This window comes from Tricharina praecox, assembly GCF_024521635.1.
Source record: "Tricharina praecox strain CBS 144465 chromosome Unknown BZA05scaffold_3, whole genome shotgun sequence".
NCBI classification, from domain to species: domain Eukaryota; kingdom Fungi; phylum Ascomycota; class Pezizomycetes; order Pezizales; family Pyronemataceae; genus Tricharina; species Tricharina praecox.
The window spans coordinates 1428766-1666069 of NW_026250405.1; the positions used below are offsets into that span (position 1 = coordinate 1428766).

The window sequence follows — 237304 nt, forward strand, 5'->3', positions numbered from 1 at the left end:
CGAACTGGCCTACCTACCTATATACTCTTGTCACGTCCGCGGAGAATGGATATGTACATTGTACATAAATACCGGTACGATCGTACGTGCTCAGCCCGATTGACGGGCGGGTGGGCGTCGGATGTGTGGTTGGGTGGGTGTGTGTGGGGGGGGGGGGGTTGTAATTTCCCGGACTCGGTGGGGTGGGATGTTGTGGGGTTCGTTTGAGGAATACATAACTGTGGGGGTAGGTATGGGGATAGGTGGGAGGTAGGTAGGTGGTTGCTACAGTAGTAGTTGCGGCGCGGGCACTCGACGGTATGGTACGGTATACAGGCGGGCGGGCGGGCGAATGGGTAGGCGGGCGAGTGGGCTCAAGCCTCAGAGTGTGTGTCAAAAGGAAACTGAACTGGCCTCGGAGTCGGCATCCCTTTCGGATTTCGGATTTCGGAGGTACCGGCAGAGTAACATATGGGCTGTTGTTTCCTTCGAAGTATCTACTTATGCATAGCGAAAGACTTACGTATATAGAGCATCTACCTGTATACCGGTACGGGGTTGTGCACCGTGGTTTACTATGGTAGTTACAGGCAACTCCCTGCGCTGGACAGAAGTAATCCGCGCAAGGACTGTGGCCACTGCTGGCCAATATACGTACCTAACGTATAATGGCCATGGATTATCGGCGATCGCGCCATTGCTGCCTGCACTGTGCAGTCCGTCTGCGACTCTGCGAGTCTGCGAAAGCTCGGAGTCGAGGGTATAGGAGGTGTGTACTAGAATAGATTTTCGAGGACTAGATACATAGTACATACTTCGACTCCTAAGTGTGGGGTGAGGTGTGGGGGGAAGGGGTGGGGGGTGGTGGGGGACACGTGATGTGATGCCTTCGAGTGCGAGTGTGTGAGGATCGGCTGGCTGGCTGGCTGGCTGTTGGATATAGATATCGATATACAGTGGAGTACTAGGACAAAAAGGATTGGACAGAGCCTGTCTTACACCAAAAACGGCCATTTTCAACCACCTATACAACAACCCGATCGTATCGAAAAATTTAGTATATTGGTGCTTCCATAGTGCTTCTATCATATCATAGTTAAAGGTATAAAAGTGGCCTGCGATGGGCCGATGGCGACATCTACTACCTGGTATGCCTATATGCGCACCCCTCCCCATTCCACCCCACCCCCATGGGCACCAGATCATCCGCGGATCGTCTCCGGATCATCCGTGGATTGTCCGCGGAATGAAACTGCATAACTACGGTTTTATGTACATACATGCCGTTGAGTCCATCCTGAGTTCGAGCTGGAGCTGGCGGGAATACCACTGCTCCGTACGTTCCGGCGATTCTCACCGAGAGCTCCGAGAGCTAACGCACGTATGTACCGTAGGCATTGCAGCTGTGTACGTTGTTGTAGCCTGTGGATGGATCATAAGAGAAGCTCGTGGGATAGATACCATACACCACGTCCTACGGTATCAAGCATACATAGAGTCACGGTTAGTGTGTGCTACGAAATCCGGCGGCTCTCGTTGGCGTAGGCTGCGGGCGGATAGATACGGCCCACCACACGGTTTGTAGCTGAGACTCCGAGAATGGGCTCTGGGGGAAGTCCGTGCCGGTTTTCCTGGGGACTAGGGACTGGAGACTGGCGTAGGGCTACGGGCGTACGGGAAGATGTCACGGCGAGGCGAGGCGGGTGTGAGGTGAGGCGGGTGTGAGACGGGTGTGAGACGGGTGTGGGGACGGTGTGGGGACGGTGTGGGGACGGTGTGGGGATGGTGTGGGAACGGTGGGGACGGTGGGACGGTCCGGTCCTATCGTGGCTGTCCGGTCCTGTCGTGGCTGTCGTGGCCAGGCCACGGGTACCTATTGCTGTCCTATAGATAGTTAAGAGAGCTTACAGCTTCTAAGGACACACATGTACTAGTACTACTCGCTATACTTGACTTCACATCAGCTATTGAGCTGCTATAGGTAGACATGTACCACGTCCTATCTGGTCCGGTCATGTGAGTTCCTGCTCGAACCCGCGCATAATAAGACACTGGGCACTGGGCACTGGGCAGGCACACGTACGGTGCCAAGTGGGGGTTTCGGAGCGCCAGGTTTGAAGTGTCTTCTCGAGTATTCGAATCCCACTCATCCGCATATATAGATTGGGGGGCTGAGACTTGGGAGGGCTCCCGGGGGGTCCGGGTTCGGCGTTGGACTCGGCGGAGCGGGATTAGCACTACGGTGGTTGTATACAGACCGTGATCGGCTCGGCGTGCCGTGCAGATTCAACCTCCAGGTGTAGGTATCAGGAATTTACCTGTGAATACTCGAGTATTGTACCTACTTAGTTACATAGTTACATATACCCTCGCCGAACTTCTAAGGCCCACTCCCCACGCCACCACCCGGATACCTGCCAGCTTTCAAGTGGAACCTGTATCCTGTGTCTTTGCGAGTTGCGAGTGTCGAGTGAGTGCGTGGTGGTCACGAGCAGACCCGCGCGGACCCGTGCGGATAGGTACCTGTTCCGTACCATATTTTCGGGACAGAGACCAGACCAGACCACGCTTGAGCCCGAGCCCGCGACGTGTGCACTGTGAAATGTTGCAACTTGTCTCGCAACTCGGGAAGTTGGGATTTATCATCCCCACTGGAGCGGTCACGAGACGCCGACTGACTGGTACTGGCGGATGGGTACGTACATACATGAAGTAACAGGTAGGTACAAGGTAGGTACAAGGTAGGTAGGTACTTGCCTACGCGCCCAAGAGTAACTATCTGGGAATTCCGGACCATATTTTCGGGACGGACTGTCTGCTAGCGACTCCAATTGAGAGGTTGCCATTAGAGCTTGAGCGGTGGGGAGGGGGCTCGGAGGCGAGCGGACGATCATTGATCATGCCATACGGTACCGTATACGAGACTCCACTTTTTACCAGAGGGGATTGTGGATTGTAATTTGTGGGCACATCCTACATCCTACATACATCTTACAAACATCCGTCAATGGGCTGATGGACATTAGATCATGGCTAAAACGATAGCTCTATTGGTTACTCTACCTACTCTACTTTATGATACCTACACGCTACCTACAGGCCACCTACCTACTCTACCTATCCCCGGTACCGTATGTATATTACAATAGTACGTATGATAGTATAGGTAGTAGAGTGGCTTCCAGGCTTCCAGGCTTCCACTGTCCAGGCTTACACTCGATCTAGGCTTCCAGCGCCAACTTCAGTCTCCAATCCTGGATACACATATTTCCGTGCATACCTACAGTAGTCCGAACTCCGCGTGGCTAGACGCTGATAGTAACTAATCACCGTCCGGACTCCGGACTCCGCAGCAAAAGGCGAGCTTCGTGCCTCCGAGTATACATAGCCAGTATATATCTAGTATCTACATAGCCAGTCTATGGGTACTTAGGTAGGCAAAAAGGCGGCTGTAAGCCCGTAACAGAGTCTCTGGAGTCTGGAGCATCTGCCAGCCACGACTCACCACCATGGCACCGTCCATGAATTGAGTCAGGCAGGTTCTTCCCCATAGTGCACACATGCCTCGAGCCCCGTGCGAGTGTGTGTGTGGGGAGGGACTCCACTCAGTCGTCTAGTGTCCAGTGACAAGGCGATAACTGCAATTCTATATGATCATTGCCCATTGCCGCCTAATAACTTGAGGGGAGCCTACTAACCAAGTAGTTATTACAGAACAGCCTTTCAGGCTTCGCTATCCATTAGCTCAGCGATCCGTCCAGCCCTCACGATCATCGACGATCCCTCCCACGACTTGCCAGTCGCGTCGTTCCCTTTCCTTCCCCCTCGTTCCCTTCCCTTCCTCCTTGTTCCCCTCCTTCTCCTCCTCCTCTCCGCTATTGCTATTGCTATTACTTCCCCCTCGCCTCCCCCCGCACCGCCATGCATACCATAGGTACGATACTTGCTCCGCCCCGTTTGCAACCCACAAAACCCACAAAACCCACAAAACCCACAAACCCACGCGGATAGCCACCGGTACATACTTCTAGCCACCTCAGTGCTCACACAGTCGTGGTCGTGGTCGTGCACATGCCTCGTCACGCCCAGTAACGCCCAGTTAAGCCCACAAGCCCCAGGCCATATCATATCACGGGCCGGCGAGCCGGAGAGGAAGCCATACTGAGGGGACTCAGGGAGATTTATGATATAAGCCCCCCCCCCCCAATAGTTCCAAACCATAGAACAGCAATAACATGTCGCCCGCCGCTATATACATATAGGTAGATAGGTATACGCGTCTACCCATTTTTCCCTTTCCCACAGTCCTGGATAGGATACCATCAGGGGGGAGGTCGGGGGAGGGAGGAGAAGGCGTGAAACTCTCACACGGGTGCGAGCATGCGGTGCTCCAATGATTATGACATGGTTGGAAATTCCAGTCCGCGGGTGGTTACATTGATAGCACGAGTGATCACTCGAGCCCCACCCACCAGTGCTCCACGGTCCACACCTAGTATCCGGTGGATTGGAAGGGGTTGCGTTACAGTAGGTTACAGTAAGTACTTATGTATGTATGCTCTCTGGCTAGCTACACACATGACATGACAAGACATAGCAATACTACGGTACCTATTGCCCAATGCCCAAAGCCCCATGCCCAGCGCAGACGGATTTAAAACATATCCTCGAGACTCTTATCAGCGTCGAGCTTGATAAGCTCCATCATTCCGTCGGGCATGATGGGCGTTCCCTTATCGTCCTTGACGTAGCGGAACGGCATTTCGGTGCTCTCGTTCTTGTTGATCTGGAGGGTGGGGTAGTCGGCGTAGGGGATCTCGTCGAGTTTTTCTTTAAGCACGGGTTAGTTTTGTGATGAGATGTGACGAGAGGGAGGAAAGGGGGGATACTCTTCTCTTCGATCACTATCCGCGTAACCCGCACTGCCGTGTCCGTCGTCATCTGCAGCTTTTGGAGGTTGCGCCCGGTGTAGCCGTATTTGCGGAGCTCGGCGGTACGGTCTTTGCTGGGTCGTAAGCAAGTGGAGCATTGCGGGCGGGTAGCAGCTACATACCCCTCGGCGGATCATCGCCTATATTTGCGCCACGGTATTAGCACGCCTCACGCCTCCCCGCATCCCATCCCATCCCGCCCCCTCCCCTCCCCTCCCCTCCCGCACCTCCGCGCGCAGCGCCCGCAGTGTCAGAGCACATACCCAGAATCCCGCCAAACACGAACCAATCAAAGACGTCACCATCCTCAGGGGCGAGAGTTTTTTCCGCCTGGGGGTCCAAGAGACAGACGCGGTGTTTCGGCACACCAGAGAGGGTCTCGACGTCCTTCGTGGTAGCCACGAAGGACTCCCCCAGCTTCTCGGTAAGCGTGGCTGGAAGGTCTGCGGCCAGCGACGCCTGCAAAGACGTCAGGTAGAATACACTCCCCCGCCCCGCCGCGGCGGTCTCAGATGCGATCGCGATGTACTCCAGTGTAGACCAGGCGCCCATTTCCGGCTCCATATCTGCCGGCCGGCCATGGGGATTAGAAAGGTGCGCGAGGGAAGAGAGGAGGAGGGGAGGACACACGTTCTACGACATAGTTCTTTCCTGTAGCTGCCGACATGGTTTTTTTTTTTGCAACAGTTCGTTCGTTCGCTCGTCCGGGTTTTGTGCGCGCGGGAGAGAAGGAAGCAGAAGCGGAAGCAAACGTTAGGTTAATCGATCGTTTTAGCCTTTCCGCGTAAGTTAAGATCGGGCAGTTTGCGATTGACAGGCACAGCAGGCAGCGGGCAGCGGGCGGGCAGACCTACTGGTAGTGGTGGAGGACAGCGGTCGGCAGGTTCGATTCGCGGGCTGCGGGCTGCGGGGTGTGCGTGTGGGTGTGGTGGAAGAAAAACGAGCGAACCCCACCATGCATGGGAATCGGCCGGCATCTTTTCTTTTCCTTCCCTGCCTGCCTGCCGGCATCTTTTCCTGCACTGCCTGGCCTGCATCTCGGTTCCTACATAGATCCTAGTATCTAGCCGACCCCGGATCCCGATCCTGTTCCCGAAGCGAGGCCGGTAGTTGTTTCAATCTTTGTTCGTAACCTGAGCAATGCCGACATGACATGCGTATGCGTGCGGCAGATCCAGCGCTCGATCAACCGCCAGAAAGCAAGCCACACTCGGAAGCTCGGGGACATGCGTCTCGTCTCATTAATGTTGGGTGAATGCGACCAGCGATGTTTCCCGGGGCAGAAAGGCAGAAGGGCAGAAACGTGATGTGACCGGTCGCAGCCGCCCTCGTTTCACGGCCTCCACTCACTTCACTGCAAAAATCAACCACCGGGCTCGCAAACCAATGGCCCGATAGAGTAACTAGGGGTAGGGCACTCGAGTTGCCTGCCTGGCATCCGGTCAGTCGGCCAGTCGGTAGATAAAGCTGCCGGTGCCTGGTCATCAATACCGGTACATACATGCATACATACAAGTCCCGGACGGACTGACTGACTGCAGACTCCAATCTCCAATCTCCAATCAATACACTGTACGTAAAACCAGCATCTGCCTGCCGCTGTTGCCGTGGCGATGGATGGAGCTTCGTGGCCGTATTCATAGAGGATACAATGAATGGCACGATGGCACGATGCGGCTCGTGAAAAACGAATGGACAAGGCGATTCGCCGATTCATGCCGACAGAATACGACGAGTCGATGACGAACAAATGATCCCAAATATAGTTCCGGCAGCAGGAACAATCATTGCCAATGTCCCGTCCCTTCCCCTCCTCGAGTCCTCCTCCTCTAAATTCTTGGACAGACATCCATGCCCAAAGCTTGAAAAAGCACCAAAGAAACCAAGGCAAACGTAATCTACAAATAGACATGAAAATACGTACATAACATAAACTACCGATGCTAATACAGACCAAGCCCAAGACCAAGACCAACGAGCAAACAAACCATCCACGGGACCCAACTAATATCGCTGCCTCTCCTCCGCCTGCCGATTCATCTCGGCCATGAAGCGCATCATAAACGCCTTCTCGACGATTGGGCTGGGGTACTTCTGTCCGCGACTCAGTCGTGGCCGATCTTCGAGGATGCTGTAATCAGGCCGGGATCGCGGCGTCTGTGACGACGCGATGGCGGGGCGTGTGTGTGCTGCCGGCGGGGTTTGTGGTGGTGGTAGCCGCGATGGCAGCGAATGGTCCTCGACGAGAGATAGTTTCCGCGGTCGGGTGCTGAAATACTCCGGTGCGGAGGAGGTGGTGGTGGGAGTGGCCGACTCGGGCGTCGTCGGAGTCGACGATGGTATTGGCTTCTCCGAAGTTGGTGTGGGTGTGGTGGTGGTTGTAGTAGTGGACTCTTTTCCTTTCCGTAGATTCACGATGCGGTGCTTCTTTTTTCTGCGGCCGGGGGTGCCGAGTGACATTGTGCTGCTACTCTGGTGCAGGCCGGGTCGGAGTGGCGAGTCCGCCATGGGTGTGCCAGCGGATGTTTGTGCTACCTGGTCCAGACTGCTCGGCGGTGTGGCGCGGTATATTACGCCGTTGATCGAGGGCGTGAACAGCGACAGCGTGGCTTGCGAATTCCGCAACGTGTGCAGACACAACATGTTCTTTTCCGAAACCGACGGGGCATCCGCACTTTCTCCGGCAAAGAGAAGATCGAGATCCTCCTCGACATCCTCCTCCCCATCCTCCACCGCCGGGAGCACTGTATTCTCATCTTTCACCGGAGCTCTTCCGTCTGGCTCCAGCAGTCGGAGGGACAGCTTGTACACTGCAAGCGGAAGCTCCTCCTGAAACACGCCACGGACCTGCCGCTCGATCTCTCGCTGCAGGTAGTCCTTTATGAACGGGATCGAGTCGAACGACGACTGCACCTTCATGGATTCGAGCGGATCGTTGCGAAACACCAGGGTTATTCCCTTCTCCTTGGAGAACACCAGGATCACGAATCCCGACAACTTGAATTCCGAGAGCGTGAGGCGGACCGGGATCGACAGCGGCGTGGCGGCCACCGCCAACGGATGCGGCGACGTGAAGTCGGGCGAGGTGGTCAGATACGTGCACAGCGGATTGATCTGCAGTGTCCGACGACGACGCGAAACAAGTCAGTCTCTTGTCTCTAAATATGCATATTTCTACAACTACCGGTATAGTACCGTACCTGAACTCTCGCCTTAACAGTGACCTGCGCATCGCCGGCGTACGTCATTCGAAACACGCCGCGAAACCTGTCCTCAGCGAGGTCTCCAATCTCGAGGACCTCGAGCTCCGGCGCGCTATGGCCAAGGTGCAGGTTCTCGACCGCGACATCTGAGTCCACGATCACAGACGACTTCGCAGACTTATTGAGCGCGAGCGTCAGGAGCTCTTTGGCATGCGAATAGAACTCCGGCGAGCTCGCCGACGCGATCAGAGGCGTCCAGTTGAAATTAAAGGCCATGGTGGCAGCAGCAGCAGCAGTAGGTAACTATCGCGGAGGCTTAAAGTAAAGGTAAGAGGTAGGTGTATAGGTGATTGGGAGTTGTAGTTAGGCGGGCTAGGCTCGCATCAGCCAGGCGTGGTGCTGTCGAACATGAACGAGAGGTCGTCCAGAGGCCGTTCTGTTGTATGTATTGTAGGTATTGTAAGGTGTCCTCCGAATTGTTTCGTTTTCGATATCGCTTCCTTCCTCTCTGCCCGACGGACGCCGATATTGCGCTTCTGCGATTGAGTAGGATTATTGGAGGAATGATACTGGCCACCGCAGGTTTTCAGTCAGAAGAGCTGCATGAACAGGGTTGGCTGGTTGCATGTGCCACGTGCCAACACGGAGCAGGTGCAGCCGGAGCCGTTGGGGACAGAGCCACAGTGTGGCACGGCCATTGTAGCAGTGGAAGAAGGTCACATGGCAGGTTTGGCACCTTGGCGGGCACTAGGTTCGGAGCTTCAAAAGAGAGAGTCGTTGCGTAGAGTAGTCACCGTGCTCTACAGGCATCGGTGATTGATAAGATAATGTACATCTCCAAAAAGCTCGAGTGCTACATCATGAGCCAAACAACATCAACTTCCCCAGCCTCAACATACAATGGCCACCAACGAACGTCATAGAAAAATAATGACACCCCTTTTGTACAGATAACAACCATACCGCTAAATCCTTGGACGAGCCATCACGGCCCACATGAAAAAAAACAAGACACTCAGCCCGGAGAGCACGATGAGGCCAGAACAAAGAAGCAAGCTTTCCAAATCGTCCATCCCAAAAGCATACCGCTTCTACGCGAGCCTCGAAGATGCGGCTCTCTGTTCGCTGAAGTACTTCTCGCGAAAATACTCTGCTTGCGCTACCTCATACTCCGCTTCTAGTTCTTCGTTCACTTCGAGCTCGATGACTTCACCGGGTTTCGCACCTTCCACCCCGAGGCAATCTAGGTAATAAAGTCTGGTCTCACGTTTAGGGGGGGCTTGCCTGGTCGCCTAGGTTGCGTCGTGACGGGTCGGAGGCTGAGTCCGAGAGGTATACGCTGATGGCCATCGAGGGGGTCCAAATTTCTCCTCATGCAGCCGCTTCGCACTATCCTGAATGGAAACTATGTGGCGGCGAAATTCGGAAGCCGAGTTATCGCTGGTTTTGACATACGCAAACAGGGCCAGATAGAGGGTGCTTTCCGCGATAAAACCTTTGTGGATGGCCGTAACGATCGTGTCTTCGTTGGTCTCTCCAGCCATGCGCAGAAGTGCGGTCTTATTGGTGGCATACTCGACAGGAGAACGTCCCTGGTCCCATGTGAAATGCTCTTTCCAAGCTTCCAGCTTCAGAATCTCCGGGGGTGGAAAGAAATCTTCACGCAATTTTCGGATCCAGAAGTCAGTGGAATCTCTGCGCTGCAGTTTCTCGAGGTCCGTCATGCCCATTACCCATCGACGTGCCACGGTGCTCTGGCAACACCTAGGAAGCACTGCCAGTGTACTTGCTTCGCCATAGTTTGAGACTGCGTCGCGGATACCGTCGATAAAATCCCGCGCCACCATTAGATCCGGCATCTCTGTAGGCTTGAAAATGCACACATCTTCAGGATCCAACGAAGTCCCGTGCAATACCTGAGTCGGATGCTGTTGCTGGGCCGGAAGGCTCGGACGCTCGTATCGTCCATTGAGCATGTCGACGAGAGATTCCATGCAGCGATCCTGGGCTGCTCGATCTGCCGCCATCTGCTGAGCGAGGTTGAGGAGAGCATCTATGGCCGTCGTGACGGAGGGTTGCTGCTGCTGTAGTGGCTAGGATAGGCGTAGGACTCGGAGTTCCTGGACGAGCTTATTTAGATAAGGGGATCTAGCCATAGCGAATGCGTCAGCTTCCATGGTGCTCTTATCGTTCGAATCGAAGTCGGTGGAGTAGGTTGCGGGTAATGGACGTTGCGGTGTTTCTGCAGATTCCGTCTCCGCCGCAATTGACGTAGAAGCTGAAAACAGCTGTCGATTGTACTGCCCAGTCAGGGAGTCCGCTCCGACAGTCGAAGAATGAGGAAAGGTCCTATACATACCTGTGAGGCTGCGGGGTGTGTGCTAGTGATGAGGATGTAACAGCTTCGCTACCTACTCTGATGAACAGCCGGTGCTTGCTGAGGAGTAGAGAAGAAGGTGCGAGTCTGCCTCTGAATAGCTGATTCGTTAACCGTCTGGTGAACAGCTGTAGCGGGGTACGAAGAAGTCGGAGGGACTGTGATAGGCGTGGGACGGGATTGAAGGTGGTTCTAACTTCTGCTTTCCGAGTGGGAGGGAGGAGAATGCACGAGCTGCTGTGGACCTGTAGGCTGTGGTAAGAACAAACAAGAGGAGCAATAGGTTTGTTTATTGGGCTGATTATCAACCGGAACTGGGTTCTGTCTCGCCGTGTCGAGCTTAGGGTAGGCACTCTACTCTATTCTAGGTGTGTATATACATCAGAAGAGGGTGAAAGAAGAGACAATCAAACCCACAAGAACCGTCCAACCGTCCAACCGTCCAACCGTCCCAGCTATTCCAGACCCAACCTATCATCTCACCACCGCAGGAGTAAATACAGTGCAAACAACACAGATCCCATTGGTATGTAGGAGGGAGCTGGGTGCTGCAGATCGATCACAACAATCTACACGCATGATGCGTCAAAAGCCACATGCTTTCTGAGTCGGAAGCCAGGCGAGTTGCGCGATGAACGGGGAAAGTATCACACTAGAAATGCGGTGGAAGAGGAGGTCGAGTCTGAGTAGAAAAGTAGTGCTTTTTTTTTACTGCCGATTATCCAAGTACATGCTGTAATCACTCCACATATGTTCTGCAATCTCTTCTCTCAAATCCTCCTTCTCCTCTTCGGTTATCTTCTTTTTATCATCCTCCCATGATCTAGATAGCTCGCATGCAATCAATGAATGAACAAAACAAAAGAACAAGATTAATTTCTCCTTCTTCTCATTTCTCCTCCTCTTCCTCCTCCTCCTTCTTCTCCCCCTCCTCACTTCTCCTCCCCCTCCTCTTCCTTCTTCTCCCCCTCCTCACTTCTCCTCCCCCTCCTCCTCTTCCTTCTTCTCCCCCTCCTCACTTCTCCTCCCCCTCCTCCTCTTCCTTCTTCTCCCCCTCCTCATTTTCCTTCTTCTCTTCGGTTCTCTTCTCTTTTTCATCCTCCCCTTCCCCACAGGGCTCATCATCTGTAGATAGTATGTGCCGGCGTATCTTGATGCCGTGCATATTTTTTGTTTGCGCAAGACTCGTGTATGGAGTTGTAGCAGATATCGAGTCGTCGGTTGGTGGAATGGGGAAGAGACGAAAGGTGGAACGGATCGCCAGATTTTCCGGACGAACCGCCACAACCAGCCATGTCGGCGGTTGCTGTTGTTCCTTCCGCCAGTACGGCACCTGCATCTGCGGTGGGAAGCGCAGCCTCGAACAAGACATGGTGGCTCCCTACAAACAACTGAAAGTAGCCTTGGCGAGAGTCACCAGTCCGTTCAAGACACGGCCAATGGTGCAACCAAAGCCCATGATGCAGGTGCCAAAGCCGCTTGGAGATTCATCGATCTGGGCGTAGCCCTTTTCCGCCCTGCGAGCCGCCTCCTGTGAACTCCGTCAGCATGATCATCAACCAATGTTGCGCGGGGGGGTAGCAGTGGACATACCCCAGTGGCCGATGCCCATGCTGGGAAGGTTTTCAAAGTCCCGGGGATCCATCCTAGGTAGGTCAGCATAGCTTTCTGGTGCGGCTGGGTTCACAAGGTTAATGGGTCAGAGAGCTTACAGCAGACCACCCGTGGAGGGCACCTTCGAAGAGCTGTCGGACTCGTCTAAGTTGAGCGTTGGCATTGTCTTCTTGGATGGTAGATGCCGAAGACAGGAAGGATGGCGGGCTCCTCTAAATTGAGCGTTGGCATTGTTGTTGTTGGGCGCGGGTACTGCCTCAAGGGGCATGTTGTGTGGGTGATATATGCCACGGAGGGATGGGAAAAAGGAAGGTGTAGGATGGATGAAGGAAGGGAGGTGGAGAGGAAGGGAGGGAGGTGGGAAGGTAGAGAAGTGGAGAGGGAAGGATGTGAGGGAGTGAGGGAGTAAGGGGATTTTGCGTGAGATGGAAGTAAGGTAGAGAAGTTGAGAGATAGAGAAGGAAGGATGGAAGGAAGGAAGGGAAGGGAAGGAAGTGAAGAAAGGGATTGAGGGAGAGAGCGAGCAAGGTGTGTGTTGTGCGTGGGGGTTGAAGCCGAAGCAAGTCACACGCAGCGGGGGCTACGATGTAAGGCGATTCCCTTTCACGTTCTGCCATTTCCAGTTGTGGACGCATGGAGCAATGCCGAACAATCAAAACAAACCAAAACAAACAGCCAGCCCTCTGAGAGAAGCTCGGACGGACCACACTGCCGTGATGCACATGATGTCAGAATCCTAGCAGTTAAGATCCGCATACCATTGATATCGGCCGCTCAGGACACATTTGTACAGAGTGAGGAGATAGGCAGATTTATGGTAGGAGATGTGCATTTCCCCGGCAGATCCACGAGATGGGTATGGTATGCGAGTTTTTCAACCAGTAGGAGAGAGAGATCTTCCTTTTTATTTCGCATGCAGCCGATCTAGACTATGGCGAACCAACGCACTCCTTTTCCTGCCCGCCCTGGCCAGTCGAGGTGAAAGCCCCGGTACCGACCAGTTCGATGCGGCACCCCACTTCCCCTACCCATCTTTCAACCAGTAGGTAGACGGTGTTCGTTCGACCCGGAATATCATATGAAGGACAGCGAGAGAAATTCTGTGATGTGGATTCCACGCAACTAGCATCAACTAATTTCCCCGGCAGCTCTACGAGATAGATATTTTATGCAAGTTTTTCAACAGTAGGCAGACGGTTTTTTTGTTTAATTGGTAATTGCATGCGACTTATCTAGATCATGGTAATATCACCAGGTAGACGGTGGTTGACACGGAGTAGTTATCATGCGAAGATTATCGAGAGATATTCTATGAAGTAGATTCCACTCCCGCCAGATATTTCCCAACCGCAGGCCTTTCCCCTCCTCCTCCCCCTCCCCCTCCCCCCACACAAAACCCACACACACATAACCCCCCATCACCGCTCAGCATCCGGAACCCACCTCCTAGTATTCCCCCAATACCACCCTAGGACGGCGGTATCAAAAAGTACCTTCCCCACGAGCACCGCGGGCGCAAGCCGTCCCTTCAACACGCCCCTAACCCCACGCTTCCACCCATTCACGGCCAAAAAAAGTGTTCCCCACGCCGCGCCCGTGCCCGCCGCATCAACGGTATAGCCCTGCTGGCACATTCCTGCGCTGAGCAGGAACGCCGCCGAGAATAGCCCCAGGTGTACCGGGCGCGGGTAGTATGCGGCGTGCTGGGGGCGGCGGGAGGGGGGGAGGAGGGTGAGTGCTGGAGGGCGGGGGGGTTAGTAAGGTGCGAGGGGGGAGGAAGGAGGGGACAAACACAGTGCGCTCGTCGACAGCGCGGTCAACGGCGACTCGGCGAATACTCGCCCCGTCGTGTCGAGCCAGTGCGTTATGCGCTTGCGAGTGCTGGTGGGTGAGGCCATTGTGTGCGGGGTGTGCGTGGTTTGCGGGGCTCGTGGGGTTCGTGTGTGGTTCGTGGGTGGTTCGTGGGTGGTTCGTGGGCGGCGATGCGGGGAGGCACGAGGCGGCGTGGTGGTGGTGGGTTGACGTGAATTGACCGTGAGTGGTGGGGTGCGGGATGACGTCATTTCGTTTTTGTCTCCGAGTGGCAGGGATGTGATGTGGCTCGGTACCCCGTAACTACCCCAGGAAGGGTGATGGATAATGACCGGGCGGATACATGGGCGGAGCGCGACGACGTGACGTGACGTTGCGATCTTGATCTCGCATGAATTTCCCCCCGACTTTCGACTTTCGGAACGGATCGTGGATGGCTCCGAAGTTCGAACTCAGCCGGCCAGCCAGACGAACAGACAGACAGACAGCCATGAGCTCCGGAATAAAGTAGGGTGCATGGCTCAGCACTCAGCACCCATCAGCACTCGCCAATGGCCGTGGGTTTCAAATCCAGCTCCAGCTCGCCGAGTCATACCGGTATTCCCCATACATACGGTATGTAACCTGCCCTCCTACTAGGTATATGGAGATCAGCCTGCTCGGGCTCGGAACCCTACCTCTTCCCCACAGGGCCACGGGGCCACAGGGCCACGGGGCCACAGGGCCACGGGGCCACAGGGCCACGGGGCCACAGGGCCATAGGGCCACAGGGCCACAGACAGCCACTAACCAAGCCCCCACATACCTATGGTTGGGGACGCCTATACCCGATGGAAAAACACCCCCAACTTTGACACCTATCTCCTCCACCAAAAAGTTTTTTTTGAACAAAAACTCTCTATTAATCGATAGAGAATCGCATGGCCGTAATTTAAAAAACGTCCGATTAATTTTCAGATGCGTGGTTGTGGAGAAGAAGAATTTAGAAAATAAATCATTTTGTATGGAGGCCAACTCAATGTCCCTCCCCTGTTGTCACCCAATTTACCCATGTTTGCACTGAATTTGCCCATTCTAGGTCCATGGACAGTCAATCGGGTAAGCCAAGAACCATTTTGGACTGATATTTGGTCTATATAGACCTAAAATGGAATTAAAAATGCCTATTTTGCTAAAAAACATTTCTTAAAAATCGTTATTTATTACCAAATATCAGCCTATAATGAAATTAAAATGCCTATTTTTGCTAAAAAAAAAATCCCAAAAATCGGTATTTATTACCCGTTTTGTAATTAATTCAATTTTTCCACGAATGTCCCACCCCATCAGCTCTAGGAGTCCCCAACCATATATACCCTGAGCTCTACACATGTACCGCAGGCAGGTATCTCCACATCTCCATATCTCCGCGGTCTCGTGCTTCCGACATAACATCAATTTGGAGCTCCCCTTGATTTCCAGCTGCCCCCCCACCCGCCCCCGCACCCCTTCAATCAAAGCAAATCACCCGGCACGCCAAAAAAGCGGTCCGAACGTCGCTGAAAACACATCCCCGCCGCCTCCGAGAGCCTTGGCCTTCACATTAAATCCCCCATCGCCCCCAATCCCCCAAGCTTCAAGCTCCAAGCTCCAAATACTGATTAGTATAACAATCCACGTGAGATGCGATGAGTGAAGGATACATTGCAGAGTGCACTGGAATATGCATATTCACCCCCCTTCAACCCCCACCCTCGCTCCCACCAACTGCCCACGCCCAGACCCAGACCCTCGCCCTCGACCTCGATGACTTTGCAGCCCAGAGCCGTCCATACATGAGTCAAAAGATGTAAACTTCCAACTTCCATAGAGCATAGAGCATAGAGCATAGAGCATAGAGCATAGAGCATAGAGCATAGAGCATAGAGCATAGAGCATAGAGCATAGAGCATAGAGCATAGAGCATAGAGCATAGAGCAAAGTAAAGTAAAGTATGCTCCAGCTCCAGAGGTAGTTAAAGGTGAATGAAAAGTGTGAAGGAAAAGTGTGAAAAGGCCACAGAAAGGATGACGATGCCCCCTTCCCACCTAACACAAGCCCAACACAATCCAAGCCCAGCAAGCAAGCAAGCACAGTTCCATACGCCTTGTCGCGCCTTTGATATGATGATATGAATGGAGGAAACGAAACAAAGAAAAAAAGAAAAAACATTTTGGAAAAGCCCCCAAGCCCCTCCCCGGCCCGATGCAAAGGAAACATTTAGGAAGAAAAAGAGAAAAAAAACACAAGACAAGACAAGACAAGACAAGAAAGATGGGATCCGGACGAACCTGAAGACCTCACACCTCCCTCCCTCCTCCAGAGATATATACATTGAAGGAAAAAGAAGAAAAAGAAACCCAATCCCATCTAGCAAGAACCCTCCGATTACAAAAAAAGCATGATGCAAGTGTGGTTCCCAAAATGAAAGAAAGTCGCACTTTTTTTTCCTCTCACGAAACTTTTCCGAGTATCGTTGAAGCTTCGTTTAGTAAAAGTGAAAGAGAAAAAAAAAAAAGTCTAGAAAAGAAGAACCAAAACCAAGCAAGAAACCAGGTTTTGGATTTGGAATTTGGAATTTTTGACGGTGAAGTCGTGCCTTTGCAGTGAGACAAGTAATGCAGAAAGGTCTTCTGTCGATATCGTCCACATTGAACCTTGGAAAAAAGGTTCGAGCAAAACCAATTGCTCATCGCGGTGATGGCTATTGGGCTTTTATGGCGGCCGGGCACATGATCGAGAGGGGGGTTTCGGATCCTTCCTCTTCGATTTCGTCCGGAAACGTTGTTGGTATCCAGTCGTGCTCCCAGGCCATGTCCAGACAAGCCTCGAGTCGGTATGCCTCGATCTTCTTAAGATCGTGGGGTCGACTCTTGGAACCGGCGAATTTTCGATACTCTTCCAGGGCGAGAGCGGGGGACCACGCCTGAAACCTGCGGAGACATCCAATGACCGTTCCGGTACGATGCTGCAGAGTTGATTTCATGTTAGCTTCTATCCGAGAGGGATGCGTATATTCCAACCGCATCGAGAACTTACTTTTCCCTTGTTGCAGTGAACCAGTATGGGATGATTCCTGCGGTTAAGAATGATCTGAAGAGCAGAGGTGATCTTCTCGTCGGGAACGGGCGTGATGCAATTCTCCTTGTTGCCGGGCATATCGATCTGATGGTGGGTGATGCCATTCTCCTTCAAGAATTCGACATTCGCTTCGGGATATTCATCGCCAACTAACGTCCTATACAGGCAATCCCGTCAGAGGAAAGCTCAGGACATCGCGTCGCCTCCAAAAAAGAAGAGCTTACAGGATAGTCTTCAGCCCCAACTTCTTCAGATACGGCAGGTTTTCGGGCTTTGGGAAGCTGCTCCGATAGACCATTCCGGTCACTAGGGCGAAATTGTCGGGAGGCATGTAGGAGCCCAAGCTGGAGACGCTCGACGAACTGACGGTGCGGAGCATCTTGAGGGGCGGGCGTAGCGCTGTTACAGCTGCGAGGGAACCAATTGTCAGTTTCACCATCTCACGAAGCGGCCAGAGAGGGGAGAGAGAATGTATTACCTGTCACTTTCTCGAGAGAGCCAGCCTCATCTTCCTTCGGAGCAGAGCGTTTCGGGTGCGAGCCATCCATGGCAGCGGATTCCGAGCAGTTGAAGCTTGAAAACTGGTGCTGGTGGGGCGCAGTGAAGGGTCGTGGGACGGCCGGGGCAGCGATGGGGCGGTTCAACTGATCGTCATGGTGCTGGTGTTTGAATTCAGACGTGGATGTATTCGGACTGTAGGACTGCGTTCTCTGGATTCGGTCGAAGAGCCGCTGTGGCATCGGAGTTACCGCGGCGTGTAGTGGAAGGATGTATAGCTTAGGGTGAAAGACGTTTTTTCTGCTGGCTGGCTGTCGGATTGACAGCTGCTATGCGACTTCCCGGGGGAAGTGTGTTTCCTTGCTGGGGGTCGGATTCTTTCTCTCTCTCTTGCTTTCTTTATTTTTCCTTTTCCGGTTTCCGTTTCTTTCTTTTTTTCTTTTTGAATTCTTGGTGTTGGGACGGAACAAAGGTGGGTGAACCGGAGGAGGGGGGTAACCAAGTGAGTAGTACTTAGGTCGGTAGGATGTATCTATCGATAACAGCAAAAGCGGGTGACGGGGGAGGTGAAGGCACGAAGAGTGAATCGGGACAGGGCGCGAAGTACGCGGGTGCCTCTAGACACTGACGGAGGCAGTGTGCCAGGAGTGGTGGAGACAGTCGCGTGCGAGAGCAGGAGTAGTGGGTAGTATTGGATGTGTTGCGGGATGGGGGGGGGGGGGGGGAGAGAGTGGAATTATATGGGAGGAGAGGGTTATTAAGTATGAGTTCCCAAAGCGGCTAAGCAGCGAGTGGCATGCAGGGCAGGCTTAACTTTGCAGTGCGGGTGGGTGTGCGGGTGGGTTTCTGTTTCGAAAGTTGTCTCTGGAAGTTTGAGGCGAGACGGACAGAGAGAAGAGAGAGGGCGAGACACAGGCAAAGGCAAAGGAGTGGACGGGCTGCGAGTGGTGAGAGAGAGAGAGAGCAGCGGGACCAGTGGGGAGCGTACTTGGTTAGCGGGAAAGTATAGAGTAGAACAGAAGAGGTGGAGTAACTATCGTTGGCTTGGACTGAGAATGTCAGGCACGCCGCACAACACACCACAGAGGCGGATCATTCTCTTCGGGAGAAGCAGGAATGGAAATCGCCTCCAACGTGACCGCCAGTGGCATGTCCATTGTCCAACGGTACGAGGCGCGGTCTGGTCCGCATGCACGGAGGACATACATACTCCATGCATAATTCTAACTTACTTGCTTGGGTACTCACACGACGAAGGGGAGCCCACACTACATGCCGGGTACTTCACTTCCTAGTCACCCACCGGTATCCGCCCACAATCAAGGACGACGGGGACGACGGGGACGACGGGGACGACGGGGGGGGATGGGGCGACGGGAGGACGGTGGCGTATGTGCTCAGCGCGCTCAGAGGCAGACGACGCAGACCAACCAACGTCAGGTTTCCGGACGTAGTAGAGGTCAGTAACTATCGGTGGAGGTATCGGCGAAGGTATCATATATAGTCACCAGTATACTTCTAATGCTGTCATACGGTGGTATCGGTCGAGGCAGAGAGAAGTTTTCGTGTGATCGACATGCGCCGAGGACCCCGCCAAGTTCTGGCCATGGTCGCGCCCGCCCGTTGTGACGTTGCAGATCAGCCGTCGGTGCTTTTAGAGAGGGGGGGAGGGGGCCTTGCTTTGCTTTGCGAAGGGAGAGACAACTCTATTTCGCTGGGCCAATCATGACGCGCACCGCTGGCCGTAGATGCTTTTACATAGACTATCCATACACATTTACGTTCGCAGTCTCTCTCTGCGGGTCCGTCATGGTCAGAGTCTGAATGGTGCATCCAAGCACTTACTCCAGTTCACGACTCTTCTCTCGACACCATCCACTTTTTGTGTTTCTGTGTTTTCTAGAGGACGAGCCCCGATCACGTGGACGCGGACAAGGGGGGGGCTGGCCGGTTTGACCACTGACGAGATGGCAGGCTTTGGGCTCACTGCGCAGTGCGGTGTCGCGTGTGGCCGGCGGCCGACCGCTCTGGGAAGATACATGCTTTTTTCGGTTAGACACATCTTCTCTGGAAAACGGAATGCTGGCAAAACGAGAAATAAGGGGAAAATGCAAATTGAATTACAATTGATGTAAAAACAAAGGAGAAAATGCAAATTGAATTACAATTGATGTAAAAAAAAAGGAGTCTCGGAGTCGGGCGCGCCTTCTTTCTCTTCTCCTCCTCTTCTATGTATTCCCTTCCCTTCGATGGATGGCAGTCGTCATACGACACTGCTGCGTGCGTAACTAACTCCGATAGGCGGGCGGAAATCCGTATCTCCGAGCATGAGCATGAGGGGGGGGACTGGACTGGGTTGGATTGGCCCGCCCGTGGTCCGCGCGCGCGAGCCCAGAGGTGGTGGTGACGTGACGAGGACAGCATGTCAGGGCGGTCGAGGTCGCTGTTGCGGCCGTGGCCGTGGGGCGCGCGGGCACCAGTCAGTGGTCACCGTACATATACTCTGTAGCCGACAGAGAGAGAGAGGGAAGCAATCTATTGTCGCATACGGGCAGTCGGTCGATTGGATGCTTCGCATATTCATCCTCTGGGAGAGTTTCCCGGCGCAGTGATCAACGCCCTCCTCCCCCCATCCATCCATCCATCCATCAATCAATCCCGCATCAATCCATCCATCAATCTGTAGAGAATCTATCGAGATCGGGAATCCTCAGGATTCACGAGCAAAGAGGCGAATATCTACTATATCTACTCTACTACAGTCTGCCGGTGCTAGTTGGTATACGGTAGATCCGCCATTTCCCCTCTTCCGTCCCACCTCCATCTCCGCCGCTACGTACTGCTCTACTTTACCGTAGTCCTCTACCGTAGTAGTTACCGTAGGTAGTATGTGCTCGTTGTCATCGTTGTCGTCGGCGTTGTTGTCGTCGCTGTCGTTGTCATCGTCGTCGTCGTACATAGTCGTCGGTGTAGTGTACGGTATGTATGATACCTAAAGCACCCATGAGCTCGGCGATCGATCCCTTCCCTTCTCACTCCTCACTCCTCGCTCCACACATTGCGTGACCGTCCTCCCGACCATCCGCCCGTCCGTCCGCCCGCTGCGCAGCCCGCAGCCCGCAGGTCGAAGGCCGCAGTGCAGCCCGCAATGAAGGTTGAACTTTGCGGTTTCGGACTCTTGCATTTGCATGCATGCGGCGCCGGAGTGTGCGAACGGGAAGGACACAAGGCCCGACTCAACTTGCGTGCATGCATGCTCGAGCCGGAGTGTGCGAACGGGAGGACTCAAGACACAAGGCCCGCATGCTCGAGCCGCTCGCTTCGATAACTTTTTTTCATCCTCAAACCCCAGCTGGCTGTTGGCAAGCAAGCATGGTGGCGAATCCCAATTTCCACGACGTGTTATGGATTTGAAGTCGAAGGGGGCGTCCGGGGTTGTGGACGGGCTTCCTGGGGTAAGTACTAGGTAGGGTGGATGCTGGTGACTGGATGGGTGTGCGCGGGACTGGAACCGTGGCGGGACTGCGGCTGGAGCTGTGGCTGCAGCTGGGACGGCGAGTTATCTAATCATATCTGCAGCATCATAGGCGCGTATGTAAGCAATCGCCACAGCTGTGAGAACCGAAGCAACACTGCGCGCACATGCTTGCAAACGAGTTACGAAATGGGACAGCTTGGGCTTAGCGCGGCGGCGAGCTGGAGTCGGGGGCGAGTGAGACTGTGAGAGGTACCGCATGTGTGTATGTTGGCCTGCTCGCGATCAATCGCGGGGTTTGTAGATACCAGGAAACTGACATTCAATGAAGATTCCCACCTACTACCTACCAGTCTGTTTACCGGCAGCGTTCAAATTCCCACTCTAATCTCGCAAATGATACTGCTACTGCCTATCGGTATACGGGAGGATCGGTCTCTGGATTCTGGATTGGTGTCGCGGAAATATAACATCGGCGGATACCGAAACCGCCGGCTCCGCGTGGCAGTTCCTCTGGAATACATACCGGTACTCTCCGATTGCTGAGCACCGACACCATTGCGCTCTTCGGAACGCAGCAGGTTCGGATGTGAGTACCTAAGGCGGTACATACAGTACCCGGTGTCTCGACTCTCGCTTGTGTCGTGTTCCAACTTCGAACTTCGGCTTCCTGGTCTCCATCCTGTATGTGCCGGAAAGCTGCGCTTTACCAGCACATACACACTCGGTCCAACACACCAGTCGTGAGCACTGAGACTTCCACGGAAACAAACGCTCTCCAATGTCCATCACACGAACTGCTACGATGAAAAGGACAAACCCTCGCTCGGTCGTGCCACGTGTGGTGGAAACGGCTGTCTACAGATTCTCCAGCAAGCAAAACTTAGCAAAATGTTTTCTTCGAGAGTCTACATGAAGGCTGAAGCATACCTACGGTTCTACGAGTCTACGAGTTTATGTACGACGATGGTGCTTGGTTGGATGATGTCAGACTCGTGTTACCGAACGGGGTCGGAATTGAGGCGTGACGATTGGCTGGCTGGTAATCTCATTCTTGTGGGGGGTTGCTGGCGAGTTGCACTCCAATGGGCAATGAGAGCTGTGGATTGAGTGTGGATGCCTCTGTACTGTGCTGACATTAATATGGACTCCTGATCTGCAGTGTTTACGTTATGTACCAGATGACTCGTTTTAGGGGCGACGGTATCGGGTGGAAATGCCCAAACCATGTGAGAATACCAAGACTTCATCCTGCATTCCCACAAAGAAAACCGCATTGATACCACGGAATTGAGTCCAATGGATATGGACTTCAGTAGACACCGTAAGTATGTAAACCTTCATCGAAATCACCGGTTCTTCACTGGGTGTTTTTAGTTTTTCTTCACGCAATCGAGTGATATCTTGTGGGCTCGGTACGCTCCCTTACCCCTCATCTGAGCCGAAGCCCCGGAGATCCCGAGCCCCCCTCCACCCCCTCCCACCCGCTTATAGAGTAGTCTCCCGAAGCCGCCCCAGCATGGCATTGGTGCCCGCTCTGGAAAACTCACCTCATCTCTCCGGCTCAAAGTAATGGTCCCGATCATATTCTATTCTAGAACTCAAGGAACATGTCTCTGCTGCCACGCCCGGCGCCCCTTCCTTCCCCCCTCCCGTCATAATCGTTCGTCATTGTCCGCGTCCCGCCCAATAACAGCTTCCCGGAACCCGGTTTCAGCATGCTCGTTCATTCATTCATTGATTCGGGCGGCTAAAAGCACAACAACAGTAGGAGCAGGAGTAGGAGTAGGAGCAGGAGCAGGAGCAGGAGCACGCAACCAAAAAAAATGAAAAAATAAATACAATGCTCTTGCTTATTGGTGCTGTGTACAATGTATATCGAAGGGTAGAGTCGGTGGTTGGTTGACTTGGTGGTGCAGTGAGCGCGTGGGTCTTTCTTTCTTCCTACCACCACCACCCTCTCTACTTCCCCGCCAACCAGCTACTGATTGGTCTGTGAACAACGCACCTAACCATCACCACCCAGCACCACCACCTCCATCACCCGCAACCACCACTTCGCACCCTCCCCATCTTCAACATCACCATCCCACCATCGTCGCCCCGCCCCCCTCGGAAACTAAATCCCCCCCATCTCCATCATCACAATTCCTCATCCCCGACAGCTATCGCCCGTCATGCTCCCCCAGCAGCGCAACAAGGTCGATATCAACGTGAGTTATCGCACCCTACCCCCGCCCACAACCCACCACCACTACCATTACCACAACCCACCGCCACCACAACCACCGCCACCACCACAATGAACCCCTCAACTAACGTATACCGCAATCCAGTCGCTGTCCGCCGAGGAGCAGCGCCTCTTCCGTCTGTACGGCAAACTCCCGTCCAAGCGCGATATCCTCCAGAACAAGCTCAAGGTAGGTAACGCTCAATCCCGTTCGCTCGTGCACCTCCGCATACTAGCCCACCCCGTCCCTCTCACAGGAACGTAAATACTTCGATTCGGGCGACTACGCACTCTCGAAAGCCGGCAAGGCCAGCGACGTCGGCGTAACCAACATCGGCAGCCAGCACCCGCTGCCCGAGAACATCCCGCACATCCACAGCACGCCGACGCCCGGCAGCAAGGCGGGCGAGGTCGGCTCGCCCATCAAGGAGCACACGCACCTGCACTCGTCGCCGATGGCGAGCGAGGAGCCCGTTACCGCCGAGGAGCTGGAGCGTGAGCAGCAGCAGGAGGAGGAGCTGGCCGCCGAGAAGAAGGTCGAGGTCGATGAGAAGGAGAAGGCTAAGACTGAGGCGTGAGCTTATCGGGGCTGGATGGGATGGGATGGGGCGGGATGGGATCGGTTGGGATCGCTGGGATGAAATGACATGGCATGGTGTGGCGCGCGGAAAGGAGGTTTCTTTTTACTCTTCTTCGTTGACCAGACCGATCAGATGAGATGGGCCGTATTTTCACGCACATGCTCTAAACGAAACGCATCCACATCTACATCTACATCCACATCCCCCATCTCCCCCTTCCCCCATTCCCCCCCTCCTTCCCCTTCACCTCCTCCTCATTTTCCCCCGCATACACACGCATGCACACACGCAGATATACAACATACTCGGTCATTACAGTAGTTTACGCGAGCAAGGCAAGCAAGCGCGTTTTCGTCGTTGTTTCTGGCGTTGAGGGGTTTAGTTTTTAGTTTTCAGTTTCGATTCGATGTGGGGAGGAGGGAGCTGCTGGCGACAATGTGCCGACTCTGTTACCTATGTTTCTTCTTCTTCTTCTTCTTCTTCTTCTTCTTGTTCTTGTTGTCCTTGTTCTTCTGATTATTCTTGTTCTTCTTCTTGTTTTCTATTCATTTGTTTCGAATTTCCAACACAAGCACAAGGAGGATCTGCTGCTGCTGCTGCTGCTGGGTGGATGACTTGACTTGATTTTATGTTCTCTTTTTTTTGTCGTGTCGTGTGTCTATGTGTCTTTTCTCGTCTCGTCGTGGAATTATTGTTATCTACTGTTAGGTACTACTTCTTAGGTACTCACTCTCCCATTGCTTCCTTGCTGTATTGCTGTAGGTATATGTATCTGCCAGGTTCATCTACCTATTCTGGTCTCGTCGTCCCTTCCAGGTTCGTCCGCTCAGGTGCGAGTTCGAGTTTATTCGAGTTCAAGTTCGAGTTCGCAAGTAATTGGAACGTGTGACGAAGAAGGGCGTGCCTCAATTCGACCCTAACTTTAGAACTGTAGAACTGGGGAGGTGATAGCCACTGAGAGGTGGGCAGTGGGCAAGTGAGTGCTGCACAGCACCAGTGCACCAGCAACAGCTTCGGCGGTGGGCTTTTGGGCTTTTGGGTTTTTGAGATTGTGGGATGCGGTCGATCGGGCAGATCAGCTTTACTCTACGTACAGCTGCATCACTGCATCGTGGGTTACGGTAGTACCACCGTTGCGGAGAAGGAGAAGGAATATCACTCCAGTCTTTGGGTAGGTATATAGACGTGACGTGACGAAGATACCGTATGTACCAGCTGTACTCTCTTCTTCTCTACATAGATGATAGGGGAGGGGAGCGGAGGGTAAATCTACCAGTCATTTTTGTTTGAACATTGAACATTGAATGAACATTCTCAAGACGTCGTAGGTATATAATATGCACCCAGCTCCGATCGAGCTCTACTCATATCCCGCTCCAGCTCGTGCGTCCCTCTCTGTCACTCCCCGTCACGTTGCGCAGCAATGGAAATGATGATGGTCTGGTCCCCAGTGTTCCGATGACTTCTTTCATTTATTTTTTCGCGAAGTTGATTTTTTGGATTACCATTTGCGAAACCATCACCGAGAGAAAAAAAAAGCCAGTCCCGTCGTCCCACGCCCGATCTCCACAGCCACAGCCACCGCACGCTTAAGCATCAGCAGGAGCGGGGCGACCACGACCGAAGCCACCACGGCTGTTGAACCAAAATCAGTATTCCATTGTTTTCAAAAGATGGGTTGGACAGGGAGAGGAAACTCACAACTCGGGCTTGAACTCTCCGGGAGCTCCACCCTCCTTTCCGGCGCCACCGGGACCATCACGTCGCCTGTAACCGCCCTCGCGGTCGCCACGGTCACCACCCTCGCGGCGGGGACGACGGTCGCCTCCGGTCATGCCGGAGGGAGGGATGTTGTTGCGGGCGGCCTTGACGTGCGTGGCGGGCACGATCTCGGCGGGCAAGTGCAGCCACTCGCGGAGGTAGCTGAGACCGGCCTCCGTCAAAGTGTAGTAGTAGTACTGCCACGAGAACTGCGTCTTGACGAAGCCGCGCGAGGTGAGCGACTGGCAGGCCTTGATCACCTATTTGTTGTCGCTGGTGTTAGCGGACGTGTCCTATTCCATCCATCTGTCGAAAGAGAGAGCTGCTGGGTGGGACGGACGAAGAGGTTCTTGGTGTCGATCTCGCCGTGCTTGGGCAGGTTGAAGTCCTTCTTGGCGACGAGGACTCCCTCGCGGAAGAGGTACTCATGGATGAGCTTGCGGTCGGCCTTAGGAATGAGCCTGTACGGAGCAATGCACATCAGCCCATGCCCTCTAACTGTCCTCCATTCCTCCCTCCCTCGCTATCACAACACAATGGCAGGACAGCTATCCCCAATCCCCAGATCTAGATAGCCCCCTCCTCTTCCCCCCCAACCCAATTCCCGCCTCCGCCACCCTCCAACTCGCGCACCCCCCTCCTCCTCCCCTCCCTCCTCCCTAGAGCTTCGGGAGAAAACAAAAAAAACACGTACATGATTGCGACTCGTGTAGCGTCAACTGGCGGTCGGTCGATCTGTCGGGCGGTCGGTCGTCGGTCGGTCGGTCGTGGGGTCGTGCGTGGGGTTTGTCGTTTTGGGCTGCTCTCGCGATATTACGATTTAGCTCCCAAGCGTTTCGTTGATGTTCTGGCGGCACCCTGGCCCACCACCCGGTTTGTGGGTTTGTGGGCCGCCGGCCTTGACTGGGATTTTTCCGCTAAAAGGGGGGTTGAGCCCTTACGCTAGGGTGAGAGGTGTGGCGCTACTAGCATGGTAAATGCTGCTTTCAGCCGCATCGAGAGTCACTCACGAGGGAGGAAAGAAAGAAAGTTCTCAACATGTAGAGTTTGTACATGCAACGTTCGCCATAATAGTCTATGCTAGAAAGGCTATATGCAAAGCAATTGATACTTTCGCTCCCTCCCTCTCTCTCTACCCACTACATACTGCGACTTTCACGCATGGGATTGTCAACATGTCGACACTGGCTACCAAAGAAATTCGTGCAAGTATGTAATATCAAACTAACAACCTCTCGAACCGTCGAACGCCAAAGGAAAGCAAAGGAAAGCAATCAATCAAGCAAGCAAGCACAAGCAAGTAAGCAAGCAACAGAGTCCAGTCCGATCCCGCCGCACCCCCATCCCCCATCCATTTCCTTCCATCCATGCGTAAGTAAGTCCTGTCCTGTCATCTACAAACCAACAAACAAAACGTAAAGAACAAGTGTAAAGGAAAAAAAGATACGAGAAACGAAACTGCCAATGCCAATCTCTTCGAATCTATGGTCCGGTCCCTCTATGAATTCGAAGTGTTATTGTTCCCAAATTGATTTGAACGAATCCATGCCATGCCATGCTATCCACCGACCTCTCCACTATATAGCAGTACGGGCTATGGCTCTACAGTTTGGCCTTGACGACCTCGCCGTTGTTGTTGTCCTTCTCCTTCTTTTGGTCCTTGGGAGGCGGGGACTGCTTGGAGATTGCCGTGGCCTCTTCGTTGACCTCGACGTTGCCGCTCTTGTCGCCCTCGCCGAAGAAGATGACTTCGACGGTTAGGTCGTCCCTGTAACATCTGGTTAGAACCCGGTATTATTTGAAGATGGTAAAAAGAAAAAGACACATACCTGTAACGCCTGGAGTACGGGCTCGGAAGCGTCAGGAGCGCACACAGCATCTCCGAATTTTTCCCGCCGAGGGCGTTCCTGACGACGTGCGTAGCCGCGTTCTTATCCTCGCAGACGAACCTCTCGTCCTCCTTCTTGACCCCCCACTGGCGGATCCTCACGGGAGCGCGCTGGCCGGAGGTGTCCTCGGCCTGACTCTCCTCGACCGGGAGGACCTCGGGCTCCTTTTTCCCGCCGAACCACCCACCGAACCAGCCCGCGCTCTTCTTGCCGTTAGCGGGAACGCTATTGCTGCTAGCTCCGGCCGCCTGCGCAGCCGCCTGCGCCGCCGCCGCCGCCTTCTGCTCCTCGATCCACTTGCCGACGAGGCCGACGACCTCCTCGTTCGTGAGCATTTCCCACAATCCGTCGGTAGCCATGACCAGGAAGTCGCCGTTCTGCGGCTCGATCTTGGTGGTAGTGATGACGGGTTCCGCGGTGACGTACGGCGGCGTCTTCAGATGCGGGTGGGGATTGCGGCCAAAGAACTGGCTCTTGAGCTTCGTCTGCGTTTCGTAGGACCACTTGTAGAACGCGTCGCCGAAGGCCCGCGTCGGCTCCAGTCCTCCCAGCACACGGCCGTTGCGGATCACGCCGTCTTCGCCCGGGTGCTCCGCGCGGATCCGCTTCTCCTCCGACTTGGTGGAGCCGGTCTGGTCGTCCGACAGCGGGGTGGCCGTCCACTTCCCGTTCTGGCCCATCCTGCCCAGCACCGCCCTGCTATCGCCCGTGACGGCGACCTTGAGCATCTGCGAGCGAGACTCGTAGAACGCCAGGAGCGCGCAGGAGCCGGAGAGCGCCGGGGCAAGCGTTTCTGCCGCTACAAGCTTCGACGAGCTCTTGAACACCTTCTCCACGCTCTCGTTCACAATCTCGTTGTCCAGCTTCATGAACCCGTTCTTGATCGCCTGATCGATGACATCCTGCGCGGGTGCCTTCTGCGACGGGTCCGCGATAGCCGCCTTATACGTTGCGTGCAGCTCCCTGGCCACAAACGCGATGAGCACCTGCCTCAGCTTCGCGCTGGTGGTCCACCCCGAGTGTCCATCGAAGACACCCCAGAACATCCAATCGGTGCTGCCCGGCACCCCCTCCTCCGTCACCGCGGCCTCGGGGATCTCGATTATCTTCTCAGCGTGGTCATCCTCGATGGGATCGTTACTGGGGATCTGCACGACGTCGTAGCGGAAGACGCCGCGGCCGCGGTTTACCAGGTAGCTCTCCTCATTGCGCCGCAGCTTCTTCGTCGCCTCCTCCGGTGACAGCATTTCTACCACTTTGCGTCCAGACGCGGACTCCTTGCTGATCGGCACAGACGCCGGCTGCGTCCCCGTGTAGATCCCCGCGTTGTCGACCGCCAGAATGCGTTTTCCTTCGGGAGACGCTGCGGGTGCTGCGTTTGAATTGGTGGCGGCGGCAGAGGTGGAGGTGGAGGTGGAACTGGAGGCGAGGGCGACGGGCTCGCGACGTGGAGATGGCTGCGTAAGCGCCGTTAGGGAGTCGCGATAGTACCAGGCCCCCGTCAAGATGAGACCGCTGAGTAGAGCAACCGTGACTTTGCGCCAGTTCATGGACGAGCCGCCACTACCGCCGTCGCTTGGGGTCGGGGTCTGGCCGGACGAGGAGGGTATCGCAGACGAAGATGAAGCAGATGAAGACGATGATCGAGAAGATCGTAGCACGTTCAGAGCATAACGGTTACGGGGAGCTGCGGCGCGGAAGACGGTGGGGTTGCGGAGCAGCAGGCGGACGGCGGCGGAGCGGTAGGTTGGGGGGATAGGCATGGTCGCTGGTGAAGGGACGGGGGACGGGGGACGGGGGACGGGGGGGAGAGGGCCACCCGTTGACTGATGCCTGCTCGTTCGTTCGTCGCTTCTTGCTTGCTTGCCGATTAGTCGGTTTCAATGGTTGCTATGGGCGGGTTAATCGCTGGGTTTGATTATGGTGTTGGGTACGTCGAGCAGTGGGAACGGGCTTGGCAGCAACCGCAACAACACCAGGTCTACGTCTACGTCAATCTTTGCGCACCTGTATTTGCTCTCAAGAGCAGATCAAAAACAAGATGGAGTCGTCTATAGCAAACACCAGTCATCCACTGTCACAGCCATGGTCACTCACTGTTACAGTGTTACCGCCGACCATCCAGAGTCCAGCCACGCCGCCAGAAGTGACCACTGGCCACGAGCAAGGGGGCGCCGGCTGGGGGCGTTTGTTGTTCGGTGATCATAGGTATCGATAGATATCAGCACTACCCACTCTGGGGTATGTAGCCGAGGCAGTCAAACCGCCCATGATCGACCAATCATGTGACGATTCGTATAAGACGAGAAGGAAGTCTCCGAAGACAACGATCTGATCTGAGTAGAACGAAAGACCAGATGTGCACTTTACGTAGAGTAGGTAGGTGCATACATGGCAGGATGCACACACACACGCGAAACTCACTACCTACATCATACATATCAGAGCAGAAGCTGAAGTGACATTCCATGACCGACCGACCCCGACGACCCCGTATCGACGCAGCGATGCAGTGACCGACTTGCAGTTATGCATACCTATGCATACTTGTTACCTGGAACAGTCTCAGAGTCTCAGACAGTTTGGAACCGAGTGTGTTCGAGCATGGGGGAGGGGGGGAATGGGGGGGGGATCGACATCTACACACATTAGGTACATACATTTTCAGCTGATCGAACGGTGGTCCGACTTACCCACGCTATTACCCCGGTAGGTGAACCCCTAGTGGTGTACTGGTACTACAGTCTACAACGTAGGACAGGCAGACAGACTCGTCGCGACTACTAGGTAATAGGTAGCAAGGAGAAGTGTGGTACAGTTTTGTCTATCATCAGGAAGATGTCCGAAGGCGACTGCGGCATCGAGGAGTTGAAGGCTCAGCTCAACGCAGCTTCACTTGTGATCTACATACAAGCCGTTTCACCCACAATTATTCACTATCCCATGTCATTCGACGTCGATTCCGAATCTCTAAATGCTTTGCCCCTTCCCACAGAGGAGCCTTATATCGACACATCGCGATAACGATCCCAAATGACTCCCATATTGATATAACCCCAGCCAACACAACACGCCTCTCTCGCACGCCTCTCACACACGCATACACCTCACACATACATATACACCCCCACTCCAAATCATGCAAAATCCATCTTCATTGACGAGGTACCGTGCCAAGTGCCCGAGCTCGTCCGCCGGTGGCGTTTTTCGTCTTCGTTGTCGTTGTTGTTGTTGTTGTTGCCGTTGCCGTTGCCAAGCTCCCCATCTTCCCCATCTCCATCTTCGTAGTAGGAGTCTTCGTAAAAGTCCTCCACCGAGCCATCACTTGGAACCTGATTCAAAAAAACCAAGGCATCAGTGTATCTATTCAAAAAACATGATCATCAGACTGCATCATCCCCACCAACTACAACATCCCCACCACCCACCTCGAGCAGGGCAACACCGGCCATCTCACCGCCCGGAGAGCACCTCTGAACAGCAACAGCAACAGCAACGTTGTACGCACCTACCTCATCCTCCGGCTCGTCATCATCGTCTAGAACCTCCCTTCCGAGGCCGAGCGACAGCCGCAGTCGCTGGTGTCTCGATTCGTAGTCGGACGGCACGAGCTGCTTCGCCTCCAGCATGGCGTTCTGCCGCGTTGCCAACTCCGTTGGCGTTATCTGTCCTGTGCGTGCCGCCTCGTCCAATATCTCGTCGTTGAGCGTGACAAGCGCGTCCAAAAACTCCGGTGCGTCGGAGACCATGAGGACCGTGGAATGCTCGAGGCTCCGGCAGAGCGAGATGGGCTCGCGTCCCGGCTCGTTGGGCGGGTATGCGGTGACTGCCAGCTAGGATTTAGCAAGTCGTCCCTCGTCGTCGATAGTGTTGCTCCTCGCCGGCGGGAGCACACAAACCTCGCATCTTGACCACGCCCTCCTCATCCTCCTGCAGCCACCAGCGGCGATTATGCAGCGGTATGCCAGAGACCCAAACGGCGAGTCTCTCGGCGGTGAACTCGATCAGGGCGTGTGGATCCTCTACGCCGACCAGGTCGCGATCCTCCAGGTGGTGTTTGAAATAGACCATCCACGGCCCGCCGATCAGGTCTTCGTCGCGCTTCAACCACGGCTCCTGCGCCACCCGCTGCAGCTCGCGGTACGCGCGGAACCACCCGTCGTGGCTCAGCGAGAACGACCACGTCCGCGGCGGGATCGCCGCCACGTCGCTCAGCGCTGCGAACACGGGCACCACGTCGGACAGCAGGCACCGCCGCCAGTGGATGTTCGCCGTGGCCAGGTCGCGAAGCCGCACCGACGTCGACCGAACGCGGACTAGTTCCGACGCGGTGAGACTCGATAGAACGCAGTGGAGCACTGCGTGGAGTTACTCGGTTAGTGAGGCTCTTGTAGAGTACATAGTAGTTATGTACAGGTGTGCGATTTTTTTGCTTTGTAGCCGCGGCAAAGGTAAAGGTAGAGGTAAAGGAGGAGGAGTAGAAGGAGGAGGGATTGGAATTACCGCTGCAAATGCAACGACAACCGCAGACAAGCTACTCAGCAGCCCAACCCAGCTGTTCAGGTCAGGTTGGACCCCAGGGGTGCGGATTGGGATGTATACCTTCCAACGGAAGACTCTCGAGAAGCAATGTAGTCGGCATGGGCGGCGTGTGCGTGGGCGTAGGCGGGCGTGGCAGTGTTTCGGGGGGCTTCGGTTCGGCAACGATGCGACGGTTGTGGTGGGCTATGGCAACGAAGAGTGGCCGTGTCCGGGGTGGGTGTGTATTTCGGGAGTGTAGCTGTTCGCTTTTCGGTCGGGCAGTCGGTCGAGTATCGAAGAGGGCGATGCGTGGAAAGCGAAGGGACCGGGATTGACACTTCGGGGGTTTTATAGGTAAAGTAGACGACGGATACTAGACAGCAATAATAATGTAAGTCATAAGTGCCTGGCGAACGCAGATCCCAGCAGGTGTGTGTGTGTGGATGGATGGATGGGATGCAGAAACGAAGGATCGCGAGAATCAGCAGCAGCAAGCAGCAAGCAGCGGCGGCAGCAGCAGCAGCAGCAGGCGGGGCCGTTCCTCCAATTTAACCAGCGCACTTGAATCCTGTCCGTCCAGGTGCTGGCAACATGACTCGCTCGCTCGCTTGCGCCACGGCAGGATGGATCGAGTACGGTATGTGTTGACGGACGGACGGACTTCTTTGACTGTGAGACCGGTGTGATCGTACTAACATGTATTGTATGTAACTATGGTCGAGGGGGACAGGACAGGATACACTGCAGCCAGCTGCTGTGCGACACGGAGGCAGCGGAGAAGGCGGGGAAGGGCGGCCCAGACCGCCCGCGAGGGCCAATTGCAGCGGGAAGCGAAAACGCCCACTGCAAATGCAACTCAAGCTTCAAAATGGGTACGAGGAGGAGTTAGGCAGTTACGAGGCAGACGATGCGGCCGGGGAATCACGAGGAGCCCGGCAAATAGCCGCGGCGGTGGGGGAAGTTCGGAGATATCTGGAGGAGGAGGTTGGAGGTTGGATGTTGGGGGCTCGGCGGTATGTACGTCTGAGTTTAGAGTATGGTGTGGGGAGTTCTTCTTCTTTTCTTCTTCTTTTTCTTCTCCTTCTTCTCCTTCTCCTTCTTCTTCGTCTTCGGAGAGATACAGCAATGCGTAGGGGTGTGCCCATGGCAAGTAGGCAAGTTTGGTATGTACCTACCTCCTTGGGTAGGTCTTCTAGATGCTTACAGGCACCGACGCTGACTATAAGCTTAAGAATCTAGAGTACCGGAGGTAGGCACTCTATTTCCACCTCATGGGCAGCCAGTCCGCCCGGCCTCTGCAGTCCCGTTCGACTTCAATCGAGCGCACCCGGGACTTTGTTTATCCGTATCTACTATCCTTCCCCCGCCATTTGTCAATAATTGTTACAGTACTCTATTCTATGGTACTCTACCCAGCAGCCTCCGAGATGCTGGCGAGCCGAACGACAGAAATAACGTGTTTGAGAGTTTGAGAGTTTGAGAGTTTCCCGGCCACGTTTTGATTGATTGATTGATTAACCCAGTTAACTGTTGAGTTAGCCGCGTGGCCAGCCTGCCATTCCAGAAGAACGCGTGCATACCCGTCGTGGATAAAGCGTCGGAGCCGCCACTCTTTCGAAACGGGCCTCCTTCACCACCTATTCCGCAAGACCCGCTGGGTATATATATTAAGGAGAGCTGGATTCGTGGGCAACTACGGTACTATCAGTGGGTAGCGCCCATCCCTCCCCGATTCTGATCCCGAGCTGTCAACTGACCGGAGCCTGCAGACTCTCAATATACCTAGTATACCCAGTATACATATCCCTCGAGCTCACACTCCGGGGTTTGCTTCGGTTTTATCGGCCATCACCCATCTCGATTCTCGATTCTCGACACGAAAAAAGTGAAAACGTGAATCGTCATGCATAAGTACATGATCCGATCCGATCCCTGACCCATCGCTGTTTGCAAGCGAACATGACCCCGGGTGACCCACTATCACCGGGGCTGCGGGATCCTTCGTGACGCACTTCCCGCCGGGTGCCCACGCGTCGGACTGGGCCCTGAAAGGTTGAAACCTTACTGCCACTCACGCGGAATCACTCGGATATCGGAGGTGAACTGTGTTGGAGATATACGATGGTAGATGGATAGATTGCTTAGAGCCTGTTCGGTACCGCACCGTATCCGGTAGCTACCACACAAATTTGAGCTTACGTCGGTTCAAAGATGTGCTGAGCGTTCAGCGCAACGTCTTTTAGAAAATACGACCGTTAAAACTCAGCCACATCGTATTTCTTGCGTATTTCTCTGAGCCTCCACCAAAAAATAGACGATGCTGGCATTCGTCACCAAATCCCCTGAACCCGTACAACAACATCCATAATGTCCGCCGGTCCCAGTCTCTTCACCCCAGAAAATATCAATCACGGCTACCTCCAACCGACGCGGTATATGTTAGTGAAAGAGCAGCTTGCGATATTTCTCAAAATCGTCGGCGAGAACGCGTCCAACCGTATGGCGACACGATCAGCCGTACCTTTAACAATGTTCTCGACGCGATGATAGAACTTTACACTGTAATTGAGTAGGCGAACACACCGTGGACTGGGCACTGCTGTGGGCTGTAGAATTTAGTTACTCTATATACAAGCTGCTCACTGCCTGCCATCTTCCCCCATTGTCTATCTCCCATTTCCGACCCCCTATCTCCTCCTATTGCTATCCCTCAATGTCCGTCACCTGTACGGTATCTCTGTCTCTGCCTCAACATTTTCACCCACCAGGACACGATTCAGTAGAGAGGACAGACTTGGGAAGAGGAGAAGGGCCCGAGAAAGTAGTTGAGTAGAGGCGGTGGTGTAGTTCTGTCGTCGCGTCGCTGTGTCTGTTGCGCGCCCTCTTACTAACTGTTTCAAGTTTCACCTGGGCTGGAAGTAGTATAGTACAGTGTGGCGTAGAGAGGTTGTCGAATGTAAGATACGGAGAAAGTGGTGTTGCCGAACAGATATTTGATATGGCTAGGCGCCAAGTCTCTGCGCACTAGTAGACTGTATTCCTGAGCTTACGTCGGTTCATAGATACGGTCCGCACCGAATGGGCTCTTAGAGAAGAGAAAGGTACTGCATACAAGATGGGGATATGGAGAAGTCTGCGGTAGTGCCAAGGCTGATGGGAGCTAGTCTAGGATAGGTAGGCAGACGCGTGATAACGTATGAATGAACGACAAACTGCCTGTGTGTGTGTTTAAGGCAGGACTTTCGCCACGGAACAGACCAGGGCAGTCGGGTCACTTGACGTTGCTGGAAAAAGTGGAGCTGGACAGTGGACTGTAGACTGGCCATTGACACAGTGTGTGTGCATGTGTATTGCCATGATGTCTACTAGTACTAGTAGATGCCAGATACTCTGTTGAAGTTGAACCGCCGGTTGACTGATTGACCGATGAATCCGAGTGATCATGTCTGTATTCCAACTTCCAAACTCGAGTCGCATATCACACTGGTAGTTGATAGTGGCATATGGTGTATTATGTCGTGCAGGCGAACAGTACTCTATTTACAATCACTCCCTTCCATTACTGCCCTCATTTACTCAGCACACACCCTCCCCCCACCCCCTCACCCCCCCTCACCACCTCCATCCCCCATCCCCATCTCCCGCCCATCCCATCCGCGAAGCCAAATCAAGTCGAGTCAGGTTGAGCTGACCGGGGGGACAACAAGACGCCAATCGCCGTCCCATCCCATCCCATCCCATCCCAATGTCAAAAGTAGCACTGCAGCACTGCTATAAAAAACACAATGCAATACCTACCGTAGTCATCAACTCTGGGCGGCAAACGCCGCTTTTGCCAGACACGATGCTTGCGACCTCGAGGGCTTGACGGTTCCTGTGCCGATTCCTGGGTCGAGGTTGAGGTGGCGGGCTACGACGCCGACGCGGAGAGGGTAGTTCGAGATTACGCCGCTGCGGTGGTTGTCAGCTTGTGCTGGGGGGTGGGGACGGGCTGGCTTACTCGACGCCGTCGCGGATGACTTTCTCGATCGTGCTCTCGTCGTCGACGGTCCAGGGCACGACCATCATGCCCAGTGTATGGGCCTTCATTACGACCTCCCCCGTCGTAAACGGCACGTACTCGCGCTGCCTCACCGTCCCGCCGTATTCGCCCGAAGAATTGAGTGATCCATGGTGGGGGCAGACGACCTCAGCGCCCGTGGCATGCGCGGCCGTGACCCAATCGGTCCCCCATATCCCCTCGATCATGTCCACCAGCGTCTCGTCGATCAGCGCGCCGACCCGTGCCTCCGGGAACTTCGCCTTGATCCCCACGATCGACCGCCAGTCGAATGACGCCAGGATCGTGCGCGAGAAGAACCCGTGCGCCTTCAGCACCGGGACGAGGCGCTCGATGTACACTTCTACCGGAGGCGTAAAGGTTGGGAAGCGGATGTCGACTTTCGTCTAAAAGGGTCAGTGGAGGGGAAGAGAGGGGGAGGGGCGCGGCCGTGCCTCAAGGTTGATCATGATGTGCTCGTCTCCGTAGCAGTTGATGAACTCGAGGACTTCTTCTAGAGTCTGCACCTGCGCGCCGGGGTAGACTGGCGAGGTTGGTCAGTCTCCACGTTTACTCAGGCAGTGTGCGTCTTACGCTTCGCCTGTGTATGGCCTTCCGACTGCTGGCTGCCGCAGTCAAGAGTCTTCAGCTCTGCCAACGTCAAATTGGCGATCAACTACACTCGCCGCCGCCGTCAATACTGCGTCGTGATACCACCGCCACCGGTAGATGTACCTTCCCAACGTAGTTTGCTCCCGGAACCGTGTCAAAGCACTTATCCGGCTCGATAGCAAAGTCGTGCCATACCACTGGCTACAGCTCGCAGACACATCAGCACTGCGCGCGGGGCCACGGTACATCGTGATGGAACTTGAAGACGCACAACCAAATCCTTGGTGAAGAGCTAGATCACCAAGTCAGCCACCGCACGGAACGGGCCAGAGGCCTGCAGGATGCTATGTATGTATGTATGTATGTACTTACGGCATCCATCTCGACGACGTCGGCGCCAATATCCAGCGCATATGCGAAAGCGTAGAGCGTGCCTGCGAACCACTAGTTAGCATCCAAGCCGCCGCCGATGAACCCCGGATGGATGGATGGATGGATGGATGGAGGTCACTCACTCTCCGCATGCATTCCGGCTCCCCCGCGATGCGCCTGGACCTGCAACGGCATGTCGTCATGTTGCGACCCCCCAACCCACGTCCTATGTAGGTGTTCCGTCGGTATGGTCGGTGCGATGCAAGGTACGGCACATCCCAGGGCGGCGGCGGTTAGTAATAGACCGGCGTGGACCATAGCTACGGGATAGGTAGGAGGAGCTGGCGACAACGACGACGACGGCGGCGACGACGAAGGTGAGGAGGAGGACGAGAGGGAAGTGAGGAGGTCTGCTCTAGGGAGGGGGTGACCAGCGACGATAAGAGGATTGCAGCAGCAGCAGCAGCAGCAGCAGCAGCAGCAGCAGCAGCAGCAGCAGCAGCAGCAGCGGCCGGAACTTCGGGGGTGGGACAAGTGATATGTACATTTTATTCGATCATATTTATTCACGGACGGGGGGCTATGGGTTCAAATATTTCTCAAGGAGGTAAGGGAGGGAGGACCCGAGATTTCCCTTTCCAGGCGGTTGCAATTGGGCGGCGCCTGTCAAGCCAGCGGGGTCCCAGATGTGATAGGTGGGTACTTGATAGATACCGATAAGGAGTGCAACATGTAGGTAGGCGGGTGAGCCGTGTATCTCTGCTCGAGCACCTTACCGGAGCGGAGCAACCATCCTAAACTGTGCTGATCTGGGAGGCGAGAAGGCACGGACGTCAAGATGAGGAGAAGGCGCCTGCGGGGCAGCACCGAGGATGTCTGCGAAGACACATGAAGAAGAGAGCGGTGGTGATGCTGGTTGTGGTTGTGGTTGTGGTGGTGGTGGTGGTGGTGGTGGTGGTGGTGGTGGTGGTAACTAGCGGTGGTGGTGGGTGGGATGGACAAGGAACCACCGTGGATGGCTGAGTGTTCCGTCGCTGCATGGCCGATAACGAGATGGAGGGCACGCGACACAGTTACCGAATCGGGATCGATCACAATGCCAATTCCCATAACAATCTCGATATTTTTCTGGGCGGTCCACAACGGTGCGGGGCAAATATTCGTGGCAGCATTTGGTGACCGGATATGCAGCCTTTTGTCGGGCATAAAGCCTTTCTCAATTGGCAGTTTTTTTTCATCCCGAATCTCCAGTTCGAGCGAAGATTTGCATTCCTAAAAACTTCAAAAAAAAACTCTGGATAAGTACATTTTCATGTTTACGAGTAACCCACCAACCGAGAATTGAAACTCAAAAGACGTAGGAGAATAGTCTATCGGCGATCAATCAATCTGTGAGACTGTGATTGATATGGAGGAGCAGCCAGCCGTTCCCCTCTTCCTCCGCCAGCAGTTCCTCGAGGATTGCTACGATCGTCCATAGCTGCCGACCATCGTCATTCTGACCGTATCTCTTGTGCTCCCACTGCGCCAATCCCGACCGTCTAGGCCCCAGCCTCCACCGTCCGCGTCCATAGTGCAGTTACTCTAACTACAACCGAAAAGCCATGTGGGTTGGGGGTTCGTGAGTTTATGTCCACCCGCTTGCTGTAGGACTGCCTGTGTAACTGTGAAGGGAAACATTATGTTACCCCCCACTACCACCACAACCACCACAACCACTCCACCACCTTCGTACACTCCTCATTCGCCAACTGGCCTGCATCCTCCTCCAACTGTCTTCTCTTGCCACCTGCTTGCTTTGATAAATTCCCTCAATTGTCTCGGTTTCCAATCCAGTCTTGATTTACTTACCAATTGTTTTGCTTGTTCGATTCCCTCGCTGTCATTCGTCGAGTTACAATGGGCCTCCTATGCTGTGGTAACGACGATGACAAAACGAAACCCCTGATGATCCCGACGCCTCCGCGGATAGCCCCAATGCTGGTTCGTCGGCGCTCCGTTCCCCGTCCGCGAGCTTCGAAACAAAACATCGAAAGGTTCTATCGCGAGGGCCGCGAGCTCCTCCGTGCTGAGCAGGAAGAGCAGGAGATTTCGGGATTGCGGGCTACCTTGCGGCAGGAGTACGGAGAGGATGTGATGGCCTATGATGACGATGCGACGGAGATTCGGGGCCCCGTCGATTTTGGAGACATGAGGGGATATGAGCGGAATGGTGCGAGGACTGTCGCTGCTGATTCCATGTTCAGGACTATGCACAATCGGTACTTCCCCACACCCCCCCTCTACCTATGCTAGAAGCACAGTGAGCTTAGCTGACAACTTGTGCTTGCAGGAGATACTCCTTTGAGACGGCAACGGATAGGATGGGTGTGAAAGCCAAAAAATCAACGGCTGTTCCTACTCCGGACTCTGAAGTGACTGAGGTACACCTCAATTCGTACAGTCAGCACTCGCTGGAAAGAATGGAGGATAATCCTCCCTCCGAAACACCGTGGGCTGCAGACATTGCCGCATACGAAACCTATCTCAGACGGGACAACGCTGAACCAAACAAGGGTTCATATCATTCGCGAACAGTCACTGCTAGGGCTACTGCTGATAGGTCGTTAGATCGCAGAATGGATGCCGTACCGGCAGGGAGTCACCGGGAACGTGATCTGGATGCTGGAGGATTTATCACTGCGGCTACAGCCGTCGTGGTCGAGGGAGAGGAAGGGCATCGGACGTCGAGGGTTACCAGGTCAGCGAAAAAGCATCACAGGGTTGCTCTTTCAGGAGCTCGGATGAAGGAGCCACCGAAGTTGGATGGAGACGCAACACGAGGAGCAAAGACGCGGGGCGGTAGTGGTGCTAGCGGCAATCAGGTAATGGCTATTCCGCCTGAGGAGTTATTCTCACGGATCCCGAACCTGTTGAAGTCTTCCACCAGCACTTTCTTCGGGTCCAATTCCTCGGTGTTTGGGCCCCGGGTATTGAGCTCACCTGCTTCGGACGAAACGCAACTTCGCCATAGATTCAGCCAACGGTCTCTGCATCAGGGCCAGCCTTCGAGGAAGCAGTCGAAGAGTACCTTGTTTATGCAGCAGCGAATCGACAGTGGTTCTTCCGTTTATCCGTCTCCTGACGCTTCCGAGTGCCCATCCTTGGATGAGTCCGTCCCTGACGTTCCCGACACGACATATCGAGGACAACACGCCACCACCATGCCGTCGAGACATGCTCGCAGAGACACAGACACTTGCATCCCACGCACTCGCTCGGTTGCCAGCTATAAAAGCGTTGAGGAACCGGCAAACATCTCGAAATTCAGCTTTCCCTGGAACGGACAAGCAAATCCTACTCTCACTCAGATACACGCTGAGATCGTCCATGAGGAGCTCCAGCCTCCGGTCAAACCAGGCCAGCAAATGGAATCCCCCCCTCCCGGAAAGAAGAAGAACCAGAAGGGGCCCGTCGTGCCGCAGAAACGCTCCAGCTCCGCCCGTGCTTTCACCGGAATTCTGAACTTTGTGAAATCCGGGATTACCAGTGGAGAATATAGCAGTGCCAGTGTGAGCTCTGAGATCCAAAGCCCCGGCAACCCCGATTCCGGACCGGTTTCTCTCACCACAGGTAGTACGAGTTCTACACCTCCAGCTAACTATTCCAGTCGCAACTCGGGCACTCCACAAAGTGGAAGGACGGCCCAGCAACAGATTGACATCTACTCGAGGCACAATTCTTCGAGCATCTTCCGTGACGACGACGATGATCGTCGCGACCTAAGACATCAGACGTCGTCATTGAGGCGTGAAGTCGCCATGGAGACTGCAGAAAGCCTTGGACGGTTCGACCACCTCGGCGACTCCGACCAGCGACAGCCACGTAGCCTAGCCCTACGGAAGTCGTTTACCATCAGCATCGCCAAGCTCCGGGAAAAAGTCAGCATCGGTGGATTCAAGACCATTCCCAAGGCTGGACGGGACAGTGGCGAGTCGACGAATCGGCCGGCCATCAAGCCACGGCAGAGCATTGCAACAATGCATGACGTTGACACCCAGCCAGAAGCTTCCATGGAACACCAGCGGGCCGCTGGCAGGATCTCTCGGAAACAGAAAGTACGCGCGTTGCGCTCACCGGCTGCCTGGGAGGACAGCGAGGGTGCTTCTTGGGGCAGTGGCGCAGAGGTTGCCAAGCTCCGTCGCAGCAATACTACGCAGACCATGCCTTCGAGGAGATCTAGTGCCAGTGCCTCTGCCGCCGCCGCGGTCGGCGATAGGAAGAGACGGAACACTACATATAACGATTGCGTGATCGTTCCGTTTGCGGCTGATGGGGGTGATGACCACCACCACCACGAAGGCGAGTGTATCGCTTATGGAGACGGTAATGCTAATGTTAACGTTAATGTTGGGGCGGGGTTCCAGCAGGAGGAATATGATACTGAGCGCTCGTTTTGGAGGGAAACGAGGAGTATGGCTGAGTTGAGTACTAGACGCGCTAGCATTGGGACTGCCCATTAGGCGTAGGCGTTACTTACATGTGTTACAGGAGTTCATGGGGTGTTATTGTGCGTGCTTTGCTTTGACTCTGCTTTGAAGTTTGACTTTTGGTGATTGATTGGTTATTGACATTGACATTGGTAGAAGGGGGGACTGACGGGTGATAGCTACTCAACTGAGTCCTTATGTACTGGATTGACTTGACTTGTATTCTTGAACTTACCTATTCGTATTGTACTCTACTCTAGGTGCTCTGCTCTTACTGTGCTTGACGATTATAAGATGAGATGGGATGGGATGGGATAAGTATTTGGTATGGACGATAAGATTGTGTGGGAGCTGATGGGATGAAAGAATAGAATAGAATTGAGGAGTGTCTTTTATTTTTTGTTCGGTTTTTATTTCACGATCCTGTATGTACTAGGATTGATTTAGAACTGAGAAGAGAGAGAGAGAGAGGGAACATCGATTTATTGTCGCATACGGGCTGCGCTGGTTGGATGAGGACTGAGAAGTGATTGCTCGGTCCAACAGACTGGCAGAGTGATACCTCGTGGCACTGCACAAGGGCCAAGGCGTGGCTCGTACTCCACTATAGTTACTCTACACGCTGACGAGTCGCCATAAGCACTTGTGTGTAGATACCTCCTACTGTACCTGACAAGTTGCCCCTTCTAGTCGGCGCAGTAGGTGTGTCGATGCCTCAACCTTGCATATCTAAACATAACCTAAATCAAGCAGAATCGAACTTCCAACCTCCAAGTGGTAAGCATCGCAATTGGAACTTCGGAGGATAATGCCATAACGGGGACTGGGACCAGCGGATTGAGTGGGGACCAGCGGATTGAATGGGGACCGGCGGCTTGGATGGAATGGGGACTGGCGGTGTGGCTGGAATGGGGCTGAGCGGTGTGGCTGGTTGCTTTAGTCACGCCCTACTGCCAGTGGATATGTAGATAAGACTTAGCTGCCCTGAGGCAGACGAGGTAGAATCGGGAATTGAGACAGAGGGATTATACTCGCTAGTCCAACAAAGATAGGTACAGCGCTAAAACCCAAATCCTTGTCAGCCACATCTTGTCACCGCGTGATATTTCATGTAGGCATCCGGCGCCGGGGACCCGCCAACGGGTGACCCACTCCCAGCACAAACATCTCTCGTTCTCCACCATCGCCTAGGTGTTGCCATTGCTGGCGCCATGATGTACTGTGTTCTCCCATCTACAGAATTCTCCTGTGGACGACAAAAAATAAGGGCACTATTTACACGTACGCCCATCTGCACTGACACGTTGCGCCCAGCCGCAACCACGCCCAACCGCACCAGCCACACCAGCCATGTTTCAGCCACCAACTGTACCTATCTTCGTTAGAGAAGCGAGTACTTGGGGGCTTGGAAGCAGGCGGCTTCTGAACAACACGTCGCAACATCTACTTGGCCAGGCGCCACCTATCGCGGCAATGGCGAGAGTAATGGAGGATGTTACTCGATGGTAGTGAATCGTGATTAGCAGGCAGAGTACGTATTCCCAAATAGCCACCTCGCTTGGCGGCCTGTCCAGTGTCCGTGAACTGTAGCGGCCGGTCCGCCAGCATGGCCATGCGCTGGGGCGGGGCGCCGGGGGCGGGGTTATGGCGCTTAATCGGGGATAAGACTTAGGCTTTAGAAGTTTAGCTGGAATTGATGCTGGGATATTTATGCAAGGCCCTACAAACTTAGGCACGTCCTTAGTTACTATCAATCAGGCATCAGTCCAAGGCAGCGAACTTTGTATGTATGAGTTATGTAGCCGACGGGTTTGATCTTCCCCAGGGAGGAGCCAGGGGAGGAGAAGAAGCCTTCTAAGACTGAGTGAGATTCTAAGCGATTGGGACTGTGGTTATACATGTAGAGAAGTGTGTAGGACTTCGGGGTGAATGCGAAGAAGTTGAAGCCGAACTCGAATGCATAGCTTTGGTTGCGGAGAGGGTGCTGGCTTGGGGTCCGGCGGCCCACGGCCCAATCATCACCAGCCGCCTCCCACGCAAGACACCTGGGCCAGTAGGGCAATGGGGAGAGCCGCATAGCTAGTCTCGCGGACGGAATATGGATGGTTGTGTAGTTGGTGTTCGCCGTGGTCTACAAAGGCTCATAGATGCGAAATAAAATTGATGACCCCCCCCCCCTACGCAAGACATGACGGGCGCGAAGGCGGGGGCGTGATCTCGAAGCAAGGAGAATCCCACTAGGTCGCACCAAAGGTGGCCGGACACGGCAGTGAGCGACAGTGCTCAGCCCCGCCATTAGTGGGCCTACAGTAGTCGAGTCTGAATCAGCTTTGCCCTTTGTCATACTTGGCTCAAAACTGATCGGGGCCCAGCTGCTTCTTTCTTTAAAGCACTCCACAGAGAGATCCAACTCCTTTTCTCCTCACACACACCCCTCATCACCATCATCATCCGCACTCTCTCCCTCGCAAAAAGAAGCGTCCGTCGAGAATGTCGTACCAACAAGATCGAAACTTTGCCCCGCCCCCGCCACACGGCCAGCAGCCCTACTACGGCCAGCAAGGTGCCCCACCTCCCCAAGGCTACCCCGGGCAGCCTCCTCCTCAAGGCTACTACCCCCCACCGCAGAACTACGGTCCGCCTCCACAGAACTATGGTCCGCCTCCACAGAACTACGGCCCACCTCCACAGCAAGGTTACGCTCCTCCCCCGCAAGGCTACCCCCCACAGGGCTACCCGCCGCCGCCTCCCCAGGGCTACCCACAATACGGCGCACCGCCACCCCACGGCCACGCACCTCCGCAAGTAGGCTACCACGCACCCTCGCCGGGCCACCCACAAGGCTACGGCCCCCCACCGCAAGGTTACCATCAGCCACCACCACCGCAGCAACAACCGCACGGCTATGCCCCGCCCCACGGCCCGCCACCCCACCAACCCCCCGTCCACATCGATGTCACCGCCGACGTCGCCGCGATTCAAAAAGCCTGCAAAGGCTTTGGCACCGACGACGCAGCGCTGATCCGGGTCCTCGCCTCGCGCGACGGCCCCACCATCGACGCCATCCGCCGCGGCTACCACCATAGCGGCGGGCTGATAAAAACGCTCGAGGCGGAAACCTCCGGCGACTTCCGCACGGCGCTGGTGGCGACCGCGCTCGGCCCCATTGAATCCAGCGTATTCATGGCGAACCGGGCGGTGGCCGGCATCGGCACGGACGAGGCGATGCTCACCGAAGCGCTCATGGGGCGCACCAACGCCGAGATGGCCTCGATCAACCAGCTGTACCAGGTGCGCTACGGCCGCAGCCTCGAGACCGCCGTGCGCAGCGACCTCAGCATGAAGACCGAGGAGCTATTCGTCATGGCGCTCAAAGTGCAGAAGCCCGACGAGTGGGTGCAGCCCGACATGCGCGCGGTCGCCAACGACGTGGCCGTCATGTTCGGCGCCACCAAGGCGCGCGTCGGCACGGATGAAACCTCGGTCTCCGGAATCATCATCCGCAGCAATGAGGCTCACCTCCGCGCTGTCTGTAAGGAGTACAACCGCATCCATGGCGACATCACGAAAATGATCCGCTCCGAGTTCTCCGGCCACATGCGCGACGCCTTCCTCTACGTCATCGAGGGCGCCCTCGATAAGGCAAAGCGCGATGCAGACCTCCTCGAGGCCGCGATGAAGGGCTTCGGCACAAAGGATGATCATCTGATCATGCGCGTCGTTAGGATTCATTGGAATAAGAGGCATCTGGAGAACGTGAAGCTTACGTACAGGAACACGTACGGAAAGGATCTGGGCAAAAGGATTCGCGGGGAGACTAGTGGGCATTATAGGGATATGCTGTTGGCGTTGATTCAGTAATTGGTGGATTATGTTGGGTGTAGGGTGAATGGTTGCGTTTTGTTGTTTTACTGGTGTTTTTTGTGTGCTTTTTCCTGCTGCTTCTATGATATATGCTTCGAGTTAATTTCTTACATACCTGGGTCGCTTTAACTATGGCTGGCTGGCTGTTTTGTGCTGGTTTTCTTCTTCCGTTTTACCGTTTCTCGTTTGATATTGCTTACTCTTACTACAATGAGTAGGTGGTATTTATTGGCATACAAAATCGTTCCACAAGGACAGTGAAAACAGTGGGATAAGTGACATTAAACTGGCCAGAAACCGTGAGCGCTCCCAGTGGCGAATGATGTCGAATCCCTCTAGGTTCCAGTGTCCACTCGCTTTAGCCACAGCTCTAAAGCTCTACAGCTCCATAACATTGAGCAGCTATGATACCCGCCAGTTCCGTATAGCAAAGCAATGGGATCCTAACATCCGGAGTCCGGACATAGCCCATAACCCATATATAGCCTATATAGCCCGTCGTATCCCATGAGTGACGAGAACGTAAGGAAGGAAGGAAGGAAGGAAGTCACAAATCATGAAGCCGGCGTATCATGGGGTGTCACTCGACTATCTCTGTTTTCTCTCAACGAATCGAAAAGCCGTATGTCGGAGGATATTGCCATGATCTAGATAGGTCGCATGCAATCAATGAATGAACAAAAAAAAGAAAGCCGTATGTCGGAGGGAACAACTACGGCCACCTAGGTAGGAAAACGGCATCAACCCTGCAGGAGGAGTCGGTATCGCGCCACGGCCCACGGTAAGGTAACAGGTGGGAGATTTCCGCCGCGATGGTCATCACGGCGGGTGAAGCGGAAACTCTGAATCGGTGCTGGACTGAACTCTAATCGTGGGCTGTATTATGTATACCGTAGTAACGCCTAATCCACCTCCCAGCGTAGGCCTGAGGGCTTGCGGACCGTGGTGGGTGAGACCGGAAGACAAGTAAGTAGATGGAATGCGCATCGGAGGAGAGTGGTAACGCTACCAGGTGCGCATGGGAAGGAGCAAGGAGGTCTTCTCCGAGTGCTGGAGATTCACCGCGAGAATGGTGGAGAGGGACGGGCTCCCAAGCCGTCCTGGAGAGTATATGATCGGAAGAACTACCTAGGGCTGGGATGGCTGCCGGCAGTATTCGTCCGCATAGGTAGTGGAAGAAGTTCCAGCCCTACAACGGTTCTCCGAAGTTACGGTCGAATGCCCGTAGGCTGTGGTTCCCGGTCACGGGGTTCGGGCGATGAGCGGTCAATGGAAGCAACGGATGAAGCCTGTGGAGAAAGGGTTAGGTGGAGTGGGGATGCGAGCTACTTAAAAGGGGAATCACAGAAGAAATGGCTCGAGATTGGGGTGAGATGCAGCAACTTGAAGATCCACGTCTGCCGGTTGAGAAAGAAGCAGGAGACCCATCTTGATTCTTATAACAACCAAGGCGAGAAAAGTCGATCACCGCCAGGTTCATCGGCTAGATCCTGGAGGCAAATTATGTCCTGCTTGCGCCCTATCTGAATAGTACATATAAGGAGGAGGTGGAGCGAGGATTGTTGGTACTATCGGGGAGGTTAGGGTGGATGGGGGGCTCGGAGGTCAGACAGACTCTTTCAGGGCTGCGGGAGACTGTGTGCGAAGTACGGTAAGCCATCATACGGATTGAGGCGAGGAAGTGGGTGAGGAAGCGGAAACGACGGGTGCAGGTATCTGGGCCATTCGTAGAAGGACGGTGTAGGTAGGTATGTAGGTGGGCTACTCTGAGCTTCTTCGGGAACGCGGATATCGGCAGGACAGTTCCACGGGAAGGCGCTGTGGCAGGTTCGAGGACGGCGTCCAATTTGCCGGAAGAGAAGTAGAAGCGGGAAAAGGAGGGAGAGCCGTTTCTTTGTGTGGTGCACATAGGTACATGCCATTCAAGAAATCTTCTTTTGCTGGGTGGCCATGGGTGCGTCTGGATGTACCACGGGAGAGTGCGCAGGGCTGGGAAGTCATCCCGAACATATATCCTCCCCAGACGGGCTCCAGCATCATATAGGGACTGGGCGAATACGGGAATTGCCTTGTTGGAAGTAAACGTCAGCTGCAACGTGAGGGCGGAACTGCAAGAATGCCAACACGGGTTCCAGCTGTAAGGCATATGCGCATAATCACATAATGAGGTAGTGGAATCACAGCATGTGTTGCTATGCCGCATTCTCTGGGGGCCACAGGCATACCGTACCTGTGAACGCCCGGATCCTTCCGAGTCACCTTGGCTCCCTTGTGGTGGATGTACCCAGGCTTGGCCCGGTCCCGAGTAATCGGTATCACCGTCTCGGTGATCCCACAAAGCAGCCTGGTGATTATTCATATCTGCGTCGTCATTGTCGTGGCCGTGGTCGTATTCAGACGGTGACGTCCCCGGGTCTCGATCCATGCTGTGCTGCTCCTCCGCCGCCGGGCGCCGGTAGATGATCAAGGATCCTGCCTTGGTGCAATTATTCCGCCATTTCTCGTCCGGTTGGCCGAGAGCCGAGAACATGTCTCGATCCCGGGCTAGCTGCCACCGCGTCGCTCGGAGTATTACGGCATACTCGCTTGAATAAACCACATCGGGGACACCCTCTGTGACCTGGGTTTCGAGATGAGCGTAAACATCCATAATCCACCCAACCAATCGCCATTGAAGGCGGCCCAGGGATCCGTCAACACTGTCCCGACGCACTGGGTAACGGTATCGGGGCGGGAGGTGGTGGTGTATATGCCTGTGGATGATGATCTAGGGCGTTGGACCCTTGATCTGTCGTCTGGGTTGCTGGAGCCGGGGGAGGTTCAGCTCGGTATTATGGGAAAGCTACCGAATGGTTGGCCCAAGTGTGGTGCTGGGTTTTGTGGAAGTGCCTGTGCAAGTCAGCCCTGAAGAGTCGAAGTACATAGAGTAAGTCACTGTGCTGCGTACCCTCCATTTTGATCTCGTATGTTCCACACCGTACATACTTGTTTCAGACATAAGCCGCACTCGTGAAAAAAAGCAACCAGAAGAAAAAGACGTATCGTTGGGGGCCGAGATGACGACGCCTCGCTTCATATCGTATGATATGGGACAGGTGATGGGTGACCGCCGCTGCCATAAGGATGGAACTTCTTGAAGAGATATCTACAGCCCTAACTAGAGTTACACTGTGACTGTCTCGGTAACAAGGAACTGCGGCTTACCTATATCTAAGTACATATACCGTGCTGAATGAATTCGTTGCAAGGACGAAGGGAAACGGCGCGGAGAGGGGGAGGGGGGTGTTGACGGAGCATGAGGTGATGTCTCTGGTGGATATGTAGGAGGAAGTACGTAGACTGATGGAGCATTTGCCATTGCCAGTCTCAACTGTTGGCGCCGCAAGGACTTTGAGCTCGCCTCCCTAGTTCCCAAAACCGCTCATCCATGCGTTCACCGGTCTCAGTGCTGAGTAAGGCGTGCCAGTCGTCCCAGACGTTCCTCGTGTTGTTGTACCGTCCATCCGTCCCTTCGGCGGTATTACCATCGTGCGAGTCTGGCGTTCGGTGTGTGGGATTCGGGCCTTCACCGGGCCTCACCGGGCGAACCTCACGCTGCCGTGCATGCATATCCACGAGTGATACCTTGTGAGTACGGCTCGCATCACGTATCCTACCTGGGTAGATCATTATTGTTTCATGTTTCGTCCGTGCGGGTCGTCCGTATGCATAGCTTAGCCCCGGGAGGGCGGTACAGCACGTCGTGAACCCCCCACCCCATCAGGGATAAGGTAACTTGCATGTCCGTAGGTCCGTATGTACGAGGACTAGACTCTAGTAGGACTCGGAAGACCGTATGTCTGAAGTACGCACCATGTATGCATTAAGCTTACCCTTAACGAACCGTTCCGTAAAGGATGCCCGGGACTTGGCCGCTGTGTCTATATCCGAGCTAACCATGGAGCTTCACACTGTACCTATCTCGGAGCTAACCACGGAGTTTATTGCTCCTCACGTACCCCACTCCACCAGCCCACCAGCCGACTGCTCTCATTCTTGGTAGTAATAGTGATAGACTTCGTAAACAACCCTCCCTCCCAGGTACAAGGTATGTAGGGCGGTGCTTATCGCAGTCTGTTACCGTAATCCTTGGGCTTGGGTGCTACTCACTTCTGTAACATGTACTACTACTACTATATCTGCCCGCCCCATTCTATAGGCTGTTTGTCTGCCTATCTGCCTGTCTGTCCGTCTGACTGGCAGAAACGGATACAATCATACCCGGACTGCTGAATGCTGGAGTCTGGAGTCTGAGTCTGGAACTCCGATGACGACCCACGAGTGTGCTCTCCTGACTTGACTCGACTTGACAAATCAACCGTGCGAGTCCCTCGCCGTCACCGTCGATACCGCGAGCATTCCGGGAGGTGGGAGGGAGACTGCTGCACGGGCGGATACTAGCGAGTGAGCAATATATCCTTTAATCTGGAGGAAAACAAAGTTCGGTCTCCCCCCAAGTTCCAACCATGATCTCCAGTCCAGCAACAGCCAGGTTATTTAAACGCCATATACCTAGGTAAGTACTTGAAGGATTGCATGTGAGAAGCTGAATCCTGATCGCTGGTTCACCGGCAACGATCGTTCCGGGCTGTCCCATCTCAAGTCTCGCACTCACCACATCCCCATCACATCATATCACATCACATCACACCACGGCCGCCTTCTAGTCGGACTCGACTTGACTCCGTTTCATTCGTCACCTGGCACATATGTAGCAGAACATTGTACCAAGTACGTACGTACGTATAGAGGGAGAGGTATTACAGCCTCGATCCGTCGGACCCGGAAGAAAACATAATAGTAAACGGAAGCATCCACCACCAGCAGCAGTACACCGCACCGCCCGAATCCGGCGCAATATAAAATTTCTTCAGGAATGACAAACAACAGATACCGGTCCAGTCCACCCCCACCATCCCACAATCCCACCCCACCATCCCAAAATCCCACCCACGCATCCACGCATCCACCCACCCATTCACGCATCCACCCTCCGCATCCGCATCCGCTTATCGATCCTGCCTCCCCCACCCCACCCTTCCCCCACAACCCCTCCAGAGATAACCGCAAACGTCTATCCTCCACCCCTTCCACCCCACGGCTAGCCCCACCGCCCCAGCATAGCCGCCTCATTGGCCTTCGCCACGTGCTTTACGAACTCTCCATCCGGACACCGCTTCCCACACGCAGTGTTGGCGCAGGTCTGGGTCGTTATCGGGTTCTTGTGGTTGCAGTGGGAGCAGGTCCACTGGTACGCCGGTGGTGAGGAGGTTCCGGCGCCCATTGTTCTTCTTTGTGATTGCGGTGGTTGTGGGTGACGGAGGGAGGGAGAGGTAAGAGGGGCCGGATGTGATGGGAGGATGTGGGCAGTGGGCAGTGGGCAGTGGGCAGTGGGGGAGGACGGGGAGGAGTGGTGGGGGTATATATGGATCGAGGATGGGAGGAGGGCATATATGCATTTGGAAGGAGATGGAGGGCGGGGGGGAGGAAGCATGGACGGATGGATGGAGGGGCACGAGCGAGTGCCTGGGTCGTCACTAGTCAGCTTGTCTGGTCTAGTCTCAGCTTATTCTCTCGGGCCGTACGGGTGAGACGGTGAATAGCGGGGTGAAGTGAGACAGGCCGGAGGTAGAAGGTGATGTTGTCACCTCGCTCTAGATTGAGATATGTACAAACATGATACAGAGATGGGTACAGGGGGAGAAGATACCCAGTGAGGGGAGAAAGGAAAATCATTTACAGGTCCTACAATGCATCATCTCGGTCATTCCGTCATTAGCGTGAGTTCAGTTCACCAAGCCCTAGGCACCAGCTTCTTCATGACATCCAGTCTCCATCCGACAGGTTGTTGACAGTCGTCGTCCCACCTGACGTCTTCCCAGACGTGTTGCAGAACCCCCGTCCGACAACGTGCCCTCCTGACGGCCTTCAACACCTCCCTCATCCTTCCATCGCAGATCCGAGCATGCAGTCCCGCAACGGCAGTCAACATCCCATCCTGTGCCTCCACTAACCGTGCCGACACACACAGCTTCCCCTCTGACGCGATTTCCTCCTCGAGGACCCGATGTCGCTCCTGCAGTGCCGACAGCTGGACGAGTATCCACGCCGTGGCCGCAACATTCTCACCGTTCCACAACCGTTTCCCTCTGCGCAGCAGTTGCTCGCGGGCTTCGCCCAGCAGCTCTACGTAGCTCGTCCCCGACGGAACGACGAAGCGGCGACCTCCGCCAAGGACCAGGAGGGGCACGCAGCGGCAGAGGGGACAAGTCTTGTCGATCGGGATGTGGTGGGGTAGCGTGGAGGCGGAGGGGGCGGAGGGAGCGGACAACCAGCTCAGGATGCAGCTGTAGTGGAAGACGGAGTGTGTACAGGGATAGATGACGGCGGGGGTGTGGAGGGGGTCGTAGCAGATTATGCAGGTGGAGGTAGACATTCCTGGGATGAGGCGGGAGTTCGTGTTGGTATCTGGGGGAAATTCGGTTGGTACCTTTTCTCCGCTGCTGCTGCTGATGATGCCGTTGTTGTGCTTCTAGTCGGTGATGTTGCGGTGCTATGTATCCGCGCCGAGCTCAGCCGCGGCCTACAGCAGCTGTAGGCTCCAGCTAACGATCGATATCAGTAATCGCCGCAGACTCCACAGAGTCACCGTCAGTCAAGCATTCATTCATTCATTCGTTTGTTCCCATCCCTGAGCTCTCGACGTGACTCACTTGGCATGTCAGACAGCCGTCTTTCTTCGGCAGTATTGCGCCGTTGGGTGCACTTCGTTATGTTCTTTGTATTTCGTTACGGCGTTCGTGGTGTTCGTGATGTCGTGAGTCGTGACGTGCACGACGTGACGTTTGGCGCGCAGCTACCTAGACGCGCCGCCGCAGCTCAAGGTCATCTCATCTCGCAGCTGCCTTCCGTATTCAGCCCTACCGGGACTTACCGCGGTTCTGGGGTCTATTCCGATCACAACAGCAAACGGTCGTGCCTCAACAGCCTCAAACTCGGTCGCAAACGTATGTGCCTACGCAGGCACTATGGATATACCCAAGTATCCACCCACCAGACGGCTGCAATTTACCGAACGCCAAGATCAAGCCGCCGCCAACTACGCTTGGTGGGTCTTGATGCCTGGAAACACTATCAATACCTCCTCTGCGGTACTGTGAAGTCATCGAGTAATGTTCCTATACGAGGACGAGACACGCATTCGCGCAAACCGGTGATATCTCCGACAGCTGTCGATTCCCGATCGGGGCCGAGATCGAATGGAGGGGCCAGCCAGCCGGATGTCTGCACGCCTCATTCAACGCCTCAAAGCATAAGTGCATAACCCCAGGCGATGGAGGATGGGGGCGGGCCAGCTACCGACGTGACGAAGCTTAATTCCCAAGCGAACGGCATCGCGAATCGGCTAAGGTGAAACATCAGCTGCTAGATACTCTAACTACATGTCAGCTGGTGAGATCGGGCGTCTCGTCTTGTCTCGCATAGTGCACCCCAACGGCGCAACTTCCGATCAAAGTGCACGCCGTTGAACCCGTCAGCACCGAGATACGGTGGCAAACCTTCGGATCAAAGGACCTCTCGGTGCTCAGCTAGCCAGCCAGCCAAGAGCGCTGGAACCTCGGCATGAAAGAGCAAATATTTCGAGGCGGGCTACCTATCTCTGAGTCAAGCGGGGTCCCTCCGACCCGAAGGCTCGGGACAGACATGTTTTTCCCGCCTCGGGCAACTCCCCACAGAGCAAAGTGGATAACCAGTCCGGGTGTATGTTTGTATGCCCTATCTACACACCATTTAGTACATACTTGGTACCTATTGCTCCAGCTAAACCAAGAGTTGAGTTGAGTTGAGATATGTACGGCGGGGGATTGGGCCCCGATCACAGACAGCCGCTGTACATAAGTCCGGGCCCGAGGGACCGTGCTTCTTCCTGCTTTCTGCGAGATCACCGGTTGATCGCTAACTACCGTACCAGCCTCTAGGAGGGCGAAGATTGATTGTAGACAACTAGGAAACAACTAGGAGCATTGGTTTCTGCATCCTAGAGTGCAGTAATACGGTATTGAGTTCCCATGAACCTCCAAGCCCGAGGACTCGGAAGAACTTGATTCGGCCGGATTTTCCCCGGTCGCCGTGGCACCTATACCTGCTCATCTCGCACGCCCTGCGACAAGCCATGTATCTATCAAGTATGTTCGCCAACCTGCCCGGCTGACCATAGGCGCGCAGAGAGCAGAGATCACTCCTCCCTCCTCCCTCGGCCTGCAGGACCACGAGCGGATCCTGCCTCCAGGTGGATTATCCAGATTCCACCCACGCTTGGAGACCTATGTATGTAGCATAGGTAGATAGAACGAAACTGTGAAGTCCCCGCTTAATCCCCGGGCCCAAGGGTTCGGGGCAAATATGTCTTGTACATATGATACATACCTGCTTCGTTCGGACATTCCTCCGGGCGGGACGCCGCAAGCCCTGTCGACTCTCGAGTCGTTCCAGCTGGACTCTGTGTTGATGCATATCTGCGCGAGACCTATGAAGTCATCATAGCCCTCCTCTGTCGGATCATTGATGTCGTAGACATCCGCATTGTATTATGCATGTGTATCACGTCGAACAAACACCCCGATCATGTCTGGTCTTGCTAATATCGATATTTGCACCCGCCTCCACTTCCCATTACCAAGTATCTAAACTATCCATAAGACATATCTCCAGATTCTCAGATTCATAATCATTCTCAGCTCCACCCCCTCAGTCGCGCGGCCCTTACTTGAGGATTCCGCGGTTCCTTGGCAGTCTCAGTGCTTGACTCTATGATTTGAGCTCATCACGGAATCCTGTCTCCATCTCTCCCATATCCCATCGAAGCCGGCTCCATCGAAGAAGCATCCCTCCCTCCCGCCCTCCTCCATCATTAGGAGCCCAGCAGTCGGGTGTGCTTTCCATAAGCTACAGCTTTCTCTGTAAAGAAAAAAAAAAGGTGACCGGCACGCACCGCGTCCAAGAATAAGCCCCATTGAGTTACCTCCCCCCGCCCCCTCCGTCAGGAAGGGTGGGGAGAAGCAATCGCATAACTATCCCAATCGACGAAGAGTTGTTTCGCTGGTGCTACCGCAGCGGCGTTTCCGCGCGCGTCGTCGTGAAGACGACGCAGGTGTCCGGGGACTTTCTCCCAAAGCCGGGGTGGTGAGACAAGCCCGCTGCCCCGAGGGGAGGGGAGGTCTCCGTGTGTGGCTTCGATTTGCGATTCTTTGAGTGCGGTGCGTGTGGTGAGAGGGAAGAGGGAAGAGGAGGAAAAAAAGTTGCAGTTATGTATTAGAGGGGGGTTAGTGGCTTGGCGGGGGATTTGGCCGACAGCCTGCAGGTGGGTGGGTGGGTTAGTCAGCGGGTGTGGGGCATGGGATCTCACTCGCATTTAGAGAGAGATGGAAAAACTGGGAAATGTCGTGCGGTTCCCAACACTGAGATATGGTCAACCATTCGGTTTCTTCACAAGTATTCACACCCAGCTCCAGATCCAGTATAATACATATCCCACCCAGGAACGAGTACCTATCACAGACAAATCCACCATTACATCGGTACAGCCCTCTGGTAGCTAGCAGCAGCAGTGATGAAGAAGAACATGAAAAGAGAACATTATTTTGAATCCCGTGAAACCGACGATACGATATGCCCCCATACCCACCCGTTTTGTTGTACCTAGCCTAAGTAACAAAGGAAAAGCGAAGGAGAAGGAGAAGAAGATTTCACACCCAAAAAGGTTCTGCAGTTCATGGTAGCGGTGATGATGTGGATGTGGATGTGTGTGTGTTTGGGGCGCCTAGTATCCTTTCCCGATGACAGATGCCGACAAAAAAAAAGAAGAAAAAAAAGAAAAAAGAAAAAGAGAAAACCCGGAGTAAAAATATATAGACCAAGAAAGAAAACAGTAAGGTATTTGGGCAGATGTGCTCCCGGCATTTAGTCCTCGAGCTAACTGGCAGCTCGCTACTTATGTATCAGTGATGATGTCCTTCCATCATCAGCTCGGACGACTAATCCGTTTTCCAGTGACTTGTTAATGTTTCGTTCCCCTCCTCGTCGCCCATCAGGAGCTCAAACGCGTAAAGCAGCACTGTCGTTCCGTCAGTAATCTAGCGTGGTATCATGGTATCACGGGGTTGTGGTGACATACTTGTGGCTCCAATATTTACCCATCTCCAGACGTGACCGCCAACCGGCACCCCGGTAATCCATCTAGCGGCCAGACCATTCCCGCCCACAACCTCAAAGTGTTGAAGCAGCAGGTGCGTGTAAACGGCAACCAGGATGCAAGGGCTATACCATCCAAAGAACCCTGCGATCCTGCTCATGGGCTCCCCTTGTTCTCCGGACTGCCGCACCGCGGGAATGATGCGGGTAGATGCATAAAAGACAAATATGCGATATGCTAGCGAGATGATAACCGACGGCGTGATGGTCGAGTATGCCGATATCATGAAGTTGCCCACTTGCTGCAGGAACGAGGGCAGGAAGGCTGAGAGGTTGTCGACCAGGGACTCGTAGCTAGTCATGATTATAGGCGGGAAAGGCGGAAACTCGGTCTTCTCGATGGCCACTGGTTGGGGCGTCGATGGCTTGTAGTCGGTGAAGCTGGGACAGCTGTCAGTATGCTACAGGGTCACACAACGGGTTCGGGAGAGATTACATCTGGTAGACACAGAGCACGATATACGAAAACTATGGGGTACCATGTCAGTCAGCCTCCGATGACGGTGGGAAGTGTGAAACAAATACCAATAGCGAACTCTCGATAGGGTTTCCCCGTCCCGACCTGATGCCATAGGCGCAGAGGAAAATAGCACAAGTAACCGAAACACCGATCAGCGCGGCATCCAAGTTTCCAATCTCCGGAAATGTGGTGATTCTCCAGAGAAAGTACAGCGCGGAGGATATTATCGAGCCCGACATCACCAATAGAGTAATCTGAGACACAATCAGTACATGATTCCGAGGTCATTTTAACGCAGTTTCGCCCTCACCATCCAAGTATCTGCCTTCTTGCGGTTCACCAACCACCGCGAAATCTGGCCACCGGCTTGTATTACCAACAAGCTGCAGAATCCCTCCGACAGTTGAAACATAGGGGTTGAGAACGTCAGAAACGTATCCCAAGCCCCTATGGTGAGCCTGTCCATAGCTGACCTCTCGGCGGCATGTCCACCATCAACTCCCAAAAGGCGTTCCCTGGCTTCGAACCCCAACCCACCACTACCCCCACCACCACCACCGTCATCGTCCGCCTTATTCAGGGCATACACCAACAGCCCCAGAATCACCACGCATTGCAGCATCTCGACGCACCCCAGCAAGATCCTGGCCCCCCGCCATCGCGTAGTCGATGGGATCCCCCCCCGCGCCGTCGACAGCAGGAAGTAGAAAGCCGCCAGTAATAGCGAATATAGCAGGCCGCAGTCTCTCCCGCCCACGTCGAAGGCCAGGGGGACAAAGAGGATGACAAACCCGAGGAAGCCAACCCCGGTCAATATTCGTGCCGGAGCCCAGGAGAGGCTCATGGGGGCCTGAGTAGGTGGTGTCGGGGGTTCGCGAGGGTGCACGGATGATAGGTGATGGCGTTTTCGTCGGTAGAGAACGTGAGCCGCGGATGGATGCTGCAGTAGCGATAAGTAGAAGGTGAGGTGGCCAGTGCTGTACGGACGGAAGATGGGAGCAGTGTGAGGCGACCTTTGGCGCGATCTTCTTCGTTCGTTCGCCGGGTCGGTCGATGATGATTCGTCACTACTCGGGGGGTCGTGTCGAGGCTTCGGGACGTGTTCTCTTGAGATGACTGCGGGGGAAGGTGGCGGGAGGGGTGCCTTCTTTCTTCGTGGGCTGGCCTTTCTGATTTTTCTTCTCCCTCGCTCGCTCCTGCGCGCAGCCTATCGCACTGGGTGCGGTAGTAAGGTAAGGGTGGAGACGACGGCGATAGCGCGGCAATAAGCGTCGGTAGTGATTTTCGCAGGTTTCGTTCGTTTGGGTGGTCGTAGGCGGGCCGGTGATGGGTGGTTAGCTTGGTGATGGTATGTAGCTACCTATGTAGTGACTTTAGTGGTGGTCTTTTCGTACGCAGTGTAGTGTAAAGTGTAGTTACTCGACGTGCCGGTTGCGTGCTATCGGAGTGTGAATCTGGAACGTGCAGCTGGCGACTAGTTACAGCGATTGCGAGAGTGCTGCAGGCGCGGATCGACTTTCTTCGTTGGAGTATGTAGCAGGAGCCAGACGGCAGGAAGTATGTACTCGAGGTAGAATGTGCTCGTAAGGAGCGGGATACGCAGAGTTGCAGAGTTGCAGAGTATGCAGAGAGTTTGGCGGAGGTAGAAGTGGTGGTGGTGGAGGTGGTGATGAGGGCCTAGGTAGAGGCGCGGTCTGGATACTGGGAGACGACGACGACGATCGGCCTGGGGATCTAGATGCCCGTCGTGAGGTTGGCTAGAGTAGCGAAACGAACGGCAGCATTGACAGCATCGCCGTGAAGAAGACGAGGTGTTTCGCCGACGGGATGAAATGTGTCCTGACGACCAAACGTGATGATGCTTCTTTCCCACTCTACTCCAAATTACCAGCTATTTCCTTTTCCTGCGTTTCTTTTTCTGGCTGCTGTGGCTGCTACTCTGCCGTACCGAAACGCCGGACACGAACCCTGCCGCCCGCCACTACTAGTAGCTACTCCTCATCCACTGCCCACTTACCATCTTCTTGCGTCTTTCTGACGATTTCGTATCCTGTGTGATCCGTCGTCCACTGTGTCAACCGATTGCCTTCCGCAGTCCTCGGTTTTTGGGTGTGGTGTTTCTTGAAGGCGAGAATCCTCCACAACTCGTCGCAGCCTGCACACTGACGCCCATCTCGGTGCGGCGGCCGCCCCCGGACGATGACGGCAGCAATATCTATATGGACAAATACTTCACAGTACTCGTAGCCACAAAACGATTGATGGAGTGGACGAGTACCTGTTATCGTGCGTTGACTCCAGGAAATCATCCTGGCATTCGTGTGGGGAAATGAGCAGAGATGCGTGCAGACACACGACCAAGCAGGAAACAAACTGTGGAGAACACTCCCGAGCAGCACGATAGATAGATATCGCTGCACGTCTACCTTCCTTCCTTCCGTGCCTTCCTTTCTTCGCGATCTCCACCCACATACGGCAAATCCCTCCCAATCCAGCATCGTTTGGTTTGACAGCACACGATCACCCCATTCCCTGAATCCCCTAGTCCTCGATCACACTAAAGTAACCTTGCTTACTGGGCTAAACTCTGCGGCGTCCGGTTCTTCATGTGATCCTCTTACCCGGCAATGGTACCCTGGCGGCGGTTCGACTTTTGCTGCCCCGCTATTTGCATCTACTCGTTCCATGTTCCTCCGTCGTATCCCCTCCACCATCTTCGGCATCATCACCAGAAGCAGACTGTCGAGAACGATCATGTCCGAATCACCAGCAAAGCGTCTCAAGACCAGCCCGCGCAAAATTGGCACCCACAAGTAAGCAATTGCATCAGAGGCGATGGATGATACGCCGCTAATCGGTTGCTCCCCGCAGTGGCCACTTCCACGTACGCCCGCCACCCCCTCCGTGTCCAATTGCGTCCCATTGATGCCTGGTGGCTGATATCGGTGCTGCTACTATAGGCGGACGAGGCCCTAGCCGTGTACATCCTCCGCCTCCTTCCCGAATACCAAGACGCTAGCCTCCTCCGCTCGCGCGATCCTGCGGCCCTCGAAGAGTGCGACATAATCGTTGACGTCTCGGGCGTGTATGATGGTACGAAGCACTTCGACCACCACCAGCGCACCTTCGCCGAGACCTTCTCCGCCGAGTACAAGACGAAGCTGTCCTCTGCCGGTCTGATCTACAAGCACTTCGCACCCGCCCTGATCTCTCTGCGACTGAACCAGCCAGTCTCGCACCCGTCGGTAGAGCTGCTGTACCAAAAGGTGTACAAGGAGTTTATTGAAGCGCTGGACGCAAACGACAACGGCATCAACGCCTACCCGGCGGATGTTGCGCCCGCGTTCAACACTGGCGGGATAACGCTCCCCTCCATGGTCGGTGCGCTGAACCCGAACTGGAACACCCCCGTCGACCAGGCGGGCGAGGACGCGCTGTTCCTGCAGGCGTCCAAGCTGATGGGCGAGACGTTCGCGCGCAAGCTGGACTACTACATCTCTGCGTGGCTGCCGGCCCGCGACTTCGTGGTCGATGCGATCAATAAGCGGTTTGAGCACGACAAGGACGGACGCATCCTCGTGTTTGCCAGCTCGATCCCGTGGAAGGATCATCTCTTCACCCTCGAGAAGGAATTGGGTATCACCGAGGAGGGGAACAAACCGTTGTATGTTCTCTACAGCGAGGGCAGTAAGCCGGGCTGGAGAATCCAGTGTGTGCCCGTTTCCAAGGATAGCTTCGAGAGCCGTAAGCCGCTGCCGGATGTGTGGCGCGGCGTCCGCGATGATGCTCTCAGCGAGGTCTCGGGCATTCCGGGAGGAGTGTTCGTTCACGCCAGTGGCTTCATCGGCGGGAACAAGACTTTCGATGGCGCGTTGGAGATGGCAAAGAAGGCGTTGGTCATGTAATCTTCTGTTCTCTATCATACCTAGCTAAAAGCCTGAGGCTTGCTTCATTTCACGTGCACCTTGCCTACTCTACCCCTGTCCCTGCCACGCAACTTAAACCCCCCCAAGTTCCAACCCCACGTGCAACCCCACCATTCTCTACAACGACCGTGACAAGTTGCCAACACGATGGCCACCACCACCACCGTGCCAAAAAACCTCTACCACAAACGTCACGTCGCCGACGCCGCCGCAAAGCAGTGCGACATCTGCTACCGCCCCAGCACGTGCGTGCTCATCACGCCGGACCAGAATGTACCCCCCACTCCCCATTCCACCCCCGACCGCGACCCTCTCAGCAATCGCACGCACGCGCGCTAAGACTTGGAGGTTCCTATGTAGGACTGGTTCTATATATGTCCAGGCCACCTGAAAGATCGTGGGTTCTGTAGTCCGGCGGGGGAGGAGAGGAAGGTGAAGGCGAAGGTGGAGGCGGAGGGCCAGGGCGGGGAGGGCGACGCGGAGAAGGAGAAGAGGGAGAAGCTGGAGAAGGAGAAGGAGGAGATTAGGTTACAGGTCATTAGGGAGTACGAGGAGAAGTTGGCGAAGAAGGGGAAGGAGAAGGGGAAGGATAAAGACAAGAAGGAGGAGGATAAGAAGGAGGGGGATAAGAAGGAGGATAAGAAAGACGGGAAGGATAAGGATAAGGAGGAGGACGAAAAGAAGGAGGAGGAGGAGCCGCGGATCTTTGTTTTGCACAAGTACTCCCTCCCCTCATGCTGCTGTTGGTGGTGGTAGTTGCTGACGATGGCTGTCGCAGGAAAATATTTGATCGCCGCGTCCTCCTTAAGCGGCAGGCAATCGCTGCGAAGCGGAATCTGGAGAGGATGAAGAATCCCGGATTCTGGCCGAGTGTTCCCAGCGGGCTGCCATAGCCTTTCATACAATTCAATTCCTCATGATATAGATATTCTATTACACAATGCACAATACACAATACACAATACACAATACACGCGCAAAAAACAGTCTATGTTTACAACTTCGCCTTCGGCAGCTTCGCCATCTCCTCAGCGACAATGCGTCTCTGAATCTTCCCGGTGGCCGTCTTGGGCATGTGCTCAGTAAAGAACCACTGAGTGGGGATCTTGAACTTTGAGAGCTTCTCTGAGACGAAGGTCTTCAGTTCCGCGGCGCTGGCGTTCTGTCCCGGCTTAAGAACCACTGCCGCAGCGACCTCCTGGCCATACATCTCACTCTCGATAGCGAAGCTGACAGCCTCGCTGACCTTCGGATGCGCCGAGATGGCGTTGTCCACCTCAATCGGCGAGATCTTCTCTCCGCCGCGGTTGATTAGCTCCTTGATCCTGCCGGTGATGATGACATATCCATCTTCGTCCATCTTTCCCTGGTCGCCGGTGCGGAAGTAGCCGGATTTCGTGAAGGAGGAGGCGTTGGCCGATGGGTTATTGATGTATCCCTTGGTGACGTTCACGCCGCGGATACAGATCTCGCCCTCCTTGCCCTGCGGCAGCTCGTTGCCCGCATCGTCGAGGATGGCAACGTCCACGCCCTGGCCCACTCCGACTGTTCCCGGCTTTCTCTTCGCGGGAGGAAGGGGGTTGGACGTCATTTGGTGGGCTGCCTCGGTCATCGCATAGGCCTCCAGGACGGGTGCCTTCAGTGCTTCCTCGAGGGCGTGGAATGTAGTCGGTGACAGCGGCGATGAGCACGAGCGGATGAATCTGATCTCTGGGATTGGCGTAGGCAGCGGTGACTTCAGGAGAATCTGGTGGATCGTCGGCACCGCCGTGTACCAATTTGCCTTGTGCGTGCGAAAGTCGATCCAGAATGTTGACGCCGAGAACTTTGGTGGGACGATTACTGTGCCACCGGAGGCTAGGGGCGCAAGGAAGCCGGCGAGCAGCCCGTGGACATGGAACAGTGGCATCACCAAGTAGGTCCTGTCGCTAGGCGTGAGCTGGTAGGTGCGCGTGATATTCTCTGCCACGATCAATCAGCCACCGTCTCCACAGCACCGTCAATTGAAAAACAAACCCATAGTCCTGGTCAGATTCTTATGTGTCAACGGCACGGCCTTCGGTCTCCCCGTAGTCCCGCTCGTATGCAACACCAGCGCCACATCCTCCTCCTGCGCGGTCTCCAGCTGCACAGCGCCTCCCAATCCGCCCCAGACCTTGAGATCCATCACCACCTCGCCCTTCGCCCCATCCCACCAAATCTCCGCCACGCCAGCCCCGAACTTCCGCGCCGCGCGCACCGCCGGCGCATCCGCCTCTACGGCGCCACGGGGGACAATAATAAGCTTGCTCTTGATATCGTCGATGAAGAACTCGAACTCGGCCTGCTTGTACGCGGGATTCAGGGGAGCGGCGATGGCGCGCTGCGCCGCGACCGCAAGGAACGACACGATGAATTCCAAGGTGTTGGGCAGCGCGACCGAGACGGCAGAGTGCGCGGAGATGCCGATCGACGCGAGTCGCCGCTGGAAGCTCGAAATGTGCTGCTGCAGTTGAGCATAGCTTATCTCGGTGCCCGCGCCGCCGGTCCCCATGGGGATGATTATTGCCGGCGTCTGCGACGACGGCGAGAAGGACGTGCTTAGTGTCGCCATTGCTGCGTATCGTGTTGTGTGTTGTGTGAGTGGTGGACGGGAGAGTGGAGGTAGTACAGTGGTGGTGGTACTGGTATGATATATCTCGTTTGTGGATTTGGCCCGAGGTCTCGTGCGATGACGTGAATTTGGGTATCCAAGGTGCCAGCGAGCCAGCCGGCGGCGCTACGGAAGGAGCGGGAGGTAACCGAGCGCTAAGTATCCAAAGAAAAGCGGTCTCCATCTATGTACTCCACAAATGGATCTCGACGATTAACTAAGTGGAGGTACTGTATACAGTATCTACAAGGTCTTCTAGATCTCTCGCCAGTCTCAATCTCCAATTCCTTTACCCTCGACTCCTCCTTCTTCCACTCCTCCTCATTTTCCACGACTTCTCGTGCACCCCGAACAATCCAGTCCGCCTCGGTGGTACGGATGTGACACAGTTGGCAGTTGCGCACATACTTCCCATCCGATCTACCCGCCCCAGCGCTGGCCCGAACCCGCTGTGTCATACTTCGCGTAACGTAACGTCAACGGTAACGACTACAACGTACCCAGTACATATCCTCGAATTAAAGCGGAGCCCCCCACGGAACACGGACATCTCCGATGGACGCATGGCCTTGGGGATCCGTCAAGGCACGTTCATTCCCCTAAACCTCCCGTTCCACCTGTCCAAGGCCGCTGACCAGGTCTCCGCAGCCCACAGTCTATTAGCACACTTCAGACACCAGCAAGGCCACCACAGCCCTGCCTCCAAAGACACCTCCACACTCCCGCCGATCCAGATTATACCTTACAATGTCATCGCAACGTAACAAAGCCAGTAAAAAAATGCACTGCCTACGGGCTCTGTGGGTTCCAATGACCAACGTCGCACTCCCACACATCTGGCCCCCCTCAATCCGGCAATAGGTTACTACCCACAGTTCGCACAGAATACATCTGTACCGTCCCAGGGTGCCTTCAGTGGATCACTACCAGAACTGCCGATATCCATGGCAAGTTCCACTGACGTCACTCCTCAATCGGTGTCACGTTCGCATAGTCAACAGAACTCGACCAACATGACACCTGATTCACTGAGAGGGTTTAAATACAACCTCACGCAAAGTCAACTCGCGGCGCCGTCCCGCAATGCAATGCCATCTAGCAATGCAATGCCTTCCTCGCTTGCCATGCCAGCGGGCAACAACTGGCAAGTCGAAGGTGATGAGTACGGAAACCCCGGTGAAGAAGGCCCCGTGCAAGACAACGAAGATGAAGATGAAGATGACGGTTGCGAGTCTCCACTAGAACCTATGGTAAGCCAGAATCGCAAGCGGAGGTACGGAACTCCCCTCGAAACCACCGACACTCTCTCCCACCAGAAGATGATCGACCGTCAGATGATGTCCGCTGCGAGACGTGTCTACGGCCGATACTTCAACATTAGTGACAGTCACGCGACATGCTTGTCCACAGGTTCTACCACGACTACCCGTCCAGCCATCCCATGCGCAAGAAGGTGCGTAAACATGTTCTCCAGTGGAAACGGAACTGGCAATGCAACATTATCCGCGCCATCCGAGATCATGTCCGGAGCGAAGTGCAACGCCAGCCGAGCCTGCTTCAGTGGGATCAGGATACAGCGCTTACCCACTTCCACAGTATATATGATACGGAAACAATGGAATCGTCAATTCTCACCCCAATTAGCCGGGTCGTCGACGTCAAGGCAATCTGTCATGGTCCTGGGAAGCTTGCAGCTTTGTACGTGACTTGGTATATCCATATGTACTGGCTTGTCCTCGCGGAAATAGCCCCGTATCTCACGTTAGATGACCCTGACCAACGTGCATCGATCACGGACCACAAGTTCTCGCAGGTATTCTGCCATTCGTTCCGCACGCTTTCGCTTGAGGAGACCTACAACGAAGTTGGTATTGAGGACATTCCGGTCAAGCCTTCCCGCGGTGATAGTGGTAGTGTGGGGCGTAACAAGAAAGTGAAGAAGAGTCTGCCTGGGCTTAGCCAAATGCATCAGTACTTCAAGTCGTGGGACCCCCTCCAGTCCACTCGGATCGCGAGCATACGTCTCAAGATGGTGGCCCCCCAACCATGGATGCCGAAGACAACAACACGTTTCCCGGCTAAATGCTTATGCGGGCCAGCTCCCTTTCGTGGCTATCTCATGCCTTGTGATCTTGGAAGTAGGAGAAGGGGGAGGGGTAGAGGTGGATGAGGAGGAATATGGGGACGAACGGCACGTTAGGGTTTTATGTTTTGCTTGAGGGAGTTTTGCAATGCGTTTCGGTTTTTTAGTAGTATCTTCAGCTTGATAATGAGATGTGTAGTAATGTGGAAGTTGTACATCTACATCCATGAGTGGCAAGCGTATCGAGATGCGTTCTGGAAAGAGCTAGGGTTCATTATTTGTCACTCGTTGTTGGAAGGCGAGGTGTCTGTCGTGTAGGTACCTGCATAATTGGAGTTGTCGCAGTTAGCGATGATGGTAATATAGTATAGTGTCTTCGGCCCACCAGAACAGGCTGCGTGGTATGTAATAGTCCTGGGAGGAATTCGGGCACCAAAGAGCGTGGTCGGCTCAAATTTCAATTGATGCAGTCCGAACGGACTAGGTACCTACCTATTCCCCTTCCAAGCTCCAAGGACGAGAAAGTGACGAACCACAAGCCGCGTACGGAAATATGGCAAACGTTCTTGAATGTACTCTCGCAAGCGCGCAGATGTATTGTATGGCGAGTGGAATCTAACCCAGCCCAGACCTTGGACCACCTTGCCCGCCATAGCGAGTGGAAACGTCCAGGTAGCATCGAATGGCGCAATAGTTTCTTCCGAGCCATTGAGATGGATGCCAATAACGGGTGATCTGGCCTCCACCAGCGCCGTCGGTTTCCCGTCATAGTTACCAAACGCCTAGGTACTTCATACATATCACTCGTGGATTGGCTCCAGACAAGATGACGCCGTGCCCGCACAGCCGCTCATCAGCCACTGGAAGCGGATCTGTCCTGATGGTAAAGATGTAGCCACGGTTGGCGAAGGCTCCAAGATCGCCTCCAGCACCGTCCTCGCGGCCCGTGCTGAAGCTTCGACCAGACCCAGGGGCCAGCACACCCAACGGTATCACAGCCATACATCGAGGAAACACCGTTTGGTGAAAACCATTGCCCATACGTGGGGCCACTTCTCGTTTCGTCTTCACAGCCAGTAGCAGCGCAAAAAAGCGTGTCACGTGAAGTTACTGAGTGATATCTAGTGCTCCGCCCGTCTTGCCAAAAACAAAAACAAAAACAAAAACCGTCACCACCCCCGGCGGGTGGCTTGGAAACCCCAAGAGCTGAACATAAAGTTCTTTTACCCGGGCTTGAACTGGGAACTTCGACTCAACTCCCCTCGCCGATTGCATGGCCTATCAAACCACTAGACCACACGGGGGTTTTTCCGTGACAGAAGAAGCATTCCGCACTTTGTAAACTGGTAATGATGGATAATAGACGAGGTTTCGCGCTGGTGCTCGGTAGAGCACACGGCTACTCCGTGCCTTCCCGGATAATGCAATAATAGGTGGCTGTATTTTCCACCATCTTGTCTTATATAAATGCCGTTTCTATGACGGTGCTAATTGCGCTAATATTTTTTGGTTCTATCATCCATTGCGTGCGACCTTACTAGACTATGGCGACCACCAACTTCCCGGCCTTTCCTGCCAGTTCCACGGGGTCTAGAGAGAAAGCTCTACCACCACGGTCCATTGCTGCGCCGTTGCCTACCAACCAATTTTACAAAGGAAAACATGATCCCACTCATTGTCCACACCGTCCGCAAACGAAATACCCTGTCGGGCACTCCTGTTCGGCTCCAGAGGCGTCGCTCTCCTCCTCGGCGCCGGTTGGCTACTGGGTGAGAGAGAGAGATCTTCCTGTTTTATTTCGCATGCAACCTATCTAGACAATGGCGAATTGGCTACTGAGTGTGTGAGCGCTAAGTTCTAACTTGCTGCAAAGACCGAGTGACTTGACACATAAGCAATCTTCGCTGCTAACGACGATCACCGGTTCGCTTCAGCTGCCCAAACCACCGATTTCAGCACGTTCTGTAGGCTAGGCACCTTAGGTGTGTACCAAAGCCACTGGAAACCCAAGTATGTGCGACGGACGGCAAGTATGCAACCGCAATATGTATGTTTGAAATCCAAGTCCTTTTTTTTGTTCATTCATTGATTGCGTGCGACCTATCTAGATCATGGCAATATCATCTACACATGCCCCCCCGTGCACCCCCCCCCCCCGTTTCTACGCCACTGTCTAGCCTAACTATCGTCAGGCGGCCCGATGTGGCTTCCCCTGCCCTCCGCCCCGGCCGTTCCCAAAGATATGTCTCCGCCGTTCGCACTCGCCCCCGCACCCACACCCGTACTCGACCCCGCCCCCGCCCCCGCGCCCTCGAGTCGTCCCACCTCCACAGCAACTTTCTAGTCTGCTACTCTGCGCCGCTGAGCTCCTCAGCTTCGGCACCCTCCTCCTCCTCCTCCTCCTCCTCGAGTCGCCTCAGCTCCGCTCTCTCTTCCCGCTCCCTGAGCTCCCACTCGGATGCCTCACTTGCTGTATCTTCCTCATCGGCTTCTGGCATTCGTCTGTCCATATCGGTGGTGGAGAGGAACTCTAGAATGGCCTTGCTGCATCGCTCGTCTGCGAAGAGGTCCCGGAGTTTGAAGCGGTCTTTGCCCCTCCTTGTCTGCTTCCGGTCTTCTGCCCAGAGAGTCTTTTGCTGACTTTTCCATTCAGCGCAATTTTTGAAGAGGTGCTCCCGAGTCTGTGTCTTGTAGCGGCACCAGCCGCAGCGGGCATCCGGGCGGCTCTTGGTCCACTGTAGGTACTGGCCGGTGAGGCAGTGTCCTGCCTTGAGTTGGTAGAATCTCGAGGCGAGGCGCTTGGGGGCCATCTCCGGATTTGGGTCAGGACGCTGGCCGGATTTCCGACTGTTCCGGTACTTCTTATGAGTGATTCGGTTGTCCGCCCATCCCTTGGCTTCTCTCCACTTGGCTTCGGAGATGCCGCGTTTCAGGTAGGCGAGCGATGGCGGTGGCAGAGGCCGGGTGCCATACTGGTGCAGGTAGCGGGTCCCTTCCACCCCACGGGCGGTGGGGTTGTCAGCTGCCAGCTTAGCCCATTCATCCGCCTTCTCGTTCCCAGGAACATCCTTGTGTGCCGGGCACCATCTGATCTCAATGGTGATCGCAGGTTCCCTTTGCCGGAGAGTGGCACTGTGTTTCCGTGCCTGGAGGGCATACTTTTGGCCGGGGCCAGGTTCATCGTGAATCATCCTCCTGATAGTAGCTTGTGCGTCGGTGTAGATAGTAGCTCTTCTAAGACATAGCGTCGGTTGGCGGCTGCTTTGAGTGCTCGAGCGATTGCTGCACATTCCGCGTCATAGGCCTCCTGTTGGAAGCCCATATGGACTTTGTGTCCCTTCCATTCGTCGCCGGAGCGCCAGACGACAGCGAAGCCGGCCGCTTTCGAGTCTGTCCGAGATCCGTCTGTGTACATAGAGAGTCCTGGGGGTTGTGGGCCCAACGTGTGCGCTTTCGCTGCGACTGCCTCGTCCACGGTGACTGTGAAATCAAGTGCTTGGGTTTGAAATCCAAGTCCTGGAAAAAGTTGCTGGCGGTGCTATAACCAACGAGTGAGATGTGATGCTATGATGCTCAATAATGTGTTATCAGTCAGTTTTTCGAGCGAGCCCCGTCTCCAGATTTTCTATCCTGTGTTTGCCCTGACTGAACCCGTGCTATGAACTTGTGAAGAAGCGAGCAACCCCCAATCTCCAGCCTGTACTTCAAGCAACTTACATGCCATGTCGATTTTTGTTTTTTTCCTGACTTTGTGCATGTACCCTTCGCACATACCCACGGTATATACCGCAGCCTGCAGGACAGGGCGGGTAGGGCTGGCAAATCGAAGACTCTTAGGAGTTTCCATCCACGTGCCACAAGGCCCGCCGATCGTGATGTCACGCAGGCTCCGGCGCTCTGCCCGTTGAAGCGGTGACACAAGTCACACGACGCCACGGAGGAGGAATGGCAGGTGCAGGCGTGCAAATGGTTTCTCCGCGGAGCGATCAGGTCTCGAGAGGTCTCAGGAAATGAGGTCCGGAGTCAACACCGACCCTCTACGATATCCGTTTTTTCTTTCTTTCTTTTTTCCTTTTTCTTTCCTTTTCTGCGGTCCGTGGGATGCCGTGGATCTTGCCGCTGGAAGCTACGATACTCTAATACATACATGCCTCGGCCCAGATGGCTTTGTAAGCTGCGTAAGGCTGGCCCTACAACAACCGGTGCCGCACTACCGGGGGGCTGGCGACTGGGAAAAGTGACACTTGTATGGAGGGGGGCCCTTCGCGACGGTTGATTTACGCAGGGCTGACTGACTCGCATGTGCTTTTTGGCGCGCGTACATCGGTGGCGTGAGAGGAAGGCTGGCTGCCTGTTTGACGACAACCGAAACGGTTGTTGGGTCCACACTGCTACATACCATGTTACACCTGCACGCAGCACAGGCATGATCGCAAGACCTTGTTATGACATGTGCAGAAGAACTCATGGTAGAGTCCCTATGTACCCGGATGATTGGATGCCCAATCCGGGCTGGTCGTCGTATGTAGAGTAAATAGTTGCTAGATATGGAGCTAGACAGTCAGACGTCACCGGTTCGTGCTCTGACCACGGAAGGTTTCTTAAACTGGACTACGTGGGGGCCAGCTACGGTCTATGCATGCCTACTCCAGCAAACGCATTTACTTACTTCAGTCGTTTCGTGATTGGCTGATATTCTGCCATCCGTGGACTACCTGCTCTGGATAGAAGTGACCGCACTGCCACTCGAGCGAGCTCTCGCACCCAAAATTAAGCCGCTGTACTTACATATTTCCCAATGCCACCATATCTCCCCACCCTACCGGGCTCCATCTCTCCAGAATCTAGCTCCATCACACCTTCCACAACGCTTCTCTGTCGCCTTATTGCCACGCTACTCCCAGACAAGTCCCGATTTGTCTATCCATCTTCCCCGGCCTGGCCAGAGCTTCTTGGAAAAGGCGCTACCTAAACCACCAGGCACCTAACTGACGAGCTACTCAAGCGCGCAGACCCGATCGAGTACTAGTGCTAGTAGTTTCGTCCTTCTCCCACGACGAACAAACATCCGAGATGCATCCGACAGGACGAGACCCCCATCTCCACACGAACTATAGTAGTTAGAGTTAGGACCTGCCCTACAAGGCAAATCCATCCAGGTCCCAACCATGATCACGGAATCTCGCTCGGTATTCGCTCCGTCCTTTACCTAATGCCCAGCCCGGGTATTTACCGGTAATCAAACCAGGTGCATCCGTCTGTGGCCCATCCTACTCTAGAATCCACGCCTCCGCCGGTCCGCGTCCGTACGTACATAGCCGAAGGAAAAACGGCCGGAAAAACGGATTATCCGCATGCTCGGGGACGAGGAGGAGGAAATGCACCTATGGTAGGTACCTACATATGCGGGTTCGAACATTCCTTCCTTCCTTCCTACAAGAGCCCCTACCTACCTATCATAGCAGAATAGAGTAGGTACCTACCGTAGTCTCGATATCCGCGACGTACTTACTAGTAGTTCCATGTCCGTCCCGAGCAAGCAGAAATCGACATATGTAACCACTACCTAGTTACCTAGTTACCTAGTACTCCACTCTATGCGGGACGAACGTTAAGCCCACCACCTTCGCATCTCCTATCATTTCCCCGGATGCGAAATCACATCCATAACTGCACCAAAAGAATCCTCCGAACACCCCCCGCGATGGAATGGTTAGTTACTTGATAGAGTGGTGCTCTAGCAAACAATTCCCCGGAGCACCGGATGTCGAGTCGGGAGGTCCGTGCGCGTGTATGCAGAGTATTGGCGGTCTCGTGGCCACGCGCCCGCTTCATGTACTACCGGTATAGCCGCCTCACTCCCAGTGGCCACGGCTACTCTACTAAACAGACCACTACCGAGTATCATGTACTCTATGTAGAGTACATCGCCGGCCAGATCTCTCGACATATCAGATCTATGTATCCAATCCATCATGCCACTGCCACTTGCCACTGCCACTCACTGTCACATTCCGGTCGATTTCCGTCGCATCGAAGGTGGACGCGAGTGATGGGTGCGCGCGCGGCCCCAAACAACGTACCTACTCCATGTTACGTATGTTACGTACGTAACGTAAGAACATCCATCCGCCCCCAAACCCTCCCCGAACCCCGAAGGGCGAACCCCTGGCCTTCGCCCTCGCCATCGCCCTACCCGAACGGCCGTCGTCGGGATCGCCGATATTACGTCGCACAAGTTTGGCGAGCTAAGTAGGGTACTCTACACCTTAGCTATGAAACTACAGCTCGCACGCACGTTTCCTCAGCCCAACCCCACCCTACAGGCTACAGGCTACAGGCTACATGCCATCCACCAGAGTCGGCGCCGGATACCTATCGAGGCTATCGATGTGGATTGGACGCTGGATGTAATTCGAGTGTCACGGTGGTTTTCGGACCCCCCCCTTCTTTGTCTCGAGTCTCGGGTTTCGTAATCAGGGGCGGCTGTGTGGATCGATTCCCCAAATCCGAATGATCATCATGTGTAGGTGGAGTAGAGGTAACCTAGGCATAGGTACCTACCTATGCGATCTCGCATCCGCGACGTCGGCGTACTCTACTACGGTAGGTAGTAGATTGGCCAGTCCATCGCCGACTACCAGGTACCTACATATGGTAGAGTATCATATGAAGTAATAGACGGGGACCCACCAGGTACTCTATTCTACTCTACTCTACTCCAGTGTCCACCAGCCAGCCAGCAGCTCAACCTTCCGTGGGCCGTGGGGCGAGCGATGAGTGATGTGCAATGCGTGAGCTGAACCCGAACCATGCCGAATTCCATCCACTTTTTCTTTTTCCTTTCCTTTCCTTTCCTTTCCTTTCCTTTCCTTTCCTTTCCTTTCCTTTCCTTTCCTTTCCTTTCCTTTCCTTTCTTTTCTTTTCCCACCATTTGCCCTACTGTCGTCAGCTGTCCGTCAACCCATCAATCCGTCTGTCCATCCGACCGTCAATCCGTCTGCTCAATCCATCGCAGCACACCTCCGGTGGATACATAACTACAATAGGTAGTAGAGTATTAGAGTGTCCAATTGGATGGTCGGATCAATCGCCAGATGCTACATATGTAGAAAACGCAGGAAACGTAGGAAACGCAAGAAACTCACATGGCGGATGAGGGCGCTGCAGCAGTGCCCGCAATTGTTCGCGAACCCCGCCTTGCGCTGCCGCGCCCCACCCCACTATACGTCCACTCACGCTCATCTATGATGTGTAATAGGGGACATACCACTATGCCTACTGCTCTATAGTCGAGTATAGCACCCTACTTACCTTGTAGTACTAGTATAATAGAATAGCTTCGGTCAGTGTGATCGATCACTCCAGCGTCCAAGAGTCCATAAGGCTGGCCCTCTCCCTCCCTCCCTCTCCCACTCTCACTCTAGCACCGGTAATCTCCGGCGCTCCCACCACCATCCCACCAGCATCTCCGCCACTTTTTTTTCTTTTCTTTTCCTTCCCCCCCCCGGGGGGTTTTTTATACATATTCGGAGGATTCAGGAACCCGAAACAGCGAGTTTGTTCCGAGCTCGATGGAGTATGGTATCTACTGGTATGGCACTGGTATGATACAGAGAAGAGACGAGGGGAGACGAGCTGAGCTGGAATGTATAGGTACTCTACCGTAGTACCTATGGACTTTGTTCGTGCTACAATGCTACATACTTCTACATGTACATATGATATGATATGAGAAGAGAGGAGGAATAGGATGATGATGATGAGGAGGAGGATGAGGATTGAGCTGGGAAATAGGTTCTCAGGCATTGTTCCAGCAGATCGAGGAGAGCAATTACGAAAACCCCCTACCTAAGATATGCGAAAACCGACCCAAAGAAACCCCTTCCAGACACAAGCAAGCAAAACACCCAAAAAAACTCCGGAGAACCCAAAAAATCCCAAAGTACCTAGCATAAGAGTAGACCGCGGTTGCCAAAAAAAAAAGAGAAACCCTCCCACACGCCACACGACGGTGAGACATCATTAGAAAGAAGAGAGAGAAAGAATAATGACAAAAAAAATCCAAAAAGGTCTTTTTTTACGCACCCCCCCTCCCCCTAGTTACCCCCCGCCCCAAGAATCCAAGAATCCAAAAAAAAAAGAAACAAGCAATATTTAAAACGCCCCCAGATAAACCCCCCGACGATAAACACTTGAGGAAAAAAGGGAAAATGAAAATGAATGCCTGCTCTCTCTCCATATATGGTGTGGTTGGTGAAAGAGAAAGGGAAAAAAAAATGATGCAACCCTCACTCGCTTCGCGTCTCGCCTTGCCGTCGTGTGCCAGCCGTTCATGATTCGTTCTTGAAAAATCCCAAGAAACCAAAAACCAAAAAAATCAAAATGACACCCTCTTCCATCACCGTTTTAAAAAGCCAAAGCCCGCCTTCCTCCCCAACCCGACCAAAACACCCGACCGCACCCTACCAGGAATTACCCCACCGATTCTATGCATGCAGCATTCGCAAAAAAGAAACGATGGGCAAAAGAACCATGACCAACGTAGAGGGAAAAAAGAAAAGAAAGAGGAGGGCGGTGGTGGTGGGTGGTCGCCCCCGCAATGCGGTGAGAACGGAGCTGCTGATGATGATTTGCAGGTATGAGAACACCATGCATGAATAGGATGTCAGTCAGCAGCATGCGGCAGGGCTGACCCTCCGGTGAGGTAGCTTGCCGCATCTCGTCATCACATTGATGCCGTTGCGCACCGTGGCAACCCAGGATCAACATCGTGCTGGCAGATAATGAAGAATTAAGAAGAAAAAAAAAGAAGAAAAAAACGCATATGAGGAGACCGAGATAAAGCTGTACAAGGTGGCCGTGACGGAAAACGGGTAGGAGTTGAACTAGTCGGAACCTTCGCCGGAGGGGGTCCCAATGTCGCAGCCGATACTGCTGGTGCTTCCCCGGTTGATGGGCTGCGGAGGTATCTCGTCTCGCATGCATGCGTTCTCAAGAACGTTAGTCCACTTGCCACTCGTGCCACTGTGGCTGTGCTTGAGATGCTGCCTGAAGTGGTCGGCACGATAAAACTTTTTGGATTGGTTGCATTCGCCAAACTTGTGTTCTTGGGTGAGATGTTCGATGCGGAGAGCCCATTGGGCCGGCATCGGGAATTCTTTTCCGCAGTAGCCGCATACGTCTGCAAAATTGGGGCGGTGTGTTGATTGGTGAAAAGCCGCCTCGTAGTTCCCCGCCAATGATGCACACGACCAGGAGTGTTTCCGCAGGTGAAGCGAGTTCTGGTGTCGCTCGGCCTCGTTCTTGTTTTTGAAGCGGTTGTTGCAGTACAGGCAGCTGTATTGCTTTTCCAGCTCGTGCAATCTGTGGTCGCCGCGCGTCTGTCAGTCTAAACGTTCGATGAGAGCGGAAGGGGGTTGGGGTGCGTACTGCAAGTCGCTTCGGTTGTCGAACTTCTTGGGCTTCTTTGGGCAGCATTCGCAGATAAAGATCCCCGTCATCTTGGGCGCCGGATTGTGTTTCATTGCCGCCAGATCCTTGTCTCTACCGAGAGACGAGATTTCCGGGAGTCGTCCCCGCTCTCCACCGGGTCTGCCTAGGCTGGATGGGGGGAACTGTCGATAGAATCCATCTTTCATTCCGTCCGCTTCCATGCTCGGGTTGTACGACGCCACTGGTGACCAGTCCGTTTGTGTGGATAGACTGCTGGTGGCCGGCGAAAACTGACCCATCGACGTGGACCACATCGTAGTGGCCGAGTTTGTCGACACCGACGCGAGGGAACTGGAGGCCGATCTCGGGAGTGCCAGATTGTAATACTTCTGATGTACCCCGGGAGACGCTCTGTGGTGTATGGGGGGTGTTCTCCGGCTGTGGCCGTACATGTCCGGACAGACGCCTTCCAGCATCAGCCCTTGCTTCGTAGGCTCGGAAGTGCCGGGTGGCTTTGAGCGATGATCGCGTTCGCGCGGCGGCGAAGAAGCCCGTCGCTTGAATCCTACACGTTCGTGCTGATGCGGTGGCGTCCTAGCATCGCGCAAGGTTAAGCGGTTCATCTGGGACACATGGGACGACGGAGCGTCCTCCATCTGCATGTCTTCGTCCAGCGAATCATAGCCCGGTCCGAGATTTGACGCGCTGGCGGATCTTCGCACCCGATTGTCCAGACTTGGCGACATACCGCCATCCGCTGTACGTGACGGAAGGCTTGCAGCACATTCCTCGTTTTTCCGAAACTCCGATAACGAAGACGAGAAAATGGGAGGGGTGAATGTCTCCCGTTTCACCCCCAGGTGTATGGAATCGCTTCCCGAAGCCTTGCCCCACGGATCGAGCGGAGAATCGGACGTCCGGGGCGAGACCCCTGCCGAAGCCGGTAGGTGTCGGTTACCCGATGTCCAAGGAGCTGTTAGTCGCGGCAGCGACCCAACTTCTTGGGCGGCGGCAAAAGCCCGAATTTCTTGGGGTGGAGTGAGCTTGTGTTGGGTAAATGAAGACGGTTCCGAGGTGCGCGCGTTAAGCTTTCCCAGAACTGTTTGGTCGTATGCCTGTACTGCCACTCGCATCGTCGCTCGGAGGGACTCGTCACTCAATCTAGAGATCGTCAAACACGTTACGTTAGGACTTGGTATTCAAGGTAGAGTGCAAGCGTGGCATCGCCTGGTGAGCTGGACAACAATTGGGGACTTGGGAGGGCACTACTAACTCCTTAACTCTTCCCTTGTTGTTGTAGAAGTTTTCTCTCCAGTTCCTCTCGTGGGAACCCTCCGACCTCAAGCTGGCACCATCATGGCTTCCGGGCAGGCTTAGCCCATCCTTAAAACTATTGCATATTGGCGACAGTTTCCATTCTTGCGCCTCTCGTGAACCGAACACAGCTCTTCGTCCCAGCTCTTCACCGTCACTATCATCTCCACCAGCCGAACCAATGCTACTCGACTGCCGAAGGTCGCGGTGGCGTGACGGCGGCGGCGGCAGTCCCGGCGCATCTAGAGGTAGTATAGGCGGGACGACGGTCGTGGACGCATAGGATCCGTGGAAGGAACCACATCGGCTGGACGTCGGGGAGGCACCAAGTCTTGGGATCGGAATCTCGCGAGGCATCGACCTTTGGGAGAGTGTAGACGAGTGGTGATGGTGGTCGCTGGGTGAGCGGGCGAAATTCTGGTCGTGGATCTGGATTGACGGCAGGTTGTGGGTAGTTAAGCGGTGGAGATTCATTGTTGTTTAGGGACAGAAGGCCCGAAGCGCGTAATCGTAAATAACCTCGAAGCAATGACGGCGGCGGCGGTAGCACTTGTAAGATAGATCTCGCTGCCGATGAACCCTGTAGGGCTTTGTGTTGCGACGTTCTTTTTTTTCTTTTCTTTTCCAATGGGATCAACGACCTGAGACAAAAAGTGGGTGTTTCGGAAACGAATCGAAGAAGGATCTCCTTCCTTTCCGTCGGAGGTGATAGGGTTGTTGACCACTCCCTTGATTACCAGGCAGCTCCGTTGATGTCGTCGTGTCTGTGGCGGGCGCACGAATCGGTCAGCGCTCACATTCGGACCCCCCCAACCACAGCTGAACAACCCGGCAGCGGTGGCGAACTAGTTGCGGATAGTGAACAAGCGCAGGAGCCCTAATTTTCATAACAACAGTCGACCGCCTTACAGATTGTTCCTCCTCCTGCTCCTGCTCCTACTCATGCTCCTGCTCCTTCTACTCCTCCCTCCTACTCCTCCTGCTCCTCACCGGGGTCGACTAACCGGACGTTTTTGCGGGCGGCGACGGGAGCGCACGGACCAGTTGAGTGGTGGCCGGGCCGAGTGTTGGAAGCTTGCGAGCCGTATCCAAAGAATTGGTCCTACGGTTGTTTCACCCCAGCCTTTGACGCGATCGCGTGTGGGTCTCGCAATTCAATCTCGCACCGGGAGCCCTGACTGGAGGATCGTATTCGTCGGAAGCGTCGCAACATGCAGCGCGGATGGCGAGAGTCGGGGGAGGAAGAGTCGGTGAGTCGGGGATGGCGAGGGAATATGAGAGTCGAAAGAGAGGATAGGGTGGGGGGGTGAGGGGAGGTATCCGTGTGCGGGAGGATAGTTATGAGGTCAATGTTGCGGGCAGACACGCCGGCTGGGCCAAGTGACTGCTGGGCGTATGGGCTAAAGTAGCGGACAAGGACAGTCAACGAACACCGGCGGGAAAGCTGGGAGGGCTGCTGCAGGACGAGGATTTGACCGATGCAGGCTGTAGCATCAAAGTGAGTGCGGGTTGCGTGTTGTGTGTGTATGTAAGTAAGTACCTTGGTGCTTATGTATAGATTTGTACCTATGTCCGGAACAGAGGTGTCGAGGCGCGCGCGGGGCGTGGGGGAAGCAAACCGCGGACCGAGCTGGGACTGGGACTGGGCTGGGACCGGGACCGGGACTGGGACTGACTGGGACTGGAGGGGGAGGCGAGGGGGGTAGGACAAGCCTTATAAGAGCAAGGGCAGGGAGTTAACGGCGGGAATAGTAGCAGGTTGAGGAGTAGCTGGTGGGTGACTGGTGAAGCACTGAAGCACCGGCAAGGCAAGTAAGGTCTCTGGCTCTAGGGTGCTGCAATGGGGAGGATGCGAGGAGCACGTATGTATCTACGGTAAATGCGCGGGTGAGCAAGCACCAGTGGGCGAGTGGTGGAGGTGGAAGCGGAGGAGGTGGGTATGTAGGAGGAGCTGGCAGAGATGGGGGCCGTATGTATGGCGGCGGGCAAGTTAGTAATGCAGGTGCACGCTGATCAGCCTCACGGAAGGCTTGAGCGGTGGAGGTGGAGGCGGAGGTGGAAGCGGAGGAGGAGGTGGCGATATGCGATGGCGATGGTGATATTCAGGAGACCGTTGGCTCTAGAGTAGTTCTGCGTCCAGCGCCCAAGGACTGTGAGAGGAACATCGCTCTCGAGGGAGGGGGGGTGGGGGGGGGGGGTTGTTGTTGGGGGGGGTTGTTGTTGGGGGGGGTGAGGTGTCTGAAGAAGCGGATACTGTACTATCGACGCTTATGTGAATATGGGCAGGTGAGATGTAGGGAAACGCACAATGCGGTAGTCTTCCAGAGTAGCCCGCACCCCATAATCCATCATGTATAGAGTAAATCGTCCGCAGCCTTGCGCACGCCATTTACGGCAGGTGGTGGCAGGCGTTTGACAGTGGAGTTCCGGCAGACCGTCCACGGACGGTGCATGACTGGGTGATGGAAATCGGTGCAGTTGGAGCAGGTAAGTTACTGTACATTGGTGAGTAAGTACTTGGGTATCTACCTACTCCAGAGTCCAGAGTGCAGAGTGCAGAGTGCAGAGTCCAAAGTCCAGTGTCCACAGACACGTCCTCATGGTTGCCAGATCTTATTTTTGGCGGCGGCATAGGGCCAGGTCTGGGGGAGGGAAGAAGGGGCCCGAATAGAGATGGCGTATGGCTGTGTAGATATCATGCTAGTAGTCTACATACTCAGTAGAGTACCCGTCTACTCTAGGTTACATACAGGGAGAAAAGTTGGCCGAATAGAAAGCCGAATGGAAGCGGCTGTCTCTATGCTACTAGTAAAAAGTAGCGGCTGTGCCTGCCTTGGCCGTCCTGACCACCCATCACCCAACCCGTGGTAGTGTAGTTACTCTAGAGTATGATATGTGGTGTGTGTGTGCGTATCGCGAGCACATCTGATTCATCCGTCATATTCTCGGCTTGCCGCGCAGCCATACCCAAGTGAGTATTTACTTACTGACTATAGTACTCTACCTGCTCTAGAGGACGGTGTCGAGGACCGCATCGCATCGATACCTCATTACCTGGAAAAAAGGATAGCATCAGCATCATGTTCGAAGGGCGACTGGAAACCGCAGAAGAGCCAGGGCCGAGTGCAGGAAAAAGCCAACTGACTAGTGGAAATCGTCCGTTTTGGATCCACCACTATGCTAGTAAGTAACACTTACACACAACCGACTGCATGCTCTGTTGAAAATCTCATTTAAAAGAGCAGATGAATATCAGCTAGGTACGGTACTCTCCTCTTCTACCTCGACGCATTCTGATTCGTGACTACCAGTAGAGCAACTATTCCGACTCGACTACGGTCCACAAGTCGTGGCAAACTAGAGTAGGATGCCATTCATCCATCGCAAGCTGCCCCAAACACCCAAGTTACAAGTTACAAGTATCTAGGGTAGTTATCTAGCTATCGGCATTCTCCTCCTGGCCTGCATGCCATGGCCATGCCACGCCGAAAGGGTCTTGGATGGCGGGAATCCCCGTGAGAGATGGATTATGGATATGTAGGGTTGGTTGGTCGGTCTGGTCAAGCCTCGGCGGACATGGCTGAGACATGAAGTTACATACCTGTGTATGTACATACTCATAGAGTGTGTGCATACCAGCCTACATACCTTTCCACATACCTACATACATACGGGCGACGGCGAAATAAAAATCAGGGGAAGCGGTGGGCGGGCTCCCAATTGCTTCATGGACGATGGGAGGGTTGCACGATCTGACAAGCGTCTATGTACGAAGCGGTGCGTCACCCCATCATACATATCATACCTACATATTTCGAAGGACAGCGGTTTGATCAAGCCCGCAGCAGCGCATGGCTGGAGTCAGTCAGTCAGTCAGTGGTAGAGTTCGGCCAAGGACATACCCGATTCCACCGCCTGGGCTGAGTGAAGAGTATGTATCTACATAGTAGTCCGTATGACGAGTTTCGCGAGCGGAGTAGGTGGGTAAAGTAGGTGACTGTTACCTAGGAGAGGGCTTCGCGAAACACTGGAGCATGGTTGGATTTCATGCAGCAGTGTCTACTACTACATAACTAGTACGGTGTTTGTGAGGAATGGAGCGGACGGGGGATGCGGGGCGGCCAAGGCTTCAGCTTCAGCGAGACACCTCCCCCTCCATCCCCGTCCCCTCCCCTTCCTCCGCCCCCCCTTCCTCCAGGGTGAGCTGGAGGGCTTCCGTCGATCAGTATCACGCGCGAACCGAGCTCGCAGCCCTGTCGTGAACCCCTCCTTCGTTCGTGCCTTCTCGAGCTGACCTGGAGGGGAGGGGAGACGTGGAGGGGGGGCGGGGGGAAGGAATCAGGTCAAGTGCTCACTGTCTTCTGCTCACTGCTCACCAATTGAACCACAATCCGGCCAGGTTTTATTTATCCCCACACCTGCGAACTGGGTATGTATAAGGGGAGGGGAGGCGGCGGTAAGCCAAGAGAGCTGATGGCGGTGAATCGGCCTAACAAGTGTCTCTCGCCTGTAAGTACCTGAGATGTTACGTTGGATGCAGCGCAGGCTGCCCACATTCCGTGTTTGCGATGGTGGTGGTGGCCTCCTCACAGGGCGGTAATAATAGCCAACAGATATGCCGCTGATGTCTCGTAAGGCTGAAGGGCTGGTTCCGGACGCAGCTGATATGAGACCGCTGATGCCCGAAACGAAGGACGCGAGTGGGGGTCGGGCGAGGGAGGGAGGGTGAGATCGAGCGAGCGAGGGAAGGAAGGAGTGTTCGTCATCAATCTGGCAGAGGAGTATATATTTTTGCGAATCGTTCTTCAGACTTCCAGAGCAGCATAACTAACGATGACGACGAGGGGCTCGCGCGGTTCGTCCATCGACGCACGGGCAGCCATAGCCATGGCCATCGTCACGGCCATACCGGTTCTCGGTACTTTTCCGTCGGTCCAGAATGCGGGGGCGCAAAATCAGCCAAAGAGAGCAGTCGGGTAGATTAAAGGAAATGCGGGCGAGTGGGTTGGCTGGTTGGTTATTCGCGGAAAGGCCCGTCCAGCCCAGCAGTGTTCGATTGCGAAACGGCAGCCCCATCGAAATCGTCACCGCACCTGTGCATCCTCACCGTCCTCGCCGCCGCCAGAGAGCTAACCACGATGGTCTCTAGACTCTCCGGTAGCTGTGCCCACTGCTCAGTACCCAGTGCCCAGTGCCCAGTGCGAACTGCGAACTGTGAACTGCGAACTACGAACTGCCCACTGCCCATACCTATCGGTACATACCATACACCGATACTTTTAGAACATTATTGCACCGTACGTGGTCGGCTTATTCGACGCCCTGCGAAAGTGCGCTTTTTCACCCCAACTGGAACTCTATGGATACTAAACAGCCTTGTAGGGCAAGTGTCATCCACCATAAAATCCTGCATGGGATAGTGTGCTTGGCGGCATGAGCTGGTGATCCACCAGCGGTAGCCCCTACATGGAAGATACACGACCGACCAACCCAACCCCAGTCATCACACCCCACAGCCCTCCCGCCTGCCGTACCCCTCCGTACCCCTTCTTCGCGCAGAGTACTTAGTTTTGTTCGATTTCTCTTCTTCCCTCTGACGAGCCACACACCCTTCCTCGCGTGCTCGTCTGCCTGCCTGCTGTCTCCATCCGGTTCTTGCCCCCGATCTTTTTTTCTTGAACGCGTCGGTCCTTCTCCCGCGCGGCCCCACTCTACCCGCCAACCCGCCAACCCCCCCCCTGGAGCAGCCGTCTCTCCCAGTGGCCTGATCCCGCGATACCCGATAACCGCTGCGCGCCCGTGTCGCCGCCCCCTCCCGCAGCCACAGCAGAGCCCCTCGTCGCGCGCATCCCAACCGTGAGTACCGGTCCGAACATCAAAATCCCTAATTGCGAAATCCCCCCCTCCCCCCCCCCCCCCCACCCCGCAGCCAAACCCCACCACGCTCACGCGCATACACACACTCACACACTTACACTCACACCCACTCACACTCACACCTCCCAGGCCAACAACAGCATAATGGCCCTCCCTGCGTCCCTCAGGAACCTTATAACCGCAATGGATCAGATCCCCGGAGAAAAAGTTTACATTGGCGGGTATATATCATCCACCCTTTGCACACACAAGCCCCCCGGACCCCCCCATGATGTGTTATGCATCGGGGTGGGGTGTACATGGACGCGTGAAAAGGGTGGCGGTGGTTAATTCATGTGTGGGGAGTGCCATAGGATGTTCGCTCTCCGCGAGAAGACCGACATGAAAGCAAAGGCCATCACCCATGTGCTCAGTGTACTGCGGCTGCCTATGGACAAGTCGCTCTTCCAGGACTTTGAACATCTGGTGGTCGAGGTGGATGACGTGGAGGATGAAAATCTGATCCAGCACTTTGCGTCGACGAATGCGTTCGTGGAAAAGGCCATGGCGAGTGATGGCGCCGTGTTTATTCACTGGTATGTCGGAGAGAGAGTGTGTGTGTGCGCGGTGTGGTGTGCCAGTTGTGCGCGCTGCTGTGCTATGTGTGCGTTGGGTGCGATTGCTAAATGCTGTTTCGCTCAGTGCGATGGGGAAGTCACGATCGGCGACCGTGCTGGCAGCCTACCTGATGAAGTCGCGTCAACTTGACCCGAAGGAGGCCGTCCAGCGCATCAAGCAGATCCGGCCGTTCGTTGAGCCGAACCCCGGCTTCATGGAGCAATTGGAGCTCTACCACCAGGTGAAATACACGACCGACCTGGACGACCATCCCTCGTACAAGCAGTGGCTCTACAAGCGGGAATTGGCCGAGAGCAAGGCGGCAAAGATGGCGCCGTCAAACGTCTACTTCCGCGATGCCGAGAAGAATGTCGCGGTGCTGGCGCAGGTCAAGGAAGGAGAGACACCGGAGCAGGTTGGTCTGACGGAGCTACGGTGCAAGACGTGCAGGTATTGATCGCCTTTCTCTCCCCCCTCCCCGGCTCCCGTGCCCGCATGCATGCTAGCCCTGTCTTTTATCCACGGCCGAGAGCTAAACGTGTGGGGCGGGGGGATAGACGTACGCTCGCAAACTCACGGTTCCTGACACCGCACATCCCGAAGCCAGCGCAGCCGCCCGCACCACAGACAGCGGTCCCGACGCCATGCTCGCACCATTTCCTCGAGCCCTTGAGCTGGATGAGGCCGGAACTCGAACAGCAGAAGCTCGAGGGGAAGCTGGACTGCCCCAAATGTAAGGCCAAGGTTGGATCGTATGCCTGGCAGGGCATGAAGTGTTCGTGCGGGGAGTGGGTGGTACCAGGAATTAGCATTGCGCGCGGGAAAGTGGACGAGATCAGGGTTAAACTTTGACACGAGGCTTCACCTCTGATGATACCTACTAGCCCTGAATGATCGGCCCTGAAGATGAAGGTTCAGGTTCTTGCTCGCGAAAGTTTGTAGACGAGCATACGCTTAAACGATTGTTAAACCGCGCATGCGCATACACATACTCTACTACCTATCCGCATACTCTACTACTCTATACGCACACGCATACGCAATGCATAAGTATGATTTTCACGGCACCGAATCGAGCTGGCGTGCAACCGGTACATACTACTACATACAGCCCCTCCAAACCGCACAAACAGCAGTCGTCAGAGCTGAGGAAACGTGCCCAACGTGAACGTCAGCTCGAAATAAAGTGCACTTCCCCCCTCGTTCCCGATCCGAAGTCCCGAACAGCTCCTTGGGGCACCTATTCCAGGCTGTCTGCAGCCCACGGTTAGAACTTAGAAGCCCGCACGGCCGGCGCACGAATCCCCCGGACCAGGACAGAGGTGTGTACATCAGCAAGCAAGTGTATGTACCAGTGTGTATGTACCATAAGCCCCGAGTCTTGAGTCTTGACTCACGTACTGCACTGTACGTTACTGTACTGTACATACCCCCCAGGGCCCAATTGCGGATCTCGGTAGGCATATGTAGGTAAGCATGTACGGCCTTACCTAGCATAAGGTTCTTACCACCTGACATTGACCCGCCCCGCTTCAACTTTCAACACGTCCATCTATATCTACATATGTATGGTATGTATGGTATCTACCGGTTCTGTCTCAAGTTTCAACGTTGGCCTGTCCGCTGCAGGAATAGAAATAGGTACCGATATTTCCATCTTGCAGACTTGCAGTCGCCTTGGAAACATACCCCAGGTTGGGTCAGCTCGCTGCGTACAAAGTACGTCCTGGAGGTGTGTTTTGTTTTTGTTTTTGTGTTTTGTTTTTGGATTTCCCCGTGGTCGATGCCTGCCAGCTGGGCTGGCTGGCTGCTGGCTGGATGGCCGCGATGTTTTGCTTTGTAACTGGAGTGCATACCTACTTTTTTACCTATCTATCCATCCATCCACCGCTGAACCCACCGCTGAACCCACTGCTGAACCCACTGCTGAACCCACTGCTGAACCCACTGCTGAACCCACTGCTGAACCCACTGCTGAACCCACTGCTGAACCCACTGCTGAACCCACTGCTGAACCCACTGCTGAACCCACTGCTGAACCCACTGCTGAACCCACTGCTGAACCCACTGCTGAACCCACTGCTGAACCCACTGCTGAACCCACTGCTGAACCCACCGCTGAACCCACTACATGCCGTACGTAAACCCCACTCGCATGTGGCGGGGGTACATAGGGTAGAGTACATACGTGAGAGGTACCCGTAAGTATCTGCCGGACGATATTCTTAGGCAGTGTACATACATTGCATTGTACTGTACATTGTACTGTACATCCTTCCTAGGTGCAACTGTGCAACTGTGCAGGTGTGGCGTGGTATTTGGCGTGGTGTTGAATAATACTGTCGGGGGTGCGACGGGTTAAAGGTTTCATGTTGATGCCAGTCAGTCAGCCAGTGATCAGCCAGCCATGGAGCCGGCGGTGCATCGTCTGACGGAGGGAGGGAGGGAGGGCTGGGAGACATTTACAGAGGTAGAGACGTGTATTCCGAGGAGGAGGAGGTGGTGGAGGATGAGCAGGAGGTGGAGGATGAGCAGGAGGAGCAACGTCACTGCAGCTGGCCAGCTGAAAGACACCCAGGATTGGAACATACGTCGGCGGCGTGCTCGATTCTGCAGGAGGAGGGCGCCTGCGTAAGGGCTGCAAAAAGGGCTGCATCGCCGTCCCGGCTAATACTCTAGAGTACTACATATAGAGAGGCATGTAACTTATGTAGGTAGCCTGTTGGAACTTGCACTGGCTCAGGCGGTTGACGTTGCCAAGACGCTGGCCCAGCTGGTGGCATGTTCCGGGTTGCTGCAGGTGTCGACTCCTACATACATGTCTGGGTATAAGAGTGAACCTCTGTATGTACCGGTAGTTAGTGTACTGTGCTGTACTGTGCTGTACCGTATTGTCCTTGTCCTGTACCCAGTCCCAGCCCCAGCTCGCACACAGTACACACATTCCCGGTCCTACTCTACTCAGTACTCTACGCAGCCTTACCATCACAACCACAGCCCTATCCCGAGATGGAACTACATAATACCCATCCACTATATATCCACTCCCACCGCCCCCCTCCCTGGTCGCACTCGGCATCCGATGCACTGCTGTGGATTCCACGCCCCATCCCCCCCGGCCATCCCCCTGGCACCTGCTGGACCGACCGACCGACCGCCGGATATATCCAGAGTACCTAATACCCATGGTGGTAGGTAGTTATGTATCTCATTCCATAGTGCTCTCTGCATGTGGGGAGGGGGGGTTCAAGTTGGATATCATCATATGCACCTACGATTCTCACCGCTGCATAGGTAGCGGCACAAATAGATTAAAGTCCGCAGCATATGTAGGTACTTGGAAGTATCTATGTAGGGTCTTCGCTTTCTCGGCTAACCAACTTTGCTGCTGTTCAGCTCGAGTTTGTACATTCGTGACGGTTGGCACATACATACATACGATACGATACGATGCGTCACCGCTTCCGGTCACTGTCTCTCTCTCTCTCGCTCCCCGGTCTGTGGCCACCGCATGGAATCGAGGCTGTGGGGGCTGCAGAGGCTGCGGGGTTGCTGGTGCGAAGTCCAGTACTCGCATCCGAATCGCCATCTGCGTCCTGCGAGGCCCAATAAAAACCACTGGAGTGGGTGGTTAGCGCGGCAATTGCGCGACTCCGGTGTGCGAAAGCGCGCGGCGACTGCGGCGCCGGCGGCCGTAACGGCAATTAAGGTGTGGTCTGTGCGCGAGATCCGGTGGTCGGCCTACATACAGTATATACATACATTATACGGTCGTCTTCATCGGAGGAGGAGCACGGAGGAGTATGACGGAGGAGCACGAAGGAGCACGTGAATATACATAAATCAATCCGCTGCGCCGACGCCGACAGATCGTCCCCGTCCCCGTCCGCGGAGGTGTCCCCGCAGTGCATGAGTGCATGGGAAGCGATATTCATAATGGGGGTTCCTCTGATCCGTGAGTGGGGCTTCCCGTCGTATACCCACCTACATACGCCTACGCTAACAGCCCTACTTCCACGGACTCTGTCGTGTCGGGATTCGTCCTCGGGATTTCGGGATCTCGGGTTGAAGTGGCTCGGCGACCGTCCGATCCTCTTCGCTCCTCACTCACAGAGGGAAGTTGTGGACTGACAAGTTACAAGTTACCACAGTGCAGGGAGTGAAGATCGCAATACCGGTATTCCCCCCGGGGATCAACATCAATGATCAACAAGTCGCGCCACGAAAGACGATGGATGGATAGGAGACCGCCGGACGGAATAACACCCCCTCTATACATAGCACGGAAAGCGCCATTTCTTTGAAACATAAACGTCGCGCCGCCATCTCATCCCGTGGGTGGAACGCCACGGCGCATAGGTAGCTAAAGGCAGTGCTCCCGAAGGAAGGAAGGAAGCTATGGCAATGGCGGTAACTGTCCCCTATGTACCTAGGGTAACAACGCTGCCCTGATACATATCAGGTGGAACCAAAACCGGCCAACGGCCCCGCCCGCCCGCTTACTGTACATACTCGTACATACATACCCGGGAGTCCGAGAAAGCGCTGCCAAGTCGCCGAAATCAGAACCGCAAGGTGAGAGCTTCCCATCCTTGATAACTAACAGCTATCCCCAGCCCCCCCGTCCAGCCTCGGTCCTATGTCTGCGGCTTTTAGTAAATGTGATGGGTAGCATCATCCCCCGGCCTATAAGACTCATGTTATAGACACACAACTCACATTAGTAGAGTATTCCAGCACCAACCTAGACTCCTGCACCTGTCTTGCGGGGCGAAATGCAACGGCGAGCAGGAGTGAGTGAGTGAGTGAGTGATATCCCGTGCATGTGTCTACCTATATTAGCGCCCCCTATGTATGATATCATGATTGAGCCCTGCAACGGCCACAACTATCTATACATAGATACTCCGATTAGATCTACATACAGACAGACAAGCCGGCTGCCGTAGTTACTCCGCATAGGGATTCCTGAATCCCGATAGCCAACCGAGAATGGAACAATCCCGAAATAAGACCGACGACCCAAGTTGTCGCCGTGGCCCATCGCCGCAACGGTCCGCCTACATACATACATACATACAGGCGTCGATCAAAACGGCTGCGCGGGGCTCGAGAATTTACCTGCAGAAGCAACGAGGTGGACGTCCTGCGCGCTCTGCGCGCCCGTTGCCATCACGGCCGGAAACGGTTCTCATGGTTGGTCACTCGGCCGCAATTCGCGGATCATTAACTGCTCCAGCAGGCCTGCCGGCGCGCGCGCCAATTCATGCGTCGAACTCGACGTATGGGGGCGATATGCGACCCGCCGAAGCAATAGAAGAAGAGGGAGGCAGAAACGGAAACAGTCCATGCGGTTGCGGTTGCTATGCGTATCAGCCCTATGCGGCGGCGGTCGGTCGCTCGTCTAGCTGCTGCAACCTGCTGCAGCCTGCGGCTGTGTACTCTACTTTATGTAAGGTGCGCGGGCAACGACGTTGCGCTGGATATATGTAGGGCTAGCCTTACCCCCCCCCCCCCCCCCCCCCCCGCTACGCAGATGCCGCGGCAAGACAAAACGCCGGAACGCGGAACGCGGAATTGACGGATCCCACTCCGCTCCAGCGGGCGGCAGTCCGACGCACAGGAAAAACAGGGAAAACAAGAAAAAAGCACACACACCGGTAGGTGCTTAGGTGCTCCCCCGCAGATCGGTGCAAACTCCACTCTTCACGAATCCGGCCAGAACCGGCCCAATCCCCGGAGAAAGAAAATAACTGCCGAACCGCCCCCTCCCACATAACTGGCACAACTGGCACCACGATCGGCAACACGACCCGCAACACGATCGGCAGGGGCGGCAGTGGCGGCATCGTGAAACGCAGGATGTGGTGGACGGACGGACGGGCGGACGAGCGGACGGACGCTACGTTCACTACCCGTCCGTCTGCGGCCGGGCGGGGCAGCATCGGCATCTGTTGTGGCGCAAAAACCAAAAAATACCTGTACGGGTGGCATGCGAGTGCCGACTCGGATAGGTAGGGTACTCTATCCGCTCGGTGCTTAGAGCGTCGAGGGCATTCAGGGCTACCCCCATTCTCACGCGAGGACGCAGAGTCGGCACGGAGTAGAAATAAGCCAGTGCGGGCCGGCTCGCCTGTTGTAGCCCCCAGCTCCGGCCCTCCGGGATCGGGTGGTGAGTGATACGGTAGGACTCCATCACTTCGTCCTCATGCGCGAAGTGGGGGGCAAATTTTCCGGCCGTGTGAGTAGATGGGTGTCGGGTTGGACGATAGACAAGGGAACGGTGTGTGTATATTTGCCATGATCCAGATAAGGTCGCACGCAATGAATGATGGAACAAGAAAAATTGCAGCGCAGTTAGCACCTTCATAAAAGCGGCATTTATATAGAAGAAGGTGGTGAAAAATACAGCCACAGCCACCTATTATTGCATTATCCGGGAAGGCAAAGAGTAGCCGTGTGCTCTGTAGAGCACCATTGCGGCGCCTTGTCTGTTACCCGTCAACAGTTTATAAGATGCGGAATGCTTCTTCTGTCACGGAAAAAAAACTCGCGTGGCCGAGTGTTCGCGCACCCGGCGGAGGGAACCTGAACACCAGTTCGGGTCCCAGGTTTCCAAGCCACCCAATAGGGGGGTGAAGGTTTTTGCCAAAAGTTCAAACCCCACCTCATTACGAACTTTTTTTTTGCTGGAGTCTAGCACGCCATATCACTCGCCATACGAGTGATCCCAAATGATGCAGGAATTTTACATCGCAATTACACGGAAGCACATCGCCATCCTCATCCTCCGCTGGGGGGGACCCGAGATCACCATCGAGATCAGATCATACCTGGAACACTGCAAAGACGTTCTCAGAAACGAGAATGCCAACGAATGGGCCAAGTTGGCAACCGACAACCCCGCCGCCGCTCGCGAAGTGGAGGGCCCCCGCTACCTACCTGGACCTGTACGGCGCCAGGCCGCACCATGGTCAGATTCACGAGAGAGCTAGTTACTCGGCCGCCAAACCCCCGTTGAATACCCCTCCCCCACTTTCCCTCCCCCACCTCCGCTCTTCTTGCTCCAACACACGGCAATCTCAATTTCGTCACTCGGTGGATATTTACAACGTGGATAGGATAGGTAGAGTAACTCGTGGATAGTTGGAAGGTGCACCCAGCTAACTAATAGTGTTTCGATTGGCCGCATCAACGGCGATGACCCGAAAAGCGCCTAGATGACCACGGCCCGCTCCTCCATCCTCCCATCGAGCTGTCCGCCACTCGCATCCAACATCAATCCGCGGTGTAGTCTTTATTAGTACATATTACCTACTGTTTCTTTTTCGATATAATACGTCCAGAAGCGCGGAAAAAGAGCCCAAGGCCGCCTAGACCACCGAGCTCGAGTCCTCCAACATCATGGCCACTGAGATGGTCACTGAGACTCGCACATCCTCCACCCCGAGCTCTCACTGGATGGGTTTCGCACGGAAAAACAAACACCACAGGTCCACGGCCATAGCCACAACGCAACCCCGCGCAACCCCGCGCGACAAAGGATTATTCCGCGGTCTGGACACTCATCCACGTGGCACGGTGGCAGACGGAAAATAGGTGCGGTGAGGGACGGCGGGATAGATCGGGACGCCTACTGGGGTTGCGAAAAAAAACACCGGAGCACACTCCACTTGGAGAATACACGTACATACACACGTACATACGCATCCGCGATCTTCCTCTTCCCCCAGAAGGTACGTACGTAGCTACCATATATCTTGATCGTTGCATCGTTCGCCACTAGAGTAGGTATACTCGGAAAGCCTGGTCCCTGGTTTTCTATCTATATAATTGGCTTTCTTGCCACAGCTGGGCCACGTTGTAACTTGTGATGGCTGGATACATACAATCTGTATTCTTCCGAGACTGCTAGATTTAAACCCGAGCGGTAGTACTACTGGAGACCTCCGGCATCAATCGCACCCCAATATTTTGCTACTATAGGTCTCACATGCGTAGGGCTCAGGTGCACAGGCTTGCTGGTGGGCCCCATGGATGCGACAGGTTGAGCTGATTACAAAATATCCGCTTCCGGGCTCACATGGTTAAAGTGTTCGGGACATAGTACCGTAGGTCATCGGGATCTTCTCGTCGCTGAACTATGTACGTCTAAAAGGTTATTTGAACAGACATCCTCCAACTAATAGCACTACAGTAGATTTTTCCCCCTCCCCCCTTGTACTATACAGTATCTGGGTATTTCAGTATTTATATACGGTATATACGCCGCCTCCCCATCCCATCTAAAACTCAGCCCTATACCCGCCCAGCACCCTCTTACTCCTCTGGACGACAAACGTGCCCCGATCCATCGTATTGACGACGACGTATCCGCTCTTGAACCACCCACCGGTGTTTGCCCACGTGCCCATGTATTCAGCTACTCCGACCGCATCATCCTCGGGGAAAACTATGATAGGTATATCCGTCAGTCGCTGCAGAGAGAGTCAGAGACCTAGGGTAATTCCATCTCACCGTCAAAGTATGCTACTTCCTCGATTCCGGCGCCGGTGGGATCTCGGGGGATTGAGGAGATGTCGAGAATTCGCAGACCAGCGGCTTTATGGCACGTTAGAACCCTCACTGGCAACGGTTGGAATGAGGGAGGTGCTTACCGTAGTTGCTCTGGTACGTGAACCCCTTGGCGATATACTGGTTGTGGTCGATACTGGTCACCGTGCTCTTGTAGATGCCGGTCTGGAATGGCCGCTCGAGGGACATGATGTTCCAGATGTAGGTTGTGGCCTTTTGGTCAGCCGCTGCGCCCGCCATCTCGGTCTCGTCTTGTTCGTCGTCCAGCAGGAGGTACTCCTGGTTGGCGGTGTCGAGGACCCAGCCCTGGTGCGTATCTGGTGGATGGGATTAGCTTACGGCAGCACCTGACAACACAAAAAGGTGGCACATACATGATGCTCCGGGATAAGTGGTGTTGCTGATCAAGGTGGATCTCGCCTTGTCTGTGATGTCGTAGATGGCGAGGGAGTTCTAATATGGTCAGAGAGCTGTAGGCGTTTTTACTGGCTATGGAGGTGGATGTGTTACCTCGTTGTATCCGTAGCAGATCTCTCTACCTTCGTATTTCTTGTCCGGGCCATGGTAGATGAGGCATTGCGCACTGTTTCCATATCAATATCAATCCCCAAACGACCATGTGTGGGAATGTAGGTATGCCATACTCATGAACGTATCCATCCTGATCGTTGCAGCCCGATTGCTTCGGATTGTTGATGTCCGACACATCGATGAAGATCAATCCCGAAAGGCACGTAGAGTTCCGCGGCTGCGCACCTATGGGTTTATCAGTTCCGCCCTAGAACGAGGTAATTTCTGGATCGAAAAACTCTCTCTTACCAACTGCAATGATGTGCTGGCTGTCCTCCGCAATAACCACATTATGCGACCTTCCCACGGGCAGACCGGTGAACACCGACACATCGGTCGCAATGCTGAAGGTCCTTGTGGCCCTCGATAGTCGGTCTTTCCTGAGAGCGAGGAGCTTCCTCATGTCGAAGATCTGAATTCCGTGGCCAACGGCTTCCGACCCGATAACTGCATAGTGCTTGTAGCTCTTGATTTCCCTCCAGGTTGACGGGAGACTGCCGGCGGGTAGCCGTCCAATGTAGTCGAGCGTACCCGCCTCCTTGCCATGCTTGTTCCACCAGCCCTTTCCAACGACTTCTGCGAATGCCGCGCCGTCGCTCTGTCCGATCGCTACGAACTCTCGGCCTTCAATGGTTATACCCCAGATGGAGCTGCCTGTATTCGTCGAGTCGCATTAGCATCATCACCACCATCATCCTCATCATCCTCATGAGTGAAAGCAGCCGGATCGCAGACATAAACATACCGACGGTGTTGTTGAAAGTGCTCCCCAAGTCCTGGTGGCTAAGGTACCCTAGTGGCGCAGTCAAGATCCACTCCTGCAAGCATGCGGGCTATCGGCCGACAATATTCGTTCTGCATCTGAGACTTTTATTTACCTGTAACATCCAGGTTCTTGCAGCCATACTCAATGCCAGCAACAGTTGCCTTCCCTCCGGCAGTCGCATTGCCCGACGATATGCACGGCGAGAACTTATTCGAACTCTTCCATTTCCCCTCCGCAAAATAGCCCTGCGCCCTGTAGTCGGCCCAGGTCCTCTGCTTCGCCGCCATGATCGTGTCCATTACTTCGCCGGAGGCCCAGCGGTTGCTCATGTCGAGCTCGTGGGCCATGGCGAGGGCAGGAAGCCCAACGAGGAGGAGAAGTGACGTGAAGTTCATCATGCTCGTAAGAGATGTCGTGGAATCGGTAACCAAGGATCGATTTTGCAGGAATCGAAACTTCCGGCTTCTTATATACTGTCGAGAGAGTGCGGGGAGAGGGGAGAAGATCAATGTTGTTTATTTATCGTCCAGCTGGATGGGTCTCAGCCCCCCGCTCCCAAGGATATGTTCGTTCGTGAATCGAAACCTGGGCAATCATACCTCAATCCTCCGACCTATTGGAGTTCAGCAGGGTTCCACAAATACCGTCCAATATGGTCGGCAGCAATTGCAGCAGATCTACTGGATCCGGGAGCAGCAGCTGCTGCACGGGAATGGCCGAGACCGGACTAGGATCTGTCGGTATATAGAGTAGGAATATACATGACGATGTAAAGCAAATCTGCCAGCTGCAGTGTATATAGTATGCGTTTGTTAGCGAATGCCCGGAAACGGCTGCGCATCGTCTTCAGGCACCAAATGGTCGCCATTCGCTCGGAGATAGGAGGAATGTAGGTACGATAACTATCGTTAATAACTTAAAACAAAGTTGTGATTGAACTGCTGCTTGCATGCTTGATGCAATGGGTAGGTTTACCCCGGCCGGCTCCGGCGCCGTGACGATCATTGCAGCGTCTTTGCCATGAAGGCACCTACTGTGGAGTAGCTCGCCACACTATACATAGAGTAGTACAATACATACTCTGGGATCCCGCAGGGGAAGCATGACTGTGTGCATGTATGGCTGTCACCCCGCACCCCATCGGATGGCGGATAACCCTGCATGTAGCCATACTCTAATTCCACTCATGATCGGTCTTCAGTCCGCCCGCATTTCACGGGCGGATGCAACTCTCGTCGGGAGAGAGCGAGGACAGAACGGCAGTTTATTGTCGCATCAACGCTCGTCGGCCAGGTCCGCCTGCGCGGATAGTCTGGCATCCGAGTGATTCGGTGTGTGCCACCTTTCCAGGGAACTCTCCGAGCCCCGGCGATCGATATTAGACGCGGATATCCATATCAAAGCCATTGAGCAGCGATTTTCGATGAGTCGGTTCCTGCAGTCTGGCCGTCGAGAGGTTGGGATATGGAATATGGGAATTAATCCAACAGTCCAGGGCCCAAGTCGGCTGACATGATATCAACAAGCGAACGCCGAGATGGCCGTTGCGAGCGGCTACTTACCTCGGCTTTGAGCAGTCCATTGGTCCCACTAGACAAAGTGAGTGCCCTGTGTGAGCCGGCTTATAACCAATGTTGATCCTTAGTGTGTTACTCTACCTAATTGCCTCCCGCCAAACACCAGATATTCGAATCAAGTTGTCTCATTCCCTTCTGACCCCACATTAAGCACAGATGTGGCAGAGTGCACCGCGTGTTGGCATACTTAGTACACCTGTGGGTCCTTGAGACAAGCCGGTAGAAGGTTTGGCATTGACGGGACCAAGCACGTATGATAGCTAACGGACGGCGGAGCCATCAGCTCGAGTCGGATATTCCTCGTAGTACGTCTGACATACGGAAGAAAAGAAGTGGAGGGGCAATGCAAGCCGCAGGTATGGCTTTCACCAAGAGACTGGCTGTTGACAAACATCCAGTACCTAATTAGCAACTCGAGACGGCATCAATTGCCGCCTTCAAGATACTGTCATTCACTATGGTACTTCTACGTTTGACGAATACCACAACAATCATTGATGTCTTGAGATGAAAAGAGGGAGCCACACTCGCAGCCCTCAAGCTGCTCTTCCACGGTATCAACTCCTATCTCGGGTGCTCTTCCCACAGCCCCCTGGAGCTGTAGAATCATGAACGCTTCGGTCCTGAACTACGTGGCGTTAGTATCTCGCCACAAATCTGCATGCTGTACGGGACTGACCGTACTCTGGAGATTCGGCTCCGAAGAGGCCACGAGAATTGAAGGACCGTTTCATGAACAACAAGCCATGATGCCAGCAGTATACTATGCCTTCGACATACGGTCATGATGCCAGTAGTATTGTGCCGCTGACATACAGCCATGATGCGAGTAGCATTGTGCCTCCGACATACAGTCACGATGCCGGGAGTATACTGTGCCTCTGATCTACAATCATGATGCTCCATCTTCGAACGAGGCCAGGTACACCATCGGCAGGCTTCTCGGTATCACCATATATGACGGAGCCATAATATGGTGCTGACCCAGCAGCGGGATCACTACCGGTAGAGGGCTGGTAGGTTGCCGGGAAATCGAGGCGGGAAATCGAAGCGGGAAATCGAACGGGAAATCAAGGGTTGGTAAGCTGAGAGAAACAGCATCCGAATGCTTTTCTTGAGCTCATTTGATATAAAAGATTGTACATCCGCCGGTGTGTCCTCGCGTCATCTCACTGGAGTCTTTCTGCGGTAGACGTTGCCTAAGTTCAGCCGGCTATTGTCACTCAACCCACTGGCCAATATACCTAACGACTCTTCTTCAATTCCCCGTTCCATAGAATCTCCGTTTCGTCCTTGTTTGATTGTATGTTGACCTCCGCTATGGAATATAGTTATCTTTGTCCGAGAATGGTCGGTACCTGCAATCGTGTAACACTTGACTTGAGGATCATCATGACTCGATTGAACGACTCGGCAACAATTCGAGGCTCGTCGTGACTCGAATTGAATGGCTCGGCAACAATTCAATGTTCCCCCTCCCATCACCGTTGGGACAAGCCCGAGAAGCGACGGATACCTCTTCTTCTTTCAATCAGCACTTCCCTTTTCATCCACGCATTTTTTAGTACCACCACCACCAATCCACCCACTAACCGTCTCTCACCAACACCAACTCACCTCACCTGTTCTTTCCTCCACAAACCGACCATCACAAGCCGATATCACGGACCGGACCACTCCATCTTTCCTTCCCGGACCGAACATAAGCCGATATCACCAACGATATTACCAATTATAACCACCCAACCACAGCCTCCACTTCTAACCACCCATCTAACCACAGCGTCCACCTCACCCTCCCCCCCCCCCCCCCCACCTGCCGTGCCATGGGCGTATGGTACTGCCGTAAGTGCCGCCTGGTGATCAGCGACAGCGAAAAGACATGTATCCGGTGCATCCGCCTGGCGAAGATCGAATTGATTCCCGAGTGCGTCCTCTCCCCTCCCCCCTCTCCCCTCCCCCCTCTCCCCTCCCTTCCCACCCCTCCCATGCCTGCGTCCTAGCTAACAACCCCCAGATCAAAAACAGGAACAAAACCGAAGCAGAAACCGCCGAAGCAGCCGAAGACCTTCTGCTGCATCTGTGACTACGTCGACAGGTTCGAGGAGTGTCGTAGCTGCTCACATGAGAAAGTGGGGTGCAGCCAGTGTGCGGTCGTGGAGGAGGCGAAGTAGCCGCTCGGGCCGGTGGGCGAGGTGATTGAGGCTCTTGCCGGTGTAAGCCGGCGGCTTTCGTTGCAACTTGCAACTTGCAGGGCCATAGGTATGCTTCCGGTAGGTACGAGGGCGAGCACGGATCTGCGGGGTTGCCGGTAAGTTCACGGCGGGATGGGAAATGCACATCTCGGGATTGCTCGTGATCCTACTGGTAGCACTGCCGATGCTATTTGAATATGGATTTGTTGCGCTATCTACATATGGCTGCTAGATTGAGTTTGTTAATCGATTTTGTTCTGTTCAATCATCTTTGCATTTAAACATGGCAGTGACATTTCTCCCCCCACTCTCTGCGGCCAGCTCGATGTGGGTTCCCCGTTACCATCCACCCCACCCCATCTCGGCCCAATCGGTCAATTGATTATGAAACTAAGCCCTGGCGAAACAAGATCTGCGAGCCATAAGCCATGACGAGGCCAGAGCGCACCACCACGAATTACCCACACAAAAATCTCCCCAAGTACTATATAGTATATAAGTGCCCACATGATTCTCTGCTGCCGTTGCAACTCCTCCAGAATCGGCAGGAAGCCGATACATTTTTATGTATCTAGCGACGGATCGAGTGAGAGTGCATGTCGGATAGAAACTCAAAACGTTTTGTTTAGTACATATGGGAGGTCGACGGGTCTCAGTGATGGCCTCTAGAGTACGTACAGCCCTTCGGTGGGTAATTGTCGCTTTGCTCCAGATCTCTCGTGCACAACGGCTCCCCTACGCGGTGATGGACCACAGTTACACTCGAGAGGAGGCACAGATAGTACCACAAAGATCGGTGCTCTAGATAACTACGGTGTTGAATCGAGTGAGCAACGTCAGCCTGCTGCTTCTCCTCGTATCAATCGAGGTAGATGCGGAGGATGTCACTCGAAGGGGAAACAATTGCCGTCATGCCTCTTCTTTGCTCTAGTGCGGCCAACCCTGGTCAAGCATCTAGTTACCGTACGCGTGCCTCTTCCCTACGCCACCGAATCGAGCTTGTACGCATGGAGATATCGACATTTCTCTACACGCCCCGACATGAGCACGGATGAATTACAACTGAATCATAACTCTTGCGAGGGGGGGAGGGGGTGGAGGCCCAGGCTGGTGGTACATGGTAAAGGGACGGACGGACGGTATGAGACACCAGCCCCTTGAGGCATCTAGCGGAGGAAGCATATCAAGTGCTCCTTACCACCTCCTCTAGCTCGAGCTCTCCCGTCGCAACAAACACCACAGCAATATGACACCCAAATTTCTCCCCGACGACGTTCCCAACCTCACAGGCAAAGTCGCGATAGTGACGGGGTGAGTTTTTGCATCCTGCCGCCACGCTCCCGTGCTCCATCTGATCCCTCCGCAACACAGTCCCAAACGCGGTCTCGGCCTCGAAACCGTGCACCTCCTCGCGCGCCGCGGCTGCACCGTGTACCTCGCCGGACGCGGCGACCTGGTGCAGACGATTGCGGACCTCAAGAAGGCGCGTCCGGACGTTGCGAACGCAGAGCTGTACCCGCTCGAGCTCGACCTCTCTTCGATCACCACTGCGGCCGCCGCCGCAGACCGCTTCCCCGGCGAGCGCCTCGACATCGTCATCGCGAACGCGGGGATCTCAATGAACAACTCCGTCGCGCCCAGCCCTGAGGGCTGGGAACACCACTTCCAGACGAACCATCTGGGACACTTCGCGTTCATAGAGGGCCTCCTGCCGCTGCTGGTTGAGAGTCCCGAGGCCCGCATCGTCGTCACGAGCTCGGAGGCGTACAAGTTCGCTACGAAGGGCATCGATTTCGACTCGCTCAGGAAGGATGTGGATCCGTCCCTGCTGGGGCTGATGGGCTGCATGAAGAGGTATGGCCAGAGCAAGCTGGCGAATACACTGTATGTGAGGGAGCTCCAGCGGAGACTGCTGGAGAAGGGTGTTAAGAATGTTTATGTTAATGCTGCGAATCCCGGTGAGTTCCCCCCTCCTCCCCGGGGCGACGGTGACGGTTGAGCGGGCCATACTGATGGTTTTGAAAGGTGTAATTGCTAGTACTGGACTCGGCGGCGACGGTTCGCAGTTTGGCTTGCCGAAGTTCGTGCCGGTAGCCCTGAGGAAGGTGGGAGGGGCATTAATAGGGTTCAATCTCCAGGGCGGGGCGATGACGCAGGTGTGGGCAGCTACGGCGAGGAATATCGTCGACGAGGATATCCGGGGACAGTATATAATGCCCGCCATGGGCTGGTCCGGTGGATATCACCATTCGAAAGTGGCAGATCCATTGGACCACGCGAAGGATGATGAGGCGGCAAAGAAGCTGTGGGAGGTGAGCGTGAAGGCTGTCACTGAAGCCGAAGCTAAGGCAGGACATGGTGGATTGAACTGAACTGATCGGCGAGACTGGGGGGGTGCTTTGTATGTAAGATATGTGATGTGGGGACGGGATGCTACTATACACTGCGTGATGGGACGCACATGGGAAAGCTGAGGAGTCATCGTAGAATGTTTCTATCCCAAGTGGATTCTGTATCGCAGTCAGCTCTGCATCTGCAATGGAAGCTGTCGTTGTCATATCGGTTCGTGTCATCAGCGTTTCCGCATGGAACCGAACATGCCGATGCTGACGCGGCCGGCAATTCTCAAACAAAAGACTGGTGATACTCACTTTAACCAGTACATGCCAACGAAATATATTGCCGCGACGGACCTCAACACCCATGATATCTACCCAAGCCAGCGGGGCTGCGACCGCAGACTCGGCAACCAACAGCGTGGACGGTGGACCTGAACTTTTGCACAAAGGGAATTGAGTTCGACCGCGGGCAGCCCATCGCCTTGCGAGGAATACCCACCTCTTGCCTATCTAACGTGAAACTAATTCCGCGTGGACACTGGACGGACGCCAGAGACCTCTAGGTAGAGCACTAGGAATAGAGTAGAACATCTACACAGCTCAAAATCCCCTCGTTGCCTTGGCGGTTACACGGACTGATTGCTCCCCGAGGTGAGGCTTTCCATGTTGCTCGGTAACAGCCGTTCTACGGCACTCTAGCCACACGCGCGCAGCGGCAACTTGGGGGATATCGAGGCGACTGGCTGCTTGGCTGCTGGCCAAAACGAAAGGTCGACTCTGTACGGTATTCTACCCAGTACAGTAGTTACCGGTACACCCAGCTCTGCTTACCGCGCCTGGCCCTACCTATTAACTGTTCTCCATCTGTATCTGTCGGCTTCAACCTCAAGTCCTACCTACCGGTGTCTCGCGTTCCTTGCACGTTTTGGTCCCCTTATCCGGTGCTCGACCTGGCCGCTCCTGCGTACTCTAACATCGCCGCTCCACCCGCTCCACCCGCTCCCCCCTCCCCCTCCCCCTCCCCGCTCTCCTACTCCTCCCGCCCATATTGCGGACCCGCCATCTCATCCCTTTAGTTCGTCTGCCTTATCGGAAAGAGTCCTGCCTGCCGTTCGTTTTTATTTTTATTTCTGGCTCACCATCAACCCTAGCATCAATCCCAAATCCTTCTCGGTTAGCTCCGTTCCGTAATCTTACTGCCTTCGGTTGTCAGGGGTGAGAAGAGAGAAGGAAGGGAACATCGTCGAACGGAACCTAGACCATCCCGACTCGACCTGTCTGTCGACCTTCCATCCCAAATTTTGGTTCCCCTTCACCACGCTTCATATTATCTTCATTCCTCACCTTTCCTTCCCGTTCCCCTTATTCAGTTAATCCGGACGAACGAAACGACCGGAACGGACCGACAAGTGGCAACCCAAAACCCCCCCCAAGAAAAACCCGCATACGGAGAAAAACGCGTGCGGAACACACACACATACACACACACCTATCCTCCCCTCCTTTTTGGATATCTTTCCTCTGTCTGCTAGAGGTTTACATTTTGGTTATACGACAAACTACTGGCAACGATGTTGACGCTCAAGGGGATGTCGGTCAAGACGGTTCGGAATAGACTGCCGCCACTGCGGGCCGTAGCGAGCATTTTTTCGAGGACGAGGTTCTGGTTTTTGGTGTTTCTGTCGGCGTTCATCGTCATATTATGGCGAGGCGTGAATTCCTCGGCTGCGAATATGCAAAAGTGAGTACATGCCTTCCCCCTTACTCCTTGCGTGGGTTGGCTGTATTGTGGTCCGTGGTCCGTGGTTCGTGGTATCGGAGCATTGGATCTAAGGGGGTTGTTTGTGGGGCGGGTGGAATGCGGTAATGGGGGGGACACGGAGACAGCTTTCAAACCCCCCCCCCCCCCCCCCCCCCCAACATGAAGCTGGACCCAACACGAGACACAAGAAGCCAAGTGCTAACGATCTGCTCCCCCGCCTACCAAGATATTACTGCTTCGGACCCGCAAAGTCACCACTAGAGATCTCACAGAACGAGCACGCAAAATGGCACATGCATCACCAGACACCGGTACTGTTCAACCACCACAAGCCGATCGAGGTCAATGCGAGCACGATCCAGTACATCGACCTGAACAAAGTCTCGTCCACCACCGACGCCATCAAGAACAAGGAGCGGATTCTGATACTCACCCCCCTCCGCGACGCCGCATACTACCTGCCCAAGCACTTCGAGCTCGTTGCGCAGCTGACGTACCCCCACGAACTCATCGACCTTGCGTTTTTGGTCTCTGACTCCACCGATGATACCCTCGCCGTTCTCGCCGCGGAGTTGGACCGCGTCCAGAACCAGCCCGATCCGAAGCTCGGCGGCCCATTTCATAGTGTCACCATCGTGCAAAAGGATTATGGCGTCGCCGAGAGTCAGGATGTTACCGTGCGGCACTCGTTCGAATTCCAAGGCCCCCGGAGAAAGGCTATGGGCATGGCCAGGAACTTCTTGCTCAGTGCCACGCTGACAGCGGAGCACTCGTGGGTGTACTGGAGAGATGTGGATATCGTCGAGAACCCCAAGAGCATCATCGAGGACTTCATCAAGCACGACAAGGATATTCTCGTCCCGAGTAAGCCCCACATCCCATCATTTCCTCCCTCACTCCCCCGCTGACCAGCGAAAAGACATCTGGTTCCACCGTTATGAGGGCAACCACGACATTGAGGGCCGCTTCGACTACAACTCGTGGCAGGAGTCTCCCGAGGCTCTCAAGCTTGCAGCCAGCCTTCCCAAGGACACTGTTCTCGCCGAAGGCTACGCACAGTACGATACCAAGCGCAAGCACATGGCCATGATGGGAAGCCGCGGCGATAACCCCGACGAGGAGATTGAGCTCGATGGTATCGGAGGTGTCAACATCCTCGTCAAAGCGGATGTCCATCGTGCCGGTACTGCCACCCCCTCCTCCCTCTCCTCCCCCAATTCGTCACCACTATGATAACTGACTGTACCCGCAGGCATCAACTTCCCCTGTTACGCCTTTGAGAATCAGGCGGAAACTGAGGGCTTCGCAAAGATGGCCAAGCGTGCGGGCTACCAGGTCATCGGTCTGCCTAACTATGTCGTGTGGCACCTCGACACGGACGAGAAGCCCGGCAACCTTAAGGGCAGACCTGCATAGAATTATTTCATTTCGCGAGGAGTAAAAATTGGATGGATGGATGGAAGGATGGATGGAAGGATGGATGGAAGGAGGGATGGACGGGAGGAGATACAGCTAATGACACTACCACCACCCTCCCTCCTCCTCCCCCCTCCCCATCCCCCCTCCCCCTCCCACTCCAACTCGACAACCCCCACAGCAACCTTTTAGAACGTTTGGCTATTTCTTTTCTATCATGTTACTCCCCTTTTTTGTTCATTATTGCAGGCGTAGGGTAGGGCAGTGTAGGTTTTGGAATCGATGGAGAGGGAGGATACGATACTTTGTAGGCGGGGAGGATGGGGGGAGACGGGGTTCAACTTTTTTTTTGGTTTTTATATATTTTATATAACTTATTTACTTTTTGGTTCGGTGGTGTTCTGGCATCTCACTGATTGAGCTTTTGGGAGACACAGACACTGAGAGAATGGGATGGGATGGGGTACAAAATGTCGTGACCTTCGGATGGCGACGGATGGATGGACGGTTGGGTGGGTGGGGATGGGTGGGGGCGTGGCGTAAGCATGAGCATACCGGTGAAGGGGAGAGGGACGATGGACTTCCCTTCTCCTTCCTTCTCCTTCTCCTTCTCGTGTAGAGTAGAGTATGTAGAGTAAGCATCCCCACACTCACTCATCAGATCAGTTCGGGATCGGATCAGTTCCGCGTCATATGCATCCATCCATCCAAAACACATCGCAGGACATTAGGAAAACAAAAGAAAAAACAAAACAAAACAAAAGATATAGAACTGGATTGAGGAGAAAAAAAAGAATTTTTTTTAAAAAATGTCCACGGAGTGATGTTTCCACTTTCACTCAGTTGATGACAAGCCATACACACAGCTCTTCTAAGAAATTCTCGACGACGACGACCAATAGGTACGACAGCAGACAGCTCGCTCTCAAAAACTCGACGACAAACAGGATAAGCAATAAGCAATAAGCAAGAAGAAGAAGAAGAAGAAGAAGAAGAAGAAGGAGGAGAAGGAGAAGGAGAAGAAGAAGAAAAAGGAGAAAAAGAAGCATAAAAAGAAGTTCATACAACGCCACCCATCAATCAATCGGCACATACAACATTACTAACCCATCCCCCTTCCGCCTCCCACTCCGTCCACTAATATTGCCGTTTCCTGGGCAAACCCAACTGCTCCAATTTCCTGCAATTGGGGAGCACCTTATCCTTCGCCCTCTTGATAGCCTCGCGATCGGTAGTGAAGAACCCGTGCGCGTCCTGTATCTCCTGCTGCCTTAGGAGCTCCTCGCGGTTGCAGCCGACATTGTACTTATTGATTATGGCAGCTTCTGCGCGCATGCCCAGCTTCGTGACGTCGCGCATAGCCATGCCGTCGATATCCGCGGGGTTGACCCAGAAGGGGATGTGGTGGTTAGGTGTGGAGCGCATGCTGGTGTAGGGCGGGGTTCTCTCGAGCGAGAACTTGGGGCCGCGCAGGGACTCGCCGCCATCGCCGCCGAACAGCCCGCTCAGCAGCGGCAGCAGGAAGAACAGTATCAGCGGTAGCAGCTGCCAGAACATGCGCGTGAGATTTGCCGGCTGCGCTGCCTCGCCGTCGGCGGCCGCGTGCTGCGCCGGTGGTGCTCGCCGTCGCATCCGTGGGCCGCCGCCGCCGAACTGGTGCACGCGGATCCCGGGGCCGCCGAATGTGAAGCCGGCACCGTCGCCGAAAATGCCGCCGCCCCCTCCGCCCCCCATTCCGCCGCCGCTGAAGAACATGTTGAATAGATCCTCGGGTGAGATCTCGGGGCCTTGGAAGCCGCCGAATGGCGTGCCCCGTGCGCCGCCAAATCCAGCGGGGAACCCACCCATGCCGCCGCCTCCACCTCCGCCTCCACCGCCACCTCCGCCGCCTCGTGAGTCCGGGTCCGAGCCGGTTTGGTCGAAGATCTGCCGTTTCTGCGGGTCGGAGAGAACCTGGAACGCTTTCGCAACCACTGTGTAATCGCCGTCCGCATCAGCCCTCTTATCTCCTTACATCTCCTTACATCTGATCTCACCCCGCCCTGCGCCCCCGCGTAATACGTACATTTAAAAGCCTCATCCGCGCCGGGAGCCCCATTCTTGTCCGGGTGTGTAGCCAGCGACAATTTATGGTAAGCCTTCTTTATCTGCGAGTCGCTGGCAACCTTCTCGACCGCCAAGATCTCGTAGAATTTTGTTGCGCCGCAGCGCCGGATCCGCTCCACGGCCGCTTTCTGCTCCACAGTGTACTCGCGGTCTTGTCGCCCGTGACTGTGTTCGCGGAACTTCGCTGAGCCCCCCGTGCTCCCCGTGCCCGTGGCGTTGGCGCCCGTGCTTGATGACATCGCGAGGTCGGAGGTCGGAGGTCCGGGGGAGGGAAGAGGGGGAGGGGATGCTCGTGGGCCGGAAATTGGGCGGTGGGATACAGATGGGTTGAAGCTATGCCCGTTGAAGCTTCGATTCGTGGGATGATGGCTAAGGTGTTTTGTCGCGAGTGGATGATTGACGGGGTTGGTGTTGTTATTGCGGTGCTATGCGTTGTGGTGGTGGTGGTAGTGGTGGTGGTGGACGTTGGCGGTGGCCGGTGGTGGACGTTGGCGGTGGCCGGGCTGGACTGGCTGGCTTCTTTCTTCTTCTTCGCGATGTTGTTCTGGTGTCCTTTCAGAAAGGGATCCCAGACCAGAAACATGGGAGTCGCAGAGCCGAGCATTCCTACCATTAGTAGTGGCTTGGCGAGCAGGCAAAGTTCATGTCGTCGAGAGTTCATGAATTCCATAGATATCGACCACATAAACTCTATCTCTCCCCACACCACACAGGAGCGACCAAAAATGCGTGCCAGAAAGGAACAGAAAAAACCCGCCGACCTGCTGGCTCTTGCCGAAGACAGCGGCGAGGAGGGCCATGTGAGCGACAGCGACGCCGACGAGCGCTCAAAAAAACTTACGCAGCACCGCGCGAAACGGAGGAAGGTCCAACGCACCGACAACGACGAGAGCGACGATTCTGAGGACGACGATGACGACGATGAGGAGGGTGGTGCGGCCATAGACCCACGATTTGCGGGCAAATTCAACGATCCCACACCAGCACCGGCCAAAGACGACGAGGACGACGACGGCGCAGAAGGCGAAGAAGAAGAAGAGGCCGAAGGAGAGTCCTCGAAGCTTATCACGCACCCGTCGGCATTGAAGCCCCTCACGCCTGCGCAACTTGCGCTGTCCAAAGAAGCGACGCACAAGACGGGCGTAGTGTACCTCTCGCGGATCCCGCCGTTCATGAAGCCACAGAAGGTGCGGGACCTTTTGAGCCGGTTCGGCGCGATCAACCGGGTTTTCCTGGCGCCGGAAGATCCAAAGGCACATGCGAAGCGGGTCAAATTCGGTGGGAACAAGAAGAGGAACTTTGTCGAGGGCTGGATCGAGTTTGTGGATAAGAAGGAGGCAAAGCTGTGTGCCGAGACGTTGAATACACAGAATATCGGAGGGAAGAAGGGAAGCTACTACTACGATGACGTGTGGAATATCAAGTATCTCAGGAAGTTCAAGTGGCATCATTTGCAGGCGCAGATTGGTAAGTCCTTCCCCCTTCCCTCGGAATGGATGGTAGGAGGCTGACAGGATCACAGCGTATGAGAATGCTTCGAGACAGGCAAAGCTCAGGGCCGAGATTGCGCACGAGACGAGGGTCAACAAGACATATCTGCGCAACGTCGAGAGAGCAAAGATGGTGGAGACCATGCAGGAAGCGAAGAAGAACAAGCGGAAAGCGGAACAAGGCGGTGCTGGTGGAGAGAGTGCGGAGCCCACAAAGGTTGAGGTGCGAAGACAATTCCGACAGCACAAGGTCAAGGGCCGGGCGATGGAGAAGACAGAAGGCAGGGACCAGAGCGACAAGGTCAAGAGCCTGCTCAGCAAGGTGTTTTAATAGATCAACAGAAGGGAGCTGTTGGGCGTTTTGCGGGAATCTTTGGTCTTGTCTCAGTGCGCAACTCATACCTGCGCTACATCGTGAACTTCACCCATCCGTGAGCAAGTGAGTAAGAAATGAATGAGATTTTGCATTCCCAGCAGTCATCTACAATCCCCGCTTTTTTTTGCTCCACCAATGCCGCGCGGAAACGATGTACTCTATTTGGATCGAACAGGAGGAGGATCCTCCAACCACAGAAAAGAAGGAAAAAAATCACACTCATCATGAAGACTTCGCAATGACAATAGCAGAAGCAACAGCAACAGCAAAGCCGTGGGCAGCAGTTTGCACCAGGATACGGCAACATGGGTATATCGCAATATCTTGAGCAACCGCAGCACCTCCCCCTCCTCCCTCCGTATTCTTTCCTCTTTGACTCAAACGCATGGGCTTTGTTTTGGCTTATTTGCTCTTGGTCAAAGAGTCTAACTCCTTGCGCTCAGCCATCTCGCGCTCGATCTCCTCAATGTACGGCCGGAGGTAGTTGATGTCCTGTTGTCCCCCGATATATCAGTCGATGCCCTTCCCCGCATCGGGACGAAAAAGTCTCACCTGCTCAGGCTTTGTCTGCTCGTTCAGTGGCAGCAGCTGGTGGGAGAGCGAGCACTGCATGGCGCGGCGGTGACGGAACATGCGGTCGTAGGCGAGACGGGGCGGCAGGCGCTTCAGGGCCTTCTGCACAATCGGGTTCTCCTCGGCGAGGATGTCGTCGTAGCTGTTCCCCCACCAGCAAAGTCAGCATACTCCCGGAATCACCCGATGGGGGACAGTTGGAGTGGCGATGTGTCGGCAGGTTTGCAGTCGGAGAGAGGCAAAAGACAGGAATTGATGCAGCGGGTGAAGAGAGCCGTACAGAAGTCCGAGCTTACGGTATCCCGCAAGATCCATGTACTTGTTCGCGATCGGCTTCATCATGTTATCGAGAGCCGGACGGCTCTGGATGAACGCGGTCACACGCTTAGCGATAGCTGACATTTTTGCGTAACGATAGTAACGACGGCTGGTAGGTGTCGTGAACGAGAGTTGGTTGGCTGAAAGTGGATGTGTGGTGATGAGTGTGGTGGAGGTGGTTGTGGTGTTGAGAAGTGAGCGAAACGAATGCGGGATGAATTATCGGAAGTTGCCCGGCATCAGCCCTCATCAAGTACCCTCTCATTGGCTAACGGCCACGCTGCGTATTTTGTGGAACAGGGATTTTTGTCCCGCGAGCAGCAACAACACCACAGAAATCATTTTTTTGATAAAAATGGGCATGATTTCCGTGGGACTTCTAGAAAACATGAAAATCCGGAAGCAGGCATCGGATTGAGATTGTGCGAAATGAAGGGTTCACATTCACGATTTCAGGGAACATGCAGGGAAATTGACATTTCTAACGTTTAAATCCAACCTTATTCGCACTCGCCGTGGCACAAATGTTGGCCACTGCACCTACATACCTCATTCTCTGCTGTCATAAGGGTTTCCACGCTGGCGACCATTGGGACCATGCGCGGAGACGCGGACAAAGATTCACGGCGACAACCGCCCGGTTCCGGCGGCAAGGGCAACGGCAACGTCTGGCCTGTAGCCGAGTGTCACAACTATCGCACCTAGAACTTTCTCAGGAGAAGGATCTCACCAAGCAAGCAGCAACGAACGGCTTAAGCCGCCACGCATCCGGTTCCTGGGCCTGGAGTTAACACACCGGCCAAAATAGGGCTATCCTCCTATGTAAGTAAGGTGAACCCGAGGCGATGAGTACCGCATGTTGATTCTAGAATAGAACCGTACCGGGCACTGTGTTCCTCGGCCTCGGAGACCGTTCAAAACAGAATGAAAGAATGAAGATGTCTGCTTCTTGGTGATAACGTCATGCTCGGATAAGCCAGTCACATGACGACCCCGCGTTTTGACACTGCAGAGCCATGGTAGATCTGCGAAGCAGAAAGCAAAAGGCTTCCATCCACATGCAACCTTCCATCTTGCCAATCCGCCGCAGCTTAGCTGGCTGGATGCGTTTCCCCCAAGCAACTGATGATGTTTCAGACTCGAACCACTCGGGAACTGCTAAACGCGGAAACGCCGTTCATCCGAAGGTGATGACGATGGACTTCCACCAGCTCAAAACCGCCGGCGCCGGGGGCGCAAGCTGCATTTGCAGGTGTCAAGTCGCCCCGCACCACATCACTTCCACATCCTCGGCAGTTTCAAATGCTGCCGACAAGGATAGGAACATCTCCCAACCTTATTATGGAGCCGCTGCCCCGCGCCGCCAGAATGCGGGCGCGCAGTGTCTCGGCGCATCCGTCCATATGGCCGAACCGGTGGACCGCGCGATTGAGGCGGTTGGTGGATCGGCGGACTGCACTGTCGCGACGCATCCGCGAGGTGGTTTCGGGATTCCGGTGGGGATATCCACGCTGCAACGGTGAAGCTGGAGAATTTGCGGTCGCGCTCGTCGTTGAGGAGGATGGACCACGGTTTCGACGGCCGGATGTCAGTGGAGTGAGCGAGCGGATGTGCGATGCGGCCGGGAAGCTGGGAGGTCGCGAGGATATGTAGGCGACTGTTGCGCGCAGAGCGATAAGTTCACCTACAGAATCAACCCTTGCGCATCTGCGTGGGGTGCAGCCGTAAATATTGCCCTGCCAAGAGATATTGTTTGTCGATCACGGAGGGCAGGCGTCCGGTCGTGCTGCGGGAATGAATTGATCCCGGAGACCCGCAGAGTGGTGGTAGAGTGGGGGGATACATCTTCCTAAGCATGGCAGTACTTTGATGTGGAGAAGGTGAGGATTAGCCAAGCGGAAATGGCCCGCAAAAGCAGGAATGTCTCTACGGGGGAAGCGGGAGTGGGATGAGGTACCTACCTAGGAATACCGTTGGTGCATAGCGGGGGTGTACCGGCACTGATAAGGCTGCCAGTCCATGGAGCGTGGTGGTGGTGGTGGGGAACCTCGTGACTGACAGCCTCAGGAGCAATTCTAAGGCCGATGTGGAGATTATTTCTTGGTCGATGATCATGATGGAGGTGATGATGCCGGACCCTTCGCCAGTTCCCGTGTTTTTCTAGCAGGTTTCAGGAAAAAGTAAAGAGCTTGTGTGAGGCGATAACTACCCTAATCCTTTGCCGGATAACGATTGGCTTGGAGGGGATCGCAACGACCACGGTAAAAAAGTTTATGTAGGATTCTAGGATTCCTGAGCCTCTTTCTGTGAATCTTCTCTCGATCACCAATTCTATACAATTTCTCTTGCTCGTCTTCCCTTTCACTGCAATCCACACTCATTCAATCTCTCGATCAGTTTGAGCCGCATATGTGGGGCAAGTGGCGGCCGATAGTGCGAGCGGGAGTGTGGGTCGAAGTGAGGGTTCAGAAAGGTACTTGTGCATCAGCTTCGTTCCTACCTACTGTGTACCTTCTCTCCCTTCCCACTTCCACTTCCTTCACCACCCCCCCTACCTTCGGTATCTCTCCTCCTTCCCCCCATCCCGACCACAGCACTGAGGAGGCTTGAACACGAGAAGCCGACCCCCCCTCGAGTTGTTGTGCGTTGTTTCGTCCACCCTTCCTCCACCGCTTTCTCTTTCTACCGAATCGAGAACTTCCCCCACCATACCCAACTACCACCACCACCACCGACCACACGACACTCACCCACCACACCCTACACCTGCTCCACTCCTCTCATCGCTCCCTTCCCGTCGCGTAACTGCAGCGGACACAATCCTAGCTCCGATTCTCCCGTGGGTCGCTGACCTGGTACAATTACCGTTCGCTGTTTCCCGGTGTTGCCGTCGCAGCACACCCATACACCACCACCAAAAGCGCCGACAACACCCCCGAAAAGCCACACCAAAACCCAGAACGACCAACCATGTCCCGTTCAGCTTCAAATTCGTCCTCGGGAGAGTCCGACACCCCTCCGCCGCCTCCACCCAACACTCCGACCGAACCGACTTCGGGAAATGGCCATGCTCATTCCCGACTACCGGGAGTGCCGGGGGGCAATGACTGGAGGAGGGGAATCGTAGCTAAGATTCTTCCTCACTGGAACGCTTCGTCCATCAACCCTGGCTGGACTCCGGCAATTGCGGGTGGCACCGCGGGATTTGTGTCGGGAGTCTTCACTTGTCCGCTCGATGTAGTCAAGACGAAGCTACAGGCCCAGGCTGGATGGTCGCGCACTACTCCGCGTCCTCGTGGCGCGATAGGCGCTGGTGAACTCAAGTACCGCGGGTTGATAGGAACAACCAAGACGATCCTTCGCGAGGATGGCCTCCGCGGAATGTACAAAGGCCTCGGCCCGTTGATTCTCGGATATCTCCCCACTTGGACGGTGTACTTCACAGTCTATGAGAAAGGAAAGGTTGAGTTGAAGCCATGTTAGTTATTCCCAGTGATCCCCGCGTACGAGCCAACGTGTGATATGATGTGCTAATTATGCGTATGTGTTCCCTGCAGACATCGAGACCGAAAGCTTCGTCCAGATGGGTGCTGCGGTTCTCGCTGGCGCTTCGAGCACTTTGTGCACCAACCCCATCTGGGTCATCAAGACGCGCTTGATGTCGCAGCCGCCAGCCGCTAGCAGTACTGCGGCGGTGAGATCGTCTGCGTACTTTTACTACAATACGTGGGATGCCGCCAGGAAGATGTACCGTTACGAGGGACTCAAATCCTTCTACTCCGGCCTCTCGCCCGCTCTTCTCGGTCTTACCCACGTGAGCGTCCAGTTCCCGGTGTACGAGTTCCTGAAGAAACACTTTACCGGCGGAATCGAGCTTGGAAAGCAAGATGCAGACGGCAACAGCAATTTCAGCGGAATTCTGGCAGCCAGTTGCCTCAGCAAGATCTGTGCCTCTTGTGCCACCTACCCCCACGAAGTCCTGCGCACTCGTCTGCAGCGCCAGAGGATTTTGAGTGGTATTGCCGAGACTGCAGGAGCGAAGCGCGAGGTCACCTTTCCTAAATACCGCGGTATCTTCCCCACCTTGTTCACCATTATAAGGGAAGAGGGAGGACGTGCTCTGTACAATGGAATGGGAACGAACCTGGTCCGCGCTGTGCCTAGCAGTGCTATGACCATTCTCACCTACGAATGTATGTCTCCTTTTCCCCCACCCACCCACCCTACTAACGAGGCCGCAACCTAGTTGTCGCCGGCCTTCTGTCGCGCCTCCGCGAGGAGAGCATCAACCATTACGGCAGCGGAGGCAGGTTTTAACCGCCAGCCAGCTAGCCACGACGAACGAACGAACGATGATGACCACCACGACGACGGGAATCTTTTTTTCTCCTTTTACATTTCCATCTCGACGCGAATACTAGAACTGTTACAGCTTACATTAGAGGTGTGGTGGTCTGGGGTGTTGTGCTTTTACGGTCTTACAATGCTTTTACCCTTTACTGCTTTCGCGATGATATCTTTGCTAGCTACACTTCGGTGCATCATGGCTTTTTTTCTTCTGGTCTCATTTTTTTCTTTTCTTTGACTTTGACTTTTTCTTTCTCTTTTACCGGTCATTCATCATCATCATCATAGGGGGGGGGTGGGGGTTGGGGGGGTGGCGCTCTGCTTTGCTTTGCTTTTCAAGGGGATCTGTTTTTTTTACGCTGGTTCTTTTTACAATTGCTTGTTACTGCTGGTTTCGGACCCGGGTATGGTCTTAGTTTTGGGGCGGTTGTCTGTTTCTTTCCATTTCTTTTCATTTCTTGTTTCTTTTCATTTCCTCTAATACTTCTTACAGTTGCCGATTTGTTGTTTGTTTTCCTTTTCTTTTCCTTTTCTCGTTCTCCTAACATTTCGACCTCCATTTCGACGATTGATACATGGAGATGAGATGATGGGATGGGATGAGATGCGATGATGAGATGCGATGGGATGCGATGTGCTGATGATTGTTTTTGCGGATCGATGTCGATGTTCTATGCATGGCTGCATGGCTGGCTGGCTGGATACATGGCTGGATGGATAGATGTCGATTGATAGACGGGGGACTGCTGTGAAGTAGATTCTCATGTTTGCCCGTCTTTCTGTCTATCTGTCTGTTACTCCGGGTTTGACGATACCTACCTAGATGATGGTATCTACAGGAGGTATGTACAACTTCCTGTCTGTTGGATCTGGAATCTTTACATATGACGCTACATTTCGATCAATGATTCGGGCTGGACTTTATTGGGCTGTGCTGGGCTAGGCTGTATACTAGATACTGGTAGAGGGAACAAACGATGTGAATACCATTCCACACGCCATGCAGTCGGGGAGACGTGACTTTAGCAGTGTCTATGTATCACCACTACTTTCACCATTACCATAGGGCCCGTTTGGATGGCCTCAATTTTAGCGAAACCTGTCAGTTTTTCGAGAAACTGAGCAAACAAAACTGAAACTGTGCGGCTCCGGCGATGAAACGGGAACAGACCTCTGGAGGTCTTTTCTCCACCACCACTACCAACTCAGTACCGCATTTTAACTTCAACCATGGACTCCCCTTCCGATAAGCGGGACTACAATGTGTCTACTACCTATTAAAGTTCTGGTGAAGCCTATTATTGTATTTACGGATGAGTACATATACTTGTTGCTGAGAACCGCCAAACACTCTGTTCACCTCACGGTTTTCCAGAAACTGAAACTGAAACTGGACAGTATTCGGTGTCCCGGCGGGGAATTGAATTTGGCTCTAAAACTGGAACTGAAAACTGGGGCCATCCAAACGGGCCCTAGGCATTGTCTATGAATCACCACTGTCTACTTCTACTGCAAGATCCACCCACAAAATAAAAAACCGAGTGATACCCCGCACACGCGATATCGGCCCACACCACCACCACCACCACCCCCACTCTAAGTTACTCTACTCTATATAACCCCAGCCCATCACCTTATTTCCCATCAGCTTACTTTCCCTTCCCATCCCTTCCCAACTCTACTCCAGCATCACTTCACCTTCAAGTATCTCACTCCACCACGACCAAAACCCAAGACCCATGAAGATAACAGGCCGCACCATTGCCGCGCCCGCGGCCGCCGCAACGATGGCGCTTCTGCTGCTCGCGTACACGCGCAGCTCCATCGCCGCCGCGCGTGCGGCGCCGGGGGGGAGTCTCAAGACTGCTGGTACTCATGGACGGAAAGTGGAGGGGGAGGGGGAGGGGGGGAAATAGAACACTGGGGAGGGGGAGTGGAGAAGGAGGGGATGATTGATTTTTTTGTTTTGTGGGGTAGCTATGAAATGGAGGATGGATGGAAGGATGGATGGATGTATATGTGCCTGCGGACTGTCGACTATCGAGTGAGATATGATGTAATGTGATGAGTACTTTACTTTACTTTGTGGTTGTGGCTGTGGTTGTTGTCGTCGTAACGTCCCCCATCGCATCGATATCAGTCCCCTCGCAGCGCCACATGTACCAGCAAAACAGGGCTGCCACGGGTGCACATTAGCCATCTCCACTTCCAAGCCCAGTCCCGAGCCTCGTCGAGTCGATAGTGAAGTAAGTACTTACTCCGATACGGCGCAAACGGCTCCGCGAGCTCCCTCATCTCTTGTTCCGCCATATACTTCCACTTCTTACCACTCTTCCCACCCTTCCCGCCGCTCCCAGTCCCGCCCGCTTTTTTGAGGGCGTTAACATCCCGCCCCGCCCACGCAGCCATACCCCTCTGCACGCCCAGATCTCCCACGGTGAAGACATCCCACCTCTTCAACGCAAACATGAGAAACATTTCCGCGCTCCACTGTCCAATACCATGGATCTTCGTGAGCTCTCTTACAATCTCGGCATCCGACGCGGTGGCCAGGAACTGCGGCGTGATGGTTGCGGTCTCGGCGGTGAACGCCGTGGCAAGAGAGTGCAGGTACGCCGCTTTGCGCGCGGAGACGCCGGCGGTCTGTAGGGTCGCCAAGGGGAGAGAGAGTACTAGCGATGGCGAAGGGAAGCGCAGGGACTCCAAGGTCAAATTGGGCTCGAAGAGGGAGATGAATTTGGCCTGCGCGCTGTCAGCTGTGTTGATGAAAACAGAGGGCGGAGGAGGGGTGGGGGGACCTTGATGCTCCGCGCAGCCGCCCCAGATACCTGCTGCGAGATTATCCCGCTCGCGAGGGAAGTAAACGGGTCCACCGCCTCCGCCAGCCCCACGGAAGTAAACAGCGGGCACGTGTGTGCGGCCACTAGTGGTGCGAGCGACGGCGACACGGAGAGGAGGTGCGCTTCGGCGTGCTGGAGGAGGGTGCCTTTAGGCGGGGCGGCGGGGGCGGTGGCGGTGGCAGTGTCGTCGTCAGTTTCAGCTTCGGCTTCAGCTGCAGCAGCTGAACTCCTCGACCTGCGCTTGGGCTTCGACTTGGGCTTGGACTTTACTCCGCCGGGAGTAGCGGTGGTGCTCTCGGTGGCAGCACCGCCCGCCATCGCAGCACCACCCGCCACCCCCACCACCGCCCTTCTACCAGTTCCAGCAGAGGCCACCCTGCTCTTGCTCTTGCTCTTGACCACGCCGACCGGTTTCGAGGGGTTCAAAGGGTTCGCAGGTTTCGAAGGTTTGAAGCTCCCCAGGAGCTTCCCCAGCGCTTGGTTCGCGACCGTCGCCGCCGCCACTGCCGCCGCCGCCGCAGTTCGTCGCGTAGTTGGCGCCATGGGTGCTGTAGTACGGTATAGTAGGCTAGGTATAGTACTTTCAGCTGCGAGAGTTGCTCGTGCGGGGCGATGGTGTGGGAAGACGCGACGAGGGGTGAGGGGAGCGTTGTCATAAGCAGAGTAGCTGTGGTGGGGCAGCGAGAGGAGGCGCGGGCGGGGCAGAAGGGAAACACAAACGAAACGGAAACATCACTCGCTCGCCTCCTCGCCCCCTGTGCCCTGCTCCTGAGCCCTCCACCCCGAGGCTCCCGTGCTTCAGGTGTGTGTCATCCGTGCGTGTGCGCGTGTGTGTGTGTGTGTGTGTGTGTGTGGGCGTGTGTGGCAGCTATGAATGATGACCTATCATCAATGCATATACTCGAGTAGTAATCGAATGCTACAGTGTGATATGATGTTTAAACAAATAAATCCGTGCGTACTCTACTTGTGGAGGGGGGGAGGGAGGGCAGCGGGCACGCGTGCGACCAATCGCGCTGCCCGCTTCACACTGCTGCTGCCCGCCGTCGCAGCTGCCCGCTCCACGCTCCTCGGCGGTCCGCAGACAGGCTGGTAGGCTGGCAGCAGTCTGCGGGAGCGTTTTGTTGTAACTTGAAAAAGATTGCTACTTATGTAGATATTATACACATGCTCAGATACATATACGAGTAGTTATCACGACGACAACGACTCCGGAGTAGGTAGCAGAGTAACAGAGAGCTCGGGATCCGGCATCAGCAGCAGGGTGGGGGATTCGATACGATACGATGCGATTACAAACGACTCGGTTACCCTTTCTCTATCGTTCTCGCTTTCCTTCTCTCACGGCGGCCACTCACGGCGGCCCACTGACTCTGCTCTGCTAGCAGGTACATGAGCACATGAGATCCCAAGATCGACGAGAAATCGACGCGAAATCGGCGAGCGATGGATGGACGCGATGAGTGGATGGCGATGTCTGAAGTGTTGTCACGACTCATGTAGCACCAGCATCAGCGCCGGCAGACGTTCCGGGGGAAGGGGGAGGGGGGGGGATGGGGGTTTGAGATGACGACTGCCCAGCAGCAGGTAGGTAGTGCACAATGCACATGCTACCTCAAAATATGTACACATGTACACGGAAAGATCATCTACGATCTGGAACGCACAACTTGTAGGTAGCTTGCAGTCGCAGCAGTTGCAGTCGCAGTCGCATCACAGAGCAGAGGTAGCAGAGGTAGCAGAGGATGATTCGGCGAGCTGGCGGTCATGGCCGAGCTCTCGAGTCTCGTCCACTCTTGCCCGCTCGTGTCTCGTAGGCTGCTTCTCTCATGTCTCGTCTCCTTGAATTTTTTGCATGAGCTGAGCATGTGAGAGGTGTGTTTCCATGTTCCCATGTAGAGGGGGGGACGGGGGGACAGACGGCTTTATGCTTCAATTGAATTTGCCTTTGCCAGCTGTGGGACCACTCACCACCGACCACTGCCCACCAACCACAGACGCGTCGGGCCGTCCGAGGCTCGCTCGCTCGCTCGTTCGCGGGTTAGACGGATTTGTAGATATGTCGCGAGCGAGCGAGCGGGAGAGAAGGGAGTCAACGAGAAGGGAGGGAGTCAACGGAATTGCGATCCGTGAGATAGGTAATTCATATGAGTACCTGAACACTCTACTTCCTATGCATACTAGTACCTACTCTAGATACAGCTCATCCTCCCTCTAGCTAAGCAGAGCTCGGTGGTTTCGATTTGGAAGCCACTCGCGCCCGCCGCGCTCGCCCAACGCCGCAAAGCACCGCGCCGAATCGAAAGTGGAACTTCGAATTTCGAATTTGAATGGTTAGGTTGGGTTAGGTTAGGTAGGGGGGTGTGTCTGTGTCTGTGTGGGTGTGTGTGGATGTGTGGATGTGGATGTGTGTGGGTGCGTGGGTGGGTGCGTGGGTGGGTGCCGAACGGAACGGGATCAGGTTTATTGGCGAGCCAAGGATTGCTCAGATGCTCAGATCAAGCAATTGCAAGTGTGCAAGTGAGTACTCTGCGGCAGGGGGGTGCGGAGAGTGCGTGCTCAGAGTGGAGAAAAAAGGCAAGAAGGGAGGAAGGATGGGAAAGGGAACGAAAAGGAAGAAGAAGAAGGGAAAGAAGAAGAAAGAGACACAGACACACGATCGAGGTCGGCGGACGGAACGGCGCTCGGGGAGGGAAATGGGTGCCCGGCGGCATGTGGGTTGGTAATTGGGGTTCTCAAGTTGAAACTTGAAACGTCGGCCGCCCGTGGAGGAGTTTGGTGCAGATATGGGGGTGCGTGTTTGGGAGTGGGGAGGAAATAATGGCTTTGATGGTGAGGAATGGCTGGCTTCGTTGTGAGGAATGGCTGGCTTCGTTGTGAGGAATGGCTGGCTTCGTTGTGAGGAATGGCTGGCTTCCATCATCCGGACAGCGAGACGACGACGAGACGGCGACGAGAAAGAGACAGAGTCCTGTTTGCGCTCAATTGCTATTCCAGAGCCACGATTGTCACGCTCGGGGTTTGAGGAAGCTCCGGAGTGTGCCAGCAGCCGCCCGCGTCCACTGCGATGGCGCACTGCAAAGAGGTGGTGCCGACTAGTTCCTGTGTGTGTGCTCGTCTGTCTTTGCGCACAAATTCAATGGTCCGGCCCCATGCATGCCATGCCATGCCATGCCATGCCATGCCATGCCGGCCATGATGCTACTCTGCTTTGCTTTACCGCCGCCGCCCTCGCTGATGGATGGATGGATGGCGATGTTTCTTAGCGATGGCAACTGTGGTGCCCCTGTCCTGGCCGCCGCCGCTGCTGCTGTGCTGCTGCTGAGTTCCGGCGAGTCAGGAACAACCCCACACACACACCTCGACGCGTGTTTCTTGCCTCTCGCCTCTCTCGTCCGCACTGGGGGGGTGGGGGGATCGATGACGATGACGGCCACCACCACGTCTGTAACCAAGTATCTGGGGTGTGCTATCTCTCCATCTCTGTCCGCTCCGTCTGCTCCGTCTGCTCCGTCTGCTCCGTCTGCTCTGTCCGCTCTGGCCACTAGCATCATGCCTCACTCCTCCACTCTGTCCCCCGTCCGTGGCTCGGTCGGTCGGTTGGTTGGTCTTGGCTGGTCCTCCCCTTTCCCAGTGCCCACACGAAGAAGCCGTCCGTGGCTCAATCTGGTAGATATCTCCAGACTAGGCGTTGTCTGTCCCGCCGTGCCCGACCCAGGCCCTTCCCTCCAAATTATTGCTCCTTGCCAATGAAATGGCAGCTTGATAAGGTCCGAGCCACACCTCTTTCCGCGTGCTGTTCTCGCGTCTCGTGTGGATCCGCTGCGCTGCAGAGCAGAGTCGCAGAAGACTTCATAGAAAGAAAGAAAAAACAAAAAAAAGAAAGAAAGAAAGAGAAAAAAAAGACGTGAAGCATCATTGAAAACCGCACACCCCTGCCCAGCAAATCTAACGGGCAGAGTGCTTTCCGCAATCGAGCATGGTGTCGATATCTTTCTTGGATACTCTAGCCACTCTGCTCTTCCGCCGCTGGGAAAAAACCAACCGACCGACCAGTAAAGGCACCGTTCCTGCCCCTTTCCCACCCCCCCCCCCCCCCCGGAAACTAAACACAATCCACAACCCCCCGACCCTGAAGTCCTATCCTACTGCCACACGACCCTCCACTCACACTCCCACCCCCGACCTAAATATCCCTTCACTCTCGGTTTTCCCGTCCTTTCCCTTTCTGAGCCCAATCGCCACACACCCTAACGCTCCCGCTAGCTCCCAATCCGATCGCGCGCATCTCTCCCAACCGACCGCCTTTTGAACGTCCGTCCGCCTCCTTCTCTCTTCTACTTCTCTTCTGCTCCTCTTTCCCTCTTCCTCTTCCTCTTCTCTCTTCAGTCTCTCGTTGATCATCTCACCCGCTTAACTTGCCAACCTTCTCCTCCTCCTCCTCCTCCTCCCAACATCTCTCCACCTACACCTCTCCAACACACACCTCGAGAGTAAACACGTCGGCCTCACCTCGCCAACCCCCCTTGCATCACTCATACACCTCTTGTAATTAATCCGGCTCGAAAACTACACACAATCACAATGCTCAACATCAAGAGACTGTTGTTCGCCGCCCTGGCCGTGGGAATGGTTGCTGGTATGTTTGTTTTTCTACTTTGCTTCATCTGCACACCTGCCGATCCTGCCTCTGCTCCTGCTCCTGCAGCAGTAGCTGCTGCTTCTACGGTTCATCACAATCACATTCTCCGATCTGATGGTCGTTCCTGAATGTTGATCGAACCCAATCCCGCTATCCCCCCCTTTTCGCCTAACACTACGAACTATCTCTTCGTCGGAACGAGCAACAGAAAGCTAATACCACCGCTTAACAGCCCAGTGTGACGAGGATATCGAGATCCAGAGCGATGGAGACGTCAGCCAACTCGACAGCTGCTCGCGGTTCGACGGGTCGATCAACATCAAGAAGGGTGTCGCGAACATCATTTTCCCGACCAGCGTGTCCAGCATCACCGGTGACTTGATCATTGACGGTGCCGTCGGCCTCACCGGCTTCTCGGCTCCCGGCCTGAAGACCATCGGTGGATCCTTCAAGCTCAACGGATTGACCGTCCTGTCCACCCTGTCTTGCCCCGAGCTCGTTTCCGTCGGTGACATCGCATGGAGCACCCTGCCTGCCCTGCAGTCGCTTTCTTTCACCAAGAAAGTCAGCAAGGCCAACACCGTCCTGATCACGGACACCTTGTTGACCTCGCTCGAGGGCATCAACCTGGTCACTGCTGAGCGTTTCAACATCAACAACAACCGTTACCTGAGGAGTGTCAACGTTGCTCTCGGTAACGTCACGGATGTGTTGATCATCGAGGCCAACGGAAAGGGTGTCAACGCTTCGTTCCCCAACCTCAAGTGGGCCAACAACATCACTGTCCGTGATGCTGGTGATGTCTACTTCCCCGTCCTCGAGGAGGTCAAGAGCACCGCTGCCTTCGTCAACAACACCTTCGAGACCGTTTCGTTCCCTGAGCTCACCCAGGTTGGCGAGTCGCTGGCTTTCGTCTCTTGCTCTCGTTTGACCAAGATCTCGGCCAACGAGCTCGAGGAGGTTGGTGGTACTTTCCAGCTTGCCAACAACACCAAGCTCGCCGTTGTCGAGGACTTTGACAAGCTCGCCGTTGTCGGTGGTGCCGTCGATATCTCCGGTGTTGTCACCAAGTAAGTACTTTCCGTGTTTCCGAGAAATATCCTCTTTCGTGCATGTACTAATGTTTTTTTCTCCTTCAGCGTCACTCTTCCTTCCCTGGACGACGTTCGTGGTGGCTTCAACCTCCAGTCTACCGAGGATGTTTCCTGCGACGAGTTCAACGATCTTAAGAGCTCTGGCGTGATCAAGGGAGACGACTTCACCTGTGCTGGAAAGAAGGAGACTGCTGAGTCCAAGACCGGTGGCCTCGGAACTGCCGGATCCGGTAGCACTGACAACGAATCTGCTGCCGCCACTTTCGGTGCCAGCATGCTCGTCGCCTTCGTCGCTGGTGTCGCCGCGATGGTTGCTTTGTAAATGTAATCCGCTGGGGTTTTGTTTCTTGTGTGTGTGTGTGTTTTTTTTTTTTTTTTTTGCTGGGAGCTATCTTGTGCTTTTGCTCAATTCATTGTTTGGCCCCCTCGGTTGTTTTTCTCGGGAGTTCACGCTCTGGCTTGCTTCGGGTTGGTCTTCTCAAAAGGAAAGAAAGACCTCTCTCTTAGCACTTGTTTTTTTATGTCTTGTCAGGTGAAGAACGAACGATGTGGAACCCTCCGGTCACAAACGCGCATGGGAAAGTGACCGATTACTACTACTTTAGACGGAGAAACGTTGTTTTTTGCTTTTTGCTTTTTTTTTGTCTCTTTGCTTCTTTCTTATTATTTCCCGAACGAACGAAGCGAATAATTACGGGTTAATGGGGTGTTTTTTTTGTGCGTGTTTTTTACCTTTGACTTTGAGCTTGACTTTTACCACTCATGTATGTCTTTGTAGTCGTCGGGTCTGTGTAGCTTTTTCGTTTCGATCCGGTACTCTGGTATGTTTGTGTGATGATGGTGAAGGTGGAGGTGGAGGTGGAGTGAACTGTAGGATGTTAGAGGTGGAGGGTTGTGGGTGGTGGTGAGTGGGCAGTGGGGAGAGGGCACTGGGGGGTTGATGGCAGTGAGAAGATTGTACTTGATTATGCTTGTATGTTTTGAATTGCAATCGCATTGACCGATAATCCGTTCCATGGTAGAAGTTGAGTGAAGATTGGAGAGTGAGGAGGGGAGAGTGATATCATGTGCCAGGGCGGAGCGGGAGGGCGGAAGGCGGACGATGACGCGGCTGCATATGTACTCATACTCGTACATAGATACCGGTGCTGGGTAGAGTAGGAGCAGGGTACCTACTGTAGAGTACATAAGGTACATACAGGTAGAACCGTGAGCGTGGGGAGTGGAGGGTCGGTCGGCAAGCATGGGTACATGTGAGTGGAGGATGATGGGGTGTCGCGGGTTTATTGCCGGTTCGCTCGGTATTGCGTATTATACCGGTAGGGCGAGTCGGGAGAGTATGAAGGGAGAGTAGGGACTGAGGGCGGGCATGGACACGGAGAAGGGCAGGGGCAGTATATTCCGCGCATATGTGGGTATTAGGTAGGGCCTGCTATGCTCACTGCCCGCGCTCACTGCCCAAGAGTACTGGCCACTGCCATGCCCGCAGCACACTGCTTACTGCAAACCGCCCAAGCTATCCGTGATTCCGAAACGTCGTAGGTACCGTAGAGTACGGTAGTAGGTGGAAGAGATGGAAGAGTATTCAACCCTCCCGCCCCGCCCGCCAGTCGGCCGCTGGTAACTATCACTACCTAGTATCTACATACTACGGGAGTACATACTCGTGAACAAAGCCAGGTGCTACATACGGTTCGGGTCGGTTCGGTTTGCTATGTAGAGGGTCTGGAGGGTACGGACTCCGGGGCTCTGGGACTCCGGGCTGTACTGGGTACACTACCGGAGGATGCTGCCGTAATAATACCGGAGGATACTGCCGTAGCATATCGGTATTATTCTATGCATACCGTATCTACCGTGCCTACCGGTACTCTACCTACTCTAGAATACGGTACTCGGCAGACAGCAATGCCATCACGACCTCACACTCGCATTCGGCTGGGAGTCGGCCGGGAGTCGTGCTCGGCTCTGCGCGAAATATCACTGCAGGTGGTCGCCGTAGGCTAGCAAAGGCCGCATGCGACAATAAATTGATGTTCTCTCTCTGTGACTGCACGATGAGTTGCGTGAGTTGCGTGACTGAGTACGTAAGTGCGTGCGGCTTCTCAGTCTACCAGTATGGCTGGAAGGGTGGGGAGGAAAGGAATAGCATGGACGAAAACACTGTCTGCTATTGTCTTTGCCCAGTGGCTCCATTCCTGCAATCCTAACCGCCGCTAGGTATGGTAGAGCTGCCCATCCTCTTCCGGGTTCACTCGCCGCCATCACGCAGTAGTAGTCCTTCATCTGCTGCACATCGCAGTGTTATATCACGGTTTTATGATTCCTGATCTCCAGCATACGGCACGCAGGCTCACAATGAAAAGATTGATATTCGCTAAAACCAATAGTAGTACGCAACACACACTCCACATCCCCATCCGCAATCCATCCGTGTAACATTTCACTCAAACACCAACGCCTCAAACTTCTCCTTTGGATAAAACGCGGCCTCCGTCTTGTTCCCCTCAAAGATCTCCCGTCTCTGTAGTCCATTGACGGCCTGTGTCCCACCAGTATCAGTATCAGTATGAGTAACCCTCGCACGTTCAACCCGAGAGCAAAAGCAAGGAGCAAGAGCAAGGGAACATACCATCTGCGCGCTGCCCACGTCCGCAAACAAGACATAGACCCTAGCGGTCTCGGGGTCCTCCTCATCCCAGCAAATCTTGATCTGCACGACCCTTCCGTAGCGTTTATACTCGTCGCCGATTTTCTGCATGAGCTCCGCGTCTTCGAGCCTTCTCTTTCCATCGACGATACCGCGCATGACCACGACCTCGGAGCGGTCCGCGTCGGCGGTGGCGCGCTTCTTGTTCTTGTCGACGATCTTGCCGCGCCCCGGCTGGCCCTTCTTGCCAGAGGACACCATCTGGATCGCCTTCGTGATGCCTTTGCCGTCGCGCCCGAGGCCCTGCCCTGCTTTCCAGCCTTGGCGCTCCATCAGCCGCTTTGCGAAGCCGGCTTGGCCCGGGCGGGAGGAGGCTTCGGGCTCCGGGGAGGGCTCGGCGTACGGGTTTATGAGGTCGGACGACGGGGATTCGGTGGCAGCAGATTGGGTGTAGAGGACTGGCGCGCGGGAGATGGTCAGGTCGGCTGTCGAGGCCGGAGCAGTGGCTGCGGGAGGAGGTGGCGGCGGAGGTGACTGCGGGACGTGCGTAGGTGACTGCGGGACGTGCGTAGGTGCCGCTGCGTAGCCGACTTGGCCTCGCTGGGACATTCGCATTCGGCGGGCAAACGCGTCTTCTCCCGAGGCGTCGTCGGGTATCTCGATAGCTGGTGTCGGTGGTTTATTAGAAGGAGGAGGGGGAGGCGCGAACTGCGGCGGTGGAGCGAACGAGTAATTGGTGGGGGGTGCAAAGCGGCCTATAAACCAAAGTCAATCTCCGATTGACCCTTAGCAGGAAAGGAAGAAATACCTCCTACGGCAGGGCGCCTTTCGTCCTCGGAGTCACTGCTGTCGCTGTAACGGCTCCTCCGCTTCTTGCCGTATAGCCTCTCCCGCCAATCCTCCATCTCGCGGATCTTCTCGTCTCCTTCCTTGTACTCTTCGTAGCTATTGGGTCTGAGCGGATCATAGATGTCGTCCCAGTTTGTCGGCGGCGGCGGAGTGGCCTTATTCTTCTTCCTCTTCTTTCTTCCAGCACGCTGCCGTTCCTTATTGGTGCTGTTGTAGAAGCCATTGACATCCTCATCATCGCCGACCCAATCCTCGAGGGTAGTCTTGACCACTGGCTTTGGCGCTTCGGGCTTCACCTGTGGCGTCGTCGCGGAATCCTCACCGGTGGTGGTGGTGGCGCCCTTGATCGCGGCGCCGCCAATTGGCTTAAAGTTCATTCCCTTCTTCTGCTGCGGGGGCGCAGGGCGTTTCGTAATGGTGGGCTGAAATCGTAGCGCAGCTGTATAATATCCCTTGCAAGAAACACCTCGCAACGTACCCGTGAGCAAAGCTTCATTCACAAAAAAATAACAAATGCACAACCCGGCCAGGCAAGGAAAATGGTATGCGCGTGACTACCGGCATTAATCTTTTTCTGTGTGCTTGTGTTGCTGCTGCCACTTGTAGGGTCCTCCGCCGTCGGAGTCGCCGCTGGTCCAGACGTGCCGCCGGATGGCTTTGCGAATACTACGGGCGCTTTCGAGATCGTCGCCGAGGAGCTCTTGGACGTCGACGCAGTCGTGTCGCCGAGGAGGTTGGCGTAGAGTCCGGACATGCCGCCGCCGGGGCGCGCGGGCGGCTGCGACATAGTTGCTTCTGTTGTGTGGTGGTGGTGGTATTGGGTGAAGTGAGAGTGGTATGATTGAAGTCGGAGGAAGCGGTGGTGGTGGTGGTGATCTCTCGCGCGGTGACACCTTGAAGCAAACAAAGTTATCGAGCTACATACATAACCGCGTCGCAGCAAACGAGCTAACTAGCCCAGGATCGTCGATCGTTACCCGCCCCTCCCGGTACCTGCCGTTCCCCACCACCGAATGCTTGACGTCTCCCCCACACGACCCCGGTCATATGTACTCGCCGCTGTTCTTCCAGAATATGTGTATACGAGGAGCTCCAAACCAGCTAGCTCTAGCGAAGTGGGGTATATGCAGATGAGCATGTAGGATGAGCCATGTAGAGCCCATCGAGCGTGTCTACATACCGTATCGTACCGAGCCGAGTGTACCGAGTTCCACCCCACCCCACCCCCACCAGGCCCACCTCCCCCCAGTATCATCACCAGCAGTGAAATGCCAAACCTATACAAATACCTCCGCCCCCTCACACAGCAGCTGTCCAAGCCCCTCCTACGTCCCATCACCCGCGCAACCATGTCCACCGCCACCGCCGTCCCCAAGCACGAATGGCTCTGTATCCTGCCCGACATCCCCGGCGTGCACGAGAAGCGTCTTGAGATCCGCCCGCTGCACTTCGCGGGTATACAAGCTCTCGTTGCTGACGGGTTCCTGACCTGGGGCGGTATGCACTTTTCCCCCTCCCCCCTCCGAACTATAACACTGCTAATTAGTGGGACAGGCGCCGCCCTGAACGATGTCCCCAAGGACAATACGGACGCGAAGACGTTCGACTTCCACGGGAGCGTGTTGACCGCGGTCGCGGCGACCAGGGACGAGGTCGTTGCTAGGCTTAAGGAGGATCCGTATACCAAGCATGGAGTGTGGGATTGGGAGAAGGCGCAGATCTTTTTGGTGAGTGGACGAGTGGACGGACGAGTGGACGGACGAGTGGACGGACGAGTGATGGACGAACGAGTGACTGACGGTGTGCTGGGGTACAGTTCAAGTGTGCGGTTCGGGAGCCGTTGAAGAAATAGATGGAGTACCGGGGATGGCGGGGAGGAAACATCATCACACATACATACAAGGCGTTGATCATGAATGCAATGCAATGCTACCGGTACCGGTACCTATCGGTTGAATCCAATCTACCATATGTGATAGTGATACATGCAGAATGTAGTATTGCGGCAACTTCCCGTCTCTCACCTACGCTACAACACCAAAAACTCATGAAATCCACAGCTTCCGACACAGTTGCTTCCAGCAGTTATTCCACCACCCCATCCAGCTCCCATCCAGCCCAACGCCCCTACCGTAAGACATCCTGAGTTCTGACTATCTGTGCCGCGTGTGGTGACTCCAAATCTTGCAAGTATGGAGGGCGCAGAGCGGAAGGGATTGGACGTTATCTATGAAGGAACTATCAGAGGCTGTAAAACTACGGTTTCGGTACGCAGCTGCCGCGTGGTACTGTACCCACTGTACTTGGGATTTGCTTGTATGGTCCGTATTGTTTGGCTGATCGGTGATCGGTTGATATTTAGTGAAGTGATTCGTCCTTAGTGTCTGATGCGATAATGTGACATGGCGAGAATACTGGTATCTGGGTGGTCGTGATGATACCTCTGCATACATGATGATCTCTTCACGGTTGTAGGTATGTTGCTTAGTGGAGGAGAATGTTTACCGAATCATCAATTCTATCCCACCAATGCGAAACACAAGACAGATGCAAACTCCAAAATCCACAGAAGACGAAGAACAAGAAGAAGTAAGTAAGAAGTAAGTAAATACAGGTAAGCCACAGCCCATCCATCACTGCGAAGAAGAGAAACTATCAAACAACCCGCCCCCACCAGCGCCCATAGCCGGTCTCGACCTTCCCCTCCCCCTCTGCTCTGTGGGCGTTGGTGCGCGTCTGAACCCAAAGCTATCATACGCGGCGGCGGTGGTAGCACCAGAATTCGCATCCAGCGTCTGCCTGCGGCGCATGTGGGCGCGCTCCTCTCGCCAGAACGCGCGCTTGCGCTGGCGCTGCATCCTAAGCAGCAGTCTCCAGACCTCCATGACGGTAGCTATGGCGACGAGCAGCATGCCAGTATTTGCCAGAGTGCGTTCGCGGGCCGCGTTGAGCGCGATCATTGTTCCGGTGGCTAGCGCGGCGAGAACTTCCATGCCCGAGAAGATACGCGTGGTTGTGTCGTTGCGGGCCATGCGCCAAAGCGCCGCGGTCACGACGATGGGCAAAGCGATGGACTTGGACGCCGTGGGCGCGAGCGCGGCGGTGCTCGCTGCGATCAGCAGGAGCCCGAGACGCCCGAGGACTTCGGTTAGGAGCTCGCGCTCTTGCGCCAGCCCGCCCTGCGCGATGTCTTCGGGCTCGTCTGAGAGCTTGAGGCCGCCGTCGAAGATTCCCTCTAGGCCGGTGTCGTCCATGGTTGGTGGGGCGATGCGGCGGAAGCGTGCTTCGGCCATCACTGGAGTGGGGTTCGTCTTAATAGGGTCGGGCTCGGTGGTCATGGTTGGCCGGTTGAAGAGGGAGACGGGGGTTTGGGGTTGGCCGAAGCGGATTTCGGTAGGATTGAGGGAGAGGCGACCAGCGGGTGTGCGGGAGGATAGGCCGGGATTTCGGGTGGGGGATTCGGAGGGCTGACGGATTGCCCAAGGGCTGTTACCGCGCGTTGGGGGCATGGGGGTGATCGGGTCCCAATCCATTGCGTCGTCGTCGAGGTACCTTTTAGGGGTTGGTGAAGGTGATGGGACGATTTCGGCGTTGCTGTTGCGGTAGGAGGGAGTGATGGGGGGAATGGTCTGGTTGATATATATTGGGCGCAAAGGTGGAGTCCTAGTGAGCGACAATTGTGGTGTCTGCCGTTGCTGTTGCTGTGGTTGCTGCCGTTGCGGCCGTTGCTGTTGCGGCCGCGGTGTCTGCTTCTTGGGGGAACCTTTTGCCGTATATGAGTTTGGTGACGGTGGTCGAGTCTTTTGTGGTGACGGAGGACCAGTCTCGCGGAGGGAGAAGGACGGAGGATCTTCCAGCTTCAGACAGGTGATAGAGAACATGAAGCACTAAATGAGATTAGAATCAAATCGGTCGAGACCATGTTGGGGAACAGCATACCATCAAGCCGATAAAAAAGAATAAGGCATGTGCATTTAGACGAGCCTCCTCATCGAAGCCCCGCATCAAACCGCCCTGGCGAAGCAGCAGCCATGCCGCCGTCCGTATGACAACCACCGCGATTTCGATGTGCAGGTACTCCCTGCCGCCAACGAGCTTCTTCTCCGGATGCATCTCGACACCCAACTGTCGGTAGAGCCACCAGAACCCGAGCAGAGTCCAGGGGAAGTACTGCGAGGCCTGGTAGTATGACACATCATGACACGCAATATCGAACTCAGACTTGCTGAAACTGCTGAGCAAGCACCGTATCCAGCCCGCATTCACAGTATTCTCGACGACGGCGGCAGCCGGGTGGAAAAGCGAGCTGACATGCCACACCAAGAAGAGCACATTCCCCCACCACCACACCACTCCTCTCAATCCCCAGAACGCCCACTTCAATAGCTGCATCGGTCCCAACTCCACGGGGGTAGACGGCCGCTCGCTCCTGGCCAGCATGTGTCCCAAGCTCGCCACCTTCGCATCGTAGTTGACCTGCTTCAGCCTCTGCTTGACGCGCGGGATGCACTCGGCACACATCGGCGGGAACTTTGCTTCCATGTCCTTTATGTACTTCGGATACGCCGTGTTCACGTAGTAGTGGTAGTCCGGATGGTCCTCCTGTGGCATTTCACTCTCGTACTGCAGCCGGGCGTTCTGCAGGATCAGCTGGTTGTGTTCGCATTGCGTGCAGAACGTCGGTGATGCCGGGGCGGAGGAGGTGCCGCTGGCGACGCGGGAAGACGTCCGCCGGTGTCCAAAGTTCACCGCCGACGGAGGTGCTTCCGGAACATAGTCGGCTATCTCGCCGTTCTGTGATGTTACGTCAGCGAAATCAGGCCGGGGGTGGGGAGCTGAGAGCTGAGAGCTGGGAGCTCGGTGGCGTGCGGCGACGTACCTTGTCTAGGTGGTTGTCGGCGTTGCACTGCAGACAGGTGAACATGCTGACTCGGCCGTTCGGATGGTATTTGGCCGCGTCGCCGGGCACGCTGTGTTGACCGCAATAGAAACAAGAGACTTTTCGGCGGCGGAAGATGGAGGGCATTATTATAGCATCTGCTATCGAATATCGTGGAGGAGGGGAGTGTATATGTGTGCTGAACGTAAAGTTTGGTCGCTCGTGTTGAATAGGGTTTCCTCCGGAGCTGTGGTGTTGGCGAGAAGGGAGTCGGTGGTTGGCGGTGGTGTTGTTGGGCTTGGAGATTCGGAGGTTGAGATGAGAAGAGCAATGAGTGCGGCTCAACAGGAAAGCAAAAAAAACACGCGACAAGGCTGACCGCTGGCAACACCAATTTAGCCCTAAAGTAGCAACCCGTACCGTACTCACTCAACACGCTCTCTCGAGTCTCGGGATGCCACGGTAAGTGACAATTGCTTCAACAACAGCACGATGCTCCCCGCGATCTTGTTGCTAGCCTTCATTTTCTTGGCACTTCTGACGGTACCGCACTCCCCGTCCCGCTCAATTCTATAACAAAGCCACCCTGCCAGCCTGCCAACCAGCCAGCTAACCGCCCCAGCTCCGGCTTCTCTACATCCTCCCCGTGACACACGGCACACCTCCGGCACCCCCGCAATCCCGACATGGACCAAAGCACCTAATGATCCTTCTCGGCTCCGGCGGGCACACCGCCGAGATGCTTCTCTTGCTCGCCTCGCTGCCCTCCTCCTCCTCCACCGAGCACATCAAGCGCACCTACATCGTGACCTCCGGCGACGCGCTCTCGATCCAGAAAGCGGCCACCTACGAAACCGCGCTCAGCACATCCTCCACATCTCCCACATCATCTACGAACTGCACGATCCGCGTAGTCCCGCGCGCCCGCCGCGTGGGCCAGAGCTGGCTGTCGACCCCGTGGGATTGTCTGCTGTGTCTGCTCGGCTGTCTGCGCGCCTTCGTCGCCGGCGGTGTTCCGGACGTGCTCGTGTGCAATGGGCCCGGGAGTGCGGTGCTGATGGTGCTAGTGGCGCTTGCAGGCCGGTTCTTTGGGCTGGCAAAGACGAGGACGCTGTATGTGGAGAGTTTTGCTAGGACCCGCTCGCTGAGCTTGAGTGGGAAACTGCTGTATCCTGTCGTGGATAGGTTCTTTGTCCAGTGGCCGAAATTGAAGGAGCAGTATCCTAGGGCGGAGTATAGAGGGATTCTGGTTTGATACCATTGGGCTGGCTGTTTGTACGAGTAAATTCAAGTTGATACCTAATACTGGAACCTCGTTCACGAGGGCTATGAAGAAGACGGATGAATAGTGCTTTTGACTCACCCTTTCCCCCTATCTATACATACATGAATAGTACAAAGCTCCCAACGCAACCCTCCCCCCTCTAATCCACGCCCACATCCTGGTGCTGCACCTTTTCCAGTAATTCCGGCCTGTTCTGTGCCATCACCCTTCCAATCTGCTCCATGATGCTCTCGGTCATGACCGGTGGTCCGCGCGCCTTCTTCTCGGCCCTGAGCGACCTGTTGAGCTCCTGCACCGGCGTGGAGACCTGGATGCCCGCCTTCGCCAGCCGCCTCCTCTCGGCGCGCTCGATGTCGGCAATGTACTCCGGCTCGTGCCTCATCCTGAACTTGGAGTACTTATTCCTCAGCTCGTCCATGACGGACATGGGGAACGGCGGCTCGAGCAGCTTCGGCACGTAGGTAGTGGTCTCGACGTGCATGATGCGGGAATCAGCGGGCTGGTCGAAGTGCTCCTTCTCGGGCTCCTTCTCGGGCCACGGGATCTCGGTGGTGGTGCCCGAGATGTACCGTGACCACTCCGGGACGCCCCCCTCAGCCTTGTCGACGAACACCTTCGACATCGCCACCTTCGCTACAACCGTGTCTTGCAGCTTGTTCGTCTTCGGGTCGAGAACTGGGATCACTAGCCGCACGTCGTCGTAGTGGATCGGCGACTCGCGGAATAGTACCGACGGCTGGTTCGCGTCGATAGACCGGAAGACGTCGGGGACTTTCATGGGAATCTGGTGCGATATCAGCATCATCGGCACACTCCCGCACCTCCGGCGGCGTCCCGGAAGGTAGGTAGGCAGCATACCATATTCATGCCCTCGACGGTCAACGAATTACTGCCCTTATCCAAACTCTTGACGACACCGATCTTGTGCCTATCAGGGCCCTTAAGGATAACGACGCGATCCTTCTCGACGATATTCCAATACTTGATGCGATTCTCCCATGGGACGGGGGGAGGAACGACGCGATGCTGTTCGAAAGCGCCGAGACGTTCGAGCTCCTCCTTTCCCACGGCGCGGCGGGGCCTGAGCGGCCCAAGCCGGTGGTCCTCCTTCTCCTCGAAGCGTGAGGTGCGCCGGTCCACGTTGAGCGCCTTGTGGAAGGCCGCGTGCTCCTTGCGGGCGTTGTTGAGCCGGCGTCGGTCGTTCGTCTCGTTCACCTTTTTCAGCCGCCGCGCGGCTTGCGTTTTGGCCCGGAGAGCCCGCGAGAGGAGTTTGTCCATCGGTTGTGCTGGTAGGGGGGAAGCTGTGGACGGGACTGCGGACTGCGGGGTGTGGTGGTGCAAGGCGGCGTGCGTTGCTGTTTAATTCGGGAGAAAGATTTTGGCGGCGGCTTGGCAAGGACTAGTATGGATGGTAGAGGGTTGAGAGGTCTCCCTGGGGTTCCCGATTGGGAGACGGAAGTGGAGTTTGAGATGGAAATTGTGAGCCAGAATGGGGCCGGCAAGGCACGAATAGGCGTTGTAAGGTAATTGATGGAAAGCGAGAACTCCATCGGAAGAGAAAGTGCAATTCCAAGTGCCACATGAGATATCATTCGCACGGAGGTCACAAGACCCCCGAGTCAATCACGGCAATTGCAGCGAGTCCCTGAATACAGCATGCATCTACGGATCTACGGATCATACAGCTGCTCACATCTTGGATGCTCGTCTTTGGCTTTGTCTCCTTGTGTATGATCGTGGATGGCCCACAACCGTGGTCTCATCCATCGCTACTATGCTTCCCTTACCTACTCCAGGCTCCTCACAGATATCACGTACGATGCGACGAGTCGACGAACACAATGAAGACACATACATACATGATGTACCCCTTCATTGTTCCCGCACCATTTGGACTAACACTGCCCCCAACCGCTCGGTCTACCGATTGAGTATCATCCGGCACTGCGGCACTGAGACACACACCTCCTGGACTTCACTACCGCACTCTACAGAATACAGTGCACACAGTCCAGACCATCATGTGTACCTACTACCGGTGAGTATGATGCTATTTATACAGTCACCTTGGTGTTGTTGAGATCTTGATTCTTAGTCTCAGTGGTCGCTGGTCACTGGTCGGATGTGGTGATCTGGGTAGTTGGGCGGCCGGAGTATCCGGGTTCTTGTAAGTTAGATCCTCCGGGTTGCTGTTTTCTCGGGATTGCTGATGGATTGCATTTGTGTAGAGCTTGGATAGCTGTTTGGTTAGACTACATATTCCCCTAGACTGGCAATTCAGCAGATATCATATGTACATCAGGAATTTTACCTGCTGTGGCTGCCCATATGACGAACCATTACCCATGACCGGCAGGTGTTATCAGATGGATCTAACTACAAACCAACCAACCAACCAATGCCCACCCCACCAACGCCCACCCCACCAAACTACCCCGCCAACCACAAAAAACCTTAAACGCACTCCGCATCATTGCCATTCTCCGCCTCCGCCTCCCCCACCCCGTCTCACCCACTTCACCACTCCCACCTACGGCCCACCATGTCCCTCCCCTCGCACAAGACCTTGCTCCTCAACACGAGCATCGAGCACCGGATCCTGCGCTTCGGCACATTCACCTTAAAATCCGGTCGGACCTCACCGTACTTCTTCCAAGCCGGAGGCTTCAACACGGCATCTTTACTCTCCACGTTGAGCAGCGCATACGCGCGAACGATCGCGCGTTCCGGCGTCGACTTTGACGTCGTATTCGGGCCGGCATACAAGGGCATCCCATTGGCGGCGACTACCGCGACCGCGCTGTTCGCGCTTGACGCGGAGGCGTATGGGGGTGTCGGGTACGCCTTCAATAGGAAGGAGGTGAAGGATCATGGCGAGGGCGGGATGATTGTTGGTGCGGAGCTGAAGGGGATGAGGGTGCTCGTTGTCGACGATGTTATCACCGCTGGCACGGCGATTAGGGAGGCTGTGGGCATTATTGAGAAGGCGGGCGGAACGGTCGTGGGGATTGTGGTCGCCCTCGATAGGCAGGAGAGGCTGAACGAGGAGGAAGGCGAGAGCGCTATCATGAGTGTTAGGCGCGAGCTGGGGGTGCCTGTGGTGCCCATCTTGACCCTGGGAGATCTGATTGAGGGCGTGGAGGGAGAGCAGAGGGAGGCCATGGTCGCGTATAGAGCTAGGTATGGGGCCGCGGAGGAATAGATTCGGGGTTGCTGGCTGGCTGGCTTGGGCGGTTGGATATCTCCCCGTGTGCACGTGAAGCGGCGCTGGGTGTGGTTGTGTGTACGGGTGTGGGTGTGGGTGTGGATGGGTGTGCTTGCTGTACGCCTGTCTCGGGGAGGTGGAGAGGTTCCGCTTGCAAAGAGCGAGTGAGCGACGTGCCATCCATCGCCAGTGAAACATGTCCGAATACAAATAGACAGCTCGGTGATCGATCACGCGTGGTCAGTCGATCAAGCGGCTGGAGTTTACATCGAGAGTTGAGTTCTCCGTCTCCAGCCAGAGCAGGTACCTAGGTCGGTAGGACAAATCCCCAGTCTTTGGCACGAAGTTACATAGCATAGCAAGACGAGATGAAGCCCCCCTCGCGCCCTCGCACCCTCGCACCCTCGTACCCGCTCGCCGCATGCTGGAACAGGTAAGTAGCCAAAATTTCCAACTTAGCGAATGACAGTTGATGATGACGCCTCATGCCCAACCAACCAACCAATCTCACCACAGGTCCGCAGGTGCGCAGGTCCGCAGCGCATGTACAATTCCAAATCCAATTCCAACGGTTCCCCAAACCGTCCACCTCCCCCCCCTCCCCTGCCCCCATTCGATCTGCGCTTACCCGCGAGACATCCCCCCATCACCACCACCACCACCACCATCACCCATCACCCGTCACTCCCAAGCCTTCGGGCACGGCTGCCCACATACGCCGAAGGGATTAGGGATTAGGAGGACACTTCGGTCTCGGCCTGCCCCCCCTCCCCCCTCCATGTGATGCGCACAGCAACAATAACAGCAGTAACAACTACACCAATAACAGCAACAGGAACAGGAACAGCAACAGGAACGAAAGCTAATTGTAAAATTCTAATTGTCATTCTGGTCTGGGAGCGCTGTAGTGTACAGTGTACAGTGAGTGGATGCAGTGTACTAGTATGCATGCTCCCTCCCGTCCGCGCAAGATCTGGCTGTGCTGCGAATCTGGCGGTTTTGGCGGCCGCGAACGTGAGGACAGGACAGGACAGGACAGGACAGGACAGGACAGGACAGGATAGGGCAGGACAGGGCCGAGGTTGTTGGTGATGATCGCGAGCTGAATGGAGAAGGGCTTGAGGGGAGGGGTGGAGGGATACAGGTTCATCTCCGATCCCATCGTGTCGTCATGTCGTCGTATCTGCCCTACCTTGCTCTGCTCTGCAAACCTACGTATGGGGTGCATAAGTCCCATACCATACCATACCATACCATACGGCCCCCGGGGGGTGTGGGCACTTGGGGGGGGGGGGGGGGGGGGGGGGGATCAGCTGTTGGATGCTATTTGCAGGCTTGCAGCTTGGGGTTCGAGTGCGAGTAGTGGGAGTAGGTATGCAAACATCCAGCAGCGCACGCACCGAGGCATGATTTGAAATGCCCGCCCGCGAAAGCTCAGACGTACTTGGGTAGGCAGGCCCGGACTGGACGGGGGTCTGCGACTCTGCGAGGCTTGTGTGTAGGTGCTTGGGTGCTTGGGTGCGTACACGATACACACATCGTACATTGTATATTGTACATCACACCGTACATCGTCATCTGCTGCACAATGCAACTGCAACTGCAACTGCACCGCGGAGAGGAGTTCTGGGAATTAGACGAGCGAGCGAGCTAACTGGGTACTGTGCACTCTCACCATCTACTTGTACGTCTGGGTTGTTGATTTCCTCCAGTGGACAGTACTTACCTGCAGACAGACAGGTGGACTGTATCCTGGTGGACTGTATCCTGTGGATGGGGGGACACTGCTCGTCGATCCTCCGGTATGTAGGCGAGAGAGACGAGGGGAGAAGAAACTCAAAATCGACTTTGCCTCGCCGGGCGCCGCTGGGGACTGGAGACTGGTTGACGGTGCTGGTGACGGTGAGACGTAAGGGGAGCTGGTTTCCCGTGCGGCCGCAAGCAGTGGTGTGCCGCCTGTCAATATCCATGGCAATGGCAAATGTTGCAAGCGATGCCACACAACTGTTTAACGACCGCTGTTATATTCCTCTCTCTCTCTCGGTCCCTCCGTACCGCAGCGGGGAGAGGGGTGATGATGGTGATGAAGATGGTGGTGGGAGTGCTGGGAGTGCTGGGAGTGGTCACGATGACGCCTGGCCGTGGTGGATGGATGGCCACGCCTTGATCCGGCGAGTGGGGGGAGGGAGGGCTGGTGGTGGTGGTGGTGGTGGTGGTGGTGGTGGTGGTGGTGGTGGTGGCCTCCTTTCCCGGCTGAGATCTAGATCCCGCACGCTCATGTAATGGCAACTGCTGCTCCCGAGACATAACACGATAAGTGTAAATGAAGTTTCGACGACGTAAGTACGTAGGAGCCTCGCCTGCGAGAGGGAGGGGTTTCCCTGGATGGCTGCTTGTTCCACGAGCCCAGCGAGACTATCAAGACAGGTTGGATGCGGTGATGGTTGGCGGCTGGTGGATGTGAACTTTCTTGTCGATTTTCTGCTGGATATGGACTTTTTCATGTCAACCTGCTGCTGCTGCCGCTGCTACTACCGTCGATGGGAAAAGTCCCTGCTGATGGTGACATGATGGCGATGGTGTGATCGTCTGTATGGGGATAGGGGTGTCTGTCAGTTGTCCGTTTGGATCGTGGGCTGATACACAGCCCTCCTAATCCACGCAGGGCGGGTATCTCTCGCCCACCCGCTTCTTTTTCTGGCCACAATAAGCTCTCCGTCGGGGGGAGGGGGGCGGCTGTGAGAAAGTCTCCAGACACCTGGACGACCACCAGAGAACCAGTGGCACCGGCCCCGCGCTGCTGAAGATGGTCGCAATTATAAATCAGTATAAAGAGCCGGATACACCCCCCAGTAGTATACCCTATACCCCCTCCTCCCCCTTCTGAAATCCAGTCGGTCAGTCTCTTCGGTTTGCAGTGCCCTGGGTTACCCCACTCGTTCCTTGGTTTGATTCCTGCTTCGTCTCCAGCAGCAGTCAGTGCAGTCTTTACTTGTCTACTTTACCGGATCATACATATATCGTTCGTCGGCTTCCTCTCGTTGGTTATCGTCACATACCCCATAAGTACTCCATACAACACCGCCACACCGCCATACCACATACCATACCAAGCAATAGAATGGCCCTGGCACCACCCACAACACACGCAGCACACGCCGCTCTTCCGTAAGACTCACCGCACCAACTATATGCAGAAACTAATCCGTCTCACCAGCTCACTATCCACGCTGATCCAAGGAATGCCACCGCAGGAGGCCACTCCGCATCCCCAAAAGCCCTCAGCCGACATGACCAGCCCATTCGAGTCCTACCAGCAGCACCACCAGCAGCACCAGCACCAGCACCAGCAGCAGCATCAAGTCCAGCACCTCTCCATGCCCAAGCCTTTGCTCGCGCACAGCACCCCGCCAAACTTTGAGATCCTCGAATGCGACTCCAGCAGCACTCCCAGCACCACACCCGGCTGCAGCGGCGGCAGTAGCAGCTACTCAATGCCCAGCCCGATCTCTCCGCGCACCACGCGCTGCCCGTCGCTCACAAACAGCATATACTCCTCCGCGTCGTCGAGCACGACGCCGTCGCTGCCCGCGCGCAGGAGCAGCCCCAACAGCAGCAGCAGCAACAGGGGGAGCTTCACCATCTCCACCGCCGCCGGCACCACCGCCGCCACAGCCGCCGCCTCCACCACTGCCGTCACAGGCCGCGACATCCTCCGCTACACCCACGACCGCACCATCAAGCCGGTGGTGTACACGTCCATTCTGCCGCACGTGTACTCCGCCCTCCACACCCACCCTTCCCACGCCCACCCTTCCCACGCCCCCCACCACGCCCCCCACCTGCCCCACCACCCATCCCACCCCCACCACCCCTTTCCCCCCCACCACGCCCATCACCACCACGAGGAGAAGTTATCCAAACACGAAAAACGCCGCCGCAACCACCTGAATTCCGAAAAGAAGCGGCGCGAGAACATCAAGAGCGGCATGGACGCGCTGTTCCAGCTGGTGCCGGCGTGCCGCGACCAGCAGGAGAGTAAGGCGAATATCCTCCGCAAGACAAGGGATTATATACTCGAGCTGCAGGGCGCGGTGGGCGCGGTCGAGGCGGAGTGTAGACGCCTTGCTGCGGTGGGGGTGCAGGAGGAGGGGTGGGGGGAGGGGAGGCGGAGGACGGTTGCGGGACAGACGGGGCAGGGGCAGGGGAAGTCGAGGTCCAGGCTTTAGGTGCGGACTGTAATTTTTGTTTTTGAGTGTACACGTTTGCTGGTGGTGGTGGGGAAATATGATCTTTTAATATGTAGGCCCCGATATACCGATATATACTGGGGGTTTCCGCTCTTTTGGAACTTTTTTTCCCTATGTACTTGGGTATTGATTTGTACTTTTGCAGGCAGGCGGGTGGGGGGAGGAGGGGATTCTATTTGGTTGGTTGGGTTCTTCGAGGGGAATGGGGAATGGGGAATGGGGAGAGAAGAGAGAAGAACGTCTAGTTAGTTGGTCTCGATATATACTTCCTATATAAAAAATACCAAGAGGATCACTCGGATTTTGGGTCATCAGGAAGCTTCAAGTACTGAGTTAGGGATTGAGTAAGCTGGGTAGCGGAGAACATACCTAGGCGGACCATGAGCGTTTGTTTTGTTTGGTAGGCAGCGGCGCAGCATCGAGCTGAGGCGATAGAGCTTTCTCTCTATGTACCCCGCGGAACTGGCAGGAAAGGCCGGGAAGTTGGTGGTCGCCATAGTTTAGTAAAGGCCGCATGCAACAATAAGTTGATGTTCTCTCTCTTAGGGATTGGCAATTGCTGCAGTTTTTCTCCCTTAAGCGGGGTCTTGATCACTCGTGCGGCTTCCTCCCATATCTCCTAGATGATCCGGTGAGCGGCCCTGGTAGAACGAACTTTCGTTTCCTGTCCGTGTGTACTATTTGGATGATACCGTATTTAAGTACTAGGTGGTTAATCATACTTTATCACTCAGATTGCGAGTGATTTTGAATGCATAACTTTACTAGTAATAACGGGCAGAATTGATTTGCATGTAAGGCCCAGGCAGTGAGCAGGGGAGACGGGGTTGTCACACTGAGCTGTTAAGATGGAGAGTGGATAAGGGGTTGGAAAAATTGTACTTGCGCCGCCATAATATAGGTACCTCCCTAGGTTGAATGAGAGCCTTATGGTCAAACAAAAATAGGTAAGACCGAATTGATCATGAGGTTATGTATCGGTCTCACAAGACAATTGACATTGTCTTACATTTGAAGATGAAGGCGGCAGCAGTGAAGAGTCCCTCGATTCTTTTCCCAAGTTTCTGCACATGCGCAGCGAGTGGATTATCGCGACTGCACAAAACTGGTATCGTTCAAATTCATCATACATATGGCACACAACTCCCCATCCCGCGGAACCAGCCTACAGCCTACTCTCCTTCTCCGGCGATCCTACATCCTCCAGCATATACTTACTCGCCATTGTCCTGCTAACGGCCTTCTCCGCCTCGCCCTTCTGCAATCCCCTCGCCTCCGTAGCAGGATTATACTCCCTGCCGCCGACCCTCTCCGCCTCGCCCTCGACCTTTTTGCTCCCCCTGCCATCACCGCGCTTATACACTGTGACGACCGCGGCGCCTCCGAGTCCGAGGTTATGTTGCAGGGCGGCCTCGACGCCCTCCACATTCCTCTCGCCCGCCCAGCCCCTCAAATGCCAGACCAGTTCCGCGCACTGCGCCAGCCCCGTCGCGCCCAGCGGATGTCCCTTCGAGATGAGCCCTCCACTCGGATTAACGACGCACTTCCCGCCGTAGGTGATATCTCCCGCGCGGACCATTTCGTGCGCCTTTCCGGGCGCACACAGGCCCAGCGCGTCGAGGGTGATCAGCTCGTTGGCTGAGAAGCAGTCGTGCAGCTCGACGAGTTTCAGCGACGACGCGGAGACAGACGCTTGCGATAGCGCCGTTGCCGCCGCCCGCCGCGTCATGTCTGCCCCCACTAGCTCGATCGCGGAGGCGTTGTATAGAGCGGGCGTGTCAGATGACATCGCTTGCCCTGCGATCAGGATCGCGCGGGACTTGAGGTGCGGGTGTGAGTCCAGGAAGGATTGTGATACTACCACAGCTGCGGCAGCGCCGTCGGATGTGGGGCAGCTACGGAGGGCACACACAGTCAGCGCTTAGCTACACTCGTGGGGGTGTGGGATACCTTACCACTGCAGTTTCGTCAACGGACTGTGGATCATCGGGCTTTTCATGATCTGCTCCCTGGTGTACACATCTCTAAACTGGGAGTACGGGTTCCTTTGGGAGTGTTCATGATTAACCCTGGCAATCTCCGCAAAATCCTCATCCGTGGCTCCATATTTCTCCATATACTCCCTGCCAGCATTTCCGAACAGCTGCGCGGCGCCGGGAGCCTTCGGATCCATGCCGCGCGTGGAGTGCATCATCTTGTAGGATTTGTCTAGCGGGTTGGTGCGGTCCTTGTAGAACGTCTGCAGCGAGCCCGGAAACATCTTTTCAAAGCCGACGACGAGAACGACGTTGGCGAGACCGGAGGCGCAGAATTGCCGCGCCATGAACAGACCCGTGCTCCCCGTGCTGCAGTTGTTGTTCACGTTGTAGATCGGGATGCCGGTCATTCCTGCAGGCTATTAGCTCCCACCTAAATAGCAAGGAAGAGAGAGAGAAAGAGGGCATACCGAATTGGTAGAACACCCGTTGCCCGCTCGTGGAGTCGCCATACGCGTAGCACGCCACGCCCTGGTCCACATCGTCGTAGTTCAGCTCCGCGTCGACGAGCGCCTTGACGCCGGCTTCGAAGCCCATGGCCGGATAGTCGACCTGCCCGCGTGGCTTGATGAATTTCGTCATGCCGACGCCAAGGACGTAGGTTGGTGATCCTGCTGTAGCCATGGTTGTGGTGTTTTTTTTTGGTAGGTTGTCGTTGGAGTTACGGATGGAGGTGGCTAGAACAATGGTGGCAGATGGGTTAGCTTGGTAGATATATGTGCTCTATATAACTCCCGATGGAACCGGACTGCGGGACGCTTGTTGCCGGCGCTGCCGAACGAGAGTGTGGGGAATGCCTGCAGTGGCCGAGGTTCGATTCGAGCCCGATTGCAGCTGATTGTTCTAAGCGAGTTTCACTCGCTCCACGTAGCCGTTGATCATGTGATATCTAGTGACGGTCGTGGGGTTGGGTTACAACTTAGGCATCATGGAATATGGGGCCATGAGGCATGAACTGGTAATAATAGTATATGGGGTATGTGCACTTCACCATCGCCCGACTCCTGAGTCCTAAATCGATGAAGTGTCAATCTCACTGGACTTTTTTGGTACAATACGGTAGTCAAATCTCGATTCAAGAACCATCTCCGTTAAAGTCTTGAATTTCATCGTGAAGAAACCGCCAAAGCTCCCCAAAGAAACACAGTAGGTACAGTACATGAAACGACAAAAAGCAGAAATGACAAGACAACCAAGCGATCAATCATCGACTACGACGACCTCAACCTTGCAATCATTCGAAATCCCCCTCTAAGCCGTAGTGGTAACCTTGATACCTCCTCTCGGCAGTCTATTCTCGCCCTCCTCCCAGGGGATTCCCGCCTCCTTCCTCGCCATGTCGACCACCCACCTCTCCTCGCCTCCTTGGACCTTCTCGCCACTGCCCAGCTTGGCGGCAAGATACAGCCACGCAACAGCGTTACCAACGGTTCCGACCTCGTCGCTGACACTACTCTTGGCGTAGTCGCTCATCTTCTGATACTTGACTTTGTCGTTCATGAGTTCGAACGCCTTTTCGGCCACCGCGGTCGAATCGCCAACCTTTACCAGGTATCCGTTCTTTCCGTCCTGGACCTGGAGTGGGATGCCACCAGCACGGCAAGCGATCACGGGCTTTCCCTTGTGCAGCGCCTCGGAGACCTTGACCTCGAATCCCTCGCGCGACGACAGCTGCAAGACGATCTTGGCCGAAGTGATGAGAGCATCCAGGAGCTGGTCCGAGGGTCCCAGACGGATCACGATGATGTCATCGCGGATGTCGTCGAACTCGGGCTGGTCGAGACGTTGGATGGTTTCGTCGAAGACAATCGATGCGTCGGGGTCGTCGATTGCGCCGTGGCCACAGATGAGAAGTTGGGGGGGAACCCGGACGGGGTTTTGGTCAGCATAGAGCTTGCGAAGCTTGAGGTAAGAGTCGAGGACCGTGTCGATGCCCTTGCTCGGATCGAAACGCGCGATCTGGGTGATGTATTCACGAGCCGGGTACTTTAGCTTGGCCCTGGATGAAAAGGTCAATTATCTGCGTACCGGGTAGAGGAAGATGGGGGAAGCTTACATTCCTCGGTCGTGACAGGCAGTCCTAAGCTGGTGGTGGTAGTATCGCAAGTCCCACTCACGCATGGGCTTGTTCAAACCATCCAGCCAATCCGTAGCGGCCGGCATCAGAGCCAGAATCTCCTTGGGAACATCCGCCGGGACAAAGTTATTGACTGGGTGACTGATGAACACGTCCGCCATCTTTATCCGATCCCAGAGGAACTTCCAGACCTCCTCCTGGGGGCTTCCGGCAACGTTGATCAGATCACTTCTGATCTCGATGTGCGACCTGTAGATGATCTTGACTTCAGGACGGGTTTGACGGATCAGAGGAATCAAGCCAGGCATCTGGGGATCGTCTATGACTACGACGTCGGCACCGTGCTCAGCCAGGGGTCCGCCGCGAGAAAGCCAGTAGCGGTAGGCATTGAAGGTGATCCATTCCGTGTACTTGTCCTGCTTCTCTTGGGTGAATCGTGCATCTGGGGCAGCGACTCCTTGGAGGATGTTGTGGTTCGTTTTCGTAATTCTGAAGACCGTCGGACTGGGTTTAGGAATATACCTGTAACAGAATTCATGTTAGAAAATGCTGCAAATTGTACATTTAAACCCAAACTTACCAAGAAGCATGAATTCCTAGTAGCTTGAGGAACCTAATGAGAGCGTGACGCATGAGAGCCACACCGCCGCCCTGAGGTGTCGCTGAGAAGAAGGCCACCTTGATCTTCTTCTTTTTCATTATGTTTGCATAATGAAGAACGGTATTCCACGTATTGTCGCTGACGGTAGCTTTGTACTCGTCTAGGCTGCTCACCAAATGAATCATTCCACCCGTGTCGACCTCGACCTTGTTCCGGAATCCGATTGACGGAGGGGGCAAGTTCTGGGGTCCGAAGTAAATGATTGCCTTGCGGACCGCAGAGTCGGCCTGCTCATCGACGCCGAACTCCATCATAGCGGCTTGCTGAGCGTCATCGAAACCGGTTTCGTCGTCTTTATAGGGAAAGATGCTCACGGGCATCGTTTCAACAACATCGAACGCCAACACGACGATGTCTAGCTCCTGCCAGAGGAACGACGGAAAGTCGGCGCACTCATTTAGAACCGCGGAGGTGATTCCCGCGCCGACGAACTTTCCGTGATGCTCCTCCGAGTAGTGAACAATGCTTGAGCGGACCGACTCCTTGATCGCCGTACCGATGGTCTCCCCACGTCCAGGACATACTCGCTGCACACAGAAGTCGATGCTGTAGGTACCATCATGGATGGAGAGTCCTATCTCTACACATCCGCTGTCCACAGTCTTGATTGAGACGCCGACGTAGAGGTCCTGAGAGCACCGACATTAGCTTGAAGCTCGAGCGACAGCTGCAGTGTCTCTGTGATGACGATAGCTGCGAAAGGGAGATGTGTGACATACAGCGAGAGAAATTCCAGCCCATTGGTCCAAAGGCGCTCGAACTACCAGAGAGCGCCGTCGCTCCTGGGAAGGCTGCGAGTCGAACCCGTGGGGTTCTTCAAGAATGTGTGGTGCCATGAGTATGTCGCGTTGCTGTCGTAAGGCTGTCGCGTGGTAGTAAGAAGGAGTGGGAGAGGGAGGAGTGGAAGCGGGTGGTTTTGTGTTGGGTGCGTCGGTGTTTGTGTGGTTTTTGACTAGGCTTGTTTATGTTTGAGTGATGTTTTTAGTGAATTCTCTCCCAGTTTGGCTTCCGAGAGAGTCGGTGGCTAGTAGATATAGGACTGAGTGACCGTCTTCAACTTCGAAGAGAGGAGGGGGTGGAGAGGAAAAGGCAAGAGGGAGAGGGGAAGGGAGGGAGGGGCAAGTGAAAGAAAACAGCTTCGGATCGATGCTCGACCCATTATCCCACATGGACCATCCCGTGCGTCATACCTCGATCAATTCCTGAGCCCTGCGGCGACAGAGTGAGAGAGATCGTCGGAAGTTGCCCCTACTGCTGGCAACTGCGGCTCAGCCCTCCGAGGCTGTCGCTGTGCTCAGCCTATCGCACGCTAACTACCTCAGCCTCGATCGATTCATCGCACTGAGGCTAATCATTTCCATGCCAGATCTATTACTCTAACGGATGTTGCGGATCTGGCCTGCGTCCACCGTGGATCCGAGAGGTTAAGGCGTTGCACCAAAAGTGCAAAAGTCATTCGACATACATGTGACGTCAGACATTGGTGATTGGCAAGGGCAGCATTGGACTTCCGTTGCCACCCACGACCCCAGCTCGGCGGGTGCTCAGGGTGGTTGTCTAACCTAGTCTCTCCCTCCCGTCACAAGTATCATATGAAATGCCGAGTAGCGGTACTCGACATATCCCTCGTGAGCACGGAAACTCGGCTGGCGAATCACTGGCCATCACTCAGAGCGGCGAACTCGGACGGGAACGTTCCGAAGAAAGGGATTGTCACCGCCGCCATAATAAATCTAGATACCTAGGCTGAATCCGAGCATGATCAAACAAAGCAAAGAAATGGATTGTCACCGCTAAACAAGACACGTACGATCCTGGAACCAAGCAAAGCAGTCCGGTGACGGGAACTACGTCGCGGCTAGGAGGAAAACAAGAAAGAAAGAAAAGGCCATACGATAAAAGGTGACTGTGTGTGATCCAGTCAATACAAATCGTGTCGCGTAGAATAAAAGGCGCCCAAATGGCAAAAGCAAACAACGCAGCAGAAAAAAAGAAAAACTGAACCAAGAACCCCCATTCCACGCACCCAATTCCTAAGCAACGCATCTCCAATCAAACCCCACAAGCAAAGTACGCGAAGGAACAGCATCACTGAACCAACAAACAGGCTACTGTAGAACAGTCTCCAGTGGATCGATGATTGCAAACACAGGAAGGAACCCTCTCTACTCCTTCAGGTTCTCATCCTTCTCCTGCGGGACATAAGTGCGCCCCTCGGGTTTCCCGGGCACACCGTGCCACACCCCAACATTCGAGCTTCCGTCTTGAATGCTCCTGACCTCCGCGTCTTCTTCTGTGCCCTCTTTGATACTAGCACTCCGTACACTCAAGCTTCTCCTCTCGGGCTCGTCGCAATCGCAAACATCCATGTTCCATGCGCTGCTCCTGCGGCTGTGACGACCGGTGTGCAGACTCTCTCTGGTGCTATTCCCGGCACCGACCGTAATCGGCGACACCAGAGGACTGCCGGCGGCATAAACCTCGCCCATTATCGATCCAGTAGTCCCATTCAGCACACTAGCGGCATCGCCCGTCCCTCCAAGCGTGGAGCCACGAAGCGAAGCGCGTTCTCCAACTATAGAGCGCCCGCCCAAGCCCGAATCGAGATTGCCGCTGAGCACGGACAACGGTAGCGATTCGCGCGAGCCGCCAAACATCGACGACGGTGCCAGCGCACGCACCGATGCGTCGGTGTCGACGGAACGGCGTCGTCGGCGCTTCGACGACGAGGCGAGCGTGATTATCGATGCATTGTCCGTCCATACTCCATGCGCGGTAGCGGCGTTGTATGAAACGGGGTGGAGAAGACCGGGGACGATGGGGCTGTGGCCTTGAGAGTCGAAGGGCGCCGAATACATCTGCGGGGGAGCGTTCGGATTGTGGTGGTGTGCGGGGTGTGGATTGTAGTTTGCATTTAGCATAGAGCCAGGGGCGGTCGATTGGACAGTAGTCAGAGTGGTGGTGAGGCTACGCATCGACGGTGTGGGCGACGAGAATGTGGATGTCGTGACGGTTGTGGTTGAAGGCGAAGGTCGTGTTCTTGTTGAACCCTGCGCCGTCCGCTGGCCGTCGTCGCAGTCGATATCGAGATCGGAAGTGGAGGTTATAGAGTCGGTCGATCCCATGTAATGGTAGTTGCCATGGACTTCGAACGCAAGATGCCCACTGGAGGACACGCGCGATAGTGATGGTGGGTGGCCGATCGGTTGACATTGCCTCGACGACGGTGTACCGGAAGAGAAAGACGCGCTGCGTCCCGTGGCGCGCGTGCTATCTCTAGAGGCCGAAGGCCCCGCCGCTGAAGATTTCAAGTTTGCCAGACGCTTCATGAAAGTGCTAAACTTGCGGGGTTTGTGATTCGCTCTCTCCGTAGCACTTCCATTTGAACCTGCAGAGTGAAGAGAATCAGCTCTCACCCCGATAAGGAAGTCTAGCAGAGTAGCGAACCGGAGGATCCGGGCACCGTAGGGACGCGCGAAACGTCGGTAGCCATAGAGGTAGCCATAGATAAGGGCAGGCGTCTACGGCGCGTGAATGTGGTTTCGATTCCGTGTTCAGCGAGGTATGAATGGCGGACTCGGAGGTCTTTGTCGTGGTATGTAGAGTTCTGTGTGGTTGGGTATCGTGGGGTGGTGTTAGTTGTTAAGATCTGGTGCGCTGTTTCGTCGGCACGGATGCAGCCGCACTATGCTGTTTCACAGCTCTACGCTTGGCCCTAAACCCTAAATCCGCCGCTTCGTTCAATATAGGTAACCATCTTATCATCACTTTGCTACGTCGTGCCAAGAGTCATGTATCATAGTTCTCCAAGCTCATAGCCTCATACAACCCATTCGGATCGCCTCTCTCGCTTGAAACAGCGTGCGTAACTAAGTTTCGAGTTTCGAAACATCGAGGCCCTACAGGAGATCTTGGCAGCCTTAGTATTGCTGATGCGCCACACCTACACCCAGCAGTATTCTATCCTCAGCATGGCAGACAAAATGAAGTTGTACGGATTCTCATTTACTCAGGAAGCGCACATTAATCCCTAATATCCTAATGAGCCATGAGTCATAACTTAAGATGAGCACAAGTACTCGATCCTAGGAAAGAGCCGCGAGGTCTCTCGTCAACATCTTTTCAGCAGGCGTCTACAAACTTCATACTCAAGATTTAAAGGTCAAGATAAACGTTAAAACACGGCCCGGAATACCGGAGGCCAGGCACCAACCTTATGACTATAGCCGAGTGATAGTGAATGGAGACATCCGGACAAGGTTGAAACCGGTTTCACCACGGGTGTAGGCCAGATCAACCACTGGAAGACTCTATCAGCAGGTTAACGGGACGTGCGGGTAGTCAATCCTGAGACGCCGTTCGTAACGGCCGGGGATTCTCATGGGTGCCAGTGCCGTCCTTAGGTGGGCCGCCCATCGACAACAGGACCGATCCCACCTCCGTTCCGGGAGTGCCACCAACCGGAAAGCTAAAAAAGTGTATTTCCGCAACAACAAAGGAAGCAGAGCCAAAACGAAAGCCTCACGCGGGGGTCGAACCCGCAACCTTGAGATGGACTTGGAGGTCCTAAAAGTCTCACGCTCTAGCCATTGAGCTAGCGAGGCCGTTCAGATATCTTCCGAGGTCTAAAACCAACAAGATATGGCATGATAGTGGAATGACAGCACGGATGGCTGAAGAGTATTGAGGTCTGCGAATACACTTGTAAAGTGGATAGTGTGCAGCCTCTGTATATGGCGAGTTACAATTTTTAGAGTTCGACATTGACTTGGGTGAGAAGTATTCAATATTCCTTCAAATCTTTGCTTGCACACGTTTACGCCAGTGAGAAGACAGGATAACTCTATTGCTGGGCAGGCTGTTTACTGCCGAATGAACTGGCTGCTGCAGAACACTGTAGTACATTTGCACCCATGAAGTGGGGATCATACTCTTTCGCCAATTGATAGCCCGGGCTTGAAAGGTACCAAGAAAGTCCCTTAATTCTTCGGAGTAGGTGAGTGAGAAGGGATTTTATGCATCCACCAATAATACCCAAGTAGGTACATAATGCTAGGTCTGCTGTAACGAAATAACATACTTGTAGATCCTCTGCTGTAGAAATTTACCGGCGATTATCTTCATATCTACAAATCTTCTCGAGATTCACCGCCGAGTGATAGCGTTTGGATCCGTTTTACAGATAAAATTTCATATACTGGTGGTTTTCACCAGGCATACCCGCGAATCCTTGATATAACCTCCGTGATTATCTCCATTTTTTTTCCTTCTGAATTATCCTTACCCTCTAGCGGAAGTTTATATGTACCGGCAAAGCCCACATTAAATTATTTGGGTTGCCGACTGAGGGTATTGACCAGTAAGTCTCTGGTAGTCAAGCAGCCCTTTATCCTTTATCCTTCTTCCTTCCTTTCTCTTCTTCTCTTCTTCTCTCCCCAGCCTTACCACAAGCACCAATGATGACAACAAAACATTAACATCCACATCTCACGCCTCGGACGCCCAGCTAGCTGTCAAATTCGGCTACCTAATTCGATGCCTCGAAGCCAACCGGCATACCCAGGGCAGCACTAGCAAAGCCGGCCACGAGCGAGGGCTCGGAAAGCTGAGCTACCGGGCATATCCGATCCGGTCAAGTTACGGAGATTCCTTTATTTAGAACACGGGATTTTTGCAGCGGCCCTCCCCAGGAAGTTATGTACCGTACCGCTGGCGGAGATACTCGGGGCAAACTAGCGAGCGCAAAACAGGACAAGAGTGGACATGCATTATAGTCAGTGGCGCTGAGATCGAGCTATCTACTCTAAACACCGACGATGAGATGGGACTAATAGGATGATGATTGGAGTCGCGGGTTTTGTATCTACAAACATACGGTATTTCGTCACGACGATACTCCTCGTTTCAAATTTCCGGTTCACTCCTATGGTAGATGTTGAAGCCTGAAGGGCTCCTCCGCGCACCTACCTATCCTTGTGCGGTTGTTATTGTGATGATACGGTGTCGCTCCTCCTCCAGGCTCCTCCCTCCCCGCGCCTACATCATAATCTACTACATATACTTCCATCACTCGCCCCCGAGTCCTAGCCTCACCATCGGCATCGGAAAAACCATGCCTCCATGCCTCCATCCATGCCTGGCAAAACTCCAACAACCACGCGCATTCGCACATATATCATGCATAGATAGTTAGTACAATCTTATCTACCCGCATCTGCATGCAGCCAGCCCACGCCAGCCCACGCCAGCCAAAGCCAGTGTACCAGCGGGCATGATCCCCGCAGGCCGGCCCCCACGCGAAAGTCACTGCACCATTGCACCATAGAACGTGATATCGCATCATCCAGCGACGAAGTGATGACATTCATTGTTTATTGTTTTATTGGAGGAGTCTCGCAGTCTGGCAGGAGTGGGGGAAGTCGAGGGGAAGTCGAGGGGGGGGGGGAAATGTGGGAAACTGGGGACAGATGATGTGATGTGATGTGTGGGGAAGGAAGGGAAGCAAGGGAGAAGGTCAAACATGAATACCGGTCATAGTCCAAAAAGAAAGAAGAAGAAGCCGTAGATACCTAGACCAAAACCCTCCCACGAACAGACCCACGAACCGACCAAAACACGCGAAAAGCAAGCCACAACAACCAAACGCTGAAAATACGCCATTCCGTCCATCCGTCCCGTAACGTTCGCTCAAAATAAGCCGCCAAAAGAAAAAGAAAAGAAAAAACGTAAAATCAATGTCCCATATCCATAAACCCCCCATCATAAGTTCATATCCCATTAAACCTAAACACCCCTCCTGATCCCCGCCTCCGCGACCGCCGAATTCTTCTCGACCAGCAAATTCCTCAACCAGCGATTCTCGAGCTCCAGCGACGAAATTTTCTTTTCGAGGTCGGAGACCTTGTTTTCCATTTCCTTCGCGGCCTTTTCGATCGCCATGTCGCGCTGCTTCTTCTTGATCCTGAAGCGGGCCGAGGCCGCCGTATTCCGGCGACGTTTGTCTTCTTCAGCTGCGCAGCGCGCCGCTTCCTGGATTGACAGGATGTGGGCGTCGGAGGTGGATAGGATCGTGGCCGGCGGGGATTGTGAAGATGAGGAGGTGGCGTACGTGCTGCTGGTGGGTGACTGCATCATGGATGTGGATTGCGGGGAGATGGTCGCATCTATTGACGGTTGAACTGCGGCGGCGGCGGAAGTAGCTCCTATAGCGGCAGCCTGGAGAAGTGGACGTGCTGACTGAGAATGTTGAATTCCTCCTCCTGCTGCTCCTTGCTGCTGGTCGTCCGGGAATTTAAAGTTCAGGAAGTCGTATCCCAGAGCAGAGAGTGACTGCGTAAGTAATGAGGAGGAAATGGTAGTGGTGGTGGTGGTGGTGGCGGTAGCTCCTGCAACCCGTCTGATAGTTAGCTACTATCGACGGCTTCGCTGGCTTCGAGCAACGGGGATCAGGGCAGATCGAGGCACGTGAAGTTGCGCGAACATCTCATAAAGGGAGGCGCACCGGAGATGGACGAATCGGGTATATGATTCGCGCGGGTAGATGTCGTGATTGCGAGGGGGGGAGGAGGCAAGCAAGCAGGCAGTCATCCTCCCTGGAGAGGAACGAACGGCATCTGCAGAGCAGGGAGGGGTGGGAGTGCTCATCGAATGGAGGTCAGAAGTGGAGACGCAACATACCCGCATAGAAACCAGCACCATCACCGCCATCGATTCCCAGGCCCTCCACCGTCGAGTCATTGCTGCTCTCGAGTGGTCGATGCTGTTCGGGATACGTCTCGATGTTGCATCTCTCCACGTCCAGAAACCGGCCCAGGTCCCAATCATAAAACAGCGTGTCCGTGAACGGCGCGAGGGCATCGAAAGTGCTATCATCTGTAATGGCGGCGTCGATATCGTCCAGGTCCGGCGGAAGAAGCAGATTAAGGTCCGTCAGGACCGAATCCGTGGAGGAGGACATTCCGTCGTCAAGGTAGAGGGAAGGAGGGAAAGTGGAAAAAAGAAGTGCGGGGCATACGCAGGAGGAAGAAGTATGTAGAAGGGGGGCGTGATATATCGGGAGCCAAAGCTTGAGAGGGGATTGGTTTTTCTTTTCTTTAGCTCGTCGACTCGGGGAACGTACCGCGAGACATTCAAGGAACACCAAAGCCCTTTTAGCGGGGGATTGGCACGATTGGCCCAGTCAATCCAGGTTGCTTTGGGGGTGGCGGTGTGGTTCAGGCGTGACTTCTTTGGGTGCGGGATGCAGGTGTGGGGCTTTCTGCTGTCCGGATCAGGATCGGCGAGTGTTTCCCGGGATTCGCATATGGCGGTAGTGTCGATGGCATTACGATGCGGTGCGGGCTCGCACTGCCTGCGCTTTATCGCTTTATCCGTGTAGTGGCATTAAATCGGAATATGAAGAATGGGTACAGTCGAGGGACCGCTGGTGATGATGTGATTTTGGCCCTGAAGTTGCCATGGACAGTGAGTTTCCCCATGCGGTTAGACTGGATTCCCCCATCAGTCCTGGGATGGAATCAAAGACAGCGGAATTCCCACGGAATATCGAAATTCTTGACATCTCGATACAGTGGCCCCATCACGAATCGATAATGGATGGTGGCATCCTGTAGGAGCAATCAATCGGGACGCTTACATCTCGGATTGATATCTCCTCATGCTGAGGCGTTCATCACCCAGCACCCAGCTATGGGTGTCCACCGTCCAAAGGACTCGCCCCATGTGAGCCCACCCACTCGCCCACCGCGGCCGCGGAGCTGCAGATCCAAGACAAGACAGGATGTGAAATCAAATCTTGGCTTCGTTCGAGCCCAAACAGGTGGGAGGTGCATGCATGGCCACAGTAGTTTTGTACACCAGCTGTCACTCGCGTCACAACCTCCCACCGCTGCCGACTGTCCTCGCTACTCCCTACATGCTACTACATGCTACATGCCCCCACTATGCACCCCGTACCCATCCGCATCCGCTTCGACAATGGCAGAGACACGGAGGCCGAGACCCCTTACGAGGATATGCAAGTGCTCCCACGCTCGACACATACAGCACCCTATGATCCGGTCCTCGAGCGCACTGTCCTGCCACCTCTCCAGCTCACCCCGACAACACCAACGGCGACAACCCACATATCTGTCCCACCGGTTACCTACACCGACAGCACCCTGCGCTTCCACCTGCACTTCACCGCCACTATCGAGATCACGCACCCCACCTCCCAGCATGTCGGGCTACAAGACCTCCTCCTCCTCCGCGGCAACGGCTTCCACATATCGGCCACGCTGCGCCAGCCCACCCTCACCGCGGCCGTCTCACTCGAAAGTCTCGGCCGAATCCTCGCCTCCGCTCCCGTACGCACTCCCTCCCCCTCCCCCTCCCCCATCCCCCCTCTCCACCTACTAACCCTCACCAGATGTGGCCCCAACTCGGCCTGCTCCCCACGCTTTCGATCCACCCCTCCTCCCCCACCACTATCTCACCACCAACAATCCACGTCTCCCTCTCACGCGCAATCCCCAGCTCGATCGAGACGCTCCTGCCCACACTTCTACCACACGCGTTCATCCCGCGGGTGTGCATGGAGTTCGTCTTCTCCGGCTCGGCACCGGCAGCGGGAGTGGCGGGAGCGGCGGGAGCGGCGGGAGTGCTGGTGGTAAGAAGTCTGGTGGACCAGGCGCTGCGCGGCGTGTGGGCGCGCGAGCTGGCGGGAATAGCGCCCCTGTTGGCGAGGCCAGGGTTGTTGGCAAGGTGCGAGGGTAGGAGGAACCAGGTGGAGGTGCTGGTGGGCGTTTTGGCTGGTTTCGGGGATATTGGGAATGGTGGGAAGGGGGATGGGGGGAAAAGGGGGGATGGGGCGAAGGGGGAGGAGGAGGTGAGAGCAAGGCTGTGGAGGTGTGTGCTAAGGCATGTTAAGACCAGGGAGACGTTGAAGAGGATGTTCGCGGATGGTGCGGATGATCGGGAGGGGGAGAGGGGAGAGGATGAGTTGGAGCTTGGTGACGAGGAGGATATATTGGAGCTTGGGGATGACGAGGAGGATATATTGGAGCTTGGAGACGACGAAGAGGATTTATTGGAGCTTGGAGATGGCAGAGACGAGGATATGTTCTTTGATGAGTGGGAAGACGAGGGCCGGCTCTTGTGGGGTTTGGATGAGGAGGATGAGAATGATCTGTTATTGGATCGCGTTGATGAGGTGGAGGAGGAGCATATACTACTACTGGAGGAGGCGGAGTCGCCGGATCTATTGGCATGTGAAATAAATTCGAGTGATGAGGTTATGGAGGACTTGATAGCGGAGGAAGATATGCGCCAGGAGATGGCGCTGGGGGGTAATGGGAGTGGAGGTCAGCGTTTCCATGATCAGAACGGATGGTTTACGAGAGAAGCTTCGGAAGAGATGTTGATTTGAGACTGCAAGATATGGCAATTCCCAAGTGTCCTAGAAACCGGAGAGAATCCGAAAAGACGTCATCAAAGGAATACATGAATTATAATTATCGCTGAACTCAACGCATTACTGAATCTCCACCTTCCTCGCCTTCTTTTTCTTAACAACTCTCACAGCCTGCGCCGGCACCGGCGTACCCCTCCCAGAAGCCGGCGTACCCCTCCCAGAAGCCGGCGTACCCCTCCCAGAAGCCGGCGTACCCCTCCCAGAAGCCGGCGTACCCCTCCCAGAAGCCGGCGTACCCCTCCCAGAAGCCGGCAAAATCCCCGCGCTCCCATTCTCCTCCAGCATTTCCCCACTCACCGGCGTCCCAGCCCTCGACAACCCCTCACCCACGATCCTCGCGCGCAGCACCCCACGATCCTTCTCCGCCTCCTCCCTCTCCCTCTCCCTAACCCTCGCCAGATGTTCCCTCCGTCTCTTCCCGACGTCCAGAGCGCGGCGCTTCAACCCCTCCAGCTCCTGTTGCTGCAGAGCCATGAGCCGCTTCAGCCGCGCCAGCTTCGAGGAGTACGTCGGGATCTGTGACAGCGTTGGTGCGACGGCGCTGTAGGCGGGGAGGGTTTGCAGCGTCGAGTGCGTTAACGACATCGACTGGAGCAGCGCCGCTTGCTGCGCTTCGAGCGTCGACAGCGTCGTCATTAGTGTTGACAGCGCGGTTGTGGCACGTGTGGTTATCTGTGAGGCGTCCATGTTGGGTTGGCGGGCGGGTGCCTGAGACGGGTGGACGGTGGTGGTGGTTAGTTAACTAGTGCGCGGTGGGCGGGGGGATGTTTCGTCGATAGTTAGGTGTGGTGTCAAGTGATCGCGGGCTTGGAACCCTGCTGATGATGCGACAAGCTGCACTTCGCACATGCAGTTGGTGGCGCGGCACAGTAGTTAGTTTCAAGCACCTATGCATAAATCCCCAGCAGCTGCGTGACTTGGAGCGGCGGCGGCAGCTCCGAGCTTCATCACACGCAGCTCTTCATCACTCGCGAGAGCGTCGGCTTCTGATCAACAGAACGAGCCATCATGCTCTTCACCACGATGTAAAATGATTCCCTCACGAGCTTGAATTCAAGATGACGGGTTTGGGCTGCTTGGTATCTAGATGCTTCTCGAATGTGAGATTGCACAGGGCTATTCCTCTTCGGCGTAGCGTCTGATTAATAATTCGGTGCGACGGACAGCCGTCGCGTCGCCTGCCGTTTCGTCCTGACTCGCTCTCGGGCCTCTCATTCGAGCTGAGGCTTACTGATCTGCTCCCCCTCCTCCCCCTCCCCCTCCCCCTCCTCCCTCTCAAGTTCTCGTTCTTCTCCGATAGATCAATAGACCAAAGAACCTCACTTTTACTTCTTCTTCATCTTCTTCTTCATCTTCTTCATCATCATACTCGCTCGCATCCACGCAACTCGGATACCTACCCAGCTATCAACCATCCGAATCATCTTGTGACCATCCGCTATCCACCATCTCCCGCATCCCCCATCGCCCACCTTCTACCTACTTACCACGATGCTCCTCCCCGAAGGCGCCGACATTCCCACCGACGTACCGCCGCAATGGAACGCGCCACCTCACATCGCTGCGCGCTTTTCCCGACGGCGTCGGCGCAACGGCACGCTATCTCCGGCGGTGAGCAACCAAGCGCAGCTGAGCGCGTCCCACCTAGCCACGACGCGGCGGGCGACGCTGCTGGAAGCGCGGAAATCCCTTCTGCGGGCGCGCGCGCAGCACGTCGAGAAGGTGCGGCGCTCCCGCGCCGACGACAGTCACGAGGCGGTGTCGGAGCGCCTGCTAGCCCTCCAGGCGAGTATGCGCGCTGCTCAGGACTCGAGGAATGCAATACTTGCGAAGATTGCGGGCGCGTGCGCGAGTGAGGTCGCGAAGGCCAAGAGGACGGCAAACGAAATGAGGAGGAGGAGGGAGAAGGAGACAAGGGACCTTAAGGAGAGCTTTGAGGAGAGGATGAAGGAGGCGCAGAGACGGAGGGATGTGGCGTTGAGGGAGCGCGGGAGGAGGAGGAGGGAGCGGGGGAGTAGGGGCGAGGATGCGGCTGAGAGGGAGAAGGCCAAGGTGCAGGCGGAGAGTACGAGCGAGGCTAAGAGGGTGCAGGCTGCGAGCAGGATTCAGAGGGCGTGGAGGCTCGCGAGGGATAGGAAGATTGTGGTGGATTTTGTGGCGCTTGGGTTAACGATCGAGAGTGTGAGGGATGCGGACTTTATTACGGTTTCGACGAGGTTTCAGGACGATGAGGTGCTCAGGGCTACGTCGAAGTTGCTGATGAGATGTGGTCTGCTCGAGGGCATTGAGGGCGTCGAGGGCGCGCTGGAGAAGTGCTGCAGGACGTTTTTGAGCTCTTATCTGATCCTCGGTCATCCCGGCGAGGTTCTGAGCAACGACGGAATGAAGGAAAAGGTGAGCATATATGAAGTCTGGTAAACTGTGGAGCATGTTTCGCTAACTTGTGGGTAGGAGCTGATTGAGAGGTCGAAGGATCTTTTGATCGCTTTCGAGTCGTTCTTGTCGTCGCAAACCTTTCCACCGCCGGACGCACTTTACAATGCCTGGAGCGAGTTCAGCACAGCATTTGACACGTGGAAGTCCCGTGACTCGAAGATCTTCATCGAGACAATGGTCGCACAGTACGCCGAGCTCGATCTCATCTGGCAGAAGGTCAAGGACGACACTACCGGCGGCGTCGCGGAGGACTTCAAGGAGGGTATTCGCGAGAATCAACTCATGCTTCTCGTCCGCATTCGCCGGTTGGCTGGGGACAGAACCAGAGACTTGATCCGGACCGCCGTCAAAGACTCGAGAAAGAATAGACTGCCCAAGAAAGAAAAACGCGATACCAAGCCTAGAGAGGTGCCCTCGTCAGATGCCACCACCGTTTCGACAGTAGCGCCTACACCGGCCGTCGTCATGCCAACTGTAAAACCGGAACCTCCTGCGCCTGTTCAGCCAACCCCGCCTCAGGTCGGCTTTCACAATGTTGCCAGCGGTGACGACGGGATGCAATCGAATCGCCAGATCATTCATGAGCTGGCCATGGACAAAGACTTCCGGCTACAACCTCGGAAACGAAGCAAGATCGAGGCAATGGTCGAGGACACAGCCAAGACTGCCTTCTGGGGTGCTATGCGCGAGGATATCACCGAAGGAAAACTCGAGAAGTGGATCCCCTCGCTCGCTGAGACTGTGCGCGGAAAGTTGCTGCGTCTGCTGGACTCGAAGGGCTCGCTTCATCGTGCCGTGGCAGAGTCCATGGACATCGAGCTCATCCGTCAGCAATGTCACAACGGTTCCTACGACCACGAGAAGTTGCTCTCTTACGTCCTCAACCTGCTCCCCAAGATCTGCTCTCCGGCTCGAGACGAGGACGTTAAAGCTTTGGTCGAAGACACTGGCGACTACATATCTCGGCTCCAGAAGTTGCTGGACGTACTAGAAGCCATGCAACTTGACCATGCCAATTTCCTCCTCATGATCTCAGCGCCTCAAGTTATCCCGGAAGCAATTCCGTACGAGCGCCGACTGTTCGCCGCTGACCTGGAAGCCGGGCGTGCAACCCTCGATCAAACCCGGCAATGGCTCCTTACAGCTAAATCGCAACTACCAGCCGGCACTCCCGCAAACGACGTCCATGTCCACGCATTCCTCAACCTCCTCTTCGGCCTCGAGACTCTCGACGTCTCCTCCATCCCCGAGACATTTCACCTAGACCACCAACGCATCCGCGACACGCGCGAAACCCTGCGCACCGTAATCCTCGGCGGCGCCATAGTCCTCACGGTCAAAACGCTCCTCCGGCGCGATGTGCGCAGCTCGTGGAAAGAGATCTCCAGCTTTGTCGGCAACCTCCTACGGAGCTCTACATCGACCACCGAGATCGCCGACGGCGTGCGGAACTTCGTCGACGAAACTGCCGCCGTCCCGGCGCCCACACTGGTCGCAGTGCGCAACGCCGTTGCCCGCATCCTTGAGCGCGGAACCGCAGATCCTGTCGCCCGCGTCGTCGCCAACCGCGTCAGGGGGTTCGTTATGGAACGCCTCGTGGCGACAAATAGTCAGGATAAAGTACGCCTGGCGGCTACGGCGGGTGAGGTCCTTACCGGCTGGGGCGTCGGAGAGTGGATTGGTGAGCTCGGTGGCGTCGTAGAGAGGGTCGCGACTTGGAGGATCGTCGATATGGGCGTCAATTGGGAGTGGTACAATGAGATTCTTGGTGTGGGAGTGGGCGTGGGCGCGTAGGTTCTTTGCTGCCTTGCTTGCTGGGGTGTTTTGTGTGTGCATTATTTTACTGCGGATGGGGTAACACTGTTTTTTGACTGTTTTTTTGACTGTTTTTTGACATGCACTTGATTGAGTTACTTTCCTTGTTTGCTTGCTTGCTCTACCTATTTGATAGGAATGTTGTGCTGTGCTGTTAGATGAGATACACTGCTGCGGGCTCCGGGCTCTGGGCTGCAGGCTGCGGCTGCGGACTGTAGGTTGCTGCGTTGTTGCGTTGTTGCGTTGTTGCGTTGTTGCGTTGTTGCGTTGTTGCGTTGTTGCGTTGTTGCGTTGTTGGGTGATGACTGACGGAATTTAAAGATCATATTCTTATTCTTATTCTCTATTCCGGTTCGTCGTGGAGTGATCGTAAAGCATTAGAAAGATGTATTTTCCCACCATCTTCTTTACACGAGGGTTCTAATTACACTGCAAAATTACAGCCTCATGTGCGATCACTCGTAACGCGAGTGATATACCGTGCTAGACTCCAGCAAAATAAAAGTTCTTACTTAGGTGAAGTTCGAACCAACGCCAAAACAAAACCCTTCACCCCTAGGGGGTCTAGGTGGATGGTTTGGAAATCCCGGGACCTGGACTGAACTGGTGTTCAATTTCCCTCCGCCGGGTGCGCCGGGTGCGCGCTGGGCAGTGTTCTCCATCGTCCGGTCCGTCTGTCCTAGGCCTCTGACGAAGCCGGACAGCGTGCCTCTCGTCCACCTGTGCCTAGGACGTGACGGCCAAGGTGGTTTCCTCGCCCGTCCGCCAAGCGTTGAGTAAAAACATGATTTCGGGCGAGGACCTTGAGTAGCCGAGTGAGACATGGTGCATAGACCACTGTGATACATAACTAAGGGCTGGGTGCCGCACCTTAGGCGTCCGAATCAGGATACTGCTACTTTTCACAGCTATGTAGTGGAGCGGTGAGGGATGGACTGACGATGGTGGTGCGTAGGATATCGGTGCTAGGAAATCAGCAATCAGCCGAACCATATTCACGTGACTTGGACGAGGACCGACGGAGGAGGACGAGGCGAGGACCTGGCGGGCAGATTTTGTAACCGTTCGTCCGGACTGGACGATGGAGAACACTGGCGCTGGCGCTGGGTGCGTGATCACTCGGTCACGCGGGTTTTTTCCGTGATGGAAGAAGCATGCCGCAGGTTATAAACTGGTGGTGACGGGTAACAGACGAAGTTCCCCATTGCCCCCCAAGGTGCTCAGCAAAGTACATGGTTTTTCGTCCGGCGCTTATGTGACCTTCGGAATGATAACTGAGTACCTTTGTAAAAAAAGGGGGGTTTTATAAACGTGAGCGGTGGGTTAGGAAATGGTTGCGCGATCATCAGATTTCACAAGCGGCCCCGCGGTATTGCGCAACTATTCCGCAACTATTGCATCTAGAATAACGTGAGCCACGTAAAACGATGCGGAAATAATATGATGATAGACAGTACACCCATTTTAAATTGTAAACTCGGCAAAAAAGCGGACAATGTGTGAATTTGTCATACGTTGATCTAACGCTTAAGTCAACAGGAACTGGTGGAAATATAAAAACAAAAGTTCGAGATATATCGTTGGTGCTCACTTAAGCGTTTTCTTGGCATTTTTCTACCGTTGTCGTCACGTTTCGACAATTTAAACGTTTTCTTGGCATTTTTCTCCTGTTTTCCGGTGTGAAGGAGCGATGGGTGTGTTGGGGGGGGAAGGGGGGGCGATGGGCGAGCTGCCACGGGAGGGAGTAATGGGAGTTTGGTGGGGATGAAAAATGACTGAATCAATCCGCGAGATGACTCTAGGAATGACTGAGTCAATTGGTGAAATGACTCTGCCAATACAGTGAGCTTACAACCGCATTCTTGCGGACTTTAAAACACAGCCCATGTGAGCCGGAAGTGATGATAAAACCAGCGTTGCCATACAACCAGCGTTACCGTACAACAGCGGCAGACATTCAAAGCTAGCTGTAAGCCAGAAAGAACTGCTGAGCCGGAGCATCGCAATCTCATCTCTTTTACATCCTCGCCATTTCATCTCTTCCGCTGCAAATACTCCTCGCAAACCCCTACACCTTACATGCAGCTATCTTCACGAGCCGGCTGTTTTGATGAAGTTGAATGCCGATATAGATACTCACACCTTCCTACTCAGCGATCCTATCTTCTAGTGGTATGGAGGAGCTGTGGGAGGAGCTGTGGGAGGAGCTGTGGGAGGAGGTATCGGCAAGAGGAGGAAGTGAAGGAGGACTCCTGTCGGTGGAAGAAGACGAATGTGGTTAGTAGAGGGCACATGGCGGGCATGGCGAGGTCGTATGCTCTCTTAGCCATCTGCCTCTTCTTATTTTTCTTCTTCTTCTTCTCCCACAACTCCTCCTCCCCCCACATCTCCTCCTCCCCCCGCAACTGCTATTCCCCCTCCAGCCGCAACTGCTATCACCCCCCCTCGCCGCAACTGCTATTCCCACTCTCACCGCAGCTCCTCTTTTCCCTGATAGCATCTCTCGCTAATAGCTAATTTTTCATATAGGTAGCTCATCTTGCAGTAATGCTTGTCTGGCTGCCGTGGATACTGGATACTGGATACTGGATACTGGATACTGGATACTGGATACTGGCCGCCGTCGATACGGCCGCCGTGGATACTGCCCGCTGGCCCCGTAGGTAGTACTAGTATATAGAATAGAAATCCATAATTAGGTGCTCAATGCTCCAAGACCAATGAGAAAAATGCTGCATAAGCGAGAAAATCCGAGCCCAGTTTCACACGTTGCACTCCTGCTCCCAAGTTTCAATTTCAAAAATGGTTCGAAATGCCAAGAAAACGATGCTGCAACATTTTAATGCACTTAAACGCTTTATTTTAACTACATAGGAGAGATTTGCAACATATTGAGAAAAAAAACTCGAAGTAATTCTTTAAATGTGTCTAATTACCGGCCATTTAACTCTCTATAATCAGGATTACTTGTACTACGGCTTCCAATTTTCACGGGAAAAGCCTGTGAACTGTATATCCACTCCCTCCGTTAAAAACTTGCATCACGTCTGTGAATCCAACACGGACTGTACAATGTTTTGAGTGGCTTCTATAGGTCAATAATTTGACATGTGTATAATTCTCAACTATCACGATGTGGTATTTACTTTTCCTACGGGTTTGAAAAAAAATAATGGCACAACAGTCGCTCCACTGTTAAAAAAAACCCCCCTTTTTTACAAGGGTAGGTAGGTACACCAGATACGAAGAGTCGCGTCTGCACACTGGTACATTCATATCCTCCGCTCCGATCATCCAACATGAATCCAGTGACACCAAAATGTGACTGTCTTTACTGCGGCCTTACTCCCGCCATTACCGTTCACCCCACCGAACGAGGTGACAAATGTCTGGCTTTTTTTGGTTCTCTATGTATTGCATGTGATCTGTCTAAAATTCTAAATCACGGCAATCTGTGCTTCCCTCTGTCTGGCTGCAGTTGAGATGATGGGCTCGGTACTAGGTACACAGCACTCCCCGATCCCCGGCCGGTCAATATGTTGCTCTATTCCCCGAGCTGGGTTGGTATTAGCGCACTGTAAATATGTATGGTAGTCACAGACAAGGAAAAGCAAAAGATCTACTACTATATCCCGCCCCTTCCGCCGCCTCTCTCTCTAGCCGGGCCAGAAAGACCGGCACCTCCTCCTCAGCCTTCTCAGGCCGCTTTCTCAAGCCGCTCCACCATCACAGTCCCACCCAGATGGCTCGCTACTAGTAGTGACACATGCCTAGAATTTCCCCAAAAACCCAGAAAGATATTTCAGCTCACGAGTGATATCCCGTGCAATTCACAGGCTTGACCAAAAACTTCGTGGGCAAGTACTAAGGTATAGCGACTGAGGTATTACTACCCAGTCTGCCCTTGCAGGTGGCAGCCGCTGTGATCTACTCTGCTTTACTAGTTACTCTAGTTACACCTATGTAAATACGCTATTTCCATGGCGGCCTTCCCGACTCCCGAGCGATCGGGAACTGGCTACATCTGTCCATAGCTACCGGTACCTACTTAAACTATCCCAGAGGGAAATTTTGGGAAGGCGCCTGTAGAGTAGAGTAGAGTACGTCCCGTTAGAGTACAGTATAGTAGAGGGGAATATATCAATCTCCGGAGACAATTACTACTATTACTACATAGTACTATGGACACCTTACTCACCATGCCCCCCGTGTCAATACATTTTGCAATATGCATGTGGAAGAACTGCGTACGTGGCTGGTGCTGTAATAGGTATGTACTTATACATAGGTACACTCTATGCGTGCGTGAGTGAGTGAGTGAGTAAGTGAGTGACTTTTGGGGGCCGTCCGAATGGGATTCGACGTCAACTGCGCAGTGCGGTGTGGTGCCTACGGCGGGTGCGCACTGTGGCAGCGCCGAGGACAGAGACCGGTAGAAGCGTGAGGTGCGGTGGGATCACATGTATTTGGAATTATCTCGTGCTTGAACTCGTCGGTTCGTGGATGGTGGAAGGGGGAGCGTATAACTACCTAGTAGATTGGTGGATGGCACCCGTCTCCAACTCGCCGGCCCAGGACTAGCCCCTACTACCTACCTACTAGACCACCAGGTCAGCCTTCAGGGCTCCCCCTTGTGCCGGTGGCGGTGGCGGTGATGCTTTGAGAAGGCTCCAGATATGACGCAGGTACAAGCATGTAACTATGTACCTATGGCATAGGGTCTGGGCCTATAGTTTTGTTATTGCGTGTGATAGTGATGGTATTTATCTTTTCCACATGAGATTTGCAGGTATGTGGGTTGCAATAGGGGCCCGGGTGAGTTTACAGTTTCTACATAGGTACCCTGGACTGTCTACCTGCTCCATTACCATCTGTTCCGTATCCCGCTCGGACGAATCGTAACAACCTTACGTGCATGAAGAACTACGGTAGATACTACTCGGCCGTCTTTTCCGGTCACGGGCTCGATATTAAGCTGACAGTACTATAGATGCCGATCTGGCTACATCAATCAGCCTCCTATGGCTTCCCCCAAAACAGTTCCGCGGGCCAGTCGCCACCGCGTGATTTGTCCGAGCTGGGCAAAGCTAGCCTAACGGAAAGAGGAACTGCGAGTCATGCCATAACTAGGTCCGACCCCTTCGGGCTATACCAACGACTTTATATATCTACTGCCCTTTGAGCTTGATGTCTGTTTCCCACCCGGAAACTCAAATCACTCGGATATACCAACTTCGAGCCAGTTGTTTTATTGGTGGTAGGATATCTACATACCATCCTTATCCGCGCTCTCAACGGCCGGGCCGGCCCATGGAATTCGTTTCGTGCACCAGGGATGCTCCAGACTGCTCGAGAATTTGAGGATTTGACAGTACGGTATCTCGGATGCGTCATATTGAGAGCAACGATAGGGATATCCGCAGTCTATCAAACACCACATACGTACCGCCGAATAGTTCCGACTTCCGAGTCCTGACGAGGCCACCCCGACAAAATAATGTCCACCTCCCGAATCCCGATCTTCCGAGTCGCGAGGGGGCTCGAAGCGATGTTTACGACCCACGGCCGAGATAACGGAAACGGGTTTCAGATTTCAACTGTGCTGCTGCAGTCGATCCAAATCTATGATACCTAGAGTAACCAGGTCCCGCCGGCCGAAAAACGGACACGTCCCTGCCCGGATATCTGTGAGCAATCCACGATCTATAGTAGGTAGGTAGCTTGCCGGTCTTCGGGCTCCGAGTTTCAGGTCTCAAACGGTGGTGAATCGTCGACATCTAAAACAGGATCCTATGTACCTGGATTCTTCGTGAATGCATACCGAGCTGCGTACACATACGGTATGTACTTGCAAAACATTCGAACTTCACGGCTGGTATGTACAGCTACCTCGACATTCCCGGTCCGGAACTCAATATCGAAAGGGCAACTACATACGACCACGATATGATACAGGTATACCGTGCCGGGATACGGACACAGACCTCAAGCTGCCATAGATAGTAGGTACATAAGGTATAGTAGGTATGATGTAAACTCTTCCCGCTCTGGCCTCCGCTATCGGCTGGAACGTGGGGGGGAGAGAAGGAGAGGAAGGGGGGGCTCTGGAAGTTCCCCATCCCACTCGACACTCACCCGAATCCCGATTGCCTTGCCTTCCCCATGCGCTTCACGCCCATACTTCTCTCCGCTTTGAGCTAGCATCTCCTTGCCACATCCCCACCGCAAGCATGTAGACATATGGATGCTCGGCTGCGACAGCAGAAGAGAGCCACGAGTGACCCGCCATGCCCCCCCCCTCTCTCTCTCCGCCTGTGGCAAGGCATTCCCTGCTGGCAGCGGCTGCAAGGCGGCGGCGGCGCAAACGTTCGTTCCACCGCGAATCAGTTTTGATTCCACCCCTTCGCACGCGGGGGTGGTAGATAAGTACAATACTGAAGACACTTGTATCCATCCGCCCCCTGGTTGGCTAGGTATGCTTGAAGAAACAAGCAAATCCGTCCTCCGCTCCCACGGGACCGAAAACCTTCCACACTACATATGTACCTACTACATGGGTAATTAACTCTACTAGTACTACGCATCGCACGGACCCCATCCGCTCACCTGATTTTTCTTCTCGAAGTGACAGGCTCTCCTAGTTGCCTCTAGCCTCTCCGAGGCGCACAGGTGATCACTCGTGGCAGACGTGGATAGGGATATGGACGAGGATGCCAGAATATAGTAGATTGCATGCAGCACCGTACCAGAGTAGCTAGTTCGGTAGTTACTACCTAACGCACCACGCTGCCCGGTGGGAGTGGTAGCCAGATGAGCTCTAACTACTCTAGAGCACCTGTCAAGCAAGCAAGCAAGATCTCACCGCTCGTCAACCGGCAGTTTGCAGGTTTGACGGCTAATGTTGCGTGGACGGAGGGGTGGACGGGGTGGACGGGGACTAGGGATGAGGGGGGAGGGGGGGTGCTCTACTATATCTGGGACGTGTAGCGACCAGGGAATATTGAACTGCAGGGTCCCGGTGGAAGGAAGGGGTGATGGGAGGTGATGGATGGTCCCACGGCGGAGAGCACGCGGCGTGCACGCAAGGCGCGAGTGCAACGCGGAAGTCGTTGGAACCTGCCTGCACAACCGACCGGACCTCGAGCTTGGGATGCTGGGCAGGGCTGGGGAACGTGGCGGATGGATGGATGGTTGGTTGGTTGGAACCGAAAATCGTGGGCCCGCCGCCGAGGCTAGATATCTACATAGGTAGGCCGTCGGGTCTTGCTTGTGGCGGACGGGACTGGTTATCTTAGCATAGGGTTGACGGGGTGCATTCGGAGTACCTATTATAGATGTGTGTGTACCTAGCCCGGCGTTTGGAAATAGTATGAAGATATGTGGCTTCTGCATAAACTGCGAATTGGATACACATGTAGGTACATTGTACATATGTAGGAGCACCGACGTTTCAACAATCTACGTGTTGCCCGCCAAGCTGGAGAATCGAGTTTATCTAGATATAGACATACCGGTACTGTGTAGATCGAGGAACCGTCATAGGAACCGGCAAATATGATGGCAACAAGTTCGAGCGACTGTCCAGCCATAGTAGTTATCGGATTCCCTGGATGATTGAAAGTAACCAAGTACCAAGTACTCATGTACCTATATTGTGGGTGGGTATACGTAAAACACCCGCTGGCTGTGGCGCATGTATGTGCTCTATATACATGGCTTCTTCGGTGGAGTCAAGCATGATACATACTGGTACACAATTCGTTTCAACTGCACACAAGACCGAAATCCCGATAATGAAATTCAAAACCCAGGACCTACACTCGCATGGAAGGGGAAGGGAAGGGGAAGGGGAAGGGACTGGACTATGTAGGTATGTACCTACATACATCCGACCAGCAAACGGGGTGGACGAAACGGGACATCGAAGGATCTATATACCTAGTATACCCGTGGCCACTTAAAACGCAGTCAGGGGCACACTATTAGTACCGGTATGTAGATGCACCATTTCGCCGTCGACGCGTACCCGACTCGGAGAAATGTCGGTCCCCGGAGTATCGCTTCAGCATGTGCGCGGCGAATGTGTAGGATGAAAGAAACTCTGGATGTAGATATCTAGATATCTAGATAGATGCGTGAACGCCAGCCTCGGAATCAGCAGAATCAGCTGATTTGTGGAGAAGCAGGCCAGCAAGCGAGAGAAGAGGCCGGTGTCCCGACAGACGAGGTACCAGTACCAGTAGATACCTAACGTAGTAGCACAGGAAATAAACCAAACCTAGGAGTGAATCGGAGAACGGGTGAATCGCAGCCTAACCCCCTTCGTATACCACCACCACCACCACCACCATCACCAAACTCAGTCGAGGTGAGAATTCTATGCTATGTAGATATTGCATACTATGCTTGCTCATAACGATAGAATAAGAACTGAACTTTCAAGCACGTCAATAGCATCAGCGCATTCACATTGTCGAAGCCTCCAGGGCCCGGGCGTTCACACCTTTTTGTGCGCTCGGCGAGCATCTGCACGCTCGCCGAGACATGAGCCGCTTCCCATAATCGTGGAGGAGAGCTTCCTATGGAGTCTGGGAGGAGGTACGTACTCAGGCAGAGTTTCCAGGTGCTGAGACAGAAGTCGCATTTCATAAGCGGGAGGAGTGCTTCTAGGTACTATTGTATTGGATTCTTCTTATGAATAGACATTACAGAAAAGAAATGTGAATGAAAGTCTAGCCATCCTTGGTTTCTGTCACAGCAGTTGACGGCGTCCTGTTCGTGCCGTTGTTGGTTCCGCACGACCAGCCGGGGCCGGAATTGCCAGTGGAGAAGATTACCGAGACACCATGGGCACCGGGGGGTGCGAATTGGTTGCAAACGTGGGGGGAGACAGTAGTAGAGTGGGACGGTTTGCTCGCTATTGCCGTCCATATGCCCAGATTATTCCCCCTTCCATTGCATGCTCATAGCCTCTCTTCACCATATACTTCTTCACTCGTGGAGATGGATTCTCGTGGTCTTCAATCCTTGAGTCCGGGCACGCTTCTGGCGCAATGACTCATTATTCCAGAAATGACAAAGAAACTCAGACTTAAGAGCTGCCACGATTCATGCAGCAAAGCCACAGTTCATGGTTTTAAGAAAAAGCCGTGTCGCGTATCCCCAGCAATGCATTCCGGTATGTAGACACCACTCATCAAGCTAGCTTCCTCCTCAGCGACCGTTAGAACCATAGGGAAAACCCAGTTCCTATGTATTCCATCATTATGAGCAAGCCCTAGTAATCAATATTTACATAGCATAGAATTCTCACCTCGACTGAGTTTGGTGATGGTGGTGGTGGTGGTATACGAAGGGGGTTAGGCTGCGATTCACCCGTTCTCCGATTCACTCCTAGGTTTGGTTTATTTCCTGTGCTACTACGTTAACGTATTGAGGAACCATGACTATATGTTGTAGCGTGTTGACGCTTTGCCGGACGACTAGGTACGCGCCCCCACCGATATCTCAGTTTACGGTCAATAGAAAAGTGAATAAGACTGCAGAATTGTAGCTTACATGCCCTAGTATGTATCACTACCATTGGGTATGTAGCACCTCTATTGCTGCGCCACAGAGCAGAGACACCCTTCGCCGTTTTGCTTACAAGAGGTGGTACCTAGCCGCCAACTAATGGTCCCGCGATAAGTTATGTACCTACCTCGTGGGCCCCATGCGTATAGTTAGTACCGTACTCTACTTACCCGTCCAGGAGAGACACAAGTACTCCAAGTACCGGTACTTAGGTAGGTACTGATCTCGTCTCCTTACTTGCTCCTGTGGCTCCCTGTGGTGTGAATGCGGACCGGCAGCGGGTCTCCTGTCTCTCCGTTCTGGGTGTGGTGGTTACTGGTTAGTTGGCTGGCACTGGTAGGGAACGCATCAAGATTCCAATGGCTGGATATCCAAAAGGGTTTCTCCTGCTGGATGGACGGAGAAAGAAAATCGCATGTGTTTGGTCCGTGCTGCGACTCGGTTTGGGGCCACCGCCAACAGGCCATGATCCGGGGTACTCACCGGCTGATATGCATGCAACCTAGAGTAGAGTAGCTGTGTACTCGGGATTCGTGCTAGTATGATATGTACAGGCGTGATGTTCCTGAATAAAACCAATTCTGTTGGTTTGCGATATCTCGCCAACTCGCTGCGATGGTTGGCCAGTCAAATGCCGAATAAGATGGAACATATGTACATAACGAGGGGGCGGGGTCGGCAGTCAGTAACTGGCGCACCGCGAGTAGTTATCCGCATCCCTGGAGTGTCGATGCAGTGTTCGTCGGTTGGTCCCAGGTTCGTGTTTCTCTTCTCAAGAAAAACACGCGGGCTAGCTGCTCCGGGGAGACGGCTTCGAAGATCGCTAGAGTTCGGTGGCTCATCTTTTGTCTTTCCTCGGCTGCGAAGAATACTGAACAATGAATGCTCGGAAGCAAAAACTCCGAACCGCCGGTCTGCACTCGAGAGTCGAGACATTCCCTCGCCTTCATAAACGAACCATCAAAGTGCAAGTGTCCGGGTGCACCGATCCGTGCCGTCGTGGAGTCCGATCATCCCGTCTGCTAAACTTCGGTTACCAGGAAATCCCTCGACGGTGGGTGTGGCTACGATACCCTGAAAGTTCGATTTTCCGATCATTTCTACCGGGGCGCCGGCGCCGTTCTATTCTCCCGACACCTGCGCTGAGCAACTGCACGATCTGCACGGGGATTCGTGGGGTTTCTGTTTCGTCTTGATTATCTACGACCTTGCTCCTGCATGCACCGTCAGCGCAGCTTCCTTCTTGATCCCACCCTTCCCGCACAATCCCGGAGACGCGCTTGAGAAGAAGAGATATTCTCCAAACTTCGGGGTGCCCGCTGGGTTAAACTCGGCACCGATTAATGAATGCGTTTCGAGGGATGCGAGAAACGCGTGTGCAGTGGTATGGTACGCCACCACTATGTATCACCACCACCACCATTTCCACCGCTGCCGCAACCACCGCCGCCACCACCACCGGTGTGTATGGGTATGTACCTGCATGAGGAGGCTACCACTCCATATTCACGCGGCAGTGTTAACGAAGGATATCGTTGAAATGTGGGGGTGGCGGCTTACCCTAACCACCTCACTTGCAACGTAGGTGGCTTTCCCTATAGTCGATAGGAGGGGTTGGACGTCGAGACTAGTTGCTAGTTGGTACTCTTCCCGCGAGAGAGCCTCGATCGCGGATTCCGACTTCCACAGGCACGACAGCCATCCAAGCAAAAAGCCGCGGATGGTTAAGGCACCTCGTTCTCCGGGACCATCGACCTTGCCTCCTGCGAATTGGAATGGCTCGCTGCCCGATGAAGCATGTGCTTTGAAGCGGAGCTCAGCTCCTCATGGGGGGGAGGGGGTTTTTTTCTTCAGGACCCATGTCGTCTGCATGGGCTTGCCACCCTTTCGTCTGCAGAGGATTCCTCAGATTCTTTGCGTGCGTGCATGGAGAATGTGGAAGGTAAGGTGCGAGCACATGCTGAGCTTTTGCGGAGACGATGCCGACCAGTGCGACTGCTAACTGGCGAGCTTCTCGGCGGGCCTGTGGAGGGTCAGCACTCGCGGCGATACTCTAGATATTGGTCGGAGTGTGGGATGGCACTCCACCGATGAGCTGTACTCTATGTATACTAGAGTTTCCCCACGCATTCCGTTCCTCGTGGCGCGGCAGAAGCTCTGGGAGAGATGGCTGTCAGCATGATTGGGGGAGAGAGGAGGGGGGAGGGGGGAGGGGGCACTACGGTAGACTGCAGGACTTGTGGTAGGTGGTACCGCTGTTGCGGTGCTGCGCATTTGGCTGAATACTGATGACGGTGGGACTGCACCGAGAGAGAGGGAGGGGAGCAACCCAATCGATAGGGCCGTGTTAAGTGCTCAGTAACCGTCCTCATGCCTCACTCTCGACAGCCCTTTGCAGCAGAAACTTCTCGGATTGGCAGCATCCCATAGATTAAATGGCTCTTACCCTCCCACCCCCGGATAAACTGTAAACATTGAACGGGCCCAGAAAGGAGCCCGGCAATACAAAAACAAGTAGACTCCTCGACCTCCACTAGGATTGCCTTCGCGATCCCAAATCCTAAATCCCACGCCTGCACCCTCCACTGCCAGTGGGACTTTGCTTTTTTATTTTGCCGCTAGATCGTGGTGTGCCGAAACCGATTCATCACAGCTGCTCCCGGTCTGAGGAGATCTTCTATTCCTGCTGAGGGACCAAAGATTACTACTACTGGTTGGTAGTGGTTAGCTCCTACTCCAGCACGATAGCCGGAGTCCGAAACCTCCCTGGGAGCATACATATACATAGCGCCCATGCGCCCACTGTCAGAATGGTTGTGACTACGGACGAAATCATGAATGCTGAGGAGTTTGCACCGCGTCACGTCGATGCTGGCTATGTTGCGCTTTCGTATTTCGTGTCGCTTATTGGCTCGCTGTCGACACTTGAGCTACTGCAGCTACGAACGTCAGGGAGAGGTCTATACAACTGGTATCTCTTGTTTGGCAGCAGTGTGACGATGGGTGGCATTGGTGAGTGTTTTTCCTTCCCGTCCTGGCTTACGTTTGTTTCCCTCGTGCTTGGGTGCCTGAAGCTGACTGACTTTATGTATCGTAGCCATCTGGTCGATGCACTTTGTATGACATCCTCCTCCTCCATCCTCCATCCTCCCTCCTCGCTCCTCCGCACTCCTTCCTCCTGCTCCGCCTCCGTCCTATACCGTCCTGATGGCGATAAACAATACCCTCTAACGACCTGACGTCTAGATTGGAAACCGTGCGACTGTACTCTACGATGGCCAGCCCGAATTCCAACTCACATACAACACTACATTTACCATCGTCTCGTTTTTTGTTCCGGTCGTCGTCCTTCTAGGGGCATATTGGCTTGCTGGCTCGGGTGCCGATGAGGTGCAAAAAGTTCGTGTCGGGTTTGGGGGGTTATTTGCAGGTTCAAGGTATGCATAGGTGGACTGGATCTCTCGGTGCCAGGTGGAGTATATACCCCCCTACAGTCATGCTGATCGTGGTTCGCTTTCAGTATCTGCGGCATGCACTACCTCGGCGACAAGGCGATCAACAATTTCAAACCAGTCTACAACACCATACACGTCGTAGCATCAGTGGTAATCGCCATCGTCGCCACGAATGTTGCGTTGACGTTATTCTTCGTTGTGCGCAAAAACTTTACAAACTGCTGGTGGAAGCGGGTGCTACTGGCGTTCCTGCTCGCTTTGGCGGTGTCGGGAATGCATTGGACAGCAAGTTTGGGGACCACTTTTGTTTTCCAGCACGAGCGACCCAACGCTGACTCGGAATTGTCACGACAGTGGGTCGTGATAATTGTCATTGCGCTGGTGAGACATTCTTCGGCGTTCGGACGTCAGCGGCGCGCACATGACAATTGCTAATTACCTGTGCTGCTTGTAGTCGGTCTTCAGCTGTGTCGGCTTGTTGGGTTTTGCGCTAGTTGCGGGGCGGAACAGGAGAAATCAGAGTAAAAAGGCGCAGAGAATTGTGCTGGCTTCTGCGATCTTCGCGGAGGGAAAGTTGATGGTCTTGCCCGATGGGACACTTCCGTCCAAGACGATTACAGATACCTTCTCCGAGCGGGTATGTGCTCACCCGTCCATACACTTCGAGTGTCAGCGCTGATTTTTGGACATCTAGTCGTTCGAGGAAGGCTTTGGCAAACGACACGACGTATTCCACTGGATCTATCGCACATCACGGAATTGGCGGGTGGTAGTCGACCTTCTCCCCGGCATGCGGCGACATCTGAGGTCATACATGGAGGGGGTTCGGGACGGTCAGACATATTTCGAGGATTATTCGATTCTCTTCCGCGAAATGTTTTGCGTTGCGGCCAAGGACCTCGCCGATGCCACGCACCAGCCTTTGCAGTCCGTGGGAGTACTCTATGAAGAGATGTTGATTACCGGTTTGAATACCGGTGGAGCGGGCTTGATGTCGAAGCTTGACCCGGAGATTGGAAGGCGGCATCGTGGCCGAGGAAAGGTTCTATTTCTGGTCAAGAATATCGACAAAACTGAGGCCACACGACTGGCGACCTTTGGTTTCAGATTCACTTCGCCTACGAACGTTTACGATGTGCTTTCCCGGGCGATGCAGGTGACAAAGGAGGATGTCGTCAAGGTGGTCTCGACAATGGCCACATATTACCCGGAACGTGAAGCTTTGCTGCCGCCTGGAGTTTACCTGGGCGCTTTTGCGGTGCAATCTAACGAGGTGGGTGGCTACAATATTTTGGTGCAGCAGAGTGAATCGAGCAAACTCCCGGCGCATTCGCTCGGAATAAACGCCATAACCCCTGCGCACTTCCGCTTCTTGCAGAAATACCACGGCAAGACCGCCGGCGAGCTCACCACCGTTCTTCGCAATGACCTGCGCGAAGCCGCCTCTGGGGCTGGTCTGCCCGAGGCATTCGCGAGGCAATTCAACGATGCACTAGCCTACCTCCTCCTCGAGCTGAAGGACCAGATCTTCAACAACGCGGTCCTCGACGCAAACCCCCAATATCTCCCTACGGCCATGTCGGAAGAAGACCCCTCGCGGCCCGGCACAGGGACGGCCGCCCAACTTATCGTCTTCAAAACTGTAGTGCCCTCGCACATCAGCATCACCTCTCCAAACCTGGTATTCACGCCCCTCCCCTTCTTCTCCATCCAACAGCGCTCCTATCCCGGCTGCCCCGAGCACCAAGTGCACGCACGCCGGGTGCACCGCGAGTTCTCGGCCAAGAAGGCGGTCCCCCACACTACGCGCACGCGTTCGCGCTCCCGTTCCGGCCGGATCTGGAAGTCCGCGGCATCACAGTCCTCGTCGTTCCCAGCCTTCGGGCGGCTCCGCGCCGGAGCCCCGTCCTCACGCAGCCCGAGCATGTCCTCGGAAAAGAACCTCGTCGTCGACGACCCGTTCTCCGCCGGAATCATGGTCAGCCAGACGGTCACCGTCAACGTCGCCAGCCCCACGGACTCGACAGAGCTCAAGGACCTCGGCCCAAGTGTCAATGTTACCAAAATTGACGACTCGGCCGATAATTTTACGTGGTGCGAGGCCCTGTTTAAGGGGATCCTGCCGGATGCGAGGTAGTTGCTCCTCGACTCGACGAGACTCCTCGGCGGCAGCGGTGTGTAATGTGAAAGTGGAACGAGGGAGGTGCATATTCTACAGGGGTTTTTTTTTGGGCGAGGTTTAGAAGGAAAAGCATGAGACACAGACACTACATAATTTTTTGGCAAGAGCTTTGGGAGCTAGAGTTATCTACACACATAGTAAGACGAGTTAGTGTGGGCTCTCGCATATTGTTTTTTTTTGGCGGATGGGATGGAACGGTATCACGGCTGGGTTGGTTCTGGTTCGGTTATGGCGCATCTTGTTGGGTTGGCATTTTTTTGTTTCATTTGACGATTTCTTTCATTGAGGTGTATCTAATGTAAATACGTGTTCTTTTTTTTTTGTTTGTTTGTTTGGGAATTTTCTTAGATGGTATCATAAGCAAACATAAAAGTCGCTTGTTGTCTTGTAACTACAACTACGGTCGATGGGAGGGGGGAGATTGGAGAGCTCGGCGTCTTTGCAGATATGTAGAGTACTCGTATGTACTCGTATGGAAAAGGGGGAGGGGATGTTAATGCACGCATACATAGCCATGCCATGGGGGCCGAACTGATGCTGTGATGGAATAACTATCAGATAGCTGTTGGCACATTCTCTAGACCTCATCTGGCCAGCAAGTAAGTTAGCCATGCCCGCCAAATCCCGCCCTGCACAACCCACAAACTCACGCTCCGAAGCTACCTATGATAGTTGGCGGTAAACAGAGTATCAAAGCGCGGCCGGCCTCGATGTTGTCTGGCATGTAGAATATTTACATCATACACGTTACGATTCGGGGAAGGGGCCGGGAGGGTGGCGACGGGAACATGTGGAGACGGAGAGGGAAGAGGGAACATCCGTTGACATGATATGTAGAGCATGCAATGTACATAGCGAGCCAGTTTGTGGTAAGCGGTTTCACGATACATATCAGACCACGGGCCCATGGTTCACTTCAAGCCCGAGGCCGAGCCAGAGCCCGAGCTCCCCGCCACTCGATAGAAGACTCCAAGCCAATCCAAGCCAATCCAAGCGCAGTGCACACGGGCGGTCGGATTTCTAGAATGCGAGCTAGGTATGCGTACCGTCTATAGTTGCTAGTGGTTGGTTACTAGTTGCTAGTATTAGGGCCGGCAGCTGCCATTGCACTACTCTACTATACAGACACGCTACGCCTCAGTTTTGGTACTCCTGGTACTCCAGGTACTCCAGGCCCCAGGGTGGCTCTGCTACAGGTATACAAGTAATTCTGCACGCGAGTTGAGTATGTACATACGCTCATCTAGAGCTTCCCATGCTTCAAGTTTCAAGCTTCAAGTTTTTCTCCCAGCTAGAAGTGACAACCAGGTACCCTTACATGAGTATTTGTTAGTTAATAGGCCGCGTTTGTACACCATAGCCATGTGTTCTGTGTTCACGCCGCTCCGCCGACTAACTATAGAACAGTAGTAACTAGCAGCGAGTAAGCCGAGCCTATAGATACTCGGACAGCAAGACAGCGTCACAGCGCGGAACGAGCGCGCGGGTGCTGCCAGGGAGAGGCGGTGACAGCTCCCGAAGGGACGGAGACGACGCCGAATGGAGACGAATTTCCTCCACACGAGATGTTTGTGGTAGTTACTTACGTATGTATAGGTAGTAGATACCGTGTTCGCTGTCAATGCCACATCCAATACATACTCCGCCGCTCACATGCCTACGTATGTATCTACATACGGGGCGAAATTACAGACGTGTCTTTTCCGTGTCTTGTCCGTGTCGCGGGGGGGAAGGAAGAGGCGGGGCCCCGCGTGTTGACCTCTAGCTATTAGCTACAGGGCTCTGCCTAGGGCGAGCATTGAGACACTGGGGGTATGCGCGCAGGGTGCTCGAGAGAAACAAAAATCGAGCTGGCTGGCCAGACAGCTCCCTGAGTCCCTGTGCCTCCCTCCAGCCACGCCGGGGGCTGCGTAATAGCTCGGTACCTACCGGTAGGTAACTGACTAGGTGTACAGTAAGCGCTACACATGCGGGAGTCTCGTCGGATATCCCGAGAGCTCGTAAACCCACAAATCCGCAAACCCCCAGAGACATGCTGCCGTTTGCAGATCGCGAAGCGGAAGGCTGACTTCTGCGGCGTGCGGGACGCCCATCCATCCGGATGATGTTGCCGTGGGTGGGTGGGTGGGCTGAGGTTGAATGGCAAAACGTGGAGCCGTTGAGACGACGGGGCACGTGGAGTTGGTGTTGGATGTTTTTATTTTGGCTGGTTGGTTGGTTGGTTTCGTTAGTGATAACATGTTAACTACTAGTGGAGTCGTGCCACCTTCAGATCGTGGGGTGAGTGAGAAAGAGGGGGGGAATCTGCCGGGTCACCATACTAGGAGTCGGGCGCCAGTGCGTGGGGGTCACGTCATGCGCAGGCACTCGGTGATCTCGCGCACGCGGACGACGTGAGATTGTGTGATCCAGGAGGTGTGAGGATATGAGTTAAGAACCTCTTGCAGACTGCGAGAATGTATTCCGCCGTTGCCGACGGCTTTTTGATATTCCCGTAAGCCTGGTGCTACAAGCTGGAGAAGCTAGGGGGGACAGACACATTTGAAGGTGTCGGCTCCTACCTCATCCACTTCCGAAGAGCTACATACAGAAGCCTGGCATGCGCAAAGGTCGCTCTCTAAACGACCACTACAGTAGGGTGAACCATGTCCATTGGCGGCTGGGATGGACCTTGGTTCTAAGCTGCGCTTGCTTTGCGTTCAAAGTAGATATGTCTATCGCAAGCAGCGTTTAGATGTTCAGTACGGTAAGTCGCTGCAGGAGGTAGACGAGTTTCGTTCCGAGCCGTACTAGGTATAAACTTTGAAACTACTGCAAGTGGAGATAATCTAGGGAGGAGGAATACCAGAGGCAGGAGAAGCTTGAATGGTGCCTAGGTAGCCCGCTATCTTCCTCCAAAACATCGATTACAACAGCTCTAGGCCTTCCGTTGTGGCATGATCTCCTGTGCAGCCCGTAAAGCCTTCCACTCCCTCGGCATCTACCATCATCACTTTTGGCTCGAGAAGACGCCACCAAATGACCGATAGTTTCCCTTCCTTTCCCGGTACATACGACGACGACCACTGCACTGCACGAAAAACCACCCCCACTGCACTGCAAGCCCCCACGCAACACGGAATTCTAGCCGCAGCTAATCTCCACCATAGCACCGCCCCCATTCTCTAGCGACAGCGATCCGAACTCGCCCTATGCGGCATGGGAAAGCTTCTTATGAAAGAAAGTCGACGGTGTCGAGATCGCCACACTACCGACTCTAACTATCATACGTTTATTTTGTGGGGACGTGCACTCGTTTAGAGGAGTCCAGCCGACAGGCGATCCGAGTTGATAGTCTACATTTTATATATATGCGCGCTGATGGAGCCCAGCCCTGGCCGATGAGCACTGTACATAAGAATCTGACCGTGGGCGTCTACATGGGCGTTGCCGTGCGCATCGATAACTCTGTGCCTAGGTAACTACGGTGAGACCGAAATGTTTCACCACATCCCAACGACTCCACGACGAAGCCGATGTCGTTTCCCGGAGACAGGCCGCCCCACATTCAAGCGAGCAACCGCCCAACAACAACACCTCGTCGCCTGCACGGATCTGCGACACCGGGCTAATTGTCCCGAGACCATCCAGTACGTTACCAGAGTACTATGTGTGGATATGTACGAGACGAACAAGCACCGAGCCTATAGTTATCTACTTTATTCGCGCGAGGCGCAACACCGCGCTCAATTCCATGTGTGGCCGCGAGAGTGGGTGATATTGCATGCATAGACCACGCGATCAACTTCGTGAAAGTCTCATCACCACCCTCGTTCTTCCCCCCGGTTCACAAAGTTGCGGACGCAGTAAATATCTAGGTTCATTGCGCTGAAGACATCGTTCGTCACTGAGCTGAAACGACTGTACATAGCGTTTGACACGCGCGCATGTCTGCAGAGCCCGGCGAGTCCGCCGAGTTCCCGACTCCGAGTTCGAGGGTACATAGAGCCCACATTTTAATAGGTACCGCATCTGGGTATGTACTCGACCATGAGGACCAGGCGCTAAGATGTTCAAATAAACTTGACGAGTGCCGGCGGGTGGCGCAAGGGTGGCGATTATCACTTTCTTAGCCGATCGTTAGGCCAAACAACACCTACATACTAGTGATTACTTCATTGACGGTGCACGTGCAATGATAGTCCGAATATCCTCCTCTGGGTTACGGGCGGTTTCGTTACCCTTCATGAGCAATCACTCCTGCCAAGTGTGTGGCGACGGCATCCAAAAACCTTCCCCACAAAGCCACATGCTTCTCATGGTCACTCGTTAGGTTTATTCGAACATCTTGGCGCCCGGTTAAATTCGGTATCGCGATATCGAGTTTCCAATTGCCATCTGAATTCCCATATGTATGATATGTACCGTCTTTTCTCGCCGAGTTCAACACCAAGTAATCATAAACAAAGTTCCACTCGGTAACGATGTAGCATTGATACTAAAATCTGCATCCTATACATTCGCATCACTGCAGTTGCAGTTGCCCACGCATCAGCCCTTGTGAAAATAACGGTCTTCTGGATGCTGGTTGGTTGTTTCGTAGGCATCCGGTTTGCTGGCACCAGTTGACGTCACGCTTCTGATAAACCCTGGCCCTGTCGTCGACACGTCGCACCGCCAGCAGGCAGATGCGAAAAGAAAAAAACGAAAAACAATTGAAGAAGAAGAGGAGAAGAAGAACATCGACATTTCCCCCGGCATCGCCGTTTCCATCCTTCAAACCATCCGCCCATTGATATCGACATCGTCGTCGCCGAAAACAAAAATGTTCGATACGCTCCTCTCGATGTCGGCGCTGCCGCTGCTGTTCACGTCCTACAACTCGTGGGGGACGTCGCTGAACCTGCTGTTCTTTTACATCACCTGGTCGACGCTGCTGCTGTCGCACCCGCCGATTAAAGTCGAGCTCATCGGCACCGCGCTGATCCGCGTGCTCTTCTACTGGCTGCCCACCGTGCTGTTCCTGTTCTTCGACGTGGCCATTCCGTCGCTCTCGAGAAGCATCAAGCTGCAGGGTGTGCGCGGGCTCGGCCAGGGCCGCGGTGGCGCGAAGGCCCTGCATAGACTCAAGGTCGTCGCGTGGTCCTTGGTCAACATGATCCTCGGAATTGCAGTCCAGGGCGCTATCGAATACCTCTTCACAGAGATCCTCGGGAGGAAAAGTGCCCTCCGCATCGCGAGGGTGCTGCCCATGCCGGGAGAGCTGCTGTGGGGCGTGTTGCGTGGCGTGTTGTTGCGTGAGGTGCGTCAACTACTCTATCTAGAATTCCGATCGACGGGAGCCGAGTAGAAAGAAAAAGAAAAAGAAAAAGAAAAAGAAAAAGAAAAAGCTAACGGGATGCCCGCCAGGTGTCGCAATACTACATCCACCGCTTCCTCCTCCACGACGACGGCTACCTCGCGCGGGCGCACAAGAGCTGGCAGCACTCGATCTCAGCGCCGTGGTCGGCGGTGGCGCACTACGACCATCCGGTGGCGTACGTGCTTGGCCGCGTGCTGCCGTGCTACCTTCCCGCGGTGATATTCCGATTCCACCTGTTGACGTGGTTCCTGTTCGTGGCGGTGGTATCAGTCGAGGAGGTCACCACGTTCAGCGGGTATTCCGCCGTGTATAGCATGCTCGGCGGCGCTACTAGGAGGACGGATCTGCATTTTGAGACGGATGGAGAGGTGGGTTTGGTGCTTTGAAGCGTGGGGTGACTGTGGTTTAGCCGCTGACAATGTGATAGGGAAACTTTGCGCCGTGGGGCTTGCTGGATTGGATCCATGGCACCACTGTTGGGAACGATATCAAGGACGATGTAGAGGAGGAGCTGGAACTTCAAGAGGAGAGGAGGGAGAGGCGGCGTAGCAGGCTGCGCGGGAAGAAGCGCGATTGAGGAGGGATCTGTTAGAATATGCGGCATACGGAGTTGGCGGAGTTGGTGGAGTTGTTGGTGGCCCTTTACGTTTTTATGACTTGCTTATCTACATTTTTGGATACTCTTATGGCGAATTCCTATCACAGTCCTGGTGCGGACTAGTTTTCGCGTGATCACTGATGGTGATGGGGTTCTAGGAGGACAGGCGTCAAGTACCGGTAGGTATTACTACACTGAATGAGAAGACCCCTATCACCGGTATCAGGAGTATCCCACATGCTACTACTATAGACGGCTATAGCAACATCTCATATCTTTTATTGATGGGATATCTATAATCAGTACTGACGGTATCAAGGTTAGCGCAATATTCTGCATCATAGTCGATCATACATGTTCCGTTGTGACCATCCCCGATTCCCCGATTCCCCAGAGTTCCCAGCCACGAATCACGATTTGACGGCTTCCGCAACTGAACACTCCGCCCCTACCGCGCACTTCATTTTTCGGATCCGAACATCTTCCTCATGCCTACGCGATATATACTTAATACCAGATCACGAGCCCTCACAACCGGCTGTAGAGTATCGAATCGGGTCTGGATGGTTAGAAAACCCCCAAACGGCGGCGTGCTGAGCAGTAGCTGAGTGCAGCCCACCGGGCTGGGTGCCATGTCTCTCGCGGCTACAGTCTTCCACGGCCCTCCACGGTCTTCCATGCAGCGATGTAGCATGCTCCCCGAGATTTTAATGCGGTTCTGTGTCGCATTTGTGTTGCATGCGGCATTCCCTAGAGGTATGTAGGTATATATGCACACTCGTTGTGAGTGACCTGGACGGCTAGGGGCTACCCGGGGCCCGGGCTGGTGGCTACTTATGTGCTCTATTGGAACGACGGGTGCGCCATCGAGGATGGTTCATGATATTCCTGGTTTTATGGACGAAGACTCGACAGCCTTCGGGACGCAGACCTTGAAATTGTTGGCAGCGCAGGCGCGTCTTCCAGCAATAGGTCCCGGTAGGTATGTGCAGTGCGTTGCACCGGAACTTGCCTCCGTAAACAGCAATTGTCGTCGCTTCTTTGGAGATCATGGCGCTCCTTTACATTCGCTGGGTATATCGAGAAGGGGGGAGGAGGAGACACCCGGTCTTACGATGATTAAAGCTACTTACTGACTCGCCCTCATCGTTCTACACTCACTTTCGGGCTGTCACTCGCGTTCATTTGTGCGTTATATGTACACTACTTTGATATAACCAACTGAAATAGAGTAAGGACCTTGCCGGCAAACAAACTATTGTAAAGCACCAAGCGTAGGTATATGAAGTGGGTAAATACCTCTGGCAGTCTTCCTTGATGTGGGTCTGTATGCAATCCAGCTGCGATGGCTTCTCGCAGAGTCGTAGTTCGTTATATGCACATACATATACTCAGTAGATGGAGCGTATCGACCAACCTGCGTTTCTTGTCATCTGCGACCAGTCAATAGTTACCGTAGTAGTACCACTGGCACCCAGAGGGCCAGACCGAGGGCCAGACCAGAGGCCGAGTGAATTTCCAGCCAGCCAGCGAAGGATGATGACGACGCAGTGAATGCGAGATCTCGGCCCCCGACAGTCGCCTGTCGAGCCAAGCGCCAGACTTCATGACGTCTAAGTACTACGGTAGGTAGGTGTCTCCTTCGGAGTTCCGAGTGACAAATCCCACGAAGGCCATCGATGCCCCAGATGTATATGTATGTAGAGAGCACGACAACATCATCAGCATGGGTACGTAGGTATTGTTTCGCGACTCATCCGACCTGCTGTTGTCCTTTCGACACGAGCCCGTACTCGTACATAGACGCACGCACGCAATGTTAGTCTTTCACTCCGACATCTCCGACGTCTCCGGGAATAACGCCGTTAAGGCTCTATGTAGAACTGATTGGCGTGGCGGGCAAGAGATAGGCGTTATGTACTCTAGGTAGGCAGGGCCATAGCGAAGCGGCCGCCACGCATGCATCGCGCGGGCGCAGTGCCGTCGATGGAATGGAATCCCTTCAATTCATCCAGCACCTTCCATCCATCCACTCACTCTCTCTGGCACAGCGCTGTCCAACAGGCTTCAAGCTTCCGTCTACGTCGATCTACGGAGCGGGCTGGGACTATCCGATTATCTATCTACACTGTATAGTGCTCACCTGCCATGTCTCACATACAAATCCTCCGTGGCGCAATTGGCTAGCGCGTTCGACTGTTAAGCATCCATGTTCGGCGATCGAGAGGTTGGTGGTTCAAGCCCACCCGGAGGAGTTACTTTTTGCCGATCCCGGCTAGGGTCCCCAAATTTTGTTGCAACTCACGCAAGATCAAAGACTAAGTCCCCGATCGGATGATACATGACTACCACTTGTTCGGTTCGGCAATCATCACCATCACCACCTCCGCCCCCAATACGACCATGCGTATGTACATATGGAGGATGATCCGATAGGAGACGATGATGGGAGTTTTTTGACTCGACATTTACGACGTCGTACAAAGTTCGCGGAGTGCTACGGTGGTGCTAGTGATCGGGAGATGCAAACATCACAAACCAGAGAACGGGATATGATTTGCACGGTTGTTATATATGTGATGTGTTATGCGATGCTCCGCATCGCTACTGGCTGGCTGGCAACGAGAGTGGATGCGCGCCGAGCTCGAGGCGAGAGGTGAGAGGCGAGCGATCGAAAAATCAAGCATCGAGCGTGCGGATCAAGTGTCGATGCATGTGTGTGTGTGGGTGCTTCGATATTTGTTTGTTGACGATCAGACGAAGAGGAAGAAGAACGAGGTGGAGGACTCAAGAGAGCCCACTGCCCACTGCCCAGGGCGCGATGGTGATCGGGTTGGAGATATGATACCACCGTGGCAAGTTGGAAGTCACAACACAGCGCCCCCATCTCACGCAAGAGCTTGGTATTCTACCGGTATCGTAGGTACTAGTGGTACCGGTAGAGCCCTTTCGCACACGAGCCCTCCAGCCTGAACGGCGAGTATGTAGATATCTTCTTACATATCATACAAACGAGACTTCCACGGCTTTCCAGCTCGCTACTATAAACTTCACTTTATCCCCGGTACCGTCAGCACTTGCACTCCGCATACCCAAGTAAGTACCGGGACTCCATGTGTGTATCTACACACCACGCCGACCACGACTTCACATGCCCCGGGAAGGGATGCCCCACTGCCAGCCTCCAGGAGTCCAGGGAGGGAGACCAGTGATTTACCGTAGTTACCCCGCATATGTATGTTGGTAATATGTAGGTAACTATGTAGTCCGCACCATGGGAACCAATAGCGAGACGCGATTTCCTTATCTATCGCCCAGGAGAAAAAAAACTTGCTGTTTCTGGTCTGGACCTTGGAGTAGATCCGACGGTTGGGGATTTAGCCCTAGCTCGAGAACGCTTGGGGGCCCGGAGGGGGCTGCGTCACCTTGATCGTGTGTGGGGGGCGGGATGCGTGTGTGTCTGCGGAATTCGAATGCAGGGCGAAAGGAGGGAGGGAAAAGAAACGGCGAACACACATACATATGCGAAAAACTGGATGACGGCCATGGGGGTTTGCGGCTGTTGTTGGCTGGCTGGCTGGCGGGCTGGCAGGCTGGAGTGAAGTCGGCGACTTGCGATCGAGAGAGTGGGATATGTAGCTTTTTTTCACCGCGACAGCCACAGCAACCCATTATTATTACCCGCGGAAAAGGAGGAAAGAGCGGCGGAAGAGGAAAAGGGCGGCGGAACTTAAACAAACGGACGTTGGCGGTGGAGGTGGAGATGGTGGTGGTCGGTAAAGGCTCTCCTACGGAATTGCAGAGGGAGAGAAGACGGTTCGAAGCGCGAGGGATCACGAGAATCAGAGCGTGAATTGCATCACGAGAATCGAATCTCCAGAACTCCCAAGCTCCGGCATCACTGTAGGCTTGTGTAGAGTACCGTAGAGTAGTCAAGACTTCTTAATCAATACGGCTTGGCTTTGGGAGGCGTTTCCCCGCGATCGCCGTTTTACCAAACCAAACAAATCACGATTCGTGATTGTATCCGTCCCGAGGCTCCATAGGTCCAAGACAACATATTTCACGGTTGCATCTCTCGTGGTGGTGGTGGTTGCAGGCAGGCACACATTGCCAGCGACAGGCTAAGCGCAACCGGGAAATCCCGACCTAGCACACTTATGCTCACCAAGCAAAAAGACACTAAAAAAAAAGATTGTTCGGCCTGCGAACCAGCCCGCCCTCCGACTTCTTCCACCACTTCCCGCCCCAACTCGACGCTATTACACCACCATCCATCCATCCATCTGCTCTATCTTGCTCACGCCATTCAATCCCACAATCGTGATACCTACCTGTCATCGTATAGAGTACCTACACTCAATTTCCAAGCCGTCCGTCCCGTCTTAAGAACCCCCCTTCTCCCCCACCACTCCAACGAAGGTCAGAAAGCATCCTCCGTCAACTTCACCATTCACTACTACCACCACACCATCCACCGCTACCACTACAAATACCCGCCGTAAAACAACCACATCCATCCATCTCCCCACAACACTATCATCACCTTCACTCTCCACCCTCCGCCTCTCGAAATGATTCCCTCCAAGATTGCCCGCGCTGCCACCCAGCACCGCACTCCCCTCATCTCCTTCCTCGGCAAGCGCACAATCCCTCGTACGTATCCCCCGGCCTCAGGCGGTTGACTCCGCTCTCCCGATCCCGTACTGACAAACTCTGCAGAGAACATCGACCACACCCCGCGGCCACACCCGCAGTCGCCGACCGGCGCACTCCCCACCAGCTTCGCCGAGTACCGCAAGACGGCCATCCAGCACGGCCCCTTGGCCAGCCAGCCAGCCGCCCAGACCGCCCGCGGCACAATTGAAGCTTCGGTCGGCGAGTTCTTTGACCGCAATCAGCTGCCCCGCCGCTTCTGGCGCATGACCATGTCCCCCAAGGAGATGGAGATCATCGAGAGCGGCGGTGCCGCCGCCTGGGCTTAAACGCTCACCTTTCTTCCTTCTTTCCTACGGTTCGCAAGTCATGGCGGTGCTTGGTTGAGGTGGAAAAAGCTGTGATTTCTTTTCTTTCTCTAATGGAACGGATATACCAACGGACGGATCGGCGGACGGATGGATGCATGGACAGATGGATGCACGGACGGACGGATGCGTTGGATTTCATTCCCGGGTTTGGGACACGATTGCTACCGGCACGATAACGAGGATACGGCGTTCAGTTCTCACTTTACAAAAATACCTACCGCCTCCGCACCACCACCACCACCACCACCACCACCACCACCACAATGATGAGCGGCAACGGAGGCGGATCATTTTCTTTTTTTCTTTTCTACGATTCTATTGTATAGTCTCCTTTCTCTTTTGTCGGGTTGGTTTCTTATGGAGTTTTGTTTCGTTTTTGATCCTTCCACTTCTTCGCAAGCTAGTTTCGCAGGAGGGAGGGGAGGTGGATTCTACATACCTATGGCATTTTGTACATACTATTCCGTGCTGTTGAGGAATCCGAGCAGAGTTTCTGTGCATACCAGCCCCCCCGTGATTTGATATCAGTGAGGTGTGTCGCGTCATACTCGATAAGCCTACTTGAACGATTGGCTTGAGCCTCGCAAAAGCTTATCTGTAAAATGGATGGGTTCACCTTGCTATTCTTAATTATTAATAGGAGCGGGCCGTTATGGGCAATGAGAATTGGGCGCTGGGAGCTCTGCGCAGTGCGAGTCTGCGGCTGAAAGGGGGGGAGGGGAGGAGGCGGGGGATGGTCTGTGCGGCGGCATGCGGGGAGACGACGTGTGATTGACTTTCAGGTATGTACCGGTATCTACCATATGTAGAGTACAGTAGATGGATGGAGGAGATCTGCAACGCACCGGTTACCCGAGTACTCTATGTATGTATTCTTCTTCTCCTTCTCTGTTTCAACTTCAAGATCATCAGCCCACGACAGTCACGTCAGGACTCAGGGCATTCGGAATCGGAATCTCTTCCAAGTTCCATGCAAGGCGCCGTGGCCCGTAACTACTCTGCTACACAGCTGCACAGCGCAAACTTAAACATTTCAACATCCCGCCGCGGAAGGTGGAATAACCACGCATGCCAAAACACCGTACACGCAGTTGCGACGTCCTCCACTGCTCCGCAATCACCCGATGAGAAGGGAATTATCCGTAACCACCCGATGAGAAACGAATTCTCCAGACTGACCAAGGATCAGTCAGCCCATGCCGTATGATCTCCGGTACATACCCGTCCGTACCTACCTATTACCTGTCTATTACCTTGCAAATTGCGCTGCCTTCAGGCTGCAGCATACATATTATGGGGATATCATGGGGATAGCGAAACGGAATGCAGGTGGAAAATCTCAGCTCTGCAACGTCGGAGGTCTGGTCTCCTATCGTAAGCCTGTCCTTTCGTTCGTTCGTTCTTTCGTTTTGTTCGTTCGTTCGTTTTGGGGGGATCTGCAACAGCGAAAATCGGATGGTTAGGATGGTGGGAAGGGAAGGAAAGGGGGAGTGCACACTGCACGTTTCGCCGGGGATCTGGGGATCCGGATCGGTGCTGTTACCTACAGACATAGAGTACCAACATAGTACTGGGTCGGTATGGTAGGTAGAGAGGTTGTATGGCAACGGAACCTGTATGCCATGAGAATTTCCGGACTCTAACTAACCCAATTGGACCTAGACTGATCTCTTAGCGTCCGGAAATTCTCATGGCATACAGGTTCCGTTGCCATACAACCTCTCTAGTACAATACATGCCATCGCACGAGTGCGTTGTGCGACATGTGCGCGACATCACTCTGTCACTCGTTGCCCGGCGTTCTCAAGCTGTGAAATTCGGCCCTTTGGTGCTGGTCACTGCTGCCACTGCCATTACGATTCTTCGATCATACCTACCGTATCCGCCGCTTGCCGTCGCCTGGCTGGGTTCGCAATCGCCCACCCCGCCACTCGTATGTACGGCAACCCGCACAATCGCTGGCCCATCTGGCACCACCCCCGGCGTCTCCATGACCGAGTTCATGTCCACTACCACCACCACCACCATCACCACCACCTCGGCTCTTGCTACGGAAACCGTTACCTTTACCGTCACCGTTACCGTTACCCATTCCCGCGATCATTCGGAAGTCTACTATGTAGATACGCAAGCGCACATCCGCTGTGTATCATTCGGCGACTGCCGCGTCTCCAGATTTTCTATCATCGACTCGAGCCGATTGAACTCATCACCTGCTTGAGTGGACTCATCCCATGGGAGCGATTACTACGTAGCAGTAGTACTGCAGTGGGTGGGTGACCATGCGGGAATCCTTGGTACCGTACGGCGTAGTTTTAAAAGCCTTTTATCGTTCTCCTCGCTCTCGAGGTGCTGGCAGAAATCTGCTGCAGAGATCGCAGAGATGCGGTCTAGGTACTCAGTACTCTACCGATAGGTATCCCCATCGATCATGGGAACCGGTTTCGGCCACCTCCATTAAAGTCAAGCCATTAGAGATCCACCAAGGGATGGAGAAGCTGGGAATTTTACCGGAAGAATCCTCTGCGAAACGGTTTGAGATTCGCTCAGAGTTATGCACTGGATCTCACTCGCTCAGTTCACGTGATGCTCGGTGATGCATCTTTTTTTCCGGCTCCCATCCCGCCAGATCTCAAGAGTGAGCGCAGGTATGTACCGAAACCTCCTGTAATGTTGCACCGATTGCTCGTGGATCGTGAATTCTTGAACGACGCAGTGATACACTGAAGGCTGCTCGTACTTATGTAGGAGCTTTTAATTTCACGTTTACGCGCGGGATATCGTTTCGCACCATTTATTGCGACTCCTGGGCCTCTCATTCGGAATTTCGTATATAATAGACTAGGTAAACAAAAGGAAAATGCTGAGAAGCGCTGAGCGGACTACACTCCCGATGACACAAAATCGTCTCTCTAATAGACACCACAGAGCTCCGGATGCGCCGGGTTAGTCAAGCACAGCGTCTGCGCGCTGCTATAAGACGGCCTGAACGGCCCTTCCGCAATTGCAGTCCTGCCCTTGCCAGCACACTGCTTCGCTCCGCTGAGTGCCATGTTCCTGAATACCGTACCGGATATCACCGAGTATCCAGGGAACATGCCATGGTCGGGGTACTTGTCGGAGATGACCATGGCGCATCCGCAGTTTTGGTACACGACACACCAGTTATTGAGGATAGTCACGCCGTCGGCGGCCATTGTTGTGCCGTGACGCACGCAGTTCTTGGCGGGGGTTTGTGTGGTAATCATGGATACTTTGGAGAGACGTTGGCCTTGAACGGTGATACTGAAAATATGTCAGCGGGCTAAAAACCAGCGGGGACAGGGATGGGTGCTTACGAGCCGAATGACCAAAGACAGTCTCTCATATCAGCTACACCACCACCATCGGTTCGTGTCTTGCTACAGGCGATCCTTCCATCGGTCTTGCGGGGAAACTCGGCAGCTATCAAGGGAGATACGCCGGCGGGGTCGGGAATGGGATCGCCGCCGCACGTGGTTGATGCCTTGTGGTTGATATCAGCTATAGTAACATGAGTCATTGCACGAAGATGACTTACTCGGATTTGAATGCGGAGTTTGATGGTTGAGGTTCCGAATGGTACTTGACCTCTCAGTGTAATCTCTCCTGCAAGTGCTATCAGTACGGGCATCTTCTAGCCACGGGAGGAATCCTGTTACTTACTTGCTAACGGGTTCCGTGGCACGTCAAAGTTGATAAAATTCTTGTCGCAAGAAGCCCCAGGGCTTGAAGGGGTATTACTCATACTCCACCCAGTGACAGAATCCGAATGTGCCTGGATAGTAGCCCCATCCATAGAGATTCCGTTTGCCGGGCCAACATGCATCAGAGCGAAGATATTGACGGTAAAGTGGGTTGCTCCCGAAGCGATAGTAATAATTTTGGTGGCGGCGAAATTCCGAAACTTACCGCTCCAGTCGCAGTTACCGCTAGTGGTGGGTGTCTGGCCCGAATCGGGAATACCACTCGGCTTAGGAACGGCGGTCGAGTTGGGGACACCACTCGACCTTGGAACCGTGGTGGACTTGGGAGTACCACTCGGCCTAGGAACCGTGGTGGACTTGGAAATAACACTCGACCTTGGAACAGTGGCGGACTCGGGAGTATTACTCGACCTAGGAACCGTGGTGGACTTGGAAGTACCACTCGACCTAGGAACTGTGGTGGACTTGGAAGTACCACTCGACTTAGGAATGGTGGTGGAATTGGGAATAACACTCGATCCAGAAACCGCGGTTGAAGCTGTAGAAAGTAGCTCTATACAGTTGCCGACGGCCTCTTCATCTATTAATTCTTCGTCTGTGCTTGCATCTAGCGGCGATGGCCCAGGAACTGTGGTGGACTTGGAAACACCACTCGATCTAGGGACCGTGGTGGAACCGGCAATACCACTCGAACTTGGAACCGTGGTGGACTTAGAAACACCACTCGATCTAGGGACCGTGGTGGACTTGGAAGTACCACTCGACCTTGGAACAGTGGTGGACTTGGGAGTACCGCTCGACTCAGAAACCGTGGTCGAAGCTGTAGAAAGCATCTCTATACAATTGCCGGCCGCCTCCTCATCTACTAATTCTTCGTCTGTGATTTCAGCTCGTGGCGCTAACCCTGCGACGGGGAGCGGGGAACCAGGCGAGACGACGATGGGGGGTCTAACTAGTTGTTAGCATGCATCGTCATTCGGAGAAGACCAAGTCCACTCACGATATCGGAGGAAAATCCGCCGCGGAACAGGACTCCGAGTAAGATGACAACAAATCCGTCGGAATTGGGATTGGAATAGAGCGAGGGAGAATAACTGGCGGGCCTCCTGGGAAGTTTCCGGCTGTCGGAGCTATGGCAGGTACGGCGATTGTAGGGCTGGGGGCCACCTTCGGGGTTACAGTGGTAATTCCAGATGATTGATCAAGAGGAAAGGCATGAGTAGTGAGAGAGAGGAACGAGAGTGTGAAGAAGAAAAGAATGTGTGCAGCGGTAGGTGCACCGAAACGGCTACGTGGCGTGAAGGGAATCATTGTGGAGGTGAGCTGCTGGCTCAACTGGCTTTGTTACGGCGTACAGATCGGTATATACGTACTGCTGGTGGTGTCCTCCATGAGCGGGGCAGCTCTACATATGTTAACCGCAGTAGGTTTCCTGCTTCCACAACATCGAGAACAGCTGTGATCGCCTAGCCATTTCCCATAGCCCCTCTAGATCTCTTCGTCCACGAACCTGACTCGTAAAGGCATCAGCAGTGGGTTTTCCACTACTAGGGTTCTCTCCATTGCCTCACCGGCGGGAGCAGAATTTCCCGATAGTGGCGGCCCCCGGTCGTGTGGCATATTGGGCAAGGAGAGAACAACCAGATATCGACGAAAATAAACCTTTGATTGCAGGTAATCAGGGTGAGGCGAACGAGGCGCAGGGCTCCCGGGTCCCAAAAAAAAGCTAACTGGCGGGGTGGCATTTTGAGACAGAGGGGCAACGACGAATTGCCGTCACAATGTCGGGGCCAGTGACAAGGCGCTGGGGCCAGGGGCGCGACAAGGCGTAGGTACTATGTGTACAGTATGGACGATCATGATCGCCGGTCAACCAAGGCCAAGCCGGCTTCGGGCCCGGGCCCCTCATGGGTGCAACAATACGGTATACCTAACAGTCGGCATCCCGGAGCTTCGGCACTATCGTAATTCAATATTCAAACTCCAAGGCAGTAAGGCACTACCATTTCGGCGTGAGGCTTCGAGTTACAAATTACAATTTGTGGTCATATGCAGCCCTTGGGGGATGCATTGGAGATATCTGTTCAGGCACTCGCGCAGCTACGCCCAGCCAGATATCAGGCGGTGACGATGTTCCGCAACCCGCCAGCATAGTTCAGGCAGGATGAGATGGTTATGGGTCTTCTAGCAAAGGAGGAAGGGCGAATGGACTGTAATCTCCGGATACAAGTCGAGCCCCCGGTGTGCATGCATGGGCACCGGAAGCAAGCGTCCCTCAAAAGAAGAGAGCGTCCCTATGTCAGTGAAGAAGATATGGTGGGAAGGAACGTCACAGTGACGAAACAGTGGTGGAATCATATTCTGATTTTATGCGTATATATCAGTCTTTTCCAAATTTCCTATCACAACCGTACCCAGATTCTCCAGTGTTTCCTCAGTATATGTATATGTATCGAGTTTGTTTTGTAAACACACAGGTGCTCGTGTATGTACACGGCTACATCGGAAAATCAAGACAGGATAGTGAAATCTAGCTCTGGTGGCTCTCCCTCTCCAATTTCTGCATAACGCATAAGTATCTCTCCCGAACGTGCACCAATGAAATCGTTCTCGATATAACCCTCTAGGAAACGTTCATTTTCAAGATAATATGCTCGTAGACCATGTAGCAAGTCGAGGAATCGTATGCCCGTACACATCTTGCCCGCGTTGTGAGGGAAGTCTTCGACATATAGCACCAGCGGAGGTTCGCGCTCGTCCTCATCGTCCTCATCGTCGTCTACGCCGTGAGATTCGTCCTCGTCGTTTGGTGCTTGATCCCCACTTCCATGCTCGGTTCCGCTCTCTTTGCCAGCTAGAGTGGTCTTGCCCCCGACAGAACGGCATACGAGGTGCAGGTATTGAAGACTCGGTTCTTCCTGCTCGATTATACCAGGATATACCATAGCCTCATGTAGTGGAGGCCAAGAGATGAATTGCATTCTCCACGAAGCTTCCTGGGCTGCCATCGGGCTGAGGTGTGATGCTGTGGTGAAGTCCGGCGAGTTGACCTCAGATACTTCGAGAGATGGAAACCACCGCAGACGATCGATGACAAACGAATTTAGGATGCGCGGAGTCTCAGCGACTTCGGCAACTCTGGCGTTGGAGGCGAATATTGCTCGTTGAAGTGGCGGTAGAGTCGTGATCAGTGAGTGCCAGACGGAGCTGACACGTTGAAGGCGCAGCAAGTCGCCTTGCGGGAGGAAGCGGAGAATATTGGAAAGCAACTCTGGAGTACTGAGGACTTCTCCCCGCCGACTCTCGGTAGGTTCGTGGTCCATTCAGCTTGCGGTGCGATAGCGGTCGGGAATGTGTTTGCGATGATGGCGGTGGGGATCAAAAGTGAGAGTGGCTTGAGGTTGGGTGTGAATGTCGATAGAATACTCTAAAGTAAGTAGGTAACTTTAGTGCCTTACATCCTACCGATGCAAGCGCCTTGCGAACCCCGCCCGACAATCCTCCACTATAACTCCTACATGTGAATACCACCTAGGCACCCCCATACAGCCCAGGGCAGTCCATACCGCTCTTTTGCTTGCATCAGTGTCCCCAAGGAATCCACCGACCCTCCAATAACTGCCGTGTACATCACTATTATGGAAGGCCGAAATTGTCATTCATAGTGCCCACAGTTGCAGGGACGTGGATAGGATCACCGGATCCTGGGAGATCTTACTGCAAGGTACCCGCAATTCTGCTCAGCCGAGAGAACCGCCACATACTGCGCATATCATCTGAGTTGTCTCCCTCTCCCACCGTATTACAAGGCAACATGCTGATCCTCTATCTTACTGCAGCACGCTTATGTACAGCCAATATGATCGGAGTGGTACTAGACACTAAGGTCTTCAGTGTTGCTCCCATGGTGTGGCATTGTATCAAGTCATGATGACCCCGTAAACACGATCGCCTCGTTCCGTCTCTGGCCTCTCTACTGATGCAGTGCCTTAGTATGAACCGAACTGATGAGGAATAGCCGAGCGTATCATCTGCTCCATGGGAACAGTATGTATACCAGCCGCATCGCCGGTTGTGTTTGTAGGAGCACTCTCGCCATCCTCCAATTATCTTCAAGATGTGGTTCCAAATGCTCTCGCTCTCCTCTTCTCTTCTCCTCCTTTGCGAACTGGCCCTTACTACCGCCGTCAGTTTCGACCGGATTACATCCGTCGTCAATGGTGCGGCGGAATACTCAGGCACAGCCGTTTCCGTATTCAACCCTCTTCCAACCTTGATGTACAACTGCGACGAGATGCCGGCGATTTGCAAAAACGTCGAACAGTACATGAATACCAACAACCTTGCTCCTATGGGAGCCGGCTGGGAGTTCCATTATCACAACAGTCCGGGCAGTAAAGGACATACCAAGAGAAGAGGCTCCGCTGTTTGTCCAAGTACCTGGGCAAAGAATAGGGTTCCTCAATGCGGCACCGATCCCACGCAACCGAACGTCGTCCCGGGCAACCTTCCTCCCATCGTCATGGCCAAAACTGCGGCGGGCTTAGGGAAGTTCAATTACGAGATCCCCGACACGACCGGAGCCTCTAGTGGTATGGCATTTACCTGTGACGAGTTCCCAGCGAGATCGTGAGTGTCCCAAACAGTGCCCCACCTAAGTACCAGATATTTACTTTTTTTTTTGCAGTTGGATTGAAGGGGGAACTGGTCCACAAGGCCGAACAACATCGACATACTGCGCGCCCAAACAGGTCTCTTGTGCGGGCACTCAATGGAAGGCTGTGCTGGCTACGAACCCGAATTACCCTGACACTGCGAGCGAGCAGGACTGGCAAGGAAGGGCCCACGCTTTCATTGGGGTATGTAATTATGTGGTGGCTTTGCTACTTAGCATACATTGTACTGACTGTGGTGCTCCCATAGGCTTATGCGGCGGCCAGAAGTGCTGATGTGATGAAATTTCACTTCACTACCACGCGCATGGGCACCAACGCCGTTCGAACCGCTGTTCAGGTTATTCTACCCCAATACGAAAAGTTAACGACAAAAACTCTTGTGAAAACGACGATCACCTCTACCCTGACCATCGTGGCGAACACGAAAATTGCCCCCGTGCGTAGAGACAACCAAGATAATGCCAATCCCGCTGCTGAGCCAACAACGAAGACGACGATGGCAACACCGACACCGGCGTCGGCGGCGGGTTTCATGAGTGCGAAGAACGCTAAATGCAGGGGTGGTTTCTGTGATCACTTGGAGAAAATGATGCGTTCCGCAATTCCTGCGCAACGGCGTCGTGCACGCTCGTTGCCCGAGACGACGCAAAGGCCGGCGAATGATGATCCTCAGATGCCTGGGTTTGTCGTCGTGGACATCATGGTGTAGGTTAGCTCGGACTATTGGGATATTATGGGTGGTGGCGAGGGGTATTTGTGGCTGGCAAATTGGTACGGAAAGGATGATGTATTGCTTTTTGTTTTGTGATTAGTAGTTAGCTTTTGTACTGCAGTTATGTACCGTAAAACCGTCCCGTAAGCCACACCTTAAGGCGACGTCCATCGTACATAGCTGCCTCATAATTCACCTAAAAATCTATTCTGTTTCCGCCTCGACTTATCACGTCTTCCCGTTGCTCGGATGTGACATTCAATCGCCTAGGTTGCGGCTACCTAACTAGATTTTCCTTCTCAATCTAGCACAGAAGGCCGATATTGAGCTGCCTCACAGCACTGATTCCATTCACTGAAAAGGTGAAGAGACTACACCCTCATATCACTGCCTGTCATAACATCCAACCACGCAAATAATGCCTTCTCATTTTTCGACCAGGGTCCTCTATATGAATCTGCCTTCCTTCCTAACGATTCTCCGGATATCTCAAGATCAGGTACTCTGTTTACTCTGCTTGATCAACGACGACGAAGTGATTTCGAACATGCCGGTCCCAGGATTCCCGGAGCCGATCCAAGGCCGCTAAACGCAGATCCGGGGAAGAACGAGGTGGAGAGAGCTTAGCGGCTGATTAGTCTTTCCATGGTTAGCGTAACTTCACTCATCTGGTCTGTGCTATGTATTTTTCACAACGCACGACTGGAGACGAATCGGCCATTCAACAATTATGCGACCAAAGCAAATCCTCAGTAAAACTATTTTGGTAATAACACTACAATATTGCGGGGTGCGTTCTTTTTCTACCCACTTTCTGTCATGTTATGTCCATTGTCTTCGTCGCGTCGACGCGTAAGATGCACATTTTTTTCTGCAGAATTGCTGTGACTGGAGAGGGCATCACGTAGTTAACGTGACTTGAAGGGTAATTATCAGATAACTTTTCAGCCCCAAGGAGGGCATTCTGTGCTTTTGCTCATTCTCCTTCACACTCGGTGACGCTGACTAAAGCGGGCCGGTGTATGCAATATCCATCCCTTCCAATTCCAATTTCAGTCCAGCTACCGGTACGGGATCCTCAAGGTTTTGCCCCATCAAAAGCCCGAACGCCTTGTGCGTTTCGTCCTCCGCCCCGACATTTCCGGAAGTTAGATCACCCAGGTATATATACCGGCATCGGATACTTAAATGCCCCTTACACACTCGGATACTCTTCTTCGTGGAACCACCGTGTAACCCAACAGTTGAAAATTAATCACCGATTCACCGAGAACACCTTAAAGTTATCGCCTTGTAGTTATTGCATTAATGGTTATAGACGCCAATTATACTATGTAGCCGAATACCAGCCCGGATGAATCACTGATTGAGGTAGCATAACGTATGTACATCGGACCACCGAGAAGAAAGGAACAAATTAAAGAAGGAAGTAGATTCTATATCAGCAAATAAAAATGCCGGTAAACCAATTCCATTGCGACACTCGGATTCGACATTATCAGCTGTTCCCGCGACGCCTGCCTACGGGCTATGCTATAAGGTATTATTGATTGCTTGGCCCCACGGCCAGCCCTATGTACATATAGATCTTCAGTGGAGGAGTCATCTGAATATATGTCCTGGTAGAGTTGGGCGTTGATATATGTCAATGCTCGGTATAAGCATATGCCTACCAATAGATTGAACAGGATGGCCGCGTCCTACGCCGGCGCAGGTACGATAATCCCCGCATGATAGTCGTGCCTGCGCACTGGTGGGCGCAGCCGCGCAGTAGTGATAGCTTATTTCAAAGTTCCGCAATAGCACGACTTTGGCAGATTAAAACTGGCATCGCCGCCGGACAAGGCACGATGAGGCTAGAGTTACAACTGGGGTACTTAAGTATGTACAAGCAGCTTTATATCACCATAAATCATGTCTCTTCGGCTAGCTCTAGCGGCAGGTTCTCGCAGTTCTTCTTCTTCTTCATCTATGATCTATCCACATCACATCACCATGCTCGCCTTCATATTCGTACATAGCCCTTCTGGGCGCTACCGCCGGTATCGTAACCTCATCGAACCTTGCGAAGTGTCAGTGGGTAGGCGTGGGTGGTTGCAGTGGACAACATCCGGTTTCGAGGCGCGATTGCCAGTTTTGCTGCAATGGATGTAACCGCAGTGGGACGGGATGCTGTCCCGCCGGGGCCTTTTGTTTATAGGCTTCGTGCATGTAGATTCTAATGTGGTTGAAGAGAAGATCCGTGTGGTCTTTGTGGGTTGCAATACATAAGGTCGTATTCACTCGCGGGACTCATTGCAAGTCACTCTTTCCTCCACCTATGCCAGACGTGTAGCGGGCTGAAGACGTGTGTATTGGCGGATCCCAGAGGCCGCTGAGGAAGATGCAGCAAGCGAGGTGTCCGAGTGGAACTCGGGAGCTAAGGGAGCGGGAAGAAATGGAGGCGGAGCTGAGGCGAGAGGAGGAGGAGGGGGGTGCTGGGGTTGAGGAGCCGGGATCACCCCCGCTGCTCCTCCCCACACCCACCTTCATGGAATCTCCTGGGGAAGAGGCAGGAGGTGAGGCGGAGTAGGGAACGGAATTGTCTTGTTCTAGTGTCATATCTTTGGTATGCTCTACTTATGTAGCTGGAACAGCCCAGGGCGGAGGGCGGGGGAAGCCACACCGGGCTGCTCGATGAAAGTTGGGATGGACAGCAGCGAGGAAACGGAGTGTGAACATGTATATTGCCATGATCTAGCTGGTCGCATGCAATCAGAGATTAAACAAAAATCTTACATCGCTTTGGCACTCTGGCAGAAGCGACGTTTATATAAGGAAGATGGTGGAAATACAGTCTCCTATTATTGGATTATCCTGCAAGGAAAGTAGTAGCCGTGTGCTCTTTGGAGCACCAGTTGATAAATTGCAGAACGCTTCTTCAATCACGAAAAAAGCCCCCGCGTGGCCTTGTGACCACGCACCCGGCGGAGGAGGATTAAACACCAATTCAATTTCTAGGGGCTTCCAAGCTACCCATCGGGGTGACAAAGGTTTTTGTTTTTTGTGTTGGTTCCCCACCACAGTAGAGTAGGTACCAACTTTTGCCAGAGTCTAGCACAGTATATCACTCGATGTGTGAGTGATCCCACACGATGCAGAAGTCTTGCATCACTATTTCGAAAGCCACGTCGGGGCGCTCGATGAAAGTTGGGTTGAACAGTGGTGTAGAGCAGGAGTGTAGATGTGTTGCCATGATCTAGCTAAATCGCATGTAATCAATGATTAAACAAAAAAAGGAGACGTGTATACTCTTTCATCACGGATTTCTATCGTGAGTCGAACGTGCTATTGGCGAGCCCATGCTCCTCTGGAATAGTCAATAAACCGCCCAATCAAGCCTTGACTTTTCTCGACTCCATCCGGGGCTGTGTGATCCATAATCTTTCGAGTCCATCGTGTAGGGATTGATAATGGAGTACCTATACCATGTATGTACAGTTGTAAAGAAATAATATGTCACCGATGGCTGAGATGATGAAGTTGTATACTTACCTATCGTGTTCATATAGAACTTCATAGTGCTGATCTGCTCTCGCAAGTGGACAAATCGCCACCTAAATTCTGGGGCACCGAGCAAGAAGATAATGCATCTTGACGTGCGAATAGGAACTCCCTCTTCGTCCTATTGCGCTGTCTGTGATGGTCATCCCCGAATACTAATACAGACTAATACCACAGCGTTTTGTGCTCTGCTTTTCAAGCACTGCTGTGGTGTGCACTTCGCGATTTCTTATTTCTATGTTAAGTATATATCGAGTGACAACTATGATGCCGAGTCGCTGCCGTGTGCGAAGACGGACCGATATAGTAGCGAGGTCTAGACCGAACCGGCTTCAGTTTACCTAGTCTAAATTTCACTCCCTTCCAATTCCGACCTTTCTCCTGTCTCAAACATCCCCACAAAGTCCGTCAATTCGAAACTACATACCTACCCAACCCGGTAATTACAGGTCCTAGTCTGAGACCTCCATTCCCCGGTTCTCCTCTATGTAAATACTCAAGAGAGCCCCAAGCGTTTTTCTGTTTCACGTATGTATGTAGGATGCCATTGGTGATTTCCCATTCCTAGTAGGTGGCGCACCGAGTGATATACATGGTTCGGACACCAACAGCATGCACAGCCGGACTGACCGAATGCCACATCGGCTACATATATGTATAGCCCACACGTCTTGGAACATTGTTGCGGTGCTTTGAACTTGGCGTGGGGGGTACATACATACATACATACAAAGGTGGCTTGGGCGACGCATCCAGTGGTATGTAACGTACGATCTTGTGTGGCGCTCATGCTACTAGTACATGGGCAGCTGAAGATTCGAGACACAGGATGTGAGACGGGGGAATAAGCGTGGGGTACATAACCCACGTAAGAGCTAGGGAACTGGTGGCGATTGATAGTGACGGTGACGACGATGACGAGTAATCACAGTACCCTAAGGCACGCCAGACGCCCGACGCCCGACTGGCTGATGTTTTACGGATCAGTTGTCCCGTGGCCATCTAGATACCTATGCGGCTGGAAGGAGGAAGGCAAGTAGCACGTGCATACGGACGTGCGTACCTTGTGCTTCTTCTCCCTATTCCTTCCAGCATGTCAGAATGCGCATTCCATGGGGACGGGGTGGGGTGGGGTGTGAATGTATGTGTGTGTGACTGAGGTATTTCCACCACTTCCATCCGGCAACATCCTGCATCCAGGCAGCAAGGCTGGCTGTCCCGGAATTCTTAAGTGCACATCCGTCCGCTGCTTTCTAACATTCCACGGAGGGTTTCGACGGGTACGGCTTCCACGCGGGGGGAAAATATGCCGAGATCCAGAAGAAAGCCCCCGGTACCACGCGGTCGTTTCGGAACACTACCTAGTCTAGTAGTTGCTCCTACGGTACATAGCAGGCCGCGGCAGTGATGATTGAGTTGAGGGGCTGCTTCCCCTGCCCGCTGGCCGCTGGCGTGGCCCCCCCTCGCGTCGGCTCCGACTGAATGGTCCCGGGATGATGCGATCCCTTTCCGAAGGCATGCAAGGAGAGGATTCGGTTCCCAGATGACGGAATGTCGGGATTGAGTGAGATATGGAAACTCGCTAATCATTTCCGAATATGAATAATTCTAGAATTCTTCTGCTCAGTGATAGGGCTTGTGATCTGATGTGACACGGGGATGGGTAGGTATCGATGTGCATTGTGCATTTGGGATCCAGTGACCGTGGAAAAGAATATCTAGGTCTTTGTCACCTTCAAGACACCATTAGCAATCTCTGCACTTTCGAACGAGCGCCTTATTTTCTCTAGGGATATCGGATACGGTGCTCGTCAACGACATCACCAAGCAATGTTGAGCCAGGACTTTGGCTTATCCATCGTTGTTGCGAACCTCTACCGATAACTATGGGAACGGTAAGCATCAGTTCACAAGTAGTTACGTCACCCCTTGACCTGCCATTGCGATTGTGGCTGGGGTGTATGCGTGTTGGTAAGGCTTTATCATGCCTAGTAAACGACGAAAATTCCACGGCCACCATTTATCGACCCAATTGTGCACGCTCACACGTTGCCGCCCGGCCTGTAACGTGGGGGGTCCAACTGCATAGCTGGAAATCTCGCGCGTATAGCACTTTCGAGTAGGTAGCCACCCTCGAACCGTCGGTGTTGCATATTTGGAGTCTGAGCATCCAGTGATCCGATCGGATATGCACTCGAATGACGAGGTACTCTTACTACAGTTGGAGAAGCTAGTCAGTGAGGCCGGAGAGTATAGCGACCGTATCACAGAGTCTGGCCTTTTAGTGGAGCACCGGAAGTTGTGGTCGGCTTCGACTCGTGACATCTCTCAGGAAGTCCGGTGTATTCCGCTCCGAGACTTCGCCTCGCCTCTGGCCCGAAGGGATCGGCTCTATATGTACAATACAGGATGAAGAGCTTCCAGAAGCTAGGTACCCGGCGATCCTTCAGGAACCGGATTGAATGGGATCTTCGAAGAGCCAGAAGTCGATCAACTCAATTCGTATTGCGGATGTTAGGGTTTGACGGAAGATCTCATGGTTCGCTTATCGAAGCTTTCGAAGGATGGTGGACCGTGGTACATGCATGGATAGTGGGCTAAGTAACTTCTTCCGAAACAACAACCAGAGTCCAGACGCCAACCAACGGTCGAGCCTTTCCTGCCTGTCACCTCATCTTCGCCTCCACCCCTCACGACCGAGTATCGCCACCACTAACTAGTCCCCACAAATGCCGAACGAGCGAGACGTCGTCCTGATCGAGCGCGACGAGTCGGGTAGCATTGTCGCCCGCTACGGACACTCCACCGCCGGCGCAGGCACACGAGCTGCCGTGAGTGCTCCCGGTTCCGGGAAAGGAGGAGATCGAAAGATCGCGACAGGTTTTTGACAGCTCCACCACTCGGAATGGATGGCTGATAGGGGAGGGGGGCGGTTGCAAACAACAGGCTACCGAAAAGCTAGCTCCGCAGCGGCGGCGGCCTTTGCTACAGCAGTTGATCACTATATTCCTTCCTGCAGGGTTTCCCGCCAGCGTCACTGAGGATTATGTTGGGTAGCACTCTCTCCCTCTCACCTCCCGTGATGAACGTGCTGGCTGCTGGCTGCTGCCGCCACGCCGCGCACCTGGCCCCATTGGCTAGCCCCCAGAATGCCATGCTGCGCGTTGTTTATCGAAGCCTCCGGAAGTTGTTACATGCAGCGGTACATTGACTGACTGCTGTATGTATGGCATCGACGGTACCAAGGTATCAAATCTTTGTACGGCATTATTCCGAATCAATTTATACGAGCCCCCATGCAGGGTGATATTGATTTCGTTCAGGACTCTCTACAAGCATTCTCCTCGTCCATTGCGAGCCTCCTCACTTCTCGGGCGGTTCTCCAAGGTGCGGCCTCCTTCTTTCGGATTCAATTGCGCGGATATAGGTATTCTGCACAAGGGCGAGGGAAAATTGCTAATCCGAAGACAGGTTTCGGTGTCGGGTGCGGACCATATCTACTCTACTTCCATTGCCCACCAGTCGCACAGTGTCGGCCGTTTCTAACCCCACGGTGCTTGCTTCGATATAGAGATGCAAACGCCTCAGCGACGAGCGCTTTATTGCTCACCATCGTGCAAGGTCCGATTGCTACCATTCCCAACGATCCCCCAAGCTCCCAGGGTAATCTATGGAATCTGACATGCTGGCGTGGGTCATATATTGAAGATTCTGTTGGCCGCGTCGCCACTATCCTGTTCGCTTACAAGTTTGGTCCCGCGCTGGAGGCTGAGTGCAAGACGTACCGGTTCCTTGCCGACATCTTTAACGATTCTGCCATGGTCATGGACTGTTTATCGCCGGTGCTCCCCCGGCTGGCGCGTGTCGGATTGCTATGCGTGTCAGGGTCGTTGCGGGCTTTATGTGGCGTCGCCGGCGGGGCGTCGAAAGCGAGCCTGAGTGTCCATTTCGCAAAGTCCGGCAATGTGGGCGAACTGAACGCAAAGGTGAGTAGATAGTCTTTCCCAGCACCGAAATGTAGGAAGTGCATGCGGGGCTGATGGGACGCACGTGGGCTGCGGATTGGCCATCAGGACTCCAGCCAGGAAACAGTGATTAGTCTCATGGGGATGCTGGTAAGCCTCGCGTTTTTGGTTTCATAATTCTTCTGTCACCCGTAGTCACCCGGGTGGAGGCCGAGTTCCGTGGAGAAAGCCGTGGGAAACAATTGGACTTGGTAAGGCTGAGGCGGAGTGTATCCGCTCAACCGGAGGGGCGGTTGGCGGCGGCATTCGACGGAACGGCGCGATGCGGTGCGGTGGTGAAATGATCGTGTGCTCGGAATTGACCGCTAACCTCCCTCGCCACTGGGTCTAGGTGGGTAGCTTCGTCGTCTCACACATCACTTCTCCGGCGGCGACCTGGATTGCGCTCATATCCTTGTTGGCGGTTCATCTGGCAACAAACTACAAGGCTGTCAGATGCGTTGCCATGCGGACACTCAACCGCCAGAGGACCTGCATCGTGGTTTCGCAGTTCCAGCAAACAGGAATAGTCCTGACGCCGAAGGAAGTATCCCGGCGCGAGCGTGTTCTCGAACACGATGGCATTCTGAGATGGGGCGAACACTCTGTTCTCGGATTTGGAGACGTGGGCGTCCAATTTGCCACTGTGCTGGCCTCGCTTACGGTCGAAGTCGCATCGTTCGACGACAACGCTTCCAGACGGTGGATCCAGGAAGTCGCGGCGATATTCCGCATGCAGAAGTACATGCTGTGGCCAGCTACGACTATGGGCCGGCGCCGTCTGCTGCTGGCCGGCTCTTCCCTTCCCACCGTCTACATTTGCCTAAAAGTGGGAGCAACTGCAAACGATCAAGTGAGGGCATGGAGTCACGCACTACTCGTAGCGAAGGAGCTGGTTTCTCGGCGGCAGCGACGGACGCGCCAATCGTACGATAAGAAAAGTGATGACGATGACGGCGGGATGGCGGTGGTGTCGGTGGTGTCGGAGAGGGTTGCAGTTCTGCAAGTCACAATGGATGAGATGGATGGGAAATTCGCGGCGCTCGCATCGCAGCTGGCAGAGAAGGGATGGGATCTCGACACGGCGTGCATCGAGACGAGAAGTGGCTTTCGAATCACGGTCATCGACGCTGACCACGACGAAAACCCCGACCACGACCACGACCCCGGCGAGGTTCCCGGCACCAGGGAAGCGCGCGCCGACGGCTCCTCCTCCTCCTCCTCCAGTGACGGTGGCGTGGTCGAGACCAAGACCGAGTCGCCTCCCGCCTATCGCGAAAGCAAAAAGGCAGTTTGACGGCTCCGATGACACCCGCCTGTTGGACAATCTGAGAAGAGGGTTGACAGTTGTTGGGGGGGAGTCAGGCTCGGCTTTCTTTTTCCGTAAGGGAGAAGTGGATTAGGCGACGTGGTCGCGTGGGAAGGAGTGTGAGATGAGCGTGCGTTTTTTTTCTCTTTCTCTCTCTCTGTGTCTGTATGCTTTGCGACGAGGAGCGAATTTTCTGTTCATTGTTGGTTGGCAGGCCAGGCTCTGGTCCGTGTGTGTATGAGGGTCAAGGTTTCATTCGTGGTGGAGATGGATGAATGAATGATGTCGTCGACGGGATGCTTGTCGTTTGGGGCTCGTGTGTGCACTGTGCTTGGAACAATTGCAGGCTTCTCGAACACTTCCGAGTTTAGAAGGAGGAAGGCAAAAACACAGCAAAGGCAAAGCTTGGTTTATTGCTTCTTCTTCTTTCTTTCTGTCGCGCGCCCCCTTTCTTGCATGCACGCACGCGGTACCTTTTTTTTTGCTTTCTTTTTCTAAAGCACGCACATACTCAGAGAAACTGTATGGCCGAATCGCAATTACAACAGAGCTTGCGCGAGCTGTAACTTGTTGTTTTTTTTGCATTTGATTTTACGCATAACGCTGCATGCGCCGCCGCCGGAGCCCGGACTAGCTCGCAAGAGGGGGGTTAGACCAGACCATACACCGTAGACCGGGCCCATAGGGAGAATCACAATCTCAGCGGGAGACAGGGAGAGAGGCTGAGGGGCGGGGAGGCTCGCGCACGTTGCCTACTCCAGACATTATTCCGGGTTGCTATACCTACTCTACTCTACTTTCTGGAGTGAGTGCGAAGGCTGGTCGTCGGGACACATCTCCATCTCCATCTCGGTCGGACGAGGATGCTGACGGGGAGGGGGATGAGGGTGTGCTGACCTCCGCTCCGTCTCCGTCTCCGTTTCCGCGCCGAGCCGCACTGCGCCGCGCCGCAGGGTCCTGCTATAGAGTAGCTCTGTGTGATGCATCTGTGTGTATGTGCTTATGTAGATATGCATGTCTATGCTACCTACGTCGACGGAGCTCTCCAGCTCGGCTGGCTGGCTGTCCCCTTGGCTGTCTGGCCCCGTGGTCGAGTCGTGTGGCATTCTGTGGTCTGCTAGAGCGTAGTAGTCGTAGCATCATACCGTAGCAGGAGTTGTAACATCATACCGTAGCAGCAGTTGTAGCATACCTACCATGGTTAGCATCAGCAGCAGTTGTAACCTGTAGTGGGTAGTCAACGCTACCTCCACGCTACCCCATGGTATCAAGTGGCATCAAGTGGCATCAAGTGGCATCACCAACGTAAAATTGAGCGATCCCCAGGCTCCAGCTGTATCGGAGATTAAAAGGGACTGTTCAAAGTTCCAGTTCCAGCGCACACCGTAGGTAGTTCATACTCCAGACTCCAGAGTCGAGAGTGAGTCCAGAGTCCAGAGTCCGAGTACCAGGTAGGTATGTCTCGGTCGGTGCTGGCGGTGCTCGCGGTGCTGATAAAGACAAGTCCACACGGCTACGGGTATGGTACATACGGTGCATACGGTGCGGGCATGGAGGTCTCGGAAAGGACGGCGCTGTGATTTCCTTTTCCTTTCCTTTTGCTTTGCTTTGCTTTCCGTTCACGTTGATGATTGCGGTGATCGGTGTGCCTGCTGCCAGACTATGTACCCACTAGAGTACCGGTACCATACTCACTGCCAGTGCGAACCGGGGAGCTCACGAAGCTCTGCTCTGCTATGTATGCTATGCTCACGATCGGAAGTAGAGTAGGTACTCTAGCTAACTAGGGTTGATGGATGTCATTCAATCCTACATATCCAATCCAATCCAATCGATCGGCCACCCAGCGACCGACCACACGCAGTGCGCACACACGGGTTCCATCCCCATGCCCATCCCCAATGCCCATCCATCCCCCGTCCCCATCCATCCCGTGGACCCGTGCCGTGTGTGCTCACTGCTGGGAGGGGAGGGGAGGGGAGTCGGGCTTTCTTTGCTTTTGCTTTTCTTGTCTTTCTTTTCGGGAAAGTCCACGCCCGACGCGTACTCCATCAAACTCCATCAATGATCAAACTCCATCAATGATCAAACTCCATCAATTGATAATGGCTTTTTTGTTTGTTTTTGTTTTTTTTTTTTTTTTTTTTCTGTTTTGTTTGTTTTGTTTGTTTTGTTTGTTTGTTTTGTTTGCGCACATATTCTAACTACAGAACGAAAATAAAACAAAACCAAAGGGCAGTTTGTTCCCTCGCTTTCCCACCTCGCGTGAGCTCCGTGCCGGGCTCCGTGCTTCCGTGCTGAGTGAGTGCATATATTCTCCACCTTCTCCACCTTCTCTACTCTAGAGTAGAGTAGGTACGGTATCTCGCCGCGAACTTCCCATCAGACGCCGGCCGGACTGCCCTCTGCCGTGAGTATCCAGTGAGCGTACGATGTGTGGAGTGACCGCCCGCGCGAAAAGCACGAACTTACTCTACTCTACACAGAAGGAAAAAAAAGATGAAAAGAACCCGGCGCGATCCATCGACTGCGGGCGCGGGCGCGGGTGCAGTGGCGGAGGCGAAGGGCTCGCGCTCCGAGTCAGGAATCAGGAATCAAAATCAGGTGAAGGGCACGGAATCAGGAATCAGGCACCGTGTGGCGCCACTGGCCCACTGGTCAGAGTACTCTAGAACACTCCACCTCCAGCGCCACAATTGCCACAATTGCCATAGTATCACCACCCGGGAACGACAATCGGGAACAACAAGGGAACGACAAGGAACGCCTAAGAACGACGATGTCTCCTTCCCTCCTCCATCGCGGCTGCATACACTGCATACACTGCATACACTGCATACACTGCATACACTGCATACACTGCATATCATACATATCATACTGCATGGAGCACACATCATATGTATATCTATACCAGTATGTATGTACGAGTACCTACGGGGATGGAGAGAACTTGACAGAACCCTGATCGATCTGCAGGTGTTTGCCATTTTGCCATCTATTTGCCCTCTATATATGTGTTTATTTAGTTTCAATCCGGCACTCCTCGTTCCGCTAATCCTCGTTCCTCGTTCCGCTACTGGGGGGCAGGGTGGGGATGAGGGACTGGGATCGCACGAGGAAGAGGAAGAAGAAGGAAGGAAGGAAGAAGACGTCGTCGTCGTCGTTTTCGGCCGGCCAAGAGCAAGAGTGCTCACTGAGTAGGTGAGTACACTGCTTATGCTGTATGGGTTGTGGGTTGTGGGTTGTGGGTTGTGGGTTGTGGGTTGTGGGTTGTGGGTTGTGGGTTGTGGGTCACCTGTTGCCTTTGATTTCACTCTCCCACTCCCACTTTATTCCATCTACACACTCTACACACATACCCTGCTGTAACTTGCTGCAGCCTGCAGGTGGGCGGATGTCCAGGAAGGGGAAGTCGCAGAGTCGCAGAGTCGCAGTGCGCAATTCATTCAAAGCTTGGCGGGTGGGGAGGAGTTAGAGTGGATAGACGCGCGATCGGCCGTGGGCCATGGGCCATGGCGACGGGTCGAAACGCTGTAGGCGCGTGAAGCCTCGGGTTTTCTTGGGTTTTCTTGGGTTTTGCTAAGCCCGAATGGACGGCTGCGATCCGAGAGCGGTATGCACTGGTGGAGTAGAGGTTACGGTGATTGACCGCGCTGAACGCTCGACGCTGGACGACGGCGAGGAATGGGGCTGGTTTTTTTCTTTTTTCGCTGGGTTGAAGGTTTGAGGTTTGATGCCGATGGTGGAATGGACCAGCTACATACCACATACATGAGTTGCTTGCGTACGAGCCAGCTCGATTATGTATTATGCTCACTGGTTGTACTGTACCGCAAACTCGCAGCGAATAGGTACCCAGAGTAGCAGCGGTCCATTCCAGTCCTGTCCAGTCCATCCGGTGGACTCTACTCTAGATAGTTACGGCGCTGGAATACCGACCAGCCAAGTCAAGCTGCTCTTTGCACCGATGCCCAAGTATGAAGGAGCAAGACACCTTTGGGGACGACGGCAAGTTGATTGATTGATGCTTGAATGGATTACCAGCACCTATCTCTGTACTCTATGGCGCACGGCCGCCGAGAGCTGGCAGCTGGCAACTGGCAGTTGGCCGCTGGCAATCCACCGCCAACAAACTACCGTCTGCAGCGAGAACCCGACAACCAGACCCTCCCCCTCCCACCGTCCCCCCTCCCCCCGACCTGCAGGCGCACCCATTCTGGCGGTTATTCCGCTAAATCCATCACACTCCACTTCACTGTGCGCGAGGAAGGAAGGAAGGATGGAGGGAAGGAATGTGCGACATTGTGGGTGCACTGGGACTGGGTGGGTCCATCCCCATCTCCCTCCATCTCTACGAGTACATATCTCCCATCGTTCGCGGGTGGCGCGGTGAACCGCCGCGCTGGTACGCCGAAGCTGGTACGCGGAAGCTGGTACTTGGAAGTTGGAGGGCGACAAGCGTTCCAGCCAGCGTTCCAGCCAGCCTTCCATTCCAGGAATGTTTGCTAGTAGTATAGACATAGCTTTGTCGCGGCTCATGACTTACGACCTACGACGAGCGGGGCCTTTAACTGGTAACTGGTAGAGTAACTTGCAAGGCGGGCGGCTGGGCTGAGCTATGGTATCTATTGTCAGGTACAATACATATGGCGGGGGGGCAAGCCGCTGATCATGACTGACGCTCGCGCGCGCACTGAGATACGATGGTAATAGATTGCTTCACATCTATAGGCGACGAGACGAGCCGGGGGCGTCTGTGGACACTGGACACTGGAATTTTCTCGAGCTCACTTGAATGTGGGCGCAAACACCAGCTGTTATCCGGTCATCATGCCCACTGCCAAGGGGTGAGGCTGCGGCCTGCGGGTTGGGGGCTGGGTAGACGCAGGGATCGTGGAGTCGTAGAGTAGACACCTTCCCTTCCTTCGACCAAACCAACACGTGAAGCACTGAAGCTCCCTCCCTGGAGAATACTCTACATATCTAGAGTACTATACGATAGAGTGCTCGGTATGGTACAGGGTACATACGACATGTAGGTAGATACTCTATATGTATATTCGACGTAGGGGGTGAGGCCGAGGATGCTGGTAGTTATGCTGGTAGCTATGCTGGTAGTTATGTAGCATAGCATAGATATCCATTTACGCAGGATCGCTGGTCGACTCGGCAGAGCTCTGCGATCTAGCGGCCGGTGAACGAAAGTATCCGAGCGGGGGTCGTAGGGGGGGGGGAGGGGGGGGGGGGGGGGGGGAGGGGTGATGGGCAGAGCAGAGCTGAACTTCGTTTCGATCTTGACATCACCGCGCCGAACATATCCCCATCGCAAGGCTAATCCTGCGGCGACTCCCGGTGCAGTGTGTGTCGGTAGTGTATGTAGTGTACCAAGATCGGAGCGGAGCCAAAGATCCCGACGACGACGAGGACGGGTCTGACGCGGCCCGACGAATTCCTGCCATGGCCACCACCGGATGCAGCGATGCAGTGATGCAGCGAAAAGTTGTGCATGAGAAAGACTCCACCACTCCACCAACAATCATAATGCCCGTGCTATGATCACTCTCACTCGGGGGCGTCCCCCCTCCACTGACCGCTGACCAGGGGCCGTTCAGGTGGGCTTCGAACCGGTCGCGGCTCGTATGGAGAGTACCTACCAGAGTAGATGATAGAGTGAGCACACCGTGGCGACCTTCCTCTTCCCATTGCCCTTCACCCTTCACCCTTCCCCTTCCCGTCGCTTGCTGCTCGACATTCCCCGCCTGGCAGAGTGGGCTCGCTACTCTACTCTACTGCCGGTGTACTCTACTAGCTAGCAGCCTCGCACGAAACGAAACGGGCAGAAAGAGGGTGAGGGAGAGGTGAGAGGGCGAGAGCACTCGCAGGCGATGCAGCCGAGGGCCAAAGAAAAGCCCTTCGAGGCAAACCCGCCTTCTTTCGAGGTGATCAGATCGCGCAGTAGCAGCATAGACTACCGACTTGGGCAAGTAGCACTCTAGTTAGCAGGCCGACAAGAAGCGAATCCGGACTTCTAGATCTACGTAGCCTGTGTAACCCTCCTGGCGCGCGCGCGCCGTTCCTTTCGAGGGAGGGAGGGAGGGAAGGAAGGAACCACCAGCACCACCGCCGCCGCCGACGCCGTCGTCGCTCGCCGGGCGCAGAAAAGTTCCGTTGCTACGGACCGGGCAGGGCAGGGCAGCAAGGGCAGGGCAACACAATCATGGGCAGGGCAGGTTTTTGCTTGCTTGCTTGCTCGTTGCTCGATTTGCCTGGAAGTCCCTTTCGTTCGATTCGCGCCCGCCCGGTTTCTTTGTGAGACACGGACAAGACAGGCCATGCAGCAGCAGCAGCAAGCCCACCACCACCACTACCACCACCACCACCGGACTGGAGGGGGGGGGGGGTGAGAAGAGAGGAGAGGTGTGTGGTGTGGGTGGGTAAGGGTGTGGGTGCAGGGCTCTTTGTGCTCCAATGACGCGAGGCCCGTCTGCTAGCTCTATTCGGAGCGGATCGGCGAAGAAGGAACGGTCGTTTTCGCACTTGCTCGTCCCCCGGTACGGGCAGGGTTTTGGAAGTGGGGGGGAGAGGGAGGGGGCTTGTTCGGGCGGAGGTGTGTGTGGTCGTGCTCTGTGAGTGGTGGGCGTGGAGTGTTTGGTGACTGTGGTGTGTGGGAGGTGCTTCGAGAAGGTTAGTGGCTGTTCTTGCAAGCTGCCTACCGGTCGGTCGAAACCCCCCCCAGTTAGTTTTAGTGTGCACGTTTTTTTTGCTTTTCCATTCGTGTTCGGGGGGTGGCAGGTGGTGAGATCTCGCAAAAGATCACTGCATTGGCCCCCCCCCTTCCACCGTCGATTGTGTTTGATGATGATGATGCTGCTACTGCTGATGCTGATGCTGGTGATGAGCGGTGAATGAAGGGTAGTTGGCCATGGAAGCTGGGAAGGAACGAAAGGAAGGCTGACGATCAGTATTGCGAGACAGGTCACGGAGGAACAGAGAAATGGGCAGGCCCCGACGGAGGTGCCGATACTCTACGTATGGTATAACCGACTCGGAATGCCACCGGTAGCTATCATGCGGTACTGGCACCTTGTTACTAGTAGAGCCTCCACGAGTGTGGTGAGCATACGGTACTCTACCACAAAAGTACTTCTTCTGCACCGCGGCCGGGGAGAGTGAGCGTTTTCGGTGAAGGCCGTGCCAGAGATGCCGCTCGCTGCATTGCAGATGTACAGATATATCCATATCCTGTCGCCATACCGCCGGCCGGGGGAGGGGGGTATGTAGCTGCACGGAGCGACGGAGCAACCGGCGATAGAGTGGTGCTGGCCCATAACGGGTGGGCTCCATCATCTCCAGAGTACAAACTAACAAACTACCCCAGAGAAGGTGCGGTACGTATTCTGGAAGAGGGGAAGTGTGTTCTCAGGAGCAATCCCAGCCACGCACCCGGACTTCCGTGGCAGACGGGGGAGGGGGGGTGTGAAGGAAGGGGGGGTGTGAAGGAAGGGGGGGGTGTGAAGGAGGGGGGGGTGTGAAGGAAGGGGGGGCAGGCAAGCAAGCCCCACAGGCCGAGCACAGACGAGACAAGACGGGCAGGGCAGGGCAGGCAAGCAGAAAGGCAGTCAGTCTAGCGTAGCGTGGGTGTCTACCCTGGAGTGGTTACATACTCACCCGGGTTTGTACTAGGCAGTGTGTACCGGTTCGGGGGTAGGCAAGTTCGAGCAAGAGAAGACGAACTGCCTACTTCCTCTTACCTAGTGCACCTAGCTTCCTCGTCAGGCGCTTACCGCTACCCCATGGCAGGCAGAGGAATCATCTGTGGACCGTGGACGCTGGACGCTGGACGCTGGACGGTCGACGGTCGACGGTCGACGGTGGACTGGCCAGCCCTCGTGTCTGATTGGCCAGTGGCGTGCGTGGGGTCTCGAGAGTGCCACGGACAAGTCTCACCCTCGAGTCGAGAAGTCTCTCCATCCTGCTTGCGGCTTACGGGGACCGCGACAAATGAAAATGAAAAATGAAAAGAAAAAAGTAAAGGAACGAAGGAAGGAAGGGGAATGTGGTGACGGTCATGGCCGCCGCGTCGTTCTCTAGTCACTCCCTTCGTATCTCTCTCGAATCTTGAGCTCTCGGGCGCGCCACAGATACCAAAGTGGGCACTGACTTGTTGCTCCATTACCGTCTCACGGCCTAGAGTGCTCACTCAGCGATATCGTGATCAAACTGAGCGAGTTGCCCTGGGGCAGATAGGCATCGTGGACTAGGAGAATACCGGAGGAAGTCCTCCATATCTAAAGGTGGCTTTCGCAGCCTCTCCAGGGTTTTCACTACGCCGCCAATCCTCAGAACCACTGCCTACCAGTAGATATCAGGTATAGGTATCCGTCACATCGCAACGCTCGCGTCCATCCATCCCTCCTCCTTCACCCTCCTCCTCGTCCTCAACCACCACCATCACTGCCGCCATCATCATCACCATCACCGCCTTCACCACCACCACCACCACCACCACCACCACCACTTCCTCCACCACCATCGCCACCACCATCACCACCACCAGCACCTGCCCTCCCACACCCCCTCTCTCGTTCTTCTGCCTGCAGAAACACCGGCAACTGCCTTTGCATTAGTGCGTGCAGTCCCTAGACCCAATCCACTACCCTGTCCTGGTCTTCCCCCCAGTCCGCTCACCTTCGCACCCTAGACACCCTCCACCAGAAACCCACCACCACCGCAGCATCATACATATCGCGGGTAACCCCCCCGAACTGTACTACAGGAATTCTCCTGTTCAACAAACCTGCAACACACCACCATCACCACCACCACCTCCACCACCACTACAAACCGCACGAAAGAAGCACAGCCGGTGTTTGTTACCGCTCACACTCCACCCACCACCCACACTACTCTCCACTCGCAAAGCGGAGGCAATCAAGAATTAAGCACGCCAGAAAGCAACAGGGCTGGCTGTATATTATTGAAGGAAGAAGGGAGGACAAGAGTGGAAGGGAAGGATTCCATCGGTTTCGGACTGCGGAAAGCAAAAAGTACCTACATACTTTCTGGCACACCTCTCTCACCACATCTCATAATCCACCGTCATTCCCCTCCCCCTCGTCCGTTCGCTCGCTCGTTCGCCACTTGCACAACAACACCAACTCGGTCTCCTGTTCCTGTCGAACGACCCTCATTCCCTTACGAACCGTCCCGCTTCCGCTCTTTCGCCGAAAACCGTCCGACTCACCACCCCATCACCCCCCACACGAACCGACAAGTCGGCCTGCTCGCATTCTGTACCGACTGTCGACTGCCACTGCCAGTCCCATTCCTGCACCACCCGGTATTTGCTCTTTGATGCTAGCTTCCGCTACAAAATCAACTCCAGCGCCTACCACCTTGTGAAAGAGAGAAACAACAACAAAAATTAAGAATTAAACAAAAAAGAGGAAAGAACGAAATAAAAGGAAGTCGAATTCGTGATTCGAAAACGGGAACCCGCACCTTCTGGGATATCAACCGAAACGAATTCGGAATCATCTAGTCACCGCACATAATAGTTGTTACCTGCACCGGTCATATCCACTTTGCCGTCTTTCCCACCCTTCCGTTCGAAAAGCCATGTGAGTACCCGTGCGAAACGCCATGCACTCTTGCAGGTGTCGCAGGCAGTGATGTTCTGGCGCTTGTTTTCTGCTCTTTGGCACTGACGTTGTTCTAGTTCTCGTCGGAGAATATTAAATTACTTCTAGAGAATTTCCGCATTTCTTGCAAAAGTCGGCCGATCCCCACAGTTTGCCGATCCCTACCAATCACGTTGACCAAGTGCTGGCCAACGCCAGACCGATCTGCATCCTCCTACTCCCTCACCACCAACGACTTAGCTTCACACACACCCACACCCCCCAACCACACCAATCCTGGATCATTTCTGCTTTTTTCTAAGGCCGTGAGAAGGGGATATCTCGTTTATAACGAACCCCACCCCCCCTACCTACACACCCCATCCCGGTGGTTAATACCCATCAACAACAAAAAAACTCAATAGCATCCAACCATGACAGGACGTTCCAGATCACGAAGGCCTCCTTCGCTCGACTTGTCGATGTCGTCCCGCGGTTCGTCGCGGTCGGGATCACCTGAACCAGAGAGTGACGACGAGACCTCACAGCAGGAGTCTTGCTGCGAAACCATCGACGACCGACCACGGGAAGGCGAACGGATATTCCCATCCGGTCCCTACTGCTTCAAGCAACCCACCCTCGCCGACGTACTATCCGACAAAGCACCTCCACCATACTCACTGACGGCATTCATGGCATACCTATCGCAGAACCACTGCCTCGAGACCCTCGAGTTCACCATGGACGCCAGCCGGTACCGCAAGCACTACAGCTCGATCGCCTGCCCCAAAGACCGCCAGTCCGCGCCGAGTCAGAAGGATTGCGCCACCGTCCGAAAGCTGTGGCAGAGGCTCCTGGACGCCTACGTCGTTCCCAATGCGCCCCGCGAGGTCAACCTTCCTTGCAACATTCGCGACCAGATCCTCTCCGTCCCGAACCACCGAACACCACCACCACCAGAAGCACTCGAACCAGCAGTCAAGATCGTTCATGAACTGATGCAGGAGAGCGTGCTTGTTCCATTCCTCAGCGACTGTCAGCAGCACCACAACACCTTCGTCTCCGAGTCGAGTTGCCCTACTTCTTGGGGAGGTAACGCGTCGGACGAGAGCCTTTACATGCGCGGCTCCCTGGACGACAGGATGCTCCGATGCCGTCGCGACAACTCGCCGCCGAGCCCCGTCGACTGCATGTCCAACTCGTACCCGACCATCGCTCCTCCTCGCATCCCACGTACTACCTCGCCGTTCTCGGCCGCATTGGGCTGGCATCACCATAGCCGCCAGTCATCGAGTCATCAGCCGACAAGCAGCTGGGCTAGTAACGCCAGCGGGGACAGCATGACGATGATTGAGGATTCCGGCTCCAGCACTACCAGCTGGGGTAGCCCCATGACACCGCCAACCACGCCGCCTGCTAGCGAGATGACCCGAGGCCATTCACCCAGGAGCTCCGTCGACAAGGCCGAGAAGGGCTGGAAGCGGGTGACTGGAGGGTTGGGCAGGGGACTCGGATGGGGAAGGAAGAAGCCCGAGCACGGAAGCTACTGGTAAATCATCATCACTATCAACGCCATTACGATCACGATACGAAACATCTTCGAGATTCGGAGTATATATATTTCGACATCAATCCGAATCTCTGTACTACTATTACCGAACCCAACATTGTTATTTCCTTGTGACCTCTCTGGGGGAGTTATCAGGACTTTTTTTGCATTTTCATTGGGGATACTGTCCTCTCTTTCCTTCTCTTTTTTCCTATGTTTCTTCCTGGGGAAGGCTCGTTTGCAGCTTTTGTCTTTTTTTCGGTTTTGTTCGATTCGATTCAATGTCTATGTTTATTCTCTGGGGGAGTTGGGCACTTTTCAGGGCTCTCTCCCTTATTACCATCTTGTCTCTTTTCTTTTTATTTTCCACTTTGTATGCATCTGTTTGGCGTACTTTATCTTTTTTTTGTTTTTTGTATGTGGTCTGCGTGATCGCTTGCTTGCTTGCTTCCTTTCCTTCCAGGCGTACTGGGATCGGAGTTTTGGATATCCTACTTTTTGTTTGTTTTGTGTTTTTTGTCTGGTGTTCAAAGTCGCGAGTCTATGTTTCTAGGGTGTGGGCGGACTGCGACGGTATATTTTTTTGACAGCAAAACGGGCTTACTATTTGGGGGATGGAATAGGGAATAGGGAAATGGATATGGATGTGTACTACTTTACTTTTCTTCTACTTCTTCTACTCTTTCTACATTGAAGATATAGACTTCTAGGGAATCTGGACGGATATGGATTGGATTTGATTGGGTGGGGATCGGATTGGACTGGATATGGATTGGATGGGGGACTAGCTGGGGGATGATGGGCATGGGGCATGGGAGGATGGGTTGGGAAAGGATGGGGAATCGGCGTGTGCATTAGGAATTTATTGGCTTCAAGCTATATAACACTTCACTTCACTTCACTTCACTTCGCTTCACTTCGCTTCACTTCACTTCGTTGCTCTCTGTCTCTTTTGTGTTTGATCATTACTCTCCGTGCTGTTTTGAGTTTACGGGACTGTGATAGCTGCCATTTCTTGTGGCCTCCGACTCGATGAGGGTGCGATGAGAAATGGAATGCCTACGGAACCTTCTGCTGGTGCTGGTGCTGGTGCTGCTAGAACATTTTTTTGCCTGTGCTGCTTGTGCTGCTGTTGGAGGATGCTGTTGGAGGACAGTAATGGGGGGATCCGTCCGATAGTGACTGACAGTGACAGTGACTGTGGTGGCCAGCGGGAAGTCCGTCAACTCGGATCGGGCAGTATCAATGTATCATACCGTACGTAAGTACACGGCGCCACAAAACCCGTCCGCCGTCCGACACTGCACTCCGCCGCCACGCTCGCTGTTCGTAGTTCGCAGTTCGAGTCGAGCACGGCCGCGTTGGAATTTGGAAGTAGTACTTACATCATAGGTACCGTATCAGGCTTCAAGCACGGCCAGAAGATCCGGTACGTACACATGTGGCTTGACCTCCGAGCTCTAGTTAACCTCCGGCTTCAACCTCCGAGCCTTGACCCCCGACCCCCGAGCCACGACCCCCGAGCACACGAGGAACCGGGGCGAGCGAGAGGCAGAGACACCGGAGCGAGCGGGCGGGCGTGGGGCAGAGACATTAGGTAGGTAGAGACATAGGCAGAGACATAGGCGGAGAGAGGGTAGAGAGGGCACGGACAGTTCTGCACGGGAACGGGATGTGGACGGCCTTCCACGGGAACGGAATGTGGACTGTACTATAGACTGTAGACCGTGGAGCCTGGAGTCTCGAGGCTTGATTGATTGATTGATCGGTTGATTGCCATTTCCTACAGCTAGCATGGACATTGGAACCCCAGGTTATGTCCGGTAGAGGTACCTAAAGCATTTGACAAAGCAACTCCACCAAACCCCCCGCAAAACAGAAATGACAGTCCAAATGTACTAGGTACTTAGGTAGGTAGTATGTAGCCCTCTTCTTCTCCAAAAGGTGTGTACTTACTTACCTCTACTCGGTACGTACTATGGGGTAGGTACCCTCAATATATCTAACCAGTAAGTAAGTAAGCACGGCAAGATGATCCAGTAGGAACCTAAGCAGCTTGCTGCTTGACTTACTTCGCCCTTCGCCCCGACCTCCAACCTCCAACCTCCAACCTCCAACCTCCAACCTCCAACCTCCAACCTCCAACCTCCAACCTCCAACCTCCGAGCCCTCTCGGAACCGTCGTCACCGGAGCGAGCGAGCGTGCGACAGGCAGAGACACAGGCAGAGACACAGGGCAGAGAGAGAGGGCACGGACATACTCTACAGTCCTGCACGGAAACGGGATGTGGAGGAGGCTTGAGTCAAGCTTTTTCCTTTCCTTCCTTCCTTCTTCCTCTTTATTTTATTTATGGTGCCGTTGTTTTAACCTTGCTCGGCTGGCCACCCACTGGCCACTGGCGGAGGATGTTTGAACTTTGTGGTATCTATGGAACAACTGCTGGATGGTAACTGCTGGATGGTACTCTATGTATCATAACTACTGGGTGCTTCTGGGTGCTGCTGTATGCTTCTGGTTGCTGGTGGCGGGTTGCAAGTGATGGCCCATCATCCATGGCCCATCATCCATGGGGGTTAACTATGTATCTACCTGGTAGGGACGGGTGTTTCAGCGTTTCAGCGTTCAGCTCCTGGAACTGCCATGATCGAGAATCTCGATGCTGGGCTTGGACGGCAGGCAGGCCTTACGTGCATATCTATGGGAGATACTCTGCGTTCCGCCCGAGGGGAAGCGATCGTACCCTCCCTCCCCCAGCTGCAGTAAAAAGCAGTAAAACGCAGTATGTACAAAATAAGTAAAAAGCAATGTTTTCAGCTGGTTGGTTGGTTGGTTGGTTGGTTCACTGGTTGGCAGGACAGGCGGGTTGATTGGTCAGGTTTCATCCGCCTTTTTGTTGGAGAGCTGGAGAAGCGGGGAAAGGTATAGGTACCTAATGTATACCTAATGTCTGCAGCGGATTCCGAGGGAGTTCTAGTTAGAGTACTTACGGCTCCGTGGAGAAGTTGGCTGTGGCTCTACTAGAGTAGGTATAGGGATTGGAGGAGGGGAGGCTACGGCTGCGGCTGTCATCGTGGGAGTGGGAGTGGGAGTGGGAGTGGGAGTGGGGATTGTCTGTGGTCTGCAGCCTGCCTGATGCCTACCATAGGTGGTGATGACTGCTACTAGTATTCTCGAGTGGGTGGGTGGGTGAGTGAGTGAGCGAGTGTTTCCTTCGCGTTTCCATCCCATCCCATCCCATCCATCCCGGGTTTCCAAATTCCACCTACTCGTGGTGGTGGTGGTGGTGGTGGTGGTTCGAACCCACCCATTCGAACCAAGTTTCGGACGCGGCACGGTAGGTTACGGATACAGGTTTGAGTTTGGGTAGGTCAGACCGAAGGTGAGAAAGTTTGGGTCGACTGCTCTTGGCTCTTTGCTTTTGCTTTGTTTTTTTGCTTTTGCGTTGCTTTTGGTTATTGCGTTGCTTGTTGGCTGATGGTTTTTTGGCTGATGATCGGCCTACCTGCCTACATACCGGTCGGAGCGTGAGTGTGAGTGGTTGAATGGCGGCGGTCCGGTTGGGTTTTGGATTTCTTACATACCTACGGGAGGTGTTACTGCGGGGAAGGTAGAGAAGAGCTGGTGTGGTGGTGGTGAGGAAAGGAAAAGGAGTCATGGTTGCACTCTCGCAGTCGTCTTGGGTAGGGACGAAAGGCGAGTACGGTACTACGGTACTCTACTACAGTCTCTCACATGTCCCTGTCCCACCCCTTCTTACTCCTCCTCCTCCTACTCCGCCACCTCCGAGTCCGCGTGGTGACAAGAGAATAACAATCTACCTGAGTTGCAACATTGGGGGCCGCCGCATAAACCCACCACAGTCTTCACCGGCCAGCCGGCGGATCGCTACTATACTGTGCTCTAGATACCTAGGGAGATATATCTCACCTCACCTCAGCCAACCAGCCTGTTGGGGGACGTGCATACGAGATCGTCCATGCACCGTATGCGGGTAAGCTCTGAGAGCGAGCGTTGCACGACCACGGACGGCGCTTGTTCCCCGTACGCTAGAGCCTAGAGTACCGTACTCATCGAGGGGGATGAGCGATGGGTCAATACCTTAGACTACCGATGTCACGCCGCGGAGATCGGTGATGACCCACGGTCCACGGAGGCTGCAACGACGACGACGACGACGACCACCACCACCATCACCACCAAGATGACACAAGGCGCGGATGACTGTACGACGGATGTTGGTTCCCTCAGGCGCCAAATTCTCTATTCCTTTCAACATCCAGATGGCAGATCGTAAGGCTGGCACCTGCCTGCGCCTTCCATGGCCCCGTGCGCTGCGGAAGAGCCGCGCATGTATTCAGGCCTTCCAGGTCTACTCTACATATCGGCAGTCAGCGGGTGAGGCGAGAGACGGGGTTCTCGACGACAGACAGACAGACCAGGTTGAAGCTGCAGCCTGGAACATTTATTTCTTTCTTTCAGATCGAGGCGTGTCGAAAATCACCGAACGATGTGGATTTCCTGGCACCGGGCATCGGCATCCCCGGCTCGAGATCAGATGAGAGATGGGAGATGGGGTGTTTGTGTATGTCTGCTCGTATCGCGACTCGCGAGGCGGGCATCGCGAGGCTGGCAGCACAGCACAGACTGCCGACTCTCGCGAGAGAGAGGGAGGCTCCACTTACCTAAGGCACTGGGCCCCCTGCCTCTAGGCACCTCCGCGGGCGTTATGTAAATTGTTGAGAGAGTGTGAGAGATCACTAGTCATAGCTAACTGACGCTTCAGATCTCACCAGTGAGTCCTCCAAGTCCTCCATCCTCGCAACTCATGCCACTGCCCATGCCACTGCCCTTCCCCCAATCTTCCAGAGTCGTTTCCACTGCACTACTACCGGTACCTAGTGTATCTACATGTCTCATCGACTCGACGGTCGGCGAGGTGGCTTCCTTCCTCCAGGCCCTGTCCCTGTCCGTGGCGGCCGGATGTACATACACACGATCGGGGTACCGATGTGGAGGGATGCTGGGGCCCTGTCTCTACTAGTCTGTACATGGCCGGATGTGAGAATGAGATCGGCGTGCCGAAGTGGAGGGATGGTGGGCGGTCGGTCGGTCAGTCGGGCGGTCGGTTGGCCCCCAATGATGGATATGTAGTATGATATGATATGTGTGATCGTTGGGCCCCACGCCGCAAGGCTAGGTTGCGATGTGACTGTGATGCCTACTAGTATGTAGAGTAGGCGGATCAGAGTTTGTTGGAGGGAGCAGGAACAGGCGGGCCTAAAGCGATGCTCGATGAGATCGCTCTGGGGTGGGGGCGGGCCTAGCAGGAGGGGAAGGATGAGGCGGAGGCGGAGGCGGAGGAGGATGATGAGGAGGAGGAGGTAAGAGGCACCGTGCCCTGCATGGCCGCCGGTGATGGCTGATTGGTGGGTGCGGTATGCACTATACACAGGACTACCGGTATGTACGTGCTAGGTGTGAACACTGAACACTGAACAGTGAAGGTTCAAAGAAGGAAAGAAGGTTCTCGCACGAGAGTGTTATTCAACCTGCCGCGAGGAGTACACACCTGCCAGGTATGTACCCATGGTGCTCTAGAATATACGGAGATCAACCTACGTCTAGTGTCCACATCTCTTCGCCTCCCAGCATCATCACCATCCCCATCCGCATGTCTCTGACCACCAACAACCCAAACAGCCCCACGGCCGGCGGTGAAAGAAAAACGGACATACCTACCTACATCTAGCACCGTCTCATCCAACTCGAATCTGACCATACCATGATACCAGTATGTACGGCAGCTGAAGGACGAGCTCAATGCGGTGTAACGTATTCACCGAAACGCTCAAGATTTAAAAACAGTGTTCCAACTTTTGGCGGTCGTTCTGCAGCGCCGCCCCGCAGCTCTCTAGATACTAGGTGGTACCCACTTCGGCCCCGATACTCGCATCCGCCGTGCCATCATGACATGCATGCATCCACCGCGTCCCGGGAACGCTAAAGACCGATCCATCATCTCGAGATTGCGGCCGAGGAGTTGCAGGGAAAAAAAGCCACAGTCGGGCTCGGACTCGGACTCGGACTCTGGCGAGGTGCTGCCGACGCTGATGACTCTTGTGGCTCTGGAGGCGCCGATGGTGCGATATTCTGTGCCGCGGGATGGATATGCAGGCCCGAAGCAAAGTCAGCTCACATACCTACATACCTACGCGCCACAGGAAGAAGATGACAACTCTTCAGCTGGCATTGGATGGATGAAACACACACTGCAGGCTGCGATTATGTTTTTCGCACTGGTTGCAGTCTGCAATCCGCAAATATGTACCTGGTCGAGTTTCTCGTTTACCTAGATGATTGAGCCGCCGTGTACGTACCGGCGACTGATAGCACACGAGCAAGCACACGAGCAGTTGTTACATACATCTATGATTTCTCAATGTGTCAAGATCATCTTGCTTTCCTTACATATTTACGATAGCAATTTCATTTAGATGTGTTGATGTGTTGATGTGTTGATGTGTTGATGTGTTGATGGGATTCGGAGTCATCTTCGCAGGTACCTACCTACATATGCACAATGCACATATGGACAATGCGTGGTTGAAACTTGAAACTTGAAACGCGATGACTGTGTTCTCGCACGAAAGCTGAGCCAGAGTTCCTCGGACCCAGAAGTTACACACACACATACGTCCAGACTCCAGGCTTCAGAGGATGGCGGTGAAAGAAGTAACCATCATTGTGGCACAGCATGTGCTGAGTGCTCACGCCGTGAGGGTAATCTTTGCCATGTACTTACATACAAACGATGCAGGGTATGTATAAAGTAAAGTGGAAGATGCCCGAGGGCAGGATCGCCGGCACAGTCTCTCCATCATCGAATGCCTGCTTATCTCCATCAGCACGACCCCGGAATAGAGCACATATGTATCTAAATAGCTTTCCCTGAGCCTGAGTGATATCGATGCGTGGGCGTGCCGCGTGAACGTGGTCCGAGCGTAATCATTCCGCATGATGTATCATGTATCTGAGTACACATGTACGGGAAAGAAGGCGAGTCGTCTTCGTTGTGGGAGGAGGATGAGGAGGAGGAAGATAAATACCCCTCGTGATACTTTAGTTATTGGCCGCGTGAGTTGAGGATCCAATTACAGTCCCCCCCGCGCCGGCGAGAAGTTGTTGCACCGCATATTCGCTAGGAGCACACATAAGCCTTGGAGTGTCTGTCCAGTCCAAGAGTACACGACGGCATCCATCATCTGAGTTAGTACTCTGCTCTACTCTAAATTCTCTAGATAGCAGAGCCTGCTTCTGCAGTAGCCAGTGAAGATGCCCAGAGCCCAGCGGGCTTGGCTGTCGAGTGATGATCCACGTACCCCCGGGGGTCGTTGAGCCAGCATGGCAGCACCGCCGGAACCGGAACCGGAATTCGAATTTGAATAGGAACTGGCCAGCACCTCCGAGGAGTCGAGGACGATCGGTGGCCCCTGTATGGACTAATTGCCGTAGATATGATACCGGATCGGCATGTGAAGGGTGAAGCAACTCGTCGGCAGGGTCTCGCCCGGAAACGACGGTGGCGAAGGATACCATATATCGTATGCAGGTAGCACGTTATCTTCAACTTGTGACCCCGAAACATGTGCTCCTGGTGGTCTGTTTGGAGGCTCAGTTTCAGGGCCGAAGCAAAAATGAAAAAAGCAGAATGGAGTGTGCGGTGCGATACACACTGTGTCTCGGTGTGCGGGGAAGCTGCACACAATCCTCGGTCGGAAACCAGCCGTACCGTTTCCAACGGTATGTACTGATCATAATTAGAGTATTGGCCCGTGCCCCTGGCTACCCTATCTATGAGCGGCTCGGGGGGCGGGGGGAGCCCAATAACTAACCGTCTTCCCTCCACAGTCAGCGCTCAGCGATTACGGTTCCACGAATAAACACGGATACCCAGTCGAAAGTCGAAACAAGCTCCACGAAGCGCATCACCAGTATCTACCAGTGTACCACCACCACCACCGCCGTCCGCTCCACTCCGGAAGCGGCAGTAATGCCCAGCCCAGCCCAGGCGGCGTTGGGCAGGGCAGGGTAGGGTCTCGGGGGTGTCGCACAGTCGCACGACGTTTCCACATTCCACAGTCCACAGTCCAGTCCGAAAGCGCAGCTGGTGTGTGCGTGCCACGGTGACGGCCCGGGGAAAAATCATGATTCCGCCCCGCCCCGCCCCGAACTTCACCATCATAATTCATGTCACATCCCCACGGAATGATGGAACCGGGGTATCAATATCTCTGGTTTCTGGTTTTGCTCCAGCACCAGCGTCAGCCCCCTGCATATCGGTGATTACATCTGCTCTGCGGTAATCTATCCCCCCTCCACCCCACCCCCAAAGGTGAGCAGCCCCCCCCCCCCAAGGAGGTGTGCTCGTTGCCTGCCTTGGTCTTGATCTTGTCACAGGCGCTGACTGACATTGCTCATATGGTTGGGGACATCTAGTGCCGGAGTAAGTGGACATTCGGATCGGGGGAATTAAATCCAAATGCGGTAATACATTAGCATTTATTAAAATTAAAAAAGTTCCAGGCGTCCGCAGCCAAATGGCCCCGCCGGGAACGAAAATCACAATATCACGGCCAGTTCTTGCCTGTTTTCCAAGGCGCAGATATACAAAGCTCATCGACAGGTTAGTGATAAGTCAAAATTGTAGTAAATTTGTTGGTAATTATTTCCATTTATTATGTGCATAATCTTCTTCATCAGGGCAATTAGCCACCATTTGCTTGCCAAGACTTCTTAATCGGGAACTCAGCCGTGCCAAAACTGGGCTGTGGCAGCCTTGCCCCTGGACATTCCCGGGGCCTCCCATACTAAATCATGTTTCGTCTATTTATTTTGGATTTTGGTTGCCACCCAACCACACCCTTTAAAAAAAAAAGGGCGCTGTGTAAATTATCTCCTGCCTCTTCTCTATCGCCGTACTCAGGTGCGAGAGAAAGCCGTGCACCACCACCACTACCAAATGGTGCTTGATTGGGTGCACCACTTGCCCCTACACCCGAGTACAGAGCTCTTTTTTAAAATTAGGTGGTTGTTGTTGTCAACTAACCGAACGTCAAAAGTGGGAGTGAAAACACTCCGGATCTAGACGTCCCCAACCATATGTACCGTATGTAAGGCGAACGGAAAATGCGATTGAACAACTGCCTAGCTGCCTAGGTATTCGAAGCTGGAGGGGTGGGGAGGGTTGAGGAGAGTGGATGATGGAGGGTGGATTCTGCAGGCTGCACAGTGCTGCAGGCTGCATCTCGCCAGCCAATCAATCCATCGTGATCCGCAGCAGTGCAGCAGCAGTGCAGCAATGCAGCAATGCAGCACTATCCATCCAGCGAGCCAATGAGTTCGTCACCACAGGCAGGCCGTCCATCGAAATCGCCAATCACAATAAACAGCACCGCACCGCACCGCACCGGCATGCTAGAGTGCCAAGGTACCCAGTCGTTGACGAGCCACCAAGACGGGAGCCACTTACATACGGTGCAGCCCAGATGCAGGCAGGGCCCGAACTGGATTTTCGGAGTCGCGGCCGAGGACTCGAGCTGGATGGTTGTGGAAGGTTCGATGCCATGTTTTCCTCCTCTCACCCCACCCCCTTCTCCCAGGGAAATGCAATCAATCGGGGGCAGGGGGAGTACTGTACCCGCAGTGTGGCGGATACTGTACCGTACCGGTACATACAACAGTGAACACTCGATGTCATGTGCCATACATACTAGTAGCCTACCGTACATACGGTATCTACATGATTGCACGCACGCAGCGCTGGCCGACCAAGCCCACACCGGCAACTCTCGGCTTCCAGCGGTATGTAAGCAATGAGATGTGCACAGGCCCGATTGGAACGGTTCGAATGCTGATGGAAACAGTGTAGCGATACCGATGGAGCCAGCCACGGCCCGCGCCGTTGCGGCTTGGAATGTCCATTGTCCAACGAGAGTAACGCCCGCCGCCGAGCCACTTATCCGATGAGGAATACGGTAACTCACTGGCGAGGAGCCAACAGATGATGCATACGGCATCAACCTGCCGGCTGGGAGTGTATGTACAATACAGTACTCACATGCGACTACACAAGGCTTGGTTAGTCAGTTAAGTGCTGGTCGTCCCCCTCCAGGCTCCCCCCGCTTTTCCGCCTCCGGTGCCACTGGCGTGCGGCGTGGCGTACGTATGCGCGCCCCAGTCTTCTGGGTACCGTAGTTGTTGGATTCACTGGCGGACAGGCAGAAGATAGCAATTTTTTGCGAGTCTGATAGGCGTCCACGATGGCGGTGCTAACTAACTAATACCGGTAGGTATCGCTAGCCCCCCATGGCTTAGAATCTTAGATACTCTCGAGATGGCATTTCGCCAGCCCGATCCTTCACAGCCGGGCCGCGTTGTCACCTGGGCTGGGGCCGGAGCCTGCTCCCCCGCGCGCCCCCGCGTATGGGCTTTCGGATTTCCTACATACACACCTGGCGCAAGTTCGGTCTTGTTTGTTAGCCGGCCCCCCTCCCCCGCCTCCGCCTGTACATACTTTACTTTACTATCATATCGCGCGTGGTGCTGGTGCTGGTACGTACGAAGTAGGTTACGTGGGGCCAATTACTTACCCCAGACTTCGAAAGCGCACACTCCAAGTCTGGGGGTCTGGGGGAGGAAAGGCTAGGACAACATGTCCTACAAATAGGTATATCTTATCTTCCCTTCCCTCCCCCCCCCCCCCCCCCCCCCCACAGCGCCCCCGCGCAGACTGCAGTCTGGTACATACGGTCTCGCGGGGTGCCACTGCGCTGTGTTGTACTGTGCTGTGCTGCCTGCTAGGTGACGTACATACCTGCTTACCTGTACAATACATACTACATACTACATGTTCTTACAGTTATGTATGTGTGTGTGTAGGTAGACGTAGCGATATAATGCTAAGGGGATGCGTTTCCCGCAGAGACGTCGACGTAGCATGAGCAGCAGCAGTGTGGACGTGTAACAGTTACCTGGTGGTGAATCGAGTTGAGTTGAGTGTTCGCATCCTCCCGTCGGAGCTGGCAGTTGCCAGTATGTACGTCCAGATTGCTAATCGATTCGGCGCAGGAAAAACGACGAATGGAACGTACGTCGTAAACTGCAAGGCTACTAGAGCTACAGCAACGTGCCAGGGATTCCGAGCCACCACTACCATCGTCATCATCATCACCGCCGCCGCCGCCGCAATCATCAATCACCATAGACACACGAGAATTCGGAATGATCATATCGCAGTGTCCAGAGTCCACGCTGTACCACAGCTCCTCTGCACGCTGCACTGGCGATCTCGCAGCGATCTCGCAGCGAGCGAGCTGGTGCGAGCTGGTCCGCACTGCGCGATGCCGAGGTCGAGGTCGAGGCGTCGTCGAAAGAAACAGATTACGGCAACGGCCCACTGGCACATTACAGTACAGTACAGTACACTGCAGCGTTCTGTTTGTGTTTGTGTTCCTTCGGGTCTCGATTGATCGCAGCTAGGGAGGGAGGGGGGGGGGGGGGGGAGGGGGGGGGCGATGCCACTCTAGAAACAGAAACAGCACGGTCACCAGAACACGCGCCCTCAGATCTAGATGGCCATTCATCTCCCCCTCCTGTTCCTCCTCCTCCTCCTCCTCCTCCTCCGAGTTGAGGTTTGCCACCGCGAGCGAGCGAGCGACGTGATGCTGTGCGCGAATTTCCGTTCTCCTTCCAAGAGCCCAAGTTCCAGTTTCCAGTTTCCCAGCCCATGGTGCCCACCCCGCGTCCATCGTGTCATGTCACGGCATGTCATTGGCAGATAATATCTCCAGGTATGTATGTATGTATTGTACAGTATGTACGAGCACATACGGCCACCAGCGGCCAACCAATGCAGCCAATGCAGTTAGTGGTTGGTGGTTGGTGCGTGTGTGACACGCCTCGGGTTACCACTGGCTCAACTGTATCGATATATACCAGATAGGTAAGCATCTATCCAATCAATCATCCATCATCCACAAACCCAAACATAGGTCAAGCCTGCACCTGCCACCGTTCTTTTCGATGGATGGGGGTGACTAGGTACTTAGGTAGGCAGCTGTGTGGAAAGAAAAGAAACCGCCCACCCATCCCGCACCAAAATTGAGCTCACGTACGTTTTACTACGCCGGAGGTGACTTGTACAGCATCGGCAGTAACATATACCGGTATTCAGCGTGGACCGGACGTCACGTCAGGATCAGAAACACACGGTGTACGATGTAGATCACAGATGCGTGTCCATTCACTCTATAGGGTCCTCTGCAGGGTCTGCAAGCTCTGCTGCTCAAATACCGATGAAATGTTCGAGTTGTTGCTTTTGTGGCGGCGCGGCGGGGAATGATCCGACCCGAACACATGATAGCACTCGCTCGTGCTGGACACGTGAGCGGCGAGAAAAGTGATATGTACTCGAGTACAGTACATAAGTACGCTGTAGGTAGTAAATTGTGAGTGACTCGACCGCTATGTACATACATCTGGAGTGTAGTTAGCCCGGACGTCTTCTCCAATGTTATACACATACCTTATAGTAACTATTGAAGATCGTCCCTCTGCCCTTCGCATGATAGGTATGCGCTCTCGGGAGAAGTGCGTAGTTTCTCCCAGGCACGTGGTCATGGAGTGTCTGATCTGTTGAACATGAGACCGACCGACTAGACTAGACGAACATAAAAGCAGCAGTCGAGAACATTTCAAAGTTGAGCGACCGCCGACCGCATTGGGTGTGCCCGCCATCACACCCTGGTCCCGCCATACCGCCGCCTTCCGCTCCCCGCAACACAAAGCCGCCTCTGTCCCCGAATGCCACACGGGTTGGAAAGACTCAGGAGCTGTACTAGTACTATGTCTCTTATCTTTTGCCGTGAGAAACAAAACGGCAAAAATGAGACACCTCAGTATCTTATATAGACATGATTCAGCCGGGATTTGAACCCGGGTCGGGCGCATATTGCGGATGGCAAGCGCCCATGATACCCCTACACTACTGAATCTGCTGTATGCATCTGATGCATCTAGTGTGATGACAGACGAGAAGTATACCATCTGAGGCTGCTCGTCCATGCACAGACGGCGTTGTCTCCCTGCCCGCAAGGAAACCAACGAAACCCCCAGCGTGGACAATCCAGCCAGCCAGTGTATGGCGCAGTGCACATCCGAGCATCGGGACATCCCGGCGCACCACCTCGCCGAACGTTCAGTCTGAGTCCAGACAGACAAACACAGGCTAACTACAGCACGGCCGGCCGGCCGACACATCGCAGATCTTCCTCGCACCATTGCGCACATACCATTGGCAGAAAACCTCCGACTGGCTGCGTACATTGCATCTGGAGCCAGCCACATCCGCTCGCACCACGTCGCCATCAAGGGATTCGGGAAACGAATTTTTCGAACGTCAGAGATGTCTGCAGGATGGGATCGATTGCTCGTATTCCACGTCCGGCACCGACGCTAGGTACTGACCGCTGGTAATGGTGGTGGTGGTGGTGGTGATACGGCGATGGGCTCCGGATGCGGTGAGTCCGTGTGTTAAGTGGCCAACTGCTCTGCCCATGCTGCCCATCCACAGACCAATCAAATATACCTAGGTCCCAGAGTGATGGCTTGTGCAGCTGTACTCTCCATACCTACCGGGACGTACTCTAGTTACCTATGCCTCGTCACACTACTACATATCCGGATTCCACAGCTCGAGTCCGTTCACCAAAAAGGAACCCCCCCCCCCACCCGCCGACCAAAGGAGTATGATGATACTTCCGAGTGGGTGCAAGGTACCTAATCGCAAAATCTCCTCCATCCTGCGGATGAAGCTATGTACATAGCAACATCGGATGGATCCCACCCCAACCGCGCAGTGCGCGCTTAAGATAATATCTTAATATCTCTCTCTAGCATCGTACCGTACCGTAACGTACGTATGCAGGCTCTCGCCCCGCCCCGCCGCGGTATATATGTACTCGAACATTAGGCACATAAGTAAGCTACAGATACAGATACAGATACAGATACGGATACGGATACGGATACGGATCTTTGTTCCAGCTGGTGCAACTTGCAGATTAAATTTATATCTACATACTTGAACCGTTGTCTGGTGATGGTGGCGGTGATGGGAGGTTGTGGGCGTGCGCGTGGATATGGTGGTGGTGCTGGTGGTGCGCCTTGCAGGACAGTATTTGCCGATAACTAGATACGGCCTGCATTCACGACCCCCCCCCCCCCCCTCGCCGATGATGTCGGGCGACGTGGTGCGAGCGGACGTTGCTGGCTCGAGATGCATACCTACTATACGCAGCTAGCCAGCCAGCCAGTCGGAGGTTTTGCAGCCAATGCAGTGGTCACTGATCCTACGAGGAGGATCTGCGATGCGCCGGCCGGCCGTACGGTGCTGTGTCTGATTGTCTGAACGTTCGGGGAGGTGGTCTTTGGAGTGCCGGTATACTGTATCCCGAATGCAGATGCGACTCGTGAGGCGCACGGAGTGATTAACTGGCTGGCTGCGGGCGGGCTTGTCCGCCGGTGGGAAGACTGGGTTTCTGGGCTTGCAGTAAAGCAGTGGAGTGGTGGTTGGGGAGACAGAACGCCGGCCGTGCATGGATGGGTAGGAGGTATAATACATAGGTTGGCTTTTTCAACATCTGTTATTGCACTATATGCGAGAAACGCATACACAAGATTCAGTAGTGTAGGGGTATCATGGGCGCTTGCCATCCGCAATATGCGCCCGACCCGGGTTCAAATCCCGGCTGAATCATTTCTATATAAGACAGTCAGTGTCTATCTTTTGCTATTGCTATTTTGGTTCCCAGGCAGATTTCAAAGGGTTTATTGCACTTCACGTGCAGCGTTTTCGACATTTCTACATAGTTGGTTAGGCAGGCAGGTCTTCGGTGGCGCTTCTGTCCCAGCCTCCAGCCTCGGGCGACTTCGAAGTTTGTTTTTAGATCGCCCCTATATCGAGTCTCGACCGCGAGCGTAAGCATTTTGGAGCAAACTCAATCGTGATATCTCCCCCACACAAATAGCATCCAGTGAGAACCGTGATGAGTTTGGGGGATCATCGCGACAAAAAGAAACGAAATCATTCTCGCCCTCGATGAATGGGTGGCTTGGAAGTTCCCAGGCACTACGAATCACAATCACGTCGGCAGGTCTTATGCAGAGGGTTTTTTTCAATTTACAACCCATAACGCTGTGTCAGCCTTCGGGAGTCGAGACTGAAGAACTCTGTTTACCTATCCGAGCACCAACTGGAAATATTGCCTCCTGTGCTCGCTGCATGCTATCGAACATACCCCATCGATCATACCATCCGTCAATGGAAATGCGGGCTGAGCTCTTATTGTCGCGGCGGCGACTCTGGATCTCCTCAATACAAATGTTATTTCTGCTCGTCTACCTACCATATGAAGCCATGTATACAAGTCATAAGCCTTATGGCAGCCTTGTATGAGGGCGATATTGAAACAACCCCCATGAGTATATTTTTACTTATATTTGTGTATTTTTTTTCTGTAGGGCTTTTCAGAAAATAAGGCTTAGTCAGGGTTTGCAACTTTTAGGCCATATTGTTGAATATGGCTTCCACAATCTTGAGGGCTGTGAAAATTAGTTGCGACCCATAAGCTTTCTGCAACGCCTACTAGCTGCCATGCCTTATGAGTTCATAGGGCTTCCGTAAGGATGCCATAAGGAATTTTCATAAATAAGGGTTCTTGTGATTCTAAGCAATACATAATGACCTCTTCTGCACAAGCCTTATCATACAATACTTATCACTTGTGGATGCTCTTCTTCCGTACCCTCACATACCTAAACCAAGTACTCTCCTTCTCCGCGGATACCTACGCTTGTACTATATGACTATGTCCGCCGGTTGCTGTACATACCTCCTTCTTCTATAGAACAATTTCATGCTTTTTGTTTAATCATTGATTGCATGCGACCTGTCTAGATCATGGCAATGTCTACCCGTACACTTCCCTGTTTCCACGCCGCTGTCCGACTCGACTTTACCGAGTGGCCGATGTGGCTTTCCCTGCCCTTCGCCCCGGCCTAAGAACAATTTCATGCGTAGGATTAGTTGAGCATCATCAGCTATCACTTCATTGGGCGAGTGATGAAACGTGTACGATCCCTAGCAAAACAAAACAAAATAAAACTTGGAACAGAGGCGGCCAGGGGAACCAACCCAACCCAACACCCAAAGCCTTCACCCCCTGGAGCTTACTGGTACTTAAATCCTCCTACGCTGGATGAGCGGCCACCAGACTACTATATAGATGACTTCATTAGTATTGAAATAGGCTGATGACAGGGTTCAGCCTTACTGGGCGATTTTCGTAAATTTCTCATTCTTTCATCGATCCAGCTAACTACTCATTATCACCACAACCACTGGTCGAGACGTTCTCTTTCCATCGAACATGTTTTGACATTGTCATCATGATAGTTGTGGTGGTTGGGCCCGTTGGGTGATGAGAAAGAGACCCTCCGACCGTATTCAGCCTCATCCTGGCGGTGCCAAGATCTCAGCCTATCCCAATACTAATGGAGTCATCTTTATAGGCAGTATCTACTTGTATAGAACCACAAGCTCCCTACCTGGATACCTTTTGATCCGGCATTACTCCATAGAACCTCACTCGAATCCGCACCTTCGCCCCCAAGGCAAGGGGTGAGAGCGCAGCAGGTTTGGCCATGGCGATAGGGGCCGATGAGGTCAGAGGCCTCCTGTAACCGGTACCGGCATAGTACTAGTATACGAGAACCGACGCAACGAAAGCTCATGTTTCCGCAAGACAAGGCTCACCCTAGCCTAGAGCTCAATTCAGTACTAACAAGTATAGCACCACAAGCTTCCATACCTGGATAACTTTTAATCCGGTATTACTCCATAGAACCTCACTCGAATCCGCACCTTCTCCAAACAAAAATGTTTTCCAAGCACCCCCACGATCACTCTCGCCCCCCCTTCGCCCCCAAGGCAAGGGGTGAGAGGCGTGGTAAATTACTAAACTCTCCCAAACCCCCAAAGTGCCCGAGCGGTGGCTAGTGGGATCGAAGCGGCCATGATATATGGGACCGTGCGCGGGCATAGCGGCAGAAGAATTCTTCACGGGGGGCGATTCTTTGGGACCGTAGAGCACAGCAAAACAGGTACCTGGTAGAGTACTATATGTACATACATAAATACATACGCGGAGCGGCCATAACGCCAGTGCTTCGGATTGAGTGGAATTCCACATCCCCATGGAAGGAAGCCAGAATGAATGAGTCCCAGATCGCTGGGTGAGGTGTGATTGGCAGCTAATTAATGATCTCTGGTGGACATGCTCTGGTGAGAGGGTGGTGATCTCGCTGCCACTTCAATAGAGTACCTAGGTAGGTCATAGGTACCCATCGACCTACCCCCCGTATTCCTGCTCGATGTTTGTGCGGCCCTGTCATTCGATGGTCGTGGGGCGCATGGCCGCAGGGCTCGAGGGTTCGCGCTGCAGATAGAGTACCTATGATGTATGTACTATACGGGAATTTTTGGGTCTGCGAATTAGTTATGCATACCTAATTACCTAGGTCACTCAGATTCGGAGGGTTTGCTCTCGTCCAAAAGACAAGGCCGGCGCCATGACCGTAAATCCACCGTCACAGGTGATGATTTCGGAGCCATGATTTCGACCCTCACCCATCTATGGAGTAATAGAATACCTACATACATACTCACGGCTCGAGCTTTGACTCTAGAGCTCTTACGGTGAGGATGGCAGTGGCAGTCGGGAGGTAGTTGACCGCAATCCGGCAATACGGAAGCTGTCATGTATCCGATGGGCTGATAGGTACATCATTCTTTACTATAGGGTGAGGCCGATTTCAATCCGACGGATTGTGCGCGGCCAGCTAGCCGTTGGTCATCCAGCACCAACCAGGTACCTACATGATTATGTGTACTATAGGCGAGGTGAATCAACGTTGTGATGTGTTGGATCGCATCGCAGGATAACTATGTAACTACCAGTGCGGATGTGTCTCTCTGCGCACGCAATCACAATCTCGCCATTCGCACGGCAAGTTATTGCCGACTAGCGGAGCCGGCCCTTCAAGCCCGCGGAAGCGGGAGTGTTGAACGGCGCGCCCGTAGAGTGTAGAACCGGTAGATGGTAGATACTCCTCCTCATTCTCCTTCTTCTCCTGAATTGAGCATTCACGATTCACACCGCGTACCGGGTGCACGTGTAGAGTAGGTAGGTACATAGTTAGGTAGGTACATAGCTCTCATAGTAGTTGTGTAGATACTTTCCTGTACCGGGCGTGATTGACAACTATATGCAACAGGGCCCTCCGGAGTCTGCAGGGACGGACCTGCATGCTACTATTTCTCCATTGCGTAAATGTCAACTCGGTCGAGGGTGGAGGGGGGAGGCTTGTCGAAAGATCAGCGTCTACTAGGTAGTAAGCAAATCTCTCTGCGCACGAGTGGGGGATCAGCGGGCTGGACCACCGAATCAGTGTAGCATCCTCCGAACGTTGGTTGTTTCATCTGGTTTTGGGCTTTTCTTTCTTTTCAACTTCGCCATCATACACAGGATAATACATACCACAATGGCTCGTATGATGATAAGCTTTTACCCTACTGGAGGTAAAGGGAGTGAAGTTATACATAAGGATATTTTATACCCTCCACCCCCCCGGGGTGGGCGTAGTGGGAACGCCGTCGAGTACCTATCTATCGGTGAAAGGAAAGTCAGGTGACGGCCCGTTTAAGGCGCGAAGGAGTGAAGCTGGGTGATGCCTGCCTTTAAGGGTTCCTGGCCTTCCCTCCCCGTTCACGCGTACTAAAATACCTACATAGCGTCTCCGAACGACCGATAGTTAGAGCAGTCTACGGGAAGAAGAAAAAGAGCCCTTTACCAAACGGTCGTCCGCAAATCGCACCGTGCCGTGCCCCAGGGGCCAGTAAACAGAGACTTCCGAGTTTGGCAATTATGAACCGTGGATGTATTAGTGCCGTACCTTAATTCTCACAGTTATGAAGCTCGAAGGAGCTGGTGGTGGCAGCGGCAGCGGCGGCGGCGCCGGAGAAGGGCATTCCCCGAGAAAAAAATGAAAACCTGGGGAGCCGGTATCGATAATCGGCGAACCTCTACCGTCTATATCTGTATATCTGTACCTATCATGCCAACAGTAAGCAACACACTCTGAAAGTGGAGTGATGATGCAACTTACTACCTATGGTCTTCTGCCTACCTATCTCAACACATTCCGAAACATCCATTCCCCTTCCTGGTTATCGAGATTGAAGATGGTCGTTGACAATTGCTTCTTGCCGATGGTGGGCAGCTACCTATCCGCATCCGTAGCAGTAGCTTCGGCTCCAAAGCTCTCTGAGAAATTTGTTTGCAACATGTTCGGGGGTTTTCGGTAGAATAAAATGTTTCTTTCGACTAGAAGTTTAGCGGGGGTTGTTTCCCTGCAGGCCGCCAGTGGCCACCAGACGCGTACATAGGTAAAATAGACATGGGACAACTAGTTATCGTCAGCTTGTTGGTCTTTGCTCGATCCCTGGCTCAGCCAAACCAAGGATCCTCTGCGTATTCAGCATCCCCGCCCCTCGGTTGTCGTGCCGTACATATGTGCGTTGCTGTTTGGATTGCTTTTTGGGTTGCGATGGCGGTGGTGGTGGTGATGGACTGGTGGTGGTGGTGTGGTCTCGGCTTCGCTTCAGACGGGGCAGGTGTCGGTCAGGCATCTAGGATTCTCGCTGTGCAAGCAAACCCTGCCGGAATGGGCTGCCAATTCACGCTTCAGCACTCGACCGACAGTGGAGGGCACGTGGGGTCACTTTGTTTGCCCCTGTCCGGCCAGAGCTTGTTTTTTGTCGGCGGCGCTCCATTGAGGCTGCTGAATGGAGCATGTAAATGTGCAAAGACACAACGCTCGTCATTGGACTTGAAGGCCCCTGCGATTCCAATGCGACCCAAAACAGAAACAAAAAAAGAAAAGAAAAGACCCGCATAACGGAGAAATTGGCCGGTATTCGAGAACCATGGGTCCACAGATGGGACTGACTGAGTTTGTCGGCGCACGGGTGTTTTCGAGTACTCGGAATACCTTCTTCCTACCCAGTTATGCATACCGTGGGGTCGACTCCAAGTATGGAGAAATTGTTCTCAGGGTTCGAATTCGTCGATTGGGAACGGGGTCCGCAGGACTGGAAAAGGGGGGATGGGGGCGCTTACACTAGGTATTCCTCCGTAGTAAGTACTCTATCGAGAACTTCAGGAAGGAGGCGAGGATTGGGTGTCGCGATGTGCCGAGGTACATAGGCTATGTACCTACTCTAGAGTCTACATACCGTCCTCGTACCTATTTCAGCAGACCAGCCGGACTGCGCGAGTGTAGATCAAACGGTAGAGCAAATTACACCGCTGCTGAGACGGCCGCGGTCGGCGGCGAGGAGTCGATACATGGCAGGTGCGTATGATACCGGTACCTACCCCATTCTCAAGGAACTCAGCCAGAAGTTTTCGAGCTCGCATACGGTAGATATTGTACATGACCCCGACGTCATACGTACCCGCGACACAGGACACAGCGCGCCAAAATTATATCGGCGGCACGGGTGCATGTGCGTGCGTGCAAACGCCGCCCTCGACCTCGACCTTTCAGCTCCGATCAGATCTGGCCGGGTGAGTGAGCACGGCCGTGCGATCACGCAGAGTACAATACATTCTCTACAGTACACGCCCCTTGAACCTACATGCATACCGTCGACCCCGTTTACTACTTACCTATATGTAGTACCTATAGGTACAGTAGTATAATATTAGCGGAGAATCATTCCGATCCAGCTCCACCACATGCCCGACATGCGATTTCCATCCCTTTCTCTCCGTGTGTGGTTGCAAGTGCTCGCGATTTCCGACGCACTCCGGATCGCGATGCGTACGAGTCCACGGTATTTCGGTGCCTTACTTCGCACATGGCGGTGGTTCTTCGGCTCGGATGGTGTCACGACGGGATGGCGGTGGCGGCGGCGGCGGTGACGGCTGTGGTATGTAGTGGTGGTGGTGGTGGTGGTGGTGGTGGTGGTGGAACATGCATCCTCGTTACTAGTAGATAACCTTTTTATGCCCCGAAGCGGCACTTCCGGAACATACCGTCATACATACCGTCCCTTTTCCCTCCATCCCTCCCTCCCGCGCCGCGGTGGCGGACGGAACGGTCCGTAAGACGTCCCACCCCCTTGCGCCTGTGCCCGAATCACCTCCATACGGGCAATACTGTACAATACACTGTTACTATACCTACCACACACGATGTGCTCCCCTGAGCTGTGCAAAGCGGGGCGAAGAGACATGCATGCATGCAGGAGGAATCCAGAATCCATCGTGGGCGTTCGCAACGCGACGCGCGCGAGCACCGGCAACAGCAGCTATGATCGGGGTACCTATTCTTCACGTTCCGGCTGCCACAGTGCTGGAGATGAGCGATCTCGGGCCCACGATGGAGGGGATCTGGGTAGGTAGGGAGGGACTCTATAGTATAGTACTCTGCCATATGGATAATGGGGGCCGCGGCGATGATGGCGTGGTGGATAAAGTAGATGGTTAGATATGTAGATACTTGTGGCATGACGAGTGCCGTATGATATGTAGATATAGAGTAGAGTACATCGTATCCGTGCCCCTCCGCATGCATAGCATTCTCCTCGCGAGCAAGCAAAATGCAAACGCAAATGCGAATGTAAATGCAGGCCGCTATACTCTATAGTAGAGTGCCGTACAATGCATTCATGCAGCATACTCTACTCAATATGTACCGTAGTTACCAACAGCCAAACAACCGCAAGCGCCAAACAACCCCTTCCGCGCCGCGCCGCCGCCGCCGCCGCAACTGTGCATCATAATTACAGTGTAGAGTATGTTCCATTGGGAATTCCGTCTAGAATCCCATCGCACGACTGCTCTAGTAGTAGTAGCCATGTCCCCCATAGGGCCCATACGGTACCGTAGCGTATGCAATTCCCCATCTCCAGTGTCCATCCGGTGAGACAGTCCTCGGTGCCGACCGAACGTCCATCCCCACCGAATGCCTATCCCACCAACCACCGATCGGCGCCAACGAGCCACGATCACCGACCACCGAGCGAAGGAAAACCTCGGCACGTAGGGGAATATCTTGCATCTTGCATCTTGCATCCTACACATCTACCAAGTATGTATCTACATAAACATACAGTTCGAAGAGGCTGGATGCGGTAACTATAGTAATGGACAAGATTGGTCTGTGTGTGTGTGTGGGAGGAAGGGTGGGCTTGAGACATGGCGGGGCGGACACGGGAACCTGGTGCTACTCTACGATGTAGATAGATGTGTGATAGCCTTCATTCCTTCCACCTCGACCACCTCGACGTAGTTAAGTGCTGACTGACTGAAGCCTCAAGGGAGGAAGCGGGAGAGAAGCGAACTGCCGGCCACATACCTGCCTGCCTGAGTACCTGGGTACCTTGGTGCTTACTTGGTTACCTACTTGGTTATATGTCGCCAGGGTAGTTCACATATGGGCATAGTCTAGTATCTACACATGGGGGAGAAACATCTACTACTACTACTACTAGTAGTAGAGCATGTACGGTACATCTTCAAGCCCTGGTAATTGCAGCAGAATGGATACCCTACATACATACCAGTATTTGCCGTGTGGAGAAAGAAAATTCAGATCGGAACAAGTATCCAGAAGTTGAAAGGTCATGTTTCTATTTGCATCATACATGACCATCACACTCTATATGGGATTTTATGTATTTACTTGCGCTAGACTACTCCAGAGGATCGACTCATGCCATGCCATGCCATGCGATGGTCACCAGTTGCTCGTATGTAAGTGCAAAAACATATTGGTTTTTTGGTTTTTGGGATTTTGTTTCCAGCTGCCCAGCAATTGTGCCGTCCGGCGGGTGTCGACTCGAGTGAAGTGCAGACTGTGCAGTGCAGTCGCGGCACAGATGGTTTACTCTGGTTAGGCCCCCTCGAAGCGGGCTGGAGAGAGTGAGAGAGCGCGGAAGAAATTCACAAACGACACTGGCTTACTTACATAACTTACTTCGCAGTGCAGGAAGCAGTGGGAATATGATCCGTTCGAGGTGGCTGCGTTGCGTCCCGGTACCGTATATGCTATACTATACGAAAGCAAGGCGAAGAAGAAAAAAAAAGCCAGTCAGCCAGTCAGTCAGCCAGCCAATGGTCCGTGTTGTTCGATTGACCGGGCACGATACGATGTAGAATACTAACAGTTGGTGGAAAATTTCTCGCTGCAGCCATGTATTGTACTCTGCATACCTATCGGTGTATCGGTGAAAGAGAATGACGCCATGCAGAACTGAATGAGTGAGACCTGTGGATCCCATCCCATTCCAGAATCTCTCTCTCCTCTCTCTCTTACCCTCTCCTCTCTTGCCGGTGCGATCCGAGTACCGTAAGCCAGGTAGTTAATGGCGGTTACTTGATTAGTTACCGTAAGCGGGCTAGCTCGCGTGTTATTGTTGTTTTTGATGTTGTTGGGGCGTGGGGTTCCGTTTCTCGCCTCCTTGAGTGCTCGGATGATTTCGATTTCGAATTTTGTTTGTTTGTTTGGCAGAGGTTGAACTGCGGTTTTCGTTTATCCGGCTCCAGAGCCGCATAGTTGCCGTACTATATTCGTTTATGTAGGGAGCGGATTATTTCTCCTTCAGCCAGAGTATGTATAGTACAGTACATACCACTTGGTACGTATGCTACCAGGTACCTGGAAGGAAAAAAAAAGTCCTCATGCAGTGCAGTGCAGTGCGGTGCGGCGCGGTGCGCGCGAAGGTTTCGGCATCTTTATGTATGTTTAATACCGTAGTGCATCCGCGAACTTGAACCCGGATATGCAGGGAGAATCCTTTTGTATATAGTCATCCGTATGTAGGTATGTAGATATGCTTATGTGCATAGATAAATACTCTATGTATGTATGTGCATCTAGGGGGCTTCGTTCCGAGCGCCTCGCCTCGCCCTGGGGCCGTAGATATGTGTGGAGTATGTGTGGAGTACTTGGGGTAGATATGTGGAGTAGGTATGCTCCACCGATCGGGATGGGTAGCTATCTGGTACCGTATCTGGTAGATGAAGACATGCGGCGACGATGGATATAATTGAACCAGCGATTACTGTGCAAAGTAAGGAAGTACAATATCTACATAATTACATAGCGAAGCCACGGGTTTGGCCGGATTTGACTGGCCTGCGCTGGACTGGCCTGGTGTCCACTGGCCGGCGGCCGGCCCGGATCGCAACTGGACCAACACCCAGGACCAACATCCGGGACCAACATCCAGGATTCCAGGGACGATTGGCGATATGTAGAGTACAGAAGCTCGAGCGCTTGATCGATTCTCTTCAGGGACAAGGAAGGGGAATCGTAGATATCGTATCGTCGGCCCATCGGGCTACCTATGTATGTAAAGATAAGTCCACAAGTTACTCATTGAGAGGACGTGAGTATGATATGTATTTCGGTAATCCGATAAACTCGCTCCTTTTCTCTCAACTGCGACTGCGACTGCGACTGCGACTGCGACTGCGACTGCGACTGCGACTGCGACTGCGACTGGAGAGAAGGGGGGATAAAAAATAAAAAAAATACAAGCTGCAGGAAGATCCAACATACTGGGTCGGGACTGGGTAAATCTGCAGCTACATACAGAACGTGACTTGAGGTGCATCCTACCTACCTAGCTTGCATTGCAGGCTGCAGGTGAGAAGTTAGAACACCTACGGTGAGGCAGCAAATGTTGGTATGATATGTAGGAATGCAACAAGGGGGTGGAGATGGTGATGGCGATGTATTGTATCTACACAGCTTCACTTGTATGTAGAGTACCCTCTCTATGCTTACTGGTAACTAACGACTAATACATCAGGAGTTCATGAGATTATGGCGCCGAGAAAGCACTCGCCTCCTGCGACTTGTGTACCTGCATCCTTCAAAGTTCAGCTGTATCTTTGGCCGACGCAGCCATTCCAGCATGTATTCTGGTACAAGGCATTTCCTGAGGCCTCCCGCAACTCGGGGTAGATAAAAGTAGATGTCCCCTCCCCTAGGTCCTCTAGCTGACCAGTTATTGGCCTCGGACAGGGATACGACATGATGCTCATCGGACGTTGTTGGATCGTGAACGAGTTCTGCTTTTTATCGTCGCTAGCGATCGATTCGCCTTCAACGCTCATGATAGGATGGATAGGATGGATAGTATGGATAGGATGGATATGTAAGATGGAGGGGGGGAGGAGGGGGGGCGAGGAGGAGCTCGCGAGTGCCGGTCGGGGACGAGAGTGGGGCGGTTGGTGTTTGTGAGCGTCTGATGTTCGCTGCGATTGGACGTTCGTTGCAGTTGTTGTTTCCTCCTTCACCGGTGCGGTGTTATCGACGGTGGGACGCCAATCATGCTCCACTCGGATGAACCGATTCGAGTCGCCCGACGACATACCTAGCTGAGGACGAGGTAGAGTACTAGTATGGTACCAGCGCTCCCTGGAGGAGTATCTTGTTAGCATGTAGCTGCTCGTACCCACCATATGGATCCACAGATGGGTGGTTGTACGTACTCGACGGGAATTGGCGAGGAAAGCAAAGGACGTTTCTGTCAGCTTGCCACTAGCGTGGAGGCACTACGGAGATGGAAAAGGACGAGAAGGAGAAGCAAAAGAGGCGATGATGGGGGAGGGGGCTGGCTGGCTGGCTGGCTGTGTTGTGCCACCATCATGGCCTGAGCAATCTCCATTGGGACTCGAGAACAGTAGACCGAAGGGCTTCCACGGAGCGCGAAACTTCCACCTGTCGCGGTCAACGTTCGGCATCATCATCATCGGAGCAGAAGCATCATCGTCAGACCACTATGTAGAGTACCGGTTTGCACGTATTCCTAGCCGCGACGATGACGCCGGTGCCTACTGTGGAGTGGAGAATCGTCTTCTCTTCTGGCTCCAGCCCAGAACCGCCCCGACCAGGCAGAAAGGACTCTGGAGAGCCAAGCGAACGAAACGAGCGGTTGGCTGTGCCTAGCGGGGCAGAGCTTCGGGGTCCTCGTTCTAAAGTTGTTCCCCTGAACGACGGTTAGTTAGCTAGCACAACCAGACTAACGAACTAACATGGCCAGGATCCCGGTAACTAACGTAAGACCCTTTTGGGTTCACACCGCAGAACAGAACTTGAGCGTGTCTCCAACACCGTGGGATCTCGACCCTATGGCCCCCTTCCCTCCCTATGCCTTCCCCACACATCCCATTGCCATCTCTCCCCTTTACTCACCTGTAGAGTAGTACCATCCTTCCAATTGATCCTTCGATGGCGCCGAGATGTTCGAGGCGAGAATCAAGGGTATG

General features: G+C 54.2%; 63 protein-coding genes and 4 non-coding genes across 67 annotated transcripts; 34 read left to right on the forward strand and 33 right to left on the reverse strand.

Moving 5' to 3' along the window:
- Window positions 1-4456: 4456 nt before the first annotated feature.
- On the reverse strand, window positions 4457-5886 carry BZA05DRAFT_387423 (SAM-dependent RNA methyltransferase). Its single transcript, XM_051482579.1, has 5 exons — window positions 5541-5886; window positions 5174-5476; window positions 5033-5050; window positions 4869-4979; window positions 4457-4809 (listed from the first exon to the last, which is right to left on the reverse strand). Exons 1-5 carry the CDS (start codon window positions 5575-5577, stop codon window positions 4634-4636), a joined length of 645 nt encoding a protein of 214 aa, XP_051343130.1. The 5' UTR covers window positions 5578-5886; the 3' UTR covers window positions 4457-4633.
- Window positions 5887-6529: 643 nt separating this feature from the next.
- Window positions 6530-8725, reverse strand: BZA05DRAFT_368496 (uncharacterized protein). The gene is made up of 2 exons (XM_051481586.1): window positions 8111-8725; window positions 6530-8024 (listed from the first exon to the last, which is right to left on the reverse strand). Exons 1-2 carry the CDS (start codon window positions 8387-8389, stop codon window positions 6915-6917), a joined length of 1389 nt encoding a protein of 462 aa, XP_051343131.1. The 5' UTR covers window positions 8390-8725; the 3' UTR covers window positions 6530-6914.
- Window positions 8726-9405: 680 nt separating this feature from the next.
- Window positions 9406-12267, reverse strand: BZA05DRAFT_441799 (uncharacterized protein; the record flags this gene model as incomplete). The annotated part of the gene is made up of 5 exons (XM_051486697.1): window positions 9406-10206; window positions 11770-11829; window positions 11908-12021; window positions 12084-12167; window positions 12226-12267. The coding sequence occupies 5 exons, from the start codon at window positions 12265-12267 to the stop codon at window positions 9406-9408; spliced, it is 1101 nt and encodes a 366-aa protein (XP_051343132.1).
- A 1058-nt stretch (window positions 12268-13325) lies between these two features.
- BZA05DRAFT_471262 (uncharacterized protein) lies at window positions 13326-14134 on the reverse strand. The gene is made up of 2 exons (XM_051487949.1): window positions 13897-14134; window positions 13326-13842 (listed from the first exon to the last, which is right to left on the reverse strand). Exons 1-2 carry the CDS (start codon window positions 14000-14002, stop codon window positions 13523-13525), a joined length of 426 nt encoding a protein of 141 aa, XP_051343133.1. The 5' UTR covers window positions 14003-14134; the 3' UTR covers window positions 13326-13522.
- Window positions 14135-15403: 1269 nt separating this feature from the next.
- BZA05DRAFT_167521 (uncharacterized protein) lies at window positions 15404-16396 on the reverse strand. Its single transcript, XM_051479162.1, has one exon. The coding sequence runs from the start codon at window positions 16152-16154 to the stop codon at window positions 15627-15629; it is 528 nt and encodes a 175-aa protein (XP_051343134.1). The 5' UTR covers window positions 16155-16396; the 3' UTR covers window positions 15404-15626.
- A 242-nt stretch (window positions 16397-16638) lies between these two features.
- On the reverse strand, window positions 16639-17346 carry BZA05DRAFT_332032 (tyrosine phosphatase family-domain-containing protein; the record flags this gene model as incomplete). The annotated part of the gene is made up of 3 exons (XM_051480620.1): window positions 16639-16902; window positions 16974-17172; window positions 17240-17346. The coding sequence occupies 3 exons, from the start codon at window positions 17344-17346 to the stop codon at window positions 16639-16641; spliced, it is 570 nt and encodes a 189-aa protein (XP_051343135.1).
- Window positions 17347-21706: 4360 nt separating this feature from the next.
- Window positions 21707-22137, forward strand: BZA05DRAFT_167548 (uncharacterized protein). Its single transcript, XM_051479163.1, has one exon. It carries the CDS (start codon window positions 21880-21882, stop codon window positions 22096-22098), a length of 219 nt encoding a protein of 72 aa, XP_051343136.1. The 5' UTR covers window positions 21707-21879; the 3' UTR covers window positions 22099-22137.
- Window positions 22138-22902: 765 nt separating this feature from the next.
- BZA05DRAFT_387438 (camp-regulated phosphoprotein/endosulfine conserved region-domain-containing protein) lies at window positions 22903-24282 on the forward strand. The gene is made up of 3 exons (XM_051482580.1): window positions 22903-23201; window positions 23325-23408; window positions 23476-24282. The coding sequence occupies exons 1-3, from the start codon at window positions 23166-23168 to the stop codon at window positions 23794-23796; spliced, it is 441 nt and encodes a 146-aa protein (XP_051343137.1). The 5' UTR covers window positions 22903-23165; the 3' UTR covers window positions 23797-24282.
- BZA05DRAFT_387439 (uncharacterized protein) lies at window positions 23387-24282 on the forward strand. Its single transcript, XM_051482581.1, has one exon. The coding sequence runs from the start codon at window positions 23866-23868 to the stop codon at window positions 24118-24120; it is 255 nt and encodes an 84-aa protein (XP_051343138.1). The 5' UTR covers window positions 23387-23865; the 3' UTR covers window positions 24121-24282.
- A 792-nt stretch (window positions 24283-25074) lies between these two features.
- On the reverse strand, window positions 25075-26409 carry BZA05DRAFT_387442 (putative 40S ribosomal protein S10-B). The gene is made up of 4 exons (XM_051482582.1): window positions 26255-26409; window positions 25901-26021; window positions 25501-25820; window positions 25075-25434 (listed from the first exon to the last, which is right to left on the reverse strand). Coding segments are annotated over exons 1-4 (489 nt in total). The 5' UTR covers window positions 26257-26409; the 3' UTR covers window positions 25075-25388.
- A 753-nt stretch (window positions 26410-27162) lies between these two features.
- On the reverse strand, window positions 27163-28999 carry BZA05DRAFT_424077 (phosphatase 2C-like domain-containing protein; the record flags this gene model as incomplete). Its single annotated transcript, XM_051485899.1, has 2 exons — window positions 27163-27328; window positions 27390-28999. 2 exons carry the CDS (start codon window positions 28997-28999, stop codon window positions 27163-27165), a joined length of 1776 nt encoding a protein of 591 aa, XP_051343140.1.
- A 1691-nt stretch (window positions 29000-30690) lies between these two features.
- On the reverse strand, window positions 30691-32387 carry BZA05DRAFT_167643 (uncharacterized protein). Its single transcript, XM_051479164.1, has 4 exons — window positions 32052-32387; window positions 31349-31807; window positions 30958-31275; window positions 30691-30781 (listed from the first exon to the last, which is right to left on the reverse strand). The coding sequence occupies exons 1-4, from the start codon at window positions 32089-32091 to the stop codon at window positions 30771-30773; spliced, it is 828 nt and encodes a 275-aa protein (XP_051343141.1). The 5' UTR covers window positions 32092-32387; the 3' UTR covers window positions 30691-30770.
- A 3238-nt stretch (window positions 32388-35625) lies between these two features.
- Window positions 35626-37467, reverse strand: BZA05DRAFT_387468 (PLC-like phosphodiesterase). Its single transcript, XM_051482583.1, has 8 exons — window positions 37137-37467; window positions 36994-37055; window positions 36893-36913; window positions 36745-36822; window positions 36604-36685; window positions 36465-36553; window positions 35971-36416; window positions 35626-35921 (listed from the first exon to the last, which is right to left on the reverse strand). Exons 1-8 carry the CDS (start codon window positions 37309-37311, stop codon window positions 35777-35779), a joined length of 1098 nt encoding a protein of 365 aa, XP_051343142.1. The 5' UTR covers window positions 37312-37467; the 3' UTR covers window positions 35626-35776.
- A 1114-nt stretch (window positions 37468-38581) lies between these two features.
- Window positions 38582-41938, forward strand: BZA05DRAFT_387469 (uncharacterized protein). Its single transcript, XM_051482584.1, has 2 exons — window positions 38582-39254; window positions 39326-41938. Exons 1-2 carry the CDS (start codon window positions 38893-38895, stop codon window positions 41493-41495), a joined length of 2532 nt encoding a protein of 843 aa, XP_051343143.1. The 5' UTR covers window positions 38582-38892; the 3' UTR covers window positions 41496-41938.
- A 740-nt stretch (window positions 41939-42678) lies between these two features.
- Window positions 42679-43582, reverse strand: BZA05DRAFT_387470 (uncharacterized protein). Its single transcript, XM_051482585.1, has 2 exons — window positions 43243-43582; window positions 42679-43189 (listed from the first exon to the last, which is right to left on the reverse strand). Exons 1-2 carry the CDS (start codon window positions 43537-43539, stop codon window positions 42818-42820), a joined length of 669 nt encoding a protein of 222 aa, XP_051343144.1. The 5' UTR covers window positions 43540-43582; the 3' UTR covers window positions 42679-42817.
- A 245-nt stretch (window positions 43583-43827) lies between these two features.
- On the forward strand, window positions 43828-45581 carry BZA05DRAFT_387471 (uncharacterized protein). Its single transcript, XM_051482586.1, has one exon. It carries the CDS (start codon window positions 43953-43955, stop codon window positions 45321-45323), a length of 1371 nt encoding a protein of 456 aa, XP_051343145.1. The 5' UTR covers window positions 43828-43952; the 3' UTR covers window positions 45324-45581.
- A 5206-nt stretch (window positions 45582-50787) lies between these two features.
- Window positions 50788-52233, reverse strand: BZA05DRAFT_387475 (uncharacterized protein). Its single transcript, XM_051482587.1, has one exon. The coding sequence runs from the start codon at window positions 51799-51801 to the stop codon at window positions 51157-51159; it is 645 nt and encodes a 214-aa protein (XP_051343146.1). The 5' UTR covers window positions 51802-52233; the 3' UTR covers window positions 50788-51156.
- A 3166-nt stretch (window positions 52234-55399) lies between these two features.
- On the reverse strand, window positions 55400-56920 carry BZA05DRAFT_332182 (ICE2-domain-containing protein; the record flags this gene model as incomplete). Its single annotated transcript, XM_051480634.1, has 5 exons — window positions 55400-55479; window positions 55540-55997; window positions 56053-56084; window positions 56142-56330; window positions 56387-56920. 5 exons carry the CDS (start codon window positions 56918-56920, stop codon window positions 55400-55402), a joined length of 1293 nt encoding a protein of 430 aa, XP_051343147.1.
- A 1783-nt stretch (window positions 56921-58703) lies between these two features.
- BZA05DRAFT_387481 (metal-dependent protein hydrolase) lies at window positions 58704-60059 on the forward strand. The gene is made up of 3 exons (XM_051482588.1): window positions 58704-58889; window positions 58948-58960; window positions 59037-60059. The coding sequence occupies exons 1-3, from the start codon at window positions 58762-58764 to the stop codon at window positions 59979-59981; spliced, it is 1086 nt and encodes a 361-aa protein (XP_051343148.1). The 5' UTR covers window positions 58704-58761; the 3' UTR covers window positions 59982-60059.
- A 52-nt stretch (window positions 60060-60111) lies between these two features.
- Window positions 60112-60895, forward strand: BZA05DRAFT_471273 (VPS4-associated protein 1; the record flags this gene model as incomplete). The annotated part of the gene is made up of 3 exons (XM_051487950.1): window positions 60112-60275; window positions 60363-60721; window positions 60781-60895. The coding sequence occupies exons 1-3, from the start codon at window positions 60150-60152 to the stop codon at window positions 60893-60895; spliced, it is 600 nt and encodes a 199-aa protein (XP_051343149.1). The 5' UTR covers window positions 60112-60149.
- On the reverse strand, window positions 60888-62852 carry BZA05DRAFT_387487 (uncharacterized protein). The gene is made up of 2 exons (XM_051482589.1): window positions 62019-62852; window positions 60888-61964 (listed from the first exon to the last, which is right to left on the reverse strand). The coding sequence occupies exons 1-2, from the start codon at window positions 62593-62595 to the stop codon at window positions 60997-60999; spliced, it is 1545 nt and encodes a 514-aa protein (XP_051343150.1). The 5' UTR covers window positions 62596-62852; the 3' UTR covers window positions 60888-60996.
- An 888-nt stretch (window positions 62853-63740) lies between these two features.
- Window positions 63741-65797, forward strand: BZA05DRAFT_433801 (uncharacterized protein; the record flags this gene model as incomplete). Its single annotated transcript, XM_051486281.1, has 8 exons — window positions 63741-63907; window positions 64045-64229; window positions 64279-64332; window positions 64383-64655; window positions 64917-65031; window positions 65089-65118; window positions 65226-65289; window positions 65504-65797. 8 exons carry the CDS (start codon window positions 63741-63743, stop codon window positions 65795-65797), a joined length of 1182 nt encoding a protein of 393 aa, XP_051343151.1.
- Window positions 65798-73493: 7696 nt separating this feature from the next.
- On the reverse strand, window positions 73494-76133 carry BZA05DRAFT_168027 (uncharacterized protein). Its single transcript, XM_051479165.1, has 3 exons — window positions 75426-76133; window positions 74150-75313; window positions 73494-74083 (listed from the first exon to the last, which is right to left on the reverse strand). Exons 1-3 carry the CDS (start codon window positions 75938-75940, stop codon window positions 73606-73608), a joined length of 2157 nt encoding a protein of 718 aa, XP_051343152.1. The 5' UTR covers window positions 75941-76133; the 3' UTR covers window positions 73494-73605.
- A 1212-nt stretch (window positions 76134-77345) lies between these two features.
- On the reverse strand, window positions 77346-78189 carry BZA05DRAFT_168064 (uncharacterized protein). The gene is made up of 3 exons (XM_051479166.1): window positions 78000-78189; window positions 77774-77921; window positions 77346-77596 (listed from the first exon to the last, which is right to left on the reverse strand). Exons 1-3 carry the CDS (start codon window positions 78065-78067, stop codon window positions 77486-77488), a joined length of 327 nt encoding a protein of 108 aa, XP_051343153.1. The 5' UTR covers window positions 78068-78189; the 3' UTR covers window positions 77346-77485.
- Window positions 78190-80209: 2020 nt separating this feature from the next.
- On the forward strand, window positions 80210-81770 carry BZA05DRAFT_168091 (uncharacterized protein). The gene is made up of 3 exons (XM_051479167.1): window positions 80210-80497; window positions 80616-80796; window positions 81473-81770. The coding sequence occupies exons 1-3, from the start codon at window positions 80406-80408 to the stop codon at window positions 81671-81673; spliced, it is 474 nt and encodes a 157-aa protein (XP_051343154.1). The 5' UTR covers window positions 80210-80405; the 3' UTR covers window positions 81674-81770.
- On the forward strand, window positions 81380-83168 carry BZA05DRAFT_387506 (protein-tyrosine phosphatase-like protein). The gene is made up of 3 exons (XM_051482590.1): window positions 81380-81918; window positions 82025-82390; window positions 82498-83168. The coding sequence occupies exons 1-3, from the start codon at window positions 81677-81679 to the stop codon at window positions 82790-82792; spliced, it is 903 nt and encodes a 300-aa protein (XP_051343155.1). The 5' UTR covers window positions 81380-81676; the 3' UTR covers window positions 82793-83168.
- Window positions 83169-83270: 102 nt separating this feature from the next.
- Window positions 83271-84205, forward strand: BZA05DRAFT_168152 (uncharacterized protein). Its single transcript, XM_051479168.1, has one exon. The coding sequence runs from the start codon at window positions 83509-83511 to the stop codon at window positions 84082-84084; it is 576 nt and encodes a 191-aa protein (XP_051343156.1). The 5' UTR covers window positions 83271-83508; the 3' UTR covers window positions 84085-84205.
- A 5883-nt stretch (window positions 84206-90088) lies between these two features.
- On the reverse strand, window positions 90089-92472 carry BZA05DRAFT_387517 (uncharacterized protein). Its single transcript, XM_051482591.1, has 9 exons — window positions 91963-92472; window positions 91830-91877; window positions 91334-91738; window positions 91159-91270; window positions 91025-91097; window positions 90889-90967; window positions 90598-90831; window positions 90458-90541; window positions 90089-90392 (listed from the first exon to the last, which is right to left on the reverse strand). The coding sequence occupies exons 1-9, from the start codon at window positions 92246-92248 to the stop codon at window positions 90226-90228; spliced, it is 1488 nt and encodes a 495-aa protein (XP_051343157.1). The 5' UTR covers window positions 92249-92472; the 3' UTR covers window positions 90089-90225.
- A 3949-nt stretch (window positions 92473-96421) lies between these two features.
- BZA05DRAFT_387524 (uncharacterized protein) lies at window positions 96422-98234 on the forward strand. The gene is made up of 3 exons (XM_051482592.1): window positions 96422-96933; window positions 96994-97580; window positions 97648-98234. Exons 1-3 carry the CDS (start codon window positions 96869-96871, stop codon window positions 97992-97994), a joined length of 999 nt encoding a protein of 332 aa, XP_051343158.1. The 5' UTR covers window positions 96422-96868; the 3' UTR covers window positions 97995-98234.
- A 1298-nt stretch (window positions 98235-99532) lies between these two features.
- BZA05DRAFT_424086 (Anp1-domain-containing protein) lies at window positions 99533-101139 on the forward strand (the record flags this gene model as incomplete). The annotated part of the gene is made up of 4 exons (XM_051485900.1): window positions 99533-99702; window positions 99950-100587; window positions 100643-100906; window positions 100976-101139. 4 exons carry the CDS (start codon window positions 99533-99535, stop codon window positions 101137-101139), a joined length of 1236 nt encoding a protein of 411 aa, XP_051343159.1.
- Window positions 101140-102066: 927 nt separating this feature from the next.
- Window positions 102067-103578, reverse strand: BZA05DRAFT_168274 (uncharacterized protein). Its single transcript, XM_051479171.1, has 2 exons — window positions 103205-103578; window positions 102067-103112 (listed from the first exon to the last, which is right to left on the reverse strand). Exons 1-2 carry the CDS (start codon window positions 103482-103484, stop codon window positions 102277-102279), a joined length of 1116 nt encoding a protein of 371 aa, XP_051343160.1. The 5' UTR covers window positions 103485-103578; the 3' UTR covers window positions 102067-102276.
- Window positions 103579-103970: 392 nt separating this feature from the next.
- BZA05DRAFT_368543 (uncharacterized protein) lies at window positions 103971-105147 on the forward strand (the record flags this gene model as incomplete). Its single annotated transcript, XM_051481587.1, has 3 exons — window positions 103971-104175; window positions 104242-104712; window positions 104768-105147. The coding sequence occupies 3 exons, from the start codon at window positions 103971-103973 to the stop codon at window positions 105064-105066; spliced, it is 975 nt and encodes a 324-aa protein (XP_051343161.1). The 3' UTR covers window positions 105067-105147.
- Window positions 105148-106216, reverse strand: BZA05DRAFT_387531 (cytochrome b-c1 complex subunit 7). Its single transcript, XM_051482593.1, has 3 exons — window positions 105965-106216; window positions 105664-105826; window positions 105148-105603 (listed from the first exon to the last, which is right to left on the reverse strand). Exons 1-3 carry the CDS (start codon window positions 106084-106086, stop codon window positions 105514-105516), a joined length of 375 nt encoding a protein of 124 aa, XP_051343162.1. The 5' UTR covers window positions 106087-106216; the 3' UTR covers window positions 105148-105513.
- A 2576-nt stretch (window positions 106217-108792) lies between these two features.
- BZA05DRAFT_168314 (mitochondrial carrier protein) lies at window positions 108793-110640 on the forward strand. The gene is made up of 3 exons (XM_051479172.1): window positions 108793-109480; window positions 109560-110195; window positions 110249-110640. The coding sequence occupies exons 1-3, from the start codon at window positions 108973-108975 to the stop codon at window positions 110317-110319; spliced, it is 1215 nt and encodes a 404-aa protein (XP_051343163.1). The 5' UTR covers window positions 108793-108972; the 3' UTR covers window positions 110320-110640.
- A 1787-nt stretch (window positions 110641-112427) lies between these two features.
- On the reverse strand, window positions 112428-113507 carry BZA05DRAFT_332435 (DNA glycosylase; the record flags this gene model as incomplete). Its single annotated transcript, XM_051480649.1, has 3 exons — window positions 112428-112525; window positions 112608-113091; window positions 113148-113507. 3 exons carry the CDS (start codon window positions 113505-113507, stop codon window positions 112428-112430), a joined length of 942 nt encoding a protein of 313 aa, XP_051343164.1.
- A 2662-nt stretch (window positions 113508-116169) lies between these two features.
- On the forward strand, window positions 116170-117029 carry BZA05DRAFT_168384 (uncharacterized protein). Its single transcript, XM_051479173.1, has one exon. The coding sequence runs from the start codon at window positions 116346-116348 to the stop codon at window positions 116940-116942; it is 597 nt and encodes a 198-aa protein (XP_051343165.1). The 5' UTR covers window positions 116170-116345; the 3' UTR covers window positions 116943-117029.
- Window positions 117030-117549: 520 nt separating this feature from the next.
- BZA05DRAFT_387547 (uncharacterized protein) lies at window positions 117550-119305 on the forward strand. Its single transcript, XM_051482594.1, has 3 exons — window positions 117550-117828; window positions 118064-118901; window positions 118971-119305. Exons 1-3 carry the CDS (start codon window positions 117774-117776, stop codon window positions 119245-119247), a joined length of 1170 nt encoding a protein of 389 aa, XP_051343166.1. The 5' UTR covers window positions 117550-117773; the 3' UTR covers window positions 119248-119305.
- A 1964-nt stretch (window positions 119306-121269) lies between these two features.
- On the reverse strand, window positions 121270-123333 carry BZA05DRAFT_348417 (uncharacterized protein). Its single transcript, XM_051481231.1, has 4 exons — window positions 122983-123333; window positions 122384-122863; window positions 121558-122330; window positions 121270-121467 (listed from the first exon to the last, which is right to left on the reverse strand). The coding sequence occupies exons 1-4, from the start codon at window positions 123209-123211 to the stop codon at window positions 121369-121371; spliced, it is 1581 nt and encodes a 526-aa protein (XP_051343167.1). The 5' UTR covers window positions 123212-123333; the 3' UTR covers window positions 121270-121368.
- Window positions 123334-123644: 311 nt separating this feature from the next.
- On the forward strand, window positions 123645-124497 carry BZA05DRAFT_387555 (uncharacterized protein). The gene is made up of 4 exons (XM_051482595.1): window positions 123645-123921; window positions 123979-124151; window positions 124241-124365; window positions 124423-124497. Exons 1-3 carry the CDS (start codon window positions 123693-123695, stop codon window positions 124274-124276), a joined length of 438 nt encoding a protein of 145 aa, XP_051343168.1. The 5' UTR covers window positions 123645-123692; the 3' UTR covers window positions 124277-124365; window positions 124423-124497.
- Window positions 124498-124924: 427 nt separating this feature from the next.
- On the reverse strand, window positions 124925-127618 carry BZA05DRAFT_387557 (Ima1 N-terminal domain-containing protein). Its single transcript, XM_051482596.1, has 3 exons — window positions 127304-127618; window positions 126364-127218; window positions 124925-126311 (listed from the first exon to the last, which is right to left on the reverse strand). Exons 1-3 carry the CDS (start codon window positions 127448-127450, stop codon window positions 125058-125060), a joined length of 2256 nt encoding a protein of 751 aa, XP_051343169.1. The 5' UTR covers window positions 127451-127618; the 3' UTR covers window positions 124925-125057.
- Window positions 127619-127708: 90 nt separating this feature from the next.
- On the forward strand, window positions 127709-128624 carry BZA05DRAFT_387559 (oligosaccharide biosynthesis protein Alg14-like protein). The gene is made up of 2 exons (XM_051482597.1): window positions 127709-127846; window positions 127926-128624. Exons 1-2 carry the CDS (start codon window positions 127796-127798, stop codon window positions 128556-128558), a joined length of 684 nt encoding a protein of 227 aa, XP_051343170.1. The 5' UTR covers window positions 127709-127795; the 3' UTR covers window positions 128559-128624.
- On the reverse strand, window positions 128625-129938 carry BZA05DRAFT_428730 (uncharacterized protein). Its single transcript, XM_051486102.1, has 2 exons — window positions 129447-129938; window positions 128625-129372 (listed from the first exon to the last, which is right to left on the reverse strand). Exons 1-2 carry the CDS (start codon window positions 129864-129866, stop codon window positions 128728-128730), a joined length of 1065 nt encoding a protein of 354 aa, XP_051343171.1. The 5' UTR covers window positions 129867-129938; the 3' UTR covers window positions 128625-128727.
- A 1038-nt stretch (window positions 129939-130976) lies between these two features.
- Window positions 130977-132152, forward strand: BZA05DRAFT_387562 (phosphoribosyltransferase-like protein). Its single transcript, XM_051482598.1, has one exon. It carries the CDS (start codon window positions 131131-131133, stop codon window positions 131788-131790), a length of 660 nt encoding a protein of 219 aa, XP_051343172.1. The 5' UTR covers window positions 130977-131130; the 3' UTR covers window positions 131791-132152.
- A 2505-nt stretch (window positions 132153-134657) lies between these two features.
- Window positions 134658-136022, forward strand: BZA05DRAFT_433819 (uncharacterized protein; the record flags this gene model as incomplete). Its single annotated transcript, XM_051486282.1, has 2 exons — window positions 134658-134961; window positions 135011-136022. The coding sequence occupies exons 1-2, from the start codon at window positions 134915-134917 to the stop codon at window positions 136020-136022; spliced, it is 1059 nt and encodes a 352-aa protein (XP_051343173.1). The 5' UTR covers window positions 134658-134914.
- Window positions 136023-137081: 1059 nt separating this feature from the next.
- On the reverse strand, window positions 137082-138959 carry BZA05DRAFT_433820 (thiolase-like protein). The gene is made up of 3 exons (XM_051486283.1): window positions 138490-138959; window positions 137999-138431; window positions 137082-137938 (listed from the first exon to the last, which is right to left on the reverse strand). The coding sequence occupies exons 1-3, from the start codon at window positions 138701-138703 to the stop codon at window positions 137209-137211; spliced, it is 1377 nt and encodes a 458-aa protein (XP_051343174.1). The 5' UTR covers window positions 138704-138959; the 3' UTR covers window positions 137082-137208.
- A 371-nt stretch (window positions 138960-139330) lies between these two features.
- BZA05DRAFT_415878 (uncharacterized protein) lies at window positions 139331-141653 on the reverse strand (the record flags this gene model as incomplete). The annotated part of the gene is made up of 5 exons (XM_051485338.1): window positions 139331-140078; window positions 140108-140159; window positions 140197-140678; window positions 140737-141446; window positions 141537-141653. 5 exons carry the CDS (start codon window positions 141651-141653, stop codon window positions 139331-139333), a joined length of 2109 nt encoding a protein of 702 aa, XP_051343175.1.
- An 859-nt stretch (window positions 141654-142512) lies between these two features.
- On the reverse strand, window positions 142513-144469 carry BZA05DRAFT_387570 (uncharacterized protein). Its single transcript, XM_051482599.1, has 2 exons — window positions 144265-144469; window positions 142513-144205 (listed from the first exon to the last, which is right to left on the reverse strand). Exons 1-2 carry the CDS (start codon window positions 144320-144322, stop codon window positions 142983-142985), a joined length of 1281 nt encoding a protein of 426 aa, XP_051343176.1. The 5' UTR covers window positions 144323-144469; the 3' UTR covers window positions 142513-142982.
- An 865-nt stretch (window positions 144470-145334) lies between these two features.
- On the reverse strand, window positions 145335-145421 carry BZA05DRAFT_t43. Its single transcript has one exon. It is a non-coding gene; the product is annotated as a tRNA-Lys (tRNA).
- A 2048-nt stretch (window positions 145422-147469) lies between these two features.
- On the reverse strand, window positions 147470-149063 carry BZA05DRAFT_168486 (uncharacterized protein). Its single transcript, XM_051479174.1, has 2 exons — window positions 148495-149063; window positions 147470-148202 (listed from the first exon to the last, which is right to left on the reverse strand). Exons 1-2 carry the CDS (start codon window positions 148772-148774, stop codon window positions 147601-147603), a joined length of 882 nt encoding a protein of 293 aa, XP_051343177.1. The 5' UTR covers window positions 148775-149063; the 3' UTR covers window positions 147470-147600.
- A 642-nt stretch (window positions 149064-149705) lies between these two features.
- BZA05DRAFT_387573 (uncharacterized protein) lies at window positions 149706-150893 on the forward strand. Its single transcript, XM_051482600.1, has 2 exons — window positions 149706-150164; window positions 150227-150893. The coding sequence occupies exons 1-2, from the start codon at window positions 149749-149751 to the stop codon at window positions 150468-150470; spliced, it is 660 nt and encodes a 219-aa protein (XP_051343178.1). The 5' UTR covers window positions 149706-149748; the 3' UTR covers window positions 150471-150893.
- BZA05DRAFT_433825 (uncharacterized protein) lies at window positions 150844-151546 on the reverse strand (the record flags this gene model as incomplete). Its single annotated transcript, XM_051486284.1, has 2 exons — window positions 151486-151546; window positions 150844-151401 (listed from the first exon to the last, which is right to left on the reverse strand). A coding segment is annotated over exon 2 (222 nt), but the record flags the coding sequence as incomplete, so codon positions are not given.
- BZA05DRAFT_168494 (uncharacterized protein) lies at window positions 151279-152097 on the reverse strand. Its single transcript, XM_051479175.1, has one exon. It carries the CDS (start codon window positions 151955-151957, stop codon window positions 151331-151333), a length of 627 nt encoding a protein of 208 aa, XP_051343180.1. The 5' UTR covers window positions 151958-152097; the 3' UTR covers window positions 151279-151330.
- Window positions 152098-152552: 455 nt separating this feature from the next.
- Window positions 152553-155818, forward strand: BZA05DRAFT_348439 (T-complex protein 11-domain-containing protein). The gene is made up of 2 exons (XM_051481232.1): window positions 152553-153664; window positions 153722-155818. Exons 1-2 carry the CDS (start codon window positions 152762-152764, stop codon window positions 155498-155500), a joined length of 2682 nt encoding a protein of 893 aa, XP_051343181.1. The 5' UTR covers window positions 152553-152761; the 3' UTR covers window positions 155501-155818.
- Window positions 155819-167579: 11761 nt separating this feature from the next.
- BZA05DRAFT_168566 (uncharacterized protein) lies at window positions 167580-170886 on the forward strand. The gene is made up of 6 exons (XM_051479176.1): window positions 167580-168106; window positions 168192-168211; window positions 168341-168531; window positions 168615-168930; window positions 169004-169186; window positions 169244-170886. The coding sequence occupies exons 1-6, from the start codon at window positions 167905-167907 to the stop codon at window positions 170684-170686; spliced, it is 2355 nt and encodes a 784-aa protein (XP_051343182.1). The 5' UTR covers window positions 167580-167904; the 3' UTR covers window positions 170687-170886.
- Window positions 170887-175444: 4558 nt separating this feature from the next.
- BZA05DRAFT_168609 (sterol desaturas-like protein family) lies at window positions 175445-176837 on the forward strand. The gene is made up of 3 exons (XM_051479177.1): window positions 175445-176012; window positions 176120-176440; window positions 176500-176837. Exons 1-3 carry the CDS (start codon window positions 175536-175538, stop codon window positions 176647-176649), a joined length of 948 nt encoding a protein of 315 aa, XP_051343183.1. The 5' UTR covers window positions 175445-175535; the 3' UTR covers window positions 176650-176837.
- Window positions 176838-178834: 1997 nt separating this feature from the next.
- On the forward strand, window positions 178835-178925 carry BZA05DRAFT_t38. The gene has a single exon. It is a non-coding gene; the product is annotated as a tRNA-Asn (tRNA).
- A 2319-nt stretch (window positions 178926-181244) lies between these two features.
- BZA05DRAFT_415886 (uncharacterized protein) lies at window positions 181245-181655 on the forward strand (the record flags this gene model as incomplete). The annotated part of the gene is made up of 2 exons (XM_051485339.1): window positions 181245-181326; window positions 181393-181655. 2 exons carry the CDS (start codon window positions 181245-181247, stop codon window positions 181653-181655), a joined length of 345 nt encoding a protein of 114 aa, XP_051343184.1.
- A 541-nt stretch (window positions 181656-182196) lies between these two features.
- On the forward strand, window positions 182197-183423 carry BZA05DRAFT_387588 (uncharacterized protein). The gene is made up of 3 exons (XM_051482601.1): window positions 182197-182871; window positions 182933-183279; window positions 183359-183423. The coding sequence occupies exons 1-2, from the start codon at window positions 182482-182484 to the stop codon at window positions 183158-183160; spliced, it is 618 nt and encodes a 205-aa protein (XP_051343185.1). The 5' UTR covers window positions 182197-182481; the 3' UTR covers window positions 183161-183279; window positions 183359-183423.
- A 4348-nt stretch (window positions 183424-187771) lies between these two features.
- Window positions 187772-188828, reverse strand: BZA05DRAFT_387595 (uncharacterized protein). The gene has a single exon (XM_051482602.1). The coding sequence runs from the start codon at window positions 188743-188745 to the stop codon at window positions 187933-187935; it is 813 nt and encodes a 270-aa protein (XP_051343186.1). The 5' UTR covers window positions 188746-188828; the 3' UTR covers window positions 187772-187932.
- A 723-nt stretch (window positions 188829-189551) lies between these two features.
- BZA05DRAFT_332137 (uncharacterized protein) lies at window positions 189552-190807 on the forward strand (the record flags this gene model as incomplete). Its single annotated transcript, XM_051480630.1, has 3 exons — window positions 189552-190051; window positions 190110-190281; window positions 190346-190807. 3 exons carry the CDS (start codon window positions 189552-189554, stop codon window positions 190805-190807), a joined length of 1134 nt encoding a protein of 377 aa, XP_051343187.1.
- A 5890-nt stretch (window positions 190808-196697) lies between these two features.
- BZA05DRAFT_168716 (vitamin B6 photo-protection and homoeostasis-domain-containing protein) lies at window positions 196698-199786 on the forward strand. The gene is made up of 7 exons (XM_051479178.1): window positions 196698-197184; window positions 197300-197406; window positions 197600-197612; window positions 197677-197974; window positions 198062-198339; window positions 198427-198468; window positions 198710-199786. The coding sequence occupies exons 1-7, from the start codon at window positions 197083-197085 to the stop codon at window positions 199652-199654; spliced, it is 1785 nt and encodes a 594-aa protein (XP_051343188.1). The 5' UTR covers window positions 196698-197082; the 3' UTR covers window positions 199655-199786.
- Window positions 199787-201887: 2101 nt separating this feature from the next.
- On the forward strand, window positions 201888-202918 carry BZA05DRAFT_168783 (uncharacterized protein). Its single transcript, XM_051479179.1, has 3 exons — window positions 201888-202076; window positions 202153-202590; window positions 202646-202918. Exons 2-3 carry the CDS (start codon window positions 202166-202168, stop codon window positions 202722-202724), a joined length of 504 nt encoding a protein of 167 aa, XP_051343189.1. The 5' UTR covers window positions 201888-202076; window positions 202153-202165; the 3' UTR covers window positions 202725-202918.
- Window positions 202919-209465: 6547 nt separating this feature from the next.
- On the forward strand, window positions 209466-210981 carry BZA05DRAFT_168866 (RGS domain-containing protein). The gene has a single exon (XM_051479180.1). It carries the CDS (start codon window positions 209724-209726, stop codon window positions 210840-210842), a length of 1119 nt encoding a protein of 372 aa, XP_051343190.1. The 5' UTR covers window positions 209466-209723; the 3' UTR covers window positions 210843-210981.
- Window positions 210982-211888: 907 nt separating this feature from the next.
- BZA05DRAFT_433834 (uncharacterized protein) lies at window positions 211889-212825 on the forward strand (the record flags this gene model as incomplete). The annotated part of the gene is made up of 5 exons (XM_051486285.1): window positions 211889-211952; window positions 212034-212099; window positions 212231-212271; window positions 212303-212435; window positions 212628-212825. The coding sequence occupies 5 exons, from the start codon at window positions 211889-211891 to the stop codon at window positions 212663-212665; spliced, it is 342 nt and encodes a 113-aa protein (XP_051343191.1). The 3' UTR covers window positions 212666-212825.
- An 8786-nt stretch (window positions 212826-221611) lies between these two features.
- On the reverse strand, window positions 221612-222374 carry BZA05DRAFT_387638 (uncharacterized protein). The gene is made up of 2 exons (XM_051482603.1): window positions 221967-222374; window positions 221612-221896 (listed from the first exon to the last, which is right to left on the reverse strand). The coding sequence occupies exons 1-2, from the start codon at window positions 222088-222090 to the stop codon at window positions 221742-221744; spliced, it is 279 nt and encodes a 92-aa protein (XP_051343192.1). The 5' UTR covers window positions 222091-222374; the 3' UTR covers window positions 221612-221741.
- A 1437-nt stretch (window positions 222375-223811) lies between these two features.
- On the reverse strand, window positions 223812-223891 carry BZA05DRAFT_t42. Its single transcript has one exon. It is a non-coding gene; the product is annotated as a tRNA-Gly (tRNA).
- Window positions 223892-225574: 1683 nt separating this feature from the next.
- BZA05DRAFT_t39 lies at window positions 225575-225654 on the forward strand. The gene has a single exon. It is a non-coding gene; the product is annotated as a tRNA-Gly (tRNA).
- Window positions 225655-237304: the final 11650 nt, after the last annotated feature.

Bases quoted from the DNA above. Each gene is read 5' to 3' on its own strand.
- BZA05DRAFT_387423 (XM_051482579.1), bottom strand. From the start codon at position 5,577: ATGTCGGCAGCTACAGGAAAGAACTATGTCGTAGAAC. The intron at 5,477-5,540 runs GTGTGTCCTCCC...GCCGGCCGGCAG, and splicing joins AAAGAACTATGTCGTAGAAC to ATATGGAGCCGGAAATGGGC. The intron at 4,810-4,868 runs GTATCCCCCCTT...CCGTGCTTAAAG, and splicing joins GATAGTGATCGAAGAGAAGA to AAAAACTCGACGAGATCCCC.
- BZA05DRAFT_368496 (XM_051481586.1), bottom strand. From the start codon at position 8,389: ATGGCCTTTAATTTCAACTGGACGCCTCTGATCGCGTCGGCGAGCTCG. The intron at 8,025-8,110 runs GTACGGTACTAT...CGGACACTGCAG, and splicing joins CTGTTAAGGCGAGAGTTCAG to ATCAATCCGCTGTGCACGTA.
- BZA05DRAFT_471262 (XM_051487949.1), bottom strand. From the start codon at position 14,002: ATGGCCTCACCCACCAGCACTCGCAAGCGCATAACGCACTGGCTCGAC. The intron at 13,843-13,896 runs GTTTGTCCCCTC...CCCGCCCTCCAG, and splicing joins GCTGTCGACGAGCGCACTGT to CACTCACCCTCCTCCCCCCC.
- BZA05DRAFT_167521 (XM_051479162.1), bottom strand. From the start codon at position 16,154: ATGTTTCCTTTGCATCGGGCCGGGGAGGGGCTTGGGGGCTTTTCCAAA.
- BZA05DRAFT_167548 (XM_051479163.1), top strand. From the start codon at position 21,880: ATGTTTTCTTCGAGAGTCTACATGAAGGCTGAAGCATACCTACGGTTC.
- BZA05DRAFT_387438 (XM_051482580.1), top strand. From the start codon at position 23,166: ATGCTCCCCCAGCAGCGCAACAAGGTCGATATCAAC. The intron at 23,202-23,324 runs GTGAGTTATCGC...ACCGCAATCCAG, and splicing joins GCAACAAGGTCGATATCAAC to TCGCTGTCCGCCGAGGAGCA. The intron at 23,409-23,475 runs GTAGGTAACGCT...TCCCTCTCACAG, and splicing joins TCCTCCAGAACAAGCTCAAG to GAACGTAAATACTTCGATTC.
- BZA05DRAFT_387439 (XM_051482581.1), top strand. From the start codon at position 23,866: ATGGCATGGTGTGGCGCGCGGAAAGGAGGTTTCTTTTTACTCTTCTTC.
- BZA05DRAFT_387442 (XM_051482582.1), bottom strand. The intron at 25,821-25,900 runs GTCCGTCCCACC...GACAACAAATAG, and splicing joins TCGACACCAAGAACCTCTTC to GTGATCAAGGCCTGCCAGTC. The intron at 25,435-25,500 runs GTGAGTTTCCTC...TTGGTTCAACAG, and splicing joins GGAGAGTTCAAGCCCGAGTT to CCGTGGTGGCTTCGGTCGTG.
- BZA05DRAFT_167643 (XM_051479164.1), bottom strand. From the start codon at position 32,091: ATGCCGACTACATTGCTTCTCGAGAGTCTTCCGTTGGAAG. The intron at 31,808-32,051 runs GTATACATCCCA...AACTCCACGCAG, and splicing joins CGAGAGTCTTCCGTTGGAAG to TGCTCCACTGCGTTCTATCG. The intron at 31,276-31,348 runs GTTTGTGTGCTC...CCTAGCTGGCAG, and splicing joins GGGCGTGGTCAAGATGCGAG to TCACCGCATACCCGCCCAAC.
- BZA05DRAFT_387468 (XM_051482583.1), bottom strand. From the start codon at position 37,311: ATGGTCCACGCCGGTCTATTACTAACCGCCGCCGCCCTGGGATGTGCC. The intron at 36,417-36,464 runs GCACGGCCGCGC...TGACCCTTTTAG, and splicing joins ACATCATGATCAACCTTGAG to ACGAAAGTCGACATCCGCTT. The intron at 35,922-35,970 runs GTAAGCCAGCCC...CAACCACCGCAG, and splicing joins GTCATCCGCGACGGCGTCGA to CGGCGTAATCTCGAACTACC.
- BZA05DRAFT_387469 (XM_051482584.1), top strand. From the start codon at position 38,893: ATGGGCCTCCTATGCTGTGGTAACGACGATGACAAAACGAAACCCCTG. The intron at 39,255-39,325 runs GTACTTCCCCAC...TTGTGCTTGCAG, and splicing joins TTCAGGACTATGCACAATCG to GAGATACTCCTTTGAGACGG.
- BZA05DRAFT_387470 (XM_051482585.1), bottom strand. From the start codon at position 43,539: ATGCGGCTCTCCCCATTGCCCTACTGGCCCAGGTGTCTTGCGTGGGAG. The intron at 43,190-43,242 runs GTTCGCTGCCTT...GACGTGCCTAAG, and splicing joins ACATAACTCATACATACAAA to TTTGTAGGGCCTTGCATAAA.
- BZA05DRAFT_387471 (XM_051482586.1), top strand. From the start codon at position 43,953: ATGTCGTACCAACAAGATCGAAACTTTGCCCCGCCCCCGCCACACGGC.
- BZA05DRAFT_387475 (XM_051482587.1), bottom strand. From the start codon at position 51,801: ATGTCTACCTCCACCTGCATAATCTGCTACGACCCCCTCCACACCCCC.
- BZA05DRAFT_387481 (XM_051482588.1), top strand. From the start codon at position 58,762: ATGTTCCTCCGTCGTATCCCCTCCACCATCTTCGGCATCATCACCAGA.
- BZA05DRAFT_387487 (XM_051482589.1), bottom strand. From the start codon at position 62,595: ATGGCGACACTAAGCACGTCCTTCTCGCCGTCGTCGCAGACGCCGGCA. The intron at 61,965-62,018 runs GTTTGTTTTTCA...TGATCGTGGCAG, and splicing joins GAATCTGACCAGGACTATGG to AGAATATCACGCGCACCTAC.
- BZA05DRAFT_168027 (XM_051479165.1), bottom strand. From the start codon at position 75,940: ATGAATCTCCACCGCTTAACTACCCACAACCTGCCGTCAATCCAGATC. The intron at 75,314-75,425 runs GTTAGTAGTGCC...GACGATCTCTAG, and splicing joins AACAAGGGAAGAGTTAAGGA to ATTGAGTGACGAGTCCCTCC. The intron at 74,084-74,149 runs GTACGCACCCCA...CGGCGACCACAG, and splicing joins GACAACCGAAGCGACTTGCA to ATTGCACGAGCTGGAAAAGC.
- BZA05DRAFT_168064 (XM_051479166.1), bottom strand. From the start codon at position 78,067: ATGAGGACGTGTCTGTGGACACTGGACTTTGGACTCTGCACTCTGCAC. The intron at 77,922-77,999 runs GTAGGTAGATAC...TCCATCACCCAG, and splicing joins TCTGCACTCTGGACTCTGGA to TCATGCACCGTCCGTGGACG. The intron at 77,597-77,773 runs GTGCGTTTCCCT...CGCTGGACGCAG, and splicing joins CTCTGGAAGACTACCGCATT to AACTACTCTAGAGCCAACGG.
- BZA05DRAFT_168091 (XM_051479167.1), top strand. From the start codon at position 80,406: ATGCGGGGGCGCAAAATCAGCCAAAGAGAGCAGTCGGGTAGATTAAAG. The intron at 80,498-80,615 runs GCCCGTCCAGCC...GATGGTCTCTAG, and splicing joins GGTTGGTTATTCGCGGAAAG to ACTCTCCGGTAGCTGTGCCC. The intron at 80,797-81,472 runs GTGCGCTTTTTC...CACACCTCCCAG, and splicing joins TTATTCGACGCCCTGCGAAA to GCCAACAACAGCATAATGGC.
- BZA05DRAFT_387506 (XM_051482590.1), top strand. From the start codon at position 81,677: ATGTGTGGGGAGTGCCATAGGATGTTCGCTCTCCGCGAGAAGACCGAC. The intron at 81,919-82,024 runs GTATGTCGGAGA...TGTTTCGCTCAG, and splicing joins GGCGCCGTGTTTATTCACTG to TGCGATGGGGAAGTCACGAT. The intron at 82,391-82,497 runs GTATTGATCGCC...GCGGGGGGATAG, and splicing joins CTACGGTGCAAGACGTGCAG to ACGTACGCTCGCAAACTCAC.
- BZA05DRAFT_168152 (XM_051479168.1), top strand. From the start codon at position 83,509: ATGGTATGTATGGTATCTACCGGTTCTGTCTCAAGTTTCAACGTTGGC.
- BZA05DRAFT_387517 (XM_051482591.1), bottom strand. From the start codon at position 92,248: ATGATGAACTTCACGTCACTTCTCCTCCTCGTTGGGCTTCCTGCCCTC. The intron at 91,878-91,962 runs GTAAATAAAAGT...CTGCGCCACTAG, and splicing joins CAAGAACCTGGATGTTACAG to GGTACCTTAGCCACCAGGAC. The intron at 91,098-91,158 runs GTATGGCATACC...ATATGGAAACAG, and splicing joins CAGGATGGATACGTTCATGA to TGCGCAATGCCTCATCTACC.
- BZA05DRAFT_387524 (XM_051482592.1), top strand. From the start codon at position 96,869: ATGACACCCAAATTTCTCCCCGACGACGTTCCCAACCTCACAGGCAAA. The intron at 96,934-96,993 runs GTGAGTTTTTGC...TCCGCAACACAG, and splicing joins AAAGTCGCGATAGTGACGGG to TCCCAAACGCGGTCTCGGCC. The intron at 97,581-97,647 runs GTGAGTTCCCCC...TGGTTTTGAAAG, and splicing joins TGTTAATGCTGCGAATCCCG to GTGTAATTGCTAGTACTGGA.
- BZA05DRAFT_168274 (XM_051479171.1), bottom strand. From the start codon at position 103,484: ATGTCATCAAGCACGGGCGCCAACGCCACGGGCACGGGGAGCACGGGG. The intron at 103,113-103,204 runs GTACGTATTACG...GCGATTACACAG, and splicing joins CGCGGATGAGGCTTTTAAAT to TGGTTGCGAAAGCGTTCCAG.
- BZA05DRAFT_387531 (XM_051482593.1), bottom strand. From the start codon at position 106,086: ATGTCAGCTATCGCTAAGCGTGTGACCGCGTTCATCCAGAGCCGTCCG. The intron at 105,827-105,964 runs GTACGGCTCTCT...GTGGGGGAACAG, and splicing joins TACCGTAAGCTCGGACTTCT to CTACGACGACATCCTCGCCG. The intron at 105,604-105,663 runs GTGAGACTTTTT...GGGGGACAACAG, and splicing joins AGCAGACAAAGCCTGAGCAG to GACATCAACTACCTCCGGCC.
- BZA05DRAFT_168314 (XM_051479172.1), top strand. From the start codon at position 108,973: ATGTCCCGTTCAGCTTCAAATTCGTCCTCGGGAGAGTCCGACACCCCT. The intron at 109,481-109,559 runs GTTAGTTATTCC...TGTTCCCTGCAG, and splicing joins AAAGGTTGAGTTGAAGCCAT to ACATCGAGACCGAAAGCTTC. The intron at 110,196-110,248 runs GTATGTCTCCTT...GCCGCAACCTAG, and splicing joins GACCATTCTCACCTACGAAT to TTGTCGCCGGCCTTCTGTCG.
- BZA05DRAFT_168384 (XM_051479173.1), top strand. From the start codon at position 116,346: ATGCCATGCCATGCCATGCCATGCCATGCCATGCCGGCCATGATGCTA.
- BZA05DRAFT_387547 (XM_051482594.1), top strand. From the start codon at position 117,774: ATGCTCAACATCAAGAGACTGTTGTTCGCCGCCCTGGCCGTGGGAATG. The intron at 117,829-118,063 runs GTATGTTTGTTT...ACCGCTTAACAG, and splicing joins GGCCGTGGGAATGGTTGCTG to CCCAGTGTGACGAGGATATC. The intron at 118,902-118,970 runs GTAAGTACTTTC...TTTCTCCTTCAG, and splicing joins ATCTCCGGTGTTGTCACCAA to CGTCACTCTTCCTTCCCTGG.
- BZA05DRAFT_348417 (XM_051481231.1), bottom strand. From the start codon at position 123,211: ATGTCGCAGCCGCCCGCGCGCCCCGGCGGCGGCATGTCCGGACTCTAC. The intron at 122,864-122,982 runs GTAGTCACGCGC...GATATTATACAG, and splicing joins ACAGAAAAAGATTAATGCCG to CTGCGCTACGATTTCAGCCC. The intron at 121,468-121,557 runs GTATGTTCCCTT...GGTGGGACACAG, and splicing joins ACGTGGGCAGCGCGCAGATG to GCCGTCAATGGACTACAGAG.
- BZA05DRAFT_387555 (XM_051482595.1), top strand. From the start codon at position 123,693: ATGCCAAACCTATACAAATACCTCCGCCCCCTCACACAGCAGCTGTCC. The intron at 123,922-123,978 runs GTATGCACTTTT...TTAGTGGGACAG, and splicing joins CGGGTTCCTGACCTGGGGCG to GCGCCGCCCTGAACGATGTC. The intron at 124,152-124,240 runs GTGAGTGGACGA...GCTGGGGTACAG, and splicing joins AGAAGGCGCAGATCTTTTTG to TTCAAGTGTGCGGTTCGGGA.
- BZA05DRAFT_387557 (XM_051482596.1), bottom strand. From the start codon at position 127,450: ATGCCCTCCATCTTCCGCCGCCGAAAAGTCTCTTGTTTCTATTGCGGT. The intron at 127,219-127,303 runs GTACGTCGCCGC...GTAACATCACAG, and splicing joins CCGACAACCACCTAGACAAG to AACGGCGAGATAGCCGACTA. The intron at 126,312-126,363 runs GTATGCTGTTCC...AATCTCATTTAG, and splicing joins TCTTTTTTATCGGCTTGATG to TGCTTCATGTTCTCTATCAC.
- BZA05DRAFT_387559 (XM_051482597.1), top strand. From the start codon at position 127,796: ATGCTCCCCGCGATCTTGTTGCTAGCCTTCATTTTCTTGGCACTTCTG. The intron at 127,847-127,925 runs GTACCGCACTCC...TAACCGCCCCAG, and splicing joins TTTTCTTGGCACTTCTGACG to CTCCGGCTTCTCTACATCCT.
- BZA05DRAFT_428730 (XM_051486102.1), bottom strand. From the start codon at position 129,866: ATGGACAAACTCCTCTCGCGGGCTCTCCGGGCCAAAACGCAAGCCGCG. The intron at 129,373-129,446 runs GTATGCTGCCTA...ATATCGCACCAG, and splicing joins CCGTCGAGGGCATGAATATG to ATTCCCATGAAAGTCCCCGA.
- BZA05DRAFT_387562 (XM_051482598.1), top strand. From the start codon at position 131,131: ATGTCCCTCCCCTCGCACAAGACCTTGCTCCTCAACACGAGCATCGAG.
- BZA05DRAFT_433820 (XM_051486283.1), bottom strand. From the start codon at position 138,703: ATGGCTACAGCAGGATCACCAACCTACGTCCTTGGCGTCGGCATGACG. The intron at 138,432-138,489 runs GTATGCCCTCTT...AATAGCCTGCAG, and splicing joins ACGGGTGTTCTACCAATTCG to GAATGACCGGCATCCCGATC. The intron at 137,939-137,998 runs GTAAGGTATCCC...TGCCCTCCGTAG, and splicing joins CCGTTGACGAAACTGCAGTG to CTGCCCCACATCCGACGGCG.
- BZA05DRAFT_387570 (XM_051482599.1), bottom strand. From the start codon at position 144,322: ATGGCTACCTCTATGGCTACCGACGTTTCGCGCGTCCCTACGGTGCCC. The intron at 144,206-144,264 runs GTTCGCTACTCT...TTCACTCTGCAG, and splicing joins TACGGTGCCCGGATCCTCCG to GTTCAAATGGAAGTGCTACG.
- BZA05DRAFT_168486 (XM_051479174.1), bottom strand. From the start codon at position 148,774: ATGTCCTCCTCCACGGATTCGGTCCTGACGGACCTTAATCTGCTTCTT. The intron at 148,203-148,494 runs GTATGTTGCGTC...GACGGGTTGCAG, and splicing joins TGGTGCTGGTTTCTATGCGG to GAGCTACCGCCACCACCACC.
- BZA05DRAFT_387573 (XM_051482600.1), top strand. From the start codon at position 149,749: ATGCCCCCACTATGCACCCCGTACCCATCCGCATCCGCTTCGACAATG. The intron at 150,165-150,226 runs GTACGCACTCCC...AACCCTCACCAG, and splicing joins GAATCCTCGCCTCCGCTCCC to ATGTGGCCCCAACTCGGCCT.
- BZA05DRAFT_168494 (XM_051479175.1), bottom strand. From the start codon at position 151,957: ATGGACGCCTCACAGATAACCACACGTGCCACAACCGCGCTGTCAACA.
- BZA05DRAFT_348439 (XM_051481232.1), top strand. From the start codon at position 152,762: ATGCTCCTCCCCGAAGGCGCCGACATTCCCACCGACGTACCGCCGCAA. The intron at 153,665-153,721 runs GTGAGCATATAT...ACTTGTGGGTAG, and splicing joins ACGACGGAATGAAGGAAAAG to GAGCTGATTGAGAGGTCGAA.
- BZA05DRAFT_168566 (XM_051479176.1), top strand. From the start codon at position 167,905: ATGGTTGTGACTACGGACGAAATCATGAATGCTGAGGAGTTTGCACCG. The intron at 168,532-168,614 runs GTATGCATAGGT...GTTCGCTTTCAG, and splicing joins GGGTTATTTGCAGGTTCAAG to TATCTGCGGCATGCACTACC. The intron at 169,187-169,243 runs GTATGTGCTCAC...TTGGACATCTAG, and splicing joins CAGATACCTTCTCCGAGCGG to TCGTTCGAGGAAGGCTTTGG.
- BZA05DRAFT_168609 (XM_051479177.1), top strand. From the start codon at position 175,536: ATGTTCGATACGCTCCTCTCGATGTCGGCGCTGCCGCTGCTGTTCACG. The intron at 176,013-176,119 runs GTGCGTCAACTA...GATGCCCGCCAG, and splicing joins GTGGCGTGTTGTTGCGTGAG to GTGTCGCAATACTACATCCA. The intron at 176,441-176,499 runs GTGGGTTTGGTG...ACAATGTGATAG, and splicing joins ATTTTGAGACGGATGGAGAG to GGAAACTTTGCGCCGTGGGG.
- BZA05DRAFT_387588 (XM_051482601.1), top strand. From the start codon at position 182,482: ATGTACCGGTATCTACCATATGTAGAGTACAGTAGATGGATGGAGGAG. The intron at 182,872-182,932 runs CTGACCAAGGAT...GTCCGTACCTAC, and splicing joins TGAGAAACGAATTCTCCAGA to CTATTACCTGTCTATTACCT.
- BZA05DRAFT_387595 (XM_051482602.1), bottom strand. From the start codon at position 188,745: ATGGACCACGAACCTACCGAGAGTCGGCGGGGAGAAGTCCTCAGTACT.
- BZA05DRAFT_168716 (XM_051479178.1), top strand. From the start codon at position 197,083: ATGCCGAACGAGCGAGACGTCGTCCTGATCGAGCGCGACGAGTCGGGT. The intron at 197,975-198,061 runs GTCCGATTGCTA...CATATATTGAAG, and splicing joins ATTGCTCACCATCGTGCAAG to ATTCTGTTGGCCGCGTCGCC. The intron at 198,340-198,426 runs GTGAGTAGATAG...ATTGGCCATCAG, and splicing joins TGGGCGAACTGAACGCAAAG to GACTCCAGCCAGGAAACAGT.
- BZA05DRAFT_168783 (XM_051479179.1), top strand. From the start codon at position 202,166: ATGAAAAGAACCCGGCGCGATCCATCGACTGCGGGCGCGGGCGCGGGT. The intron at 202,591-202,645 runs GTACGAGTACCT...ATCGATCTGCAG, and splicing joins ATATCTATACCAGTATGTAT to GTGTTTGCCATTTTGCCATC.
- BZA05DRAFT_168866 (XM_051479180.1), top strand. From the start codon at position 209,724: ATGACAGGACGTTCCAGATCACGAAGGCCTCCTTCGCTCGACTTGTCG.
- BZA05DRAFT_387638 (XM_051482603.1), bottom strand. From the start codon at position 222,090: ATGATTGCGGCGGCGGCGGCGGTGATGATGATGACGATGGTAGTGGTG. The intron at 221,897-221,966 runs CTGCGCCGAATC...GAGGATGCGAAC, and splicing joins CGTTCCATTCGTCGTTTTTC to ACTCAACTCAACTCGATTCA.